At 42.1% G+C, this 288,358-nt stretch overlaps 1 protein-coding gene and 1 pseudogene across 4 annotated transcripts; one reads left to right on the top strand and one right to left on the bottom strand.

Annotated features, from left to right (window-relative positions):
* Positions 1–66,648: 66,648 nt before the first annotated feature.
* Tbc1d1 (TBC1 domain family member 1) lies at positions 66,649–285,588 on the bottom strand. 4 transcript variants are annotated; one of them, XM_027938840.2, is made up of 22 exons: positions 285,345–285,588; positions 273,881–274,388; positions 168,808–169,239; positions 166,594–166,683; positions 164,152–164,256; positions 163,480–163,612; positions 157,564–157,655; positions 151,144–151,254; positions 144,762–144,890; positions 143,131–143,217; positions 140,984–141,264; positions 138,992–139,153; positions 138,225–138,344; positions 137,146–137,285; positions 108,582–108,767; positions 103,001–103,162; positions 98,059–98,217; positions 88,974–89,218; positions 86,883–87,042; positions 80,004–80,173; positions 72,951–73,124; positions 66,649–68,505 (listed from the first exon to the last, which is right to left on the bottom strand). In XM_027938840.2, exons 2-22 carry the CDS (start codon positions 274,295–274,297, stop codon positions 68,305–68,307), a joined length of 3,756 nt encoding a protein of 1,251 aa, XP_027794641.1. In that variant the 5' UTR covers positions 274,298–274,388; positions 285,345–285,588; the 3' UTR covers positions 66,649–68,304. The 4 variants fall into 4 exon arrangements, with proteins under 4 accessions (XP_027794641.1, XP_071470313.1, XP_071470314.1 ...); XM_071614212.1 differs by lacking the exon at positions 138,225–138,344; XM_071614213.1 differs by lacking the exons at positions 273,881–274,388; positions 285,345–285,588 and adding an exon at positions 198,173–198,286.
* LOC114095549 (small ribosomal subunit protein eS6-like) lies at positions 134,313–135,055 on the top strand (annotated as a pseudogene).
* Positions 285,589–288,358: the final 2,770 nt, after the last annotated feature.

Genomic DNA, 288,358 nt, shown 5'->3' with positions numbered 1-288,358 from the left:
AAAATACAAGCATGTTTTATACGAATCCATTCTTGTAGAATAAATACCGGCAGATCTTCATTCCTAGAATTACACACGCGTGGAGGAAGATCTGGAAAAAATACATTGTGGGCTGTAAACTCGGGTGACTTGGAGGCCAAGACCAATGGGCAATGAACCGGAAGAGGTGAAGAGGAACTCGGGAGAGGAGGGAAAAAGAAGAAAATGAAAAGGAAAATAAAGACTATGAGGTATGTTCACAGGTATGAAAAGTCATCCCTGTGCCTTGTTGCAGAAAGCCACAAATTGTTTCAAATTTAATTGGGACAAGGGGAAAAGATGGTCTTTGACCATTTTGTCTGATTGTGAGGGAGAAATCTGGCTCGTCAAGCCAGCGCAGGATGCAACCTTCCTCTGTATTCCTTCCACACTCACCTCTTCTCTTGGAATTCCTGCCCTCCCCTGGGGTTCCACTTCCCTTTCCCAAATAAAGAAATAGAGACAAAGTGGGGGCATGATCACTGAGAGTTAGATCATGGGGGACCATCAATAATAACAACAAAAAGAGTCCTTTCCATTCTGAATCAAAGGAAGCCTCCTTTGAAGATCCATAAGACCTGGGCATCATATGCAGACTCTGGAGTTGGAAGCCAGAAACCCGGAAGCAGAACACACCCTAGCCTAGATCACCTTGTCAGTCACACCCTCTGTATCACTGATGGTTATCAAAAAGCCCAAAGCAGTTAGTTATATTGAGAACTCACAGATTCCCCCACTCCATCCAAAATGTTAGTTCCCCAGTTCTCAGTTAATCTTGGCACTGTCCTAGATGGAGGGTGGAATCAGTGTGACAGAAGTTTAATTTCCTAAATCATTGTGTTGAACCTTGTGTTGTTGTTTTTAAAAATTGCTGATAAAAATGTCTTATTAATGGGAAAAAGAAATAAAGAAAGAAAAACACATAAGGCTGGAGAGGAAAAGAGAAACCTGGAAAGACTTCAGTTTCTTGCAATATAGTGGACCTTCCTGCTGGACACAGCTAACGTGCACAATAAAATATTTGAAATTTATCTCTGTAAATGCATCACTGAGCTGCTAACAGGGAAAGGCCTCCCGTGAGGCCAAACATAAAGGAAAAGTGAGAGCTAGACAGATGGTGCTGTTTGGGGCTCCCCCCAAACCTTGGTGTCACTGAAGGTTGGTTTGGACAAGAACTTAAGTCTTGTTAAGTGTGGTCTCAACCGACACAGGAAGTATAAGGAGAGCCTGTCTGAGCCTCAGAGACCAGCACTCCCAGTATTGGGGTAAATAGAAGCCATTCTATCCCACAGAAGAGGAAATAATATTAAGAGCAGAAATGAACAACCTTAAATATAAAAATACAGTAGGGAGGATTCATAAAACCCATGTAGGTTGTTTGAAAAATCTTATAAGGCTCACAAACCTCTGGCAATACTAATCGAAAAGGAAAAAAGCAATCCTTTTTTTTATATTTATTTTTTAGTTATAGGTGGACACAATATCTTTATTTTATTTTTATGTGGTGCTGAGGATCGAACCCAGTGCCGCATGCACGCATGCTAGGCGAGTGCTCTACCTCTGAGCCACAATCCAGCCCCAAAGCAATCCTTTTTAAAAACCACATTTTTAATGAAAAAAGTAAACATAACTGTAGTGTTGTAGACATCCTAAAGAGGCTTTTATGACAGATTTGTGCTCCCCAAATGGAAAACAGGTCAAAAGGGGGACATGATGTGAAAATCTAAGTAACTACAATATTATCAAAAAGAAAGAGAAAAAAAAGAACAATTTTTAAATTGTTAAATTTTTAAAGATTTAAAAATTGAATCCATAGTTTAAAATCTTCCAACAAAGTTATCATCCCAATCTTAGATAAATTCTTCTAAAGAAGAGAAAAATAGATAACTCTTTCCTTCTGTGCAGCTGGAATAACATACCAGAAAACAAGGACAATTTAAAAGAAAATAAATTGGGAGGTAATTTTATTTATGAACATTGACTCAATGTCATAAGCAAACTGAATCCACCAATAAACAATTTTAAAAGACAGTGTAGCTGGCCACAATGGTGCACACCTGTAGTTCCAGAGGCCTGGGAGGCTGAGGCAGGAGGATCATGAGTTCAAAGCCTGCCTCAGCAATTTACCAAGGCCCTAAGCAACTCAGTGAGACCCTGTGTCTAAATAAATATTAAAAAGGGCTAAACACCACTGGTTAAACACCACTGGGTTCAATCCCGAATACCAAAAAAAAAGTGCAAAGGGATAACTAACTACATCAACAAATCAAAAGAAAAACATCATCCTCACAAAGGCAAAAAAGCATTCAATAAAATTCAACACCCACTTATGATAAAAAAGTAGTAAACTAGGAAAATAAAAATGGCTCTTTTTAAAAAACTTACTGCAAACATAATAATATGCAGTGAGTGCTTAAAACTCAATGGCAAACAGCCTTTCCTCCAAGATTTGAAGCAAGATGACAATCACCATTATCACCTTGCCTATTCAGGGTCACCCTAGAGATCCTGGCTAGCTGATAAGGCAAAGAAGCAGGACCACCAAGGCTCCTGAGCACCCATCCGAGGCTGATTGATTAAAACTGGTGATTGGAGGGAAGAGTTTTAAAGCATCTTCTTTATGCACATAAACTCAAGTCCTGCCAATGCACAGGCATTTGCATGTAGTGTGACACTTTCAGAGAGACATAGAGAGAAGAGTCCCCGGCGACCCCTGATACTACAGGCAAACTAAGGAGTAACATTGGGGGAAGGCAAAGGCTGTGAGATACTGTAGAGATTTCATACAGTGTCATCCAGCCATAGAGAATCACAGCACACAGTAGGACCACCTAAGGAACCACATAGCTCCAGTTCTTCACCATACTCTCAGCCTTCAGGAGATGGTCCCGCAAATAATTTAGGGATCATGAAGACCTGCTCCACTCACTGGGTGAGGAGAAGTCCCCTCCTGGCCATGACACTGTCTCCATGCTAACTCCTACAGCAGCTTCTAAAAACAAAAGAAACATTCTTGCGTAAAATAAAATCCCTTTTTCAACAACAGAGCTGGTCTCAAGCCTGAGATACTTCCAGCATCCCCCTGGGGGCGAGTCGGGGGGAACTTGGGGGAAGACATCCTTTTGCCCATAACCATTAGAACCTTTCATGATGCATGAGGTAGCCTAACTGAAATGGTTTAAGTTTTAAGGCAGTACACCTGGGTCACTATTTTAGAGCAATATTTTGTTTCATCTCCATGTCCACTCCAAAAATAGAATCTCTCTTTACCAAGTTGCGATTTTTATCTTGCATTTTACCATACTTGCAATTTCTAATATTTAAATCTGAGTCCATAGTTTCTCAATGTTGACAGTCCCCAGACTCTGAACTAAGCAAGACTTTCTATAATAACTGGGATCCCAGTGCAGGGGAATTTTGGCACTTCTGACTACGTAAGTTCTGAGGCAGCTTGAATTTCCTTCCCCTTTCTCTTCCACATTTTACTTCCTTGATCTTTGAGTTTGGGGAAAGTTTTTCCTCCCCCCAAGTTTTTCATTATTTAAAAAAAGAAAAAAAAAATACCCTTCTGCTATGATTAGGGTCTTGACTGCCTCCCCAAGGCCAGTGTGTTAAAATTTAGTCCCTAATTTGATGTTACTGGGAGGTGGGTCCTCATGGGATGCCTTCTGGTCATGATGAGACTTGCCCTCAAAGGGGACTATGGGACCCCAGTCTCTTCCTCTTTTTCTCTTTTGTGTATCCCAGCTGTGAGGTGAATAGATCTGTTCTCCCCAACCATGAGGTGTTTCCTTGCCACCGTCCAGAAATACATGGCCAACTGACCAGGGACTGAAATTGCCAAAACTGTGAGCCAAAGTAAACCTTTCTCCATTACAAGGTAATGATCTCAGGTATTTGTTACAGTAACAGAAAGTTGACTCACACACCTTCTCACCACCGACATCACCTTTGCATTTTCTTTCTGGTCTGTTTCCCAGTATCTTCGAAGCATTCCAACGTTCCACAGGTAAAAAAGGAGAGTGCCCCAGGCTAGAGTCAGCAGACAGTGGTTTCCCAACAATCTCTTCTGAGTGCCGTGTGAAGAGTTTGGGCTGGGAATGAAAGAACCTGGGTTAAATCATAGCTCTGACCTTTACCAGGGTATGTCATCTTGAGCAGATCAGCCTGAGATTCCTCAGATATAAAGGAAATGCTGGTGTATGGTAGAGACTTCAGCACCAGGTAGCAGATGTTCATGAAGGAAGGTGACTGAGTGGAAGGAAAGTCCTAGGGTCCAGAAAATGAAAGGGAGTTGCAGGGACTGCATAGATGGGGCAAATAGAAGCCTCCAGAAGTGAGCGGTCTCTACTTAATAATAGACACTCCACACAACTACCCTGGGAACTTGCGCTCCCTGTGGCCAGGTCTTCTGAATTTTCAAGAAAGCCTTTGATTATCCATCTCATCACCAGAAAACCAACCAACCACTCTGGCTGTCCAAGCAGCAATTCCTCAAGTCCCTTTCCCTCAGGGCCTCCTCTGGCCAACATCTGTTGGTTATCCACATTGTCTGAGGGATCACTCATTTGCCAACACTTCCTGACTTTCCTACATTACCAGATCCTTCAAGAGTTACCCCATGGTGATGGTCAGCTTCTCATCCCTATGACAAAATACCTGAGAAAATCAACTTATTGGAAGAAAGTTTTATTTCAGAGGTTTTAGTCCATAGTTACCTGGCCCCATCACTGTGGGCTTGTGGAAAGGAAGAACATCATGGTGAGGTGGGTGTGGTGGAGCAGAGCTCTCCCTCATAGAAGCCAGGAAACAGAGGAAGGGGCTGGGACAGGTGATACCCTTCAAAAATGTTCCCCCAGTGACCAACATCTTCCAAATAGGCCTTACCTCCCACAGTGTCCTGTATTCAGGAGATAATAGTGGCCAAGACCCCCTGCTTTAAATGCAGAAAAATATTTGAAACAATAAGGGCAAAAGAACCCACAGATGCCACTTACTGGCTCTGTGGTCTCTGTCAAATTACGTAAAGTGTCTAAACCTCAATCGCCCCACATGTAAAATGGTTATAACACATTCCTGGGATGGTTAATTTTATGCATCAACTTGGCTGGGCCATGGCGCCCAGATATTTGGCCAAACATTATTCTGGATGTTTCTGTGAAGGCATTTTGGGTGAGCTTAAACTCAAATCAGTAGACTGGGTGAAGCAGATTGTCCCCCTCACAATGTGGGTGTGCTAAATCCAACAAGTCAAAGGCCCAAACAGAACTGAAAGAATGATTGACCTCACCCAAGCAAAGGTGGATCTTCTAGACTTCAGCTGTAATATTGTCTCTTCCGGAGTCTCCAGCCTGCAGGCCTACCCACTTCCACAATCACATGATCCCATTTTAAAATAAATCTTTTGATAGATAGATAGATAATTAGATAGAGATAAAGAGATAGATATATAGACATAAATATAGACATAGACATTATCAGTTTTGTTTTTGTGGAGACCCTAGTAAAAGGATTACATGATGTGGGTTTTTGTAAAACACCAATTACATGATGCATGGTATGTAAAAATCTCCCAGTAAATAAACAATAAAAAGGGGCAAATTGTTCCAGCTGGCTCCATTTCTCCCATGCTCTTCTCCACCCCCTGGGAACCAGTCCTGTTGATTATGGGACCTGTTTCATCCCAGGGCTGCAGGTGGACGCAGGGCTGAGGACTAGGCTGAAGGGACATGGACTGGCATGCCACACCTTCCCGCCACATTCTGAAAGCAAGTGAACCATTTCAGACCCCTGGGTTCAGGTGTCATTGTGGAGTTCCTATAGTCTTCAGGACATTGACAGCAACCTCTAGTCCCTCCTAGAACTTGGAAAGTGTCAGATCAACCTATGCAAGGGCCACCAGGAGTTAGACCAATGGGAAAGAAGGAACACTGGACAAAATGTCCAAATTCTAAACCCTTTTTACATGTTCAGACTTCCTGACCAGGCTACCATCAGGTCAAAAGTAAAAATGTCTCGACATGTGCTAACTCAGTAGACCATAAAGGAAGCAAAGGAGAGAGAAGTGTATTTTCTGGAAGGTGCACCCTTAAACCTTCTAATTGCCTCTCTCAGCTGACCTGGGGATTCAGCCAGCCGAATGCATCTCAGCCATCTCCACTGTCAGCCCTCTGCAGCACAGGCCCTGGGTAAGGGGACAGTCTGCTAACCTCGCACTTCTCCTGGCAAGCTACTTGCTGCCCTGATTGTTTTTCGCTTGGACAACCTATGCTTTTACAAACAGACCCAACTGCTCCAAAGTTGCTTCTGTCCTCAATCTCCATCCAGACTGCGATATTGTTTTCGTTTCCTGTACTTCTTAACTTCCTTGTCATAATATTTTTGCACGTTCATGGCGCCACTAGTCCACAGTCAGGGTGATATGCCATCACTGGGCACCAGTGGAAACTGTTCCATCCAATTTCAATCATGGCCACTCTGAGGTGTCCTGCAGAAGCTATTGAGTGAATTAGCAGTAAATATCCGAGAAATGCAAGGCATGATTTTAGGCATGGTATATAGTGCCCAGATAGGCTGCTCCATGTTGAGAATGGTTTGTAAAGGAGCCTGTGTGCTCATAAAGGAACCAGGAAGTGGGACGTGTACCACACTGTAGCACTGTTGGTGTACATGGAATCTTGAGCCTCCCATGCACCAGGGTTGCACAAGCCAACTAGAGAGCACATGGCCACGGGTCTGACCCCTCCCAAGACTTCTTCCCCTCCCATGGATTAGCTGGCCACACTGCTGCTTCCATCAATGACCAGGAACCCTAATCCCCATTACTATTACATATGCACAGCCTCACTGTGACACTCAGAGATGTTAAAATGAAGGGAAATGGCTAAAGGTGATTATAAAACATCATGTATCAAAAACCACATTCTTATTTCAGAAATGTAAAAATGTGGTTGGGGGGGGAATGAGTCTAAAATGAATAAAATACAATATTACAAGATTTAGTAATACTAGTATATTAGTATTTTAGCAGCTTAATTATTTTTTCAGGGTTCAAGGTATACCTATTCTATTACCTTGTGTTATTAACAATTTTGATGACTAGGATGACAATGCTAATATTTTAATATAAAGTGTTTCACACTTTATAACAGATGTGAGAAGTCTTAATATGCAGATTACCTCCTTCTTCTGTGCCAGGGAAGACCTGGAGTTGCCAATCTGACTTCTGTCCTCTTATCAGGGAAGAATTCTTTCTATTAGGAAAGATGCTGAGATGATCTACATAATCAAAGACTGAGAAAAAGGGAGTGTGTCAAGAAGAGGAGAGAGATGAGCCGCACAGGATGTTGTGGGGGTACAAATTGAGGAACTGAGCATCTGTGGGTGAGAAAAGAGGATTTTCTGTTACTGGTTACTATGTGCTTTCAGTCCTCTTCACTATCCCTGAAGGTAAAAGGAAAGAATGGAATTACTTTTTAATCATCTTTGACTATTAAGCAACACTTCTTATGTTTGAGACCATATTGAGACTGAACCACCAGGGCCCAGAATCTTAAGGGTTATCTGAGCATCAATGCTATGATGTGGGCAGGGTCAACATCATATCCCTCATCACTGAGGAGGAAGCAATCTCCAAGACATGAAATAATTTTGTCCAAAGACTTTCATGGGTAGTAAGCAACAGAGGTGGAAATTAAATTAAAGTGTTTGTTTCTGATTCCAAGTTTAGAGGTCTTCCCCCTGTGTATCTGAAGTGAAATGTTTAAAAAATAATGTTTAAAGTGTTCATCCTAGTCATTTTTTACCAAGTAAATACATAATTCTTCAGATTCAAAATAGTACAAAGAACAGTGTTAGTTCTATGATGTAAGAAAACATCCTACTACAATGAAGATTTTACAATTAAAATGGACAAGTGTTCACCTCTGGGAACCTATAGATCAACTGACCTGGTAAATTTTTTTTAAAACTCAGTACAGCTGTACATTGTCAATCACGGAGACTATTAAAAGTACTGTTAAAGAGAGTTGTGTCCATCAATTCCACCCTTAAGTATTTGCCCAAGAGAAATGCAGACATATCCACCCAAAGACTTGCTGACAAATATTCATAGCAACAGTTATTCATAATAACTCAAAAGTGAAACAGCCTAAATGTCCGTCAATGGGTGGCAGATAAATGAAGTGTGGTATACATCAAACAGTGGGACAATGTCCAATAGTAAAAAGGAACAAAGCACTGATATATTCTACATGAGTTGACCTCAGACACATCAAGCTAAATGGAAGCGACCAGACATTAATAACGTGCTATATATTCCAGTCAATCATAAAATATCCAGGAGATAAATCTATACAGACACAAAACAGATGAGTGGTAACCTGAGGCTGGGGTCAGGCAGAGGAATTTGCTGCAAATGGGTACGAAGAATCTTACTGTAATGATAGAAAGATTTTCAAGCTGGATTAGGATGATGATTGTTCAACTCTGCTCCTTTACTGAAAATCATTGAATTATATATTTAAAATGAGCAGATGTTATGTCATGTCCACTGTGTCTCAACAAAATTGCGAAGAGAAGAAAAGGGAAGAAGAGGAAAAATAAGAAGTTTGCTATTCTGGTGAAATGCAAAGAGACTAATTAGAGGTAAGAAATGGAAGAAACTGGCCCATGTGTACAGAAGGGTTTGTTGACTATAGGAAAAGTTTTTACAACAAATAAATAGTGAGTACAGAAATAGGTGGAGAAAGCTACGGCATGCAATTGATGATCATCAATAAAGGAGAAAGAAAAGTAATTGACAAGAAGGTAACATCTAAGCCAGGTGTGGTTGTGTGCACCTGTAATCCCAGTGGCTCAGGAGGTGGTGGCAGGAGGTTGGCAAGTTCAAAGCCAGCCTCAGCAATTTAGCGAGTCCCTAAGCAACTCAGTAAGACCCTGTCTCTAAATAAAATACAAAATAGGGCTTGGGACATGGCTTGGTTGTTGAGTGCCCCTGAGTTCAATCCCCAGTACGCCACACCCACACACACACCAAAAAAAAAAAAAAGAAGGTAATGTCTTGAGAACCAGGCTAGAGGACAAGCATTAAGTTTTAATGCCTGTTAATGTAAATCCAAGAGGTTGGGAGTTTGCAGACTTCACTGTCAGAACCTAACCTAAAGGTCAGATGAGGATACATAAGTTCTGACCATCACGCACTGTTGACCTCACCAAGGTATTTTGGGTAAAATCCTTACCATAATGAGCATTGGGTAATTTATTATCTGTTTGTACAAAATAATCAGTTCTACAATCTATTGTTCCAGAAGAGTTTATTTCTTGCCCTAGGTGAGTTCTTGTTATTTGGTTATGGTTTAAAATGTATTGCTTTGAAATATTTAATTTGTTTTCACTTTTATGATATTTAAAATATGTGCCTTGTTTAAAGTAGGGTTTTATGGTGCCAAATGAGTAAACTTCTGTTACTGAAAACTTCAAAAACCAAAAGAAACACCTGGTCTTGGTAACGATTAAAACAAACAGAAGAGAGTATTCAATTCTAGGCAAACAGTAGCTTCCTTGTTGCACCCAGAAGCTCGAAGGGGCCTCAGAAAAGTCAAAACACAACACTGAGAAAGACGGTCGCAAAGGCTCTTGCTCTGGAAACTTCTGTACCTGCCTCCCACTCTGCCCTTCCTCCTGCCTCCTCTACCAAACCACTCAAGAATTAAGGAGAGGAAAGGTGCTTTCCCATCCTTCCCCCTGCCTGACCAGACACCTTGAAAGGGTGAGTCCACCTGGCATTCCAACCTCTAGAATATCAGAGGCTCCCATTAGGTGGTACCATTAGGTAGCTAATCACCTGTTGGACTTTCTCTTCCTTCCTGGAGGGGGAGAGCCTCCTACCAGAATAATAGAAATCCACCCTACTCTTCTAGATTACCGAAGCCAGGACTTAGATGTAGAAAGGATGGGTATCCAGCGATAGAGCAGTGTGGCAGTCATGGTCCTATCCAGTCACAAGGCTCTGATTTCCCGACTCTGAAGACGAGCTGCAGTTTATTAGGCTCCATCTGCTCTGCACCCAGCCAACATTATGTACAGGCATCGTCTCATGCAGTTCTCACTGCCACCGACTAAGGTTTGTTCCATTAGGTTTCTCTTTTGAAGAAAAAGAGATAGAGGCATGATAAGGTTTAGTGTACCTGCTTGAGGACACTCAACCAATAGCAGGACCCCTAAGTCCAAGCTTATCCCCACCTTGTCACAGGTTCCCCTGGTGTGACCATAAGACCCCAAGCTTTATGAAGTCGGAGGCATCTTCCCATTCCTGTTGTCCTGCTCCAGCAGGAAGGGCTTACCAGCCTCCTGCAGGAGGCCGGGCTGGGAACAAGAATGTCAGTTCTGTCAGGGTGGGACAGTGGAGTGCCCCCGCAGGTCTGGGGGACGGGGAATGATGTGGAGAACCACTGAACGACAGCTACACATCAGGTTTCTTCCAACCCGTATTTTTTTTTTAATGTTTCTATTCATTTTCTCCTGTTTGTTTTGACCCATTTTTTTTTTAAGTATAGAATTTGGAATCTGAGAAAAAACAGGATTTAAACCTGGGCTTTGTAGTATAATGTTGAGTGATTTACTTAAGCCCTGGGCCTCATCTAAAATGAGGATAATTGGTCCTACCTACCGCACAGTGTTATTTAGAGACTTAAATAAGATCATTCTCTAGAGAAGGGCTTTTAAAGGTGATATATCTTTTCTTTAAAGTTATATAATATCACCTTTTTCATATTTGATATCAATTACACCTCCAGCTACCAATTTTATAATTTCATCCAAGTTGTTCAAACGGAGAAAGAAGGCAGGGTGGGGAGTGGTTGGGAGGCAGAGCAAGGAATTGAGGCCCCTGGGCAGGTCCTGTGGAGGACAGAGTCCCATTGTTCTGTACCAGCAGCCTCCTTTGGCTGTGAGAGCACATCTGGTTAATGACAGCATCATCACTTAACCAGCCAAGCACTAATCTATTTTTCCTAAATCAGACTGTGTTTCTCAATCTTTTTCTAACAGAGATCATGAAAGGATCTGTCAAAACCTCTTGATGCTTATTATTACTGGGCTTAGACTACCCTCTGGTCATTTTTAGAAATGTCCAGAATGTCCGGAAACCAGTTACTTCAAATTTGTTCTAGAAGGTTCCTGGGGAGGGATCCCTCCTCAGGGTGTTAGGACCTGGGAGAATCCTGATAGTGTGCCAATTTGGTGAGGGGGTAGGGAAAGTGCAGGCTTAGTCTGAGAGCCATACACAGGATGGTGTGGCTGAGGGGCAGGATTCCACCAACATTTCTTCAAGGAGACCCCAAGCCATCCTTGAAGGGACTCGAATCAAAGCTGAGAATTAAGGTATCCAGGCACTAAAGAGCAGTACAACCACAAGGGTATAAAGTCGAGACTAAGAACAGAGGAGGTGGCTAAATGCTACCTGCTCCAGATAAGGGATGAGCATGAAGAAGCTCCAATGAATTCCTCCCACCTATGGCAAGTGTCCAGCATGATCAGTAGCCCAGCTACTGGCAGGTTAGCTTTTTCCTTTGTTTTCTTTACAAAACACCCAAACTTGACACAAAAAGAAACTCAAGTTTTAATCATTTCCAGAGTCCACTTCTTCTTGAAAATACATCCACTTGTGTGACTTCTGCTGCTTTTCCTATCACCCACAGCTTTGGGGGAAAATGAATGGCAGGTCTTCTTCCATCCCAGCTGCCAGTTCTTTCCGTAGAGTTGAATCCGGTTAAGGCCTTAGTGCCAGACAGACCTAGGTGTATGTCCCTGATGGTTTCTTTACTCCAGGGCAACCTTGAGTAACTAAGCACTTGGAGCCCAAATTTTCTCCTTGAAAAATAGAGCAATAGTCCTGCTGTAGGATTGTGGGAGGATTCAATAAGATCATGCATGAGAAGTGTACAGCTCAGTGCCTGTGCACCAACCATGCCCCCGACATGCACCTGTGATGGATCACACCACCAGTCCCAGTTGTTCATACCCTCAGATAACATCCTTTGTGGAGTGACCTTACTGGAGACAGAGTGCCCCTCCAGCCCCATTGGTGTTGGGCTTGCATGGCTTGTGACTGACTTTGGCCAGTGGAGTGTGGGTGGAGGGAACAATGTGCCCTTCTAAGCACAGACCTGATGCATCATGCATTTCCAATCATCCATGTGTGCTTCTGCCACTGCCAAGTGAAGGACATGCCCCGGGAGGCCTGCTGGTACCAGAAGAATGGAAGAGTCATGGAGCAGAGCTGGACCCCCTCCGCAGCTCAGGGCCATGACCAGCAGAGTTCAGCCCAGATCAGCCAAACCCCAGCCAACCCATAAACACGTGACCAAGAAATAAGTGCTTATTGTTCCACACCACAGACTTCTGGAATGGCTTTCAGTGGCATTATTGTGATAATAATTTATACTCACCTTGTCCTGGGCTTGAAAGTTTAAGTTCATTTCAAGCAGTTAAATGGGCTCATTTCTCTTTATTCCACTTTTCCTCAAGCCTCAATGTAATGTGAAAAGAGTTTGGGGCTGGGAACCAGAGAAGGAATTTGTATGTGACTTTCACATCTTACTCACTTGGGGCAAGTTGCTTCTCTGAGCCTCTGCTGTGGTTTAGTTGTCCCTCCAAAACTCGTCTTGAAATTTAATTGCCTACATAACAGTGTTGAGAGACAGGTCTTTAAGAGGTGATCAGGTTGTTCGTGCTTTGCCCTCGTGAATGGATTGATGCCATTATTAAGCATGTGGGTTCATTATCACAGGAGTGGGTTGCAGATAAGAAAATGAGTTTGGGGGCTGGGGTTGTGGCTCAGTGGTAGAGCACTCGCCTAGCATGTGTGAAGCACTGGGTTTGATTCTCAGCACCACATAAAAAATAAAGAAAATAAAGGTATTGTGTCTATCTACAACTAAAAATAAATTTAAGAAAAAAGAATGAGCTTGGGCTCCATCCTCTCCGTCTCACGTGTGTTTGCTTGCTCTTCTGATGTGTTTTGACATAGCACAGAAGCCCTCACGCATTGCTGGCGCCATGTTCTTGAACTTCCCAGCTTCCAGAACCGTGAGCCAAATGAAATTCTGTTGTCTGTAAATTACCTCGTCTGTGGTATTCTTTGACAGCAACAGAAAATAGACAGCCTTGGTTCCTCATCTGTAAAATGGGAGTGAGAATACCAGCCTCTGTTAGCATCGAGACTAAATGGTGTACTGTATGTGACACGTGTGGACATGCAGGGACTCTCAGGACAGGTGAGCTACTCTCTCCTTTTCTTCAGAATCTTATTAATCCATTTTGCAATTCAGTGAATTTCATCTCCAGATCTTTTCTGAGCAGTCAGAGTTCACTGGGGTCGAAGCAAATCAGCTCTGTCTCAGACTTCTGTTCATTCATCCTACGTATGTAGCACTGGGCATGTACCAAGCACCATTCTAGTCTCTGGAATCTGGAGGCCAAAAAGACAAAGAAGGGTCTGGGGAGGTGGCTCAGTGGTAGAGGCTTGCCTAGTGCACTTAAGGACCTGGGTGCAATCCCCAGCCCTAAAGGGGGAAAAAAAAGTAACAACTCTTGCAGCTTGTATTCTAGAAGAGATCAATGAGTACGGTAACAATGAATAAGCTAGATAATTCCAAATAACAACAAATGCTATAAAATAAGTGCAAAAGGGCAAGGATGTAAGAGCATTGGCAGAGTAGGGGACAGGCTGGAGGTCAAGGAAGGTACCCTTGAGGCCTCTCTAATTCTCTTTGCTCCACAATTATCTAGAGAAGTTATTTTAACACTTTAACAAGTGACAAGTTTTTCTTTTGTCTTTTTTTGTTGCTTGTTTGCCCTTAACCTCTTGCCACTCTGGGTATATGTGCAAGAGACCCTCCTAGATACGTGCTCCATCCTGTACTCATCTGGATTCTAGAAGTCACCTTGGGGGCCACAGTCACCTTTTCAGACACTATTTCCTTCTCCTCTACACTGGAAGCATTCTTGATGTCACACATGGTAAACAGAGATCACCTTTTTGAGGCTCCCATCTCGTCAGGCCATCTTCCCACAGAGACCCTTGTACCTGTCTCATCCCTACACATTTTGAAATCTGCTTCTCTGGCACCTCCATCTTGTGTCTATGCCCCCATGTCCCCATCTCAGCTCTTTTGAACTTAAAGCTATGTGAGAAGGTCATCTTACTTGTCCCAGCCCATGTCAATGTCAGCCTTCTTTGTGGGCCAGAGCAGAGTTCACACAAGCAGATTCTCTCACCCCAGATCGACCACGTCATCAGTGACACATGCCAATCATTCGTCAGCTGCTTCCTCTGCCTTTCACAGGGTGAGTTGCCTGCAGTTTCTAGAGTAGATGCTCAAACTGTTTCAAACCTTATCAATGACCGGATTGGCTGGTCAAAAATACTGATCCTGATTCAGTAGGTCCAGGGCCAGGCGCGAGAGTCTGCATTTCAGACTTCCAGATGCTGCTGGTGTTGCAGTCAGCAGAGTGCAGTGTGAACGGAGAGCTCTGACCTTCCGTCTGTGACACACCTCGAGGCTAGGTTTGTAATTGGTGTGAGGTGGACATCACCTCTCCGTCCCTAGGCAGCTTTCTCTTGAAAGCAGTCGGGGCACTTGGCATTTCTTCTCCTATACTTTCTGCCTTCGTTTCAGGGACTCTCTCCTAATTTCTTCCTTTCTCCATGTTGCTCTGTATAAATCATGTCAATTGTCCCAGTTTCATATTAACATTTTATTCCAGGATGTTAACAGAACACCAAATCTTGGGTTTTTTAAGCTCAAAGATGGCAGATGATAAAGACAGGGAAGGACAAGACCAAAGATCTGCCATGTAGCCTCAGAGGGTAGAGAATGACACTAATGCTACATTCAAAGGAAAATAATTTATATAAAATGTACAAAAGAATAGCAGCAAGCTGGGCATGATGGTACTCTCCTGTTATCCCAGGCTCTGGAGGCTGAGTCAGGAGGATCGCGAGTTCAAAGCCAGCCTCAGCAGCAGCGAGGCACTAAGCAACTCAGTGAGACCCTGTCTCTAAATAAAATACAAAATAGGGCTGGCAATGTGGCTCAGTGGTTGAGTGCCCCTGAGTTCAATCTCCGGTACCCACTCCCTGCAAAAATATAGAAAGTTAACAATAAATATTGAGGCTGAAAAAAGGCAAAAATCTGTGAAAAGTACTCATTCAATTCTTCATTCATTCATTCATTCATTCATTCAATCCAACCAGTACTAGAGCATCCACTCATGGCCAGGTGCTGGGTTTGCATGGTGAAAACTACCATATACATCTCTTTCCCCTTGGGGCTGACATCCTAGGGAGAAAGACACTAAACAAGGCAACAGAGCAATAGACAACATAATTGCAAATGGTGATCTTCTGTGAAAGAAACAAAGCATAGTAAGGGAGAATGATGCGCACAGGTGGCCTGGTAGAAATAAGGTAGTGAGAGGGCCCTTCTGAGGAAAAATGTTCACGCTGAATGTCAAAAGGTGAGAAGGACCCAGAGTTATGAAGATCCAGGTGGAGACAAAGGGGAAAGAGTCACTTCAAAGAGAAGGAACAGTATCAGCAAAGGCCCTGAGATAAGAAAGAATCTAGTGGGTTTGAGGAACTGGCGTGGGTCTGTTTGGTGGAGATGTCTCCCCAGCACAGTGGGTAGAGATGCTGTCATGAGAGGAAACTGGAAGGAGTCTATTTGTGCCCCATTGGACTGACTATGGCCAATCACAAAATGAGCTTGAAGTTTAAAGATAAGGGAGCAGACTTATAATTTAGCAGGATGGGATTTGTTTTTTTAACCAATGTTTCCACAGTGCTTACTAATTCCAGGCTTGACATATGGAAAGAAGGTATGCTAAACAAAAGGAAAAGATCTGATTTAGAAAGGGGAAGATCCATCAATAATAGTTCAGAAAATTAGTTGTTTGCTATGATAGTTTTGAACCCAAGAAAGGAATTAAGAGAGTGCTTGGGGAGGGGGGAGCAGTAGATAGCAATGCTGTTCTGCAATGAGCTGCCCTGGGAGAGGGACAAACAGAGTGCACAGGCTTCAATAATATCACTGCAGAATGAAACTAAGTCCCCAAAGAAAGGACAGTGGCTTGGAGAAAGGAAAATAACACCACTCTTGCAGGCATGCCCCAGGAACCCCATGATTCTTGGTATGCAGGTAAATGGGGGCACAGGTGCGGGGACAGCTATCCTGGGAAGGCAGCAACCTGTGTGGCACAGGGAAGTTTGCAGCTCCCTAGGCAGAAGGTGTCCCTAGGTGCTCACACAACAAATGCAGCAGCCAGTAGACTGCCCATTTATTTTAAGGGAATCAAGTCCATGGTGGCAAGACTACATTTTTAAAGACTCTTCAAGGTCCAAAGTCACAGCACAAAACCCTGAATTCCCCAGGGTCATAGAGTACAACTAAGCATCCCCAAGGCCACAGCTCCTGCAGCTGCCTGCCCTGGGGTCTGTCCCACCTCTCCTTGCAGCTTCCCCATGAAGAAGAGAATGCAGGGCTTCTCAGAGACTCATGGAGAGGCTGCAGGAAGCTAGGGCTTTGGTCACATGTGGGCTTAACTCAGGCACACAAGTCCCCTGCCTCAGCATGGAGCACACTGAGTTGTCCAGCCATTTCTTGACTCGATTTGTGCACACCTTAAACTAAAACAAGACATTCTCTGTGCCTATGAGGGAGCTGTCTCAGTATATCTGACAAGATTTCATTAGAAATATATATCAACACTATTAAAGAAAATTTCAGAAAAGAAAGCCCTTCTATAATCTTGCCAAGCTCATCCAAACTCTTTCCTTTCTTCCACCGCCTTCTAGGACTCATTCACACGCATAAGTGGCTTCATCTCTTGCAACTATCACCTGGGTACCATTTGGCCCCTTCCCTGTTGCCATGGTAGCACATGTGACCACAGAATGTAGCCCTTCCTACACTTGCATGTCTCTTCAGTCTTCATAATTACCATCTTAAAGAGTGTCTGGCATTTAAAAAAAAATAATTATTTCTCCTTTTAGTATGTAGAGGCCAAGTTTTGGAGTCAGACAATCCTGCAGTCAAATCTTCACTTTGCCATTGACCTTCTGGGTGACTTTGGTAGAAATAGCCCCTAAAATAAGTGTCGGTCTCCTCTTCTGCAAAAAAGAAGACAGTGACTGTTATCTCCCAGAATTTCGGTGAGAATTAATTTGAGACAATAAACATAAGCTAACCAGGGAGACTGGCACATAGGGAAGGTTCAATAAACGGAAGCCAGTTGGTTATTAGCATCATTTTTTATTATCCTTCTTTAGAAATTAAAAATAGGATATAGCAGAGCTCTGAGGAACTGTGGGAGTTGTAAGTTTCTTCCTAGTTTCTCAGCAATGGACAAGGCCCATTGTCCCCTGCACTAGGGAGAAGAGCCAGAGAGTATAGGGAACATCGGTTCCTCAGTCAGATCTAGACAATGTCCAGGCACTCAGACCCACCCAATGGCTCTGCGCTCTGCCTCTCCGCAGCTGATCTCCTCCCAGATGGGGATTTACCTGCCTGGATCCTACTGCTTTTCCTTGGGTCCATAGATCACAGCCTTCTGTAAAACAGCATTAACACTTTAGGGACATCAAGGCATTAATCATTCCTCTGAAGCAAAGCTTTTGCCAAAGCATGACTGGCCAGGCTAAAAGAATTAATGCTGCTTGGAAAAGCTGCCCCTGTGCAGACAGGAAGCCCTTCCTGGGTAGGAATTCCATGCTTCCTGATATTCTGTTCGTAAAGACTGCTGGTGCAGATCAACCCTTCAGGCTAATGTAAGGGTGAATGCTCTTCAAGTACTCAAGGTATTTGCTACCTAAAGTCAAAGAAGCTAGTTGTACTGGTGTACAAAATAGCCAATGTGACAGTTACTACTTAGCAGTGAGAAATAAATGAGTCGGTGTAATTGTCTTCAATCGATTATTAAGCATTCATTTATTTGACCACGTTTTATTGAACAACAATTTGGGCTAGATGATCAGAAGGACACAAATGCTGGTCAGACATAGACACCGCTTCTAATGCTGACAGCTTAGTAGAAGACCATATAACCTGATTTACATGTGTGTTTCTAAATGCATATAAATATAAAGAATAAGGCAATAATGCCAGAGGAAGTGTTCAGATGAAGTGTTCCAGGAAGTCAGGTAAGGACCCGTGCATTCCAGCTGAGGTGGCTCTGATCACCCTATTTAATACCACAACACCCACACTCCCAAGCCCCCTTTTCTGCCAGATTATCCCCACAGCATTTACATGTAGTATATTATATAATTTATTTATTTGTTTGTTGTTTATTTGTTTTACTTGGCTAGAAAGAGATTTTTGTCAGCTTTGATGCACCCCCAAGAACCTATAATTAATCCTGGCACAGGGTAGTCACTCAATAAATTTCCCTCAGTGCCAGGCAGTGGGATGGGTGAGGCAACAGGCAGCCATCCACCCACCTAACTGTCCACTTAATAAGCACATGGTATCTGCTCTATGCCAAGCATTATCCCTGAAGCATAAAGAAAAGATATTTCCAGATCCCTGGGGGGTCTGGCAGCCTGGATGGAGGGCCAGGGGCTTCCTGCTTGATGCTGCAGTGCAGGGCAAGGCTCCAGAGGCAGGAGCACAGGGCACATTCTAAAGCAGGCACAACGCTGGGCATGATGGGGACTCCCCAGGAATAAGACTGTAAGACACTGCAGGAGTCACTTCTGGAGGGGCAGAGCCCATCTGAGCAGTCTGATGGCTGACGCTGAGCCTCTACGGTCCTCAGAGACATCATTTCATTCTAAAATAACTCTCTCCATAAAGACATCACACTGCATCAAAGCCAAATAAATCAGACTCATCCAGGAGGCAGACAGCAGACAGTAAGACTGTTCAGAGCACTTCTTCCCTACATCCCAAGCATTTTTCGAACTTCAGGCTTTGCTGGCTTGCAAATCACAGAGGAATGAGTTCCCGCAAGTGGCACACAACCAACATGCTCAGGCTAATAATCTCCAACTTGGCAGATTATTCCAGCCAGAAAAGGATAAGGCCAGGTGGGGTAGACACCCCTGCCTTGCTCTCTGATTACCTGCCACCTCAAGATGAAAGACGCCTGGCTGTTTAAGCAGCATGGTCCTAGGAAGACAGGTGTGGGCTGCAGCTCAGACTCATACATATTCCTCCCTGGAGGCCAGCTGTGAATCACCAGCATCAGAATGGCTCATTGGGCCTTGCTGGGTACCAGCTTCATGACAGGCACTGGGGAAAGTCACAAAAGAAGTAGAAGAGCTCACATCTGACCGGAAGGAGGGGGAGGAGATGCTATAAAAATCAACACATACTAGGTTGGATCGCTGCTCTAGAAAAATAGCACATAAAAATAATCCTTTATCAATGGATTCCAGTATACAGTGAAGACAAATAATCTCCCACTTCCACAGTTCATCTGTTTTGTGAGTCCCCTGTTTTAAATATTGGGTTTTCTAAAAAGCTTACCTCACAAGCAGAAGGTCTAACGGCAGTCACAGGAGAATGTCCAACCATGGAGGTGACCTGGAGGTGACCTGGAAGGGCAGGAGAGGAGGGGAAGGGCAGGAACTGGGTGACTCATTTTCAGGGGAAATCATGCCCTTAGACAAAATCAGAAGCATCAATTTCAGACATTTGTTGCTGGCTATCCTGTTCCCTGGAAGGCTGGAGAATTCTGCAGAAAAGTGGATCTGAAGGCAGAACTCCCAACCGTTTGCGCCTGCTCCGAAGTTCCTTAACAGCCCTAACAGAAAATGCCTGGGATCAACAATGGAGCAGAAACCTACACTATGTGAGTATTGAAGTATATGGAAAGTAGCTATCCCCTGGTAATTATGGGGCCCCGGGTCTACAGGGTTGGCATCAGGGTGCCTTTTCCTATGAATGGAAGTGAATGAAAACTCCATCCTTCTTTCTTCTAAGCAGCTCTGCCACATATGGTGTTGATAAAGGTAAACCCCAAACGTGAGCACTGACCTCTGCTGGGCACGCATGTGCAGACCACTCCTCCGGCTTGCTGAGAGAACTTTCCCAGCCAAGGCTTGTCGGAAATGCTACCTGGAGTTAAGCCTCGTAATTCTACCCAAGAAACCTCATTTCCCATTTCTTTTTAATTGCTCCCTTCTGTCCAGGGGAGCAATTTAAGTCACTCTCATTCCCCACTAACAGCCTATTGGATGACAACAGACCAGAAAAGAGAGGACATCCCGGAAATAGGAAACCACTGTGAAAAATATCTGCTTAGAGTTCCATTAAGCCTTGGGAAGCAGGACCCCTCCCTGGTGACACCCAATTGTTCAGGATGTAAAAAGGTCTGAAATAGCAATGGATATAGTTTTGGTGGCCTTCCAGCTGCTTCAAACAGGGACTGTGAATCCATCATTCATTCTGCAAGGATGTGTTTGCTGAGTGCAATGACAGGGCCCTGACAGTCACTACTCACTGGTATTTAATGAAGTCTTACAGGCCAACTACTGGGTTAGTACTGACTTAGGATGCATTGCCTAACCTAATCCTCCCAAACGCCTGTGTCTTATTATCATGATTCCTAATTTATGATCAAGACTAGAGCAACCCCGAGAAGTTAAGTAATTTTCCCAACATCACAGAGCTAAATCATGGAAAGCCAGGATCAGACCCAATCCAGGCTCCACCCTTTACTGTCACAGTCTACAGCCCCAGGAGAGATGGCCCAGGAAGATTGCACAACCTGCCCTGAAAATCTCCCCCAGGCCCTGCCCTCAGAAAGTCCCTTACAGAGCATTTGAATTTCTCCTACTTCTGTTACAGTTCATTTCCTCTTCCTCAGCTCCACACAGAAGAATTAGGCATGGCAACTTCCAGAAAGGGAAAGGGGGCAGGCAGGGACCATCCTAGAGCAGCCATTGAAAGGGAGCAATGCGATAATTACACCCAGAAGAGAAAGGCTACCTGTGGAGTCACCTTCAGCCAATGGCAAACCCTGTTTGCGTCTTTATCAAAGCCCTCCCCACCTTGGAGAGAAAAGGATTTTATTTTCATTTATTTATTTTTTTTTGCCTTTGTCAGACACCTTCCTCTGGGACCACACACTTGGCATTTTGTGAAGCTGACAGTGACCACAGAAAGAGGCAGAGAACACTCTTACAGAGTCCCTTAAGCAAAAGGTGTTTAGGGCACCTTGGAATCTCCACGAACCCTGGGGTTCCATCCTGCTCATGGTGTTAAGCAGCCCCTTAGTTTATGTGAGCATGCGCAAACCCTGCACACAGCAGACAGCTTGTTAAAACACAGATGGCCAGAACACCCACCCCCCACTTGTTCCCTAGCTCTGGGGTGGGACCCAGAACTCACATCTCTAATAAGTTCCCAAGTAATGCTGGAACTGCTGGTCTGGGGACCAGGCTTGGTGTCTCCAGAGATTGCTTTGTGGAATTCTTGGAGCTGTATTAGCACCAGCTACACCATTCCTATAAATCTTGCCTGTAAATGTAATTCCAGGATAAGGAATTACATGTTATTTAAAATCCAAGAAGCACAGATAAATGTGTGAGGATAAAGTAAAGAAAGTGAAGAAATGAGGACAGGCTGAGCCCAGGTGAGCCCTCTTGAAGACTGGCAGATCCAATAAGAGCAGGCAGAGAAGGCCTGTTTACAGTCAGGTTTCCACCCCACTCCACCAAAGCTGGTCAGGGAGAAACCAGCCCCGCCCTGCCCTGCCCCGCCCAGCCACGCCCTGCCCTGCCCCGCCCAGCCACGCCCTGCCCTGCCCCGCCCAGCCACGCCCTGCCCTGCCCCGCCCAGCCACGCCCTGCCCTGCCCCGCCCAGCCACGCCCTGCCCTGCCCCGCCCAGCCACACCCTGCCCTGCCCCGCCCAGCCACGCCCTGCCCCGCCCAGCCACGCCCTGCCCTGCCCCGCCCAGCTGCACCCACTCTGCCCCGCCCAGCCACGCCCCACCCCGCCACTCCACGCCACGCCCAGACACGCCCTGCCCAGACACGCCCAGACATGCCCTGCCCAGCCACGCCCTGCCCAGCCACGCCCAGCTGCACCCCACTCTGCCCCGCCCAGCCCTGCTGTGCCCCGCCCTGCTCCGCCCAGTCCCACCCTGCCTGAGGCGCTCTCTCCAGTTTCAGGACAGTAAATTTACCTCCAGCTTCCCTGGTGCCTTCCCTCCTCCAACCAAAGGGAGGAACATCTGTCTGCCTTACCCCACCAGCCTTCCTCATCAAGGGCCCGGCTGAACCATGGCATTTCAATTTAAATTGCCGAAAGGAAGCGGTCTTGATGCTCACCTGCAATCATTTACATTTCTAGAAAGCATAAAAATCAGAGGCTAAAACAGATTAGAGACCTGACTTTTTAAAAATAATTTATTTTTTGGTTATAGGTGGACACAATATCTTTATGTGGAGACCAGACTTTTGTCTTATCCAGTTTCTCTCTGAATGGAAATCGCTTCTCTCTGGCCACTTGGCAAACTCCCTGTCTCCCGCAAACTCAGCTCAGACATTTCTCTGGGTGGTGGTCCCAGCTCCCCAGGGGGGCTCCTCATCTTCCTCCGCACTTGCTCGCTCCTGCGCCTGTGTTTCCTGATTGTTTTCAAGTCTGGATGACAGGACCAAACTTTTTATTTCTTTAACAGTATTTTTATTATTATTATTATTTTACTAGTTCTTTTTAGTTTTTTTAGTATATAATATTAGGATCATTTGATATGATCATAAAAACATGGACTGTAATTTGCTCTAATTCAATCCCTAGTACTTCTCCTTTCCCTGCCTTCCTCCATCTGTTCCCTACCCTCCTCTCTGATGATCTTTCTGCTCTTAGAGTTGATATTTTTTAAATTAGTGCCTTGTAAATATAAACAAAAGTGTAATTCACTGTGGTGTATATACATATATGTACATAGGAAGTGAGGTCAGATTCCTAATACTGTTCTTCCCTTATTCCATCCCTCCTCCCTCTCCCATGATCCACTTCTATTTTGATGGAATTCCCCACCACCACCACCTTCTCACCTCCTCCTTATTTTGGATTAGTTTCTGCACATATCAGAGATAACATTTGACTTTTAACTTTCTGGGTCTGGCTTATTTCATTTAGCATGGTAGTCTCCAGTTCCATCCACTTACCAGCAAATGCCATAAATTTATTCATATTTATGGCTGAGTAATACTCCACTGTGTGTATATACCACAATTTCTTTATCCATTCACCTGTTGAAGGGCACCTAGGTTGGTTTCATACTTTGGCTATTGTGAATTGTGCTTCTATAAACATTGATGTGGCTGTATCTCTATGTGATGTTACATCCTTTGGAAATATGTCAAAGAGTGGGATAGCTAGGTCATGTGATGGGTCCATTCCTAGTTTTTTGAGAATCTCCATACTGCTTTTCAGAGTAGTCGCACTGATTTGCAGTCCCATCAACAATGTATGATCCTTTTCCCCACATCCTCTCCACACTTATTGCTATTTGTATTTTTGATAATTGCCATTCTGACTAGAGTGAGATGAAATCTCAATGTAGTTTTTTTTTTTGGGGGGGGATGGGGAGGGTACCAGGGATTGAACTCAGGGATACTCAGCCACTGAGCCACATCCCCAGCCCTATTTTGTATTTTGTTTAGAAACAGGGTCTCACTGAGTTGCTTAGCACCTTGCTGTTGATGAGTCTGGCTTTAAACTTGCAATCCTCCTGTCTCAGTCTCCTGAGCTGCTGGGATTACAGGCATGTGCTACCACACCCAGCTCAATGTAGTTTTTATTTGCATTTCCTTGATTGCTAGATACGTTGAACATTTTTTGTTTATTGGCCATTGGTATTCTTCTTTTGGGAAGTGTCTCTTTCATCCTTTCATCTATTTTTTAAATTGGGTTATTTGTTTTTCTGGTGTTAAGTTTTTTTTAGCTCTTTATATATTCTGGATACTAGTCTCTTATCTAAGGAGTGGGTAGTAAAGATCTTCTATTCTATGGGCTCTCTCTTCATGCTCTTAATTGAAACAATGTCATCTTGCTTATTGATTTTTGGTTGTATTTCTTGCACTTTAGGTGTCTCATTAAGGAAATCAGTTCCTGTGCCAATATGTTGGGGTATTGGGCCTACATTTTCTTCTAACAGTTGCAGAGTTTCTGGTCTCATTCCTACGTCTTTGATGCACTTTGAGTTGAGTTTTGTGCAGGGTGAGAGATAAGGGTTAAGTTTCATTCTTCTACATATGGATATCCAGTTTTCCCAGCACCATTTGCTAAAAAGTCTACCTTTTCTCCAACATATGTTTTTAACACTTTTGTCAAGTACTAGATGACTTTATCTATGTAGGTTTGTTCTTCTATTCTATTCCATTAATCTTTGTGTCTGTTTTGGTGCCAGTACCATGCTGTTTTTGTTATTATAACTCTGTAGTGTAATTTAAGGTCTGGTATTGTGATGTCTCCAGCATTGCTCTTCTTGATCGGGATTGCTTGGCTGTTCTGGGTCTCTCATTTTTCCTAATGAATTTTAGAACTTTTTTTTTTCTAGTTCTGTAAAGAACATCATTGGTATTTTGATGGAAATTGCATTGAATCTGCATAGCACTTTTGATAGCATGGTCATTTCAACAATACTAATTCTGCCTATCCAAAAACATGGGAGGACTTTTCATGTTCTAAGGTCTTCTTTAATTTCTTTCTTCTATGTTCTATAGTTTTCATTGAAGAAGCCCTTCTAGATATGAATTTGTTAGACTAATCTCCTCCTTTGTTAGATTAATTTCCAATTTTTTTTTTGTTTTGGTTTGGGTTTTTTTTTTTTGGGGGGGGGGGTTATTGTGAATGGGACACTTTTCCTAATTTCTTTTTCAGCAGATTCAAGGACCAAACTCTGAACTGGTAAACACTCCCAGCCTGTCACTCTGTCCTTCCCAGCAAATGCACCTTATGTCATTGGACTTCTCCCCCTCTGTGGCTCTTGGGGGGTGGGGGGGTGGAGGTTCCCTTAATGAATTGTCCTTTTCTCTTGATTTAAGCTCAAAGGCTAGGGAGAGAAAACTGAAGAGACAGGAAGAAGGATGTTCAGAGGAGGGGAGACGTTTGTAGAGCAGGACTAGAAAGACATTTTCTCTAGGACAGAAAAGGACAATCACATAGATCAGGGAAGTTCAGGGGTGGGGGGATGTCGAGGAAAGAATGTTGGGCCAGGCTGGGGTGGGAGGTGGGAAGGAAAGGGAAAGACATTGCAATAGGGTAACTCTGGATTGTCATGTGACCTCTATTTACGGAGTATGAAAATACAAGGAAAGCACTAAGATTTTTCTGCTGTTTCCTTTGGTCCCGGGCTCCCTCTTCCTTCAGCTGCGATGTGGCTCTGGGACTGGGCTGCATGCTGGGTTACATCCTCGTGCTCCCCCGTCTCTGTATTTGCCCTCCCCCGTGTCTGGCACAGAAAGGGGCCCTTGGGAGATGCTCAAAAAAGGTTCTCTTCTTTCCTCTGTCAACCCGGGCAGCCCGTCATGCTGACATGGTGGCAGAATGGAGCAGGGACTGACAGGACAACCTAGGGGGAGAGAGGCAAATAAAACATCCCACCAAGCCTCCCTGGACTGAATACCAGCCACACAATGCTGATCTTGGCCGGGAGCCCACCATTAACCAGCCCCCTACAAGCCTCTGGGGTATGGCTAATTAAAGACATGGTTGCTCAGTTCATCCCCAAGTCACTATTTAAGGAAGTCGAATCCTGCCATTCCTATAAGGCCTCTGACCCTGCACTAGAGGCAAACAATGCTCGGGCTTGTCCGCGGGGCCGTAAGTACAGGGCTATTCAAAGAGCATGGGAGGGAGCAGAGGGGGGACGGTGGGCCCCACAACTGGGCCAGCTGCCGGACTGTCCTCCCTCAGTGCCCTCCTCTCTCCCTGCCCCGGGGGCCAGGATCTAGTGGCAGCCCCACCATCAGGCACCTCTTGGGTTTTCTGGGCTTACTCAGAGTCTCACTGCCAACTCGGGGAAAAAACACCAGCATTCTCCTTGTGGATTTCAAGCAGCAGCGACTCAGAACATTGGGGACTTTTCAGTTGTGTTTTAAGAACTAAAGAAAAACATAGCATTTAATCAACAGGCTCTTATTGAGATCCGCTCGATGACCGGCTTGGTCCTGAAGACTGGCAAGAGAAATGAATGAGATACAATTCCTGTCTTCAAGGAGTCTTGCTGGGCAGGATAGAGTGTGACTGTAGTCGTCCCAGCTGCTATTCAGGAGGCCGAGATGGGAAGATCGCTTGGACCCAGGAGTTCGAGACCAGCCTGGGAGCCGGGTGGGATGGTGCACGCCTGTAATCCCAGCAGCTCAGGAGGCTGAAGCAGGAGGATCACAAGTTCAAAGCCAGCCTCAGCAAAATCAAGGTGCTAAGCAACTTAGTGAGACCCTGTCTCTAAATAAAATACAAAATAGGGCTTGGGGTGTGGCTCAGTGGTTGAGTGCCCCTGTACCCCAAAAAATAAAGATAAAAAAGACCAGCCTGGGCAACATAGCAAGATCCTATTTAAAAAAAAAAAAAAAAAGACTACCTAGTCTTTTAGATGATGAAACACACATACACAAATAAATTACACTAATGAGGAATAAGTATAAAGGTAGAGTTACGTACTATGCCCAACACAGAGTAGGTCATGATAACCTCTAACTATACAGGAAGAAAGGTATGCCATAGGGTAGGTAATCTATGCTGGGTTTTGTAGGTTAAATAGGAGTTCTTCAATCTTATCTAGTGAAGGAAGAGCAACCACAAGAGGGCAGAGCCAAATTCAAAGTAAGCCATTTAGGTCACAGAGGAAATAGAATGAACCCACTAGCTTCAGTAGGTCTCAAACTTTTCTATCGAAGAACTCATCTCAGGACACTGAAGTGAACAGAGGGCTAGTCTAAAACATGCAGTGTCAGCATGAAATTTCTTTGACATGTGTTTTCATTTTTTAAAATTATGCAAGTTACAGAGCACAGTTCATAGTACTCTCATGTGTTCTGGATGATTTTAAAATAATGGTTTTAATTTCTAGCCAGTAAAAGCATTCAACTTTTCTAACACATTATCAAATATCCTTGACCCTCATGGACGAAGAAGCTCTACGGTGGCCCGTTGGCTTCAGACTTGCCTGACTCATCCCTGGGGTCACAGAAAGTCGGCTTGCAGCCCAGTCCAAGGGCTGGGAAGCCATTAAAGGGGGGTGGGAGCGCAGAGCTTGCCTCTGGACGCAGGGATGATTCCTCACGCTCATATTGAGGCCTGTCCGCCGGGTGAGACTGCAGCCACAGTGTTTTCCAAATGTTCTTCTGGAAGTTCACAGTTGGTCCTGGCTCTCTGTCGCCCTCTCTGTCTGCCATGTTGAGGAAGTTACCTCTGGTGGGGCTGGGAGGATGAGTGGAGCCATGACAGGTGGGCAGGGTGCCATCTCTCCTGCGAAGCCAGCCTTTCTTGGGTAAGCAGAGTGGGCAGTTGCTAGCCCGTCAGGTGGAGAGCATTTGGAGGCTTTTAAAAGTCACTGCAAGTGCAAGGTGATTCCTTGGACCTATGCCAGGACACGCTGGGCCAATCAAGACGGGCACTGCAGGAGGGGCCTCCAGGCTCTAGAGCTCACTAGGCCTCCCGGGTGATTCCAAGGTGTCATGGCTCCAACCCTAGCTGCACATTAGAGTCCCCTGGGGAGGATCTGATACCTGTCATGGGAGAGGCCCTTGCCCAGCCCCGAAGCTCAGAATCTCCACATTCAAAATCATTCAGATCACAGAGAATATGGGCATCACTGTGGCCCTTAGTCCCGGCTCTGCACTGTGAGACCCTGATCTTGAAATTGCCCAGACCTGACATCCATGCCTGCACCTACCAGGGACCAGGAAGCAGGTGCCCTCAGAGCTCAGTGGTTTACACTTTTGAGGTCATCAGAATGCCCGTGCCACTGAAGTTCCAGGGGTGACCTGGGTCACTCTCCTTGTCCAGAGCACTGCTTTTGTCACAAGAGGTGGAGCTGTCTGGGGTCTTGACAGGAAACTTGGGACAATTCTCCCACATTAAACACAGGGCACATGCTAAGGGTCCCATGTGAGTCCCCTGTGCAGGTTCTGCATGGCCCCCGCCCCTCTACAGTTCCACACCACCTCAGACACCCAGGAGGGCCATCCCCTCCACCCAAGCTGCCCAGCCTTCCAAGATGACTCACTGGGCCCTTGCTGACCAACATCCTCTCTGTGCCCCACTGATGTGGTGACGTCCTGCTGTCCCTCTTGACCCTAGGCCATGCTGGAGGAAGGCAGACACTGGCGGGGGTAGGCCTGCTCTCCTTGCTTCCCTCTGGCCTCACCCTCAGGCAGGTGGCCCTGCTTGACAGGCAGGAGTGCAGTCCCCACTCAAAGAGATGGCGTTTCCAGGAAGGTGGTAATTACTGCCTGATGAGTTCAGAAGATATTCTTGGAAACTTCAAACAGCCAGAAAATAATGATCCTTACACTTTCTTTCATACTGGGAAGACTGGCATTTTGTGTTCATCGTCCAGGGGGAGGTGCGGTGACAATGTTAGAAGACCTGCTGGGAGCCTGCGCTCACCTGGAGCACGCTGGCGAGGCAGGAAGAGGGGGCAGAAAGAGCCAGCCAGATGTGGCACTGCAAGAGCAGCGTTGCTCCCTTCGTCTTGTGGTAGGAAAATGAAATTAGCCAGGAATGGTGCATTTGACAATAAAGAACAGGAAGAGATTGCATGCACTAAATGGACGACAATCAACACAGTCAGGCGCCACTTGATATTTCGGTCAATGACAGACAGTGGCCCCCTAAGATTATAATGGAGCTGGAAACTTCCCGTCACCTTTCCTGTGTTTGTGTAAGTATTCAAGGATGTTTGCACAATGACAAAATTGACTAAAGATGCATTCTCCAAACATTAAGTGTCATGTGATTATACATAAGAAACTCTACCCACAGTCATTTTTCTTCTATACTTCATCTCATACAGGCCCATGAATTTTGTAATAAACTTGGTTTTAGAGACAAAAGTCCCAGCAAATGCTATTCTCCCAGGGCCCTGCACATGCCAGGGGCAAGCCTGTTGGGAACCCTGAGTATCTTTTTGCAAAATCTCTGAGGTGATTCCAGTTTTGTACCCAGGGTTGAGTCCCTGCACCAGAAGCAAGCAGGTGAATGTTCCCATTCTGGTTTTAACCAGCAATGGGGAAGTGCTGCAGGGAGCCTGATAGGTTGAGTCCTCCCCCTAAGACTCAGATGAAATCCCAACCCCTAGTACTTCAGAATGAGAGCTTATTTGGAAATGAGGTTGCTGCAGGTGTATTAGTTTCACAGTATCCTATGGAAAAACACTGGAGCAGGGTCAGCTCCTCATCCGGTATGACAGGTGGTGTCCTTATAAAAAGAAGAAACACGAACCTGCAGACACATGTGCAGGGAACATGCCTTGTGAACACGAGGGCCGTGAGACCTGTGCGATGTGTCTGCAAGCCAAGAAACCAAAGGTACCAGCAGACCCCAGAAGCCAGAAGAGAAGCCCAGAGCAGGTCTTTCCCTCCTGCCCCAGGAAGGAACCATCCCCACTGGCACCTTGACCTTTGACTTCTCCAGAACAGTGGGATGATATATTTCTGCTGTTAATGACACAAATTCAAGGAGGTTCCTCAAAGGAACCTGATAGAAGTTCAATGCACAAAGGTTCAAAGTGTATTTTAAAAGCCCAACCAACCAAAACCTTCCAGGTGTGAAAGGGTTGGAAAGTACTGGAAACTATTTCTCTGAGTCGCTCTTTTATAATGCACTTAACGGGAAGCATTGTAAACCTCCTCAGAGAATACCCAGATCTGCTGATAGCTGGGGAGAAAACAACTGGCTTGTTCTGTGGAAGTTCCTCGACTCCTCTTCTTTACTGTCCTCATTTCAACCTATCAGACCAAGGAGAGATAATCACAGCAAGTCTCCTGGCAATTTAAATGTTCCCTTTTTTATCAAAGTTGTCTTTCTCTTTAATTAAAAACTTGAGGTCTTCCCGTAAATAGGGAAGCTTTAGAATCAGAAGTCTGCAAGGATTTTCAAGAGGAGAGTTTCTAGATGCAATGGAGTCTTCCTGTGGGCCCTAGTCATGTCCCCATCAGAGGAACCCCAGGGGCCCTGCACAACTGTGGCCTATGTGTCCCCAGACATGAAGTCTCTTGAGGACTCTGCCCCTCACAGGTCACCACGAGGCCCTACTTTCATGATTATTCATTGAATCCTCCCACCAACCCCTTCTGGTGTCCAGAGATAGCTCTTCCTCAACAGATTACTGTACAGGACACAGGGACAGGAATTAAACAGAGCTCACAGATTCCCGATGCAGGAAGAGGGCAGGAAATGAGCATCATAGTAAGACACTCGTGGTACTTTTCAAGGTTGTGCTAGCCAAACTAAAAAATGACAAATAGAAATGTCATTAGGGCCAGTGAACCTAGAAGTAATTTTTTTTTTTCTTTTTAAAGATGTAACCAGAACCAAGGAGTTCCTTGGCCCTCTGACCTTTGGAAATGGTTTTCTAATTGAAGAGCTTGAGAATCACCAGTCTTGCTTATGTCAGACTTAAGCAGGTCCAGGGAGCTTAGATAAAGACCTTTTAATATAAATGCAAAAGAATCAAAGTCACATCTTCCATCCTGACAGTTCCTCTCCAGTCTCCTCCTACCCTGAAGACTTTTTGATGGGCAGATTTGAAGGAGGAAAAAAAAAACTACTCAAACATGAAATTGCTTCCCCAATCCCAGGTGAGTTTCATTTTCTAGCATTCTGGCAATTTCTGCCAAATCAGCCACCTGTCATCTAGTTCCCTAGAAATGCCCTTGTTCAAAGAGTCACAAACACCGGGTGCTACCGTCAGGCCCCCCCATCCTCTTCTGGCTGCTTGGATCCTGCTGTTGAGAGGAAGTTTGGCATCATGCAAAGAACATCCATGCTGAAGTCCACGTCGACATCCCTTCCCTATGCAATTTCTCTGATGATCTGAGACTCGGTTTCCTCATCTACAAATGGGGATGATGTGAGTGGTGTTGAGGGGCTTTACACTCTCCTGTGCAGATGAAATGAGAGTGAATGCAAAGCTTCTGATATACTGTACTAGATACTCAAAAAAAAGGGTCCCCCCACCATGACCTGCAGCTTTCTTGAGGTTCTGAGCCATCTCCCTAGTCCATAAGAAAAATAGGGGGGGGGGCATGCAATCTGAGTTCTCTATTCTCCCTACTCCACCTTTTGCAGGTGGCTCTGAGTCTAGGACAGGTGCTATGCTTTCTGATCAGGTGAGGAAGGGCCAATCATGAATGAGGACAGAGAATCAAATAAAGGAGAATCCATGTGCTAGGTTTAATTCCAGTCAGTGTCTATTAATTGATCCAAGATACATATTGATCCTGTGCTAGAGACCGAGGATGAAGTTATGAGTAAGAAGTGGCCTCTGCCTGCCAGCTTCTCCACATCTGGACATGCAGTCATTCAAGAACTAAATAATGGCAAGCATCTTTCAATACATTTACATCTCAGAGAAACCGTAGTAATCCCAATTTTTAGATTATTTTGGCTTATTTTTATTTTAATTTAAAAAATTATGTGCAAAAAAAGTCTTTGTTTTTCTTCTCTCTGAATCCACAAATCTCATTGACATTTAAGATCAAATTAATTTGTAATGATATAAACTGGAAGTGACCTTTTTTTAACATTCTAAATAAAGCCAACTATATTTTCATTGAAATAATCTGAGAAAAATAGTTTTATGTCCTGGAGAAGAACTTGTCTTCTAATTAAATAATTAAAGCCCACTCAGTCTAATAAAGTAGGTCCTCTATGGACCTCCTATAATAGAGAAATTTTTTTTATTAGTCTGAATTGAGCTACAATAGGAACCTAGAGGTAATAAACTGCATTTTGGGGGAAATCCAAATATGCTACAAGTGGGGACACTTACTTAGCCACACTGCTTCCTAAATTGACCCCAGGGGCTATATTCATGAAGAGTCTTCCAAACTTCCAGCCTGTGCCTGGTGTTTCCCAGTTTGGAACTAAGAAAACCAAATTCCTCCCTGGAGGGTTGGTGATGCCTTATCTTTGGGAAAACAACATGTACTTTTCTTTCTCTTCTTGTGGCCAAGGTCAAACTGTTGTTTGGACACATCATCTCTTTCCAATAGCAGCCCACTGGAAAAGGAGATCATTTTGGTCAACTAGGTTTTCTCAAGCCAGCAAAAGGTACTGTCTGTCCAACCGCCCAAGTGAGCAGATACTGCACATGACACCTCTCTAGGGAATCCCAGAAGTGTGTCAGACATGAGAATGGATCACAAACTGAGTCATGGTGCCCATGAGTGACAGTGTGCTTAGAAAATTACATATCTATGTTACCTATGTCTATAAAGGTATAGTAGCAATAGATCTCTATTATTTCCAAGAATGGAGCCTCAATTGAGACTAAGACTTTGCAAGACCTTGGAGGTCTCCAGAGAACTTGCTTTAATTGCATCAGAATAGTTTGCATTAACATAACAAATAGATAAATGATTGATTGATTTTAGAAGTTGGATAGACCTATGTTTATATCAATTCCTAGCTGAAGGAGCCCTGATAAGGCACAAAGTTTCCCTAAACCTAATTTACTTGTCTGTTAAATGGTTCATTTGGGTCTCCAGGTGGTTTCCAAACAAAACCGAGACTGTGTGCATAAAGTGCTTAGTGAAGTGATTGGCATGAAGTAAAGCCTCAGTAAACAGGAACTATTATCACTCTCAATGTTACTGAACAGTAGTCAATGTGGGGGCATCTCTGTGAATTCAGAGCTCCAGAGTAGTAAAGAGACAGACTGGATCCATGAAAAGGTTCGGATACACATCTGTGTAAGTGGATACTTTCCGCAACAATGCTCAGCTTAAGTGGGATCAGTCACCTGCTGCTCAGATGTTTCCAAGTCACCAAGGCTGAGACAGTTCTGCTGGGGAACCCAGGAATCCAGCTTGATTTCCTGGTTCAAAAATCACACCTGTGAAACTCTATCCAGGTGGGAAATTCTTCTGGTTGACTCCCCTGGAGCCAAGGTTCATTATCAAGTTATTTCTCTGGGTCACTCTGAGGTCACCTTCTTAATTAATGCAACAGTCAGGGGAGGCCTATAGCCTAGGAACTCAGCTGAACAGCCCTTGTCTAAAAGTCCATAATATCCTTTCCTTGGTTGAGCACTTACTATGTGCCAGAGTCTGTGCAAATAGCCATATGCACATCTGTTTATTTAATCCTCTAGCAACCCTCCATGGGAGCAGCTAAAAGAATCTCAGGGTTGACAGTATCCAGTCCTTCACCCAAGATCACAGTAAATAAAGGACCTACCATTCTAGGTCTTTCTGATTCAAGCATCTGAGCTGTTACCACCAGGTTATACTTTGCAAAAAACCATTAATCCCACATTTTCTCTCCCCTGTCACATGTGTTTATATTGCTTCTGAGAACAAAGAGCAGTTTAAAATTCTCATTTTCTCACCAGCTAAAAAGCTGCACAGCCTGTGGTCACAAATCAGGCTCTACCTTGCTTCAAGCTTTGCAGAACATTCCCCCAGTCTTCCCCATAGCACATCATTGTTAATACCGATTCCTGCTCAGGATTCCTTGTACTCTTTCAAAAAAACAATCTAGCAAAATAGTTTCAATCTCTCTAGTTGAGCTAAGAATCCCCTTTTTAGGGGCACCTTATTAGAGCAAGAGTGCCACCTGGTGGAACATTTGGGTCATTGCCAACACAAACTCCTTGGGTAAAGGTGGGCCTGCTGGCAGGATGGATCTTAATGCAGACTGAGCGGTGTTCATCCTGCCTGGAAACATTTGTGGGCACCTACCAAAACTAATTCAGTCATGCTTAGGTCATGATTTTATTGAAATTCACGGGTGTCGCTCAAATGCAGGTTTGGAACTTGGTGGACATGCATTTCATGGCCCCAAAGTCTAGGTCTGGGATTAGAAGATCAATGAAGCAGTCATGCGTACAGGATTGCATTCTCCTATACTTAAATATTTGAAATTTTATTCATCATGAATTTCTTGCATTCATTTTGAAAATTTTCTTTTAAAATCTGCATTAAGGGGCTGGGGATGTGGCTCAAGCGGTAGCCCGCTCGCCTGGCATGCGTGCAGCCCGGGTTCGATCCTCAGCACCAACATACAAACAAAGATGTTGTGTCCGCCGAAAACTAAAAAAAATAAAAAAAATTTAAAATTATCTCTCTCTCTCTCTCTCTTTCAAGCGTTCCATTTAAAAAAATTAGAAAAAAAATCTGCATTAAAATGATTTACTTAATGGCTGAGATTTGGGGGTTCCTCTTTACTCACATGATGAACCCACAGCAAAGGTCTTGCTTGCATCATCTGTGGTGGGCCCTAAAAAAGCTCCCTGAAAAACAAAAATTCCATTTCCTTTCAATCTCTGGCTGAAAGTAAGTGACACACAGCTCCAGTGGCTTCCCATTTGAGAATGACCTTGGTTTGCTTCTCTGGTCACCATGTCCCTCCAGCTCTACCTGACAACCAACTCAAGTAGAAATAATGTACACAAACTGGCTCCTATGCTTGAGGCAAAAAGTCTGGCAAAAAGAATCACCAGTCACTGATCTCATGGCAGACCACTGGCCCTTTAGCGGCAGTGAACTTGCCAAGCTTGAAAGTTGCTTCTACATTTGTACCAATGGTCCAGGACCACTGGGCCACAAAAGTCAGGGCAGGGGCACTTGAACACACCATGTCCTCCCCAACCTTAGCCACAGCAAACTAGAGATCTGCCTGTGACATTTCTCCCCCAGGAGTCTCTGAATTTAATGTCCACATCAAACCAGCTCACCCTAAAGCCCTGTGCCTGGCCTGGCCATTCCCGTTCTCTGACTCACAGCCTAAGGCTACTAGCGTGGGGAGCTCTATGTGAATGGATCCGGAAAGCAGGGCACGATGGTTCTGGAAACTTCGGAAATTTTATGCAGAATTACGTGTCTTTTCTTGGAAGACGGTTTGTCACCTTCCTCCCATGTTCCGAGGATTCTTTGACTCTCTAAAAATTGGCACAGTCCTTATAAAGTCTTCAGGCTTTACCCAGCATCTCTGAGAAATGTTAGCAAGAAATGCCTTCCTGTGATTAGCCTGGTAAAAGCAATACCAGTGGCCTGATCTGGTTATGTAAACAGATGGACCACCCTGATGCAAAGACCCCCGAGTTTCTCAACAAGGAAAAGTTGCTCTCTCTCCACTTTTCCCATACTGGGAATCAAACCAAGGGTTTCACACAGGCTAGGCAAGCACTCTACCACAGGGCTACATCCCCAGCCCGAGATTTCTCTCTCTTATATAAACTGGAATCGCAACTGAATGGTCCTCGCTTCCTCACTTTCCTTTCACTCCATGCTTAAAATCTTTTCCAGCCTCGCCATGGTTCTCAAGCAAAGTTATTTTTTTGGCAAGCTGCAAACTTTCTTCTGGTACCTCCCCACCCTTGGCTGCCTTGACTCCTCCTACAACATCGAGCTCTCGGTCAGACATCCCAACCTTTCGAGGCAGGGCTGAGCACTTAACACCCACTCCTGTTACCAAGCAATGATTTTTCTAGAATTATTTACATATTTATCTGTCTTCCCACAAGATGGTGGGCCCAGGAGGGCAGGCAACCAAATCATTTCTTTGGAAACAGAGTTGGTGCACAAAATGTTTCAGTGAATGAATGAATAAATCCATGAATGAAGGAACAAATGCCTACAATATTTGTTTTCCTAAAATATTCTTTGGCTCTTTCAACAATGCGTGAGCCTCACTAATGACGACCAAAGGACAGACAGATCCCACCATGGCTCTGGACGGTTCCCAAATGAGGAAGGTGGGGCTCCAACAGACACAAAGCTGTGGGTGAGACAGAGCCCACTATGCCTCCCGGGAGCCACACCAGGCCAGCTGCCACCTTCTCTACAGCAGTTCTGAGAACATGCAGCACCTGGCTCCACTTCACAGTCACTGCAACAGAGAGGCCACCAGGCCTTGCTTTTGCTTCTCTTTGTAGCTCCCTGGAGAGGGTCCCCTTCACCCATGTGCTCAGGGCACTCGGTGGGAAGATAACTGACGGGGGAACTCATAGGAGAGAGAGTGGTCACTGTAGATGCCAACTGCAGCTCGGCAGGGCCTGGGGAACCTCGATCCCCTTCCTGATTCTTTGTCATCAACCACAGTGAGGACCCCAAAGGGAAACTAGCTGACTCAACGTGCTTCCACGTCGGGATACAGAGAACTGGATTTCATGCCCAGAAAAATCATCGTCCATGAACCTCAACAGCTAGTTTTCCTCTGCTTCCTCTCACCAGAATGAAATTCAGAAGAAGACTGATAAAATCTCAGGGCAGCCACTCCAAGTTCCTCTTGTCCCAAACCTGTTTCAGAAACTGGAAAGACAGCTGGAGGCGGGAGCCTGGGCAGCTGGTTTAGGCCCAATTTGGAGACAAGGCCCCTGAGGAAACCCCCACACAGCTGTGGGCTCCACTGAGTCCTCAGACTCGCCCCCACACACGACGGACACTTCACACAAACACTTCTCATGCTTTCTGCTGGATGGGGCTTCTCATTCTGTTTTGACTCCTCGCCGTGGTGCAGCCTGGCCTGGTAAGGCTTTCTCAGGAGTCCCAGGGCCCCACAGCCCCTTAAACTTCTCAATGGGGCAAAGAAATGCTTTAAAAACTATTCTCAGCCTTCTACATTCAGAACCCCAGGATTTAACCAGCTGTGGATGGGAAAGGTAGATGGGCCTACTGTGGTGGCCCCTGTACTGAACATGTGTAGACCTTTTTCTTGTCCTTATTCCCTAAGGGATGCAGTGACACAGCATTGACATTGTGTCAGGCTTTTGTATTACATTTTGATACCATGCAATTTGATGTTAGGGAAGCTTTAAAGTATTAAAGTATACAGGAGAATGCGCATAAGTTATAAGCAAATAGTGTACGTTTTTGTTTTTGTTTGGGGGATGGGGGTCTCGCTATGCTGCCCAGGCCAGCCTCCAGCTCATGGACTTAAGGAATCCAGTGACTGCGCCATTGTGTAAGGGACTTAGTATCTGCAGATTCCGTGTTCCTGGGTCCTGGGTATAATGGGTAAATCCAGGCAGGGCTCAAGGACTCAGGGTTCTGATTCATTGTTCTGTGAGTAGCAATTTGACTCTCTTGTCCATTCCTCAGGATAAGAGTTCTCTCCTCTGAGGAACACAAAAATCTGCACAGGGAAAAAAAAAAAGAAAGAAATATCCCAAACTTAGAGCCGGGCAAAGGAAGATCAGTTTACCATCTATCTTTAATGTTCATCCAGCTCAAATTCCCCACCTCTTCCAGAAATGTGGTAGAAGCAGGCCACTTGGCCCTGATCACGGCTCTGTCCTGTGTATGTCTCGTCTGTCACTCCAGCTCGTAGACCCCTTTCTGGTCCCTTTCTTACCCATTAGGTGTTCATAAATATTGACTGATTGATTAGAGCCTAGAAAGTCTAAAGTCAAATTAAAGCTGAGAGCCTTATACAATATAAACCATTTGCCAAGTGCCACTTACCACAGATAGGCCCTTCGTTCGGCGTTCAATGCCCACCGCGATCCTGTAAGGTAGGTATTTTTATTCTGTTCTACAGAGGTGAAAACTGAGGCTGGGAGGGCTTCCAGGATTTCCAAAGCTTCCCGGTGATGGGGTTTGGATTCCAAGGCTGTGACCTGTGAGGCTGTGCCCCTTGACGCTTTGGAATTCCCAGTGCTTCAGCAAATGACCCAGAGGGAAGCTTTTGTTTCCTTAGCACAGTACCAAGGACGGACGTGGTCTCAAACAAGGCCAAGACCAGAACAGGGAGCTTTCACTAGCAGGGCAGGGGTGTTGGTGCTGATCCTGGGGGAGCTGCATGTTCTGCCCAGGCCAAACCCTCGCCTAAAAATCTACCTTTTCCTCCTGATCATGCCCAGCTCTTCTCACTTCCAACTCCCTTGGATGGGTGTCCGGCTACACCATAGGGTGCTTCTGGAGATGGGTGTGGCTGATGACACTACAGCAGCACCCATAGCTGAGTCCCCGGGGGATTCCACCCTTCACCATGAGAGTCAGGCAGGACCTCGGACTCCTTCTCAGCCCAGCACTCCAGGCACCCATTACCCATCAATCATTTCGCCTTGAGATGCAGCCCATTTGTCATGGTGGGCATGCTCAATAGAATGCAATTGATTTCTATCCTTCCTGCCTGACTTCCCGGTGGCATAGTGGGATGGGTGGAGGAGTAGATGGGCAGGGAAACTGAGTCCTCACCTTACAATTCTCAATTCTGCTGACTTTATTCAATGTCAATGCTCTTTGTCAGCTCACGGTGTTTGTTACAGGAACTGGTGAGAGTCACAGGTCACCCCGAGGCCATGGAGCGTCCTCCCCGTCAGCACTCTGGTTCTCAGTCTCATTTCCTCCCCGTCCAACATACGCCTGAGCTTAAAACCATCCATTCCCCCCAAACTTCCTTCTTCTTTTTAAAGCTCTAGCTGACAAGGGAAATTTCTTTTCCCACTCATCTTCCCCCTCCCCCCCCACATGAATCAGGAAACGGCTCCACTATGGGGCACGTGGGAGCGCCAAAGATGAAAAACCACTTTGTACCTTTGGAGTCACCAGTGTCCTTACCCTGTGCCACTGGGTTACTTAGAGTTCCAGAACCATCCCATGATTTAACGACAGGTGGGGAAACATGTTTTTTTTTTTTTTCCCAAATCCCCCATTAGAAGTCCCAGATTTCAGTTTTAAATCAGTGCAGTTATGGTAATATCGAGATATTCTTTCCTTTAGCAAAACACTGCTCAGTGTTCAAGAGGAAGGAAATGTTAAAATATTCTTATTCGGAGGGTTTGAAGAGGGATAAAATAGCTCTCATAAAGCAACATTTTGGTGATTTGAGTACAAGGAAATTGAAAGCATATGGATGGGGTGCTGGTTAGACATGCTTTTGTTTCCCAGACAGGAAAAAAATTACTGAGGGAAAATATGTTTTATAAAATAGCATCTATTGGAAGATTTTTAAGAACTGGAGATTTTTAAGAAACCCCAAATGCAAGAGGGATGGTCCAGCCCCAGTTATTAATATCTTGGAAGCAGCTGGGGAATAAAATTAGGTTATGAAATCGTTGTACCATTTGTTACGCCACGCTGGAAATAATGCATTTCTCATGTATTTCTGAAGGAGAAAAATGCCCTGGTAGGGCATGAGATGATGAGGTTCTGCCTCCTGGTCTTTGTTTTCACACTCATCCTGATAGTAATTCCCTTCACTGAACTCACAGACAGAAAGGTCAAAGTGCAGAGGTGAAGACAGGGTCCTGCAGTTGGGCTGCTGGTGCTGCCCCTAATCGTGATGGAATCTTGGGCAAGTTCATTCTCCTCTCTGTGCCTTAATTTCCTCATCTGGAACGGGAGAAGAAAAACAGTTGGCACATTTACCACCCAGGTAAAACACCTAAAATAAATGCCTGGTGCACTGAAGTTCTCGGTACACGGTAGCTGGCGTTATTTGGGGTCCTGCCACCCGATGACTCTGTGGCTCAGCTTCTCACTTCAAAAGCTGACGGACCTTCAGCTGCACCAACAAAGAGAAGACACGAATGACTAAATTCAGAAACGGAATGTGGGGACCTTACTATGATCCTTACAGACATTTGAAGTATTACAGGAGGCAACTAGGAACTATGATACGCCAAGAAACTAGAGAGCTGGGTATAATAGCAGTTCCCAGGAACATAAATTACTTGAAAGAACACAAGAAGAGGGAGAACATCACAACAGACTACACAAGAGCTTGAATCCACAAATAAAAACTCCTCAATGAAGAAAAGTTCTGGATCAGATGGCTTCCCTGGTGAATTCTACTGAACATTTAAAGAAGAGTTAACATTGATTCTTGCCAAACCTTCCAAAGGGTAGAATAGGAGGGAACACTTTCTAACTCATTCTATGAGGTCAGCATTACCTGGGTACCAGCATCAGTTACTTATTTCTTTTAGGACTCTGCCTTCCTTGGCCCTTCTATATATCAGTAGCTCTTATTATTTAACCATTATTTATTTTTCTTCATAACATTTATCTCCACCTGATATATTATGTTCTTATTTGCTTACTTATTTATGGTCTGTCTTCTCCCACTAGACTGAAAGCTGCATCAGATCAGGGCACATTTTATGACTGGTTCCTTTTCCACTGTTGAATTCCTGGTGTCTAGTATATCACCTAACACATAATAGGTGCTCAATAAAAAGTTACTGAATGAATAAACAAGTTGTCTAATCATTCACGGAGAGGGAACAGAGTGAAAATAAAGAACTTAGGTACTGCAGAACTCCAAGAAATAACTAGCTAGGAAAAAAAACAAAACAAAAGAGTTCTCTAATCAAAAGAGTTGTATCAGGAAAACAAAGGGAATTGAGCTTTCTAAAAAGCAAGGTCACCAGTGTCAATTAATTCTGAGAAATCAAGCACAATGAGAATTCCAGTGTCCTGTAGATCAAGCTACAAGATCACTGGCCACCTCAGTGAGAGTTATTTGGGGAACATCTTAGGGCTAGAAGACATGTCGAGCTGCTTTGAAGGGTGAAAGGAGAGAGACAAGGCATTCAGATAACATTTAAAATTTTTTTAATTGACATACAACTGTACATATTTATGGGGTGCAGTATGACAATACATGTCCACCATGTACAATGATAAATCAGAGTGATTAGCATTTCCATCTCCCTAAACTTTTATCCTTTTTTAGTGTTAGGAAGCTTTGAACTCCTCTCTTCTAATTATTTATAAAATATATAATAAATTGTTGTGAACTACAGTCAGCCCACTATGCTGTGGAACTTCAGAACTCATGCCATCCTGCCCACCTCCTTCCTCCCTCTCCCTGCCTGCCCTAACCTCTAGTGACCACTATTCTACTCTTCCACCATGGGATCAACGTGTTTAGCTTCCCCACACAGGTGAGAACATGCATGTCTTCCTGCATCTGATTTACCTTGCTTAACCTGGTGTCTTCCAGTTTCTTCTATGTTGTCATAAATGGCAGGATTTCATTCTATTTTACATTTACATGACATTTTTAAGCATTTTTCCCCTATAAAGAAGAAGGCACAAAGATAGGGAAATTTCTAGAAAGGGCAAGAACAGGGTAGGATATTATTTTTTCAGTGGGAAAGAGCTGTAACTCAAAAGTGCCATGTGAAACTTGATTTCTCAGTATCATCCTTTTTGAAAAATAAAGATCTCCCCCCCCAAAACCATAAAAATATTTTCTGATATAATTTAATAATGGAAGTACATTCTTCTCAGAGAGAACAATCCTAGTATAGAAATGAGAAACAGATCCTTTGGATAAATGTGTGAAATCCAAAGGATCTGCATGCATAATTCAGTTGGATTCAAAGTGCAAAATCGGAATGGATAGCGTCTTTGACTCTCCAGGATTCCACGGTTTTCTATCTGGACACAGCCCTCGCCACATCCACAGTTTCAAACTCGAGAAAATGACCCAGAATCATCACAGTATGTGAAGACTCAGCACAGCGGTAACCGCTCTGGGAAGGCAGGAGAGAAACCTGCCAAGGCACATTCTTTGTTGATGAGCAAAATGCTTCAGAGACTGTGAAAGCAGGTGTTGGCACTGTATCTAGGCCTGGCTTCGTCTTCAACTCAACTTCTCCGGTGCCAAGTTGTTGATCCCCGTAATCATTTTAGAAACACTCACCATCACCTTCTCCGATTACTTTACTCTCCATATTTCAAATTGAGAAATATTGGCCTTGACTGTACATCTTCTCTCTCCTGCTCCTAAGTTGCTATTTGAAAATGTACCAACTAATCTTTAGGCCTATTGGTGAAGACAAATACCACCGTGAAATCTCTTACCATTCAGCCTGCATGCTCTCTTAAGAAAAAAAAAGGGAGGGGGCAGGGATGGTTCAGAGAAATTCTGGGACATCAGAATCTGTGGGAGGTCCCAGAAGCTCAGGAGGCTGAGGCAGGAGGATCGTGAGTTCAAAGCCAGCATCAGCAAAAGTGAGGCACTAAGCAACTCAGTGAGACCCTGTCTCTAAATAAAATACAAAGTAGGGCTGGGGATGTGGCTCAGTGGTTGGAGTGCCCCTGAGTTCAATCCCCTGTACCCCCCCCAAAAAAATCTGTGGGAGGTTTGAAATCTAAGGCTGGAAAGTGTGCAGGTCTGAGTTGGTGAATCTAGGCTAATGGAAGAACTGTCAAACACAGGGTGGATGCATGTGCTCTGCATACCACTCCACCTGAGGTGAATGGCCTCCAGCCATCCCACATCCTTATAGCAGGTGATTGAAGTGCCAAGAGAGAGAGAACCTGGCTCCTTTGGTTTCTGTGGGACTGGTACACCTGTCCCACCCCCAACCAGAGAACAGTCCGCAGTGAGAAAATCCCTAAAAGGAAGATAGAACAGCGTTAGATGGTGAGATTGGGTGATGGGACACAAAGCCTGGCAAGTAACACCAGACCCGGGCTTGCTGGGGAAGTACTGTTCGCAACAGTTTAGTGGCTTAATTCATACATGATGGTTTATTGCCTGGTGAGCGTGACAGCTGTCATTTCTTCAAAGTTCATTCAGCCCATGTTGCCTGAGCCCTTTTGGGGCTAGGAAATAGAAATAGATACACAAAACACAGGCCTGTTAAATCACCTCTTGACTTAAAGGCTACTGATCTCACCCCAGCTGTCACGAGTCCACAGGTGATAGAAAATAAGGCCATCCAAACCTCAGCCTGATCTCACAAAAACTCATGTAGGAAGGGCACCATTGGCACGGGCTTGAAATACAAAGGCCTGACAGCTCTGAGTTTCACTCATCTGGAGGAAATGGAGGGTGTGATCTCTCACAGAGGATCAAGTCATCAGCCAGGGGGTATGGAGGGAGTGGGGGGTCTGCAGACAGCAGCACAACTTGCTGGAAACTGTGGACCAAGTAATATTGGCACCTATTTAATTCAAATCAATATTCCAATTTCAGGAGATTCATTGGTAAGAGATAATAATCTTAAATTCAAAGAATCAGCTGAACTAACTAAAAAGTGTGAATGTGTGTGTGTATGCGCACATGCGAACGTGTGCACACACACACACACACCTGTGTCTAGTAAGCATAAGGAAGAGTTGATGATTTTCAGGTGATGTGATAGTCAATGATATGGAAAATCAAAAGCCTTGAAGACTTCCAGCTCTGATTCTCTCCATTATTTATCTATGTGGCCTTGGGGGAAACTGTGTTCCATCTCTGAGGCTTGTTTTCTCATCTATAATATTAGAATAACTCCCCACCATTGATCATGCACTTACCATGGGCCTGGCTCTATGTTGAAAATCTTAAGTGTTATATAATTTAATTTGTCACAAAATCCATTGAGGTTTTATTTCTACTTTTACAAGTGAAGAATCAAATTTAAAGTGGTTAAGAAACTTATGTAGTGTCACAAAGCTGGTAAGAACCAGGATTTTTTAACCCCGGTATGTCTGATCCCACAGCCTGGCTCTCTGATATCTCTTTCCACTGACTTCTTGCAGAATGTTTCAGAATGTTCAGCTGCAGCTGCAAAAATCTCAAAATTCTCCCTCACAGTCATCACATCATCATCACCAAAGCTCCTTCTTGGTGCTTTACCATCTTCAATGAATGGTTTCTACCTCGTGGTCTAAGATGGCTATTCAGCACATCCATATTCAAGTCAACAAAATGGGCTTGTTTCCTTCTGTTGAGGATGTTTCCCAAAATTTGCTCACCACACCCTTCCTTACCTCCCAGTGACCACATGGATGCACGTGGCTGCAAGGTATGCTGGGAGAGGTGGTCTTATTGCAGGAAGTCACGTGCTATGTTAGTCAGCTTTCTGTCACTATGACTCAAATACCTGATAAGAACACCTTAGAAGAGGAGGGATTTATTTTTGGCTCACAGTTTCCAAGCATCACTCCACTGTCAGGTTTCAAAGGCTTCAGTCCATGGTTGGCTGGCTCCAAGGTGGAAACATGATGGCGGAAGGGTATGGCAGAGGAAAGCTGCTCATTTCCAGGTAGCCAGGAAGTTGGGGTGGTGGGGATATGGGAGAGACAACCCCTTCCAGGACACGTCCCAGTTTCATGTCCTCCAACTAGGTTCCAGCTCCCAGTGGTCCATTCAACTTTCCATTTGATTCATTCATCAAGGGTCAATCCACTAATGAAGTTAGAGCCCTCGTGATCCACTCATTGCCTAAAAGCCTCACCCCTGGATCTCACCACATTCAAGATCAAGCCTGCAACACATGAGCCTTTGGGGAACATTCTAGATCTGAACCACAACATGTGCCTAGCTAAAGAACATGGAATTGTATTATTAAGGACAAAGAAAAGGATGGATACCGGAAGACAATCTCTAGCCCTCAGTGTTATTAGAACTGTGGCACTTAGTAGCTACTTGGAAAATAACATGTTTTTTTATTTATTATCATTATCCTGTGTCTGGCATCCTGTGAGACACACGCAGAAAATCATAAGTTCAAATCAAGAAAGAAAGGTCATAGAAAAGGGGAGAAGGAAAGAATCAAAATCTCCATGATGTTCTGTGCTGACACCTCATTTTCACCCCTCATGGATGCGCAGCCCTTGCTCCTGGGCAGCACCCCCAAGACTACGAGGAGGGCGATAATGAATAGTTAGATGCTTCAGCGGCCATCCCTAGCAGAACCAGGCTTCACACTGACCCGCGGGGTGATGGTATCACAGGTGGCCACTGGTAAATAACTTCCACGGCAGAGTTACTGGGAATGCAGTTTTCATTACAGCGAGGAAATTGAAATCTCAGCCGGCCTCCGTGGGCTCCATCCCATCCATCTTTCATTTCTCACAAGATGGTGTGTTGTTTTCATTCCCCTCATGATTAACCTTTGTCGTCAAGAGTGGGGGGAACTGGGTAATTGAAATCCCCAGGAAATCTCCACATCATATTGTCATTTTAACAATCTTCCTTAACCAGCCTGCAATCAGGGCTCTGAAGACGGAGGAAAGAGACTATTTTTAATTTGGGGGGCATGGGGATATCATCTAGTAGGGAAGGTTCTGGATGGCTGGCCCGAGTTGAGAAGCTCACATACATGCACCATATGGAAGGATAAAGAAATGAAGGAAGAGTGATAGCACCGAGGACACTGTCATTGAACATTTCTCCAGTATATTCACAACTTCCCTGGGGGACATAGATTTGGGGTATCAATATTGTGAATGTCTCCTGCTGTGGTCTGAAGGTTTTTACCCACCCCTAAATTCATGGGTTGAAATCTTACCCCACAGGATGATGGTATTAGGAGGTGGGGTCTTTGTAACCTCACAAAGATCAAAAAGGCAGAACCCACATGAACGGGATAAGTTGCCTTATAAAAGAGACCCCTCATCACTTCTGCTAATGTGAGGACACAATAAGAGGCTATCTATGAACCAGGAAGCAGGTCCTCACCAGACCTCAAATCTGCCAGCACCATGATCTTGGACTTACCAGAGTCTAGACAAAGAGAAAGAAATTTCTATCTGTTTACAAGCCACCCAGTCCAAAGTATTTTGTTATAGCAGCCTAAAAGAACAAAGACACCCCAACACAAAATATGTTTTCAACTCGTTTAGCTCTCTGAATTGCAATAATTTGTGGCTTTGTAGATTTTCTCCCTTGTTAAAGAAAAATGTACAAGATCAGTGCAGAGTTGCTTCCTCAGATCCTTGTTTCCTCTGAGTTCTGGGTCATTTCTCAGCTCCTGATCTCTCAGAGGCCCCTCACTTCCTTTCCTGTCACTGTCAGCTTCTCCTTTGCAGATTTTATTTTTGCACCACCCACTCAACGGAGGAGGCAGGAGCTAATAGATTTGTGGCAGAGAGAACATCTGCTCAGCCACATAAGTCAAGGCATTCAATCTCATAATTTTGTTGAGAAAGCAAAAAAGAAATAGACATCCTCTACTTGGCAGAGACCCAGTCTGCTTACAGCTTAGTTTTATCTCTTCCCTGTTGTTCTCTGTCTCTGCTCATCTTACAACCGAATGATTTCCGGCTGCCATTTTGTTTGCCCAGTCCTGATACTTTATCAACCATCATCAAGTAACCTCCAGAAGGATGATCATGGTAAAATCAGAAAGGAGGGAAAGTCTGATGTTAGCAGAGAGCAAGAATAAAAGGTTGCCCATAGCCTCCTGCACCCTGGATATTTAGCCATGACCAATTCCACAAGAAGTGGTAACACAGGTCCTAGTTAAGCCATCCTAGAAATGAAGTATATTTTTCTATCTGATGGTTCAAGTCATCACAGGAAGAGAATTGCCACATCCCTGATTTATTCACTCATGCATCCTCAAATTCTTCTTCTTGTCCAGGATGCTTCTTTTGCCATGATTGACAGAGTTCATGGGCACTGGAGCTGAATTCATTTATTAGTCTCTTGGAAGGCCATCTATGAAATTGCAGGGGATTGCAGTTGGGGATTATTTCATTAGTCACTTGGGTCTAAGTTCCTTTTTAAGCCTAGAAGCTTCTCTGACCCCACTCTTGCCCTTTCATCTTATTTCATCTGTAGATGCACATCAGAAAGACCAGGAAACAAGCAAAGTCCTATCCTCATCTTCTCCTTTTGCATCTCTAAATGCAGCCAAACCTGTGATGCTCTTCTCTCGCCCCAAACATGGAGCTGATGCTCCTTAGCCTTCTGTGGAAAGGCAGTCTAGCCATGTCCAGGGACAAACAGTGGGATAAGAAGGAAAGGGTCACAGACCACGGATTTCATGTGGGTGGGGAACAATTGATGAAAGAAAGAGGCAGGAATGTTTTTTGTGTCATCTGGTGCTCCTAGTGGTCTCTTCAAAATAACAGAGAGTGGAATGAATCTGAAGGAGAAAAAGGTAGCAGAAGAATCAGGCAAGAGGGCTAGAAGAGCAGAGCAGGGTGACAGCTCTAAATCTCAGCTCTTACACTTAGATGTGTTTACTTAATCTGTCTTGCCTCAGTTTGTTCATCTAGAAAGTGGGGATAAGAATGCTCTCTACTCAAAAGGTAAGGATTAAATGAATTATTTCATGGGAAGTAGAAGAGTAGCTGTCACATAGCCAGGGAAGGGAAGGGAAGCATCAGGAAGAGCCAGGAGGCATCTTTCAGGCCTGACTATATCATTCTCCTCATTTCAGGCCATGTTGTTAGAAAGCAGTACAGTGCACTAAAAGGGGCCCGGATTGAAAATCCATACTAGTTATTGTTTGCCAATTAAAAAGTAAACTTAAAAAGATGAACAAATTAGCATAAAGTAAATAAAATTTCTAATCGGTGGAAAGGAATCATATTAGTTATTATAAGGTGAAGGTGCTGTAACAAAGAGCCCCCACATACCATGGCTTAAAGAGAATCAAGAGCTGGTTCAAGATGGCTGAACAGAGGCATTTAGCACTCACCTGTTCCTCCACAAAGAACTAAAGTGACAGGAGCAAGACTGCATTTTGAGACAAGCGATCATGGGAGAATACTAGAAACCAGCAGGAGAAAAATGAAAACCTTGTTCGATTCAGAGACCTGAGACAAATGAACCATGATTATTTCTGCGTCACATAAGAATCCTGATATGAATACGGAATCAGTGAGGAAGCTCTGGTTGTCAATCACTGATTCTTTCAAAGTTACTGCTTTGCCATTCTCTCAGGATCTTGTCAAACTAAATCACCACCATATCCAGATTTTAGCCAGCATGGAGGAGGCAGACCAGTGGTGGTAAGACCTAGGCCCAGAAACAGCACCATCATCTCTACTCACTTGTAACTTGCAAGGACTTCATCACAGAGTCACACCTAGCTGCAAGGGAGGCTGGGAATGGAGTCTAACTGGGCAGCTATGAACCCAGAAAGGAGAAGAGAGCAGATCTATTCAAAAGTTGGAGGCAAGTTACATAGTCCATTCTGCCTCTCTTTGCTCATTTATTCAACCTTTTCTCTCCCTCCCTTCACCCCACGTTGAGGTATATTATAATTTTGGAAGTTATAGGCAACTGAGAGCAATACAAAATAATTCTCATCTATAGACAGAAAGCTTCTGTCCCTGTTTGGTAGGTTCAACTGACTTACCTACCCCTGTGTGCAAAAGTTAGTTTTATTTTCATTTTTTCATCCTTTCTGATATTCCTGATGTACAAATATGTCTGTTCTTTGGTGTATTAGCCAGTTTTCCATCACTATAACAAAATAACTGAGAAAAGCAACTTTATTATTATTATTATTATTATTATTATTATTATTATTTTATTTGTGCTTATGGTTTTGAGGTTTTACTCCACAGTCACTTGGTGCTGTTGTTCCTGGTCCCACAGTGGGGCAGAACATCACCGCAGGGACACACGATAGAACAAAGCTGCTCACCTCATAGTGGCCAGAAAGCAAAGAGAGAAAGAGAGTGCACACCAGTTCTCAGCTGGACACTCTTTGATTCCACAAGTATTTCCTGAGCACCTACTCTGTGCCAGGCAGCCAGAACTGGAGAGCAGCCATGAACAAGACAGGCTGAGCCCCTGGCCCTCTGAAGCGGTTTCACTGTGAGGCTAATAAAGAACTTTCCAGGACTTCTACTTCTCCTCCTAAATCAAGGTTCTTATGCCTAATTTTGCATGTTTTAAATGGCTTTTTTTTTTTTATAAGGCCCTCAAATTTACATGTGCTTTAAGCCACACAAAGCTTGGATCTACCACTGCTATCATGAATTGACATCCTTCTTGGAAGAAAAAAATTTAAAAAGTTAACAAATAAGTATAGACTTCATCAGTTGGTAATAGCATGATTTTAAAAACCAAGACAAGGAAAGAGGGCTTATTTTATTTGTGCAGTTTGAGACTTCTCGAAGGAGGGATCAGGTGAGCAGAGAGAGAATACAGTGAGTGGTTTCTATTTTTACTACCATAAAGACTACTGTGATTCACCCTCTTGTGCATAAATCTTTGTGTATGTTTCTGATTATTTCTTCAAATCTATTTCTGGTAGTGGAGTTGGTGAGTCAGAAGGACAAATGTTTTTAAGGTTCTTGAAATCACGTACTGAAACTTCTCTTTTACTGAGGTTTCTCATTATAGTTGTAAAAGAAGCAATTGACAAAGACTTAAATTTCTAGCATTTTAAAGATGTTCTTCAGCTTTTCCAAAGTTTAAAGATGCTTAAGACTTTTAAGGGTAAGTAAATAAATAAAGCATAAATAACAAAGGAAAACAAAAGACTTTTAAAGGTTACATAGATCCAGACTGCCTGAGCTTCTCTATGCCCAAGGTCCTAACTAGCTCCTTTCACCTCTCACCCCCAAATACCCACATGCCCTTCTGTATTCTGGAATTGTTTCTTAAGTCATGGAATTTTAGTGTGAGAAGGAACCTTGCTGAAGTTCCTTCCCTTTCAATGGAATGATGAGTTCTTTCCATTTCCGCATTTTATAGTTGGGAAAACTGAACCCCAGAAATACTGCAGACTTGCCCTTAGCCTCATGTGGGGTCATGGTCAAGCCAAGACAAAGCTCCATGTCCCAGATCCTATTTCTGTAGCCAGAACCAATCGCAAATGAAATGTGCACACAGTGTTTTGCGGTGTCAGGACTGCAGTGGAAGTTTAGAATCAATAGCCGTGGATGTGGCCTGCCCTGCTCCCCCACCTCATGGATGGGGACTAGCATTTGTCAAGCAATAAGTGTAAAGGGCATAGGATAGTGCCAGGATATCGTAAGTGATGTTCAAATGCTGGTGCCGGATACTACTTTGGTGGCAGAGCAAGGGGCACGTCCCAAGGCCAGATGTTGGCTCCCCCTGGGAAAGGGCACAGGTGACGGGTATTGGGGCCTATAGTCCTGGACAAAAGACTTTGGCAGGAAGACGCTGGCCATTACGTCCATGGAACCTCTGGAGCTGAGAAGGAGTCACATGAGACCACCCGGAGACACAGAGAGCTTCAGCTCGAGTCAAGGGAACAGAAGGAGAATGTGGCCCAGCTGGAGCCTCTGAGGCCCACGGCAGGGTCAGCTCTCATCGGCTGCCAGGCCTCGCAGGGAGGCCAGCTGCCCAGCCCAGAGGGCTCCGGCCACCCAGCCACATGAGAACTCTTACTCCCTTACCTCTCCCTTTCCTGGGCTTCCTTCCAGGCATGGAGGGAAAGGGCAGCTAGCAAGGGGGAGGAGGTGAGCCGGAGAAAGGGGAGACGAAAAGAGCCATGGCCCTCCCCCAGGGCCGGCTGGGTCCCAGCCAAGGAGAGGATTTGAGGCTAAATCAATTTCGGAGATTTGATATTACCTGAGGTTTGGAATGCTAAGATCTAAATGGAAGCTGCCTTTTGAAACTGAAAAGGTTTTTTAAATTGCCTGAATGTGAAGATGAGGTCACAGTCCTGCCCAAGTCATCAGGGTGGGTGATCAGGATTTCTGGCCCCAACAAATAGCATTGGAAGGAGAGATGCCACAAAACTTGGATCTGTCCCCAGTTCCCTCATGGGCAGACAGGCAATAGATAGAGACAGAGACACATGGGTAGATTACACCCATAAGGTTGTTGTTTTGTTCACAACCTGCGTTGTGGTTTTTCAGTGTGCCAGGTACTTGTGATTTGAACTTGATAGTCATTCTGACTGTTACAGACATGCAGTGGACCTTCTAGATAACCACTTTCAATTGACAGGACTCATTTCGATCCCTCTCTCATGCCGTCACTCATGAGTCAACAGTGGTTTGGGACTCTCTTTTAAGCCTCCTCTTCCGGACTGCACACGTGAAAGTTTCATTTGCTAAAATCCTTTCACTCACGAGAGCCCCAGCTCTACATTTTATAGACCAATATTACCCTGAACGCAACCTGAGCGCACAGCTGTAACCACTGGCTCCTAATGTCTCTGAGCCATAGAGGCCCACACAGTTTGCATCCTCCTCTGGCCTTCCCCAGGTTACCACTGAAAGCCCACACAGATTATTCAGTGGTTCATCATTTATTGGGTTGGGTACCATTTATATACCAATAATCCTAAGAGTGCTGGAGATACAGATGCACCCACCACCTACGATTCCATAATTCTATGGAGGTAGAATGATTTTGATAATAAGTGACAAGGACAATACTGATACCCTATACAAGGTGTGGGAGAGAATGGGATGTCTGTATCAAAACTTATGTTGAAATTTAATACTCATCAAGAGATATTAGGAGGACGGAAACGTAACCTGTTAATGGAACTTGGAGACAGACCCTGGGAGGTTATTTAGATGAAATCATAATGGTGGAGCTCTCATCCAACAGGACTGTGGCCATAAGAGAGACCTGACTCTGAGGCTCAGTCCCTGTCACCATGTGATGCCCTCCGCTCCATGAAGGGCTGCAGCTCTTTGTGAGATGCCAAGCAGATACCACCAGCACCGTGCTTTTGGATTTCCAAAATCATGAGCTAAAGAAATCTTTTTAAAAAAAAATTTTTTTTTTCTGCCGGGTAAATGGCACACACCTGTAATCCTAGCAGCTTGGGAGGCTGAGGCAGGAGGATCCTGAGTTCAAAGCCAGCCTTAGCAAAAGTGAGGTGCTAAGCAACTCAGTGAGACCCTGTCTCTAATAAAATACAAAAAAATGGCTGAGGATGTGGATCAGTGGTTGAGTGCCCCTGAATTTAATCCATGGTACCCCTCCAAATAAATAAATAAATAATAAATAAATAAAATTTCTAGTCTTCACTATTCAGTTACGACAACAGTAAATAGACTAAGGTCAGTTACTTGGTAATGGGTCAAATCAGCTTCACCAAAAAGAAGACCACGATCCCTGGAAGGACCAGTAGGACTTTCCCAGGCAGCTGAAGGGAAAGGCAGCTGATGAAGGAACTAGAGTAGGTTCGTTGGGGATGAATATGAGAAATGTCAAAAAGTAGTTTAATGGAACTTCATGACTAATTAGATACGGAAGATGGAGAATAGAATGAATTCCAGGTTTCTGCTTTAGATGGGCCTTGGTGCCACCAATCGAGATAAGGAGAGCAGAAAGGTCTTAGTCTGTCTGGGCTACTATACCAAGATACCTTAGCATGGGTGGCTTATAAACTGCCAACTTATTTCTCACTTTTGGAGGCTGGGCAGTCCATGATCAACGCTCCATCAGATTTGCTATATAAGGGGGGCTGTCTTTCTCATCAAAGGGGACTTCTCACTGAGTGCTCACATGGTGGAAGGGGTGAACGAGCTCCCTCAGGCCTCTTTTATAAAAGCACTAATTCACTCATGAGGGCTCCATCCTCATGACTTAATTATTTCCCAGAGACTCCCACCTCTTGTATACTTTCAATATTAACATTTGGCTGAGAAATGGAAGGCCTCCAACTTATTTTGGTTTTCCTATAAATTGCATTCAATCATTTCCAAGTCATCTGGCTTTGTGTCTCACCCTAATAGGAAGCTGATAAAAGTAGACTTCTGTAAGCCCTACTGTGTGCCACCAGGCATCCTCCCTCGGAATCAGGGCAGGAACTGCAATCCTGACTACACTTATGGAAAAACAGTGAGTTGGAGCAGACACAAACTGCAAAAAGGCACATGATCTAGGTCACATGAGTCATGCACAGAACCAAGTTCTGCAGGAAGCAAGAGCCCTAGAACCTTTCCTGCCCAGGGTAGCTGTTGAGGCCACTAGTTCAGGACTTCCTCAGGCACCGGCCAGCTGTGCTGCCCTTTCAGGGAAACATCTTTCCTCTTACCCCAAACTCTGACATCCTGGAAGTAACAGAGAAGGGCTGGCCCTTCATGGACCCTCTCCCACCCCCAGCCACAGGCTCTTGCCAAGAGCAGCCAAACTGAGCCAGCCCACGTTCTGAGCGCCTGTGGGCTGGCCACGCCTGCCCCACCCAGCCTCCTGTGAGCACTGAAGTCAACAGGCACAGAAAATCAGACAGGCCATCCTGGGAGAGGGGAAGGAAAAAACAACGAGCAGCTGCTGCCTAATTGGCATTCTAAATAGCTGGAGGCTTCCAAGCACAGAAGTGAACTAAATGAGCTTTCTTTCCCCTTCAGGGTGGAGTGCGGCTCCAGGTCTCCACCCGTCACACCCAAGCTGCAGCTATTTATAATATCTAAATGCCAGATGGGACCTGCCAAGGGAAACAGGGCTGGACAAAAAGCAATGGCCCGACGTGTCCACTCCCAATTCCTGAAGGGACCTGGGGGGCCGAGGGGTCCAAGCACAGAGCTGCAGAGGATCCGGGACTCCCCAGCCTACAGAAGGCTCTGAAGAGCATGCTGGTGGGAGCTTCGCAGCACAGGGCTGGGTGCTGGGCCCAGACTCAGGCTGTACCTGTTGGGTTAGGGACAGCCAGCAGAGCACAGGAGCGCTCCCGGGCAGCATGTGTTGGGGATAGACACACAGCCAGATGGGGTAGCTGGGGTGGCAGCTGGGGCCAGGCAGTAGTTGGAACAAGGTTATACATACATGATGGTCCAGAGTGGGCCCAGAGTTGTGGGGACAAATCCTGATTTCCTCTCTGTGTGGCTCTCTGCCTGTCAGTAGCCTCACAGAGACTTTACCCTCTTATTTGTGAAAAACAGCTGGATGTTATTTCTGAGAACTTACATGGACAGTAAGTGCTTGGGATAGTTCTGTACGCTGAACCACAGATGTTCCTATAGACTTTGTGCCTGGACTCAAGGCCTCTCTGTTGTCTGCCTGCACCAGTGATTCCCAGGGCCAGCCTGGGTCCCTTCCTCCTAAGGACATCTCACTTCCCACTTCCTACCCCTGATGTGCCTGGCAGAACAAAAGGCAAGCTTGCACTAACAGTCATCGGAAATAGACACCAGAGAAAACCCCATTCACCTCCTGCGGGTTCTGCCCCAGCTGGGCTGCTCCGTTAGCAAGTGAAATCCTTTCTTTCCAGTGAAAGCCTCAAAGCCCTCCTCTCAATTCCCTAATGAGACTCTCCCCTCTGATCTCAGCACTTCCCCAACCTCCCCAGTCTAACCTCTCCTAACCCTGAGGCCACATTGACATTTCTTTCAGCACTCCCAGAAATACAAAGTGACACGCCTATAATCCCAGCTATTTGGGCGTCTAAGGAAGGAGGATCACAAGTTCAAGGCCAGCTGGGCAATTTAGTGAGATCCTGTCTCAAAATGAAAAATAAAAAGGGATAGGGATGTATTTCAGTGGTAGAGCACCCCGGGTTTCATCCCCAGTACAGGGGGGAAAAAAAAAAGGAAAAGAAAAAGAAATGTGATATAAAGCACACAGTGCATTTCAAGTTTTCTAACAGTCACATTAGTAAAAATGAAAATTTAAAAGATGAAATTAAGTTTAATAATCTATTTTATTTAATGCAGTCCATCAAAAACAGTACTGTTTTGAAATGTATTGATATAAACATTATTAACGAGACATGTGGAGAGTAGTCTCTGCCCTGGTCGGAGTCATTCCGTGATGCATGGAACAGCAATTTTCAGGCTGAGCCTAACCGGCTACTCCATTGGGTAAAGCAGTACTTGGCCATAAGCTACTCCATGTTGAGTTTAGGTGCTGAGGTAAATGACTCCACATCTAGTTTGTACAAGTAAACAACCACCATCTGCTTAGCACAACCATAAGGCACAAACTGATAAACTAATCACACTAATAAAAATGGCCACCTGTGAACTTATTAATCAGAGCATATGGATGTACGGGTGTATCCAACTCATATCAGAAAAACCAGGCTCATGAGCTTATCGAATTCACCAGATCACCGAATGAAGCAACCCCATTACCTGAGGCCCATAAAGGCCCCCAAGACTGGACACGGGGAACCCTGAACCTGTCACCTGGTCATTCCTTGTCACTAGCCTTGCCCAGGGAAATCGCCACAGTGATGAACCTCTGAATCTGTCCTTGGGCTTCAGTACAACATGGTTTCTCCTGCCCGGGACAACCGTGCTTGGCCTACTCCGAGCTGACATCCCAAGCTGACACTCCACTCTGACACTCAGAAACTGTCCGGTCCATGCGGACCCTGCCCAGAATAAATTCCTGCACTTTGGCAGCTCTGTACCCTGAATAAGTTCTTTGGCTGGTTGTCATCTGACCACCTACAGCGATCCTTTGCATTCATCTCTTCTCCCTGACTTTGCTCTCAGCTCAGCCTCCTCAACCCCTGAGGCTGCCTTAACCCTTTCTTAGCCTTTCTGTAACCTGTCCATATAATTTTCTAAAGTGTGATGTTTGACTGGAGGGTTAGAGATATTAGTAATTAAGATTGGAATAAAAGAACCTGTGATTACGCTACTCACGACTACATCAGGTGAGCCGTGAGTATTCAACAAACTGCGCTGGCTGAAAGTGGTGTAGCCTGTGAATTTATTGTTACTCAATAAACTGTGACTTTGTGGAATGACACAAATATGTTTGGTCTATGCTAATGGCATGGATCACTCACGACAGACATATTGTGTTCCCTTTTCATAGTATGCAAAGTCTGATGTGTATGTCATACGATAGTGTCTCTCCATCTGGACTAGCTACATTTCTGTCCCCTGTGTCCAGGGGCTATAATACTGAGCAGTACAATCCTACAGCATTGACTTGATTTGCATCTTATGGTTGGGGGGTCTTCAGCTGGAGTCTTTGCTGCTCTGGGGGTTCAGATGTAGAGATGCTGGGGAGGGGCCGGGAGCAGTGTTCTCACTGCAAGCCAGACTGAGGGGGGGCGGCAGGAAAGACCACAGACAAGGACGGAGCCAGTAGAGGAAGGATCCAGACAGAAGCCATTTAATATGGCAAAGAATCTAACCATTCTGTGCTTCTTTTTGGGCATCTATCTGGGTCCTCCGTGGTCTGAGTGCTAGTCTGGGGGTGGGAATGCATGGTGGGTACCGTGAATAAACACAGAAAGTATCTACACTCCCCGCAGAACCTCAGGCCACTGGGACTCTGCCCATTCTGCGTCGAGACCCTCTCTCAGAGGGCACTGGCTCCTCTGTCCTTCCTGACTCCCACAGATGCAGTGAAGCTTCTGAGGGAAGAAACAAGAAGCCAGAAGAATGAGAGGGGAGAGGCTGAGGCACCATCTGGAGGACACCGCAGCCTTGCCCTGCAGCCTCAGGAGGTAGGGGAAAGCTTCTTGGGCTTCCAGAACGTTTCTGGGTTTGTGGCCTTTGAAGGCTCTGTGGACCTCTGCCTATGAGAAAATGTTTCCAAACATACACATGAGAAATGTTTTCTTTTGGTGCTCTTAGGACTTGAGCCCATTTTGATCCGATCCTCTCCATGAACACCGAGGGGCTTTCTGACTGGGTTAGTGTTCGTGGTGACAGCCGCACAGCCCCAGTACACCGCAGGCTGAGGATGCCTGCCTTGGACAGAGAATGCTGGAACCTCCCGGCAAACTCTGGAGAGGGCTAAGATGTGAGGTTGTGGCTGGGGCCCACCTACCCGTCTTTCAGCCTGGGCGGGGACCTGTAGTTTCACACGTCTCCACCCTGCTGGCACAGACCTGGAACCTTCCCAAACCTAGAGTCGGCCTGACTTTTCCAGGCATTCACTCCTCTCTTCCCTCCACAGTCACCGCCTGCCAAGATACTTACTTGGAGGATTTGGAATCAGAGGAGAAAAAGAAATCATCACTTCTGCTCTAGGGAGATTTATGGTGACAGCTTGAATCAAATGACCTCTTCTGGCCAACATGTGCAGCCTTGCCCTCAGGCAGGTACCAGTCACCTGGGAACTGAGTGATTGGGAAGAACTAGGCATACTTGATTTTTGTCTTGGCTTCTTCTATGTCCATCCCAAAAAAGGAACACATGGACACCTTGCTCCAGAAGATAAAATTTCCCCAGAGAAATTGCTAGAGTGCTCTCCCTTGAAAAATAATTTGCTTTCTTATCACCAGAAAAATCTCAAAAATCAAAATGCTGAGGAAATAAGGTTCTTCTGATAACTGATCTTTTCTGGTTAACACAAAACTATTTTATTTTAACCAGTGATGCTGAAAATCTCCATCTCGTGGACCAGCGCCTGGGCCTGTTTTTAATCATTCGGGACCCTGCTGGGTTGCAGGCCACCGTGCATCCAGATGGCAGAGGCTGCAACACGTGGCATATAAGCCTCAGAGTCAAACCTGATTCCAGACCTGCCACTGGATGCTGGAGTCTTGTTTCTGTTTGGTTTTAACCAGATCCTTTATATGAGATCCTTTTTTTGTAGTATGTCCCCATTCCCCCAAAACAAAGCCTAAAAATTCAACTTTAGGGTTCCAGTTAACTAGGTTCCACTTAATGCCTGGTCCTAGTTGGACCCAAACTCCTAGTTGGCTCCTATGAAGCGCCTGACCACATTTTAAGTATGCAATGACTTTGGCATTCACTTGGCCCAGGCATTTCCATTTGGCTCCCTGTGAAGTCATAGAAATTCTAGTTATTTCTGCAGTGTGTGATTGCTTGGTTTATTTATAAGGATCATTCATGGGGATGGAAATTTTCTTGCGTCTGGAGCTGTATATATTATCACAATTATGAAATATTTATGTTCTTAGATCAGCTTAAGCTGATAAGGCACTTTTAAGCCATTAAAAAATCTTGTAAATCAAGATAGTTTAGATAAGAACATGATTTTTCTGGTGGGGAATAAATCAGATGACTCTGTGGCCTCTCCCTTGATAGAGCCATAACAGTAAGTGGGCGTGAACATTATGCAGCTCTTTTCAGAAGTAGGGTCCCCTGGTGAGGAAGAGAGCTGTCAGCCTCCCTTGTCTCTTCTGGCTCCCACCCCAGCTAGAACATAAAGCCCCCAGGAACCTGGAGAGATGGGACTGTGATAGAGACAGAGTGACCATCGATGAATGTTCCAGACCATGGGGCCTATTCTCAAGCACACTGGGCACAACAAAATAATTAATATTATGAAGGGGTTGAATACACTTAAGGATTTAAAACCCAAGCACAAGTCTATTAGAAGGCAAGTTCTGGGAGTCTCCATCAAAAATGGAAGACATATTTTCAATTGCTCAGTGAATATTTGAGCATCTCGTATGCCCAGGTGGTGTTGTAGGATAGAACAGTGAGGGAAGCAGGCCTTGCCCCACTTATCTTCCTTTTCTCTGGCCAAGACAAATAATAAGCAACCAAACTTGGAATAGGTTGCTGGAGTAAGGAACCCGGACGGGAAAAGGAGGGTACACGCATCAGAAGGAAGGGGCAGACGCTGTGGGGTGAGCTGCCAGGGTGGTCAGGAGTGACATTTGAGCTGAGACCTGAGTGAAGTCATTACTCTGTGTGGTGGGAGGAGGTGGAGGGAGCTCTGGAGGACTTCATTTTTGTCTTGTATGTTTCTGTTGTAGGCTGGAGCATCCGTCACATGTATGAACATATCTACCAGCGGGGGAAACATGTTACACACATGCTGAAAAAGGTAGAAACCAGGTGTGTTAGCTTTTTGTCGCTGTGACTAAAATACCTGATACGAGTAATTGAAAACAGGAATAGTTTGTTAGGGCTCGTGTTTCAGAGGTCTCAGTCCACGGGAGGCTGACTCACTGCTGTGGGCCTGAGGTCAGGCAGAACCTCACGGCAGCGAGGCCTGTAGAGGAAGGCTGCCCAGCTCAAGGCTGCTGAGAAGCGGGGAAAGAGCAGGCAAAGCACCAGGGAAATATAAACCCCAAAGACACACCCCAGTTACCTATTTTCTCTAGCCATGTCCTACCTGCCTACAGTTACCCCCATGAATCCATTCAAATTGGTAATCTATATTAATCCACCAATTAGGTTATAGCTCTCATAATCTAATTGTCCCGGCCCCCCAAATTCCCACAGGAACTTTGGGGTGACACCTCATATCAAACCATAAAACTGGGTTTCTTTACGGTAGGACTTCTCAGCACCCTTAACACGTGCTAACAGACTCTGAGAAGCAAAACCCTTAAAATTGTGGGCTTCAGCACACTTTCAAGCAGCACTGATGTAGCCAAGGTGGCCTCGTTGAACCTTCCTGGTCCAAGAAGCAGTTAGAGGGGGCTCAGGCTGGACCCAGCCACAGAGAATCTATTCCCGGCACACTGCAGGCCTCACACTGTCCCACACTCAGCTGGCAGCCCTGCCCTCAGATACGCCAGCTCTTACAGATGTGTGCAAACAGGGCGAGGTGTCTGCCTTGCAGGGTCTCTCCCAACTTCTCTGCCTTCTCTTGCTCCCTCCATGTTTTGAGACAGGTTTTTCTTCTTCCTCTCACCTGCCTCTGTGTTGTTTTTAATTTAGGGACAAGTGGGTGTGGGGGCGTTAAAATTTAATTCACAGTGATCGTTAATTTTTTAATTTCATGTATTTATCCCAAAGATGCTCAGGTACACAGAGCTCCTAGTGACCTATCAAAAACATTGAAAGTTCAATGATTTTTACCCTCAACACTTGCTACCCAACCAGTAGCTATAATCACGTCTTTCCCTGTAAATGAGCTAATATTCATCCTAGTGGCTAATAACAGTGGCTGACATATGGCAACTCTACTACTGTATCATTATACTACATACTCAACATTTCTAACTATTTAACAATTTCCAAAATTACTCAGATTTTCAATAATTGGATTTATACTATGAACACAGAATAGATAAACAAGTCTCATGACCTGCAAAATATGAAGGTCTTTATAGCAATCAGAAAGCAAGAATAAAACTATAAATCAATAAAGAGGCTCTTCACAGTCATGGCTTGTTGCTAACCCAGGTGTCTCCCATTCTGTGCTCGTCCACTGGGACTCTTCCCTCTGCACAGTGGTTCTCAAACTGTAGCATGCATCAGAATCCCCTGAAGGTCTTGTTAAAAGAGTGTCGATCCCACCCTCCAGAATTTCTGAGCTAGTAGGTTGAAGAAGAACCAATTAGACATTGATACCATTGGTCTGTGGTCTATACTTTGGGACCCACTGCCCTATGGTGAGTTTAGAATCTGACATAAAAGTGCATCTTGCTCAAATCAGGTCACTTGTCTAGCTTGTCAGTGTCAATCAAAGTCCTGCCATTCACTGCATTTAAAAGGCATGCTCCCTAGATCTCCATATAGGTCTCTGATATAAATGTTCACTGGCTGGCTAAGGACCCACAAAATACACTGTCCTTTAATAAATTTAAACCCAGCTCAGGAAATTAAATTCATGGCTCTTAGGCTCACCTCAGTCTATTATCAATTACAGCAGTGGTTTTCAATCTTAGCTAAACTTTAAAATCACTGGGGAGTTTAACAAACAAGAACAACAATGTCTAGGCCCTACCCCAGGGAGTCTGAGTTTATTACCCACATTGGTACTGTTAAAAATCTCCCAGGGTTATTCTAACATACAACCGAGACTCAGAAGCACCATCTACAGTTCTACAAGTTTATCTTCTTAAGTCCACCCATCTGGGCTGTCCTGTGCATGTTACTTTTCTTTAATAAGCTTTATTTTAAGCTATTGAAATAGATGTTGTCAAAAGCTTTTATGGCACCAAAGTTTGCTTTCCCACAGCTCCCCATATTATGTTTGGTTGTTGAACTTTCAGAAACATAAAATTATATTGGCCCAGCATGAAATGATCTTAGGGACTCATAATGATTCTAAAGATCACCTATTTTAAAAGTTTACAATCTGGAGAGGAATTTTGCCTGGGGTGATTTCAAGCTCACAGAACTGGATCCATTTAACTTATAGCATCATCATGTAATGACAACAGTTATTGTTTGTTAACTTGGTGTCAGCCACAGAGTTCTTTGCTTTTCATAAATATGAAACAGTCCCTCGAAATAATGTTATTTCCATTTAACAGACAACCAGGGTTGGATTCCATTGACACCAGGGCCTGTCCTTTATACCCACTGGATGTTGCTTCAATTTATAGTCACCAAGTTCTATCTTGTTCCTCACATATTTTGAGGATGTTACAGATTTGAGAAATTATGAGCAATAAACTCCTATTGTTTATAAATCACCCAGTCTAAGCAGCTCAAACAAAGTAAAACTGAAGAGGGTCAAAATGAGACATGGGTCAGAACCATGGCCAATGGGAAGGCCACCAATTTGGATTTGAATGTTCTGAAAATGTCAGGTCAAAATAGGATCACATGTTCAGTTGCACAGCCGAAATTAAACATAGTTTGGGAGAAGAACCTGAAAAGTTCGGGGGGCTTCTTCAACAAGGCACCAAGGATTTAAGGACATTCCCACAGTCCATGCAGACAGGTTTCACTTGGCTCTATGAGCCACAATTCTTTTTCTCTTGTTCCCATTTTCTCTGTACCCTGAAATGTCATTTGAATAAAGTCTGGATTTACTTTTAGAGAGTTTCACAAAATCTCCTTATACTCTCATGCCATGAAATCACACCTGACTTTCCCCCAGATGTTGAGGAACGTCTTTCCAATGCCTAGCTTCCCCTTGCTGATCATCACAGCATAAAGTCAACGGGGCTGGATCTGCAGGCTGGCTGTGGGATACGCAGGTGAGGCCATCGTCAGCTGAAACAAGGCCAGGCCCTGCCAGGCGCTGTACTGTACCGTCTCACCATCTTACCAACTCCTGTCTCCTTGCAGTTTGATGCTAAATTGAGAAGAGCAGAGTCCCTTGTGTACACTGAAGTAGTAGATCAAGACAACTTATCTTTTCTATTTATGGGACAATACAGTAATAGGAAATTTATCCTCAAAAGTATTGATTTTTGTTATCTGAAAAAGACATGCTGTTAAGTGGGTGTCTTTCTCTATCTGAGCTGCTTAGACTGGGTGATTTATAAACAATAGGAGTTTATTGCTCATAGTTCTCCCTGGAATCCCAGCTCCTCTGTGAGGCTTCTGTGTGGAAACGCCCGACCCCGTGATAGATCTTGTTTACTCATTCCTATCTCCGATCCCCTCCTAGATAAAAAGCCCAATGACAGCAGACACTGAACAGGTGGCCTGAGAACCTAGCACAAGGCTTGGTATGTAGTAGGGAGCACCATAACCCTTGCTAGGAAGAGGCGGCTGGCAAGCAGGTGAGACATGGTGGCTGTGGAACTGCTCCTGAAGAGACAGGGAGGTCCGGCTCAACTGAAGACAGGGCTTATTGAAGAGAGAGGGATTCTAAGTGGAAAAGCTAACTTTATCCTTCTGAGTAATCAAGCTGTTTAGATGGAGTGTATGAAAGGTAGTAGAGTTGATGGCCATGTACTTCAAAGGAAGGAAAACAGGTGATACCCTCCTCCCTAGAAAATTCAGGCAGAACTGAGGTGAACAGAATTTGATACCAGTCAATAGACCTCTCCAAGCAAACTTGCCTCTACCTTCCTAATGCACCACTTCACCATCTGCACACGTTTTCAAGATAGGACATTGGGGTGTCACCCTGCAGAGCTGAAGCTGAACAGTAATCAGAGTCAGCTTTTCCCACAGATAGAAGAAATCAGAAATACAGTTACAAGGTTTAAAAAGAAGACATTTCTAGAAGAGTGGGAAGGAGACTTTCAAAGCTAGTCAACAACACAGATCCAATTATGGAATAAGGGAAAAATAAGGGCAGGAAATTGTAGTCAAGAGATTGAGGAAAAGCAGACAAACCTGCCCGGGAGAAAGAATATAACAAAGGTGCGAGATCTTGGCCATGTCAGGCTGTCCCAGTCAGCTACTATGGGTCTGAGGAAAGGGCACTCAAGTAACAGTACTGTGATTCACGGGCTCCATTCTACACACACACACACACACACACACACACACTGTTCAGCTCTTCTTTCTGCTCCACCCAGCCAAGCACTTTGCAAGCCCAGAACCACACATCTCCTGTAGTTCTGCAGGAAAGGGTTGCTGCAGAGATGGTATGCCTACACAGGTACACGCAGGTGAGCAGGTGGCCATGTGATGGCCAGAAACTTCTACCTCCACCCTGCCACTGTATCCAGAGCAGAGGGCTCCAAGTGGGCTGAACCCAAGAAAAATTCACTGATAAAATGCTATGGAGAGGCCTTTTCAGAAAAGAGTGTTTCCATTGTTTAGGTCATGTTTTGGCAAAAATCATGTGAGGGTGTTACTCAAACAAACTTGGAAATGCTTTTATAATTTGTTCAAGTTTCCAAATAAAGAGTTTCAGTGTTTTAAAGCCTTTGGTTAAAATTATAAAACTCTTAACACATTTTGATTAGTTTGAATGGCCTGCCATCAGAGAAGATGGAAATTCACTAGCCAGATTCCAACCAAGCCTTCTGTCTAACTGGTGAACAAAAGTGCATACTGGGCATCATGACTTAATGTGATCGGTAGTGTTTTTCCTCCATGTAGTTACTAGGTTTGAGAAGCTACCTTTTTTTTTTTTTTTCAGTTGTGAGAGTGCATCAAAACCAACTCTCAGTCCGACATAGTGGGTGCATGTCAGTAATCTCAGCAACTCAGGAGGGGTGAGGCAATAGATCACCAATTTGAGGCCAGTCTCAGTAACTTAGTGAGATTTATCAAAAAATAAAAAGGGCTGGGGATTTAGCCCAGGGGAAGAGTGCACCTGGGTTCAATCCCCAGTAATGCAAAACCACCATCAAAACACCAACTATCATATTAAGTTGAACTAGGAAATTGACATCTGAAGTAGTAGATCACAGTCTTAAAACAACATTTAAAATGATGTCCTTAAAAAAAGACTGGATAGGGCTGGGCATGGTGGCACGCACCTGTAATCCTAGCAATTTGGGAGGCTGAGGCAGGAGGATTGCAAGTTCAAAGGCAGCCTCAGCAACTTAGCAATTCAGTGAGATCCTGTCTCTAAATAAAATATAAAAAAGGCTGGGGGTGTGGATCAGAGGTTAAGTGCCCCCCCCCCCCAAAAAAAAGGACTGCATAGGGCTTGGGATTAGGGCTTAGTGGTAGAACACTTACCTAGCATGGGCAAAGGCCCGGATTTAATCCTTAGCACCACAAAACAAAACCCAAAACCTCAGCAGATAGCAACATTATTTTTAAACAATTTATTTTACTTCATTCAAAACTTCCAGAATAATTTAGTTATGCACAAATTTATTAATAAACATACACATGGTGATGTAAGTCCAAACACTTTCCTATTAGGGTTTGCAACCCAAACGGGTGATTAATTGGTTCACAGGTTTTTCTAAAAAGGCCTTTATCTACTCAGAGCCTTCTATTTTAGTGTTATTAATTTAGATGGTCTGAAAAATTACCACTGTGGCTGCTCTACAGCAGAACGCTTATTCCCTTATCATTCCAATAATTTCTAGAGACGACAGCACAAAACTCGACATAGTGGAAGGGCTTCCTTCTCTACAACCAAAGGCAATTCTGTGTTATTTTTCTTCTAAAAACATTTCAGTGCAAACGTTTTTCAATGTTCAAAGATAACAAATCCAGAACAAAGAGCGCCTCTAATGGATAAACGTAGCTGATTAAGTGAGATCCTCTGGCAGCATTTCTCTGCCTTGGAATCCACTCATGGGGGGACTCACTGGAGAATCCCCCAGTTTTTAACTCAGGTAAATCAAAGGCATTATAAGCACCTTCAAGAGTGACCCAGATGTGAACTCCTCATGGAACAGAAAACCCTGTAAACATGAAGCAGCTCTGTCTCTGCTTTTTTAAATTTGTTATACATGATAGACTGTATTTTGACATATTATACCTATATGGAGTATATAACTTCTCGTTCTTCTGGTTGTACATGATGTAGAATTACACTGGCCATGTAATCATATATGCATATAGGATAGTAATGTCTAATCCATTCTACTATCTTTCCTATTCCCATTCTCCAACTCTCTGCTTTGTAAAATATTGTCCTCAAAATTGGTTCCTGAGGGATGGGGCTGTAGCTCAGTGGTAAAGTGCTTGCCTCGAATGTATGAGGTGCCGGGTTCGATCCTCAGCACCACATAAAGATAGATACTGTGTGTCCATCTACAACTAATTTTTTAAAAAAAAAAATTTAAATATTTTAAAATTGAAATGGACTGAGATTAAAGTTGGGTGGTGTCCACTGTTGGGCAGGTAGGAGAGTAGGGGTCTACTCTGGTCCTATAGCCAACCTTTCTGATCTTGACTTAGCTCATCCTATACAAAATGAGATGGGAGCCGATTCTAGTATGCAGAGATAGGTTCCCTTCAGCTTCCCTAGTCCAAGATTATTTTGAGCCATAACAAACCCTTAAAGCAGCGTTTAGATTTAAGAAAGCATGATTTGTAAATTATTGTACCACATGGAACATTTCTGGATTTTCATTTAAAGAATATTTGGTGACACAAGGCAGAAGGGAGCAGATGAAGGGTGGCAGGGAGTCTGGGAGCAGCCTGGGTTTTCTGTGGTTTTTCATCTCCAGTATTGCACCATCAATGGCAAAAACCACCTATGAATCTGAACTCTATGAAATATTAATCATATACACTTTGATGAAGGGCCTCTGTATGATGCATCTTACATGTATGCTGACATTCAAATTAGATGTTCCAAAGTAAACCGCAGCCCATTTGTACCATGTCAACTTGGTTAATTCAGAACCACGTTTCCCAGAGTCCCATTTTCTGGTGGTTCCAAATCAGGACTGGCTCCAAAATGTGCTGGTGTGAGCTCTGGAAGGCAAAAGGGAAGCAAGCCATTTTCCTCAAATGGCCATTTGTTGTCCAGCGTGCCTGGTCCGTTCCACTGTGGCCTTTCCTTTGCTGCTGCTTCACTTTCACCTTTGCTTTCCAAGTGTTGACCCAGGCTGGCCCCAGATCCCTGGCTATACACCCACCAGGCGATCACTTTGGCATCAGCTTCCCACAGAACTCCATGCCTCCTGCCAGGCCCCCTTCAGCAGCTGGCTGTGCTTTGGCATCTCAGCTGGATTAACTCGTGACTTCTCTTGATTCCCACAGCTCCTTCTGGATTTCCACTCTTGGGTTTGGTCTAATTCTTGTAACAAAATCCAAATCCCTCAGCCCCCCACTCCCAGCAACTCTTCTCTGGTTCCCCAATCAAACCAGACACACAAGCCTGCAAATAGACTCAGCTCTTCCATCTATATGTAACTCCTAAGAGGGAAGCAAACTGAGTGTTCTCCAGCTGCATCCAAGCCCTATGTATATGTTCTTCCTGAGGGCTCATAATGTCTAGTGTAAGAGGCACAAATGATATCTAAAGACAGGACTTGCAGTGCATGTGTGTGTGCATATAGTTATGTTGGGAAAATTAAAACATGTTCTTAAAATCTGCCTCCCAAAATCTTCACACTGACCTGAGTTGCCTCTATCTTTCCTTGGTAAGTTCCAGGCTGACTGTTCAATCTACACCCAGAGGCTTGTGTTAATGGTGTTATTGCCCAATGCAATCTTGGAACAGCACTCACTGTCACATACACCTGGTGGAGCTGGTCCTCATCTGTGCTAATATCCATGCCCTGTGTAGGTGTCATAATACCACAACACCTGGGTAACAATGTGACAGTTAACATTCATACTGGACACAGGTATGCATGAGGCACTCCTGGGCTGCAAACCAAAGCTGCAAAGTTAAAAACAAACACCATAAAAACACAGGCATAGGTTATTTATTGTTTTATTGCTTTCTTATTTCTTAATGCAGAGTCAATATTTTTGAATAAGGGTAGTAAGATGTCCAAAATTCAACATTATGAAACATTCAAATAGTAAAATATGATGTGGAAAGAACCTCTCGTTCCTCCAAGCTATCCAGTGGAACCACTTGGGATAGCAGCTTCTAGACTTTACTGTGTCATCTTGGTAAACCATGACTCAAAGGAACATGAGAACCACTATTCTCTGATCCAGGGGAACAGAAAGGAGTCTCAAATGCCAACCAACCATTCAGGCACAGGGGACAGCATTTTGGTCTCCCTTTGAAATGGCCAGGAGATTCAAACGACTCCAACTATAGCAATCCCTCCTTTCATCCGGGACTTAAAAGAGACTCCACCACCACGAGAGTCAAAAGAAACTCCCAAGAAACATAAGACAGACCAGAAATGATTCTGCTGTCAGGGAAGTGAGCTGTGCCCGCACAGTTCTCTAATTCTTCGTAAGAAAACAACCCATTCTGAGAGCACAGGGGAGGGGCCGTACACAGTGACCAGCTGAAACCAGGGCAGCTATGAGCGGCATTTTGCTTGAAGGCACGGGTCCTCATCATCCTGAGGGAGGGAGTTGCTGCTGGGTTCTGAATTCTGTTCAAAACACATGTTGTACCTCTGGAAAACTGTCAGCTGCCATACATCTGATTGCAAGTTCAGACCCATCTTTTTTTTTTTTTTTTAAAGTCCCAGAATCTTGGACACCCCTAAAAATCTCAATGTGCCCTGTCTTTCTGCAAGGAACTAGATATCCAAGGGGTGGAAAGAACTCAAAAGAGTTCAAAAAGACAGGACTCCAAGGAACACATGGCTGCAGTACGTCATACAATAGGAAAGGACAAATACATGACTCCATAGTATGAAATGCAACCTCCATGAAAAGCAAACACCTCGGGCTGCACCACTGCGGGCCACATGCCAGCCACACAGCTGGAGTCTAAACACTGGTGATCTCCCTGAAAATATTATCTACCATGACTTTGATCAACCACACTTAAAAGACCAGCAAATTTGTATGGAAACACTCAATTTCTTTAAAAAGACAAACTTCCTTAAATATCAAGGATAGCAGCCAGGTTTACTTAAAAGTGATCAAGATGTCCAATTTAAATAAAACAATCTCAGTCCTTCCCCAGGGTCATCTTAGGTTTCCATAATAAGAATAGACAAGGGACAACTGTACCTCACTGGTGTGGTCACGCAAACCATCTCTTGAATGACAGACTCACACTTTGCCTGAGGAATCATCTTTGAACCTCTCCTGCTTCTGGAACCCAGTATTACAAATGCTCTTTACAACATAGTGCTACTCAAAGAGGAAATAACCAGGAAAAGTAAAGGTGCCTTTATTCACGTCCATGCCATCTAAAGCTACTGAGTACAGTAATCAAGCTGGAGAAGGGACGAATCACAACCTAAAACAATAAAAAAAACTGGGACATGGGCCCTCTATATTGCAAGTTTGAGCTCAAAAGAATCTGCATGTTGGCAAGCCAGTTTCCTCCCTGAGAAGTTTGCTTCACGCTTTGTTTTCTCCCTCCAGCATCTTCTGTCTCTCCTAGTTAAGGCCTGGACAGTGTTGGGATAGTGTACAATTTCTCCGGAACCATTAGTCCCCCGAGGCCTCGGGCTGGGTGCAGTCTGGCTCCCTAGTGCCTGGCTCTGCAGGCTGCCTCCGCAGCTCCTCCACCATCTGAAGCAGGGCGGACCTCTCCAGCTCCAGAGCCAACATGGCCTGCTTCAGCTTGCTCTCACTGGTCAGGAGCTTCTCTACCGTGGCTTCGAGGCTCTGGATCCTACCATTTGCCATCTGGAGAACAGAAAGAGAAATAAGAATGCACCTGCCCATGGTAACACAGGTGAGGCCGCTGTGCACTCGGCTGCTGCCCAGTCTTGAGAGCACTTTGGAGCCGTGTCTTGGCAAAGACAAGCCTATGGCTGACTATCAGTTCTGGCCACAAAGGAAGCCATTTTTTTCCAGCTTCCCTTGCAGGCAAGCTGGGCAGGCCCCTACAAACACCCGAGAGCCTCTAGCACTTTCTTCCCTGCTTTATCTGCTCTGTGTGCCAGCTAATGAGAAGGCTGCATAGCACTGGAGGAAACCTGACCCCCTTGACTGCAGGGAGGACAGGGAAGACACAGCCAAAGAACCCTTCAGGGAGAAGGAGGAGAGTTCAGGGACATCCAGACTTCTGTGCTGGGAGGCTGAGAGGGGAGCTTTATATATGACTTGACCACAGCCTGGCCTATTCTAACTAATACTACATATAATACTAATACTAATATAGCTACAGGTACAAACTGATTCCACACTGACAAATGGTCAAAATGGCTTCCACGTGATGGTCAGGGTACTAAGCTCTCTAAACAAAAATATTTTCTTTTGGTACCAGGAATTGAACGCAGGGGCCCTTAACCCCTGAGCCACATCCCCAGCCTTGTTTTTTTCTTCCTGGAGACAGGTCCTCCCTAAATTGCTGAGGCTGGCTTTGAATTCCAATTCTCCTGCCTCAGCTTCCTGAGTTCCTGGGATTATAGGTGTGCATTACCATGCCTGGCTTCTTTTTCTTATTTTCCACAGACTAACAAGACATCACAAACCTAGGAACTTTCCTTTCCTTGGGAACACAGGATGGCCCAGCATTCTGCTGAGAGGGCACCAGGCCCTGGCTCACTGACTGGTCACCACCCTCAGAGGTGAGCAGCTTCCTCACTCTAGCTCCAAACAAGGACTGAGGATCTCATGCACCTCACATCTGCAGCACCTAACACATGGGTGCTAGGTGGGCAGAGCTCCCAGGTATTTCTCTAGCAACTGGGATTCCTCTCTAATCTACTAGGGTTGGATTCCCAGGCAACAAGCGTCTGCTCTAGTGGCATGAAGGGGCTCCCTGAGAGCAGGCACAGCTCTAACACTTATGCTAAGGTCCCCGGAGCCTGCCTAGCCCGTGCCTGAGCTCACAGCTGTACCCTCAGTGCTCTGGTTGGTACAGGACGAGTCTATCTCATTGATCAGTCCAGTCATTTCCATGCCCCATATAGTTGATGTAGAAAAAAATGGTACAGCTATTTTTTTCTTGTTTTCAAAACCAGGAAAAGATTTTTTAGTAAGACAATCCCTGGGGCCGGGGTTGTGGCACAACATGCATAAGGCACTGGGTTCAATCCTGAGCACCATATAAAATAAATAAATAGATAGATAAATAAATAAACGGATAAAAGTATTAAAAACAAACAAAAAAAAGATAATCCCTGTGCTGAACAGAAAACTCATGACTCCAGGTCTAACTCCAATTGTGCCACTAGAACACTCAAAAAAAAAAAAAAAGACCAAGAGGCACAGCTGGTCAGCTCTATGCATTACTCTCCGAGCATCAAAATCCTATCCATTGTCAAGGCCTGAACCAGGACCTACCCCATCACTCTGAATTCTCACTGCATTGCAAGGTGTACCACACAACTCAGAGAATAGCAAACATGTTCACAAACATGCAGCTTAGAAGTGAGCTAATTTTTCATGGTTAGTAGTGAACTTGCACAGTCATTTCCCATTCTGCAAGAATGGCAGCTTTCCTCAGTAAGAATGAAGCTCTTTTATGGAGAAAGTCACATCTTCTCTCACATCTGGCGTCCTATAGACTCTAGCTTAGTGTGGGTGCTCAAGAGCTTGTAGTTGCTGATTATAGTGAAAAAAATCTACATGCACTGCCATGTGGCACTGTTTTGCATGTCCATGTCGTCATTGGAAGCGCTACTGGGCAAACAGGCTGAAGAACTTCACCTCTAGCTTCTAGACACATTCCTCTATGTTTACCAAATAAACAAAAAGAGACTGTGGTATGTTCATCAACCATATGAACAGAACCAAGTTAAGAAATAGGTCAATTCTGATATGGGCAGTGTGTGTGTGGGGGGGTGCGTTACACACAAAACCTCAGGATTATACTGGACACCTTTCTTGTACAAAATGGAGGCAGGCTTCCCACATGTGAGATGGATAGTCCCAGAGAGGATGAAAAACTACACCTAAAACCCCCACTAACATACCACAACCCAGCCCAACTCTTAAAGAGCTGCAGTGTCCCACTCAGCCTGGTGGTCCCCAGCACAGCCAGGACTCAGTAATTGTGGTGACTGGCTGTCTTAGTCAGGTTTTTCACTGTTGTGACCAAAAGACCTGACAATAACAATTTTAGAGGAGGAAAAGTTTATTTGGGGGTCATAGTTTCAGAATTCTCAATCCACAGATGACAAACTTCACTGTTCTGGGCCTGAGGTGGGACAGGGTATCAAGGCAAAAAGGTGTGGAGAAAGAAAGCAGTTCAAGACATGGCATCAGGAAGCAGAGTGTGTGTGTGTGTGTGTGTGTGTGTGTGTGTGTGTGTGTGTGTGTGTGTGTGAGAGAGAGAGAGAGAGAGAGAGAGAGAGAGAGAGAGAGCTCCCCTCACCAGGGCCAAAATTAACCTCCAAAGGCACACACTCAGTGACCCACTTCCTTCAACCACACCTTAACTACCTTAGTTACCACCCTGTTAATCCCTATTAGGAGCTTAACAACTGATTAGGTTTAAAATCTGATAACCCAATCATTCCACCTCTAAGCTTTCTTGCATTGTCTCACACATGAGCATTTAGGGGACACCTCATATCTAAACCATAACACTGGCATAAACAGGAATTCTGAATGATTTTCCCACAAGTGTGGAACCACTAGGTTAAGACAAAGACCATTCCAGAGAGAACATCTATAATTACCAATCACCACTTTCTTGAGGAATGAGCATCTTTTTTTCTCAACTCCCTGACCTTCCTAAAGGTCAAAAGCTTTCAGATGGTTTCCCACTCTTCATCACCAAAAACCACCTGGGCATTAGCTTAAGAAAATGAGCCTTTTATGTGAGTCCCGCTGGTCTTAACAAGACAGATGCTTCCAGTGCAAATGGGAGCTGCGTTACAAGGGTTTCCGTCACATTATATCTCAGGGACATGCTGTTGGCTCAGAAGCCATTTTAAATGGTCACCTGTATTGTGACTTGCACTGTACTCTTGCAGGCCAGATGAGGCTTTCTGTTGCCCTGAGACCTCCCTTCGGGTTACAGCTAAGACTTCTGAGGACAGTGTATACAGGCACATTTTCACTCTTGAAGAGAAAAATAAGTTATGTTTCAGAATGTGACTGGTAGTTAGGACTGGTTAAGGAAAGTATTTTCTGTTTGTTCCTGTACAGCAAACATCTACTAGGGTCTGCTGGGATAAATGCCTTTCAGACAAGAGCTGGTCTATATTAGGATCTCAAATGCTGGCCCTTCTCATATCACAGCCAAGTTCCAGTCTGTAAAGCAGGAACTTTCTACAGAACAGTCAGGCTCAGATCATGATGGAAAGTTTATTCTACCCACAGCCCAGTAACTCCATAAAACACATTTTTTTAAGGAAAATATCCATTTTTCTCCACAGCAACTTAAAAATTTAAAAATACTCTTAAAACAATCCCTGAACAATGACAGCATTCACTTATTTATGACATTAAAAAAAAGTAGAACATATGGCCACTTTATGTCATCTGACCGACAAAGGAGCTATTCTCTGTAGCGAGGTCTTCTTTTGTCCTTGTCACACAGATGAGGGAAAAGACAGAGTAGTAACAGTCTGCCCAGGTGACAGTGTGGGGGGGGCTACTCCTCGTCTGGCAGGGTCAGGGCCTGGACTGTGCCTCAGTGCTGCTGCACCTCAGCCCTGTGTGCACAGGCCCTGTGACCTCTCTCCTCTAGGTCCTCACCCACATCAAGATGGACGTTTCCCAAGGATTCACAAGTAACGACCACTGTTTTAGTTAACTTTGTTAGGCAGATTCCTGTGTCCCTTTGCTCCCCTGTCATCCCTCCACAGACCCAGCTTGTTTTCCTCATGGCAGTTAAGGCTCTCAGCTCTCGTCATTACTCTAAACACAATCGCTGGCATTCGACTTATAGTGCCACAGCATCCTGAGCCAAGTTTGTCTCTGGGTCTCTTCTAAAAGGGTAAGAAAAAAGCCTCCCAGAAAGCCCTGGGACTGTCTGACCTTAGCAAGGATAATATGTCTGCTCCGTAATAAAAAGACCCATTCTCCTTAGATACCTTTGATCCCAACTACAAACAGATCAGGGTGCAAAAGGTCCTCTGGTCATGGGAAAGCCCAGTCTGCTGTTGCCTTTGGTGAGTTAATGAACGACTATGCACCATGGTTCAGGGAGCTGTCTAATAAATATGCTCTACCTGCAATTGCTCAAGGAGGTCAAGGTTCTGTTTGCGTAAGCTGCTGTTGGTTTTCTCTAATTTATCCATTCTTTGGTTGTCACTGAGAGGAGAGGAATCAATAAGTTCTTCTTGAAGTACATGGTACTCAACTTCATAAGCCTGTAACTGTTTAGCGATGTCCATCTCAAACACCTGTTAGATACAGAAAGGCCATCAGGCTCCAAATAAGAGAAAAATTTCACATGTAAGCCTACACACACACACACACACACACACACACACACACACGTCACTGAGCATCTATTAATCACCTCCTCATGCTTAGCAATATGCTTAGCAAGGCATGATAAATAAGGAAAACTCTCTATGCTGAAGAGGTAATCATTTTATTTGGGAAGAAAGGATAGAAGAGGCATCCAGAAATAATTCTGAGGTAACAATAAGTACAGGTTCTTGATACTCACCTTCCAAAAGCCAAACCTTAGTTTTAAGAAGACTTCCAAAAATTTATTTAGTTATTACTTCTTTTCTCTGAAAATTCTATTAGCTTAGATACATCAACTACGGGTTAAAGGGAGAAGACAAAACAAAACAAAACAAAACAAAATAATCGAAGTCTATTTGCACAGTCACCAAAGTCAAAGTTTAATTATAACTCAGCTGGGTTTTCAGGGTTGCAAGAACAGCTAAGTAATGGAACTGTGTCCTTTGCACAGATATGCTGAAATGAGCCAAAACCAAAATGCCACCCACACAGATGAGTGAATATGAAACAATGCCTGAGTTGTCTCCCTTCTCATCACAGCAGTTGTGATGAAAAATACCACGTGTGTGAAATGAAGCTCTACATGCACAAGTGACTCAGGGATGGCATCTGTACTTTCTCTTGGCAAGAAAGCCACAGGGTTCCATAGGGCAAGGGGGCAGGGAGTCAGGAGACAGATGCTGCTGTTGCCCAGCATGTCCTCTTTCCTTCCCATTATCTCTCAAGGAACCCTATGAGCCAGGGCCTCCCAGCACAAGGGATGAGGCCCCATTGTGGACCTGAGAATGCAGTCGCACTGGGCCCAGGTGAATGTCTGCTTGATCAGAACACACTCCAGACTGAAGCGAGGCTTTGCAAGAGCAGAGCTACCTCTACTGCATTTCCTTACAAAAAAAACTCCAACACAAGTTAGACACCAGTGGGAAGCTATCTGATGGCACTCTGTGAACATCCAAGCTAACCTACCTCCCTGGACATCAATTTTTTTCCCCCAAAGCTATGTTTACTTTGTCACAATTGTCAATAATCTTATTTTCCCTGAAGGTGAATTTTCATCTTCCTGGTTTTCAGTTTAATACAGTGATTAACACTAAATGGATTCAAAAGTCATTCTGTGATTAAGAATTAAACTACAAGAGATCATGCATGAGACCACGAGATCAAGTGGGTGAGAGAGAGATAAGGGGACTGTGTTGAATTGATTTCCTTTGGCCTTCAGAGTAACCAAGAGGTCACTGGCAATCACCACCTCCAGGTTACCATCAAGGTCACTGAGTCAGCCTTGAAACGGTGGCTCTACTGGAAACTCTCTAAATGATCTTGAGAGCATTACTTAACCTCCCCATCCTCAGTTCCTGGCCTCCAACATGGGGCAAATGTACACCACCTACCAGTGCTGAGAATGAAATGAGATGACTCACACAGCACCCTGCACATGCCTGGCTGCACACACCTGTAACAAAACCCCCACTTTTCAACATTGTGCCTCAGCAAAACTAGAATGGATGCCACGTCATGGAACTTTTGAAAAGCAAAAACCATAAAAGTGCTGTGGCACCTCTGTGTAATTATAAATCTGGTACTAAATAAGTGCCATAAACACAATTACTTATTTTGTCCACAAAAATTTATTTTCAAATCATCTCTTAACCTAGAAAACTCAGGAACAAAACCTCTGGCTCTTTACACATTTGGATGACCTGTTATGACTAATGGCTCTCAGCTGTGGCTAAGGGTGCACACTCCTCCAGGCTCCATTCCTCTGTAGGAGCCACTCTGGGTCTTAATCGCCTCAGCTCAATTGCATCACCACCTCCTGACTGCCAAAACACTCAACAGACCTTGATTCTGCAGTTATGCCCCAGAATTGATCCCTAACCATGACAGTGTGTGGCGGGTGGGGAAAGAATCCTGGTTCCTGAACAATGTGTTCAGCCCCAGGGAAATTACTTGGGCAAAGGACAGAAGGGATGGTGGTGGCAGGAGGGATCCTTGCCCTTGCACACTTAACAGGACACAAGCGACACACTGTTGGTGCCAGTTTTAGCTAGAGAAAGTACAGGAAGGCCTAAGATTAAAGCCTGAACAAAAAAAGAGAAATGTTAAAGACGCCCAACCCCACAGGAAGGGGACAGGGATGTAGTGGAGGAGCAGCGCTCAAGTGCTCAGCTCCATCTGGCATAGGTCACTCCCTGAGCACCATCCCGCCACAACTGCAAGGCACCCGGCCCCTCTGAATGTAATCTTTCTTCTGGGTCCATGGCAGGATGACGGCACTTGAGTTGATCTATGCCTTCCCACCATCCTGACTCTCAGTTTCTCCAAGGTTTTCAGGAAAGTTCCAGAATTGGAACAGGAGAAAAGGGAACATTCTTTTCTGTTTGCCAAAGTATGGATTAGTTATTACCCCATTTTCAATATCTTGCCACAAAGATAAACCATTCATTTTTTTGTTATTAAAACAATATAGCTACATTATAGGAAGCTTGCAAAACAGAAGAAAAATTCCCAATAAAACTCCCATCTTCTATTTCTTTTTATTCTTATTTCCATAAATGTTTTTCTAGTTAAAAACAAAATTTCCTCTCTCACTTTTTTCATTTAATAGTATATTCTAAGAGCTCTTTCATGTTGCTGTGTCTTCATAACCATAATTATAAATGACTTCATGTGTCCTCATTTATTGTACCATGACTATGTCAAGTGTTAGATATTTTGTTACTTTCAAATTTTTGTATTATAAATGACAACTCCAAAGTAATACCCTTATACAAATGGACTTTCCATATTTTGGATTATATCCTAAGGATACATTCCAAGAACTGAGATTACTGAGTTAAAGGTTTTACATGTTACTGCTTGTGATACATACTGCTAAACTGCTTCCCAAGTGGAAACAACAGTCAAGGTACAATGCCACTGGCAACATACCAATGTGCCAGATACAGTATACCCTAGGTGCTGTATCCTGGCATTAAAAAATGTCAGTTTTGTCATCTAGTAGGTAAGCACTGTATATTATGCAGAAATTTAAATTATGCATGAATCTAAGTATTTTCCCAGACAAGTGTTTACTGGCTCTCCCCTTCAGTGGATTGTTTATGTTCTTAGCTCAATTGCTATGGGAGACTCAGTGTTTCTCTTTGTAGTTCACGGACACTGTATAATAAAAGCCTTAACTCTGGTGGCCTGCAAAACTAGCCACATACTTTCCACCTTCCTAATCCCCAGACCCTGCTTCCCAATCTCCAGGAATGGACAGTGGGAGCAGCTGGCATGGGTGTCGGCAGCAAGGGGAGCACTGTCTGCGGTAAATTAAAAACAATGAAGTCGACTAAGAGTTGGTCTGCTTTTATTACCACCACATGTGAGCAATTTTAAACAATGCCAGTGGTAAAATACTCTCTCTACTGTCCCATCCTCTTGGTGGGGCGCTGTTGGTCCTTTTACAAAACTAATCATTTCAATAGTGCAAACTGCCCAAGACTGGAGGGCTCCCTCCCCAAGGGGCAGAAGAAGCCACCTCACAGTTGCAATATCTTCTGAACACAGGAACTTTGTTAGGGTTTTGCTTTCATCCTACCAAATCTCATTTCATCCTCAATTGCAAGAGACCAGTTCTTAAAGTTGTACAGCTTTCAAATGGTCCTGTAGAAGTGAGTCCCCAGGTGATCTTGTAAAAATACAGATTCTAACTCAGCAGTCTGGGGTGGGCCCCAGAGTCTGATCTAATGATAATGCTGGGGCCACAATGAATAGACCCAAAGGATGTTGAAAAGAAGCCACAGGCTCTCCCTCCCAACTGAGGCTGGAGTCAGAAGATGTTAGTGCTTACATGCAACTGACAGTTCCTTCAGTGAGTACAAGGTCACACTAAGGAACTGTCATGGAGGTTTCAGAGACCTTGGGTCTTCTACCTGCACTGTCAATGCACTGTGGCTGCTCCCAACCTGGGTGTACTAAGCCAGAGCTCCAGAACCCAGTCCTTGGCCCAAAAGTCTCTCTTCCATTTGGAATGTTGACCAAGCTGACTATAGGGACAGCACATAATGAAATGGGCTGTAGCTGTCACAGAGAACCCCCCAGACTCTACTCTCCCACCGCAACCTGTCATCTTCAGGGCCCATGCTCTGAAGCATGCAATGAGCACACATCATCTCCACCCCGTGGACTGCCCAGGTTCAGGCCTGGCAGCTCTAAGCCTGCTGAAGAACTGCACCATGCCCAGATCTGATCTCCATGCAGGAATCAAGACTCAAGCACCCTCTGGCGGGGAAGAGACAGCCAGGCTGACAGAACACTCAGATGCCAGGTTCTAGACAGAAACAGAAGGCAAGGAGACTATGCAGAGTTTATCTGTTTTCTACCAAAATCACTGCTGAAATGAAAACCTGGGCCCCCATTGCAGATTCTGTGCAACCTACACCCTTACACCAAGTCTGCCTGGATTCTCCCACCTGACTCCAGCAGCAGCCTTCAGGAACCCATGGCCTAGCCCCTGTAAGCCCTGCCCTTAGGCATGCAGTGCCGGGCATGTTACTCTCTAAGCCCCGTTTCCTTACTATAAAAATGGGAATCCTAATCCTAGACTTGTTAAGGAGTCAGTGTAACACTGAATGCCAAATTCAAAACAGTTACCTGAAACAAATCAGGTACATCTCTACACAATTTCTCTTCCCATTTGTACACTTCCAACATTTAGAGAGTACCTGATGCCTACTAGGATATCAGGTACTTTTGGTAAGTACTACCCTTTTATGGAATAAGGGAGAAATGGGATTCTTCCTGGAGTTCCACACCCAGTAAACGGAATGTCACTGAGAGGCCTGTCCCAGAGCCAGGACAAGCTGGCAGTGGGCACTCACTAGATGAAGATTTGGTCCAGGCAAGCAAGGCTCTCTGGTTTGCCCCAGCAGCTATGAAACAGACAGAAAAAGAAATAAGAAGGGAATAAATATAAATATGACACAAATTAAATAATGCAAAAGGCAGATAGTTCAGTATTAGGATTCAGATAAAACAAAGAAAGCTCCATAATTAAATGACTCCCAGAGGCACTGAATGTTGAACAGCTGCTAAAGCAATTTGAGATGAGACAAGTTGAAGCCCCACCCTTCCCCTCCACTGCAGAGTGAGTGTGGGCCAGTAAATTAACCACTTTATATCCTCTCAGGAATGCGGTCATGACTGAATGAGATCATATGTATGTGTAGATTTCCTAGAACCTAGCAAAAAGCAAGGACTCAATAAGCCAAAGCCATCCACCTCCAGAGGATTGTGCCAGGGAAGTAAAATAACATCAAGAATGGAGCTTATTAGTTAGCTCAAGATCAGTGTGAGTGGGAAGGAAATCCTCTTTCACACTGGTATATGCAGTGAGCAGAGGTCCAAAGTAACAACAGGTATGAAAACTCTCCTTTTTCAGGCCAACTTGTGCTTAACACCTAAGATGGAGCAGCAAATGAAGATCAAAAACACTGCATCTGGATGCAATCCACTGGAACTGCTGGATCATCTGGACTATAAGAAATCTCCAGAATAAGGATTAAAAAAAAAAAAGCTTCATTCTATTATTTGCTTTTACCTGACTGCTCTATATTTTCATTACTGCTGAAATGAAAACCTGGGCCCCCATTGCAGATTCTGTGCAACCTACACCCTTACACCAAGTCTGCCTGGATTCTCCCACCTGACTCCAGCAGCATCTCAAGGGCATATCTAAGGATATGAAAGTCAGAAGACCTGTTGCTGACCTCAGAACCACCTGTCTGGATTGTATATTTGATCATGCTCTTGAAAGCTCCTAGTAATTATCTCCATTGGCTTAGATGTGGTGATCTATGTGGTGATCACCTTCCAAAAGCCAAACCTTAGTTTTAAGAAGACTTTCCAAAAATTTGCTTTCCCCACCCGCCACACACTGTCATGGTTAGGGATCAATTCTGGGGCATAACTGCAGAATCAAGGTTCTAGACTTAGGAGAGGCCTGACTGCTGACTATGCAGTGACCCAGAGATGAAACCTCTTCCAGCACATTCTTGGTCACCTGGCCTCTGGACACTTGATGGGGACTGTCTTCTGCTAAACTGCTTAGCCTTTCATTAACAGCAACAGTTACTGCAAGATTCTTCCTTACACAGAACTGAAATCTACTCCCAGGGCCAATCCAAACCATTTACCATCTGGCCAAGTTGTAATTCTCAGCCAAATCCACCTCTAAAACTCCACAATTTCAGACAGCAACAACTCTACCACAGAAAGAAACCAGAGGTACTGCAGCCACAGATGTGGAACTGTAATCTGGGGGAAAAGCACAAAAAACTACACAGTCATAGAATATATGCCCCTAACACAACTCTGCTATCAAAGAGTTAATTTCAATTAATACCATTCAACAGAAAAATCATTCATTTTATGAAAGTCTGCACTGTACAAATGTACACATTTCAGGAGAACTACTAGAGCCAAAGGTTCTTAAATGAAAGCAACTACTGATGACTTGAACTTGCTGCCACACCTGAACTTGAAGGTTCTTAAATGAAAGCAACTACTGATGACTTGAACTTGCTGCCACACTGCCCCCAAGTTTCCTTGCATCATTTCACCATGACACTCACAGCATATACACCCAGGCACACATTTAATCACGCAGCATATATTTGTGATGTGCCTCCTACATGCCAGGCACCATGCGAGAAGTTCTTCAGAACAGAAAGCAGCAAGGAACAGCTTTTGCTCAGAAGAAATTGAAGCTTTTACAGACCCAGGAACCGATAAGTATCTGGAAGGTCAGGACTGAATCATACCTGATTGATGGTCTTCTCCATTTGTACCAAGCCCAAGTTAGGTAGTGTGTTTTTGATAAAGTCCACTATGGTTTCTAAGTTTTCATGCTGCAGAATCAAGGGCTTATGGCTTCCCAAAAGACTTAGAGCCACTTTAAATATGACCTCTGACCCCTGAAGAAAGATCATATCTGGGAAAACAGAAGCAGAGTTAAGTCATGCCTGTTTCTGACAAAATACCATTCTGTTTCCTTTTCTTCACATCATAGAGCAGAAGGGTAGGAAACATAACCCCAAACTGCAAATTTTATTTCCTTTTTCAGAGTGTGCTATTTCAGATAGGGTTGTCAAGACAATTCTGCAAATAATAAAAATAATAAACACACTGCTTAGATTTTGTCACAGGTTCATATAAATCTTTTTTCCCCCCACTCTGAAAATGATTTTAATTCAAGTATGCTTTAAAAGTTATATTGAGAAAAAGAAAATGGTTTTTATTTTTTCTAAGAATGTTCTGGATTTTAAAGAAGTTACTAAAACATTTTTAAATGGATAAACTGAAAGATTTTTATGGAAATTAAGATAGAATAAGTAAAACAGTTTTCTAATAAGGGATAGGATTAAAAAGATCTCTAAAAACTGTAAAAAGTCACACCATTGCAAAAGCACATTATATAAATGAGCATCCTGAATTTCAACATATTAATGGATGAAAAAAACACTTTTCTCGCTAAGTAGTTTAAAGAACTTTGTCAAGGTTACTTTCAAGTTCTTGCTATATTTTCTTAGAGAAACTGGCAAATCATAACAACGCCTATATTTATATTACATAGTGCAAGGGCAGGCAGGCAAGTGGCCAAGTCAACCAGTTGAGAGCAACCCAGCCATCTCCTCCTTTCTTGGAGAAGTGACTCCACTGGACAAAGAGAAGCAAATGTCCTGGGGTTAAAGCATAGCCATAGCAACTAGTAATTAAGTGTCTAAACTCAGGCCAGTTATCTAATAACTAGAATAATAAACATAAGAAAAAATATACAATTTTAAAGACACGAGTAGAAGTAAAATCAGAGGCAAGAGTGAATTTCTTTCTTTCTTTTTTTTTTTTTTTTTTCCTTCTTTTGCTTTTTGGCTACAGGCTAATGGAAAGAATGAAGCAGTTGTAAATGTCAATTCAAGAAAACTGAGGGAAAAAAAAAGAGGTGAGAGAGTCCCTGCTAGGCCACCTTTCCAGGTTTGGTCTGATAACATGTAAAAGCCATTAAGCAGCAGCAAAGCAAAGGCTGACTGCTGCTCTGCCTGTGGGGAACTCGGAGCAGTCTCCAAAGTGCAAAAAGCAGAAACAAGGGGCCTGGGAACCTATCAGGTTAGCCCTTGAGATGCTGTGACTTCACAAAGCCCTAACCACAACTGGAGCTGGTGCTAGCTGGGACAGGTCCTATGCTAGGTGACGGGAGTCCTGAGATCAGCCTGCCATGGCTGATCGGCATGGGTACCACACAGCTTTCACTAACATCCCAGCTGGTGACGGTCCTGGGTGGCCCCAGGATGGGAAGGGATGCCAGATCCCTGGTTTTCTTATGCAGGGCTGGCTGTCCAGGCTGCGAAGACAATTAGAGAACCGATGGGATCTTTGAAAACCTAAACTTCTTCAGGGAAGTACGACCCATAATGAGGCAGTGCCATGGAAGAATATTCCAGCAAATATGTTTATTAAAAATATGGTCTATTTATGTAATTCACCACTACAGGAAATAAAATAAAAAGATCTATAATAGTACTACAAAATGCATTTTTAAACAGAAATGATATTGCTAAAAGCAAAATGACAAATTAGATTTGAAGTTTAGTGGTTAAGCTAGTACAACTTCCTTTTAATATATGAACATCTTATAGCTTTACAAAAATTTCTCTTTCAGAATAAAAATTGACCTTTTTTGTAAGGATCATGGGGAAAGGATTTCATTGTCAAATCAATGATTTCTTATGGCTTGGCATCTTTAGTCTCTGAGGAACAAGTACCTTAAAACTGTACTTTAAAATTAGGTGCACTATCACCACATCTAAGCCAACGGAGATAATTACTGGGAGCTTTCAAGAGCATGATCAAATATACAATCCAGACAGGTGGTTCTGAGGTCAGCAACAGGTCTTCTGACTTTCATATCCTTAGAATCTTGGTTTTCACAATGACTTAAGACAGTGCTTCTTACAATTCTAAACTAGGACTTTTTTGGATTGTATGAAGAAAATGAAAGGAAATTTGGAGAAGTGTTTGTGTGTTTGTCTTTTTATTGGTTTGTTAAAAAAATAACCCTGGTCATTTTTGGGTCTGTTTGCATTTAATGGAATAAAATGGAAAGGTTCTTTCCTATATTACTCAAGACCTTCTGGAGCACTCTTCCTGAGTAGTTTCTTCTAATTTAACTTAAGCATTAGTTGCTATCAGGCACTGAGGATTTAGCCATGAACAAAAGCACAAAGAAGAACTGCAGAGACACCAATGCATGCTGGCTTGGTAGCCAGGGTGCTATGAGAATAATGAAGACGGGGAAAGACCAAGGAAGGTGAGTGCTTGAAGAGCCAGTGGGAACTGCTAGGTGAGAAGTCAGGCAGTAACATCCTGAGCAGGGTGTAGGTGGGGAAGGTGTGAGAGAAGCTCCTCCTGTGCAGGGGACTGAGGGCACTTTGGTAGGGGGAAGAACACTGGCTGTGTGGGGCAGACTGTGGGGTGCACAGCCAGCTCATCAAGGCCTTCCACTCCCACTCTGGTCAAGGCATGTAAAGCCTTCCGCAACTGCCCACTTTACCTCTGCTCTGAATGGGTCAGTGCCTTGGCAAGAAGGTGACGCTAATGACATCTAGGTTCTGGGTCTCATCCCGGCAAGAGCTCCTTAGCTTAAGAGAGAAAAGGTGCCTTTTATGGGGCCTACTGGCTCCTGCCAGCAGGCTCTCAAACACTCACTGCCAGTCGAGTGAATGCTCCATTCACACCTCCCACACCTCCTGCTCCCAGTGCCCACCTCAGCCCAGAAGCTTCTGGTAGACTGGGTAGGTCTTAAACAAGAACTTCATTTGGGTACCTGATGAAAGAACATGCTGAAAGGGTTGAAGGAAGACCCCCTCAACTGGCATGGGACAATTGGCCTCCTAAATCTTATCTGACAGGGGCTACAACTGTGGCTCAGTGGTAGAGCAATTGCCTAGCATGTGTGAGGCACTGGGTTTAATCCTCAGCACCATATAAAAATAAATAAATAAAATTTGCCCATCTACAACTAAAAAAAAAATTTTTTTATATCTATCTGACAGCATTTGGGAGAGACTCTATATTTACATAATCAGTACTTCCCCCCTCACTCTAGAAATTTTAGAAATTAAAGATAATGTTTCAATGGCTGTAAAATAAGTTACTATAATCCCCCACTGCTTCACCCCAAGTATTTTAGTTTTGTATGGCTTCCAATCCATATCCATATCCATATCCATTTGCATGCTGGATTTTTTTAAACCAGTAATGTCCTGGGAAAGGTGCACTGAAGTCCTCACTGGAAACCACTGTATGCAGAGAACTGCCGGAGGCATCCAGCGGCACTGCAGCAGCCCAGGCACAACCTGCAGTCCATCCCTCTCCATAGGACTTTCCTCCTGTCCCTTCCCTTTCCTCTCAGGTTTTTCAAGCCTCCTAGAAACACACAGGAAGTTGAGGGAATATTAAATCAGGCTGACTCCACAACTTCCCACATTATTCGCTGAGAATTCCACTAGCTACTTCCCTTTAGAGATGCTGCAACAGTCCTGTTCCCATGTTCCAGCGTACAGGACCTCTAGTTACAATCCTGTGATCTCAAAGTGAAATCTTCCTCTGTGAACTCACGTGGTATTCTCTTTCCCAGCCACCTGTCTCTGTCCAGGCTAACCCCTCTCCTTGACTTTCTCTCAGGAGCCTGTGGCCTTCTGGTTGTGGCACATTCCTATCAGGAGCAGATGGGGAGCTGACAACAACTGTCAGGAAGGCTGACAACAACTGTACAGATTCGTTCCTTCTGTCATTTGGGTACTGAGGAATGAACCCAGGGGAGCTCTACCACTGAGCTACATATCCAACTCTTTTTTTTTTTTTAATTTTGAGACAGGGTCTCAACAAATTGCCCATATTGGCCTTGAACTTCCTATCTTCCTGCCTCAGCGTCCGGAGAAGATGGGATTACCACCTATGAGGCATGCACCACCACACCCAGCTTACTGTACAGATTTTTAAAAACTCACTTCATTGTCACTGCATGACATTGCCTGAATGGCCAGACGGTTTCCTGGTCATACAGACATACTTGTTTTCCCAGTCTATTTTTGTCCTAAAACTTCACTAAAGCCTGCATTGCATTACAGGTGGCTTATGCAAAACCCTCAGTTTCATGCCCTACCACCTCGTCATCTCCTTGGCAGGACATCCTAGAGGAAAACACTAGGAGCCCAACACTGCAGCCTCCTCCACCAGTAGGAGCAAGCAGCTCCTATTTTCTGGATTTTTCTTCCCTACAGGAAGATGTGGTTAGAAGGTGAACAGAATAAGCATTTTCCCCAAGGTCCTGCTAACCTTCAACCAGAAACACATAGAGGAGAGCGGTGTGGCACCAGGCAGGATGACAGCTAACCAGTGTGACTTCCAAGCATGGCTGAGGCACACATACTGTTGGTAGCTGCCCTTCAGATAGCAAATCCTTGATTTCCTTAATTTGAAGTGACCTATAATTCACACGTGAGCTATGCTGATGCAAGTGGAGAATCTTTTACTGATGTATAAAACAGCGAACAGTCAACAAAGGTCCGTTTGTTTTTAGGGTTTATCCAGGCTTAAAGGCTTATAATAAAATGGGCCCCAGGCCAAAAAAGATGAGAGTCTGGATGGCAGGCTTCAGAATTTAAAACTAAGCTACCTTCCACCTGGGGCTCAACAAACAGGGTTAAAGTCACCAAAACTGTATTTAGAAATGGTTTTTAAAAAACATCTTTTCAGTGGAACCAACTAAATTGTTCAAGTCCTGAAGGCTATAAGGACTATGTGAAAACATCCAGTAGAGTCTGCAGAGTGACGTCACAGCACAGGGTTTCCTTGAGCTCCCATGGCTGCCTCTAATCCCTGGCGCCCTCAATCAGCCAGACAGGAACCCACTTAATCCAGTAGGCAACACTGGCACCTTTATACTGCATAAGAAACTCCAAAACCCACCACTGCCTCACAGAGAAAAACATCCTCCTCAGCTTTTATTTATGAACTTATTTCTAGAAGGAGCTTCACAGAGCTCTAAATTATTCCACAACAGAAGGGCTCTTTACTTCTTTTTTCATGTCTTTTGCCCACTTATGCAGCCTAAGGAAAGACTTTTCCCCAGAGCCCAGAACTCCCTGCAGGCAGAAGCTCCAGCAGTGGTCCACAGGCAGGGGTGACTCAGTGGCCACCATGCAGTTCCTCCAGCTCCAGCTGGTGGTCAGCCCAGCTCCCTGGGGAGGACTTTCTTCCCAAGCCATGGAATTCAGTGCCTGGGCTATTTTCAAACTAACAAATGGCATTCTCTCCTCTCTCCCTCAATCTTGAGTCCTCTTTGTGACCTTGTATGAAAAACAGAATTATGGACATCATTATCGCAGGTGCAAGTATGACTGCACATATGGTGTGACGCTACATTGTGTCCAACCAAAGTTGTGCTGCAATTGTGTACAATGAATCAAAATGCTTTCTGCTGTCATGTATACCTAATTAGAATAAATACATTTTTAAAAAACAGAATTATGAGAAACTATAAGTAAGGTGGGTTGATGTATTTTTTTTAATTTATCCAAAGTAAAAAAAGAAAAAAAAAAAAAAAAAAAACACAAGAAAAACTGAAGGCCACAGCTAGAGATCTAATATCTGTAATTTTTCCCCCCAATACTAGGGATGGAACCCAGGGTTTTGTGTGTGCTAGGCAAGCACTCTACCACCAAGCTATTAACACTTTTTATTTTATTATTGATACAGGGTCTCACTAAATTACCCACGTTGGTCTTGAACTTGGAATCCTCCTGCCTCAGCCTCCCAAGGAGCTGGGATTATAGGGTACGTCACCATACCTGGCTTTTTAACATAATATGTAAAATTTACAAAATCCACCTAAAATAGTAATATCAGTGTTTCTCTACATTCCCTTTAAGATGTTCTTTGATTCTATAAATAAATCTTTGAAAGTATAAGATTACATGTTTTTAAACTATCAAATGACTTTCCATAAAGGACATTTCCTTCACAATAAAAAAATAAGTGAATATAACCTGAATTGTCAAAAATGTTAGTTTCATTTTAAATTGGGGAAAATAAGTCGTACAGGAATTGATTGTGCTCATGGTATTTCACCAGGTTCCCGATATGCAAAAAGGATGGCCCTTGTCCCTGCTTATCTCAAGGAGACTGTGAGACTTTACCCTTGAACTCCCATGTTTCTCAAAGAGTAAAATCAAGAAAAGGGTAGGTGTGGCCCACAGACAACCTAAGGTCACGGCAGGGCATAGCTGTGAGTGTGAGAGGTGTCAGGGTAGAAGAGGAGAGAGTCACCCACAGAGCTGTCTCAGATCCTGATGGAGAGGTCTTCCAAAGTAACTAGAGAAAAGAAGAGCTAGAGGCAGCGAGAGCAAAGAAGGGAAGGAGGACACAGAAAAGGAACCTAGAAAGAGTACCAGGCCAGAGGCGGGGGGCAGAGAGGCTGAAGACAGGGCTCCTGGCCAAGTCTGCCCTATCAGGACTCCCTTAGGGACAGTCATCGGATTGTCAGTGATACCCTGCTCCTAATGAGTGGCACAGTTACAAAATTAAGCAGATCCAGGATTAAGTGACAAGAAACGCTTCTTGCCCCACAGGAGAATGCTTACCAAAGACTCTGGCTACGAAGCCCAGTGGGAACTGCGAGGCGAACACGGTGAGGAACCAGGGTGCAGCGTAGAGACTGGGGCCGATCTCGTGCTCCTCCAGGTGATCATAGAGGTCTCTGTGGTAGTCGTGGAGAAGCCGCGACAGCTGGTACATCTGGATCTGCAGGGACAGATGCCCACAGGTGCTGGGAATCCAAGATGGGTTGTGTACCCCAACTTTCCCATCCTCACGCCTAAGGGAATCATGGCACTTTAACCTTTCTTTTGGCTGAGGCAGTCACTGACCTCAGCTATTAACTCCTTCAACAGTGCTTCCTGGGGAGACCATGGTGCAAGAGGCACTGGCTGGGAATAGGCCCAGGACACTAGTGTTAAGTGCCCTAACACTCTCTTTTTACTGTCCTCTCTGTCCCTTGGCTAAGGGAATCTCAACATCTGCCTTGTGCTAGCATTTCAAAAATTCTTATATGAATACATATTCTTTGAGAAACTCAGATGCAGGTGAATTAGAAATAAAAGGCCAGTCTCTCTGCTGAGAATAAACTGAGGGCATGTCACGATTCCAGAGACGTCCACCATACATGTTCACTCAGTCAGTTCCCTGTGAACTCACAAAAGGCAGGACAAGTGTAATTTTTAGATTTATAACATATGGAATACATAGATCCCAGGCAAGATCATACAGGAAGTTAAGTATTTTTCTTAAGGTGAATAACTTTTTCCAATTAAAGTTCGACTCCAAAATCAAGATGTCCTTCCTCAAAGAATGTTACGATTCTGGCAGGAAGCTCACTCCAGTTCCCAGCAGCCCCATGGCTCTCAGGGGTTTTTTAGCCAGCCCAGCAAATCCATGGCCTGGCCTAAGGAAACAATAACCTTTAAAGAGGGTCAGAATCCAACTGAGATGCTCCAAGCTGGGTATGTACTACCCCAAATGGGGAAAAATAAAACCACTTTCAGAGGCCTAAAAAATAAACTTCTCTTAAACATCAGCCAAAGTCTAATCAACTGAGGCCACTGGCCCCTGAAAGATTTGTATGTTATGCTGAATTATAGGAAATTTAAAAATTCCACTCTTTGATGACAGATGCCTCTACATTAAAGATAATGAAGGGAACGGAGGAAGAACCTGACAATGTGTGGAAAGTGCTTTGTGGGTCAAATATTTTAGTGGACGGAACAATCCCTCTACGAGATTCGTGTTCATGTGGTTCATATTCACAGGTCGAGGCAGAATAATCTTCATGTAATTTTGGATTCTCAAAGTCCTTGGCTCTAATGATACTTTCTAAGGCTCTGAAATTACAGAACTCTGCTGGGAAATGAACATATAAACACAAGTTCCAACATTTTAAGCAACAGTTAGATATATTCCCGAAGGAGGATCCAGTGCTCTTCCTCACTCTGAAATGTGGAGGGCAGTGCCCGGCGTGTGGACATGCTGCTTTGTCTGGCCTCCTTCAACAGACCTGTTCGTTTAGCAGATACTGCCTACGCCCACTCCATCCTGGGCACCACTGTTGAAACTAGAGACACAGCTTCAACACTATCACAACCTCCCCTCCCATGACGCTCACACGCCAAGCAAAGCCAGAAAACAGGTCAACGAGCAAATGAACAAAAAAAGATAATTTCTGGCAGCGAAGATGTTTTGCCAAAGAAATGAGGAGGCTGATAGTGACAGTGTGCTGGGGTGCAAGAGGGAGGTCACAGCATACAGTGATCAGGATGAGCTTCTCCCAGGACGTGGCATGTGAGCTGAACCCTGGATGACAGGGTTGGGAAGCAGGTCTCAGAGGCAGAGACCAGCTCTGCTACTTGTTAGCTGTGTGACCTGGCCCAAAGATGTGACTGTTTTGAGCCTCAGTTTTCCTATCAACAAAATGAGCCAATTAATAGTATCTTCCTATAGGTCATCGTGCAAGTCTACAGAGCACAAGGAACAATGTCTCGCACAGAAAAAGCTATCAGCAATCTCGACTATTAGAAGGTTAACAGGTGTTAGAAAGGCTCCCTAGGTTTACATGAGAGGGACAACACAAATTTTTAGCGTTTGTTTTTATTATTAAAGACATAAGGAATGTTCTATACCTGTAAAATTATCATGTCTGGCCGATATTGCTTCCGCAGTCCCATGTCAAACATCAAAAACTTGAGCATTTTAAACGCCTCTTCCTCACTCATATGAAGAAGCAAAATGCCTGCCACAAAGCTGAGGCCTTGGCAGTATCCTACTTCCTGGTCTAGAAGTGAGTAGGCCTTCAAAATGTTGTAAAGTGACAGCTGCCCTGCTCCAAGCTGGGCAGAGAAGTATGGATGTGTTGGAAAGGTTCGCCCTGGGAAAAGAATACAGAGAAATTATAATGAAAAAGAAAGATTACTGAGCCAGAAATGCAATGTGCTTCAGATTAAAGTAACAATCTTTAGAAGCTGGATCATAACATAAATCAGCCTTTAACACCACCTCTGCTCTCTGAACAAGGTCAGCTAGTTGTTTCTGGAATAATGTTTGCAACTCAAAAATCAGCAATAAATCAAGCTTTTTATTTTTTTTGGTGGTGATTCAGGTGAAAAAAATCAGAATGATCTTTGGTCCTGCAAATGTCTACATTTCAAAAGAAAACCATTGAACTTCCATTCTCAAGAGGAACATGATAGTCCTGGTTTCTTGAGCCCCCATCCTACTCTCTTGTTACAGGTCCCCCAGTCAACCTTTCCAAGACCACATGAACTCTGCTGGCAAATGCGTCTCATCGCACGCACATTTATGTACTCCAAACCACAGGCATGTCCCCCAACAGGCTGCCGGGCAGAGGGTGTTTCCTTTCACCCAAGAGTTGCCTTCCAGAAGAGAGTTAAAAAAAATAACAGAAATGTCTCAAAAATCCTGATTATCTTCACCAAAAGCTGACATTCAAATAAAATGGTGGGGGGCTTTTTCTGGTTTTTGTCCCCTCCCTCTGGAATGTGACGCACAGGAGGGGGGTTTCCAGGGAGCATAAAAGCTCCTGGCTAAGATAGGATATTTACAGGCGCGCTTGAACACAGGTCAGGTCAATAGAGGTGCATCTGGCCACATGTTATTTATAGTTATTTGGTCTCAGCAGAGGAAGGAGCTAAATTTATGTGTTTTCTTCAGCTTCTTGAGAAAGCGGTTAATCCATCCAGATGGGCTGGTCTGAAGGTGACTGAAGAGTATGACAACGTCACGTCTTTCCTGTTCTGTAGTCAATTCTTTCTGGCTCTACCTCTCCCCAACAAATTCTTTCCTAGATACTCCTTGTCTATGTTACTCTGCTGCTAGAAAGTAATGAAATTCTCCCCAGTGCTCACAGAACAAATGTTCTACTCTACTAGTCTGGAACCCTGCCCACCCACCTCCCACCTCTGGCACGTACAGCTCTGAATAGACTATTTAGTTCTCTGAACCTTGGCCTCCGCTTCTTTAACATAAGCAGAACAGCAAGACACATATCTGGCAGATATATACCACACACATTCTCAAGACCCCACTTCCAAGCAAGACAGAGAAAAAAAGAGGTATGTATACCACAGTTCTGAAGTACTAATGCAAAATAATTTACATTCAAGGTAGAAGAGTGACCCTATATTACTTTATTAACTATAATGTTCCACATGAGCCTGGAAATTTTACTAATGTACTTCCAGAGGCAAAGGAAAGTTTCAGCTCAATAACTGATTTTCACAAAATTTGAAATTCAATTGTGCAGAAAAGAAAGCTGTCATGTGCCATCTGTGGGCTGTGTGCAGACTGTTGCTCATAGTAGCCTAGTGAGGGGATAAGTGGCAGTGGGAACTTCCCAAGGCACCCACCACAGTGACTGACCACCTGATGCCGGTGAACTTACCACTCAAACTCTGCTAAAGATTCCAGACGCACCTGAGATAGGTGTGACCTGAGAAGTTGCCAATCAACCTGCCGACTACTAGACATCTCGAAGCAAGACTCAGCCCCTGAAACCTTATCCCTGCCTTTGATGTACCCTGTTAAATAAAACACCAGAGCCATCTTCTCTTTGTCTAGTTCCAGAGCCCATGTGGACAAGATCTATCAAGGTCTTTGTGTTTGTAAATATATTTCTGAATATTTGTGTTTTGTTATTTACTAATTATTTGAGACTTTTAAGTTTTAAGGTGGCTTACATTCTCCTGGGCAGGAATAGCCACCCCCCAATGAGACACTGGCAATCGACCCTGTTAGAAAGCTACTATAAATTCCAGGTAATAATAATAAACATTATCACCTCCTAGATTCACTGAATACCTGTGAACCCTAGCCTTTCCCATCTTTAGTTACTACTCAAACCAGTCAAGTCATCCATGTTGCAGAGTCTTAGAAAGTGTAATTGATTTTCTTTATGCCAGAAAATTATCAAGCTAGAAAAAGTTTCCCAGTGTGTTCCATGAGATTCTAAATGCAATTTTCAGTCACAGAGTGCTGTACTCAGCACAGTAAGATGGGTGCTCCGGTCCACACTAGGTAGGGGAAGAGCCCTGAGCTTGGCCTTCAGCTCCTGACTGACTGGAGAATGACTGTCTATCTGACTCTGTGGTGCAGTCCATGTTCTACATTGTATTCTATTCCTATCTTACCTTCTTAGAGGTCAACAGTTCACAACTGTGGTCAGTCTAAAGGCCCTGGGTGGGGGTTGAGGGTCTCCCTTTCAGGGGTCACCCTTCTGTTTTCTAATTACAGATCTGGGGAGTCGGTAGGTTTTTTTGTTTGTTTGTTTGTTTTTTGGTGGACTTGAAATAACATAACCACAACAGAGAGAATAAAGCAAATATGATAATCCAGCTGATTCTATTTAAATCAGATATGCAAAACACTTAACTGTAAAACATCAGTCTTCTTACCTTTTTTGAAAAGTCATTTCCATAATACATTTATGAGTTTATTATAGTTATTTTAAAATAAATATACAAGTATTTTTAAACTTTATCAGTTTTAATTTCTAATGTAGTAAATATGGACAGGAATTGTTCATATAAACAAAAACTCTTTGGGCTATTCAACAATTTTAAATGAAAGGGATTCTGATGTCAGAATTTTTAAAACACCACAACTTTTCACATTCCTGACATAGACCAGATATGGAGGGCGAGGCAGGCCACTAGGCAGAGAATGGACCATTCGGATTAAAAATGTTCCCAAGAAAATCCATATTCATATAATCCAGCACTGGTGCTGCAGACTGCTAGCACCCCAAACTAGCAGGCATTGAGCTGGCACTAGGGAGAAAAAACACAGTTCCTAAAGACCATACATGTGATGCTCATCTGCAGTGGGTTCTGGGGCCTGGAGCCTTGCATAGCGCACACCTGAAGACATGGTCAACCCCTTGCACTTCACTGCTCACTCAGCAGTCACTATGAGCAAAATATTGTTTGCTTTAAGTTCAAAATTTGTGGAAAGAGGTTTTAGAAGTCTCACTCTCACCCCAAACCCAGAAGCACACTGGCTCTGGAAGACTTCAGCTTAGGGAAAAGAAGCTCACTTCTGCAAACTAGAAGGAAACTGGATAAAAACTGTGAAAAGCTTCCTACAAGTACATTGAAATAAGAGAATTGCCTCTTTAAACTGTCTTCTACAGTTTACCACAAAGTAAAGAACTGCAGATCTTTACAATTTCTGGCTAAAGCAGTCTACCTTCATGTGCAAAATGAGAATGAGACTGAGAGATTCAGTGGGGAGCAAACATGAGCACAAAGAAAATCCCCTAATTATATTAAAGCCAATGTAATGATTTTTGTGACCTAGAACTTAACTTTCATGGAATGCTCTGCCATCTAAGTGTTCCCAAGGAATTGCACTCTAAGGGATGCTTTTCCACATCCCCCCCCCCCCCCCCACTCCAGGGGAAGGGTGAAGAACCTTCCTTAGCAGTTTCCAGAGGAATTGCATCTGATTACCTGGGGCTGGCTGAACATGTACCTTCCAGGCTGGCCCCTCAGAAATATGTTTATAAGCTCCTCAAGGGATCCTGCAGGTGGCCCTTGCCCAATGCAGTGAGGAGCACTGTCCAATCTGAGTGTCCTGCCTCATTCTACAGAGCCCACCTGACCTCACTTTGGGTGAGGCCCCTGCTTACTCTGTCAACTACACTGTAACTATTAGTAGAGGCCTGAGGCCTCTCCACAGAACCCTGGGGCCACCTGCAAAGCTATTCAGTCTGGCTGAGGCTATGAACAGTTGGTTACTAATGACTTTCTTTTGCTCCTCTCCTCAGGGGCCTGGAGATCCCCGAATCTTTGCAGTGGTTCTGGAAACCAGCAAGCCCACCCAGACCTCCAACTCCTGGGCTGTTTCCTTATTTGCAGAAGACAGAGAAACCCACAAGCAAATGATCTGCAGGATTCTTTCCTGGATGAGGATCTGTGGTCCTAACGTCCTCTTCAATTATTGCATTTGGCTCTGAGCAGAATCTGAAAAGAGGAACTGAACCAGAAAAAAAATACCCTTTATATCACTCCTTAGACTTTTAAATAATTTCATCATCAGTTGCCTAATGACTGCTTTCTCTCTCTGGAATGTGTGCTTCCTAAAGGCAAGAACACACCAGGTGTTCAAGAACTATCTGGAATCCCCATCAATGGCATGGTGGGGAGATTAAACAAGGAGAGGTTTAACAAGTCTCACTCCCACCCCAAACCCAGAAGCACACTGGATTATTTCTAGAACAATCTGACAGCACAGTGACTGCTGGTGCTGGGCTCTATGTACATCTGTGCCCACCTCCACCACCCCTGACTTCATGCTGATAGCTTAAAAGTGATGGTGGTAGCGTCTTGACACCATGGAAATCTGCAAATACTTAACAGGAGGGCTTCTTTTGGCAGGGTGGCGGGAAGAACTGGTTGTTAGCACATGCACAACTGAGGGAAGCAGGAAGAGTACAGACCTCTAACAGGAAATGAAATCACACCCCATTTCACTTACCTTTTATAACCCGCCTTTAGTAATATCACTCTGAGGTTACAGGGCACATTTGAATGACCAAATATGATTTTATGATGTAACCTCAATGATATCAGAAATAACAGCATATGCTGGAATAGTGCAGGCAGCTGCTGGTGCAGGAATTTATTAGACTGAGACTGTGACTGTTCAGCTGACCTCCACAGAGCAGAGGCCTAGACTGGACAGACAGGTAAGTACTTACTGAGACCACTGCAGATAAATTCTCGGCCCTTCTCTGGCTTTTGGCATGGAAGTTTTTAGTTTCTCATAACAGACTCCAACCCAAATATGAAAGAAAAGGCAGTACTCCCACTGCACCTGTCAGCAAGGACCAGCAATAGATGTGGCACAGTACTGCCAGCACTAGCCAGGCAAGGGGAAGGGAGACACTCACTGTTCCTTATATGAGGTCACCATAAACACCCTCAACTGACAGCCTCATTGTTGGAAGTCCACTACTCTTTCACTTCTATGGATTCTAAAAAGGCAAGGAAAAATTCTTTCTCAACACTTGGACCAGTTCCTTTTCTTCCAGATAACAGGCAGGTTTTAAACCTCTGGTTAAAATACATAAGTGGGGGGAGGACTGGGGATATAGTTCAGTTGGTGGAGTGTTTGCCTCACATGCACAAGGCCCTAGGTTCAATTCCCAGCAAAACACACACACACACACACACACACACACACACAAAATCAGGTAGAAGTTAAAGCACGACAGATCCTAGGCTGCAGTCTTGACCCAAGTATATCTCTGACACGTGTACTGTGCCACTCTGGCAGCGCGGGCAGCCTGAGTTCATCTGACTGGTGCAGGGTTTCTAGAAGCCCATTCAAAATGCCACTTCTGGGCACAGAGATTCATCAGACCCTCACAGCCCTACCCAGTGCACCACTTTACTGACCTACAACACACATTAATTAAATTGTAAGAAGTGATGTGGGAGATGAGTTCCCACCCTGCTCTCTGCCTTAGCAGGGATTCTATGTCTCTGGACTGTCAAGGGTTCTTCCACGTAAATCCCTCCTCTCACAGGAGAGGCCAAACAGCATCACCAGGTGGAAGTAGCTACCTGATGAAGGCATTCCAGGAAGGGAGCAGAAAAAGTGAGCCTGAGAAGAGGCTTCAGGGAGTTGCTCAGTGTCACCTGCAGCCCCCAATGTGGGTATGATGGGAGTAGAAGCCCCAGTTAAATGGCAGAATGCTTGGTGGTCCATGTCATCCACCCCGAACAGAGAGTCAGAGACTAGAGAGGAGAAAGGTCAGGGTCATCTGAATCCTGGACAATGGGTGTAGCTGGAACCAGGCATAAAGAGTGGGGAAAGTTCCTGAGTGACCTGCCAAGCCACTAGAGCAGTCATTTCCTCCTGGGTTCACATGTAGGGATGGAGGGGACAGAGAAGAAGCAACAGGTATCCCAGAGGGGCAGGACATGGAAGCCACTGAGTAGCCTGTGGCTTGGGCATAGCACTCAATCCTCAGGGCCTCATTCATCTTCTCTAAAATGGAACTAACATGCCCAATTCCATACAGTGCTGCATAAAGAAGAAACCTGACCAAGCAGGAGGAAACACTTCACAAACTATGAAACACCACCCAACTATAAGGTCTATTATTCTTACTCTTTGGAGATGTAAATCTTAACAAAATTCTATTTAAACTAAAAGCCAATTTCAGAAAGTAAAGCAAGAAGCAGGGGAAGAAAAAAAAATCATTAAAAACCAAAATACATCAAACCAACAAGTCCCTGTTCTGGCCAGCATAGGGATGCCACTTTAGAAATGCAGGACTGATTTGACTTCACTCTGTACCACACGCCTATTTGGCCCCCAGGTGGCCATGGTGTATGTGAAACAGGGAGTGCACACTCAGCATCTGACTGGGTACAACATGGTCTCGGTGAGAGGTAAGAGGAGTCCCTGCTGGGTCTGGGTCAACATTCAGGCTTCTCAGAGTCAAGTGGGGGAGAGGAGCTGACCCTGGGAGGGTCCCCGGATAACTTCACAAAGTGAGTTGGAAAATACATTGTGCTTCTTTTAGGACTTTGGGAGGGTGTCTGGGGGGTATTGAGAATGGAGACCAGGTCAGGTTTGGGTAAGAGGTGAGGAGAGGGGTCAGCACTGGGGGGCAGGGGATGATGCAGCTGGCCTCTGGGGCACAGAAGGGAGAGACTAAAGATGGGAAAGGACAGGAGGATATAGTGTAGCCAGGCTCTGCCAGCCTCAGCAGAGAGGCCACCTGGTCGGGTGTGGGAGGCCTGGCCAGAATGTGGCTCTGGGGCTGATCTGCACTGTCTCCTCCCTCACAGAAAAGTGATGACATCCAAGCGACACAAGGCGGAGGGAGATTCTGCCTGTGGAAGAGGAACAAAGAGGAAAATGCTCCCTCCTCCCGTCCACGAAGGAGTACAGCGGGACGGGAGGAACTCTCTGTACTCCCTTTCAACTTCCCACCCTGAATTTATTTTTCACTTCATTTCACATGATAGGAACATGATGTCATTTTCTCTGTTAGTCATCATATTAGCAGCAAGGCTACTGCCAACTCACAAAACTGCTATCCCTGGGGTCAGTGGGCCAAACGGGCTCCAGCCACCAAGGCCTGTCACAACCTCCCAGCATCACAATCCACAGAGCTTCTGGACTCAGGGGCCTTCAGGAGGTGGGGCATTACTGTACTGCAGAGTTAACATGGATTTAGGTCCTGGCACCTCTGCTGAGCTGACTCTAACGTCTCTGTGCTTCAGGTTCCTCGTTCCTCATTAGGATATATACAGGTCTAGTCTCGGGGCTATTGTGAGAGTTGCGTGAAATTGCAACGCTAGAGCAATGCCTCTCAGTCAACATCCCAAAGAGTCACTAAGCATCTACAATGTGACAGGCACTATCCTAAGAGTGGAAGGTATGCTGGTGAAATAGCCAAGTCCAGACTACAGAGGGCTATATCCTACGGGGTGGCAGTGGGGGGACCTGTCAGGTGGGACAGTCAAGAGCATGGGTTCTGACACCATACTGCTTCGCAGAAAGTGGGCTGTGTCGTTTTGAACAAGTCGCTTAACCTCTGTTTCAAATTTCTCAACAATATCTGTGACAGTGTTATGAGGACTAACTCAAGTAGATTACTCTTATACAACATTCAGCCCAAAGTACTGTTAAGTATTAGCTTCAAATAATAACACACTATGAATACCAAATGTGATAAGCTTCAAGGGGGAAAGAGCATGGGATGGGGGTGGAAGGGCTTGGCAGAAGCACCTAGTCCAGGCTGCATGTGGAGAAGAGGCCACAGCCAGGGACAGTTTCTGAAAGATAACATTTAAGGTTAGAAAACTGACAGTCTTGCTACTGCCTGATCCCACGTATTTTCTCTGCCTCTTGCCACCTCCTTCAGGGTTGCTGGGCTATATGCATCCTTGCATTGACAGGGCCGCTGGGGAGGCTGCACAGGGGGCAATCAGGACAGGTATCTTGGAAAGCAGGGCCACGTGCTCCACTGACAGCATGACAAGCTCCTACTCTGGAGCCTGCTCCCCACCAGAGAAGACCGGGTCCTTATAAAGGGCAGCAGGCAAGAGGACACCGGGCCACTGCAACCCCTGCAGGGCTCCAGACAGTCAGAGGGTCCTCTGTACACCACCATGAAGTCCCAGTTCAGCCATGTCTCCACTATAGCAACTAAACATATATCTGATACATTGTTTCTATCTTCATGTTTTAAAAACTGGTCAAGAGATAAGGTATCAACCCATTTTCAAAATAAAATCATCCCAAATGCAGACATCATGCACACACACACACTCTAGGCTTCCTACAATTTTTCCAAATGAATGAGCAGTAAAGAGTGGCTCCTGTAATTAAACCAAGTCTGTATGTTTCTCAGGATGTTCCTTCAGCTGACTATAAAAACGTCCTATCGATACCTGAATTACGGAGTAAACTACAGTTATGACCTAATGAACGGCCTTAATGAATACCCCCACCAAGCAGAAGAAGCGAGCTGCCAGTAAAAACAGAGATTTTTATATACTTGATGAGGACATTTGTGATTACTCTAGGGCTTTTTAAATTAAAAGTCTCAGCCGTAAATTTTGATTGCTCAACCTAAAGGCAGATCACTAAATAACTTGAACAGTCTCTTCAGATTTTTCAAGGGAGGAAGCCATCCATTTCCATCTGCAGTCGATAGTTCAGACTCACCGAGGTCAATAAGAATGGCGTGCTGCTGGGAGGTTAGCTGCTTTAGGAGCTCTTTGTAGGGCACATCCTTTGGCTGCTGTTTACTGGGAAACGGATGTTTAAGGTGGAACTGCTCTGCTAGAAATTTCCAGATTTCACCCCGGTGATGACGAGGCACACCTTTGGGGGAAGGCAGAAAGTATAAAGGCACAATTTATGAACAGAACACAAGTTAACAATAAAAATAAGCTGTGTTTCATTTCACTGAACCAACTTCTTGCTGCATTATGAATTCTCAGCCCAGCAAGGGGAGGAAAACAACCCCAAATTTGTTCCCTGCTTCCTTCCAACCAACCCCCCATTCTCCCCTCACTTCCCCAGCCCTGTCCCTGGTTCTTTTAACCTTTCTGGGGTTTTTTTGGTTTTTTTTTTTTGGGGGGGGGGTGCTGGGAATTGAACCCAGGGTGCTTAACCACTAAGCCATAACTCCTTTCTATTTTTTATCTTGAGATAGGGTCTAAGTTGCTGAGGCTGGCTTTGAACTTGTGATCCTCCTGCCTCAGCTCTCAAGCTGTTGGATGGGCCAACTCACTTTGCTCCTTTCACCTTTCTAAGACGTTCTATGTTGGGACTGTTAAGACACTTCGAGGGATTAAACCAGTGAATATGACACAAGCCCCAACCTGATGCCAATTAATAATGTTCTAGGAAAATAAGAGCAAGCATGACAAAATACAGAATGAACTGTGATCACATAAAAGGGACAGAACCCAAGTAAGGCAGAGCTCAGATGAAGGACAGCTGGCTCACTGCTACCAGAGCATTGCAGGTTTCACGGAATCCATCACTTAATAAGCCAAACCTTAAGGATGAAGGAAAAGGATGAAAAACAAACGAGAGAGGGATTCTTAAGGGCTTTGAGTTGCTGCAGGCACCTTTTGGAAATGCTTCAGGTATAATAAGTACTTTGTTTCTTCTTTTACATCTATGAATTATTAAAAAAAAAAAGTTGGCTTTTGGGAGAAACATAGGTCCCAATTAACTGACTACATCCCATGCCTTCTCAAATGTTTATCCCAGCATTAATCTGATGATTCTGTGCAGTAAATTGAATGGTGTCTCCCCAAAAAAGTGTATGTCCACTTCCTAATCCCTGGAGCCTAATTTTTTCTTATGTGGGAAAAGGGTCTTTGCAGATTTAATTAAATAAGGATCCTGGATTGAGGAGATCACTCTGGATCATCCAGGTGGGCCCTAAATCCAGAGACAAGTATTGGTATAACAGACACACAGAGGAGAAGATGGAGGAGGAGGGAGCCAGCGTGACTGCGGAAGAGGCAGAGGATGTGGACACACTCAGGAAGCTGGCAGCCAGCAGTAGCGGGAAGGGGCCAAGTGCAGTCCCACTGACACCTTGATTTTGGACCTCCAGAACTGTGAAGAAAAATTTCTGTTGTTTTAGGCAACAAAGTTGTAATAATTTGTTACATAGAACTAGGAAATCCTGATATCTGCTATTTTATGTAGTGCCATTTCTTCTCTGCTTCCCTACCCATTCAGTCTTGGATAAAACACATACCACTCTAACTTCAGACTCAGACTAGAAGCAAACATGAGCAGGAAAACAGCCAGCATGGTAAGTGATTTATAGTGGGGCTTTCTTTGGAGAACATTCTCAGGCAAAATGGAAAATATTCCCAAGTTATGAGATGTCCTCTTATAATAATTTCCTCTTATTACTAAATCATTCCCATTATCTTATCAGAAATTTGTTTTTTTGGAGGAAGAGAATACTGGCTGTGTCACTAGAGAGTACCAGATATGCTGAGATTCAAGAGTTAGTTTAGATTCTCTGATTTATCATTGCAAAGGGTCATGCAAATTGGACCCAACATTTTTGCTAAGAATGGCCTGGAGTGCCCTGTGAGCTCAGTTGTGCTTTTCTCCTAACTCAATAGAGAGACCTGGTAGTGGAGCTCTCCAGGGCCTATAGGCAAGGTTTTGGGTGGGCAGGAGGCCATTCCTCCACCTTTCATGTAAATAACTTTTTATTTTTGAATAGTATCATATGCTCACTGGGATAGGGGGAAGGATGAAAATGCAGAAGATACAAAGAAGAAAGTGAAAAATCACTCACAACTAGAGTGAACATATAATTTACCATCCCAAACAGGAACTTCTGAAAGTGAAGGAGGAAGGCTACTGATTCCAAGACAAGAGCTGGAAACCAGGACTGTGCTGGTGAGCCGGGGGGGGGGGGGGGGGGGGCATGTCACCCTGCCTATAACCCAGATATCTGCAAACACAAGGACGCTTCTCCATGTATTTGCTATGGAAATATTAACTGCACAAGACCACACTGTACTATATATTTTTTTCTCACTGAACAACCTGTCCCAAACATTTTATGTCAGTAAACAGACATCTACTCTATCATTTTCAAGGAGTATGACATAGAATGGTCATGACTGGATTCTTCTGGGTCTAGCTATTAAACAGTGTCACAATATCATAATAAGCATGCTTGCATACAGTTTTTTGACTGACTGATTTCTAGAATAAGTTTTTCTAAATGGTACAGCTGGGTCAAAGCTAAGCAGAGTTTGCATCTGGTTGATATTTCTCATTACTCAGGTGGCCACTTTGCAATTCCATTCCTAGGAAAATATGTTCCAGCTTTTTAAGGTTTATATTTAGAAATACTTAGAGAAATCATTCTGGCCCAAACTAAATTCTGAAATTCCACAGAATTATTTTCTATTCTCCCTTGCTAGCTCCTCAATCCTGCCAATTCCATCTAATCTCAACTTGGGAAAATTTTATGAATTTCTTTATTTCTGTCACATAGCTACATTTGGTTCTACTGAGTTCAAATGGACCTAGTCCTGAGTGGCCAGCTGTTGGAAATAAGGGTTGCACACAGGGATTTATACCTATGTTTCTATGTACTCTATGTATGTATTTTTATTTTATTTATCTTATAAAATAACTTACTGGTTTTTTTAATAAAATAAAATAAAAATTTTATTTATTTTTATTTTTAAATTAAATTCCACAAACGGACAGTGGTCATTTGTTTGGAACCGTTCAGTTTTAATATGTTGAAGCTGACTAACTGATGAAGTCCTTGAAACCACAAGAAGGATGGCTCTTGAATCACAGCAATGTGATGAAGTCAGGGTCATCACATTGAGGTGTGAGCTTCAGCTCATCTTGGAATGTACACTGTCCAGCATCCCTGCCAGACTTCACCAATCAGGGCCCAGGTTCCTAGAGTGTTTCTCTTGGTCTCCTTTTAAAACACACAATGAGAAACCAATGTCCAGGTGCTGAGAAACTCCAACATCTGAACAGCTGCCACAGAACACACAAGGCCTTCTGCAGAAGCAACACCAACAAGAACAGAAGTGTTCTTTCCTTCTCTTTTGAAACAGCCGTCAGGGGCCACCTGGTGTAACCAGGTGGAGGTGTATACATCCAACAACCATGACGGTTACAAATATCAGAACTATAAGATAGCCCTAAGGTCCTCTGCTTGGTCTAAGCCTCTCGTGCTACCAGGGAGGAGGCAGGATCCCAGAAAGGTAAGGACACCTGCCAAAGGTCAAAATGGAAGCTTCCACCAATTCAGACCCTAAGTCCTCACCTGTGCATACATTCCTGGCTTCTGAGAACAGTATAGCCAAGGCAGTGTGGGTGTCAGAACCCTAGGAGCCCACAAAGTGACCGTTCTGTGGACCTTTAGCCATCATTATCAGCTATTCTAAACCTAAGGGTCCTTATCCATGGTAAGGGGAAAGTGGCAACCAGCAATAACTACACAGGATCACTAACACAGATGCTGTCAAAATTCAGTGGAAGGTTTTAAAATGCCTAAAAGACAATGGTTCAAAAACTGCTTTGTTCCACTCTCTTAGCAATGAACTTCCTCTTCATGAAGATAAAGTCAGAAAAAACCACAGGCATACATACATAGAGTACATAGAAACATAGGTATAAATCCCTGTGTGCAACCCTTATTCCCAACATCTGGCCACTCAGGACTAGGTCCATTTGAACTCAGTAGAACCAGATGTAGGACAGTACTCAGAAGGCTTCCACTCTGGCCAGCATATGCCTTTGTAAAAGAAATAATTTCACTTGAACGCAAACATTTACTGAAATTAAGCTCTAAAATGATACTTCTCAAACTATCTTTGAAAGATCAGTTTTTTAGTTTAAAAATTTTCTAATCCATTGCAGACTGATGTTTCTATTTCACAGTAAAAATGAATTAGCAGAAGACAAAACAAGAGAAACAAAATGACAAAATGTATGTCTACATTTGTTTTTTTATGAGGGTCACTGTGTTAAATTGCTGGAAACATTTCCAAATGCTTAACATCAAGTTCTGTACTTACCTCTTCATGGACCAGTAAGAGGTCAGACTGACAGATCACACTGAGACACTAGACGGTACAGCTACTCTCCGAGGCCTTATGGGATAGCAGAAACATGCTACGCATTCCATGTGTGTTTCAATGGGTCTCAGAGAGTTTAAGACTTTGCCTAAGGTCACACTGCATAGTGAAAGGACTGGGATCCAACTCTAGAGCCACCTAAAGTGCATGTCTGTGTACTATACACTGTGGTCTCCCTAGAGTACTTGGGGAGTACCACACAATTAGTTCTTAGTGTACCATTTAATTCAGAGTATATCATTAGATCATTATGCAATTTATAGGCAAGTAAACCCCTGGATTTTTCTCTATTGTCTTCATGCTTTCTGGGAATAATTAATTTAAGAAGTTATGAAAGTTAATGAAACTCACATCAATTAAGATATCAAGAAATAGAGTAGGTAACAATGTGATAAAAAGAAAACAGATGGCCATTAACATTGGACTTGAACATGTCTTTATTCCACACTTCTCCCAGTCATTAGCAAGGGTGAGGCTGGCTAGCCGATTCCACATAAGCTTACCTTGTCCAACTGCCGAGTGCATTTTTTCCATATCAAACTTAATTTTTGATCTTCCTGGAGTGCTAAGCATCTTTTCCCATACTGTAGTTACTTCTTTAAGACAAGGAGTGATTTCTTCATAATCAAGCTTCAGGCGCTTGTTCAGCAAGTCATTCTCAGAGGCTGGAAGCAACCAGGTGAGAGCAGGTTAGTGGACACCACAGCTGTAGACAACATACCCACATGGCCGCTGCTCTCAGCTACCAAGAGATGGACCAGAAACAGCTGCTGAATAGGTTAAGGATAAGTCACCCATCTTCCTTGTCCTGGAAACACTAGAACGCAGGAAGTACCTTTGATTTCTCTTATCCTTTTACCCCCGGTGTGTCCTGTTGGTCCTACTGTAAGATAAATTCCACCTCTGTTCAATTCTTTCCATTTTCACAGCTACTATGAAATTATAAACATGTCAAAAGCAAGAGCTATGTGTTCAAATTCCCAGTGTGTGGCATGGTTAGAATGCAACCTCTTTTTTTCATCTACACAGGGAGGAAATCTCTAAGGGTAGTTCCTCCTTATTCAGAGCCAAGCCTCTATTACCTAGCATCTATGGTTGTCTTGTTTCTGTTTCCTGAAGCTAACCAGAATTCCACTCCTGTAATTCAATACTTCCTCATATACATGAAGAGAACTGTTGTGCTCCACCAAATCCATCCAGTCTAAAACTCTAGTAAGAAGAATTAGACCTAAATTACCAAATTGGAAGGGGAGAATCAATAAAGGAAAACTTCTGACAATTAAATTGATTCTCCAGTCTGATCTCTCATTTCAGGGGATAGAAACTGAATGTCATAAGATTAAATGATTTGCCCAGGGTTGTTCACCAGCTCCAGGAGCTGAGTGCTTTCAGGCCAGTTCTGCCTGTCCTCTTAACTTGAAGGACTTTTCATCTACCATCTTTACTTTGTCCTTTTATTTTGAAAAATATTTTTTCTAGGCCCTGTTAAATTTACATCTCTGAAATTCACACTTTAAAAAAAATGTCAACCTTAAGTTGTTTTAGGTATGAGAAAACACAATAAATTCACTAGAGATGAACTAACTTGCAGCAAAATCAGGTTCAGGACTCACTGTGCTGAACAGAGACTGGTTCGCACTGGGGTCTCAGTGTCGGCCCAGGTTCTTTGGCAGTAAATTCTGCATCACATCTGGTTACCCCAACATAGTCCAGCACACTAAGCAACAAACTTGCTCTGAAGTCCACAGAACCTCACACAGCCAGAGAGAGCTGGCCTGAGGACTAAACTGCAAAGGCTAATTCTGGGTATCTTGCTGTTGTCCCAAGTACCATCCTTTGTTGCAGAATCCTAACATATCTGGGGAGTCATGACTAAATGAAATCAAATGCAATCCTGCATGAGTTGTCTAAACATCTGTTACCATATAACACGGATACAGAAACTAACTTGGACTTTTGTGACTAAATGTCAGGTCTGGTGAAGGCCCACCATGCTGTCCCATCCTCCATTCTGCTCTTAATCAACTGCTTTCACAGACAACACCCTCTAGCCAACTGCTACCATCTCTTGAAAACTTTGAAGCAGAAAGCTAAGTGGCTCAGTAATTACATAACCTCCACACTTATAGAGATTTTAGGAGAACTACACTAAGGATTTAATTCATTTTTCACAACAAATATGCATCATTTAGGGAAAAAGCTTTTGTAAATCAAAATATCTTTACCTGCAACTGGAAATTTAATATTATCACATCATATGGAGATGCAATAATGATGAACATTTAATCTTAATTAAGCATAAAATGCAGCTATATGAATTAATCTGACAAGCAATAACATGCTAATCCCAAATCATGGTTACACTAAAGTACATTCTGCTGTCCTGCATCAGGATGTTCACGTCTGTATTTAAAAATAGGTGGTGGTGGTGGTGGTGGTGGCCAGGTGAAATGGTTCATGCCTATAATCCCAGGTACTCTGATGGCTGAGTGCAGAAGATCACAAGTTCAAGGCCAGCCTGGGCAACTTAGCAAGGCCCTGTCACAAAATAAAAAGGGAAAGGGATGTAGTTCAGTAGTTTCCCACTTGCCTAGCATGTGGGAAACCATGGGCTCCATCCACAGCCTTGCACAAACAAAAACCTTGCAGAGAGATTCAATGGAAGCCTGCTAGCTTGAGAAAGGTGATGCATTTTGGTCCTAACACCACCACAAATTAGCTGTGTAACTTTGAGGAAATGACAAGATTAGCTGCCAAGACCCTACAAGGGTGTGAGATAGATTTCAGTGATGTGGTTTGATCCCTTCCAGGATGCAATGCCTCCAGAAGCAACAGACATTTGATCTCTACAGTCAAAAATCAGGAAACAGGCTTAACCAGAGGAGCAACTTTCTCATGCATACCCTTTTGTTAGGGTCTGTAAACAAGTCAAGATGGCGCCTGGCATTTTGACAGAGGGAGTGGTCTGTGAAGGAACGCCAGCGAGCCGTTAAGTGTGGAGATTCCTTATTGGTTGACTGCTGTATCTAGTTTATGTTAAGTAAGGTAAGCTGTGTGTAATGTATACATACCCCTCCTGTCCTACAATAAACGGCTCCCACTCCTGCTGTATCAATCTACACAAGTTGTTCGTCACCCCCCCCCCACCCCACCCCCCGGTTATTTGCGGCACCCTTTTAATTTCTTTTCCAAAGAGTATCCAAGTCAGCTCGAACCCTTAATCAATTTCAAGAGATGCAATTTAACCTTCTTTTAAGAAGCAAATGAAGAAAATAATATCATCACAGAATGATGGTCTCTCCAGTACATAGTACACTCTCCAACTGTGTAAATCTTGTTAAAATTGTTAAATCTTGCTCCTGGGTGTAATGGAATAATAGTTCTAGCTGCACTCCCAAATGACCCCACAAAAAACTCATTAATATTTTCCAGCAATCAGTCTGTTATTGCTGATTATTTTTCTCAGAAATACAGGGACTGTAGAGAATAATATAGCAAGTTGATCTATATTCAGCAAGTTGATCATGATTTGACCACAAAGATAAACATATGTCAAACAATAATAGAGCTACAAAGGAAAATCAAATTCAAGTAATAAAAATAAAAGGCCATAAGAACTAAACACTGCCAAAAAGCCCGATGGAACAAGGAAGCAGTAGAAAGATGCTGGCAAGGGCCAGTGACTTATGCAACACCTGGCAAGATGTTCCAGGTAACCCAGCAAATGCCCACCTGCTCTTCCTAGTCTGCCCAGTCATCACTGGCACAGCAGCACACACTCTGCTCTTGTGAGGTGCTGATCTCACCTCACCACTTACAGTCACAATTTCTCCTAATGTTCTAAAGAAGTCATCCAGCATCTTTCCCCTTCTGTAGCTCTGCCCTGATTTTACATGGCTGTCATTTGCAAGAAGGCTGGCCAACAGACGGTTAAGCATCCTGACCCACACGGGGAATGTAACTGCCTTTTTTTAGGGGGTGGGGGTACAGGGGATTGAACTCAGGGGCACTCAACCACTGAGCCACATACTCAGCCCTATTTTGTATTTTATTTAGAGATAGGGTTTCATTGAGTTGCTTAGCGCCTTGCTTTTGCTGAGGCTGGCTTTGAACTTGAGATCTTCTTGTCTCAGGCTCCCAAAAGCCCAATATAAACATAATAAAAAAATGCTGTGCTCCAAAGCTTTCACTTAGCTGATGGCATACTTAGTAGCGCCATGTCCATCTCTTTAGATGTGGTGTCCTCCAAAAGCTCAGGTGTGAGATAATGAAAGAAGGCTTGGAGGAGAAATGATTGGGTTATAGCCTTCACCTAATCAGTGTATTTTCTCTGCTGGGATTAACAGTGGTAAGTGGAGGCAGGTGGGGTGTGGCTGAAGGAGGTGGAGCTTTGGGGCATGGCTGTAGGGTATATATTTGTATCTGGCAAGTGGAGACCTCTCTCTCTCTCTGCTTCCTGATCATCAGTGAGCTGCTTCCCTCTGCTATACTCTTCTGCCATGATAGATTAGCTGTATATGGACTGAGACCTCTGAAACCATGAGCCCTTAAACTTTTCCTCCTCTGCAGTTGTTCTGGTCAGGTCTTTCAGTCACAGCAGCTAAAAAGCTGACTAAGACACTTATCAAATGTTTTTTTAGACACCTGCTTATAGAATTACCTTCAAGAACATATAGAAAATGGTAGAAAAATAAAGTTGGAAAAAAACTCGGCACTCACCTACACTGCCCTCCCTGTGCCAATGCCTTCCACAGCTTTTTGATGGGATGACTCATCTCTCTCAACTTCAATACTGCACACTAGAGAGCTGGTTTCACTTGAAAGCAGCTATTTGAATCATTGAATTATTTCATATCAAAGGGTCTTATTATTTTATATTTCACTTATTCTTTTTGGTCAAAATGATATGCCTATCTTAACTCTTTATTATATTTCACGAATCTGTACAGTTCTCAACCATAGAAACTGTGCTGCAAGTGCACACTGTTGTAACTCAAAAATATCTTCTGGATATGCTCACTTGCTATGCACCATGCATGACACCAAGTGCAAAGAGGAGCAGAGGTTTCTATACAACTGGAACTCATATGAGATATAATGCATTCATGAGGAGTCTTATAATAGATTTGGTGTCAAAATGACTTTTAGCTCTATACAAACACCAAGGTCAAGATTAGGGGCTGGGGTTATAGTTCAGCGGCAGAGAGTTTGCCTCGCATATGTGAGGCACTGGGTTTGATCTTCAGCACCACATAAAAATAAATAAAATAAATAAAGATGTTGTGTCTGTCCATCTTTTAAAAAAAGATCTTAAAAAAAAAAGATAAGAAAACAAAAATCTGCAATCCAGGGTAATGCTCAATGGAATGTACTCTCCTTCTAAAACTCCTTCAGGCAATGGTAACATGACAGAACCCCTGCTACTGTTTCCCTTTGAAATTTATGTTCAGACTTCCTAAAATCTTCATTAATTTACATCCAGGCAGCTCTCTTTCCACAAGCCATGTACACTTAGCTTCTTAAGCTATTCAGAAAAATGGTATTTATTGGTTTAAGCATCAGTATGGAAACAGAAAATGAACAAAATCTTAACTTTCATATCTTTGTCCTATTTTGATACTGTTGGTATCAGCACAGACAAGGCTTGGCTCATGTTTTTTCAAGTTACTTGCAACTCAGTAAAAAAGGCGTAGAGTAAGGTTACAAACTTTAAGGACTTCCATAGAATCAGTTTATACATAACACCCAGGTAGAGACCCTGGCTGAGGATAAAGTAGGAAGACAGAGGAAAACAAAACAAAATATACCTTTCAGAGGTTAGAGCTTAAACTACAACTTGTATTTCAGAAGTTCTAGACACTGTGCTAATAATGACCACCTAGGAACAATTAATATAGTTGGGGGGACAACTTTAAATCTCTAGAAGGTAAACAGTAAAAAAAAAAAAGTAAACATATGATTGAAATGTATGTTAAGTTATTTTTTTGTTGTTTTAAGAATCATGCTTATGACTGATGTGATTCACTTTAGTACACAATGAATTAAGATCATCAGGCCTGTTCAGTTTCAATATGGCAAACCAACCTTGTAGCTTCTGATTTTCCTTCTCCATTCTGAGAAGCAGTATCTGTTGCAGAATAGCCTTTTTCCACAGCTCACGAAGCTCCCGTGATGTCCTCTTCTTTTCCTCTGGTACAGGGCCAAAGGGTCCATCTTCACATACTGGTTCTAAAGGAGACCGTGGGGGGAGCTCTCCCAGCTCTGAATAATCTGGGGAGGAAAGAAGACATACCAGAATGGTAATTTTTTAGCAACAACAAAAAATTTATGTGTATTCAAACATAGTGCCCAATCAACAAATTCTTCTCATTTACATAAAACATAATGACATCACCAAATTTAAAATTTATGTAAGTCAGAGCAAAAACATGAAACACTGACATATCAAAATGTAAGCAAAAGCTGCTGTAGTTTAAACATAAGTTTTAAGGTGTAACATTATATTCTAAAGAAGTTATTGAATAACAGCACTACTGATAATAACAGCAAATATTCTTTTGGTGGTTACTTTATACCATGCTCTAAGGACTGTATGTATAATCATTTAACACTCACAATCACCCTAAGACACAAGTACTCTATACCATTTTTTTTTTTTTTTTTTAAAAAGCAAACTAAGGCATAGGGAGTTAAGTAACTTGATAAGTTATCACAAACCCAGAAAGTAGCAAAGCCTAGATTGGAATCCAAGCATCCTGGCTTCCATATGTATTCACACTGTGTTATATGACTATGTATTCTGAATAAACATGAAAACATGTTTAATAGTCAACAAAAACAGTGACCATTAACAGATCATCTAGGCTGGGCATTGTGCCAGGCATTTTCACACAGACTCATTTAATCCTGATGACAAATCCAGAAAGCAATATTAGCCTAACAAGGAAACTAAGGTCAGAAAGGCCAAGTAACTTACTCAAAGTTTTATAAGGAATAAACAGGTGGACAGGATTCCATCCCATATCTGCTTAGCTCAGAGCCTATTCTTGCTAGATATTCCTCCTACTCAATGTTTCCCTGTGTTGTGGGTTTTTCAATGTCCATATATTAGTTTAAATCTATTTACCTTTTATAAATCTATACCTTTCTCACCTGTAGAAAATACATTGCTGGCACACACTGTTGTCATAACTCACAAATACCACATAAATATGTACAGAGAATGTCCCACCCTCTCACTGTGACCCTATCTATGAAGACCAGCGGAGGTTCCTGTATAACTGGATTTCATGGGACTTAACATGCTTCTGTGTAAACTGAATCTTTGCAAATAAAACCATGGTCTCAACACACACCATGAAAAACCTTCACAGGCAGCCTGAGCCTCTCAACCACCCATAACACAAACCTACAAGCTCTTCTAGTTAATAGCTCCAATACCATTCCACATTACCGTAATTTCCATAATAGTCATCGACATTACTGCTATCCTTATCTAAAGTTGGACTTGTTTTCCTCAATTAAATCTATGAGATCAAACAAGAGTACAAATGTTTAATTTCTTAAAGTAACCTGACCATCTTAACTCCTCTTAATATTGCTGGATTAAAAAATATAAACACTAAATAAGAATGCTTTATGATCTCTGTAAGCAGTCAAATGTGCAGCTCTAAAGAGCGCCATACATTCCTATTTCATTACGATTTTTTTAAATAGAAATTCTACTTCCTTTAGAAATAACTAGAAAGTTTATCTCATTATAAGAGAAAGGATGTTTGTGTGTAATATTCAACGAAAAAGTGCAAATCAAAATTGTCTATATAGTATTGCTATGGTTTGGGTGTAACTTCCCAAAGACCTATACATAAAGGCTTGGTCTCCAGGGTGGTGGTATTAAAGGTTCATGGACATTTAAGAGGTGGGACCTAGGGAGAGACCCTGAGGTCACTGGGGCTGTGTCCTCCAAAGAGAATTTTAGATCCTGGTCTCTATCCCTCTCTTTGCTTCCTGGCTCAAGATGTGACCTCTCACCCTAAGCATACTCCTGCCACTGGAATCCAGTGCCCTCAATAGAGGTCCAAACCAATGAGGTTCTAGCCCACAATGGACTTGAACCTCCCAAACTATGAGTTAAATAAACCATTTACTTTCATTAAGTTGGGGGTATTTTCTTGCTGGTTAATACAAGTATCATCTCTTCTATAAACAGTGTGAAAGGCAGCACAGTTTAGTGATAAACAGAGGAGGCTCTGGAGCCAGGCTGACTGAATATTCATCAAGACTCTGCCATTTATTGACTGTGTGATATTTAGCAAGCTACTTAACCTCTCTAAGATGCCTCAACTTCCTGACCTGTGAAGTGGAAAGAACAGTCAAATGTCTCAGAGCAGCAATAAAGCGACTGAATTAATACATAAGATACAAAACACCTAGAACAGAGCCCAACACACAGCAAGAATGCAATAAATATTAGCTCTTATCGATTGTCTTACATATGTGGCACAGAAAAAATGATGAAAAGAAATGCACTGAAATTTTACCTACTTAATTATAAAAATATTGAAAAGAAAGGTAGCTAGAATCTTCCTTCCTTGAACAATGGTTTGCTCATCACTGAGCATAGCAGCTGAGCACCGAGTACCAGCAGGTGATACATAAATAAGTACTGCATGAAGGAAGAGTAAACAGGTCCTGGGTTTTGGCATGCTGTTATTATTTCCTGAATTTTCTAAATATGTAACAATAGACATTTTTATACTTAAAGGAAAATAGTACAAATCTATTTTGATTAAAATAAGTTGAAAAAGTGTCCTCCTGCAAAATAGTTAAAAACAAATCACACCCCCGCCAATACATACTTAAGAATAGTCATTACTGAACATGTTTAAATTAATTGTTATTTAAAAGAACTCTGTCAGTACTCTTATTCTGCAGCTTGAAGTCTTTTCCTTTCTTTTTCCTTTCCTCTCTTAACATCTCTGCTACACATGCATCATGATTAAAGTTCTGCTTTCTCTCATACAGGAAGCAGTTACACTCCCACTGACTTGCAAAGGACTATTTCAAAAAAGGAACTTGTGAGAAGTCCTGCCTGATGGGGGCAGGTAGTAAGGCAGCAGAGAGCAGCACCAGGTTGGGCTTTAGTGCAAGTGCAGGAGCACCGGGGCCTGTGCACGTTAACAGAGGGGGGGCCCCACTGACTATCAGGTGCAGCCAACCAGGAAATCCTCTTCCCTTTTCAACCCTATTGATGAACAAGGGCTCTCTTCATCAGCCCTCCTTCCTCTAGTTCCATCCTTCCTGTTTACTTTCTCCTCCTGAGTGTCAATCATTAGCTACAGTTTATTGAGAGAGAAGTCTTTGACACAAATAAGCTTATCTGATTCTCATGAAATAGGTGACATTATTATCCCCATTTCGCAGCCCAAATAACTAAGAGAGTTTGTAACTGAGTCAAGTCATATGGCAAGTAAGAGCAGAGCCATGATTTGAAGCAAGGTATATTTTCCTGCAAAATTAGAAGTACTTAGTCTTGCTTCTCTAACTTTGACTGCACAAGCATTACACAGGGGATCTTTGTAAAATCAGACTCTGATTGAGTCTGACTGAGGGGAGGCCAAGAGTCTGCATTCTATCAGGCTTCAGATGATGCAGCTACTGCTGGCTGCGGAAGCACACTCTGAACAGTAGGGTTCCACGTTGCACTTCTCTTTGGCCTTTATACAACCCCATGGGCTTACCACCACATCAAGGAAGCTCTTCCTTCCATCCCAGTTATCACTGACAGAATAGTTCAAATGCTGCTGCTGGAAACTGTCTGAATTTAGGCCTTTCACACGTGACAAGAATTTGTCCCAAACTTGGTCAGAGTATCAAAGCCAAAGACAGAACACGAAGAAATTATTATCAGTATTAATTTCACCCCGTGGATAAGCCAAATAAAAGTTGATACTTTGTAAAGGTCAGAAAATAAACCTAGTAGTTTATAGCAGGGTTTTAACCTCAGCACTAGTGACATTTTTGGCTGGATAATCCTTTGTCACAAGGGATGGTTTTGTGCACTGCAGAATGTTTTGGAGCATCCCTGTGCAATACCCATAAGACGATGGTAGTGTCAAGCCATCCAGTAATGACAATTTTTAAAAAATGCCTCCAGATATCACTAAATGGGCAGGAGGGACAAAATCACCCTATGAGAATCCCCGATTCAAAGAGAAAACAAACTCACTTTTCTCTACACAACCCTAGGAAGAGATTAAAAAATATATTCTCTTCACCCAAATGTATTTAATGTGGTAAAATTACTAATTTTTTTTAAGAGTTTATAATTAAGAATGAACTTTTAAAATATTATCTTTTGTTCATGTTAAGAATAGAGTAGTTATGGGGCTGGGGTTGTAGCTCAGTGGTAGAGTGCTCGCCTAGCATGCATGGCCTCAGAACTACATAAATGTAAAATAAAGATATTGTGTCCACCTAAAACTAAAAAATAAATATTTAAAAAAAGAATAGACTAATTACAAAGTAGTTTGGTAATTTGTAAGCGGGAATAATTAACATATTTGTTTGTTCTAAATTTGGCCTGGCTCAATCAGGCCAAGTGGGCTGTTTTCTTATCAATGCAACAGGATCCAGATTTGGGACAAGGCAGTAGTATTGCAATCAGTTCTTTTTTGCACGCATGTTTTTGGGTACAATCTTGTGACATGTGGATTCACATACACAGGGGCTTAAGCAGGGAAATATAGTGAAAATGTTAGATGGCTGTTGGCTGTGAACCCTGCTCTCACAATAAATATGGGCATTATTTTTAACACGGATAATTCCTAAGCCAACCACACCAGTATTTATCAAGTCCCTTACGTGCACTGTGCTAAGTGGTCTAAGAAGGGCCACTTTTACATTTCTAATAGTTTCCAGAGCAATCTTGGTGATCAGGCTTCTTCACTCTATTGTGTTCTCCCAGAGGCCCAGGTAGAAAGGCCCAGTTCAGCAGGACAGAGGCTGCCTTGGGGCTGCTCCACCCGCTGCCCCTCCTCCCAGACACCCAAACTGTTGGTGCCTCTTTATAAACACAAATGCCTTTTGGGGTTCCAGTCCCTCAGTGCGAAATGTGAAAAATGACATTCACCTCCAACTGCCTGAATGTGGAGACCACAGGCACTGACAGACATATTTATAAAGTCTACAAAGCCACAAAACCAAAGGGCTGGGACAACGCACTAGTCCAGGATTAGATTTTACTATTCTGACATCTTCTTTAATGACGGGATGTAGAATGCTTAAGTGATGTAGACTTCCAGACAACAGCTTCCAATGGGTTCTAAGAATTTAAAACCAGTCATAATTCAGGGGTACTAAGAGACAATTGTCTCCATTTAAATCACTGCTGTGACATTCCCAAAAGAGTTGTAAATATAATCCATGCTGGTGCATATTTTGGATGCCAAATTACTTTCCAACAAGCTTGGCTGCTACTCTCTTCTTTTTCTCTGCTCACAAATGTACAGGGAAGAGTATAACACTGGATTGCTGCTGTGACCAGAATCAGTACTGTGACAGAAAAGGAGGGAAAGCCACACACACACACTCTCCTCCTTGCCCAGTATCTGACTCTCTAAAGCATGGAATGCAGGGGCTTGCACTTTCACAAAACACAAACATTAAATCTTGAGCTGCAGTTCTCCCTTTATAGACATGACATTAAATCCCATGTTAATGTCCTGGAAGAGAAGCTCCGGGAAGAAAATGAAGACACAGGTCTTTATTCTCCAAATTTCTGGCTTTTTGCCATGTGTTAGCCCACAACAGAACATTTTATACTCTCCCAGCCCTCCTGAAAATCCTGAGTTCTCATGCCAAAAGAAAAAGTAACTTTTCAAAATTTTCAGTTGCTCTCTTTCAATAACATGAGTAGCTTTTGGAAAGGAAGATTCAAACTGAACATGAACTCTCTGGAGGAGGGTAATGACAACAGGGATTAACATCTGCAGCATCTGTTGTTACCAACAGCCAAAGAACATTTCTTTAAAAAAAACTAAAATGACCATGTAGACTTAAGGCTGTCAAACTGTTTACAGACTATAAACAACTTTACCTCTACTACAATAGGAGGCAGAGGCCAGGAAGGCAGAGACTTCTGCATTCTCTGCCATGTTCCCATGCCCAATGCACAAGGAATACCCCCCATGAGTAGATTCATCTACCCGAGATTGTCTCAATTCTGCCAGGACTTCTTTGGATGTTTTATGGAAAATAATCCAACAAGAATCTCATTATTTTCTACAGTTATATTACATGTTAGTCTAGCAATAGAAAAATGTAATACTGTAAAAATTAATTTGTATAATGAAAAAAGTAATTTTAAGTTCTTGCCACATGCATGGAAATGTTGCTACAAATCCAGGTATGAACAAGATACAGTACCTCATATTTCAACAGGGTGACAGAGAGAAGTGCATGACTATGAGAATAAAGGAAATACAAAGAAAGTGTTCTAGGAAGTTCAGGAAAGAAGGATGATTCCTGCCATTTATCAGGTTAACAGTTTGGAGCCATGTCTGAGATCAAATCCTGGCTCCACCAGGAATCTAATTAGTCAAACCCAAACAGGCTACATGATCGCTTCATACCTCAGTTTCATTTGTATGCAAAACTTATATAATATTGCTTATTGCAAAGGATTATTATGTGGGAGGAAAAAAACCCAGCCCCTAAATAAACACCCAATAGGTTGTCAACCATCAATCTTAACAGCAACATGAACACCATTTTTTTCAGAAAGAGGTCCATACTTGATGAACAGGTAAAATTCAGACAGGTGGAAATGATGGGAGAAAGTTCAAGTAAATGGATCAGTACAAATAAGGCTCACAGGTAATTATCAACTCACCCTTGCTAATGACCCACTTTGGCTAAGGACCAGATGTTAACACATGTGAAAAGAGAAGACAAGGTTGGTGAGCCTCAGTGAGAGGTCTTGAATGCCTGGCCAACCTCTGTATTACTAAGTCACTGGGAAGTCCAGAAGACTGAGGATTTTTTAAAAGATAAAATTGGTTTCTTATATACATTCTTCAGTACTAGAAAGAAACTGGCCATTAGGGATTACATGGGCCCCATGGATCAGCCAAACGGAAGGCCATTACAAAACAGTGTGGACAAGTGTTTGCAAAAGAGATATGAACTCAGAATAGAGCCAAGCCCTGGCTGAGATGGGAAGCAATGGAGAGGCGGGGAGGAGAAGGATGGGGAGGCAGGCACACAAATTCAAAAAGGCAGCCATGATCTGCAGAACAGAAGCAGAAGCCTTGCAGAGATCTTCATCCTCTCTCTCCAAAACTAGCCATCTGCCAAGGCTATGTGAAGATGACAGAGATGAGGGAGCCAAAAGCCCACACCTGGCCTGGTCTGGGCTATGACAGCAGCTCTAAGGAGAAGGTTGGAAGGAGAAGGAGAAGAAGAAGCCATCAAGGTCACACAGCAGTAGGACTCTGGGGAAGAGAGCCAGGAGGAGTCACAGAGCACAGGACTGAGGAGGAAGCAGACGGCAGACCTAGCAGGAACTCTGGTCTGCCTCTGGCTTCCTCCCTTCCAGTCGGAGCTCATCTACAGGGGCAGGAGGCACTAAGAGCTTTGTTTGCCCCCAGTGGTGGGGAGGCCATGGCTCTCAAAGCTGAGGTGTACAGAAGCTTGGGAAGAACCAAAAAAAAAAAAAAAGCTGTCAAAAAAATTTAATGCATGTGATAAAATTACATAGTTTGAAAAAAATGACATTTGTTTTTGAATTTGCAAGGGGAGTGATGCTACTTTTGGAGGCTGAAAGTTAGGACTCTCCTCTTTTTATAAAAGATAAAAAACTAAAGAGAAACAAATATTCAACCTTAGTCAGAATACAAAATGCTGACCTTTGTAATAGTTTGCTCTATTCCCACTTATATCACACTGATTTCAAACTGTAGCCCACAGAAGCCCTTTGGTGCATGCCAACAGAACATGTCCCCGAGGAGTGTGCTCAGAAGCCAGGCAGTGTCCAGCCAGCAGCCACTGCATAATGGCTGCCCCTCCACTCCATATTCATTTTTCCTTCCTTCTTCAGAGCCATGAAGGATATGGTCAGCACTCTGAGAAGCACTGGAACTCTTGAGCTGAAAGGGACATTAGAAGATGACCTCGCTCAACCCTCTTCCCTTCCCAGATATGAAAACTGAGGCTCAAAGAGGTCCAAAGTCCCAGTTTCTGAGCAGTGTACAAGTGCCCACTGATTTCATCCTCACAACCACCAGATACACTGGAGACTGTTTTAATCCCTAAATGACAAGAGCTTGGGACATACAGCTAGTCAGTCAGTGGAATTAGGACTAGAACTCAGACCCCAGGCCTGCTCATTCCAATGCCTCAGGGCAACAGGAATGAATGCAAAGAGAAAAGGAGAAAGCACCTTATCACACCAGGGTAGCTGCTTGCTTATGTGCCTCAGTTTCCATCCGTAAATCACTGACATTAATAGCATCCGTCTCCACAGCATTCTTGTGGGCATTAAATGGAAAACGCTTGAAAGCACTTTAGACAGTGCTTGGGCAAGAGTTAAGTGTTGAATTCTTATTAACATCATTATTTATTTTGTTCCCCAAATAAAGAAATCCGTTGGTAAAATCTTTTCTTTGCTTAGACTACTCCACATTCAGACAAGTAGGGATAACAAGGAACACTGGTGTACTGGAGGGTACTTGAGGTGAGAAACTCATGTTTTGCAAAGAAAGAAATGAAACAGCAGTGTAGTTCCAAGCAGCTTCCCCCAACAGGAGGCCCCTCATCAAAGCCTTGATGTGTCCAGGACCCATGGCCACATGGAAGCAGAGGTGAGCAGGGATGCCCATTCCCGCAAGAGCTGAGAGGTCCTTTTGGCCTTTCCTTATCTCCCCTCCTCCTCCACCAAAGTTCAGCTCTAAGGTCATGCCCTCCGAGATGCTTCTTCCTGTTGCTCCCTGTCTAGCTGGGTACTGAGGCACCTCCTCTCTGGACCCATAGCACTGGCTGGTGTAAACTGTGGCCGAGCATCTCAGCCATTCTGAGCACAGATAATAAATGCAAGAGGGGCCCAGAGAAGCAGATCAGGTCATCCTGGAGCATTCCGGGGAAGACTAAGAAGGGAAAGCAGCAAACAGGACTACAAGGTCCTCTGGGGCACAGACTCCAGGCCCAAGTGACTGGGGTGCAGACATGAAAAAATGCCTTGTCGTTAAGTTGTGTCAGAGAGCCAGTGAACAGGAACCACATGGGGATTTACCCTGACACCCACACTTGGCCTTCTGGTCTCATACACATGGATTTTTAAAAACGTTAGACCATCCAACATTTGTCATTTACGTCATTAATGCTATGTGGCTGCATGGCTACAGTTATTGATCAAACTGGCTCTGTGTGGACCTCACTATGGGCACAGAAGATAAGAGGTGCCTGACTGACAACAGCACGTGGGTTGCTATTAGTTTACAGGAGTGGTTCTCAAAGTGTAGTCCCCCCACCAGCAGCAGATGCCCTAGAAGCTTCTTAGAAATGCAGGGTCTCAGCCCCACCCACCCAGATTTGCTGGATCACAAACCCTGGGGTAGACCAGCAGCCTGGATTCACACAACAGGGAATTCTAATAACGTACACCAAAGTTTGAAAACTCCTGGCTTTTGACATTCAGTACTTTTTCAGTTATTTTACTCAGTTACTCTAGGTTATTTTACCTTAACTGGTGGTATCACATTATGTGACAATGTGATACTAGAGAACCTGGTATATTTCAAACAAATTATTTCAAAATAATTAAGCAATGACTTCATCCATTAACAGTGACATGACTATTAAAGTTTAAAAATACATCCTGCTTTTCAAACACTGGCCAAAAGGCATTATCTCTGTCAAAGACAATTGTTTGAACTAAAATTAATACCATTTTCTTAAGAAATGCATTCAGAAAGCGGTCCCTCCCTGGTGACCCAAATCAACCACCCACACTATTATAGCAATAATAAATTTCCTTCCAGATTTGAACATAAATAATCAGAGACACAGACCAATGAGTCACCCAACACAAACAGAAAATATACTACTAAAAGCTAAGATCATGATTTCCCAATCTGTGCTGTTTAGCCATCTGCAGAAAAACAGCTTGTTTACAGCACGGCTCCAAGTACCCCCACTGTGTGCTCCTCCTCTCCAGCTCTGGCCTCTGCAAATCCTGATACTATAGCCACCCGGCTCTGCCAAGGAAGATGGAGTAGGACCTAGGAGACCTTTCTGCTTCCCAGTTTCTCTAGAGGCATGGTGAGACCAATTTCCTCACCCTTGAACCTTTCCTGTCTGTAGCACAAGGTGCTATAAGGACCAAAACTAGACCTAAAAAGAATAAAAAATGACTGCATGATGTAGAGAGCTTTCAAACTTCACCCCACGAAGCTGTGTGCAAAATCCATGCTGGCAACCAGGAAGTGATAGGGAACAGAGCTATCTATCTTAGGTTGGGCTGCTATAACAAAACACCACAGACACAGCGGCTTAAACAGATATGTATTTCTCACAGTTCTGGAGGGAAGTTCCAAGATCAGGGTATCATTCTGTGAGGACCATCGTTCTGACTTCCTGCCTACTATATCCTCACATGGTAGAGAGAGGAAGTTGTGGAGTCTCTTCCTTTTATAAGGGCACTAATTCCATTGATGAGGGATTTACACACATGACCTCATCTGAATCAAATCACCTCCCAAAGGTCTATCTCCAAACACCATCTCACTGGGGCTTAGGGACCAGCATTTGGATCTGGGCAGGGGGAAGAAAAACTTTATAGGGCCTCTGTAAACGTTCCTTTAAAGAATTCAGTTAGCGTCAGGCTCGGTGGTACATGCATGTAATCTCAGTGACCCAGGAGGTGGGACGCAGGAGGATCACAAGCAAGTTCAAAGCCAGCCTCAGCAACTTAGCAAGGCCCTAATAACCTGGTGAGACTCTGTCTCAAAATAAAAAATAAAAGGGGTTGGGGATGTGGCTCAATGGTAAAGCACTCCTGGGTTCAATCCCTGGTACGAAAAAAAAAAAAAAAAAGGAAAAAAAAGCCATGTGGAGGTAAGGAGAGGCATGCTTTCTCACCATAAAGTTCAGTTAGCAGCCAAAGAAAAAGGGAAAGTTTTAAAACACAGTTAATACTTTTTGTTATAACCAAAAAGAAGAGGATGGCCCGGCACTGAGAGTCCTGATGGGTTGACAAAATTCAAATTTTCTTTTTTTTTTTTCTTTTTTCTTATGGGGGAAGGGAAGACCTGGGGGCCACAAAGAGGGATCTGCTTGAGTACATGTAGCCACTACTCTAGAAAAGAGCTGCCCTTCCTTCATGTCACGGCACTTGGTCTGTAAATCATTAACACAGCTGCAAGTGCATCTTTTATATCCACTTTTTTCTAACTATATTACCAGGTCCTAGACCAGGGCTTAAAAGTACTCTGCCATCTTGTCTACCTTCTATCCTGCTTCTTCACCCAGCCTGCTTCCCTGTCAGTGCAGGACAAACTGACCACAAAGTAGGAAGCAGGGTTAGGACAATACTCCAACCCAACCTTTCCTGGCACACCAGCCCAGGAAGATGCTTAACTGACATGTGCTTCCCAGTTCCCTGATCAGCATGGAGTGAGACGCAGGCAGAAAAGAGCAACAATAATGCAGACTCCAGACATGACACGATCATAGGCCTTTTATATAAAATCAGACAAAATACAATCCAGGCAAAAAAGAATTAAAGTTTTGTGCAAGAACCTAGAGTTAAAACATAGTTCCTACTACATGATATTTGTAATATAGATAGATGGATTTAGTGTATTTAATCTGTACTTAAATATGTTAATATTTATTAAGCTTGGAATAAATGAGAATCATTTTGTCATGATAAACTGGGAACCTTCAAATTATTAAGGTTTATGCCAAAACAGAGCACTGCATCAATAAAAGACAGCAACAAAACCCTGCAGGGATTTTAACAGCAGCAGCTTTCCAATGAAAGGAGAACCTTGAACTTGGTTCTATCCTGCACCCAACACTCCTCCTTCTTTCTCCCTTGGCATTTCTTGTCTCCCTGACTACACTTGCACACTTCTTTATCTAGCGTCAAGCCCACTTTCAATCCGATCCCAAGGGCAGGGCTCTGTGAACCAACTGTGCCCTGTGTGTAGCTTTACGTTAAATGACACATGACAAATCCACCTCATCGTGTGAGGAGCTGGGTCTATATCATCTTTGCCAATTCGGGGCTTTCACCCAAAACTATACTGGTGTGCCTTCAAAATGTGATGATAAAGACGGTACATTATGAGAGGTAACATGAACAACTATCATGGCCATCTGCAAGATGGAACCTGGATTTGGGTGGCAGTCATTGGGCAGGGAAGGGTTGGGGCCACTGTGTACTGCAGGACAGAGAACTCAGCTGGAGAAGCCAGAGTCCCCACTCTGAGTTTACTGGTAACATGATACAACAGTCCAAATGGCAATTTCCAAGAAGAGCTCAATTTTCCCCTCTGTAAGTCCAGGAGGTTTCTAGGCATGTTGATTGGCTTTTTCTTCCCTTTAAAAGAAACAATCTTAATGACCTCATAGGAAAAGTAAACATGTATATGTGTATATTTTTAAAGGGAAAAGTTATCTATCATCCTACTTCCCAAACATAAGCACTCAATATTTTCCTATATTCTCCCTCTCATCTTCCACTGACTTTTTGCTGTATGTTTAGATGAGGCTTTCCTTCTGTATTCTGGGCATTGTGTGCATCACCATGGTCCATTACCAACTTTCAAAGCATCATAATGGGATCACTGTCTGAAGGTCTGAGTGCACCCAAGCAGGGGCAAGGCTCGGAAGGTGGGAGATCATGACTGACTCACACAGAGGTCAGAGTACGACATGCACACTTAAATCTCTGAGAGGACACTGGAAGCTTTTCAACTGGATAAAAAAAAAAAAAAAATCAACAGGGTCACATCACAGCCCCACGCTGGACAGACATTGGTAAAAACTGCTGGGAAAGGAAGAAAATAGAATTAGAAGCAGATGGTTTTCTAAGGGGCTTAAGGAGAGGTGACATGGGGAGTACAGAGAAGAAACACAGGACCATGAGAAGCAGGAATGGTCAAGGTGCATTCAGTGATCCACACAAGCACAAAGAAGCCCTGTCTGGGCTGTTGCTTGCACAGCCACCCTGGAGAGGTCTTCAGCCTCAGTGGCCAACAAGGACCTAATTGTTAAAAACTCCAGCTAGAAACTCTGCTGCCTCCCTCTGCCTCGCACGCATATGGGACTGAAAAACCCAGCCCCACCCATCCATTGCACAATGCTTATCTGGATGTGATCTAAGGTCGAAATCTGTGAAAGGAAGCCCATGACTTAAAAGTTAGGAAATACTTTTGTGCTTTGCTGAGAAGAGGGGATGGGGAAGTCCACAAGATGAAACAAGAGGTTTAAAATAGTGAACCCAGTTCTTCCCTCAACTCCCACAATGGTCACTGGGTATATGTGGAAATATGACCTTTCCACCTGGGAAACCCTAGCCCAACCGCTTTCCTTATAATGCCAGTATTCTGCCTCAATCAACTTGGGAAAGCGATTTTCCTTCTGAGGTCCAGAACATCAAGCACCCAGGAAGTGGTGTGAGTGGTTTCAGGCTTCCACATTCTCATCTAGCAAATGGAAACAGACTCATTGAGCTGGCTTCTGCCCCATAAAAGGGAGTACCCTGAGATATGTTTAAAACCTGGCATAGTGGTTCACCCCTGAAGCACCAGCCACTCAGGAGGCTGAGGTGAGAGGGTCCCTTGACCCCAGGAGTTCAAGAGCAGCCTAGGCAACATGGTGAGGCCCCATCACAAAAAAAGTAAATAAAAATAAAACCCTGATATATTCCAAATGCTTAAATGCAATCCGTGGACAACTCAAGTTCAAATGTCTTTTGAAAACTGCTTTTGTGGTAATGTTTTCTTAAAACATTATCACAGTTTATAAAAAAAAAAAAATTACTAGACAGGCAACATCTCCTTTTGAAAGTCTCCACTAACTGAATACAGCAAATCCCAGCACATTAACTTCCGTTTATAATTGTTAAAAACTGATAGTTATGACCAGATGCAATGATGCACACTTGAGGCAGGAGGATCGCAAGTTCAAGACCAGTCTGGGCAACTTACAAGTCCTAAATGTGATGTTAAACGTGAAGGAGGTAAGATGGGAATAGGAAAGACAGGAAATGAACCAGACATAACTTTCCTATGTTCATACAGGCATACACGTTCATGTAACTCCACATAATGTACAACCACAAGAATGTGATCCTAAGTGATACTCCATGTATATATGTCAGAATGCACTCTACTGTCAGTATATCTAAAAGGAACATTTTTTTTTTTAAAAAGTGAAGGAGGTAAGCATAGGAAAGAATGGCTGTCATTTCTAGAGGAGGAAATGTGGGGAAAGCAGCTTTCACTGACTGATCCCACATCCCTCCTTTATGAGGTGGGTGCTATCACTGTGCCATGTTATAGCTGCAGCATAGAGAAGTCAAGCAACTGCTTTTGGCCAAACAGGTCACAAATGCAAGAGCCAGAATTTAAGTTCAGGCTGGTCTGATTTAAAAGTCATACTCAAAGCCATATGCAGTGGCACATGCCTATAATTGTAGCTATTCAGGAGGCTGAGTAGGAAGAGTATAAGTTAAAGGTTGGACAGGGCAACTTGGCAGGACTATGTCTCAAAATAAAATTAAAAGGCTGGGAATACAGCTCAGTTGTAGTGTGTGTACCTGGCATGTGTGGATCCCTGGGTCGAATCTCAGCACCACACACACACACACAAAATAAAAGTGGGCATAAAATCCTGAATAGACATTTCTCCAAAGATAACACATACATAGCCAACAAGGTTATAAAAATATGTTCAACATCACCAATCATCGGAGAAATGCAAAACCACAATGAGATATCACCTCATACCATTAGGATGCTCACTGTCAAAATAATCAGAAAGCAATAAACACTGGTGAGGATGTGGAGAAATCAGAATCCTTGGGCATTGCTGATGGTAATTTTCAGGAAAACAGTAAAGAAGTGTCTCAAAAAATTAAAAATAGAAGTACCACATGACCCAGCACTCCCACTTCTGGGTATACACTCAAAAGAATCGAAAGCAGGATCTCAAAGAGATAACTGGCACCCATGTTCATAGCAGCATTGTTCATAAGAGCCAAGAGATTGACAATGCAAATGTACAGACAGATACATGCACAAAACAAGTGTGGCATGTACTACAACAGAACATAGGTCAGCCTTAGGAAAAGGCAAGAACCTGGGAGACATAATGCTAAGTGAAATAAAGCAAAGCAAGAAGACAAATACTGCATGATTCTGCTCATGTGAGGAATCTAAAATAGCCAAACTCACAGAAACAGAAAGCAGAATGGTGGCTGCCAGGGGCTGGGGGAGGGGGAAATGAGAGTGTTTTATGGGAATAGAATTTCAATTTTACAACATGAAAAAGCTCTGCAGACTCATTTACCACATTGTGAATATACTTAACACCAGTGCACTTACACCTAAAAATTTATGGTCAAGGTGGTAATTTTAGGCTATGTGTTTTTTACCACAAAAGTTTTTTTTTTACCACTTTAGAAAATTTAAAACTCTAATTCTTAACCAAGACACTTCAGCCCATCAGGCCTTTCTGAAGTTACACAGGACTCTTTCCCTCAAGTGGCCGAGGCCATTACTAGAAATACTCATCACAATGGGAACTATTCATTTTCTTTTGCCCCGTGACATATCAAGAAAACAAGGGAGTGCAGACTGGAATGAGCAGTGGGAAAACTCACAGGGCCCCTGTTTGAAAAACTCCCTGGCTTGGGAAAGGTGAGCATGGGAGGCAAGAGGCTTGCTTTAAAATGAAGACCTCAGATTCTGGGACATTCTCCCAAAGGTCACAGTAGCCAAAAGAGGAAGTCACAACATTCCCAAGCCCCATCTCTCTGCCACTTACTCACACCTCTCTTAGGGGTTTGATTTTTGCAAATTAAAGCTGCCACTTTCACAACTCAAATTACTGACCACCCCAAGTTTAGTAATTCCACGGATGAAATGGGGGGACCCCAAATAATTATCTGTAGTTCCAGCCCACAAGAGAGAAATAGGCTTATAATCAATTCCATTTTTAATAAATCTGAAAACCTGATAGTATCATGACTTGTGACAGAAATATGCTTCTTTATGTACGCCAAATGTATTTCTTAATTACACATAAAGTTTTCCTATTATCAAAGCATTATTACATTATAAATTTTAAAATGAGACAAGGGAAAATACCACCCATCATACCATCTCAAAATTTCTATAGAACATCAGTGTTTTCTCTGTATCTTTCTCCATGTATGTTATTTCTTACATAGCATAATCTAAGTAGTTGTAATAAATAATTTTATAATAAAAATACCATAACTGGTTAAGATTCCAAAATTGTATATTCCTTTATCCAGCAGAAATCAAGTACCATCTATGAGCCAAACTCCATGGCAGGCCCTAGGGCTCTGAAGAGATAATGTCATTGTCCCCACCAGGCTTAAGCTGGATTTTGCAAATGCACTAAATGCTCTCAATAGCTTGGTAAGACTTAAGCAGATGCAAGAGCATGTTGAGGCCTCACACCATTGATGCTTAGACCAGTTTGTGGCCCAGGTCTATGGTGTAAGCTCAACAAGGGTTCCCTGGGGTCCTCTCCTTGAGGGACACCTTGAACACCTTAGGTTGTGGAACCACATGAAAACGATTTTGCCCAAAGAATCCCAAACTCTTGTTATGGGATAAATACATCAATTAAGCTTTGTTCCTAGTAAACTTTGTTCTTTGATGGGGGGTTAGCCAGTCTCTATCCAAGTCCTTCAGATAATAGGATATTCATCCTACTTACCCCTGAACAATCTCACCTACTACAGAACAACCATCAACTGGAAAAGCTAAAGGCTTTTTCATTGTCCCCTGCCTTTGGTTGGTAAATGATATAATTACTAACATCACACCAACTTACGGTGGCAGGGGGCTATGCCCCTCCTCCCAGCTCTGGCCCATTCCATACTCCCACAGCCAGATGACAGCTGGGTGGGTCCTGCTGCCATGTGGTACCATACTTTTCCCACCATTCCCTGGGTAAGCAACCAGAGCTGGGCCAATCAGTTCTCCCTCTCAAAATCTGCAATCAAACAGATTAGCAGTCAGGTACATGGATGCCTCCAGAGCTAAGAGGTCATACAGCTTGAGGACTGGTGTGATCATACAAGGGGTAAGTGAGCTGGGAGAACTGGCGTGCAGAATAAAGAAGAGAACCGAAGATTGCAGGTAAATGGATAGAGTTGGAGAATATAATGCTAAGTGAAGTAAGCCCATCCCAAAAAACCAAATGCTGAATGTTTTCTCTGATTTAAGGATGCTGACTCATAATGGGGGTTGAGAGGGAGTGTGGGAGGAATAGATGAACTTTAGATAGGACAAAGGGGAGGGAGGAGAAGGGAGGGGGCGTGGGGGTAGGAGAGACGGGGAATGAGACGGACATCATTACCATAAGTACATGTATGAAAATACGAGTGGTGTGACTACTTTGTGTACAACCAGGCTATTTGTGTAATATGAATTGAATTGCATTCTGCTGCCATATATAACAAATTAGAATAAAATAAAATTTAAAATAAATACATAATTTAAAAAATATTTTTAAAAAAGGAATAGAAGAAAAAAAAATGATATGACTCCAAAGAGAGAGCCAGAGATGTCCTTGATTCCTGACAACTTCCTAGTTTCCAGCTCTTACCTTTATCTTGATTTCTAAAGCCTCCTTCTGGTTACACTGGCTTGAGTCATTTTTTGACTCTTGGAACTGAACAATCATTGATGAAAACAGGCTTACACTCAGCTGTTTCCTGAGCGTCCCCCAAGCGACGCCTACGTGCAATGGGTATGCGGGGTAATTCAGAAGCTGAAAACAGCTTCCTGTCTCATAGAACTCAATCAGGGAAACAAACAGGATGCTGATACTTAATCAGAGAGGGATTAATGGAAAGAAACGGGAATGCAGATATGATAGCCAAGTTTCCAGTCCATTCTACCACTGACTGCCTGTGTAACATTCAGTGGGTCCCATCCCCCCCACCCACCCACTCACCTGTTTCTTCACCTGTTAAATAAAAAGGTTTGGAATAGATGACTTTCAAAGTCACCACTTGCTTTTAGGAATTACACTTGAAACCTTTTACATACTCATAATCAGCAACATTATTTTTAGGAGTGGTGTGGGTTATAGGCTATCTTTTTTTAAAAAAATTCTGCCCAAAGTTTACTTCAGTTAGGAGCCAGTGCAATTCTCCACCACCCTGCAGCCCGCACTTGCATTTCTGAAGGGCAGAGTCGGAGAGGGGCACTCTCAGGGAGTTCATCAGCCCAGGCAGTGTGTCCAGGAGAGCTTTTGACATGTCAGAACACTGTAGAGCTGTGCTCTCCAACACAACAGCCCCTGGCCCTCTGTGGTTCTTGATCACCTGAAATGAGGCTAGTGTGAGTAAATAAAATTGTTAATTCATTTAAGTGTGATTAGTTAACATTCCAGTTTAAACAGCTGTATGTGGATAGTGTGCCTACTATACTAGACAGCCAGATGTGGAGTTCAACGTGTAAACCCACTGCAAGATCAGAAGCTCCCCAACAGGGACAAACACAAGCCCTTACGGGACAACAGGAATAGAAAGACTGACGTGCCCTCGTGGGAAAGAAACAGTGGCACTGGATCCTGAAGAGGACACTGGAAAGTCTTCTAGTGCTAAAGTACCATGGGTAGGGTATAGACAAAGGGGAGAAAATGAACAGGAAGAATTTTCTGGGCAATGGAAATAGTCTATCCCAAACCAGGGCTGCCTGAGGAACCCAGCACAGCAGAGAAGAGCATCATATTCTGCACAATCAGCGCTGCAGGCCCCCAGCCTGCCCCCTCCACCCCTCTTCCCAAGTACCAGACAAGGTGGCAAGGTACCCAGCCCTAAATCAACCCATCCTAGCCCCCTTGTGGCTGGCCAGATGACATGGTTTCAGAAAATGAGATGCACAAGAAAGTCCATCAGGCATCTCTGGACAGTCTCACTCTCTGGATACAGAGGGGTCACCCTTTCCTCCTTGATACTTCCTTCTTTGTTCTGCTTGGAAATGGAGGGGAATCCGAAAGTGGAGGCATCTGGGAGGATGAAACAGAAAGAGAGAAGGGGCTGGGCTACATTATGGAGCTACCAAACCAGCTCTGCTCTACCATTACAGATTTCTTATTATGGGAGAAAAATTAGTCCCTCTTTGGTGATATCCATGTGCAGTCAGTCAGATACAATCTCAGAATGATGTCGATTTTGGAAGAGAGGTGCTGGACCATGTGAGAACTACACGACAAAGAAAATGAGCAATAGGAGGTGAGAAGGAACCTCCTCCCCACCCCCAGTCAGTGGAAATCCAAGGACTTTGCCACGTGCTGAGAGAACAACTGTATGCAGACCAATGAGTTGCAGATGGACACCACCCAAGACTGAGGCCACAGCATTAGGGATAATGGGAGAAAAGTCTGAATAAGGTATACAGTGGTTTCTCTGAGGGAGGATGATAAACTCAAAGTGGCCATGGGAAGGAAAGAATCTACCTCCAACTTTCAACCTAAGTCTCACACATGAAGCTGAAGAAGCCAACTGTGTCTACCCTGCCCTCACCCAGCCCTAAACACAAGCTTTGCAAGAGAAAACACAGGGTCAGTAAGACAAGAGAAACCTTCCCTCATTAACAGGGGAAGATGCTCCTGCAAAGTACAACCCCCAAACCCAGAGCACCAGTGAGACTAGACCTCCCATCACAGGACAGTCCTCAACAGAGTCTTCAAGCTAAAGACCTGGGCAGGAAAGGACCACATTCCTAACCTTTCTGTGAAGGCCTATCATCCTCTCAAGTATCAAATTCACAGTCTGGCACTACGATCATGTTCAGAATGCAAGACCACAATTACAATGTTCTTGCTTTAGTAAATGAGGTTTCAAATCTTGTTAGGACTCAACGCTGCAAATATTTTCATTTATATGAAAGTGATAAAACAAATTTACTTGGAAAAAATCCATTTAGAAAGCAATTTAATGCACCCCTTGGCTTTATTTCAGGAATTTTACAAAGTCAAGAGCTCCCTGACTATGCCTGAAGCTGTAACCCTGGAGCTGCCAGAGCTCATGCACAGTGGAAGCACATAGAACTTGCCCTCTCCAGGAGACAACGTTCACTCATTTAAGTAAGTATAAATAACAGAAACCATCCAACTAGGTAGATTCTAATTCTGCTAAAGTTTTAGGATTACAAGTAATGCCCCAAATACTTTACAAGCAAGCATTAACACTCAATTCTAGAACACTTCCAACACAGACATGTGCTTTACTGTAACTCAGCCTTTTGCTGCACACGCACTAATTTAAGTGAGCAAACCAGTCAAAACTCCTCGCTAATTTATTCCTAAAACTGTTAGCAGTTCATTTTTGTGATTGAGAGAGTAGATTTGGAGTTAAGCTCATTCAATTTAAACCTGAGCTATGTGAATGAGAGATGTGGGAGTCATAGGCACATTTACTTAGTCCTTCTAGCCCCACTGCTTAAAAATTGGGCAGTGACACCTCCAATATGTTGGTCGAGTCTAATTGTCTGAAAGTTCAGATATTAAATGCTTAACACGTGATATAGATAACTGTAATGGTTACTATTAATACTTGATTAGTTTCATGGCAAAGAAAATAGGATTGACTGGCTGTCTCAAAATGTGCTATAGGATCCATTTCTGTTTTTCAATCCATTGTTTATTTTACTGATAATCCACTCAGTATTTGTTTTTTGGCCAGAATTTAGGTCAGAATAGGATGTTCTTGTGCTTATCAGCCATTGGGACTTGAGGGTTCTACCCAAGAGAATTCAAGCTCCAGAATCAGAGACTGGGGTGAGGTCCAGCAGTACATGTTTCCACAGGTCCCAGGGGATTCTGGGGCACACTCAGCTTGAGAACAGCTGAGATAAATGTAGCTCCACGCAAATGCCACTAACCTGTGACCCTCTGACTGCCTTTCAGGACCAAGGGCAAGCTATGGGAGCCCCAGGGAGGCTCCCCAGGGACTTGGCTTCCTGTGTGCTTATGAGGGCAGCACCAGGACCCAAGACACCCTCCCTTTCAGCCTGGAGCAGAAGAAAGGCAAACAAAGCCAGCCAGCAGGGAAGCCCAGCTGGTGAACCAGGTCTCTCCCAGCCACACTGGCCTCACCAGCCCCGCCCAGCCTCTGGAAAAGGAGGTTCCACACCAGCTCACACTTAAAACTCTTTTTTAACTTTCATCCACAAAACACCCTTCACATCAATGTTCACAATGGTGAGATTCTTAACAGCCTCAAAGAGGAACTAACCCACATGTCGATCAACTGATAAATGGATAAGCAAAATGTAATATGCCCATACAACAGAATACTAATTCCCATAAAAAATTAAGTACTGATAACTATTATAACATGAGAAAGATTGAAGGTATTATGCTAAGTGAAAGAAGCCAGACACAAAGGACCACATATTGTATAATCATATTTACATGAAATGTTCAGAATAGGCAAATACACAAACACAGAAAGTAGATCTGTGATTGGCCGGGGATGGGGTGAGGATGGGGGTTGGTATAGTGGATTGGGCAATGAGAGCGAGAAGATTCTTCTAGAGGAATGTTTTAAAATTATATTGTTGTGATTGCATAATTTTGCAAACACGCTTTAAAAACAACAACATTGAATGGTATGCTTTAAACGGGTGACTAGTATAATAAACGATTATATCTCAATAAAGCTGTTTTTTAAGCAAAACAAGGCTTTTCTGGCAAGAAAACTAATCCAACCATCCCTCACAAAGCACAGAGAGCCCAGGAGTGGGGAGAGCCAGGACCAGGCCAGCAGACACCTGCAGTGCAGTAGGTCAGGAGCCACTAGCTCCTGAGTCCTGTGAGGACAGGGTCAGCACCTTAAATTTTGCACCCAGGAAACCTGCTGGCCTCACCTCATCCAAGCCCTGATTCTGAGGTTATTTTGGGTCCAGACCAGCCTACAAATTTTATTCCCCTGAAAATATTTCCAAACTACTTGCTGTTCCCTTGCTTTAAATACTTCATGGCTCCCTGTGCCTAGAGATTAAAGTTTGAAAATGACAAATCGAGACCTTCCACTTTGGGCTTTATCCTGTGGGTAGTGACACACTATGGATACCCTACGGAAGAACTCCCTGACAGCTGTAAGGGAGTAAGCACTGTCACTGTCACTTGACCCCTTGATGGAAGGTCAGGGATTCAAACCCAGGCCATCCAACTCCAGTGCCTCCAGAAGCCTGTTCCCAAGCCTTCTTCCCAAGCATCAATGACAAGATGATGTCCTCCTAGCCCAGCCCGTAGCTCCAGACCTCACACAAAGCTCAAGGACTAGCTATTTAACTGTCAGTGGTTCATCAGGAAAAGCTCAACCACTGCTACCTTTACAATGTTATAGGCACAAAAACAACAAGGCGAGGTAAAACCTTGCCATTCACTGTGGCTTCCCTCACTTCTCAAGTGACCTGCCAAGAAGCACAACATGGGGGAAAATCTACTGCTTTAACTCTAGAAATCCGTCAACAATCAGATTCTTGGCTTGCAATACTTTATCTTGAACCTGATCTTCATCCACCAGAGAAAAGCAAAATTATACAGAAAGCAAATTAAGAACAAGCTTTATTAAAAAGGCATATGTCTTGCTGGCAACTGGAGACAAGCTTTTTCTTCCTAGTTTAGCCAGGCCATAAAGCCCTGTAGAAAAAGAGATATCTCAATTTCAGAATGTAGTCCTCTATTCAAATACGTTGCTAATGGGTAAGGATTATGAATATTACAACAGGTCCAAAATAAAAACACGGGGGCTGCAGGGGAAGCAAGCACACTTTTGGGGGGACTGGAAAGAAGCCAGGGCCATCAAGACAAGGGAGCAACACTGCCATCAAGTGGTAACTGTTGTTCAAGTCACCCCTGAGGTCTACTGGGTGACTGAAGCAGCAGACCAGAATTCTGGAGAGGGAGGTAGTGGAGAAAGGAGAAGAAGGAAGAAGGGAAGATGAAGAAAAGGAGGGAGAAAGAAGAGGAAAAAGGAAGAGGAAGCCTCTACTCATGCCAGGTCCCATACCCACACCCATGACTCCATGAGATAAAGGGGCAGGTCTAGCGAAAAGTTGAGAAGCACTGATCAAAATAAAAAGGTCAGATATGATGTCACTACAGTGCTTATATTTTTCAGTAAAGTTTTACTTGTGGTGAGGCACAAGAGTTTATACCTAGGGGGGCTGAGACATGAGGATCACAAGTTTGAGGCCAGCCTCAGCAACTTAGTATGAGCCTGTCTCAAAATAAAAAATAAAAAGGGCTGGGGATATAGTTCATTGGTAAAGTGCCCTGAGTTTGATTCTCAGTACCACCTAAAAAAGAGTTTTATTTGTTGTTATTCTACTAATATCGTTCATTAAAATTTCCTAAATGTACATAAATTCCTGCAAATTTGGCTATACACAACAAAAATCACAGCCATACAATGCTTTGACTTTTTTTTTACAATAATAGTCATCATAACATTCAGATTATATACTTTGCTTTTCCCATTACTGTTTATATCCAAAATTGTATCTAATGTTTACTAGACTTACTTAACCTTACCATAAATGGGGCATATTGATACAGCAGTACTCAAAACACAGAAAACCTTTGAACTTTCATTCACTGGACTATTTGCTTGTACAGTGTTCTTATCTCTATGAAAAGAGGTTTTCGGTCTTTTTCTTTTTTTCCCCAAGGCATGAAACTTTGAAAGCTTCCGTTGTTGGTAAAATGCACAACATAATCTGAAATCCTTAAATGAGAAGTATTAGACTAAGACTAAAATTGTTCCCTGGCACACAGGTTAACAAAAGATCTGCCTTTTGCCGTATAATATATTGTGTTGTATTATCATTACATGATCCTTTTGTTTTCATTGGTGGTTCTCAATTTTTCACTGGGCACCACAGACACCTGGAGAGATTTCAAAATATAAAGTTAGACCAGTTCCTTTGTCTCATGGAGTCAATTATATATTAACATATATGTAATATATTAAATTATTATGTATCAATTATATAATGATTATTTCTTAACAATAATGAATTTTCTTTAGTATGATATAATGGGAAAAGAGGCTATCGAATGTAAGTACCGTCAAATCTCTAGTTATAAGCTGATTTTCAGCCTTGGTAGCTGGCCTGACAATTAGGTTAGATCAGGGGTAAGAAAGCAAACACCTGCAGCGTCCTGTGCCCTCAGTACCATCCAGAGCCCAAACTCCTCACAGTGGGAAATGGCAGCAGAAAGGCAAAGCACCACAGGTTTGGTTTCATTTGGCACATCATCAAATTTCCTTCCTATCTACTATCACATGTTTCTTATCACTGCATTTCCCCCACCACACTGGCTCTTTGCTTCTCCAGATCTACAACACTTCTCAGAAAAAGGGTCACTGATGGCTAGGGGTGTAGCTCTTTGGTACAGCATGTGCCTAGCATGCTCAAGGTCTGGGTTCCATCCCCAGCAAGGCAAAGAGGAAAAAACAAAACGTCACTGATAAATCCAGAATGATTTGAGGATTGAGACAGGAAGTCCCTTGAGTCCCAGAGCAGCCTAGAAGAGGTGCAGACCAAGACTAGAAGATCTGGATTGGACCTACTGCAGCTGCTTATTGTAAGTAAGCCCTTGCTGCTCAAAGTGGACCAGATACATGAGAATCACTGGGAGCTTGCAGAAATGGAGATGCTCAGGACCCTCCTAGACCTACTGAATCAGAATCTGCCTTTTAACTAGATTCCCAGAGGTCTCACAGGGATGCCAGCATTTCCCCTGCTTGCCTTCAGCAAAGGGCTGGGTGGCTCATCAGCAAGACTCTGAAAGAGGATAAGCACTCGGGGCCCTTGGCTGTGCCCCAAACACACTCCCAACCTTGCAACAGCGTTGCCATGGTTGACTAGCACTCCCCTCTGTGGAGTGAATAGTTTACCAAGTATGGTCCTTTCAAATTCTCAGAATCTTTCACCCAAAGAACCCACAGCACTAAGAAGGGACAACATGCTTTCCTGGGTTTCTACAGCAATCACTGTAAATGGCTGCCACAAACTTAAAGCATCGTGAGCCCTGTGCTTTAAATTTAAGGCACCATGTAGCTTTTAGTATCCTATTTACTTCATGATCTGTGTTTGTTCTGTTACAAAAACATTTGTCTTGCCAAGTGTTCGAGTAAAAATTGGTGACTTTCTACTTATAATGCAGTTTCCCTTTTGTGTAAAACCTGCTGGGCACCTGACCTAGTGCCTGCCTGAGAAGAGAGATCTACCCCTTGGAGGTTCAGAATTAAATCCTGCTGCCTCAGGCCTTGCTAACTTAAAGCTGGCTTTTTTTTTTTCTTTACTATTTTTAATAGTAGGTGGACATAATACCTTTATTTTATTTGTTTATTTTGTGTGGTGTTGAGGATAGAATCCAGGGCCTCACACAAGCTAGATAAGCACTTTACCACTGAGCTACAACCCCACTGGAATTCTTACAAAAGACCACTGGTCACTGCTGAATTAAAAAAAAGAAAACGGGGCTCTTTTTTGTGGTGCCTTATGGGAGATCAGTTGCTCCAAGATGAAGTTGAATATCTCCTTCCCAGCTATTGGCTGCCAGAAACTCAATGAAGTAGATGATGAGTGCCCACTTCATACTTTTTGTGAAAAGTATACAGCCACAGAAGTTGTTGCTGATGCTCTGGGTGAAGAATGGGAAGTTTATGTGGTCTGAATCAGTGGCAGGAAGGACAAACAAGGTTTCCCCATGGAACAGGGTGTCTTGACCCATGGCTATGTTCACTTGCTACTGAGTAAGGGGCATTCCTGTTATGGACCAAGGTGAACAGGAGAGAGACAGCGCAAATATGTTTGAGGTGGCATTGTGGATGCCAATCTGACATTCTCAACTTGGTTATCATTAAAAAAAAAAAAAAAAAAAAGGAGAGAAGGATATTACTACTGCACCTCATAAACTGGGATCCAAAAAGCTAATAAAATCTGCAAACTTTTCAACCTCTCTTAAGGAAGATAATGTCTACCAATATGTGGTCAGAAAACCCTTAAACAAGGAAGGCAAAAAACCCAGGACCAAAGCACTGAAGATTCAGCATCTCGTTACTCCACGTGTCCTGTGACACAAGCACCAGATTGCTCTGAGGAAATAGTGTACCAAGAAGAATAAGGAAGAGACTGCAGAATATGTCAAACTCTGGGCCAAGAGAATGAAAGACAAAGAAAAATGCCAGGAACCAATTGCCAAGAAACACAAGCTTGTCCTCTCTAAGAGTTTCTACTTCTAAGTCTGAGTCCTGTCAAAAATAACAATTTTTAAGAGTAATAAATAAGATCAGACTCTTGGGGGGGGGGGGGTTTGGGGATATAGCTCAGTGGTACAGCACTTGCCTAGTACTCACAAATCCCCAGCACTGGAAAATAAAAATTAAAAGAAAAAAAGTCTGATGGATTTGGGAATGTTTGCCTGCAGGTATTAGACAAACAAGTAAATTCCTAAATACCGATTAACCTCCCACCTCATTCAGACAGGTTTCCAAAGTGTAAAATTCAGATTCTTGCAACTTAATTACTTCACAGGGAGACTGTACCTAGAAAAAGTCACACGCCCCTGAGTAAGGGACAAGTTAACTCTGTTGGAGATGATATTTGCACAGTCTAATCTCTCCACCTCCATCCACATTGCTCGACTCCCTATTTCCTCTTTCAATATTTAGTTGGAGCCACACTCCTTACTAATACCCTTCTTGCCAGGTTTTCACTTATCTCATAATCAGAACTCCCAAATTACAAACAATCCTATTTATCCTTCAGTAGTGCTATTATTGCTAAGCAAACAGTGGATCTTAAATTTCTGGTGGTTGGTTCTAGTAGTATTTTCTGAGTGGGATGAAAAGGAAAGGACAGTACAAGTACCTCTGCCTCAAGTTTTTCACCTCCAGGCTTCCTGGCTGTTTAGTTGAAGTGTACACTAGCAGAACACAAATGCAGAATGGTCCGTCATTCTGAGCACCAGACACCAATTTATGCTTCTCCACAGCACACATGTATGACCTTCATGCCCAACACATGAGCATCAGCTGCCCATGGGTTGAGCCACTAACACAGAGCAGAAGCAGAGACTTTGCAAAGCACAGCACAGACTCCCTAGGACCTCTGGGGAAAGAAGCCCCAGGGCCTCTCAACTGTCTTTGTCTCTCCCTCAGCCTCAGAGGACTAAATGGAAATGTCACAGACCACAGCAGAAGGCTCTGGCATCTCTGTGCCCTGAGGATGGGGAGCAGACAGTGGCACAGAATGAACTGATTTGGAAGACAATTGATTTGGGAGAAGAAAAGTCACAAACAGAAATCAATCTCCCTCCCCTCTTCCACACTCCAGTCCCAATGCTAACTAATGTGGAAGGAGGAGAGAGAGACTGACAGCACGTATGTCCACACAGACACTCAGAACTGTACTTTCCATTCAGTGCCAGACCTTGGCCAATAGGGAGACACCTGAGCACACCCACTTGAGGCAGAAGCCTGCGGGAACTCCCTGTGGGGGGGACACTCCATAACTGAAGTACAGCCAGCCACAGCCAACAGCTCATGCTGGGTATCTCTGGCTGAAGCCAAGGGCATGTGCAGGTCAGAGGTGAGCTGTGGAGCACCACCCACAAGCTGAGCGCCTGCTCTGCACTAAGCATTTTAAAACCCACATCTTCAACATGCTCAGTTCCTCCTCCTGGGCAGCTTCCCCCTCCCTCTGCAGCCTGTGGGCTCCTCCAGTGGGCACGGGAAGACTGAGGCACTGCTATCCCTGCCCAGGCAGGCAGGGAAAAGAATCAAAATCCCTCCACCCAGCACAGTAGCTCCACTAGGGGCCACAGCAGGAAGGTGCTGGCAGAGTGGCCACTCCACCCACGGTGCCCCCACAAGGAGGGGACAAGGCAAGAGAAGCTGAGTGCCAGGAGCACAGAGGGACCTCCATATCACAGGAGTGAACTTTCTGTTGGAAACATTCAATTTGATTTTATTTCCAATGTTATGAATTTCAAATATTTTTATAAAACGTATGAGTAATGACATCATGCTCCTTTGCTTCAATTGGTGTGGTAAAAGGCATAATTAATCCCAGACTGCAAGTAATTAATTTAGATAGCTTGTTCTAGCTCACAGCTCCTATTTGGGGAAGGCTGCTGGCACCTAAATGGGGCCTCCACCACCACCTGGGCTTTGAGCGCCTGAATATGGGAGCACTGTTACCCTAAGCGAGTTTTAATGTCCTTCCCCACATGCAACTTTGGAGCTGCCTCAGCCTCCCAGATGCCGAAGTGGCCAGCTCTCTGCCCTCCGCCAACACAAGGGGCCTCCTGGGTCTTGACACTCTTCCTCCATTTCCCTCTGGGGTGGCCTTACCCTCGTATCTGCCAGGGGAGTCGCATGCCTTCTGTGGGGTGGCCACACGCAGGAATATCTGCTGCCTCCATGAGTGCCGCCGGGTCTTCACTGGGGTCCCACCAGAGTCACCAACGTGGTTTGCTTTGGATTCAAGGTCCCTAAAATTACAAGGTAATGAATTTATGACTGATAGGAAAGCATTATTGTTTTTTTTTTAATTGGTTTTTTAAAAGCAGAACACTAAATTATCAATTATTTTTGCATAAATAATTTGATAGTCATAGCAGTTACAGCATGCTCAATACTCCTAAAGGACTACTTTCCTACAGTGCATGAAAAGAGCGAGAACGCACACCCTGAAACAATTTCTATTTGGAAACAATTTCTTGGAAAAGGTGTTAAGAAATGCTCCACAGGTCACAGCTTCCAATTGGGCCTTTCTTGGTGCCACTTCAGAAAACAGAAGCTGCCTACAGGGGGCGCTATCATCAGGGCCTCAGGACCCCATCCATGTGTTCTCAGCACAAGCCTCCATTGGGTCTACATCACCAAAACTGCCACCAAAAATGAAAAACTGAGTTTAGCTACACAGAACCATCTAGGCAACAATTGTGCAGTTGCTTGCTGGCAGTGACTGCTTTGTATTTAAAACTACAAAACAAAGTATAATTGTCAATATTATAAATACAATTTAATCCTAAACCTCCTTCCTATTCACAGGACCACTTGGGGAGGTAGTTGTAATTTATCCTTAAATATGGACACACAACGAAGCTATCTCCCCAACTTATAGATCAGACACGCTAATTTAGGACAGCCACAAACGCCCCACCCGGCAACACTGCTCTCAGAGCCCTGCTTCACACTGAATCTACTGAAGATGACATTAATAAGAAAACTTCAGTCAAAACTGGAGAGCAAGTCAACTGCACATTTTTAAAAAGACATCCAGTAAGAAAAAAAACATGAGAAAGAAGATACAATGGATTTAGCTCAAATGATTTTTTTTTAATGGCATAAGAAATTAAAATAACCCCATATATCTGACAATTCAACACTTATAAATCCAGGTTTGATATATCTAAATCAAGCCCTACCTTTTTGTGTTCATAAAGTCAGAGGTGTTATTTTCATCTACAGGAGCCAGAAATTTTAGAAAATTTGGCACAGAGGAGGAAGAATGAAGTTTTTTCCGCAGGGCATTACGGTACGAAATGCTGAGAGTTTGGTCAGAAAAAGAGTTTAGGATAAAGAAATATAAACACACAAAGTAAAAAAATATAAGCTTCAGAATTTTAAAAAAACACACATTTTCATTCTACTGCTAAGTAGACCAGGTAAGAAATTAAAAATAGTTTACAAATAAGATTCAACTTTCATTTTCTGTCAATAAGATTCAATTTTAAATGAATGGAATCAATAAATGAATTTTTTAAAAAAATATATCCACCTTCCAAATGAATGAATCTTCCTTTCAAACTAGGGGAAAAAAGAAAAAAAAAAAAAAGACAATTTTCCTGACAATCAGGAAGTTTCTGATATAGCACAAATGGTAGTGAACACAGTTAAACAAAGCTATTCAACTGTGTCTGTATGTGCACACCAAGGGCAGGGGAATATGAAACTAAGTACATACAAAGTCTGTCATCAAGATTGCTTTTATATTGTTCAAAAAAATTAATAGCAAAATTTAACAGTGAAAACAGTAAGATCCATTCTAAACAAAACTAAACACGCACACACAAGTGATGGTTGGGGAGTGCTGTGTGGCCATCCCCCCCGACCCCCAAAGGGCAAGTGCTCAGCCAGTGTGAACTCCCAGCAAAGACAAACGACACTGAGCTTGCCATGCGAGTGTGCTCACCTCTTCGGCACAGCATTCCCACTTTGTTCTCCACTGGAATTATGTTTTAGGTACTTAAAAAAGTTTGGCGAGGAGGCGGAGGGGTTAAGACGAGGTGGAGGAGCAGGCGCCGAAGGCTGGCCTGAGCAAGGCTTAGACTCGCCCACGGGTGGATGGTCCACGCTAAACAGCAATGGGAGAGAGCACGGGGTTAGAGGGGGAAAAGAGGCAGAGGGGAGGACTGTAGCAGGAGGAAGGAAGGAAGGAAGCAAAGGGAAGGAGCATAGACGGCTGCCTTGTCTCATGTCTCAGTAAAAACTATACAGAAGCACAGGGCTTCTTTCCACTTCTCTTCATCTCTGCTCTCCCCGGCAGAGGCAATTTCCAGTAAAAACAGTGTGTACCAAAGGCCATTCTTGATCGTTTCCCACTTGTCTATGCTCCCAACGTTATTAGACTTTTTTCTCTACTCCATTTCCGGCAACCCACAGGAAAAAAATCTAAAATTACAACAAAAACAAAAGCAAAAAAGAATATATCTAAAGTTTTAAAAACACATCTCCTTTTGAAACAGTATCCTGCCCTGAGTTTCAATGTCTTATTTCCTACAGACAGGAGAAAACGGTTTGCAAGAGGGAAACAAAGCAAGATGACCATTCGAGAGAGAAAGACAGACATTTCCCTGCCCCATCTCTTCTCATCATCGATGTCAGACATGATCCTGCACAAAGCTACCTTCTTAAAGGAGAAAGAAAAAATGGTGAAACTAAGTTGCGGCACCTTGAGCTGTGTGCAAAAGAAGACTTGTCAAGAGAACCAGGACTTTCCAGGTGGGAGAGCTTCCATTACCACCAAAAATGCCAGAAAGAGAGGAGAGGGTATACAGGAGTTTAAGCAGAGAGGAAGCAGTACATGGAAAGGGTGTTGGGAAACATGGAAACCTATGTGGCTAAGCCAGGCTGTGCCGCTCTCAATGTATTTATTAAATAGTTGCTGGCAGAAGACCTCCTTCTGTGATCACAGTTGTCCAGCTGAATTCAAAGAACCAGCCATGCTTTCCACTGGTGACTGAGAACATTGCCGACAGGCTCTGCTACATGAGTCCCAGATGATGAATGCATGTCATTTCTTGAAACATTTCAAACACCACTGCACAGACTCATGCGGCTGCACCAACCTCCTCTACCTGTGGACAAACTAGACAAGCCCCACGTGTGTCCTGGAGCTGCTGCTGTCACCAGAGGAAGGCAGCCACTGTTTACAGGTATGGCCCTAATTCATACTTACCTCTGAGGGCTTTTAAGAGATTTTTAGAGGTATTCTGTATCTATTCAACATCTATTCATAGTCTCTGGCACTTAAGATTAATCACTAAGGTGCCTGGAAGGAACAGGGAAAACTTCTGTCACCATGCTCTTCACCCTTCTTTATAACCAGAAAATTCCAACTGTTCACTTGAAGCCCAATTACTAAACTTTGTAAACCTGTTACAAGAATCCAGAATTCTGAGTGAAAGAAATTTTAGACAACATCTACTCCAAGATTTTCCCAGGTCACAACTAGCTTGAGACAGACCTAGAGACAGGACCCAGGCTGCTGAGTCCACCCCAGTATCCAAGGCCTGTCTCTCCCACTCTGCCTGTATAAATACTGTGCCTCAATTCTATCACAACTTGCTTCTAGGTCTCCAAATGAGAATCTGCTCACCCACTTGCCAATTTGGTAAAGATCAGCTACCAAGTTACCAGCTACATGTTAAGGACCATTCTGCTTAGTTTACCTACTCCCTGACAATACCCATACTTGAACAAGTAGCAATCATCTCTTATCTGTACACTTCCTAGGGGAACTGAGAACACATCACTGCTGCCAGTTTTACATTTTTAAAGCAAGAGTAAACCTGACTCAGGTTTCTCTTTCACCCAGTGAGCATACCCCAGACCCGCCTACCTGGTTAGTCAGACACATCCCAGCTATTTACACAACAAATTTTATGTTTTAAACAAATCTTACTTTCGTTCGTGAGGCGTCTCTGTGCTCACTGAGTGATACCTCATAAGTTTTCTCTGAGAGACCCCTGGAGAGCCCTGAGTGGGCTCTGGAAGTTCTGGGCATCCCACCGGGAAATGACTCAGGGTGTTTGCTCGCCTCCTGAAGGTCTGCTGGGGGGAAAGCGAAGCAGGCTCTTCTGTGAAATGGCCCTCCGAGTCACTGGACAGGTCATCCGAAGAGCCAAGGAGCTTGAAGGAACTCTCAGAGATGGGCAAGGCCTCCTTGTCACCCACAGACGGCTCCTGGTAGCAGACAGACAGCAGATCAGACACTCTACAGGGGATTTGTGGGATTTAGAAATCTCTAATCCCAGTGCAGAAAAACATTGCAGACACATTTGATTAGAACTTTTTCTAGTAGCCACCAAAAATATGACATAAATATCCATTAAATACTTGCTTGCCAGAGACAAGATGCTAGTTTGCTGAAGAAATGGGGAAATGTCCAAAAGCAAGAATAAAGACCATCATCCATAACACAGCTGTCCTGAGTAGAAACACTATAAGTAGTTCCCTCGCCCTGGAAAACAGGACTCTTCTATTGCTTGTAAGTAGCACGAGTGCTGTTCCCCTTGTCTCTGCTGTTTCATCAAGTTTCTTTATCTTTGCCAAGCATGTTCAAATGTTACTCACACCTCAAGGCTCTCTCTGAATTTGATCTAGTGCTGAGGTTTAAACTTGGTAATCTTGAAGTTAAAATCTATATCTTATATTACTCTTAGATTATAGAATCTCTCTCTCTAGGTAATTGTCATGATTCAGAAGAAAGCACACAACTTCTTCCTGCACCTCATTTTCTTATCTACAGATAAGAAAGTACAGTGAAATTTTACCTATTTCAAAAAAACAAATAAGATAATACAGTTGAAGTATTCTGTGTACTATAAAATATTATACAAATGCAAGTTATTGTTTCATTAAGGGCTGCACAGGACTGAGTTCTCAAACATTAATAATCACAGCAACATTTTAACATTGTATTTTTTAAGATGCTGTTGAGAGAATGAACCACTACCACTTATGCACACTAGTGTTCAGCACCGAATCCAGGACACGGCAGTGGCCAATACATTTTTATCAAATGACAAAATAAGACAAAGTATACCAGCAGGCCCCTACTAAAATTTCTAAGAGGGTCAGATACATCAGCATAACTAGACAGAAAAGCAAAGAGTTCATTTAATGATGGAATGGAGAACCCAATTCTACCTTTTCATTTGATACACACTAAATAAAAAAGGCCAAAAAATACAAGTATATATTACATGCTATTCAAAGAAAATACCCATTTTGTGGACTTTCAATTTCATGTGTGTGTAGAAACATGTTTGTGAACTACATCACAACATTAAATGTGTTCCTTATTCTTGGTTATGGCCTAAAAACTTTGAAAGCCACATATCTAGAAGAGATCACAGAAGAATTTAAACCATTCCTGTGGTAAGGAGCTGGTCTCCACAAAATTCCTCATTTTTACATCAGAGCATACTCTAATAACAGAAAGAAAAGTTGGCCTCTTCAGCAAAACCCCAAACCCCACTTTTTGGCAGTTATGATGTTGAATCAGGTTCAGATATGCCTAAATATCTAGGAAGAAGGATATGAGACAAGGACCTATATCCAGGTTTGTTATCAAAGAGAACTGTTCACTGCTATAATTGTGCTTGGTGACAGATGCTTATTTAGAAAAACATGGGGCCAGGTAGAGGATAAATTAAAGTTTCAGGAATTTAAGTTGTATATTTCTCTGAATTCACAAACCCCCTTTTGAGGCTCTCTCTGTTTTAATTATTTTTATTACTAAAAAATCTACTCCGGAAGAAAATTCATTTGCTACATTGTGATGAATTAGAGCTTAATTGTCTAAAATTGTGATTTTGTTTCTTTGTTTATGGAACAGCATCTGCTTTTTAATGTAAAACTTTTGTCATGGTAGAACTACATGACCAGCCCCTCCACCTGCACCAAGGCGGCTGGAAGTACCAAATTTGGGGGGGAATTGGCGGTATGAGGATTTTTTTTGTTGTTCTTTTCAATAGAGACCTATAGTTAGAAGATGAGCAAAAACTTTTGGTTTCTCCAGTGTCGTAAAAAGAGATATGTGCTTACTTTGCTGATGTTACTTAATGTGCTAGACACAGAGCTGTCCAGATCCACGCTGATAGAGTGTTCCTGCAGGCCTTTGGCTTTATTACCCTATATGAAGAAAAGACAGTTAAATTATGAGCCCTGAGGCTTATGCAAAGGCATTAGCCACAGGCATGTTGGTCTATTTATATAAACTCAAGAAAAAAGCATCCATTGAGAATTGCTGGTAAGCATTATGAACATTAAGAAAAATCAACATTTCTGTTTTGTTTTGTTTTTTTTTAATTGTTGTTGTTTTAAGTACCACACCAAGCTAAACATTCCAACACACTGTGGATCAGTCCTTTGGCAGGAAAAATAGGCTGGAAAAAGACAATCCATCTACAAAGAAAAGCAAGTACTCAAACAAGCACTCTCAATTGTTCTCTCCCAAGTCACATATCATCATAACGAGACAGCTGCCCATACCCTGAAATCTATTTTTTATCCCTCTAGAAGCTCTCGAATGCAGCCCTTCCAACCGTTGTTTTATAAATAGACAGTTTTTAATTATCTCAGGAGATGTTTAATTATCTCAGGGGATGTTACAAATTTTGTCAGAAATATCCTCAAACAAAATACATTTTAATTTTCTTTAAGTAAATAAAGTACGTTTCAAAGAGGATTTGCCATAAAATCACAAAGAACCACAATAAAATAGTGCAAGCTCCAAAAAGGTGTGAAACTTGGACAGAAAAATCAAATGTTGATTTCTCAGATGTGCTATCAAGGCTATGTATACTCCTGGAATGGGTTGGTGGTGGTGGGAGGGAGTGATTTCTTAAAGAAATCCCAGATGGATGTGTATGTGTACTTTGTTCTTTCTGTAGTTGGTAAATTTTTTTCTGTAAACAGCCAGAAAGTAAATATTTTATGCATTCTGAGTAATATCTTGTCTGTGGCAAGTATTTGATTTTGCAAAAAAGCAGCTTTAGACAATAGGAAAATGAATGAACATGACTGTGTTCCAATACTACTTCACCAACAGGAGGTGGATGGCAGACCCCTCTATACAGTTCCAAACACTTAACAACAGGAGCCCACAGAAACTGGTTTTTTAAGGTGTCACTAGTAACACCAGGAAGAAAAGAACCCACACCAAATATATCATCTGTGCTCTCTTCAAGGACTGGCCAGTGAAGAACACTATTTGGGGAGGGAAAAAAAATTCCATGGAATAGAATACAAAAGGTTGGAGAATATATCTTTTTAAACCTTGGGCATGGTGGGGCATGCCTATAATCCTAGCAACTCAGGAGACTGAGGCACAAGGATCACAAGTTCCAAACTAGCCTCAGCAACTAAGTGAGGATTTAAGCAACTTAGCAAGATCCTGTCTCAAAACAAAAAGTAAAAAGGGCCAGGATGTGGCTCTGTAGTTAATGGCCCCTGGCACGGGGTTACTGCAATCCCCAGTACCAAAACAAAAAAGACTGACATTTAAAAACAAATTTAAAATGTAGATAACATTGTTTTAAGACAGAAGACATAAAAAAAGCTTGTACATTTTTTATACTTTATGATTAACACTGATATAATAAAAGCATAGAATTAAATCTTATACTTTCTTAAAAAGTGATTTAACTTAAATCAGAAGAAATTAAACCACTTACCCGGGACAAAATACTTTCTAAAGACTCTGTTAAAGATCTCTTTGCTTTATTTTTCAGCATATCTAGCCTAAATCGAGTGGCACTGGCTGGCAATTCACTTCCAATATTTTCTGCTGCAATCTGTGATGCCTGAAAAAATAAAATCATGAAAAGTTAAGTGATTTTTAGCTTCCTTAAGAACCTCTAGAATTCATCTTTTTGGAACCAGGCCATCATTCTGAATCTGCCTATGCTCTCATCTGCTCCTTAGTGAAATGCCTATAGATCCAGGAGACAATTTGTCCTCGAAAGCTTATTTTGATTATCCCAAATAAAATGAAGAAATGTTAAGCCCATTAGAGGAGTTCCCTCTTCCTTAACTAACAATAATGTGAAACTGAAATCATAAAGGAGTTTGACAACCACTAAATGAAGTTCATTGCTACTTATTAACAAGGAGGTATGTTAAAAAAAATGAAAAATCCTAAATTAAATTGCTTCTTAATATGGACTCTTACCTGATTGCTTCCAGCTGGACAATTCTATTAGAAAAACACACAAATAAGCAAATGCCCCACTATTCTGAATTCCAACATAGTCTTCATTGTAGCTATTACATATGTCATGCATATAAAAAAGCATAGTGACTACTGTAACAAATACCTTTGCTACCACCTAGGTCTGGCTGAGCTAGCATTGCCATGAGTAGGGGCTCTGGAGCTGATGCCCAGATCAAATGGCTCTCACTGGTCCCTAGCCATGTGGCCTTGGCCGTCTCAGTTCCATCACTTGAAGACTGAACTTTCCTCACAGAGCTATTATGAGATGTTAATAAATTAACATACATTAAAACACTTTAAGCAGACTGGACCTCAACAAATGTCAACTATCTACTCCATGCCTACTATCTACTCTATATGCCTCCTCCTCTTACTAGGAAGTATTATAGACATCCTTGAAGTCTCCTGGTCAATAGCCACCACCCTCCATATAACCAGTCTCCTAAATTTGGTTTTTATATCAATTCACATTTTGTACATTTACATATATGTATCCATAGAACATATGTTTATGTGCAGCTGAAACTTTAAATAAAAGTTTACTGTACAAATTCTTTTTTTTTAATATTTATTTTTAGTTTTAGGCGGACACAACATCTTTGTACGTGGTGCTGAGGATCGAACCCGGGCCGCACACATGCCAGGAGAGCGCGCTACCACTTGAGCCACATCCCCAGCCCCCTGTACAAATTCTTCTGTAATTATCTCTCTCCTTCCAAGGTTGTTTTGGGGATCTATCCGGGTGGACAAATGTTCTTTGACTACTTTCATCAGAGTGCAGTACCTCACTGTATAACCAATGTATTCATGTTGCTGTTGTTAAACATTTGCCCCCTTTTCTTTGCTCTTACAAAGGAGGCTTCAGTGACCTTTCTTAAACAGATTTCTTACATTCACATGAAAGGTTATACCAGGTAAATAATTAGGATGCCCTTGCTGGGCCATGGAAATTATGCATTGTCAGCAATAACAGATATTGTTAAGTTTCTCTTTCCTAAATGGTACCAATGCACAGTACCAGAATTAGCACAGGAGAGTCACATTTACAGGGTATTATATTTTTACATTTCTGTCAATACAATAGGCATAAGATATGCCTTCCTTGATTCCTACCTCTATTAAGCATCTTTTAATTTCATTCAGTAATCTGATGCTCAAAGACAGTACATTTTCTCTGAAAATAATGAAACCCTAATTTTCCAATGAACATTACACAGTTTTCAAGGCAAAGAAAAGGTTACGCTAAGAAATACATTCAGCTTTGTATAAGAACAAACCTCAAAAATGATTACTGGCTTGGAAATTCCTTCTAGAAGGGAGACTGCCACTTACTTTTGTGTTTTCTTAGTCCTGAACACACAATCTCTGGATAGACAAGCTTGCTGAAGAGGGAGAGGATGGCCAGGAGCAGGGCTGCATGCCTGGCTCGGGAGGCTAAGGCAGGAGGATTGCAAGTTCAAGACCAGCCTTAGCATTTAGTAAGGCCCTAAGCAACTTCACAAGACGCTGGCTCTAAATAAAATATAAAAAAGCCTGGGGATATGGCTCAGTGGTTTAAGCACCATTGGGTTCAATCTCCGGTACGAGAGAGAGAGAGAGAGAGAGACAGAGAGACAGAGAGAGAGAGAGTGGTGATCACCAGGCAAACCCCTCAGGACACACACCTGAGGCAGCATGCAACTTGCTTTGCAAATACTAACTTAGTGCCTGGTAATGCTGTACACTATAGGCAGGTGCTTTGACAGTTGAGATGGGTCCTATGCTATCATTTCCTAAGAACAGAAGCCTGCTCACACTTGAGACAGTCTCCAGGGTAAAGGAAATTATCTACAAAGGGCCCTTAGGGAGCTGATTTTAACACCAGTTTACCCACACAGTTAAGACACTACAGAAATACTTTCAAACTGAGAATAAGATTTTCATAAAAAGAGAATCAAACTGTATTGACAGTTCTGACAGGTAAGGAAAATATTGGCTGAATGTCTAAAAAAAGCAGTAATAGTAAATCCCACATAGAGAGACAATAAACTATACTTGTGTAAGTTTTTAAACAAGGCCTGAATCTCTCTTCATATATATTATATATGTGTATTAGGTATTCACCTAATTCAATGCTGTTTTTGCTCTCTTCTACCTCTAAACAGATCCTTTTCTATGACTAGAAGATGATAACCTTCTAGTCTGACATAGAAGGTGATAACCTAAATATAATTTGGAGGTAATGTGCAAACAAATTAGAAAATAATATTCATGTTTATCTAAAAATATAAATCTAGAAGTCTCTCCTTTGAAGATGATACTGGTTCTTAGATAATTACTTTATAATTTGGGGGCTCCATAGTGAATTCTACTACAGTCATCACACTGTCCATACTTTAATGGGTGGGAAAGTCTGAGTGTGAGAGCTTGGACACAAGTGATAAACTGATGCAACACTGTTCTCAATCTGGAACCTATAGTCCCAGGATGGCAGTCCACCAGCAGCCTCTTTTACAGAAAAAGCATGGAGAGACTGCAACAGTCACAGTATGACCCACAAAGCATGAATTGCTGATATGCACAAGAGCAGGGACAAGGCTTGGAAAGGCCATGATAAGAGGACAAAGCCAGAAATAAAAACATGCACTGCAAGATTTCACTTATGACAAATTCTGGAACATGCAAGACTAATCTAGGGTGAGAAACAACTCAGTGGTGGCCAGAGGAGGAGGTAGTGAGGACAGACTAAAGAAAGATAATGGGGTCCTGTCTGGAGTGACAGAGATGCTCCACATCCTCATGTTCAGGTGACCCAGTGTAGCAGTCCTCAAAACTCAGTGGATGCTACAGGGATGATTCATGTGACTTGCTATGAACAAATTTTACCTCCAGAAAGTTAAAAATGAATATCGAATTCTACTTAATAAGATGCATGCTAAAGTTTTTAGGGATAAAGAGCTTATAAGAAATTTTCTCCAAAAGGCATCAAAAAAACAAGGTGAACTAAAAGATGGACAGACGCATAATAGAGCAAATCTAATAGAATGTTAAAGTCTGCAAAATCTAGAGGGCATCTGAATGCATAGCAGAATCCTTTCAACCTTTCGGTATGTTTGAAACTTTCCTAATAAAATGTCAGGAAGAAAGGAAGACAAATTTATCTACTGGAAATGGACTCAGACTAACCCATTAATAGTTATATAGCATTACCTTTTGTTAAATTCCTTTTAAAAACCATGATCAGAATAGGCTTGGCTGCACATAAGCTAACTGGTTGTCCTCTGTTCCCTTTTTCTCATCTCTAAAATGGGATTGTGACTTCCCACCACAAAAACACTGTTGCAGCAAGAACAGAATAATTCACATTAGGAATGAGAACTCCATCTGATGCGTAGCAGCATTCAGCAAGTCACAGTTGATTTAATATTAATTTTTGTACATTCCCTGCAGATACAAGTAGAAATGATATGCCCACTGAGACAAGACATCCTCTAAGTGTAAGTGTGTGTATGTGTGTGTGTGTGTGTGTATGTGTTAACTGTTGGTCTTTGCCCAAATTGACTCCTTTTCCATAAGATCAAAAAAATTGTTCAGTTTCTTTTTGATAAAAATCAGCTCCTCTGTCAGCACTCAACACTATCCTTTTATTCTGAAAAGTTCATACATGTCACTACTGATGTGTGCTGACTAAGACTCACTATCCTCCGCCAATTCGAAGACTGGTGACTAGGGAAGTTGTTTGTCAGAGTCATGATCCTTTTAAAAGGTACAGAGAAGACCTGCCTAGGTCACATCACAGTACATTTCTAAAGATCATGGGAATTTAGGTACATCAAAAAGGCAACAAAATCCATGGGGTTAAACTATCTGACAGCAAAAAAAGCAACCAGGATTCCATCAGTGAATTTCATAAATGTGATCCATCTATAAGGCTGTTACCGCTCTGAAATCTTGCTGCTCAGAGCCCATGAAGTATCCAGCCTGTAACTGCCAACCATAATTACCGCCACAGCCACAAGCCTTCCAGGCCACTGTTTGGAAACTCCTAGTCAAAGTGCTGCAAAGCCCAGTTCTACTTGTAAGGCTCTCAGTTCCACTAACTACTCTGTTTCGAAAATGGAAAATTCTCAAAAAATTTAATATATTTCTCCACTGGACAGATCTATGCCCAAACCATAAAAATATTACACTGGTCCATAAAATTGAGTCTGCACTTAGGTCAAAACTTTCCATCTACCATAAATGCTTCATTCATTTCCCTGACAGTTATGGATTACTTCAAAATTATCAATTTCCTGTTGGAACAAGGAAATTGACTGACTCAGTAAGCACACAAGAAAAATTTTTAAAAGGTACAGAGAAGAAAAAGAAATGGGTTGAAAAGTGCACTAGGGGATTCATTGGAAACCAATTGGGGCGGTCCATTCACAAGTGGAGTGGACAAGAGACTTGGAACCCGAGGCTTTCCTCCAGGTCCAGGCTAGGGAGCAAAGAACAGCAGCAAACCACAGTCAAGATCCAAAAACATGACATACTGACACCAACGCCACTGCTGTGGGGCCCTATGAAAACAAAACCATATGGGACATTGAACAGGAGCTCTAAGAATTCAGAAGGACTGATTGTCAAAGTCAACCAGAAGGCAGAATTCAAATGAGGGGAGTTGCTAAGTGCATATCCAATTAAAACTGCACCAAGATTGGCCAAATTATATTGTTACATTGTGTGCATGCACAAATATGTAATAATAAATCTCACCATTCTATATAATTATAATACTCCAATAAAAAATATGGCCCCCCAAAAACTACTGCTTCAGTTTAGGTTTCTGAATAGTGAAGGGCATCCATGGGGAGAGCAGAGCACTGAGCACTAACATGCCTTTTGCCTTTGGAATAGGTACTCACACAAGGTTAAAAAAGAAAAAGGCACACTGGGTGCAGTGGCAAATGCCTGTAATCCCAGCAACTTGGGAGGGTAAGGCAGGAGGAGGAACTCAAGTTCAAAGCCTGCTTCAGCAATTTAGCAATGCCCTAAAGCAACTTAGTGAGACTCTGTCTCAAAAGTTTAAAAATAAAAAAGGTTGGGGAATGTAGCTCACTGGGAAAGCACCCATGGGTTCAATCACCAGAACCAAAAAAAAAAAAAGGTAAAGGCAGGATGCTTTTGCAAACTAAGAAACTTTAACACTGTCGGTGATACTGATTTTTATCTAAATTTTCTGAAAATATAAAACACATAAGGTTTGAATCTGTTAATGATGAACTGATTCACACGGCGTTAAGAGACATAGGAAAATGAACCAGTACACCACATACAATAAACCCTAAACTCAAAGGTTTTTGAAGGCAGGTAGCCCCAGCCCCTGACAAGGTACCCCATCAACAGCAAACCTAAATAAAGCTTGTGGACAGAAGATAGGAGGGAGGCTAATAACACTTAAACCAAACTGTGTAACACTGTATTTGACATGTTATTTGACTACCTTACAGTTTCATAGCATTTACACTATAAAAGACTCGAAGGTACTCTGTGTAATTCCAAAAGCAACCATGCAATGACATTCCCATTTCCTAAGGGAGAAAGGTAAAGCCACACAGACCAGCTCTCAGCAAGTCACACAGCTCCCAAGGCAGTATTCATTCTTAACTTAATTCTCCAGATCAGAGCACCTGCTCTAACGCCCAAGAGACACAGAAACTTCTCTCATCTTCTCCAAGCATAATCTAGCCCTGCCAAATTTCCCCTATATGTGTAACAAATGAAAAGAAAACAGGGAGAAAAAAATGTTTCAGCTTTCAGAAAATCCCCAAGACTCCATGTATATTGTCCCAATAAGTTTGTAAGAGACAAAAGTGGCCTACCTGCTTCATCTCCCCGACGTGGATGTGTTCTTTCTGCTTCTCTTCATACAAACATCTCAAAAAAGAAATGATCAATTCATTCTCTCGCTGCTCACTCCTTGGTCTCAATTTCTTTTAAAAAATCAGAAACAAAATATATTACATTTATTCTTAATTATCAACAAAATTGCTAAACCATCCCTTTGGAAGTGCAAACAGCTTCCACCTAGATTAGTGCTTTTATTCAATCATCTCACCAGGGGGCGCCAACAATCCTAGTAGTGAAGACAACTTTTAAAAAAGGACAGACAGTGGTGCTAGCGGTTCAGATTTAACTTTTGATATCTGATGTTCTAAGAAAAATTAAACATCAGATAGAGGCAGGCAAAAATGTTTAATAAACAATTTTTAAAACACAAGGAAGAAACAAAATCCATGTAAACACCCAGAGGTCAAGAGTCATCATCATAAGCTCTTTTAGTTAGGGAACACAGTAACTGGATTCAGGGTCACAGTTTCATGCGCCAAATATGTTCACCATGAAGCACTTTTGAGTAATCCCGTGAGGCACACGCTTCCACACAAAACTTCATAGCTGTTCTCTCCCTCTCCCATCCCTCCCTCCATTCCTCCTTCCTCTAAATTTTAAGTCTTTTAATTTTTAGACAGAGAATTGGCAAAGCACCACTGGACTAGAAATCAAGATATGCAGGTTCTAGCTGCTAAGCAGAGCAAAGTCATTCTCTCTTAGCCCTGCCCCGCCTCCATTTAAAATGAGAACTGTGCACAACATAAATTCCAAGGTTTCCTCCAGCTCCCACGTTATTTGGATTTGAAAAATCAAGAGTCCATTTTTATAAGGTCATCTAATTTAACATATTATTTTCTCTGAATGTGAGGAATACAAAAAACTCTGGAGATAATTTCTGATCTATAAACTTGAGAAATATATCTCTTATACTGACAGTTATCCACTGCCCTGTCTTCCTTCTCTAACTCTAGACTTTCAGCCTTCCTTGAACCCAAAGACAAGGTGTGCTAAGTGGATCAACTACACAAGCAGCTGATTCTGGGTCAAGGTTACTCTTGATATTTATTATCCTTCATGTTGCAGGTATTAAAAGCAAAGGTGATGGACCGTAATTCAGACCTTCTAGAGTACCCTCCCTTGAAGGAACAAAATATGCAAAAGACAAGTTGTTCCTATTATTTAAGGAAAGACGGTAGATGATTAGGAGGGTTTATTTTCATGGAGGACCTCTTGCTCTTTTCAAATTTAAGATTTCAGTATTAAATATTTTAGAGGTCAAACAGACCTGGGTTCCAAACTATGGGTACTGACTTTATGAAATTTTACATGCTATATGCAACAAGTGTTTTGTTACAGAAAAAGTTTGTATTAGAACCTCAAAAAAGGAAAGTAGTGTGCAAATGCCAAGATCCAACTTAATTACTTCTAGATCCCAAGAAGGTTATGGATATACTGAGACTAAAAGTCTACAGAACAACAGAAGCTCTCATTCATTGCTGGTGGGACTACAAAACAGTACAGCAGCTGTGGAAGACAGTTTGGCAGTTCCTTATAAAATTAAATTACCCTTACCACATGAACTAGCAATTATACTCCTTGGCATTTACCCAAATGAGCTGAAGACACATGTCCATACACAAACCTGTACATGGATGTTTACAGCGGCTTTATTCATAATTATCAACACTTGGAAGCAACCAACATGTCCTACAATAGGCAGATGGATAAATAAACTGCAGCACATCCATGGGATGGGGTATTACTCAGCAACAGAAAGAGATGAGCTGCCAAGCCACAAAAAGATATGGAGGGACCTCATATTATTAAGCCATCCTGAAAAAGCTGTATGCTGTGTAATTTCAACAATATAACAGTCTGGAAAAGGAAGACTATGAAAACTGTAAAGAAAAAAAAATAATTCAGTGGCTGTCAGTGATTGGAAGAAAAGAAGGATACACAGGCTGAGCACAAGGGATTTTTAGAGCAGTGAAACTACTTTATGTGATCTGTAATGATGGGCACAAGACATTATACATTTGTTAAAACCCTATAATGTATAACGCAGAGAACCCTAATGTCAACTATGAGCTTTAGTTAATAACGTAGCAAATACTGGCTCATCAGTTGTAACACATGTACCACACCAATGCAAGATGTTAACAATAAGAGGAAATTGTAAAGTTATAAGGGAACTCTCTGTACTTTCCACCCAATTTTTCTGTAAACCTAAAATAACTGCTTTTAAAAAGACTGAGGGAAGCAGACAGGAATTATGAGAGACCTCTGAGCAGGGACAGGCAGCGGTAGGTTGACCTGCTCTTTGCTTCCTGTATCTTTAAACCCTGGGCTACTCACGGGAAAATGTGTGCTTTGCTTAGAAAGACTCTTCTTAATTGCTTATTTCAAAATACCAAAAAAGGAGGAGTATTAGTACATTTTTTTTCCTTCAAATGTACATGAAAGAAACTACCGGAGGCAGAAAATGACAGGACAACTGGGTGCAGTGCACTCCCACAATTACTTCCCATTTGAAACTGAAGCCCCTAAATCAGAAATCACATCCCAGAGCTGCCACATATCAGAGGAAGTTGCTACAGCAGAGTCACATGTCTACGGGGTCACACAAGGTCAAGAACTAAATCTTTTCTCAAAATGATTCTGAAATTTGAAGAGAGGCTGCCCTCCTATTGGGTTCAAACAGATTAGCCAAATGTCACTACCCTGAAACTTCTTAACAGACCTCACCATTCTCAAGAGTGGCAAATCATTATTTCTTAAAAGTATAGCATTCATTCATTAATCAGACAAATTAAAAAAAAATAACGGAGAATAAACTTGTATAACAGAACTTTGCAGTCAAAAAATCACATGCTAGTTCACAAAGTCACCTATGGTGTCAAAAATTTGTATGATGGTTGGGTAGGGTGGGGGGCAGTAACCAGGTGGGACTCTGTGGCACTGGAGGGGCTCGACTTCTTTTCTTGGCTCTGGATTCATAGGTATGTTCACCTTACAAAAATTCACTGAACTGGAAGTGGTGGCACACACCTGTAATCCCAGGTACTCAGGAGGAGGCAAGAGGATGTAAGTTCAAGACCAGCCCTGGCAACTCAGTGAAACCCTGTCTCAAAATCCAAGAGGGCTGAGGATGTTGCTCAGTGGTAGAGTGCTTGCCTAGCATGCCTGAGGCCCTGGATTCAATCTCCAGCACCACCAAAATAAAAAGTCACTGAACTACACACCATTAATATGTGTGTTCTTCTACAGGTATGTTACACTTCAATTCCAAATTTTAAAAAACAACAAATTACCTGCTGAAAGTAACACCATTTTTGCCACATTTCTTAACCTCATTTCTATGAGCATCTTGTAAATTGTAAAGGTCACTGAAAAATAAATTTCCAACACAAATAATGAATACCACAGTACTAATTAAGTCAGTGGTGTTCCAAAGGACCTATTAAAAGGGCAATGCAGATGGGAGGTAGGGAGGGAGGGGGGGGGAAACTGCTGGGAAGTGATATTGGCCAAATTATAAGGTCACATTGTATGCATGCACAAATATGTAACAACAAAACCCATCACTCTGTACAACTATAATGCACTAATAATAGCTGTGGGGAAAAAAATAGAAGAAAAAATTACAAGCAAAAGAACAAGTGTATTTGAAAAAAGTATAAAAAATTTTAAGAAATTAAAAAATAAATAAAAATTTAAAAGACTGCATTTGAATACAATATTTTGATATCTTTTTAAAAATTATAATCAAATCTTTATATGAAATAATTTTTAAAACCATGGGAAATCCAACCAATTTGATATACATGCTTTAAAAAGTGAAATTTCTTCTGACCATTAATCCTTAACTTGTGAAAAGTCATGCTATTTAATGAATCACTGATGCCTACTGAATACAAATCTACTTGATTTATCATCAGTTCAGTATTTAATTAAATCATTCTCTGAAATACAGTCATTCCAAGAATTAGACTTTGAGGCTTTTTTTTTTTTTGACTAGCCCTACTCCATCTTGAAAAATAATTCTTCATGCTCAAGGCAACCCATCTATACCTATGCAACCTGTGGCAGTGCCGCAGCAGGGGAGCAAGACGCCAGAGCATCATCTTCATATGTGCCAGGTGTGTTTAAAAATCACACCAAACAGGTCACAGATAAAAGCTGGCTCTGTGGTACCACGCTTCCTGTCTTAAGTAAGCAGAAGGGCTAATGCCCACATGCCCATCTGACACCTAGGGGTACTCAAAGTTAGCAGCAACCGGCCCCCGTATCATTGCCATAGATATTTATTTTTCTTCATGGTTCTGTTTTTTTTTTTTTTTTTTACATTAAACATTCATTTACAAAAAAACTAAATATGGTATGTATGCTTTCAAAACTATTTAATATAAGCCATTAATTTTAATATTAATTGCCTCATGAAAATTTGCCCTTGACACAAAGTACCCTCCAGCAAAGACTACTAAGAAACATATACTATTCCATTATAAAAGGATTCATAAAACAGCAAATCTGCCTTTATCTTTTTGAAATGTACATTTTTCAAACAGATTATCAAGCAGTGCTACCTAAAAAGAAACAATGACTTGGTTTAGAAAATACTATACGAAAACCACAAAGACCATTAATAAGCTATCAGAGGAAAAGAGCCAAGTCAGTTTGTATCATTCAAGAAAGAGCCATGTTGACAACCAAAATATGAGCTGGACTTTTCAAGCCAATGGAAAATGTCACTTCTCTTTGGTTCAGAGCAACCAAAAATTCTGCAGAGTCTAGAAAAACACATTGGACTCTGGGATATTAACTAAACTTTTTTTTTTTTTTTTTAAGTAAACTTTCATCACCTACTTTTTGTTTGTTTTTCCTGAAGTCTCTTTGCCATAATGTGTGGGATATCTGAAATCCTGCATGGAGAAGAAGCTCTCAGAATCATACCCAATAGCAGCTCCTTACTGCTTCAGAACATTTGCCTACACTGAGTCACCATACCATTTTAGGGAAAGCCATGTGCGGCTGCCTAAATAAAAGTGAAAACCCACACTAGGCAGGGAGATTTGTGCTTCACACTTGCCAGAAAGATGCTCCCCAAACTGACTTGGCAACGCTAGGCCAGGAAGTGGGTCATCACTGTGCCTAGGCTTCAAGTCTAAGTACATTAATAATTAGCAGCAAATGGTCCATCTATTTCTGAATTCCAAGTACAAATCACATTACATTTGTCTAAGAGGATTCTTTAAGAAAAAATAAAGTAGTGAGTCTCGAGTTAGATTCAGAAAATAAAAACAAAGGAAGGAGCAATTACCCTCTGGGCCATTTGTGAAATTTAAAAAATTTCCCATGAGTTTTTCTTTTTTTCTACAAGTAGGTGCCAATCCCACAGCAGGAGGAGAACAAGGGAACAGAAGAACGCTAGCATGTGATTAAAAAAGGACACTACTTTAATCTTTCACAGAAATTAAAAAAAAAAAATAGATTGTGGGCCCTATCTGGAGACTTTCCACAGTAAGCAAGGAGAGAGAACTCAGCCCACACAATGGCCAGTCCCGTTTTGCTCAATCACTCCTTTATTTGTAGAATCTCCTGGTCACTGTGTCCCCCTCCAAAAAAAGATATTTATTCTCTGTCCTGGGGTGTTCACCTACCTAGAAAAGTGAAAAGAATCCATAGAAAATGCTTCGGAGCTAAAGCAGATATGAAATTTGTGAAGACCTCATTAAAGATTCATGCAGAACAGACCACCGACGTGCCAGCATACGCGGCAGTGTTTCCCCAAGATATGATGCAGCAAAACGCTGCGTAAAGAGCTGCTTTCCAGGTTGTTTAAATCAGAAAGTTGATGAACTTGGTTATTGTTCTGTTTTGTGGTTTTGTTTTTTTAATTTCTAGTTTGATATCTTATATGATTCTAAGTAGATAACAGGATCTAAATTTATTTTTAAAACTTAAAAAAAAAAAAGCAGGAGGAGAGACAGCTGTGTTCAAATTCACATTACAAAACGTTTCATTTAATTGCCACACTCAGGGAAATGCTGAGTAGGAAGGGGCTGGCAGAAGTTCCCAGGGGGCAGAGGACAGTGTGGAGACCACCATGCAGGTCCTCTCTTCCAGGCTGAGGTTCTTTCCCTTTTGCAATTTCCCCTCTAGACTAACATAGTTTTCTAGGAGAGATGTCACTTTTCATCAGCATCCCCTTGGAAGCTGAGAAGTGAAGTGACTCTGCAGTTCTGATGCAGTGGTCTCTCTGCAGGACCATTAGAGCTAACACCAAGAGGAACCTGGGGCCCTTCCTCGGGCCGTGACAACACCACTTTCACTACTCTCTGCACAGAACAGTTCACAGGTCAGAGCCTGCCTTTTCTCTCCCACTAGAAATTAAAAACTATGTACTATACCTGAACCTCCTCAAAAATAGTTGCCTGTTCCTGATTAGTTAAAGTTGTCAGGTGTTTTTGGAGTTCTAGTTTGGTTTTGGAAGAATTCATTCCTGTTGAGAGAGGGGAAAAAAAAGAGACATGAAAAGCTACTTAGCATCGTCTTCCGGGCTCCCTCCCTTCATTCCTTACCCACCCACTTCAGGCTGCCAAGGTTCTGTGGGAATTCCCATTGGTGAGTGTCCCAGTGTTAGCACTGTCACCACCTTTCAAATGAGCGCCGATGTCGTAGGCACTGTGTATTGAGCACCTGCATCATTTCCTGTGATTCTCAAAACAGGGTGAAGAGGGTGATGAAGAGGGTGCTGTTACCCCCATTTCAGTTAGGAAAACTGAGGCCCAGAGGGTCCACATAATTTCCAAAGACCACCCACTTGGACTCTTCCTCAAGTCTGCAAGGTTCCAAATTACTTTCTCCATGTTAAAACACTTCACACAATCAGACATTCTCCTCAGAAAAACCATAAATTCATGTGGACATTTATATGTAAACAAGAAAACTTTTTCTGAAGAAAAAAACGATTACTCTTGGTTTTGAAAAATGACCTACATTTTTCTCTTGCATGAGATTTCTTTCACATAAAATTAATTCATGTAGCTAACAATCTTCCTTTCCTATCACATTTACTAATAGTGTTTAGCCCATTTGATTAACATCACAAAGGGTTAAGGTACAGTTATAAGAATAAAATCACTATGTAAAATTTTAGTGTCCACCAGAATCTGATATTTAAGAAATTGCATCCCCACACAAATATGACTTAGGCCCTGTTTTGTGTTTCCTTGATGACTAGAGATAAATGCCACACAAGATGAGAAGATTGAGAATGAAAGAATTTGCTGACCCAATTGACATAAGAAAAAAACTGCCCCCCCCCCACCCCGGTTCCTCTTGTCCCAAAGGTAGTCTTTCTTACCTTTCTTACCTAAGACCACTCCCTGCTCATCCTTGGGGGTGCCCCTGGGCAGGGGCTTGTCTGTAGGAACTTGGACATCATACCTTCACCTTACAGCTAAAACCCAGAGAAGCAGGAGACTGCCAGGTCAGGAGGCCCAGCAGCCCCCAGCTAACGGCTGAGCTGAGACAGAAGTGGCTGCCCTGTCTCATTGCTGCTGCAATCTCTGCATCTAGAAGTCATTCTCTTTTATTTGTTTGAACCCAAGATAACCCCAAGAGGCTACCCAACATTTTGTGAGTGGTATCCCACTTCCCTAACACTTCATGGGCACTATTGCATTTATTCCTCAAAATTATCCTTGAAGTAGGCACTGTGTTTTTAGGAAGTATAGATAAGGAACTGAGACACAACAAAGTCAAGCATTTGTCCAAGGTCATCAGTCAAGTTACAGTTAGAATCTGAACCACATCTGTCTGCCTCCAGAACCCAAACTGAAAGATTCTACCAACTCCCTTGATTAGGAGAGCCAAGTCTCCTGATCCAGGTGGCTTCAAAACAGAGTGAATTCAGAGATGGGCTAAGGTGCAAAGGATAGGTGGGTTTGTCGACATGCAATTCACATAGTCTCCTGGCCAGCCGTCTGTCATATAAAGCCAGGGAAGCAGACACAGGTTTCATGGTATCAACCACTTAAATGTGGGGCTGGGGATGTAGCTCAGTGGCAGAGTGCCTGCTCCTCATGCATGAGGCCCTGAGTTCAATACCCAGCATTACAAAAACAAACTACTTAAATGTGGAAGCAAAATATGCTTACATTTATGAATAAAGTAAACACTCAGTAATCACTAGTTAAAAATCCTCCCCCAAAATGGCAGACATCTCTGACATCATCTAGGCATCATGTTTTGGAAACAGCACATTATTTGATGAAACATTCACAAGTGGAGAAAATCCCTAAGCTCTAAGGAGTGTCAGACTAGAAGAGTTAGACTATATGCTTGACAATTTCAGGTGAAATCAGAGGGCACAGGCTCTTCTTCATTCCAGCACTGTGAAGGGATCCTGCAGTCTCAGCCTGATGCAGTGTCAAGGCACCAGGTTATTTCTGCTCATTTCAAACCCACCAGTCCCACTCAGGTCTCAGCACCTTTCACATGGCTTCTCTCTACCTTCTGCCACTCCAGCAACCATGCTGAAGGCATCTCCCCTCCAGGGCCCCATGTGATGCCAAAAGAGTTTGGGGGCACAGGCAAGGAACAAAGTAGAAAAGGGTACCGGAGTAGAGGGGATTCTCATTATTTTGTCCCAGAGAGAGTATAATTATTTTAGTAATCCCCCAAATGCTCCTCTGAACTTTAAGCAAAGTACCACATACACACCATGGCGCCTGCAGAGTCATACAGTTCAAGCACAGGACTGAGGAAAGCTGCACCTCTTATAGGATGCACCTGCATTTTGAGTGGCTTCTCCAACATCACTGACACCTACAGTGTATTTATTCTATTTTACAGATTCTGGGGCATAACTCAATGACACCAACCAATTAAGAAAACACAGTCTCTAATTCTCCTTGTGACCATGTCACTGGTCCATTCCACATTTATGGAGTTCTTGGTCAAATCATAACTTCCTGTTAGGACTACCCTTAAAGCAGCATACAATAATTTTAAAAACCTCATCATTCTACTTATTAGGAACACAATAGCAAAAAGCAAGGAACTCCAAAACTATCCTTAAAATAATCAACATCTCCTTTGCTAAGGATGCTTCTGATAATGTGCCACTTATAGTTCTAAAAAAGCTTCTTTTCATATAGGTAAAACATACCTCCCTAGACTTCTGAGGGCACTGTTTAATGGCTTGTTCTTACAGTAGTAGAACTTTTTGCCTTGGCTGAATTTTGTGGGGAAAAAAAAAAAAAAGGATTAAATGATAATTTCTAAAACTACAGCAGTTTTAAAACTTTTCAGTTTTAACTTTCTTAAATCTAAGCCAGACCAAAGAAAGATTTATCAAGTGGAATCCTGGAAGTATTCCAGTTCTGCAGATCATGATCTGCTTTATCTTCAAGGCCAAAGTCATGGCTGGCTTCTTAATAAGCTCTTAAGGGACATTTCCGTCATCATTTGCCTTATCTTGACAACCACTAGGAAAGGGTTAGTGATCCTCTGGGTTGGGAGTGCTAGTTAAAGCAAAACTTCTCTCATTCCCAGAAATATTTTGTTTAATGTCAGCAAACAGCAACAACTTGGAAAACAGAGTCAAACATATGAATCATGTTCACTTTGAAGAGCACTGTACACACAATGAATGTTCCCAGACTTTAAAATGTCACCTATTAATCTATCTTATTTTAAAGGAGAAATCAGATACCATGTCACATCCATTAAGATGCCTATCATCAAAAAAGAAAGAAAAAAGGCTGTTTCTTTGTTTGCTGTTTCTCCCTCTGAAGAAGGCCCACATGCTCCCTTGAACGTTCCTCTGCTTTCCTTTCCTAAATAAATCTCTGTCTCTGACTTGGGCGTGCTGAAATTCTTGTATGTCAAGAACTTTGCTGGTTCTGACTTCTCTCTGGGAACTTCCCAGACCCTTCTTCAGAGACATCTCTTCCCATGATGTACCTTGGTGGCCCATATGAGGATCTTCTTTATAAGTGAGGTCCTGTTTTTGTGTCTCAGCCCCATGAAAGTTGTTGCTGAAGAAGCTGAACCTGTCACATTAAAAGATCTCCCCAGAGCTGAAGGGCCTCACACTTTACTGAGACCACTCCCCTACTGGTTGGAGCCAAAAAAAAAAAAGAGATAAAAATTAAGGAAGAAAAGATGGTTTGGAACTCATTAAAGGAACAATGAAGAAAAAATAGTTTGTTAGAATTTAATTTCTTCACTAGAACAAGGGATTAACATGGAAGAGTTGGAGGTTGTAATGTTAAATTCTATATATAGCAAATTTGGTTAATTTCATTTAATTCATTAAATAGTTATTAAAAAAGAAAAACAAAATAACGAGTTTTTGTGGGGATGTAAAAAAATTGCAAATTGTCAACTGCAGTGACAGTGGGAATGTAAAATGGTGTAACTGTTGGAGAATATTATGGATCTTCCTACAAAAATTAAGCATAGAATTGCCATATGATCCAGCAATGTCAACTTCCAAACAACTGAAAGCAGAAACTTGGACAGATATTTGTACACCAATAGCCAAAAGATGGAAACAAACCAATGTCCACAAATAAATAAATGAATAATTAAAATGTTGTATATATGTGTGATAGAATATTATTCAGCCTTAAAAAAGAAGTGAAATTCTGACACAGCTACAACATGAAAAAATTGAGAGGACATTATGCTAAGTGAAATAAACCAGAAATAATAAGACAAATACTATATAATTCCACTTATATGAATTTACCTGGAGTAATCCAATTCCCAGAAACAAAAAATAGAATGGTAGATGCCAGAGGTTGGGAGTAGAACAGAGGAGTTAGTATTTAAGGGGCTGCATTTGGGGGAGATAAAAAAGATTGACGGTGGTGATGGTTACCCAATGATGTAAATGTATTTAATGCTACTCAACTGCATGCTTTAAAAAAAAATTAAAATGGCAAATTTTTTATGTGTATTTTTACAATAAAAAAGGAACTCAGATCTGAATATCAATGTGGTTTTTCTTTTCATTTATAGTGTATAATAAGTATTCTAGATACACAAGAAATGAAATCTTTCTTTGCTTTTTTAATGTGCATAATTTAAATCATGCAACACTTGAAAACCACACAAAAAAGTTTTAGAGATTCTCCAATAAATGGAAAAAGATACAAAATCAAAAAAACCGAGGCATAAACCCCTTCACCTCTGTATTCCCTCAGTGGGCACCAAACCACTCATACCTTAGCTCCTCCTTGTCCCCTCTCAGGAAGAGAGACAACCGGAATCTCCTTTCCTGCCTGAAGTATATTTCCCACCCTCCTTCAGGAGGGACCCCTCCAGTCCACCCTGACCATGCTCAAACTTCTCTCCAATTCTAAAAAAGCAGTCAGATGAAGGGCTGGGGTTATATATAGCTCAGCGGCAAAGCGCTTGCCTTGCAGGTGAGGCACTGGGTTCCATCCTCAACACCACATAAAAATAAATAAAGATATTGTGTCCATATTTTTTAAAAAATCTTAAAAAAAAAAAAAAAAAAGAAGAAGAAGAAGAAGAAGAAGAAGAAGTCAGATGATACCCAGGGTCTTCCCTGAGCATTTTTTGTCTTTGTCTCTGCCAAGACAAGAGCTGCAAGTAACAGCCACCTGGGGCGGGATCCTGAGCTCATTAGACAGTAGTTTATTTAAATATGCAAAATAAATGAGGCCTTTCCTTCCCACAAACACAGAAAAGATTAAAAGGATAATAAAGAAAGTACTTAGCACTGTGCCTGGCACATCTTCAGTAAATATCAGCAGCAAACCGTAACATTTCATTACAGATTCTCCCTGCACTAAGTTTCTAGAAGCCAAGGTCATAGTCACTGCACCTGTGACGCTTTTCCATTCACTCCTTGACTGCAACTTGCCTTCTGCTCTGCTCTTCATTAAAACAGTGCAGGAAGAGGTACTGATGACCTTCTAATGGTGAAGCCTAGTGAAAATTCTTTACATCTTATCTTACTAAGTCTCCCGCAGTGGCTAACATGACTGACCATAAACACAACACTGATAAACATTAGGTAGCCTTTGTTTCTCTAACTTCCCAACTGTCCTCAGAGTACCTTGGATAGGGAGATGGTAAAAGGGGGAAATAGTTATCTATGTATCCCCAGCACCCCACAAAATCCCTGACACATAGAAGATACCCACTGCACAGTAAGTGTACCTACAATCCCTGTGACTAACAGGACCTTCTGTTAGGCAAAATCCTGCAGCAGATGCTGCTATCTATAGTTTTCCTGGGCCTTTCACATCACTACATTACAGCTTGCAAGTGCCCCTACTTACCCTCTATCCTCTCACAGAGCTTGTGCAGGGCCTGCAAGGGGCAGCCCTCACACAGCTGGGCTGGCGCTTTTGCCGTCTGCTGCACTGCAGCCACCGTGAAAGCCTGTTTCAGGGTCATCATGATTTCATCAACCTAATGGAAGAGAAGAGAAATTAAAGCCAGCAAAAAATCCATTTAAAATTGGCTGGGATGAGATGTCAAGAAAGCTATGGAACAGAGTTGGTAGTCTGAGATTATTCTGGACTTGCTCCACAGGTTGATGGATGATAGCGGTAACAACACTAAGATTATTATCTGAGAAATACTAATTAAAAGGCTCAGAGCTCTTAAAGCAGCTAAGGTAAAAAAGTAAAAATACAAATTAAATACTGAGTGGAAAGCAAATTCCTCTCAGGATTGAAAGTCCAATGCCATTTTAAAATGCTAGATTAGACCAGAAGGTGAAAGTGAGCATGTTCTTCAAAAATAATTTAAATTTAAAATGCATACCCAAATAAGTCTCAGATGTGTACTATCTAGTTATTAGTCAAAGGAAAATAATGAGTAAATAATTAAAACCAAATAATGACATGTCAGTGAGGCTACACTGTTTTGCTAAGGACAGAAAAATCAGTGAGGTTGAAATTCCTTGTCAATAAGCTTCTGGATAAGAAGCACTCATCCTCTCTCACCAGAGCTTCATTTGTGCACTGGAACACATAACAGACGAAATGGAAGCCACCACCTCCCGAAGACTCCCGGCAGATAAACCCAAAGTGGTCCACGTGTCTGATGCCCTGCGGAAGGCAAGGGAAGATAAGCGCAAGTTGAGTTGTATCAGCAGAGGCGCCACTGCCCCAAACACCAATGAAGCTTACACAGCACAGTTTTAAGGAATACTATAAAATTACTATTTTTTCGGATATTTTAAAATCAAAAAATACTTAAAATAAGGGCTGGAGTTGTGGCTCAGTGGTAGAATGCTTGCCTTGCATGTGCGAGGCAATGGGTTTGATTCTCAGCACCTCATGTAAATAAATAATTTTTAAAAAAAGGTCCGTCAACAACTTTAAAAATATTTTTTTAAAAAAAGGGGCTTGGGATGCGACTCAAGCGGTAATGTGCTTGCCTGGCATGCGCCGGGCGCTGAGTTCGATCCTCGGCACCACATAAAATAAAATAAAAATGTTGTGTCCACCAAAAACTGAAAAAAAAAAATTAAAAAATTCTAAAAAAAAAAATATTTAAAATCACCTCTCGAATAAGAAAATTAACTTTGCTCCACTAAATTATTATTCTGATTGCCTCCCATGAGAGAACTAAGTTTTGGTACTCGTTTTTTTTTTTTTTTTTTAAGAGAGAGAGAGAGAGAGAGAATTTTAATATTTATTTTTTAGTTTTCGGCGGACACAACATCTTTGTTTTGTATGTGGTGCTGAGGATCGAACCCGGGCCGCATGCGTGCCAGGCGAGCGCGCTACCGCTTGAGCCACATCCCCAGCACTCGTTTTAATATGACAAAAAAAATTAAAAATTTTCTTAAAGCACAAAAAATTGAAAAATCAAAGGCAAACTAAGATTAATGAAGAAATGCAACTGTGTGTGCATACACATGCAAACATATGTATATATAAAGGTTAAAAAAAAATTAAAACATAGTTGTACTTCTAAAATAACAAACAAGTAAGGGGGATGAGGATGTAGATCAGTGGTACAATGTTGCCTAGCATGTACAAGGCTTTAGGTTTATCTCCAGTATCATAAAAATAAACCAAAAACAAAACAAAAAAAAGTAAATACTGAAGTAAACTAGTTTGATGACTGAGTAAAAAATTACACATATATAGAGTAGAGAAGCTTTAAGCAGAAGATACTAAGACCAAGTAATACCACAGTTTCCTAAGAGCTCTTTCAAATAAACATCAACATATAAACATGTTTTGAAAGCAACAGCCAACAGAAGCAACAGATGAGACATCCCCCATAAATATTAACATATCAAGGTCTTCTGAAATCCCCAGCACACAGAGCCAAGTGCTGACAGCCTATAGAGTTCAGGTGATTACAGAAACCCAGGCTGCACTTCTTCAGGAAATAATTAAGCTATCACATCATAAAAGAAAACATTTAATATTTTAACCAAAATAGAAGCAAATCAATATGAAAATTCTATGGATAATCTCACTTTCAGGCCAACTATTTTCTAGTAAGTAAGTAATCCCTGATAGAGCCTGGCATCTCAATCAATGTTCCCCAGTAGCATATCAAGCACATACTGGGAACTTAAGGAAATACAATTTAGGAAAATATCTTTGAAAACAGTTCCATATTTCACCTACTAAGGAAGAACATTAATGGAACAACAAACTCCACCATTATGTACAACTATACTGCATCAATAAAAAATGTGGGGAAAAAAACAGATCACTATTTTCATATTTTGGAAAAAATGACTTTTGAACAATCAAGCAGATCACATTATAAATCAAGAAATACTGAGACTTTTATCATATCTTATTATAGAAATCTAAAAATCAAAGTTTAAAAGAATAGCCAAACACTAACTTAAGTGATCTTGTATTTACAAGGACGAAACTGACACAGCTCATCATACTTGACAGATTCCTCTAAAATGAATCTCTATAAAACATACCTAGGAAATTATTAATATGGAAGATTTCATGGATAACTACATTCTGGGTAAAACATCCTCAAAGATAAGCCCTATCTACTCTATTTTAAAGAAGAAGAAATAATGATGATATATTGATAATAAAAAGTTCTGAACTTCTGTAAGATAAATACATATGTACTATACGCTTGAATAAACATATATAAGACATACACACAGACCCACAACCCTAGTAATTATGACTGGGGAATACCACGAACTGAAAAAAATTTACAGTAGATCTATTTTCTCCAGTATATTTTTGCTAAGAGCAAATCTTTTTATTTCAAGATAATATTTATAATTTGCCTTAATATTCTAAAAGAGAAAGAAACACAATATTGCAAATCAAATACTCAGAAGACACTTGTTATGCCTTTAGCACTTCTTTTGTATGACAAATATTAAAGGAATTCTTTAATTAATTCATTTGCAATCAAACCAACAATCAGTCTCCATTTACCTGAGAGCAAAAGGATATCTCCTTAAAATTTTTCTCCAGTGCTATTTTTTTGGTGTCAGGACTGATGAGGTAAACTTCAGACTGGCCAATCTTAAAAAAGACAAAAAAAAAAAAAAAAAAAAGAGACCAGCTTCTCATGAAAGTTGAATTCAAATTTATCACACAAACTGTTGCAGGTCATAACCTATGAAAATAAAGAGGCAAAAGGGCATGTTCTCATAAAGTTCTAACTATACAGTTACGGGAAATCATTTCAAAGCTTCTAAATTTATTCCACAGATTTCAAGTGGCACAGGACAACTGAAGCACATTCATCTACATAGGGCAGCAATCTTCTCTGAGAGGAAAAGAGTAAATATCCAAAAGTTGCAATAAGCTCAGAACACACAAACCTGCATAGGAGGTTTCTACATAATGAAGAAAACAGAAGTTTTCTTCATTAAAAAGAGAAAGAAATATAATATCAAAAATCAAATACTCAGAAAACACTTGTTATACCTTTAGCACTTCTGTTGTATGGCAGATATTAAAGGAATTCTTTAATAAAGAATGCCTGTAACCCCAACTACTTGGGAAGTTGAGGAAGCAGGGTTACAATTCTAGACTAGTCCCATCAACTTAGCAAGACCTTGTTTCAAAATAAAAATTAAAAGCTCAGTGGTGGGGCACCCCTGGGTTCAATCTCTGGTACCATTTAAAAAAAAAAAAAATCACGGCCTCAAAGAAGCCATTCCTGATTTCCTGAGCATTCTCACAGCACCTTCTACCTCTCTTCTGCAGCATGCATGGCAATTGTACTTAGATAAACTAACAATGCAATCAGCTGCCCATCTTGCTTGCTGGAATCTAAATTCCACACATGCAGAGACCATGCCTGTCGCATTCACTACTGTCCATATATAGCTGTACAGCTGGGTGCAGTGGTGCACGCCTGTAATCCCAGTGGCTCAGGAGGCTGAAAGGCAGGAGGACTGAGAGTTCAAAGCCAACCTCAGCAACTTACAGAGGCCCTAGGCAACTTAGTGAGACCCTGTCCCTAAACAAAATATAAAAAAGGCCTCTGGACGTGGCTCAAGTAGTTAAACCTTTGTGGATTTGATCCTTGGTACAAAAACAAAAAAAGAGTCCACGTACACAGCTGTCACACAATAAGAACATGTAGATAAATGCACTGAGCAATTATCTCAATGACAAGTTTTTTGGGGGGAAAAAAAAGGGATAGGTTAAACACAGATTAAAGTGCAAGTCTGACTGCAGACACAGCACTGAGTATCACAAGGTCAACAAAGAAAGAGGAAGAAATCAGTCCTATTTACCCTGTCACACCACCTGGATTTTACAACTGCACACATTTACACAGCATTAACCCAACTGGCCAGCTTCATTGCTCCAAGCATTTCACTGCTTTGGGTTAATAATGCACAGAATACATTAGATTACATAATAATGTATTACATTCAAGGCAATTTTGCTCACTATGGAAAGTCAGCATTAAGCAAGAACAGACAGAAAGGGAATCAAGGAAAACTAGCTCCTTACATCAGTAGGGACTCACTCACTGCATCAGCTCAGACCCAGGGGCTCCCCCAGGAGGGCAAGCCTCCAAAAGAACCCAGAGCAGCCAACCACAAGAGGGATAGCTCCCCTATCCATCCTTTTCTGGCATTTGATTCACTGTCAGTTTAACAATTTTCATCTAAGAAAAAAACATGCAACTAGCTAGACTAATATTTCAGTTTGGGTATAAACTTCAAATATAAGGTTATTCACAAACCAAATTATCCAAATTAACAAAGGATGAAAGTTTTATAAATTAAGACAATAGTAAAGAGAGTATTTTCCACCTAAAGGATTTTGCTAAAATATATTACTTGAAATAAATACATGTTTTTGAAAATCCCTCTTTTGGCCTCTTTTCCATATCTGAAGTATTCTCTCCACTGAAAAGGTAGATTTAAAACCATGGGAAGTGGAAATAAGATAAAAATTATACAAGCATGAGATGGATTCTCTTCATGCTTCCCTCTGATGGTTTTAAAGGCTTGTGGCTAACATAAGGATTTTATCCTCAATAAAAAATTATTCAGTATGAAAATATATGGATTCTCACATAAATCCAAAAGCAATTTACTAAGAATCTTCACTCAATAAAGCAGATTTTCTGTTGAACAGGTGTCGCACCACAGATGAGCACAACACTTGACAATATTTTACCGTGAAGAGCATAGTTCGATTTTCCTCAATATCTGTTGGCTGCACAATATTGTGTCCACTAATCAGGTGGTTCTCAATGTCATTTTCCTCAAAAGAACTGAAGAAACTGCCGCTTCGGAGGCTGGCATCCTGATACTCCTTCCTGAAGGCCAGAGAGCGCAGGCCGGGCTGGGAGAAGGACTTGCGCATGGGCCTGCGGGGCTCTGGTGCCCGGTCCCAGTCTGCCCGCTGGTTGCAGCTGACGTGGTTGAACTTCTCGATGCACTCGTCAATCAGCGCTGGGGGGGCCTTCTTGTGAGCCACTGTCACGCGGCCGCAGAAGAGCACCTCGAACTTCTTGGCAAACGTGTCGTCAAACTCCGAGGGGCAGCGCAGCTCCTCCTGGCGGGCGATCTTCCCAGCCTGGCGGATGGAGCTGATGATCTCGGGCACCTGCAGATGAAAGAGAGCGTCAATCAGGACCTCAGCGGAGGACACCACGTGGACACCCAGGGAACCAACACACTGAGCTCTCTGCACAAGGGCCACCAAACCAGCCACTGCAGAAGCACGGTGCAGAGGGAGGAAAACACAACCTCCCAGGGAAGAGGCAGGAGTATCCACTAAGCATGTCTTTAAGTGTCAGGGGCTTCGCCAGAGGGCCCTACAAATTAAGCGACCAGCCCAGCTCCATGCAGCAGGCCTTGGGTTCACATCTAGGTAGGTTCCAGTCCAAAGCCAAAGGTGTTCTCTGGAGAAGCTGTCATCTCCATGTTTGTCTCCAACATCGCTCACCAAAACATTCCTCAATTACTCTAGATCTCATGGTGTACACCATGGTGGCCTTCCTCAGTAGATGATGGCATAAATGGGAAGTCATCTTTTAAGCTATTCATGAAGATCACAGCATCATTATTTTCTTCAATGACAATCTATAATTCAACCCTGTAGTTCTTCGTAGATGAAGAGTGACAACAAAGCCAGGAGGTTTTACTAAAGGAGTGAGCAACCATGGCTGATATCCTCACAGCAACATTGCTGGGCTGCTCCACAAGGGACTACAAAGCTCTTGGCTTCTAATGTAAAAATCACCACCAAAAGAAGGTACCAAAGGGTCTCACTGGCCCTGATGTCTCTACCTCTATATCCTCTAATTGTTAACCTCTGACAAGATTCAACAAAATAGATCAGATATACAGATGAATCCCCACTGCAGTGAATACACAACTGTGCAGTTGCTTAGATGATAAACAGCCACAACAAACCAGTTTAATATTCCAGGCCCATGACAAGGAGGGATGAAATTAATCTTCCACACCTCAAGTGATTTTTTTTCCATTTTTCAATATAAGGAAAATTCAACTGAAGGTCTAATTGACCGAAGGCCCAATGTCTATTTATCAACATTGAGGGTGGGGGGGGGTGGTGGTGGTGGAAATCCCCTTTCCAATTCAGGTCAAAGACCAATATGCATAATAAAGGGAGGTGGTTTTAGTAGATTTTAAAAGTGTGCTCGTTTTCTGTGTCCATGACATAAAGATTCAACACCTCAAAAAGTGTTCTCTTTGTCATTAAATATCAAGCATGCCTTGAAGATTACCCTTCTGAACCAGGTGTGGTGGTGCACACCTGTAATCCCAACTACTTTGAAGCTGAGGCAGAAGGATCACAAATTCTTTGTTACTCTGGGCAACTTAGCAAGCCCCATCTCAAAATAAAATTAAAAAAGAAGAAAGATAATATTTCTTCCATAAAGACTAGGATATATACTCTTAAGGTATTTTATCATACAAAGAATCAAAGTAATTTACAGATTTTTTTATATTCTAAAAAGTTTTAATCTAAACTGGGGCTGGGGCTCAGCGGAAGTGCACTTGCCTGGTATATGTGAGGCACTGGGTTTGATTCTCCGCACTGTATATAAATAAATAAAATAAAGGCCTATCAACAACTTTAAAAAAATTTTTTAATAAAAAAGTTTTAATCTAAAAGTTAGGCAGATGTCACTGAGTGTGTACCTGTGCTGTGGCTCCCTACCTACTACACTGCCAAATAATTACATATCATGTGGTGGCCCAAAAATTGTTATCAATAGAAAAAGAAAACAGGACCGACAAAAGAAAGAGTTTGGCTTTCATTCCTACCTTTGCCAACCATTCAACTACAGAATGTTGGCAAAAACAGCCAGTTTCTTTCTTGGGGGAAAAAAAGGCTTATAAGATTTAAGCATTCTAAGATTTTTCCAAGAAAACTGTTATTTCTGTGTGGTAAAATATTATTTTTTCAAACCAAAACAACCAATCTATACAAGCCACTTGTCTTAGCAATGTGTGATATTACTTTGTCAGGAGTCATGAATCTTCTCAATTATTAACCCTACTCCATGAGCAAAAAATTCAAAGCTTACTCAGTCCTTTGGGGCTTGTTAACACACTGAGTGCTTCCACATACTGTGTCATCCGCAGCAACTGAAGAAAGCAGTAGTGTTCTTTCATTATATATCAAAGTGGAGAGAAAGTGTGTGAAGTCACATGAACTTATGGCAACTCAGCAGTAAGTGGAACAAATGCAAGAGAACACAACTGTCCTCTGGCTTCTCAGAGTCAGAAGCAGCTGAAGAGCACATCACACGCTGGTCAGAGTTGAGGCAATAGTAGTTTTTACAACCTAAAATCTGATACTTTAAGTGAAATCTAAAAAAGATATAGTCAGATACAGTCAATCTCTCCTTGCTCTGATGAGTTCTATTATTCAGGCATAAATGAGCTCAAGAGTTACTGATGAACAGGTTAAAAAGCATCCTCCCATCCAGAAGCACCAAGAAGCCATGTGTAAAACGGTTGTAAAGAAGATAACTGGATTTTCAAAAAAATAAAAATCCCTGAGATCTTGATCAAAAGTAAACTATAATTTTGGGATATTTGAAGGCAAATGGCACACTGCCGAACATATTTTCAGCAATAAATTGTAAATGTTTAAAATATAATGCTGTTTACACACTACTTCTGAGTTATTAGTGTATCCTAACTAAAAAATAGGCTCTATCCATAAGTTTTTAAAACTTTGCCAGAAAGTTCAGTTTCCTTTATCAGAACAGAGTTGGAGTATTGCTTTTTGAAAAATGCAGACACAATGTCCTGTCCACTTGTGTGAAATCTTGGTTCCCTGTTCTTCACGGCTGTGTCCTAGACTTACCTGCACTGACTTTTTGCACAGGGAAATTGAGCCCTTCATTTCATTTCCATTCTTCTGGGGTACCTCTAGATGTCAGCACTAGGGATGCAATGTGGAAGATGAATGCAAGTGAGTGGGAGATCGCAGGAGATTTACACAGAACCACTGATGGTAATAGAGATGGGCTACGCTGGGAGACTGAACCAAGAACTGAGCACTCAAGATTGAGAAGAGGCTGACTTAAAAAGATTCTGGCAGACAGAATCCACAGGCTTGGGATGACCTGGATAGGGGAGACGAGGGTACTGAAGACTGCACGTGTTTCCTAGAGCTCTGGCTTAGGTGTCTACAAGGATGGCTGTGCCATGAGTTTAGTCAGGCAGAGAAGGTAGTGCAGGTTTGGGGAGATGAGTTCCGCTTTTTTAGTACACACTAAAGACTAAGAGAAAGCAAAGGCATCTAAGCCTAGGTCCAAAACAAAAACTCAGCCCATGTACATGAGGTGACTGAAGCTTTGGGAACAAAAATGAGAAACATAAAAGAAGGGAGCAAAGATGGGCCTTGGGATATCCAACATTTCAAGGGTGGAGAAACTGAGGAATGGTAGGCAGAGAAGGAGGACAGAATCAAGGTAAGAATGAGGTCAGATATGCCAAGAGAAGGGGCCACCCCATCTCTAAGACAGGAAGAGTAGTAAGCTAACAATGGGCTCAGGGATGAAAGGGGTAGGCTGGAGTTGGCAGCTCAGACAGACATGTAAAAAGAAGGGGATTGGGCTGTCAATACTAACCCCCAAAATAAACATAACTGGAGAATGTCTTAGGGTGAAACTTTAGTCAAGAAAAACATAAATTTGAAGTTACAATATTTATTGCAAATAAATACACCCTCTGAGGTTAAATACACTGAGGCCAGTGGAGTTTATTTATTCCCACTGATAACATCTAGGTACTTTCAATGAAAATCTTATTTAGTTTAGTCAGAACGGGAATCTCTACGTCATTTCTGTTTGCAGATAAGCAGATTACTAAATCAAAACTAATTACAGCAAAAGTTGAAATGTGAAAAGCATTTTACTGGAATAAATAAGGATTTGGATTTGGTTTTAATTCATCATACACTGGGATCACAATAAAAATGCTAGATAATTAACATCAATCAACAACAATTAATGAAGAAACAGAGCATTTAGATATATAAAAACTGGGGCCAGGTGTGGTGGCACACCACCCTGTAATCCCAGTGGCTTGGAAGACTGAGGCAGGAAGATCATGAGTGCAAAGCCAGCTTCAGCAAGTGAGGCCTTAAGCAACTCAAAGAGACTATGTCTCTAAATAAAATATTTTAAAAGGGCTGGGTGATGTGGCTCAGTGGTTAAGCTAAGTGCTACCCACCCCCCCAAAAAAAAATGGGGGTGGGAGTATAGGTCCATGTCTGAGTAGTTGCTTAACATTGCTTGACAGGCCCTGGTTGGATCCCCAAGCACCATAAACACACACACACAAAAAAAAAAAATTACCAAACTCACCAGGATTGGTGGCACATGCCTGTAATCCCAGTGGCTGGGGAGGCTGAGGAAGGAGGATCAAGAGTTCAAAGCCAGCCTCAGCAAAAGCAAGGCGCTAAGCAACTGAGACCCTGTCTCTAAATAAAATACAAAATAGGGCTGGTGATGTGGCTCAGTGAGTTCAATCCCCAGTAACCACAGCCACCCCCCAAATTACCAAACACTTCTTATTTCAATTCTTTCAGTATATCTAAATTTATACTAAAGCTCAAATTTGAAAGTAAATTTTGACTTTGTTCACAACCAAAGCACGATTCTATAGAATTTGAATACTAACAAAATGTAAAGGATGAAGTTTCTGGATCAGGCTTTAAGTGAGTGTTATTTTAGGAGGAAAAGGAAAACAATGCTCTAAGAGAATTAGAATTATTCACTTCAGTAAATAAAGTCCTTATTTAAGCATTTGGGTCAACTTTCTTTTTACAGATTTAGGGATTTTAAGGGATTATACTCATACTGCAAGTGTAATTTTATTCACAAGGATTTAGGATAAAGCTTCTGAAATAATATTTAGAACAAAAAGTCACTTTTCTTTGCATTTACAGTTTCTTTTTCTCAAACTAGTAAAAAATAAATACTAAATTAACCTAAAGAAGTCTGATATTTGTATTTAAAATGCCAGCAATTTTTTCTGTTAAATAATATTAAAACATTCTAAAGCTGCAAAAATATGGCAAAAGACACTGCTTTGTCCTTTAGATGAAATACTTTCTCTCTGCAAGAAGTTAAAACAAGCACTTCAAACAGAAAATAATCAAGACACCTATGTTTTTGTTAATTGGTCATTATTTATGTATATTGGTTATAAACAAGGTAAGGGGGAAAATTAAAGGTTTTTTCCCCCCTCATTCTACTTTATATGCCTTTAATTTCACCAAAACAAATAAAAAACCTCATGAAAATATCTTACTAGTGCCCACTACTTACACTAGAGAGAAAAAGACAATCATCTGCCACACCACATGTGACAGGTCTCAATACTGAAGGTGTAGCACCAGTTCAGCCTGACAGGACTAGATTCGTCCATGAAGATCTGAATGTACCTGCACCTATGAACAAGACCCAACTCCCCCTGTCCTTAGAGGGCTCATAGCCTAGGAAATAAGAGATGTCTAAATACATGGCTTCCAGTATAAAGTGACAGATGCTAATACACCAATATGAGTGACGGCACGGACTGCATGCCAAAGGTGGCCCTGTGCAGAGGTCTGTTCCATCTGTCATGGATCCATATGAGGATCTAATGCCTCAACTCTTGTTCTGTGCTCCCAATTAGCTAACAGGTCAGATTCATATAATCTTCTCAAAAGAGATCAGACATGCTAGCTGGTTGAATGAGGCAGTGCCTGGGCAGAGAGGATATGCTAATGACCCAGCCACCTCATCACAGATAAAACAGAAATAGTACTATTCGGCTTCCCTATTTCTGAAATGGAAAACTGGGTGAAAGATAAGTAGCTTTTAAACCCCATGAAGGTGGTCTACACAAACATAAAATGCAGCATTATACTCCAAAATAATTACTTGAAAAATTTATATAGCCATTCACTAAACCAACCAACATCCTGCTGTTGTCTAGGGTCCAAAAGCCTGCATTTATCACCTGTCATGAGTCATACCAGAGGTAAGGCAGTACTTCACAGGGATGTCCCTGCCACACAGGGTCCACAGTGCCATCCTAGTCAGCCCTTAGCCAAGACTGAACAGTGCAAAAGCAGTCAAAATGTACAGTGGCTCCTACCACACTTAGAGCAGAGATGAACAAAATGGTGAAGACAAAAATATCAAATCCGTCTAAACAGAGAGGATAAAGAACCACATACGCAAGTAACTAAACAAGGTTGAAGTCAAGTGCTAGAGGAGAAGGAGGACAGAGAAACAAAACCTCAGCACAGTGCATTCAGAATAAATTAGGCACAGCCAACAGGACGACTTAAATCATTCCCAAACTCTGCACTTTTTAAAATAAAACCAGTCACCAAAGGTAACAGGGAGTCCAAACTGATTCCATTTCTTTCCTATAAAAAAAAAAGAGTTTAATAAAATTTTAGATTATATAAAAAATGTTCAGAAACAGAGCCAAGCAGAATTCTTATGGGATGGCTTGTTTGCATGTTATTCCCACGCCCTCCCCGCTGCCTGCTGTGCAAAATGTAAAGGTTGGAATCACAGAGAACACCAATGAACAAAACTGGACCAAAAAATACAGGTCATTTGCAAATTATCTACACACTTCTTCATGCACAGCTCAAAAATATGCCTCTCAGAGATGGTTTTGTTTCTCCTGAAAGGTTATTTTCTCCCCTTGCACCAGGACCTAAGTCTGAAGTCAAATGGTGTCAGTCCTTGGTGGCTGGGGCCCCTGGGGTATCATGTGGTCCCACTCTCACTGGAATTCACCTTCAAGCAGTGTTTACCTATCAGCAGAAAACACAGCAACTCAGTGAAAACATAGCAAAGGAATGTTCTCACTTTTAGCAAGGTCTCCAAGAGCAGGACTTCATTTTGCATATAAAAGACAAGGCTTCCCTCCCTCAAAGCACTGAAAGAAAAAATACAAAAGCTCCCTGAGCACAGATAGGCTCAGGTCACAAGCAACAAGAGATAGAGATGTCCCCAAGGAGGCTGCACTTATGAGAAACCCCCACAGCACAAACATAGGCTGGGGAACATATGTACACCAGATATCAACACCAGGGAAGGAAAACATCACTGAACACATGCACTACCAAAACAGTCTAGTTTTTTTCATCAAATCCTAACCTTAATTCTCAGCATAAAGTGCAATACAGCACCTTACCAACTCAGTCAATCTCAATCACACAAATAAAATCAGCTTATCAGAACTGAGGCATCCAACCAAGATATGTAAACTTTGATCTTGCATTCTTCCCCTCTCTATCCCCTTGCCTGAAGAGGAAAATTTCATAAGTATATGTTTTTATCTCTGGAACTATACTCTTACACCAATCCCCAGGTTCCCCAGTTCTAATCAGAAGCAGCAGAGGTGTCCCTAGGCCAAAGGGACTGGGATCCCCGAGAGGCCAATCATTTTACAGTCAAGAAGTCATAGCTGGTTACTATGAACAGAACAGACAGGGAGAAAAATAAAATAAAATAAAAGCCTTACCCTCTTCTCCCTCCAACTCAAGGAGGCAAAGGCTGACCCTGGGCTTCTTCAAAGAGTAGAGTAACTAGAAGGGCTAACCTCAAGAACCAAGGAAAAACAATTGTTAATTTTTTCCGAATAATCATAATGTCACTTCTCAATAATCCATCTTCCTTTTTAAACACAGCAGAATTATCCTTCATATAACTTTGATTTCTAATAATTTTAATAAATGTCCCCAAAAAAGGAAAATAAAGAGATCTCTAAAGTCACCCACGCCCAGAAGTATCTACAGTTAATAGTTTGTTTTTTCTTCTGTGTGGTTCTATGCATATACTTAATGGCAATTTCCTTTGCCAAAAAAAAGGGATTACAATGTTCTGTAACATTTCTCATCATGGGCATGTTTCATTGACATCAACCCATAGAGAATCATCTCGTTCCTTTCCAGTAACTACTAAACCATTTGTGGCTTAAGCAGTGAGTGAATTCAACATTATAAACACTAGAGACAAGGTGTATGATTTAGATCTTAAATGTCCCCCAAAAGCTTGTCTGTTGAAGATTAGGTCCCTGCTGGTGGTGTTAGTGGACATGAGGTTATGAGAACAATTCTATAAAATGGACTCACTGTGCTTTCTTTTCCAAGAAGCAATTTACCTGCAGCTCTGCCTGCCCTATGAGGACAGGATATCTCACATTCCTCAGCAAACCACTTGTTAACTGCAGGAGAAATGCAGACCATGATAATGTCAATGAGAAGAACCCAGAAGATTTTTGTGACCAGATCCTAAAACTCTGGGAGATTAGGATAGGTCCTCCTACCCATAAAATGTGTAAAAATGTATGGTTAAGAATCCAGTTGGAACCCAGTTAGCATGGGCCAAAGTGACCTAAAGTTTCCATGACAGTTAGACTTGAAAATCTGATGTCATTCTTCTGTCAGTCAAAAGTCAAGAGGGAGAACTGGGCGGAATCCTCTGGAAACTTCTCTGGGATCCACAATAAAACCAAAGTGTAGGAGGGACACGTTGTGCCTCTCCTCTCTGAGGGGACTCATTCTCTCCCTTGAGATTGTCCCCCTTTCCCTTTTCTATCCCTTCAATAAACTCATTCCTGTTACTCTGAGCAACATGTCTAAAATCTTTCTGACTTATCTCAAGAATCGGGGTTTGAAAAGGGTGTCTTCCCACTGCCTCATCTCTCGGGAGGCCTGAGAAGCTCTGTAGCAGTGGCACTCCTGGAAGATGGTGGAACTTTTAGGAGGTGGGGGCTTATGGGAGCAAGCAGGTCAGTAGAGGTGTGCCCTTGAAGGGTCACTGGGGCCCTGGCCTCTTCTTGCAGCCTCAAAATGAGCAGCTCTTCTCCACCATGTCCTTCACCATGATGGTCTGCCTCCCCAAAGGCCCAAAAGCAACAGAGCCAAGTGACCATGGACTGAAATGTCTGAAACCATGAACCAAAATAAACCTTTCCCCCTTATCAGCTGTTTTATCTCTGGTATTTGTTACAGCCACAGAAAGCTGACTAACTAACACACATGAAAAATACAAGGGTTTTTGTTGTTGTTGTTCAAGCCTACTCAGGATTCATCATGAATATTGCTTAATAAGCCATTTTGATAAATGTACAATGAGTGCCCTGACCTTTTCCCAGACCCCTAGCTGTTGCATTTTAGAGTAAGCTGTTTGTGTGCTGGGTAGAGAGGTCATCAGGAAGAGTTTTGAAAATGAAGCCAATATTGCTCACTAGACAACAAACATTTCACTGGGAGGCAGAGGGAGGATCTGGGAGCAGAAATTGATGTAAAATAACCTCTAAAAGACAGATGGACTCTGGCTACTGGTCACAACCATCAGGAAAGTCAGCCTACCTCCATCCACAGCTGGAGTCATGAAAATCTTGGCGCTGACAGGTCCTGCAGGGAATTCTGTAACTGGAATGCTGAAATAAGCTCCACATGTCACTGCTTCCTGTGCAAACCAGGCACGCCTCTCTTAGGACCTCCGCTGCCTCTTCTGTCAAACTGTGACATTACCAGCTACCTTGTAGGGTCATTTTAAGATAAATTAACTCTTAAGTGCGAATGTTTAGAACAGAACCTAGCACATAGTGGCTGCCAATTAATACTGTTCTCACATTTGCAAAGAAAAGAAAGGCCAATTTTCTAGTAAATTAACAGTACCCAAAGGCAACAGGCTCACTATTATTGAATCTGCCTTTCAGTACAGCACTGGTAGCAAATGACAGAAAGTTATTATATACCATCACCCTGGCAACATACAATTCCAGTTACATCTCAAAATTTGCTTGAATTTCCAAATATTTTGTATGCAACATAAGTCTCTTCCATCTCACCCAACTCTTGACTTTCCAGCATTTCCACATATAAAGAGAAGTGTTTAGGTTAAAAATGGGGCTGAGAAAGCAGAACATTCCCTTCTCCTTCCACCAACTCTAGATATCACAAGGACCCACATGAACACAGCATGACACCACCACCTTACAAAAGACACACGGTTGTAGGGCACATTCAGTACAGCCCTACAAATACAGAGCTAAATTCTTAAATGCTCTAATGTCAGCCCCAAGAGAATAGAAATCACCATCTCACTGAAATAAGCCAAAGGGCCCAGAGAAGCACCTGGCAGAGCAAAGCTCCTCATTCAATGTGTTCAATATATGAATATTGCAATGCAAACTAAAAAGTAATGGCTTCAAAGTTTGTAAATGATGAGAAAAATCACAAGTAGATCTTGGAAACCTGTCTCTCTGGGCACTAGGCAGGGTGGCACACACTCTATCGTGATGTCTGTGCACAGTAGGCAAAAAAACAAGCACCCACAGAAGGAACAAATGATGTAAAAATACTAAACATGAAGCACTAGGAATAAGTCCTTTTGGATTATAAGATTTTTCTAGACAGCTGAAGACTGACTTTTTAAGTACCTAACCTATTTTTTATTAACAATGTTCCATGTTCGGATGGAAATCATTTAGCATGTGTTTTTCAAAGGCTATAAAAAATGCAGTTTAACCCTCTCCTTTTTGTGGTGAGCACATACTACAGATGACCACGAGGACTATTGAGGTGGTGATAAGCAGTGTGCTGCCACCAGCTGGGTGACAGCATGACTCCTGGGGCTCAACAGGCTTCCTAGGGTAGAGGTGGTCTCTCAGTTCTCAGTTACATACCCCACATTCCTCCAGGTCCTCTCTAAGCAAATGGTAGCAGGTCTGCTCTCTCAAACACACCCCAGGGGCTAAAGCAGAGATTCTTAAAGAGTTTATGGCCTCTGACAGTCTGGTGAAGCCTAAGAACCATTATCAGAATTCAATTTTTCAAGGAATAAAATAGAACACAAGGGAATACAAATGGGTTTAATTATACTGAAACATTACTACCCAGATAATTATGATGCAGAATTATGTGTTTGTTATCGTATTTAACAAGGTCTCTTAGTAAGTCACTACCTATGTCATTCAAAATAATAAGCATATACAGTATTTTAGAGAATATGAAAATAACTGTGTGTGATATGGTCATAAAGAAATATTTGGTCTTTGTCCTCGATTTTTGGCAAAAGAGCGTCTAAAACCCTTCCAACCCTCTTGGAATTTCCTGAGTGATGGGGTGATAGAGCATCTTTTGTTATTCATAGTAAGCCCCTTCCAACCATACCTGAGTTTAAGCTAATAATATGACTCACAGCCCCTAGAAAAGCTCAGGATAGGGGCTGGTTGCCAGAGAATTACAGGGTTGGAACTTGACCCCACCCTTATCTCCTGAAGGGTTCAGATTGTAAATGAGTTAATCACCAACAGCCAATGATTTAATCAACCATATCTACCTAATAGAACTTCCATAAAAATACAGAAAAATGGGGTTCAGAGAGCTTCCCATTTAGTGAACAAATGAAAGTGGCACACCTAAAGAGGGCACAGAAGAAGAGCTGCACACCTCCCAATCCCAACCCATACCTTGCCCTCTGCTTCTCTTCCATTTGGCTGGTCCTGAGTTGTATCATTGAAAATAAACTGGTAAATATATACAATGGGGGTTCTGAGTTCTGTGAGCCATTCCATCTGTGCCTAGTAGGTGTAGTCTCGTAAGTCTAACCTCTTACACTGATTGCAGTATCCACACTAACTCTGCGTAGTCAGTGTCAGAAATGAACTGAATCTCTGGCCACCCCACCTAGTGCCCGGAGAGCTAGAAAACTGGTTGTTGATGGGGGAAAAAAAACATTTGACATCAGAAGTTTTGGGAGTGGAAACAGATCACAGGGTTGTGGTTTTGTTGAAGACGTTGTCACAGGAACTGCTCATGCTATTTGGTTTGATGACTATTAATAACTGAAGTATGTGTTAGACTTTAGTTGGAAATTAGTGAGAATAAAGATGTAATTTTTTTTCCTCAAAAGCATGGACCCTCTGACTTCTATTCTCTGGCCCCACTGTAAGAACCACTGAACTAAAGGAAATCCTGAGGTAAAGAGAAACTAGCAAGAACTCAAAGATAAGAAAACCATCACCACCATTCATCTCTTGGGACCATGGTGTGCGTGTATTACATGTATAAATAATGCATCAAAGCCATCCCCACGATTTTAATGCCAACATAAATCCAACTGAAAATGGGAAAGCCTTGCCAGAAGATATAGCCATCAATGTCTACAAAGAGAGGTCAAAATCACATCATGCAATCTATAAGGAAAGCAAATTCAAATGGAACAAACCTCAAATGTCTATTAGTTAGAAGAAGAAATTTATTTCTACGTATCATAAGTTTACCAATACAAATACATCACAACTCTATTCAAATACTATAAGGACTCAGTTTAAGTCTGGTGTGATTTATTGTATAGTTAGTTCTTGAACATGATAACTCAGTCCAATACAAGAAATACATGGAAAAGTATTTTCAACCATTAAATTTACACTATTCCTGAAAAGAGAGAACAGGAAAGACAAGACAAAATAAATAACTTTGAAACCTCATTTCAAAAAACTGTTGTTTGGATTGCAGCTCACATTTGACACATGAAGGCAAGCAGATGAGCCTTTATTCTAGAATGTTCCTTCCATTGACTCTATTAGCATCTGATTCTTCTGGATCCAATTCAAATATCTCCTCTATCCCATTTCTTCAGAGGGCTGCTTTCCCAGATTTTTGTGGCACCAGTGCCACAGCACCCTTTGGGATGGGGTAGGGTACTGACTCATACCGTAATCACTGCAAGCCTATGTCAGGGTGTTTGCTAAATACACACACTTTAACATGTGAAGTAAACAAAAAGCAATTTTCTGGTTTTCTACCTTCAAGTGTAAACTGGAAAATGCAACACTAATTCACCTCAATTTAAATATATTAACTAGATAATGTGCAGGTAAGTTACATAGGTTACCTGCAAGTTATCTAGTTAATATATTTATTAACCAAAAAGTAAGGCAACTTCATTTTCTAATCTTACCTAATATGATGTAGGGAAAGTGTGATCAAGCAAGTTTATACAACCAGGAGCACACTGCAGGCAGGAGGGTGTGCTGAATTTCTGACATGACACTGTCCCTCATACCCAGAATGAATAAATGACTTAGGAAGGAATATGCACATGACTGAGGAGAAAGAATGAACCACCTGACTGGGGCAGTGACATTCCAAATGCTTTACTATATAGCATCAAAAGCCTTTAAGTGATGAAAATGAAATAGACTTCAAAATCTATAGAAATCAAAAAATGCAGATGACATACCAAAAGCAATAATCAATACTATATCTATATATGCATAAGTAATTAAGGATAAAACTTGTACCTTAAATTAAAATTGTGATAATACTAAAAAATGTCCTGTTTTATGAAGCTGAAAGTTCAAATTTGAGTTTAGATAACATAGCCTGTTAGTCACATATATACTCTCTTTGCTCATTCTTAGGAATTACAAATTACAAATTATTAATTTGTAGACACAGTATGGAATAAATATTAAAACCAGAAAATATTAAATAAGTAAATATTAAAATATTAAATAAGTAATTTAATATTAAATAAATAAATATTAAAAACAGAAAATGATCCATAGCTTCGGGCTACCACATGAATATATGGCACCTTTGTTCACATTATTTAAAAGGCAAGCCCCAGAACCCCCCACATAGTAGACAACAACCCATGTGTGGCAGATTTTGGTAAGATGAGTGTGGATCTCAGTCCTTATTCAAGTTGGCGTCATTGGTTGGCTACCTATCTTTGCACAGTACACAACCTGCACAAATACAGCCCTGTCACTAGCACCTGTGAGATCCATGACAATTCCAAATGAATTTTAAAACAAAGTTACTAATGCATGAATGTTACACTCAATCTCAGGAAAGAGTTCTGACACATCTTGTAAAGACTATTCACAATTTTTAAATAGATCACCTAGTTTTCACAGTATTAACTGCATTCTTAAGTAAAACCTATCACACATGTTCACAAACCCTCAACTCCATTCACTTTCAGTGATAAAACAAGTCTTTGGTCTCTTCCCATTTTGGTCTTTTTCTTAAATGAAATTGTACACCAATGGTCATTCCTTTTCTTTAATCTTGATCAAAAGCAAATCAGAACTTTGGCCAATAACTTGTGAGTTAAAAGCAGTCTAATTTACATTTTACATATTATAGACTTTATATAATATCACAAATAAACAATAACACTGTAACAATAACAATACTATTTGTTGCTCCTTAGCTTTCTCCCAGTTATAAATGTTACACAGCTTCAAAGTTTATAAAAGGAGTCTATCCTAGGCAAATGATACCTCAAAAGCAGAACTGAGTAGCAACTTCCTTCCTGCTTTCACTGATAAAAAAAAAGACAAGAAATCATCAAAGAAATATAAGACAAAAATGAAACAGCATAAAGTCACACAGAAAATAAAGTTGTCCAAGTCTCAATTCATAACAGTGTCTAGACTCATCAATGAATGAGAAAAAAAATCAGATCTCCTCTTGGAACCAATTATCCCACCAGACCAGTTCCCCCAGGACCATTTATTCATCATGTCCCTTATGAACTGCAGTACTCCAATCACTTTTAGTTTCCAAAACTGTTATATACTATAAAAACAAACTAGCTAATAGAATGTAAATATAAATAAAAACAAAAATCCCAGCATCAAAACCATGGTGATATATGTAAAGTATATACATATACATAATTTACAAAACAAAACAAAAATAAAAAGCAAAAACCCTGCAGCTGTTAATTCCTCATGGGGTAGACCCAGTATGCCAAAAGTTCATGTGAAAAAGATTTAAGGATTTTAGTTGACCGAAAGCTCAGACTAAGCCCACAGAATGGCCTGGATACCAAAAGAATGAAAAGGGGAACAAAAAGCCAGGGCTTAGGAGAATGTCCTCCTTACATCAAGAGACGGGTCACAGCCCCCATCCTTCTTGCTGATGAGGCCACATAGGAAGTTTTGTGTTTTCTTTTAGAAAACTTTAAAAGCAGCAGCCACAGCAAGGGTGATGTGCTGGTCTGCAGAGCCCAGAACAGAGACTAGGGGAAGGAGATAGGGCTTGTGGCTGGGGAGGGGGAAAGCCCAGAAGCACATCTATCTCAGGGAGCTCTATTCTTCTCTCATAATTACGAAGGAAGGAAAGGTGGTGTGACACAAAGTGATTTGTGATTTGAATGTCACACTGTACCCCAAAAGCATGGACAATTACTACGTGTCAATTTTTTTTTTTTTTTTAAGTTTACAGGCAAAGGGAAAAGACACCTGCCTCTGCCATCAAGGGCCTGCTAAGCAGGGGTGGGAAAGCACAGTTACGCACCCACCCAGCTCCTCCACTTGGAGTGGGGGTCAGGGATGACTTCATCTTCACAAGATTAGTTATTTTACAATCCGTAACATTCCTAGAGAACCAACATCGAAACCAAGACTGATAAAGACGGCTGCTCCAGCCAAGAGCTGCTGCTGGGAACCTGCCCACAGCGGGCTGTTTCTCCCAGGACAAGGGATCACTAACGGGTGTCCAAAGGCTTTGATCCGCCCACACAATCAAGGAACAAGATTCCATCTCCCAGGTGGGAACTGTAGTCTGAATTCTAACAACATTTTCAAAAGTGACACTTCATGATATACAAGTTCAAGAGAGAAAAAATGAAGATAAGCCCTGAGGGCAGAAGTGGAATAATGAACTCTTAGCGAGATAATTACTTCCTTCAAAACATATCTAGGAAATACTTTTCATTGAGCTATATGCTTTCCTCTATCTTCTCCCTCTAGGAATCCCATAATACTCTCCCAAAGTCATCACGAGCTCTTCTTTCTTAGACTTCACTGAAATTTCTAAACACTTCTTTAAAGAACCACTTAGCCTTTGTGCACTTTGACCTTAAAAGATCAAATTAAGCTTATTCTCTCTGCCCTAAAATAGGCTTCTCTCCTTACCTTCCTGTTTCCCAAATACCCTCTAAGTAACTGGGCTCAGAACCTGGAAAGCGGCTTTCACTCATTTCTCCTTGTTGCATCTTTCCATCAGCCATCATGAGCTGAGTTTTCAGATGAGTGGAAGGGATTCTAAAATATATCCCATTTCTAAAACTATATGAATGTAATACATGGAATTTGCATTACCCTGGTGTTTCAGCAAAGCTTCTCCCACCCAATTTTGGTGTGAATGGTCCAGGCTGCACTTAGCAGAACCTAAGACCTTCAACCCAAGGGCCCTGCCTCTGGCCTGTCCCTGTATCCATCATCTGCTCTCCACTGAGAGCTGATCTTCCAGAAGCACTGTCCTGATGGTATCTGACTACCACTCAAAAAACATCTACAGCCCTTCTCCAATCTCTGTCAAAAACACTTGACACACAATCGACTCTCAGTGTCCTCCATAATGGAGCTCTAATCCACTCACTGCCTTATTCCACTCAGCTTCCCTGCAACTTCCCTTTTTACCAAACATGTTTTATACACATCCTGAGCCTGTGCCCATCTGTGATCACACCTCCATACTTGGGTCATGCAGCTTCTTCCACCCGGAATGTTTTTTCTCATCCCCTGGATGGAACCCTCAACTCACCCATTCAACCTATTCATTTCAGAGGTCAGGAAATAAAGCTACACAGAAGGTTAGAATGACCATCCTGAGGTCACAGAGCCAGGATGGACACAACTGGATCTCCCCAGTCAGAACTGTTTTTCTAGACCACACCAGCTCCCTGTGATTTGCTTTTAATTGTGATAAAATGGTCTTTGGTATGAAATTTCCTTTTTAAGCTAAACCCTCAAGCCCAGTAAATTAAAAAATAAATAAATGTGGTCACATTTCCAGTAACACGGGGCAGGGGGTTCCCTACCACAGCCTTAGCAGGTTTTTACCTCTAAGTTTAGCAGCAGGTACTATGTGAGCATAAAGGGCTTTGGTACCAATCCTGAAGTGTGTGCAAGAAGGGCTTAAGGGAAGAGTCACCCTTCCATAACAGAGAGGAGCAGGAAGACTTCACTACCTTTGTCTATTCAATCAGGATTAAAACAAAATTTGTTAGAGAAATCTAAAGACTCCCCAAACCAGCAGAGAGGACACTGTGGCCCTTTCTTAACCCTACATCTAAACTACATCTCACTCTCAGACTGAAAACCATGTTTTCAAGAAGGAAGACGTTTAAGTTAACAGTCTACAATTAGTTCTGATTATCCCTGGTAATATCAATGAGACTGTAAAGTGGGATTGACTGCATTTCTAAAATTACTACCACTGTCTACCAAAAGGCCACTAGGAGGTCCAAGAGCTTCCTGGTCACCTTTATGGCAAGACCACTGGGTAAGTGCGTTCTCTGAGCTCAGGGATGTATTATGTCTCCCATTCTGCATGCCCAGTGGACACATTTAGTAGTGTATCAGAGTTGACACTGAACTTGGAGGAACAACCAGATTCTTGGCCAAGAATGCCTAGGAATACCACACTAATTGCCTAAATAATGAGTGTGCTAACTGTAGAACAACCAATACAGAGTTGTGTTATGGTGGTCTACTAGATGGAGTTCTTCTCCTGGGGTTTAAAAAAAAAAAAAAAAAAAAACAGACTAGCTGACTGACACACATTAGAGAATTGGCAAAAACCAAATCTTGGCATACTATCATTCACACCAAAATTGGGTTGGAGAAGCTTGCAAAGCTGTCTTTACTGAAACACCAGGGTAATGCAAATTCCATGTATTACATTCACATATTTTTAGAAATGGGATATATTTTAGAATCCCTTACATTCACCGGAAAACTCAGGAACAAGATTATTTCTAGAACAATAAGAAAGTTTGGGCCATAGTAGTTTAGTAATATTCCATGCTTACTATCTAATGAGTTTATTAAAAATCAATACACAAATCACAACCTCATCACTCAATAAGTGGGCTTCTGATTTGTTTTTCTGATACGAAATTGTATAAACTCTAGTATTTTGCATTTGGAAATTTATAAGTGTCTTTAAAAAAAAAAAGAAAAGAGCCTGACACAATACAGACCAAAACAAGAGACCTGTGCAAATGTCTCTAAGCAAATATTGTCTCAAAAATCTTAGTTTATTTTCACCTAATGACTGGTTTCCTTTGGATCCACCCTGTTAAAAGAACTTCCTTAAAATACCATTCAGCTAACTCTCTGTCTTTGGCATGCCTACACTTATAAATTGTGCTAAACAAATAAACTTCCTTCCTATTTTTAAAGTTTTCCAAAATTGGAAATTCTCCATCTATGGTGGGCAAACTATTTTCTGGGGTTTAACAGCCTTGGCAATGAAGAAATTCTTCACAGTATTTTGAGATGAAAAAGAACAGAAACTGTTGAGCAGCCCCCTCCCAGCCCCTATTTTAAGGAAGGGGAAATAAAGGCACAGACTTGTGACTTTCAGCAAGGTCACTCAGGCTGTCTGTAGCAGAAGCAGTGTAATTTTCTCTGCCCCATTTTCCCTTTATCTGATCTAAATTGCCTGTAGCCTGATGAAAGCATTTGTTCCTGTTCTGTACTACTGAGTCAGGGCTTATGTTTAACTCATGCACAACAGATAACAATCTAAATGTTACCACGACAAGTGCAGAGGATGCAAGGAGCTCTAAAGATGATATAGGAAAACCTTGTTTTAATCTCAGCCGAGACACTAGGAAGCATCTTACCTACTGAGAGCTTCATGATTCTCATCCTTAAAAGGAGGGAACAGAACTAGGCAAATGCAAAGGTCTTCTCCACTGCCAAGTTCAGTGAAGACGCCTGCGCTGACAGTATGGCTCACGTGTACCCAGTGCTTCCTCTGAGCCAGGCCCTGTTCCACATATGCTAAGAGGCTAAATCCTCAACAGTCTGGAAGAGAAATATGCCCAAAGTCATACTTCCACTGGTAACAGGTAAAGAGGTGATTTGTCCTGAGCTAGTGACTCTAGAGACCCCTTCCTTCTCATTAGAGTTGGACCATCTTAAGATGTTTGGCCTGAAATGCAGTCAGAAACACAGATTCTCAACTGAAGACAACCATACCCATTATTCAACACAATGATCATTTTGAAGATCAAGGACTAAGGCCCAGGGACATGTAACTAAACCAAGATCAAGAAATGTATTGGAAACATATGCCTACATCTATTCATTCCAACACAAGTTCACACTAAAGAAAGTCTGGCAATTTACACTCACTTGCATCATCTAGTTTGCCGCCCTGATGAGCGGCAGACACCAATGACCTTTCTCATGTCACCTAGCCAACACTGAACAGCAAACAGAGCAAACCTTGCTTTCCAGTCCACAACATGAGCTTCCCATCTGGTGTGATATCATAGGCAGGAGAAATGTCCAGCATGGTGAACATATGAAACATGGGTCCATGGTGCTTTGAAAGGAATATCAGATAATAAGTAAACATTCTAAAGCTCCCATGTCATCAAGAGAAGGAAAGCTTAGGCAGAAGTCACCTCAAAACTCATCTCTCCTGGCCTATCACTGAACCACCTTTAACATTCTTCTAATCTTGACCTACCTGCAATCCTCTACCAGTGATCTCTTATTTCCTGTCTTCTTCCTTCTCTAACCAAGAACATCATGAAATGAGAGATACTAAAGCTACTTTTTTACACTTGTTGTGTGGTTTCAACCTTGTATACCTATTTTGAAAAACAGGTTAGTTGAACATTTTATGCCTCCTGCCTAAGTGTGAGAAAAATGTTCAGTTTCTCAGTGGGACAAGATATCATTCAAAATTCTGTGACTGTGTTTCACATTCTGAACATGTGCCATCATCCCCTCTTGACAGAGAGAGCAGAGCTATAGCAGTTAAAAATGAATTTAGAGCAGGACAATTCAAGCTTTAATCTTAACAGCTATGACTTCTATTGTACAACATGGTGATTATAGTTAACAATATATCATATCCTTGAAAAATCTAAAAGTGGATTTGAAATATTTTCACCACAAAAATAATAAGTTTGTGAGGTCATGCATATGCTAATGAGCTAGATTTAGTCATTCCACAATGTCTGTGTAATTCAAAACACATGTTGTAATGGTAAATACATACAAACTTTAAATGTTCATTTAAACTTCAGTTTCTTTATATTCCTTTCCAAAAAAAAAAAAAAAAATGTAAAGAGGGAATGACAACACTAGCACTACAATTATTTTAAGAATTAAATAAATTATGGAATTTGACTCCTCTCAACAAAATGGCTGCCACCATATTAAGTGATCAGAATCATAATCACCTCTTCCCCTCCTTGGTTACATTAATGCTAACCTAATTTTCCCTTCTCTTACATGCCCTTTGCAGGTGATATTTTCCCAAGCAAAATCAATCTCCCACATTAGAGGAGTGATACATTATATGTGTCTCCATTTCCCAAGGACACCACACTGGAACAGGAGGACTAAGTGGGTCAGTGGGTCACCAAAGCCCAGTGTTAGGGAGCCAACTCATCACACTGGACTTTGTCAATTTCCACTCTCTGCAGAAACCCAGGCCTTGGTTCCTTCCTGCACACAGTTCAAATGACAAGTTAGTCCTCCAAGGCTGCAGGGATGTTTATGACACACTTCATATGCTGAAGGATCTCCACCCATCCCAAGGATCTCTACCCATCCCAACCACTGCTCAGATTTCATTTTTCCTTGACCCTTTCCCTAAATGCACCATGGCCTGAAATTTTCATGTATCTTCTCAAGTGATTAAGTATTCTGAAATACAATATACTGCTTCAAAGACGTAGTTTTTATTTTGGCAGAATATTTTTGAAGTCAAAATGCAAATAAATCAGCAAGGCAACACTAACAAGATACACAAAAACCAGAGGTCAAGGAACTTGGGTTTAAGTTCTGGCGTAAGCTATCTGTATGAGCTTATTTAAAATAAGTTATTTCATTCTGGGTATCAGTTTCCTGAGGCAGAAAAGAACAAATGGAAGCACATCAGTACATTCAGGTTACACCAGAATTACATTACTGAGTTATCCCACAATGATCACCATCCTAGCCACTCCAGGTTTGACAGGGTGTGCTGAGATGAAAGAAAAGGGTCACTCTTAATTCTGAATCTCCCTGAATCCAGTTAATTTGTTTAAAATGAGGTGTCTTCTCCAAGGTTATAAATTCCTGGTCTCAAAACAAGACAAAAAGAGTTGGAAAGCAGCTCTTAATAGTTCTGAAACATACTGGAAAACTACCACTAATATTTCCTAACTATTCTTTTACATACTTTACCACATCAATGGCCTATAATTATCCTTCTTTAAAGACTTCACTCAGGCCTCACCTTCTCATCTTTCCCAAATTGTGACTGAGTGATTTCTTGGGCATACACCTATATTAACACATTAAAATTAAATTATGGAGGCTGGGGGGCATAGCTCAGTGGTACAGAGCTTGCCAACCATTTAAGAGGCCACCAGTTAGATCCCCAGTGCTGAAGAAGAAAAAATAAAAGTAATAATCATCACAGGTCTCCCTCTCCCCACTAGACCTCACGCAAGCTGCACAGAGGCTCGACAGTGTCCTCTTTGGCTCTCACCCACACCAGTTAACACCACTTCTGTCCAATAGCTACTGACTTCAAATGCCCACTCAACCAATTTTTTTTTAAAGGAGAGAGAGAAAAAATAATAATCTTTCTTTTTTTTTTTTTTGGTAGATGGACACAACACAATGCCTTTATTTTTATGTGGTGCTGAGGATTGAACCCGGGTCCCGCCCATGCTAAGTGAGCGCTCTACTGCTGAGCCACAATCCCAGTCCCACCACTCAACCAATTTTAAATAGTTTGTTTGCAATAGTCTTTACAATTTCTTAGGCAGATTTTGTCATTATTCAATTTTAGAAAAGGATCTAAAAAACAGAGAGGTAAATACAAAACAAACATAATAAGTTCATTTTATAGATTAAAAAAAACAAGCTTAACAAAGTTAGCCAAGCTCCATCATAGTAAAGGAACAAAGACAGTGAGCTTGTTAAAATCTCATTGTAACAATATGACAGATAACAAAAATAATTTGCAGGAAAAGAACCAAAGTGCACGAAAATCGATGAGATCTTTTCTCATCATGTCTTTCATATAAATCTAACATAAAAACATGGCATTGGTTCATCACTCTTTCAATAACAAAATCAGAAATAAAAAAAAATTTTAAATGGGGAAATCAGAGATACTTAAGTTTTTCACAAATATAACCTAAAAAGGTTTTGTTCGTTTTTACAGATGTTCCTGAATAAACATCAGTGTGTATTATAAAACAGAACTAAAAAAGACTAATGTATTATTCCCAGTCTTCAGGACAATGCAAATTAAAACCATAGGATACATTAATGTACCTATTAGAATAACCAAAATCCAGGACACCTCAACATCAAAGGCCATAAGGATGTGGAACAGGAACTCTCATTTATTGCTGATGGAAATACAAAATGGTATACGCACTTTGAGAGTGTGGCAGTTTCTCAGAAAACTAAACATATTCTTATTATATGACTCTACAATCACAATCCCTTGGTATCTTTCAAAGGAGTTGGAAATGTATATCTACAAAAATATCCAACATACAAACATTCATAGCAGTTTGATTCAAAACTAGGAAGCAACCAAGATATTCTTCTAAAGGTAAAGGGATCAACTATCAATTATGGTGCATCTGGACAAAAAAAAAAAGGAGCTATCAAGCCATGAAAAGACATAAGAAACCTTAAATGTATTTTGCTAAGTGAAAGAAGCCAATCTGAAAAAGCTACACAGTGTACAATTCCAACTACATGACATCCTCCATAGGCAAAATTATAGAGACAGTTTAAAAAAAAAAATCAGAAGTTTTCAAGGACTCAGGGAAGGATGAAGGAACAGTCAGAGAACAGAGGATGTGGAGGGCAATTAAACCATTTATATGACATGATTATACTGATACATGTCACTAAAGATTTGTCCAAAACCAAGGAGTACCATATTTCACCACATAACTGTTGCAGGTTTTTTGCCAAATTTTGAGGCCATTATGTAAAGCTTTTTTTTCTTTCTTTTTTTTTTTTTAATTTTGCCAGTATTGCTTTAAAATCATTTACTACTAAACTGTCCTTGGTGCAAGGTTAGGACACATGGAATACTCTTCAATAAACATTAGTGCAGTGGTGAAATAGGCATACACCACCAATGTAAACTATGGGCTTTGGGTGACAATGGTGTGTCAGTGTGGGTTCATCAATTGTAACAAATACACAATGCTGGTGGGGGATGCCAACAATAGGGGAGACTGTGCATGTCCAGAGGCAGGGAACTATGGGACCCCTGCTTCCAATCAATTTTGCTGTGAACCCAAAACTGCTCTAAAAAATAGTATTAAAAAAAAAAAAAGAAAGAAAAGGAGGAAATAAGTCTTCTTCAAATAATACCCGACTCCTACTCTGTGATAATATCCTAATGGTATGTAAAGTAAAATACACAGGAAAAAAGGGAAGGCCAAAGATTATTTTTTGTTGTTGTTGTTTTTATATTCGATAAACTGAACAAGTAATATGTTCAAAGTTCAAAATTTTTATGTATTAACATAAGGGGTGCAAAAGTATGCAGTGCCAACTTTTCCTTCCACTCCTGTGCCCCAGACACCTAATTTTAAGATCACTGTTATTTTTGCTTCATGGGACACTTATTCCACTATTATCCTCCCAAAAAACACAAGGGACGAATATGAAATCCTGTCACTGGTTCTAAAAAATGTGAATTCTTATGTCCAATGACAAGTGTGAAAGAAAACATACACTAAGAACCTTACTATTCGAAGTGCAGTCCCCAGACCAGCAGCACTGCATCCGTCACCTGAGAGCTTGTTGGGACTGCAGCATCAGCATCATGGAGAACTTGCCTGAAATGCTGAATACTAACCCAGACCTACAGAACCAGAGCTACATTTTACAAGACACCCAAGTGATCTGATAACACTGGTATATAAGACAACACCAACCTGTTTTCATGGAGTTTACAGGCTAGTGAAGACTATACACGGCATCATAGAGAAAGGACACAGAGCTACAAGAGTTTGGGAAAGACCTGCTTTGGTCCTTAATGGATCTTCACTGCCCCAGGATAAAATGGCAGCTCCTAAAAAGGAGATCTGTAAGCCATGCAAATCCTGGAGCCCAAACACCTGTCCAGTCTCACCTCTGAGACTCAGTATAGCAGTCTCTCTCCACCCTACAACCACCTATGACTACAGTTCCCCCAACACCTTAGGTGTTTGCATGTTACTCCAACGGCCTGGCACACCCTGTCCTTCTCGTTACCCTCCACCCTATTTAGTACATTCATCCAATGAATGAGTGATAGATCAGAGATGTCTCAGGAAAGATATGAAAGATTAGAAGGGGTGTTCTGGTGTGTGTCTTGCTAGGGATCAAACCAGGAACTCGTCATGGCAAGCAAAGCACTCTACCACTGAACTATATCCCCAGCCCTAGATATCAAAAGGTTTGACAGTCAGCAATGGAAGATGAGGGAACAGAACTGTAGCCTAAGATCAGTTTAGGATATTCACCTAGGAGAACAGATGGTATTTCAACTGATTTCTTCTCTTTATGACATCTACTCTGGGTGGTTCTATTATGGACTAGGTGGGGTTTCTATCCCACCGACCTCCATTCTTAGGAAAACCAAACTGTGCCCAAGTTATCAGTACTCTATGTGACCAGAGTTCCCAAAGACCAAAGAGAGGCTGCTGAGATTTCCAGTCACAGTGCTCCACAGCAACTCTATTGAAATCTTGGTGGAGGTTACACCAGTTTTGCTAAGCAGATGCAGCACATTTTTCAAATTCAATGAATGGTTTGACTATGACAAGAAGGTGGCTTCCCCTCTTTATTAAACTCAAACAATTACTAATTAAATCTAACATCAGTCTAAACAATTAGAAAACATTTTTGTGGGGCTGGGATTGTGGCTCAGCGGTAGAGCGCTCGCCTAGCATAGGCGGGGCCCAGGTTCGATCCTCAGTACCACATAAAAATAAAGGTATTATGTTGTGTCCATCTACACCTAAAAAATAAATATTTTAAAAAAAAACACTTTTGCTTTAAAAAGGAATCCATCACCTTAACCTAGAATACACCTCAAGGACAAACCAACATCATAATGACTTCAGCAAAACAGTAGAATTAATGCCTAAATAAATACTCGCAGTAGACAAGTTCACACCTCCCAGGAAGGCTTCTGTGCTCTGTCTGGTCAACAGAAAGGCAAGTCCAACAGGCCAGAAGCACCCAAAGTGGGCTGGTCCAGTCTGTAGGAGACCTCCAAGGCAAATAAACAAATAAACAGGATTGTGCCTGAACACTATGGTTAGAAGCAGCTGATCAAAAGACAAGATACACTCAACACATAAGAAGCAATTAGTTACCTGGTCATTTGTACCAGTCTCAGACAAATAAGGTAACAAAGCCATCAGATCACATCATTTCTGAAAGAACAGTTACATGGCCCCCAATGTTCCTCCCTTACCACTCAAGTTCAACCTATCACCATCACCTCCTAACAGAACCAGAACAGCCTACGTGGTCCCTCTGCTTCCTTGCAAAATACATATCAGCTAGTCAACCCTCTCTTTTACACCTCCTACCAGCTTCCCACTACAATCAGGAGCAAATCCAAACCCTGTACCAGTGCCTACAGAGTCCTAACTGGCCTTGCCCAGTTTCCCCTCGGTCTGGGGCAAGGCAGGCCTCTCTGCACAGTTAGCTATGCTCCAGCAACCTGGGCCTTTTTCCCAGTACTGTGCCTGCAGCATGCTTAGTGCCCTGTTCACTCATGAAATGCCAACCTGCCCCATCCCAGCCCCCAGTCGTTCTTAGTTGGCTTCTCTTCCAACCACTGATCACCATCTGAAACTACCTTTGTTTATCTATTCTAGCTCCTTTGCTCTCTCTCTCACCTAGATTGCAAATTCCATATAAACAGGAAACTGGTCTGCCTCTTTGTGGCTAAATCCCCAGCTCATCAAAAAGTACAAGGAACATAGTAGGTGCTCCATCATGAGTATCTGTATTCAACACATTGCTAAATGATGTTCTGAATAAATAATTGCTATAAACCTATGTTTTAGGAAAGTCCAATATGGAAAACCTGGTTTTATATAAAATATTAATTAGTAATTACTTGTTTTAAAAAAAGAATTCCTTCCTTAATGCATTTTTAACCACCTGGCTTAGAAATCTTTGGTGTGCTTATAAATCTTTTAAAAATATTTATTTTTTAAGGAACAAATCTATTGGGCAAAGTGAACTGACTTCTCCAGGATATAATATTGCCTGGTATACAGAAGGTACCCAAACACCTGCTTATAAACCCATGAGGACTGGAAAATAATATCCAGCAAAAACTATACAAAACTGCACTTGGATTTGAAATAGCAAACTGGGCTATATTTATGCCTCATTTTCCACTTTATCTGATAAACTGACATACATACATACATACACACACACACACACATACTGATTTGTTTGTGTATATAGATAGATAGATTTAAAATCTACTACCTTGAGATACTAGCAATAATCTTGGCCACAATCTTTATAGGTAGGGGCAAATTCAAGTAAATACAGAAAGTTACCTAGCAATGCTGATGCAGTTGGTTTTCACTAACAAATAATGGAGGCATGGAGACTATCAACAGATACACGTGAAACTGCCAGGTTGTTGAAAACATCTGTAGTTTAGTATAAAAATCACAGAGCTTGAGAAGTTCACTTTTAATTATAATCTTTTTTTAAAAAGTCTAGTGTCCCCAACTAAACACTAACAAAGAAACTGCACTTAATAAGCCCAGCCCCATTTGTGAGTCAATGCCCACCTGCCCTAATGTTCCAAATCATATCTAATTAAAAACAAAAAACAGTACAGCTTATTTTTTATTCTTTTAAGATAATCTCTTTAATATAAAACTTATTCCTGTTTGGCTTTATTCTTAAAACATGAAATTACTCACTCTATCCATTCAATATTCATACAATATTAATGCATCACCCAAGAAAAACCAATTCATGCTCAGGTATCCATCTACATCAACTGACACCCACTCTTCTCCCCCACCAGGTGTTGGGCTGCAGGTACAAAGGTCAAAATGGAAAAGAAACCAACTGGTAAATGGATACACACATGTTTGTGTGAGGCATGTGTTCATGTGTATTTGTGAGTTCCTGAAGGAACATTTTTAAATCAAAGATAAATGCACTTTGGGATTACACATTTTGTGTATTACCTATGCCTTTTGTCTCTGCCTTTAGAGCATATCATAGTTCATAACATAGTGTGAATAAATTGTCTCTTCACCACAAACAGAACAGGCCCTATAGAACACCGTTCTTAGAAATCTATAATCCAAAGAAATGAACTTTCAAAGAATAAATACGTTTTTTAAAATTATGTGACAATTACAGATAAATTTGCTACAAAAACATTTAGTAGATTCTTGCTGTTGTTGTTTTGTCATTTAAATAACAACTTTGGAATAAGCTGATTCAGAATCTAAACCAGCTGTCAGCATACAGTTCATTCACATCAACTCTTCAAAAGCACTGCCACTTGGATAAGGCTAACAATCTTTTTAAGGTCCTTGATGTTTTTAAAAATATGGCTTTGGTCTGGTATTTTCACTGTCTCCTTTATAGTGAGGAAAACAGAAGTCCATCTCACTCCTACAGTGCAGAGCAGCTTATTAAATATACTGTGGAAAGGTAAATAAAACTTAAAAACAGGATTAGCAGCAAGTTCTATAAAATTTCTCCTTACTGATTTTTACAACTCAGCTTCTTTTCGATTTTTTTCTCCCTTTGGCCTTACAGTTCAACAACAATGTACAACAATACAAGTAGGACAATATAAAAGAGAACCAAATCCTCAAGCAAGGTATGAGTAAGTAAAATATAATCACAGTCTGAATCACATTTTGTACTACACACTATTTTCAAAGTTTAGCATTATTTTAAAAAGCTGAATCTTCAAATCTGAAAATGTTGGTATTATCAATTATTCTTCAGTACAAAATTATAATGGCTCCAAACTTTTTTGAAAGTCATCTCATCTCACCAGCAGCTGTTTCTAGTGAGCATTCAGAGATGGAATGGTACTACATGGTGTCTATCTAATAACTAGTGGTGTCTCCATTTTTTTATCGCTTAAATTATAGGCGAAGCCACATCTGCTCACAAACAGGTATTCATAAAAATGTAATTAGAAAATAACACTCTAAAAGCCTCACATCATAACTAGCTATAACCACCTAATTATTATTTGCTAAAGGTCAGAGCATGGCTAACGGGTTCTCTCAATGTGGGCTTGTTCCCCAACCTGCCACACATAGGAAGCAAGAAGAGCTGAGGGGCCAGCTAAAGGAGTCTGGGGTAGGGTAGGGTGGGGTGGGAGTAGGGAGCCCTGCTGATCAGCAGGTCTCTAAAGGTTGCCAGGGATCATAAATCAAAATACTCAAAACACCTGGTATTACAGGAGCGTGTAACAAAAATCGTGTGTCCTCCAGCTGGTGGGGACCCTAGAAATCTGCACCCACCTCTTGGTTTCAGCAGTGGTGGACTCTGCCTGTTTGTAGCCCTCAGTGGCACTAATGTTCCAGAAATAAAACTTTATAGAACGGAAAGCAAAAACCGACGCTTAAAACTCGGCCCTCGGACCCCGAAGGCAGACGCCGCCGGGCGCTCCGGGCTCAGCCGGCAGGCACCCGAGCCCCCGCCGCCGGCCGGCGCAGCACAGCCCGGGCCGAGGGTGGCGGCGGCCGGCCTCGCACGCCCCACCTGGGAAATGGGCGCGACGCCACCTGGCCCGCGCGCCCCACGGAGCTCAAAGCCTAATGAATGAAAAGTGCGGGGTAAACGAGCCGCGGTCTCGGGGCTGCGCAGCGCCCCCGCCGCCGCCGCCGGGCCCGCCAAGCCCCAGCCGGGCCAGGCCTGCCGGGACGCGGGCGCCGCAGGGCGGTCCGCTCCGGTAACGGGCGCCGGCCCGCCGCTGCCCCGCCGCCGCCTACCTTGGCCACCCAGCTGAACAATGGTGACATCGCGGGCCGGGCGGCGGCTCCTCGCCCGCCGGCTCCCGCTCACTCCCGCCGCCGGCCCGTGGGGCCGCGGGTAGCCGGGGGCGGGCTCGGGGCGCACCGGGACTCGGGCATCTTCCCCTCAGAGGCGGCGACGGGCTCCTCCCCACTCGTCACTGCCCGTGAGGTCGCGCCCGCCGGGCAGCCCGGCTGAGAAAGGGAAGTGGGAGGGGAAAGCGCGGGGGAGGGGGCGCGCGGGGGAGGGGGCGCCCCGGGAGGGGGCGGGAGGCAGCGCGCCGACCCCGCCCTCACCCCGCCCACCCCAGCCTGTCTCGCGGCGGGAAGTTGGGAATCGCGAGGGTCGCGCTCCTCCGGGCAGCCCCGGCTGTGTAGAGACTCCTGCGTTTGGAGACGGAGGTTGTCGAGACTCTGGCCGGTGTCCCACAACTTTCAGAAATCTAGAATTCCTTTCTCTCTGGGGTTTGATTTTTAAAAACTCAAGAGTTGGGAGCGAACGCCAAGCCCGCCCAACTTTCCAGGAGCTCCCCCCACCCCCAAAGCGTTTCTTCCTAAGCGCTCTGGATTGCTAGTAACAAAAGGGCCAGTGTTTCCCCAGTGCCTAATACCTTTATGTAATCGGAGGTGGTTTTCTTGAGTCGTGAAACTCTACTACTGAGACTTGAAATGGGACAGAGGCAGAGCCTTCAGCTCCTGCCAAGCCAGAGGTTGCATCAGTTTTCTTCTCCCCCAAGGCAAGATGTTGAGACAGGGTGGTCAGTTTATGGCTACAAAGGTTAAGCTGAGTTTCAAACTCAGACGCTCCTGAGTTCCACGCTGAGGAAGAAAAAGAAGAAAGTCCAAAGGTCTAAGAGCTGATGAGTGATGCATGCGTCAGGCTGAGCTACTCACTGAGATCCTTTTTGGGCCCTCTGGTCAAAGAGCCCAAGATATCTGCTTCTCTTTTCCTATTTTTATATTAAGTGTGCATTATCTTCATGATGGACCAGTAAGACATTTTAATGTTCCCTAAAAAATAGTTTGAGTTTAACAAGTGTTATCCAAAAACTGAGTCCTGTATTATAATGATTTCTGTAGGTCAGAAATCTGGTGGCATCTTGGCTGGATTCCTGTGGCTCAGTCAAGCTGTTAGCTGTGGCTGCAGTCATCTCAGGCTGGATGGGACTGAAGTATCCACTTCCAAGCCGGTTCACCTGGTGCCAGGATTTATGTCCCTGTGGGTGCTGGACTCAGGGTCTCAGCATTTTGTTGGTACCCTCCAAAGGCTATTTAGTTTACATTCCCTCAGCACAAGTGCTCAAGAGAGAACACATGTCCAAAAAAAGAAGTCAGTCGTTTTATAAATTGATCTCAGAAGTGACATCCCAGCACTTCTGCTGTGTTCTGTTCCTTCAGAGTCTGTTCCACATGGGGAGGTTACCCCAGGGCATGAATATCAAAAGGAGAGGATCCTGGGGGTATGAGTCCTCATTTTCCCCTTCTTCCTGGTAGGCATAGGAACAAAACAAACCATAAAGGCATGGGGAAAATCGAAAGTGATATCCCAATAAAGGCTCTGAGTAACTGAAAGAGGCCTTAGGAGCATCTTAAGGAAGGGCAGTCCCTTGATTCTTTTAAGCACTGATGCTTAAAGTTCCCCTAAAGATCACTAAGAGGTGGAGAAGGGGAGTGTTTGTAATCATTTAGCCAGATCTCCTGTACCACATCACTTTCTCAAGCAAATAGAAGGCATGAAGGCTAAGAGTGTCATTAAAGTAAGAATCCTTCTGGCCTCTAGCACCTTACTACTTAAGGTGTGGCCCATGGCCTCCATATCAACAGGCAATTTGATGGAAACTTGAATCTCAGGCCCTGCCCTAATCCAGACCTTTTGGTTCAGGAATTTTCAACTTTCCAAGATTCCTGGTATGACATTATGATATACTTTGTTTTTTGTTTTTTGTCCATCACTCCCTCCCCAAAGTAGGCCATAGAACTAGAATTTCCTGTAATCCCAGCAACTCAGGAGGTTGAGGCAGGAGAATTACAAGTTTAAGGCCAGACTTGGCAACTAGTGAGGCCCCAAGCAATTTAGTAAGACCCTGCCTCAAAATAAAAACTAAAAAGGGCTGGAGGCTGGGCGCAATGGTTCACACCTGTAATCCCAGCAGCTCAGGAGGCTGAGGCAGGATCGGGAGTTCAAAGCCAGCCTCAGCAAAAGTGAGGTGCTAAGCAATTCAGTGAGAGCCTGTCTCTAACTAAAACACAAAATAGGTCTGGGACATGGCTCAGTGGTCGAGTGCCTCTGAGTTCAATCCCCAGTACCGCCCCCTCCCCCCCAAAAAAGGTGGCCAGGGTTATGGCTCAGTACAACCCCCCTGTGTTCAATCTCTAATACCAAAAAAAGAAGGGGGGGGATGTAGGGGTTGAATATGTGTTTAGGTGATACAGTCTTGCCTAGTATGTGTGAGGCTTTGATTCAGTCCCCAGTACCACACATAAAAAGAGAAGGAAACTAGAATTTGTTTTCCCCAAAGCAGGTTATAGTCATGAAAATGCTAATATTCCCCCACCTGTCTTGGAGTTGGCCATTCATTATCTTAATGGCCTATCTTTGCCCAATAGTAGGTCATAAGGTCCTCCTCATTCCAGAGGGGTCTGCTCCCATGCCCTGGAGGAAAGAATGGGGCACAGAAAGGCCAAGAAGAATGCTGAAACACACAGGCCTTGTGGGTTCCCCACTTCCCTGGCCCCAAATCTATTGGCAATCATGCCTATGCAATGCAGCCTCCATAAAAACCCAAAGGACAGCATCCAGGGAGCTTTTGGACAGCAGAACATATGGAGGTTTCTGGAGGTGGCACGCCCAGCGAGCGCATGGGAACTCCATTCCCCTTCTTCCACATCTCACCCTGAGCATCCCTCCATCTGTATCCCTTGTGATAGCCTTCATAATAAACCAGTAAATGTGTTTCCCAGAGTTCTGCCAACCACTAAAGCAAATTAATCAAACCTGAGGAGGAGGTTGTGGGAACCCTGAGTTATAGCAGGTAAGTCAGAAGCACAGGGAAAAATAACCTGGGACTTCAAAATGGGCATCTAATGGGGCAGAGGGGGCAGCCTTGGTGATAAAGCCCCCAACCACTAGGATCTGATGTTTTTCTTCTAATGTAAGAACTGAATTGGAATAAAGGACACTCAGCTGGGGTCCATTGCTGCAGAAATGACTGCTTGCTTGCTAGTGGGGAGAAGGCCTCACACCTTCTGAGGCCACCTGAGTTTCCTGTGTTGATTGTGGTGTGAAAGCAGAAAAAAGAAAGGCAGTTTAGCCAGGCGCAATGGTACACGCCTGTAATCCCAGAGCTCAGGAGGCTGAAATAGGAGGATCATGAGTTCAAAGACAGCTTCAGCAATGGAGAGGTGCTTAGCAACTCAGTGGGACCCTGTCTCTAAATAAAATACAAAATAGGGCTGAGGATGTGGCTAGTGGTTGAGTGCCCCTGAGTTCAATCCCCAGTTCCAAAAAGGTGGTGGGGGCAGTTTGCTTTTTCACTACTATGTGAGATTCACTGACATTGGTCTTTAAAAAAAATGAAATAGATTATTGACCAACACCCCCTTGGGAGGTGTGAACCAGCTCAGCTAGAGAGAGACCTGGAGAGTCTGGATGTGAGTGGACAGGGCAGCAAGGACCAGACTGCTCAAGTTGAACCCGTGACAAGCATCATCATACCCATTACACCAGCCCCCAAACTGAGCTCTCCAAAAATGCCCAGATCCTAGACAGCTCAGGGGTGAGGTTAAAAGGCCCCAGAATTAGCTAAAGAAGTTTAAAGTACCTGGAATTGACTGAGGTAAGTTTTCTGCTACAATAGGGAGGAAAGCCACAAAAGAGAGATTAAACTAAATTTAGGAGAATGAAAAACTATATTACTTGAAAAAAAAATTAAAATCTGACCAAATCCTGAATGTAACAGTACAATAGGTGTGTTTCACCTGCACCCATACCGTGAAATAGAGACATGAAGGCCGCATTGTTTCATTCCAGAACCAGGACTGGGCAGGTAGCTCAGTGGCAGATTGGCCTAGCATGCATGAGCCCCCTGGGGTCAATGCCCAGTACTGCAAAAAACAAAAAAATTGGATCCAGAAATGACTGCAGTACCCCTTCAGAGTAGAGGCTCGACCTGGCTTGAACTTGTTTGAAGTTTACATATGTATCTTTTAGGTTCATACAGGTCTTCCTCAGATCCAGGTCTCCTGTCTCAATCCAGAAGTGGGTAGAATCACTCCTTTCATGGGAAGGTAGGGGTCTTGACAATAATTTATGCAGCTTTAACACCCTGGGGGCAGGTACCAGGAATTGAACTTGGGGCACTCAACTACTAAGCCACATCCTCGGCGGCCCTATTTTGTATTTTATTTAGAGGCAGGGTCTCATTGAGTTACTTAGCGCCTCGCCATTGCTGAGGTTGGCTTTGAACTTGTGATCCTCCTGCCTCAGCCTCATGAGCTGCTGGGATTACAGGCGTGTGCCACTATGCCCATCTCAAGGTCCTATTTTAATTTACTGCTAAAATGTAGCTTGTCAGTCACATTGCACAAGAAATTCTGTTATAATCTGGAATTTCATTAAAGAGAAACTGATTGCATCAGATAATCTAAGTGATATGACACCTAAATAAAACAATTTTCCTTAAAAAGCACTCTTCCTACCATCTGAAAAATGTATCCTTCCTTCCAGAAACTGTGTATTCTCCCATGAAAGGACTACATATATACCAGGCAACAGTCATTTTTAACAGCTCCCAGAGGATTTTTAGGCAGTGCAGCCAGAATTGGGAATTTCTACAGACAGAATAATCATTGCTCAAAGATACTGATGGCTCCCAGCCCTGACAATCTAGTTGTCACCTGTAATGCAAGAGCTGGTTAGAGGAGAGGTGAAGCAGATGATCTGGCTGCTTTGAGGTAAGGTCAAATTCTGAGACCTCAGAGGACAGGCAGGTTACTTAAATGTGTGAGAGAGTACCAGGTATGAGGCCATAAAGATTGAAAGAACAGTGACACCTTGGAGAATGTATGTTCAATTATTAATACACTCTGCCCAGCCAAGCAAAATATGTCAATCAACTAAATTCAGCCCGAGAAGTCATTATTGGTATTGACCTCTGGGTCTCCTTAAAGTTTGGATCAGATATATGATATATAACATATCATATGTGTGTGTGTGTGTGTGTGTGTGTATATATATATATATATATATATATATATATATATATATATATATCATCATATATATTCTAATAAAGTATTCTGATTATCAGTCTATGAGGAATCACTTCCATAGTTTTAGATTCTTTATTTAAATATGTATGTGTGTGTGGTTCCCCTGTGGAGAGCAACAGGCTATTCAAATGGAACTGCAGAGCTCTAAACACAACAGCATCCCTACAGAAAAGCCAAGGCTGCTGCTTTCTAAATGACTCTAAAAGGATGCTTGACCATCCCACCTCCTCAGTTTTCCTAAGACATTAAGGGCAGACTTTAAAAGGTGTGGCAGTGCGTAGGGGCAGGACTGGAAGAGCTGCTTCATTCTAGTCTTACCATACCCCTCCAAATACATCCAGATGCTCCTGCCCAGCTCTTCTGCCCAAGTTCCTCTTTTGAGGAGGAACTAGAAGCAAGGACAGCAAAATGATCTGAGAACTAAGGCGATGGCAGACACAGGCTGCCCTCCACCAACTCAAACATGAAGAACAGGGAGGTGGGAGACCATACAAATGCATGACCTCACCGGGCAAACCCCTTCCTCCCCACCACGAGACCTGGTTAAAAATAGACCCATTGTAATATAACTTGACAAGGAAATTCAACTGAATTTCAAGTGAAACAGAACCACTTGGCAACTCATCAGGAATTTACTCAGTTCACAAATATGAATATTAATTAGCACCTATTGTGAAAGCCACCTAGTCCCTGTAGAGAATAATAGTAGAGGTGAGGCAGATGGACCTAAATCCTGCCCTCGCCTTCGAGATGGTACACTCCTGTAATCACAGCAGCTCAGGAAGCTGAGGTAGAAGGATCACGAGTTCAAAGTCAGCCTCAGCAACTGAGCAGGGCCCTAAGCAACTCAGGGAGACCCTATCTCTGAATAAAATTTTAAAAGGGCTACGGAGCTGGGCATGGAGGCACACACCTCTAATTCCAGTAACTTGGGAGGCTGAGGCAGGAGGATCACAAGTTCAAAGTCAGCTTCAGCAAAAGCAAGGCACTAAGCAACTCAATGAGACCCTGTCTCTAAATAAAATACAAAACAGGGCTGGGGATGTGACTCAGTGGTCAAATGTTCCTGAGTTTAATCCCTGGTATCAAAACAAACAAACAAACAAAAAGCACTGAAGATGTGGCTCAGTGGTAAAGCATCTATGAGTTCAATTCCTGGTATATATGTAGTTGGGTAGTGTATAGTCATTGCTTCCAAGCATAAAAGTTTGTTTCCAGAAAAAAAGATTTTGTTTTCTGTTTTTTGGTTTTGTTTTGCTAAAGATAATATCAAGTATAGAAAACCCAAGACTGAAAATCCCTCTGTGTGAACTAAAAACATGCATGTAAAACTTGTCTATGAGCCAGGTACAGTGTTGCATACCCGTAATCTCAGCAACTTGGGAGGTTGAAACAGGAGGATGGAAAGTTTGAGGCTAGCCTTAGCAACTTAGTGAACTTAGCAAGACCCTAAGCTACTTAGCAAGACCCTGTCTCAAAATTAAAAAAAAAAAAAAAAAATTAAAAAAGGTCTGGGGATATAGCTCAGTGGTAAAGTGTACCTGGGTTCAAAATCTAGTACTAAAGAAATTTAAACAAAAACAAGAAAACTTGCCCATGAATGTTTACAGAAGTATGATCAACAACAACCATGAAGTGGAAACAACCCAAAGTCCTTCAAATGATGAATGGATAAACAATATGTGGTAGATGCATACAATGGAATATTATTTAACTGTGAAAATAAACGAAGTACTGATACATGCCTCAACACAGATGAGCATAGAATACATTATGTTACTTGAAATAAGCTAGTCACAAAAGACTACATATTGCAACTTTCCTTTATTCAAAATGTGAGAATAGGCAGATCTATAGAGACAGAAAGCAGATTAGTGGATGCCTAGGACTGGAGTGGGGAGAAAATGAAGAGAGACTGCAACTGGGTACTAGCTTTCTTTTTGCGGTAATGAAAATATTTTGGGGAATTAACATAGGTGCTGGTTGTACAACTTTGTGAACATACTAAAAACCAAAATTTTATGTTATGTGATTCATATCTCAATTTCAAAAATCCTTCTAGGGGATAATAGCTGAACAATTTGGGGTGTGTTAATTCCCTGAGTCTTTATCATAATAGAATCTACACTTAACAGAACTGGGTTTAGGATTAAATGAGTTAATGCACTTAGAACATTGAACCTGAATGCTGGTACTTACTAGGAACTCAGCAAACATTAGCTTTAGTGACCGTGGAGGTGGTGGTAGCATTGGTTGCTATTGGAGCAATGATGGATATGATAAGTTTTAAATGTAGAAGCAGAACAGAACTAGAGGCCTCAAGTTCAGAGCCGGTTTTACAAACATTCAAAATATGACAAGAGAAACAAGATCAAAGAGGAGACTGTGTGTTAGCCAGAACTAACTCCAGGATGGGGAGGCCTCCGGGACATCTCTGGATATTTTCCTCTCCCTTTTTATGAGTTGCTATGTCTAGCAACAAGACTGTTCTGTTTGCTACTTTCACTCCATAAGCCAAACTGTGAATCATCCAAGTTTCTCTGGTAAATTCCTACCATTCAAGCTGAGCAGAGACCTGGTTGCACAAGCATCACTAGCCTCCCTGACTTTGGCAGCTCAGAAATTCTTCCCGAGGCCATGGACCCTGCTTCCTCACACTATGACCCCCATTTTCTCCTGTCCCATTCCTTAGCCCTTCCTGTCCACACCGCTGGCTTTCTCTCAAGGACACACCCAAACTCACTTTTTAAGTTATGCCACAGTCAAAATGGAGTCTTCCAGGAAGCCAGACTGAGTCCTTCAAAATCAGCTTCTGAGCAAAAATCACAATACCTTTATTTATTTTTATGTGAGCAGACATTGCTCAATAAATTGTTGAATAAAGGAGAGAGAAAGAGTAGGGGCGGGGAAAGTGGAGGGACAAATTTGGTGAGGATTTATTTGGGGGTAGGGCATAAGTTCAGGGTATTACCTAAAGAACACTGCACAGTTTGAGTATTCTTTATCCAAAATGTTTGAAACCAGAAGAGTTTTGGATTTCAGATTTAATGAGATATTTCAGGGATGGAACCCAAGTCTGAACACGAAATTCCTATGTTTCATATGTACCTTATATACATAGCCTAAAGGCAGCCTTACGCAATATTTTTAGAATACCTGCATTTGACTGTATCTCCTCATGTGGGTCAGGTGTGGAATTTTCCACCTGTGGAGTCATGCTGGTACTTAAAAGGTTGTCAACTTTTCAAAGCAGTTCAGATTTGGGATTTTGAAATTAGGGATGCTGAACCTATACTTTGATATAGGCATGTCCCCATTTACATTAAGGTCTCTAATTTTATATTTTGATTTGTGTGTTAAATTGTAGCTTCTTGTTAGCCAGAACAATAGCAAGCAAATTTAATAAGAACATTTTTAGTGGCTCCAGACACCATCCCTAAATTATCCAAAAGTCTTGCAAAATTAAAAGCTGGCTGCAGCCCAACAAGAAATACTAGGAAGACAGCAGAATGAAGGGGAGCCATTTGAATTTGTCACTCCAGAGAGGACAAAACAGTCACGAACACCTGGAGAATAAAATTCACACCAGTTTTGAGATGCCTTGTTTCTCCATGCACGCAAAATAGTCTTGCTGAAATGGAAACATACTTCATGACACAAATTTATCCCTTCAATTAAAACAATAATCTATTCATTAAAATGCTTGTGGCATTTCAAAACCAGCTATATTATTATATTTTGTGATTTAAACATCTGTTCTCAATGTTTTGTTTAATATGTATAGTAAGTGTGTTCACTTTGTAGCTTATAAGACAGTTCCAAAATAGAAACAGCATTATCTATTTTTAGCTCAGTCTATAAAGTTTAAACAAATAATCTTTCCAAAGCACTGTACAGATGTTTCAAATTCATGGAAAAATCCAGCAGTAATGAGCTCATAAAAGAAAACAGTAAAAATTTAGAGTCAAGATTTTGACATCCACACCCTGTGTTATAACTAAACATAGGCACTCAGCTTTAAACTCAGACATTTTACTGAAATTTATAATGAATACATTAAAAAATGTACATTTACAAAGGACTAATCTCATCCCCCGCAAAATATAACTTCTTTTCTAAACTAAAAGTTATTTTCCTCCTTAAAAGATGAGACTGATAAGGATCAATTTCTATTTCTTGATCAAATCTCTTCATGAATAAAAATCTGATCCAGACTTCCTCTTTTCCTCTGCTTCCATAGTAAATCATAATTTCCTACATATTTTATAAGATGATTGCATTTACCTTTTTAAAATATACATATTTATTTTAGTTGTAAATGGACCTTTATTTTAATTTTTTTTAATATTTATTTTTTGTTGTAATTGGACACACTACCTTTATTTTTATTTATTTATTTTTATGTGGTGCTGAGGATCGAACCCAGGGCCTCACACATGCTAGGCAAGCGCTCTACCATGAGCCACAACCCCAGCCCGCCCCCCCCCCCCACTTACCTTTGATTACAATGATTTCTTGCTTCTAAAACTTCTACTGTTTACCTAAGTCAAATTCCTTTAAAATTGCCCAGTTTTAAACACAATCAAAGCTCTTTGTGTAAGTCCCCACTCTTCAAAGTCTAAATTTTTCTGTAATAGTATGTAAGATCAGAACTACCCAGCCAGCACCTAGGAAGAATGGTGACTCTTATGTGTTTTCGACAGAGCCACCACGCTCTGCACAGGTACACAGAACAATTTATATTTGTTTCCTTGCTGAAACCGAAGATTCTAATAAAGTGCACCAAGCCTTGCACACTTGTATTTTATCAACAATCTGCTTATTCTCGGCATAATTTTCAGATGTATTAAATGATCAAATTTTCCAGAAATTAAGACACAAATGCCACATTCAACGCCCCTCTGAAAAACTTTTAGGTAAAAAGTCTTGAGTTCAATGATTAGCAAAGGAATGCATCCACTGTAAAACAAATTGTATGTGCATCCTAGTTCCTACTCACAGCTAGAAAGGGATGTAACTGATCACAACCAGCTTTGTCAGAAGTAACGATAGAGAAGATCCAAAAAGAAAACGGCCCCTTTTTCATCTGTGTTGGAATCTCATCTAGTTTCAAAAAAACGCTTTTATGTGGGGAGATCTGAGCCACTGCTCTTCTCACCTGGAATTTTTCAAACATAATGGGGGTTATGCTCTGGATAAAGTGAGGATAAATCCAACTACCAGATGAAGGCCAGGAGTTATCTAAAGCGTCTGATTTGCACTTGGATTTGGGAGGCTTTCTCTCTATGAGGCAGCACTGAAGGAACATGGGACCAGGTATCCAGGTGTGAGCTTCTATCTACTGGTGATCAGCTGTGTGACCTCAGGTAATTCATGTAGCATTTCTGGTCCTGATTCCACCTTGTAAATTGTGAAGATTTGCCCATTGTGGTGGTGTAAAACTGCAATCCCAGGAACTTGGAAGACAAAAGCCAGAGGATCACAAGTTTTAGGCCAGCCTCAGTAACTTACTGATATCAAAATAAAAAGTGGAGAGAGTTCAAAGCCAGCCTCAACAAAAGTGAGGTACTAAGTAACTCAGTGAGACCCTGTCTCTAAATAAAATACAAAATAGGGCTGAGGATGTGGCCCAGTGATTGAGTGTTGAGGGCCACAGCCAAGTTGGAATGACGCCTGGCATTTTGCCAGAAGGAATGGTTGAAAGGTGATGCCAGAGAGGCATTGAGATGATGATGGTTAGTTAAACTGTGTATTCAGTTGTATATTAGACCTTTGCTGTCCGACAATACTTTGGAGTTCCCATTGAGTTCTCTGGTTCCGAGAGAGTTGGGGCGGAGCCCGGGAGAAAGCTGGGGAGTTCCCAGGGAGTGTTCATGGAGTGCTGGTGGAGTTCCGGCAATAAAGTTTCCTGTTTGAACATACAAGTGCTTTGTGGCAGCTGGGTGATTTGTGCCCAACCAGACTGCAGCAGTTGAGTGCCCCTGAGTTCAACCTCTGATTCCCCTCCCTTCCCCTCCCCCAAAAAAGATGGGGCGGGAGCAGGGATGTATAGTTCCAAAACAGCGTGCCACTGGGTTCAATTTCCTATACTGCCAAAAATTGTGGAGCTTAGAGTTATAATCTCTGAGTTTCCCTCCAAGCTTCCTTCTGAATGCTGAGATATATATGCTAAATTAAATGCCCATAATGGGGGTCTGGGATTGTGGCTCAATGGTAGTACACTTGCCTGGCACATGTGAGGCACTGGACTAGATTCTCAGCACCACATAAAAATAAATAAGAATAAAGATATTGTGTCCATTTAAAAAAAATGCCCATGATGGGCATGGGTCTGGCAGCATTAGCTCAGGGTCAAGGTGGAACTAAATATGCTTGTTCATTGATCTCAAGGTCATATTGTGGGAAGACACCAAAGCTCTGTAAGAATGAATGCCGTCTCCAAGGTCACAGTCAAGAAGAAAGCAATGTCCACTGAGCACTTATCACATGGCAGATGTTTATATGGTCAGTAATCTGCACAATCCTAGGAGGTTAGAGAAATGATTATAGTAATAGAACATAATGAGCACTGAGTGCTTTCTATCTGCCAGACACCACTAAACCCAGAAAACCCCTGGATGGCATCCACTGTGCCCCAGGCATTGTTCTAACATCTAGAAGCAGGAAGTAGGGAGTATGATGACTTATTCAGACGGGGAAACTGAGCATTCATCTGGGAAAGGGCCCAAGCAGGATTCAGACGCAGGGCATTGCCAATTTAACCACTTTAACTTATTGTCCTGATTATTATCTCAAAATGCTGCTGTAAGGTATTATTTATTCTGTTTTGATTTCTGGATTCAGAAAGGTAAGATAATTCACTCAAGGTCACGCCTGCATAGAGCCAAAGCTCACTGTGCACCTTGCAGCGGTTCCATGTGCCACATCCTAACTGCTATAGGATCTGCATGGAGGGCTGTAGGGTTTTGTGCTCCAAGATTTAGGGGAATCTGACATGGTCAAGAGAGGTTCTCAAATCATTCACCAGGCTCTGGAAGCTTCCAACCAGAGCTGCTTCTTCAGGGAAGGAGTTTGGCCTCTCACGTGAGCCTGGAGGGCTGAACCAATACTAGCCAGACTTAATAAATGGAGGTGGGCTCGAAATGACATCAGATTCAAATGAATAAACGAGAGATGAAAGGGGTGGGGGAAGAGGGAAAAGAAGTGAGTCCACTTTGGGTTTGAGGCTTTGAGGCAGCAGGCCCCTTCCCAGGGGGAAAGGCAGGCCAGAAGCTGGTAAGAAGGAAATGAAGCCTGCCTCAAGCTGCCCAGGGAGGCTGTAAGCCCGATGACCTGAACCCAGCTCAGTCCTTACTGAGCTTCTGGGCTTGAGGAAGGCAGGAGAAGTAGTTTTCCCTGTGAAAAGCTGGCCTGGGATAGGCTGGGGGACCCTGATCTCCCAGTGACCAGGAAATTTGGTTTGTATGTGGTTTGGCCCCTGCCCAAACCTAATGGGAACCTGATTCTTCAGTTAGATATGTTGATGGATCTAGGACAAGATTTAAATCACCTTACACAAAGCATATCACCCCTCTCCTCTCTAGCTGTGAGTCCAGGGAGGGCTAAAGGCTGGCAGAATCCAAGAAAGAGGCACACCGCCCCTGAGTCAGTGATTGCTGCTTAATGGTCCCATTCATCATGTGGGGACTTCACATAGCCAACCCTGGCACTGTGTGCATAGCACTGAGCTTAAGCCCCTGAAGTTCCTACTTTAATTATTCATCAGTCACTTACTAAAGATCACTGCACATCACTGCACACTCATGCAACAGTACACATGCCACCTGCTCCTAAAGGATCAACTTATGATCTAAGGAGCCCATACAGCAAGTCAACAGGAAATGGCACAACGGGTGATAATTGCAGGAAGGAGGAGAAGGAGTGCTATGAAGGCACACCCAGAAGGCCCCTGTCCCAACATCAGCAACCCTATAAGATGGCCTGGGCACATGTATAGGCACCCAAATGCCAAGTAGAAATTAACCACTTGAGATGAAAGAGGAGACAAATTATTCCTAACTATAAAGGACCAGAATCTGATGCTGGACTTTTAATTACAGCATCCTTGTTTTCTAAGTTTTTTTTTTAATTGTAACGTATTTTCTGCCAAATTAAATAACATATGACAGATACACATTGCTGGATCCAAATACATATACATATATATATGTGTGTGTATCTCTTTTTTTTTTTTTGTACTGGGGATTGAACCCAAGAGCGTTCAACCACTGAGTCACACCCCCAGCCCTTTTCTGTATTTTATTTTTAGACAGGGTCTTGCTAAGTTGCTTAGAGCCTCGCAAGGTTGCTGAGTCTGGCTTTGAATTCATCATCCTCCTGCCTCAACCTCCCAAGCCACTAAGATTACAGACATGCACCACCACGCCGGGCTAAGAACATTTATATTTTTAGCAGAGGCCATAATACCACCCTTATAGTTGTCTCCTTGTGCACATGTCCATTTGCTGGGTGTCTTAATCTGAGCTGTTTTATCAAATTTCCATAGACTAGAGGCTTAAACAACAAACATTTCTCACAGCTCTAGAGACCAGGAAGTCCAAGATCAAGGTGCCAGGAGACCCAGTGTCCACTAAGATCTGCTTCCTGGTTTGCACACAGCTGCCTTTTTGTATCCTTGTGTGGTAGAGAGAAGAGGGAGGGGGAGAGGAAACAAGCTCTCCTGTGTTTGTTCTTATAAAGGCACTAATCCCAGCAAGAGGACTCCACTCTCATGATCTAGTTACCTCCAGAAGGCCAATAATACCAATCCATTAGGGATTATTGTTTCAACACTTAGATCGAAGGGGACACAAACATGCAGTCCATGACTCTGAGTTAAGGATGTTCACATCTTTGACTTGACTCCCCATCGCCCTCTTCGTCTGCAGAATGACCTTATCAATTCATATTCCCACTAGCGGTGACTGCATTCCTGTTCCCTCACCAACAGGGATGGTCTCAAACTCTGAAGTTTTGCAATTCAAATGGACATGAAATGCTATTTTCTTACTTGAATCTACCTTTCCCCTGGTTTCCCACTTTTTCATATGCCCACATCTAATAGGCACTCTGCCTCTAGCTGTGTGAGCCACTGACCCAAAATAAAGACTCCTTACATATAGAAGCCAACTGCAGAATAGTGGGAACGCTAGAAAAGGGGACTTGAAGTCCATGGTGAACAAAACAGACATGGTCTCTGCCCTTGAGTGGCTTTGGGTCTAGTTAGTGAAAAACACAGGCAATAAAGCAAGTAACTTTTAAAAGATTTTTTTTTGTTTATCTTAAGCTTTTATATTTAAGAAATCTTTTTTGATTTTTAAATACCATGGAAGCAAAAAGAAAAAAATTAGGAGGAGAGACAGTCACAAAATTTTCTCTCTTATATGGAGCAGTAGGCAGATTAGGGGTGAGATGTGCATCTGTGTCTTTTCTGGAGGTCAGTTCTGAGCATCCTGTGATTCAGAGGGAATCTGGAACCTTTCTGCTCATTGCCTCTGCTGGTCCATAAACAGTCACACCCACATTGTGTTTTGTGGAACAACAAGTCTAGAGACCTAACTACACCCACCTGCAGTAGCAGCAGTGAAACCACTAACATGCTTGATGAAGACCAGTTTCTGATCTAGAAAACTCACTGAGCCTTAGGATTCAGCCACATAGCCCCTCAACCCCACAGGGGACCCAAACTGACACCAGACACCTGTGTCTCTGTCAAAGGTTTGAACAGAGTTTGAGGCATGGGCATAAACGTGCTTTAAGTTGTAAGATATTAGAGGCAAAATCAGAATTCATGAATATTATTTGACCAAAATGAGTGTGAGTTGTGTGTTCTTGCTGCAAAGATATGCCCTGTGTCTGCAGGGTGCCGCTTGACTCTCAACCTTCTCTTGATTATCTCCCCTGGCTTCCATCTGGCTCACTCTAGGCTGGGACTGCAAGATGTGGGAAGCTTTTGACCTGACCCTGGCTTTTTCCCCTTTATCCTTTGCTATTTCCTGATTCTTGTTTTCTCTGAGGGAATAAATCATGTTCACATATCCGAAAAAGGTGGGGGCCTCATTGTAAAGGAATGTATAAGCAGGGGACAGCTGAGGGAGAATAAGGGGGGAACAAGATCCATCTATATTTAAATAGACTGTTAATAATAGTGGGAACCATTTTTGTAATAACTAACTTACATCCCTAGCACAGGGTTTGGGAGCCAGCACAACCCCATGCAGAGAGCACAGGCCTAGCCAGGAATCTCAGCAGCACAACTTTCTATTGGCTGTGAGATTTGGAAAGTCACTTGGCATCTAAGCCCTATTTCCACATCCATAAAATAGAAGTTGTATAGCCATTGTGAAATGATGAAGGACCTCTTAGTTAAAGTACACAGCAGCAAGACAATAAATAGCAGCTGCCTTCATAGCATTTTATAATTTATAATGTACATTTTGTGGGGGGGGGAGCTACTGGGGATTGAACTCAGGACCTTACACACTGAGTTCCATCCCCCACCCTTTTTTAAAATTTTATTTTGAAACACAGTCTTGCTAAGTTGCCCAAGTTGGTGATGCTCCTGCCTCAGCCTCCTGAGTCTCTGGGATTATACGTGTGCACCACCAGGTCTTATTTATAATGTACTTTTGCATACATGATTTCACTTCTTACTCAACTTTAATAAATTCAAGTCTTCCATTTTTTTTTCTAAAAGTGTCCCCATAGTTCCTCTAATTGCAGGACGGCAACATGTTTCACCCTGGCTTATCTCTTTTGTCAACTCTGACATGTTAATAGTGGAGATCCATCATGCAGTGTGTCTTAGTCCATTTTCTGTTGCCGTAACAGGATCCCTGAGACTGAGCAGTTTATAAAGAACAGAAGTTTCTTACTGGTAATGGATCCATCATTTTAGCCAGCTATTCCACTCCTTGATCTATACCCAAAAGACTTAAAAATCGCATACTATAGGGACATAGCCACATCAGTGTTTATGGCAGCACAATTCACAATAGCTAAACTATGGAACCAATCTAGATGCCCTTCAGTAGATGAATGGATAAAGAAAATATGAGATACACACACACACACACACACAGGAATATTATTCAGCATTAAAAGAGAATACAATCATGGCATTTGCAGGTAAATGGATGGAACTGGAGAATATAATGCAAAATGAAATTAGCCAATCTCAAAAAAACCAAATGCCAAATGATTTCTCTGATTTCAGGATGCTGATTCATAATATGCTGCGGGGGTGGTGGTGGGAGGATTAAATGAACTCTAGATAGGGCAAAGGGGAAAAGGGGAGGGAGGGGGAGGGAGGGGGAGGGAGGGGGGAGGGAGGAGGGAAGGAGGGGGAATGGGCTAGGAAAGATGGTGGAATGTGATGGTCATCATTACCCTAAGTACATGAGAAACAAAGGATGTGACTCTACTTTGTGCACAACCAGAGATATGAAAAATTGTGCTCTATATGTGTAATATGAATTGTAATGCATTCTGATGTCATATATAACAAATTAAAATTTAAAAAAATAAAAGAGTAAAAAAAAAAGAATAGAACTTTCTTTATTCATAGTTCTAGAGGCTGGGAAGTCCCTGGTAAGGGAGGGACTCATGCTGCTCTAACTCAAAGTAAAGAGGAAGGGTGAGTGGAAGAGAAAAAACATAAGGGACAGCCTCACTTTATAATAATTGGTTCTTGCAATGTGAATCCAGTTCCCTAGAATGAGAACTCACTCCCTGGGGAAAGACATTAATCCATTCATAAGGGCTCCACCCCATGACCCAGACACCTTCCAATAGGCCCTCCCCACCTGCTGACACTGCTGTATTGGGGATGAAGCCATAAGCTGATTTAGCTGAGTTTTGGTGGGAACACACCATATGAGAACCATAGCTCAGGGGCAAAGAGAGCCAAGAGGCCCTGTCTGGGAAACATGACTAAAGGCCTCTGCCATGGACACAGGGTATTGGAGTGTTGGAATGACTGCATACGTATGTCAACCCTATTCCAACCTAGTTCAACCTCTTGATTCACAGCAGCAAGAAGTCACTTCTGTTTCTAAGGCCTAAATAGAAATTGAAGGTAATTTTTCAGAGAGCTCTTTCAATTCGGATAAATACACTTTTCTCTAGCTCATTCCAGAAATCTTTGACCCATGGCCATGTTTGTGTCTGTAATTGAGCTCATATGCAAAACTGACCCTGTTTATATATGACCATATAAAAATATACCTGTATTTTAGAGCACTTGCCTGGCATGTGCTAGGCTCTAGATGCAATGCCCAGGATTTTATACACACACACACACACACACACACACACACATATAATAATAATAATTATTACACACAGAGACACTTGTATTTAAGGCTACTTTACCACCTTAAATACAATGGGCCAAAGGTATTATTAGAACTCTTACATTTAACCCAAGAGAGCTAGCTTGTGAGTGACAAAGCCATGACTTAGACCTGGTGTATCTATGGTTGATTTAATCACTTCGTGGAGCCTGTAACCCAAGTGCCATCAGCAGTCAGGAGGAGAATGTAAACATGTAACTTGGCAGGAAAAGGTAATAGGAAGTGGAAAGACTGGGGGGGGGCAGTATGCGCCTGCCAGTCTGCAGGTGTTCCAATTCAATTGTTTTTCTTCAAACAGTATACTAGGCAAATTAAAAAGACAACAAAAAGCAACAAGTTTGCAGGCCACCTGTGCAATCCCACACCATTACACCATCAGCAGGAACTATTGCTACTTGTCTTCTTCCAAAGTGTTTCTTTGTTATTGTTTTGCTTTTGCAGTGCTGGGCATCAAACCCAGGGCCTCATGCCTGCTAGGCAAGCACTCTACCCCTGAGCTACATCTCTAGCTTTCAGAGTGTTTTGACATATTTGTTTTCATGAATAGCCTTAAAAAGGTTCTCTGTAACTGGAGAGAACTAATTAAAAGATATAGTATAGGTGTCCCAAGGCAGGGACCAAGACCCATAGGTATAAAAGTACTCAGTATAGACAAAGTGTAGAAGCGTAAAAGCAAATCCAATCCAGGAAAGTTCTCTGGAGGAGGTAGCATTTGGTCTGGCAGAGATGTGTTGCTTTTCTAATTTGTGGGGGGTTTCTATTCATTTGTTTTGTTTTGTTTTGTTGTGGTGGCGTAGAGATGGAACCCAGGGCCTCCCACATGCTAACCAAGCGCTCTACATTCTCAGCCTCAATGCTGTGCCATTTTATTGGAGAGTAGAGTACAGTCTTGGAGTTAGAGGACAGAGCATGAAGGAACACCACCTGGACCAGCGGTGGTCCAGGTTCTTGACTGCCAAGCTGAGGCCTCAGGTGTTTATTAGTTTGAGACGAAAATGGCCTATGCACAGAATGAGTTTTCTAGATGCATCTGCATTGCTGCTCTTACAGAAACTTAATACGATGTGTGCTTTTATTTTTCTTAGACAACTCCAATTCTGAAAGAATTGTCACTACTCAGCGAAAGTAAACTTGGTCAGCATGAGTGCATCCGAGAAAAGGGGACGCAAAAACTGGCAGTGACACCAGACACAGTGGCCACCTGTGTTTCTTTGCTCTAAGTAGAGATCAACAAATGCAGAGTTTTAAAAAATATATAACTATATTGAGGCTAGGGTTGTGGCTCAGTGGTAGAGTGCTTGCCTAGCATGCGTGAGGTGCTGGGTTTGATTCTCATCACCACATACAAATAAATAAAAATAAAGGACCATCAACAACTTTATATATATATATATATATATATATATATATATATATATATATATATATATATAGTTTTTCTTCTGGAGTCATGTTTCCATAGGTTTCCACGAGTGACTGCTATAACGTCATCTAGCATTTTAAAATGAAATATACCATCTATAGGATATCATGAAAAACTATCATCAGATGCCTTATGAATGAAGGAACAGAAGTTTCCTTTGGAAGGAAGGGAGGGAGAAAATGTAGTTTGTCAGGAAGTGTAAATCAAATGCACAAATTGATTTTCAAGAAGTAATAATGGAGAAAAACAGGGTAAAAAGAAATTGGAGCTTGGAGTCAGAAAGTCTATGTTGGAATCTTGACTCTCTCCCCTCATTATATATTCTCATCTACTGATCAATTTCCATCTCCAAAGGGATAACATTACTTATTACACTAGTGATTATAAAAGCATTGTATAATATCATGTACTGCATGTATTCACCTAGTTCCTTCTTTTAGAGAGAAAAGGACGTGCTTGCTACCCTGTACTGCTGAGGGCATGAGTCTTATACAAATTTATCAGCTATCTGGTGCCAGTCTCCCAACCCAGCAAAGGATCCTGAATGTTTACACAGTCAGCTTGACCCTTCATGCAAGGCGAGGGAGGCTGAGGTCCAGACAATTTCAAACCAGATAATAATAATTTTTTATGTCTCATGTGGCATGCATTAAGTGGCAGCCCTGGGAGAATTCTTTACTGTACCCACCCTGTACTGGGGATTGAATCCAGGGCCTAAAGCAAGCCAGGCAAATGCTATACCACTGAGCTACATCCCCAGCCCTTTTTATTTACTTATTTTTTTGAGAGACAGGGTCTTGCCAACTTGCTCAGGCTACCGTCAAACTTGTGAAGAGGAAGGGGGAAGTTCCTTTCTTACTTTTTATAGTTCCTCAAATTTATCAGATTATAAATGGCTTTTAACTTGCTTTATTTTACATACTTTTTCAAATAAATAAAAATAAAAACTGAGTTAAAGAGAGAGGAATAACGCTGAGCCTGGTGAAACACACTTGTAATCCCAGTGATTTGGGGGCTAAGGCAGTGCTGAGAGCCACGGCTGAGTCTGTATGGCCCCTGGCATTTTGCCAACAGTATTGATTGACAGGCGAGGCATTACTATCCGCCTCTGCCGCAACTTTTGAGTTCTCGCACTATTTTGGAGTTCTCGTGGGGATTTCCGGGGATTCCCCGAGAGTTCCCATTGGTTAGGGAAGTGCAGGAGGAGGGATTTCCGGGAGAGATATTTCCGGCTGGGGGTTCCTGGACAAGCCTCGTGGCGCGTTCGGGAGGATTCCCCGGGAGCTGTGTGAAGTGTTTTCCTGCAGTTTAAAAATAAAGTTTGTTCCTGCTTCAGTGGCTCGTGATTTGTGCCCAGCCAGAATGCGGCATTTGGTGGCCCGTGCTGGGAACGTCTGAAGCTTCGGGGTAAGTGAAATTACTTGCCCCTAAGGGAAGGCGAGAGAATGGGTAACCATTTTAAAAAACAATGTGTTCTTGTTTTGATTTGTTTTGTGTTTGTTTCAAGCTGCCTATCCCTAGAATTTTCTCAGGCAGATTGGGAAAAATGGTTGGCTCAAGGTTTGAAGTTGTTCGCCCCTGAGGAAGAGATAGAAATAGACCACAAATGCACATATCAAGAAAATAGGAAAATTGATACAACGATTTTTTGTTCCGTTTTTGTTTCATTCTGTTTCGGTTTTGTTTTGTGTTATCTTATTGGGTTGCGTTATATTTATAACAGATTAGAAATTAGTAAAAAACAAACTGAAAGAGTGTTAAGTAAATTGTTAGAGGTTCAGACCATGGAGAAAGACATTTTAGATCAAGCAAAAGAGAAGGTCTCTCAAGCTAGTCAGATAGAGGAAGAAAATTTAAAGGAAGAAAGCTTAGAGGAGAAACAGCTATTAGGGAAAAAGCTACAACAGGAGGCTGCTACTAACACCGTTCTATCACCAGAGGGCGTAATTCAACCAACAGCACCCCCTATGGAGATAGCTGAGTGGCCCTCAAACCCCGTAGTTGATAGACGGGCTCCTGAGACAGGACCTCAAAGATTAGCATGCCCTGTACTTGAGCAGGCAGGAGGGCAGCGAATTCACCGTGCTTTAGATTTCAAAACAGTGAAGCAGTTAAAGGAGGCTGTAACAACCTATGGTCTTCAAGCACCGTTCACTGTAAGCATGGTCGAATCCATTACCAACTTGGACATGACGCCAGCAGATTGGGCTAGTATGTGTAAATCTGTGCTAAATGGAGGACAATATTTGTTATGGAAGGTTGCCAATGAGGAATTTTGCAGGGAGACAGCTAGGCGAAATGCAGCAGCCGGTTACCCTCAAAGAAATCTAGATATGTTGTTAGGAAAAGGACCTTATGAGGGTCAACGGCAACAAATTGAATATGATCCTGGCGTATACGCACAAATTGCTGTAGATGCGGTTAGGGCATGGAAAACTTTACAGGGGCATGGAGGTTTACAAGGTCAATTATCTAAGGTAATACAAGGAACTAATGAACCTTACGCTGAATTTGTAGATAGGCTTATTCAAGCAGCTTCTAGAATTTTTGGGGATACAGAACAGGCAATGCCATTTATAAAACAACTGGCTTATGACCAAGCAAATCGTTGTTGCAGAGAGGTCATTAGACCATGGAGACATGAAGATTTAAACACATATATTAAATTATGTAGAGACATTAATGAACAAGGGCAAGTCTTAGCAGCAGTACAACAGGCTTTAGATGCCAGGCCAAAAACATGCTATAATTGTGATCAAACAGGACATTTTAAAAGGAGTTGCCCCATAGGAGGAGGGTTTAACAAAGCTAGATATCAAACGAATAGAATACCGGGTATTTGCCCACGATGCCGTAGAGGGAAACATTGGGCTAATGAATGCCGTTCTCAAACCACCATAGAGGGTATTCCGTTATCAAAAAACAGACAAGGACCAAGTGTTTACCCACGATATCGTGGAGAAAGGCATCGAGCTCCATTGCCAAAAAACGGACAGGGGGGCCCAATGCTCCGGGGCCCACGACCACAAATGTACGGGGCACTGGAGGAACCCAGAAACACCATGGAGGAACCCAGCAACACCATCAGGGTAGTGCCCAGGACACATTGTCCATCAGATCTCTCATCAGACGAACCAGAGGGAGCGCAGGGTTGGACATCTGCGCCTCCGCCAGAGCAGTACTAACTCCAGAGATGGGAGTTCAAATCATTCCCACAGGAATAAAAGGACCTCTTCCCCAAGGAACAGTAGGCTTATTGTTAGGACGCAGTTCTTCTACGCTAAAAGGACTTATGATAAGTCCCGGGGTAATTGATCCCGATTATGAAGGTGAAATAAAAATTATAGCTAGTTCTCCAAAGGGTATATCAGTAATTTCACCAGGAGATAGAATAGCACAGTTATTAATAATACCCAGCCTACATGATAAATCTTCCAGTAGTACTATAGAAAGAGGTTCCAGGGGATTAGGCTCCACAGGTGTAGATTGGGCTATGCTGTCTTTAAATTTAGATTCTCGCCCCATGCTAAAACTAAATATTCAAGGACATGAATTTAATGGGATACTGGATACAGGTGCAGACCTTAGCATCATATCTCGTCAAGAATGGCCACAACATTGGCCGTTACAACAAGCCACTCAAACGCTTCGAGGCCTAGGAGTGGCAACTAATCCCCATAGAAGTGCAATGGTATTAGATTGGAAGGATCCTGAAGGATGTGAAGGAACTATACAGCCATATGTATTGGATCATCTTCCTATAAATTTATGGGGACGAGATGTCCTAGATCAATTAGGACTAACATTAACAAATAACATCAATCCAAATGCGCCCACTATTAGGGCTAGACAAGGTTTCAGGAAAGAAAAAAGATTAGGAGAACAAGGCATAGCAGCACCCATTCAAATATATCAGGGAATAAATAGACATGGACTGGGTTTTCAGAAGGGGTCACTGAGGCAATAAAAATTACTTGGAAATCAGATAGACCAGTATGGGTTCCTCAGTGGCCCCTGACTAAAGAAAAGATACAAGCAGCCCATGACCTGGTCAAACAACAATTAGCGGAGGGACATATACAACCTTCCGTATCTCCTTACAATACTCCCATTTTTGTCATTAAAAAGAAATCTGGTAAATGGAGATTATTGCAAGATTTAAGAGCCATTAATAATGAGATGGTTATTATGGGACCTGCTCAATCAGGGATTCCTCAATTGTCTGCTTTGCCAAAAACCTGGTACGTTTTAGCTATAGATATTAAAGATTGTTTTTTTTCAATTCCAATTCATCCTGAGGATAGTCCACATTTTGCATTTACTATCCCTGCACTGAATCATGAAGGTCCTGATCAGAGATATGAATGGAAAGTACTCCCTCAAGGGATGGCTAACAGCCCAACTATGTGTCAAATTTATGTTAACAAAGCAATCCAGCCACTTAGAAATCAAAATCCTAAACTACAAATATTTCACTATATGGATGATGTATTGTTAGCACACAAAGATAAAAACACATTGCTAGAATGTTATGCCACACTTACAAATTTATTAAAAAATTATAATCTAGAGATAGCAATAGATAAAGTACAATTAAATTTTCCAATTAATTATTTAGGAGTTCTATTATCCTCAACCATGGTCCGTCCACCAAAAATTCAAATACGAGTAGATCAACTCAAATCACTTAACGACTTTCAAAAGTTATTAGGAGACATAAATTGGATAAGGCCTTATCTAGGCATACCAACAGGAGAGTTGGGACCTTTATTTGATATCCTAAAAGGTCCATCAGATCCAAATTCACCCCGCATGTTAACGCCTGAAGCAAGAAAGGCATTAAAAATTATTGAAACATATATGGAAAATATGCATTTGGATAGAATTGATATAACTTTGCCTTTATTATTTATTGTAATACCAACAAAAAATATTCCTACAGGAGTATTTTGGCAAGAAGGTCCATTATTGTGGATACATTTATCTTATTCTCCTAACACTATTCTTACTAGGTATCCTGAGGCTGTAGGACAATTAATACTCAAAGGAATAAAAGCAGCAAAGGGAGTGTTTGGAATTTCTCCCAATAAAATTATTACTCCATGTACTATGGATCAAATTGATGAGTTAGCTAATGAGTTAAATACTTGGGCAATAATCATGTGTAAATCTAATGTTTCATTTGATAATCACTTACCATCTAATCCTTTGTTGTCTTTTTGGTCTTCGCATCCTGTAGTTTTTCCAAAAATGACAAGAAAAACCCCTATCATGAATGCTCCAAATGTATTCACTGATGGGTCAAATAATGGTACAGCAGCAGTAGTTACCCCTGATCAAACTTTTACATTTTTAGTACCCAAACAATCAGCTCAAAAGGTAGAGCTTAATGCAGTTTTACAAGCTTTTGTGATGTTTAAAGATTCTGTATTTAATTTATTCTCTGATAGTCAGTATGTAGTTAATGCTATAGTATCCCTTGAAGATGCTGGCAGGATTTCCCCTTCCTCTACTCTTTTCTCTTTGTTTTCTGCTATACAAAGTCTAATCTGGGACAGAAAAGATCCATTCTTTATAGGACATATCAGAGCACATACAGGATTGCCTGGAGCCCTTAGTTTGGGCAACAATTTAGCAGATAAAACTACACATGACATACATATTTTCTCTACACTAGAAGAAGCTACACATTTTCATAAAAGGTTCCATGTCAATGCTAATACTTTACAAAAGCGTTTTAAAATAACTAAGGAACAAGCTAGACAAATAATAAAACAATGTCAAAATTGTGTGACCTTTTTACCACAAGTTAATCTTGGAGTCAATCCTAGAGGACTGATACCTAACCATATTTGGCAGATGGATGTCACACACTTGCCACAATTTGGAAAATTAAAATATTTGCATGTTACAGTTGATACTTCTTCCGGATTTTTGATGGGCTCCCTTCATTCCGGAGAAAAAACTAAAGATGTTATAGCTCATTGCTTACAAAATTTTGCCACTGTGGGCGTTCCAAAACAGTTAAAAACAGATAATGGTCCTGGTTATACTTCTACCTCTTTTAAACAATTTTGCTCATCATTTGGCATTACTCATATAACAGGAATTCCATACAATCCACAGGGACAAGGCATAGTTGAAAGAGCTCATCAAACTATTAAAATGTACTTACTAAAGCAAAAAGGGGGAATTGGAAAGGGGTATATGTCACCCAAAGATAAACTTAAAATAACCCTTTTTACTCTAAACTTTTTAAATTTGGATTCCTCAGGGCTTAGTGCTGCGGAAAGGCATATGTGTCCAAAAAATGTACATAAGCCTAAGGTACTTTGGAAGGATATTCTAACAGGACAATGGAAAGGTCCTGACCCAGTGATTGTCTGGAGTCGGGGTTCTGTTTGTGTTTTTCCACAGGGAGAACAGCAGCCGATTTGGATTCCAGAGAGATTAACTAAAACAATTTCTACAGGCCAAAAGGAAGATGATTTGACTCAAATCCATAACAGCTGATATCCAGAACTCCAGTTTGGCTATTCTTACATCTGCGACAGTGATTAACCAGGATGCTTTTTTCAATATTTATTTTATTATTTGCCTCTTCCCACATCATAAAGTTCTATTTTATTTTTGAGCTCATACAGACCTAGGTTAATGTTTTTCTGATCAGTTTTATTTTTTGACTGTGGAGTTTTTAAGCATTGCAATGGAGATTTCACCTAGGTAAAGCTTCAAGGCCTTTACTATTGTCTTAAGTGTTGTATGTTATGTGTGCACACTTCTGTTTTGTGTTGTGTGTCTGTATGTGCGTATGTCCATATATCATATATGAGGAGCGCTCATGAATAAATGGATCCGAATTTTTTTATTCACGTGATTTTAATGGTTTAATTTAGATTGGGTAAACAGCTGTTGAAAATTGTTTTAATATGTGAACAAATAGGAGGTTAACAGATCTGTTTGTTTACTTTCACCTTTCCTTCTCATTATATTTAATAATTCTGTTCAGGATAATGTAAATTGTTCAAAAAATTGTTTTCTTAGTGCCTGTTGGAATGTTACATAATTTTTTTCTTAGCATCATTGCCAGAATTCCTATCTTCATCCCAGTGCCGGTGAAGACAAAGATAAAACCAAACTACAGCTTCTTCGATAGTTATCACAACAAACTGTAAAAACTGATGCATCAATGAATAATAACTCCACAAGTAATGCTCAATTAAGGAGTCGATTTACTTTGGGAGGAAATGGACATATTGACAGATTCCTCTGCTTTGAATTGCTTGCAGACCTTGCCTGGACTATGTATCACTTGTATGCATTGTGAACTATCTGTTGGTACAACGAATTGTGGTAGTGCTGGAGTATTTTTGCTGATGGTGTCACCGGTGGTACAATTTTTCTAAGGAGCCCTCAATTGGCTTAGTGTCATGGCATTTTGCATCCTCCTCCCTTCTACTAGTGATGGTCTAAAATTTGGGGGCCAACAGAGGTGAGGCGAAGAACCTCACCCCCCCACTGGTGCAAAGGCCTATCCACAAGTATGGCTGTATGCTGGACCGGTAGTCAGTGACGGGTATGATCCAATTGCAGTGGTACCAACCTAAGACAGGAGGCTGACGCCTAGAGGTCAGTTCATCCGATGACGGGTAAGGACCATATGTTGAATTGGACTGCCTAACAGGCACGGTCCCTAAGCCACATTGCTTGTTGTTTAATTAAACAAAAAGGGGGAGATGCTGAGAGCCACGGCTGAGTCTGTATGGCCCCTGGCATTTTGCCAACAGTATTGATTGACAGGCGAGGCATTACTATCCGCCTCTGCCGCAACTTTTGAGTTCTCGCACTATTTTGGAGTTCTCGTGGGGATTTCCGGGGATTCCCCGAGAGTTCCCATTGGTTGGGGAAGTGCAGGAGGAGGGATTTCCGGGAGAGATATTTCCGGCTGGGGGTTCCTGGACAAGCCTCGTGGCGCGTTCGGGAGGATTCCCCGGGAGCTGTGTGAAGTGTTTTCCTGCAGTTTAAAAATAAAGTTTGTTCCTGCTTCAGTGGCTCGTGATTTGTGCCCAGCCAGACTGCGGCAAGGCAGGAGGACTGAAAGTTTAAGTCCACCTTGGCCAACTTAACCAGATTTTGTCTGAGAGGCGGGGGAAGGGGGAGATAGTTCTGTATGCACTGACATAGAAATCAGTTTGTGACACATTAAGTGGAAATATCAAGATTATGTGTGTGTGTGTGTGTGTGTTTGTTTTAAACACACATAGATGGTTATTTTGTTAATTTTTGTGGTGCTGGGGCCTCATGCATGTCAGGCAAGAGCCACATCCCTAGCCCCATAGGCTTTTTTTTTTTTTTTTTTCAAAGTCACTAGTATCAGAGAGCTGAGTGAGTCATCCTATAAAAGCCTCAGGGACATCCCTCTTCATCCTCTGCACACAGTGCCAGCAGCTCAAGATCTCTGCCTCTGAGCAGCCTTCCAAATGTCCCCCTTCCTCCACTTCACCTGAGGCTATTCTAGGTTAGTCCTCATCATGTTGCACTCAGATCACTTCAAAAGTCTCCTTTCAATTCTTCATGTGGCTGGTTTTACTTCTCAAAACACAAATCTGAGATGTTGCTGTCTGGATTCCCCAATAACAACCTGGTCACATTTTTAAAATATCGTTATAATTTATTGATTTATTTATTTTTATGTGGTGCTGAGGATGGAAACCAGTGCCTCACAGATACTAGGCAAGTGCTCTGCCACTCAGCCACAACTGCAGCCCCTATATCCATTCTTGTCATGCCTTCCAAGATCCTTCCAAATCTGGCCTCAACCTGCCTGTGGCAGATACTGATTCCTATCTACTAATGTGCCCCCCCATTTCCTCTTTACTACAGAACCCTAATATTGTTCAGACAATGGACAGAGTTCCTTGATCCATTAGCCCCACAGGCTGCTCATTAGCTGGCACACAGAAGATAATCAATTGTTTTACCTGAATGAATATACCATTAGTCACACCATCCCCCTTCCCAAAGAGTAGTCTAAAAGTCAACACATGACCCCCGTCTGGCCAAGGGGTCAGAAGAATTCTGCACCATCCTTCCTTCCTGGAATTCACTTGTGTGAGGAACCACAGCAGCATCTTGAAACTCTGAGATCACAAATGGAAAAGCCAAAAGTCAAGAAGCTAGGATGGCAGAGTAGAATGAGGTAAGAGACTGTCACTGATGATGTCGATGGCCATTCTGGGACTGCTCACCTCTGGACCCTGACTTTTAAATGAGATACATGAATACCTCTATTGCCTAAACTAGATTTAATGTGACTGTGAATCACTTAGAGAATACACTACAATGAAAATTCTGATTCAGTAGGTCTGAAGTAGGGCTTGAGAATCCATGTTGATAACAGATAACAGGCTCCCTGGTGATATGGCCAACCACCACATATTGAAGAACAAGGATATGAACCACTTCCTCAGTGTCTACTGTCCCTTTCTACATACCAAGACAAGCTAAACACACTAACCATCTGTTAGAGTCTGTAAACAAGTCTGGATGGCGCCTGGCATTTTGCCAGAGGGAGTGGTTTGTGAAGTAACGCCAGCGAGCCATTAAGTGTGGAGATTCCTTATTGGTTGACTGCTGTATCTAGTTTATGTTAATTAAGATAAGCTGTGTGGAATGTATAAATACCTCTGTTGTCCTACAATAAATGGCTCCTACTCCTGCTGTATCAATGTACACAAGTTGTTCGTCACCCCCCGGCTAGTTTGCTGCAGCCCGACTGCGGCAACCATCCAAACTTTATTTATTTATTTGTTTGTTAGTACCAGGGATTGAACCTAGGGGTGCTTAACCACTAAGCAACATCCCTAGTCTCTTTTTAATTTTTTTATTTGATACTGGATCTCCCTAAGCTGCTTAGGACCTCACTAAATTGCTGAGGTTGACTTTAAACTTGCAATCCTCCTACTTCAGCCTCCCAAACCACTAGGACTACTGGCATGCACCACCACAACCAGCTTGAACTTTTTGATACATACAAACAGCATCCTGGGCTTGGTTTAGTTTTAATCCTCCTTAGAAAGAGCTATAAGTTTCTGTAGATTTTATCACTATTTTACACATCCCTCCACCTTGGTCTCTTTTTCACTGGTCCTTTGTATTTGCATTTTCCCAAGAATCTTTTCTACAATCTTTTCTTCAAGTCATTATTCAATAATTATAGTGACATGCTTAATGGGCAAAATGATTTTGAAAGACCTCAAACAATAGCAAAATTACTGAATTCCTAGATTTTATGTATTACACAATATAAATGGTTGTGTTCCATTTCAGTAATGTGGGAATTAAAAACTAACAGTGTTCTATCACCAGGAATGACATGCAGGTGCCTATCCTTGATGATGCTTTAATTGCACATGGCACTTCAAAAACATTTGTATCAGCATAAAACTGAGCTCAAAAGAATTATTCATGATCAGTTCCAGATTTAAAACACCATCCCTCTCTTATCTGCCCAAGAAATCCCTACTGATTCTACTTCACTAATTATTACATGCTCCTCATGCCACCTTGGGGATTCCAGAATTGAGCTTGCAGACTTTTAGTCCAAACCTGTCAGAAAAACCACCAAATTAGAGGATCTGAATGCAAAATATGTCCACATGCCAGAGTGGAAGAGACATGGAGAAAATATGCCCATGTGGGTGACCCCTACCTGCAGCTATCACAGGACCCTGCACATCCATGAGCACATCATCAGTCAGCACATGATGATGATTGTACCTCATCAATCAAACACAGTGATTTCATGTGATTTGATTTCTACTGTAAATTAGCACCATTTCTCAACTCAAACCTGCTATGTCATCTGTGTAAATGACAAGGCCACATGGGAAACTGGAAAACCAGGACTTGAGATAGAGATTTCAATTCAAATTCCACCAGTGACTTAGCACAAGAATATCAGCCCCCCTCTTGAAGTCAACAGAATTTTAAGTCACATACTATACAAATTAGACTCAGTGAAGATTACAACCGAATCTGAAAGAACAGTGCAAAGACGAGTCTCTGGACCACTAGTATAAACTGCAAGCCACTAGAGTATTGATGAGTGGCTCTGTCAATCTTGCCCTTGCTAACACGGGTAGCTCCCTGTGACCTTCTAGGTGCAACCTTCTCCCACACTTCAACAGTCCCCAATGGTGATGCAATTATAATCCAGGTTTATCCATAGTCTGAGGACTTTTAGGGATTAGGGCAGAAATTTGTACACTCATGAGTCAGGAGGTTTTGAAAAGTACTCTTTCACTATCAACTGAACTCCATGTCAATATCCTCAAAGCTAAAAAATCTTTTTTTTTTTTTTTTTTTTGTACTGGAGATTGAACCCAGGTTGCTTTACCACTGACCCTTGCCACTATATCCCCCAAACATTTTTCTTCTCACTAAGTTGCTGAGGCTGGCCTGAAACTTGCACTTCTCTTATCACAGCCTCCCAAGGTGCTGCGATTACAAGCATGAGTCATTGTGCCCAACCAGAAGCTAAAAATCTTTTTTTTTTTTTTTTTTGGATACTGGAGATTAAACATAGAGGCACTTCAGCACTGAGCAACATCCCCAAGCCCTTTTTAATATTTTATTTAGAGACAGGGTCTTACTGAGTTGCTTAGGGCCTCACTAAATTGCTAAGGCTGCCTTGAACTCTCTATCCTCCTACCTCAGCCTCATGAGCTGCTGGGATTGCAGGCAAAGTAGGTCACCGTGCCCAGCTCCAAAGTTAAAAATCTTAATGACTTATTGTTCTAGGCTAAGGTTGTGATTTCTTTATAGATCTACAGTGTTTTATTCTCCTGGACAAGTACCATAACCACTTTATAGATCCTAAGGATTTTCCTGAATAGATACTCTGACCTCTTTCCAATGTTTGCTTTAAACATCCTTGTCCAATATTCCTTCTGAAATTTGCAAGTGTCACCAGGTCTTGCCTTCACTAGCCAAGTATCACGAGGTTCCTCCCCAAGCTGCTGATCATATGACATAAATCCTTCAGGGGGTCTCTGGTTCGCTTAAGAATAAAAAAGAGCCTGAACTCCTGATATGTTAAAGAATGAAGGTGCTGTGGTCCTCAGCCTCTAGTTGTAGACAATTATCTCCTTCCCTCCTATAACTATGGGATCTTAAACAAAACACTTATATTTACGGAAATTTTCAAAACATGAGAAAGTAGACAGAATATTATAACGAATTCCCAGGACTCATCATCCAATGTCAACAAATGTCATCTTAGGACCAATGTTGTTTCATCCATGTCCACACCCAGAGATCATTTTGAAGATAATTCCTGACATTTTATGTCATTCATATGTAGTTCAGTAGATAGCCCTAAGAGATAAGAGTTCTTTATGTATTATAAACACGAAAGACAACAGATTTCAAGTCATCAAGACCCAAACTGAGGGTAAAATGCATAGTTATCAGCCATCTATTTATACTGTAACAATAAATAATGAAAAAAGATGGTTATGTGTCATTATGCTTTTGTCCAAATCCACAGAATATGTAAGACCAAGAGTGAAGCCCAAGGAAATCAAGGACTTTGGGTGGTGATGATGTGTCCTGTAGGTTCCTGAATTGTAGCAAATGCACTGCTGTGACTCTGGGCGTTGACAAGATTGGAGGTTTGTGTGGGGGTTGGTATTATGAGACGTCTCTAACTTCCTTCCAATTTTGCTATGAACCAACTGTTCTATAAAAATAAAGTCTTGAGGGCTGGGGTTGTAGCTCAGTGGTAGAGTGCTTGCGTCACATGCATGAGACCCTGGGTTCAATCCCCAGCACCACATAATAATAAACAAATAAAAATAAAGATATTGTGTCCATCTAAAACTAAAAAATATTTTAAAAAAACAAAGTCTTGGGAAAAAAATGTTAAAGCCATCAACTCAATCTGAAGTTTTCCTGCAAAGAGGGCCTTGTGGTACTTTTCCATGAATGAATGAAAAACACCACAAGAGCCAGGTGTGGTGGCAGATGCCTATAATTCCAGCTACTCAGGAGGCTGAGGTAAGAGGATCATAAGTTTGAGACCAGCCTTAGCAATTTAGGAAGACTCCGTCTCAAAGAAATAAAAAGGGATGGGGATGTAGCTCAGTGGTAGAGCACTTGCTTAAGCATGCATGCAGCCCTAGATTCAATCTTCTAGCACTATGGAAAAAAGAGAGAGACAAAAGAAAAGACATCATGAACTATTCACAGTCTATATTTTACAGTAGTTAAATACACTGTTATCAGGCAGGCTGCTGTTTATTCAGATCAACACATAAAATCCTCCTGATCCATGGTAGGTTCTGTGACGATGCTCATATCATAGATGAAGAAAATGAGGCACAAAGGGGTGGAGCCCTCCATCCAGGGTCATCAGGAGCACAGCAGCAGCTGGCACATATGTCCCCAGCCTGCTGCAGCACCACATTGAATAGCTTTGTCTTGGTTTCCCCAAAACAGACCCCAAGAAAAGGAACTTGGGGTATGGAGTTTGTCTCCTGAAGATCTCAGGAAGCACAAGTGAGGATGTGGAAACAAAAATGCAAGGAAGAAATGAAAGCCAGCCCAGGCTGTGCCACTGAGTGAGGCACCTCTGGAGCTGGAGTCCACTCTCTGGGGGACTGGCAGAGGAACTGGAAGAATAGGGGGTCAGCAAACTGCAACCACCAAATCTGACCTGATGCCTCTTTTTGTAAATAAAGTTATTTTTTGGGGGGAAGGTACAGGTACCAGGGATTGAACTCAGAGACACTCAACCACTGAGCCACATCCCCAGCTCTATTTCATATTTTATTTAGAGCCAGGGTCTCACTGAGTTGCTTAGTGCCTCGCGGAGGCTGGGGCTGGCTTTGAACTTGCGATCCTCCCATCTCAGCCTCCTCTGCTGTTGGGATTACAGGAGCGCACCACCGTGCCCAGCTGTAAATAAAGTTTTATTGGAACACAGCCAAGCACATTCTTTGAGAACTGTCTGTGGCTGCTCTCTGGCTAAATAGAGCTGAACAGTTGTGACAGACTGTATGGCCTGCAGATTGGAAATTATTTGCCATTGAGCCTTTGAGAGCAAAAGTTTGCTGACCTCTGATGTAGAACATCAGCAAGGAAAGAGGAAAGCTAGCATTTATTCACCCCTTCTGGGTTCAGTTTCCCTAGGGTCATTGGATCTGTCACACAGCCAAGCCATCCTTCTCTGAGCAAGCCCTGGTGGCTTCTGAGAATGCCCCAGGCAGAGCAGAGAGCTGTGGTGATAAGATGAGAGGCTGCCTACACACACTTCAGAGGTGGGCCGAGGGGCCGGGAGCCAGACCTCAGAGCATGCGCTCCAACATCCATGTGCCTCAGAAATCCCATCTATAAGAATAATAACAGGGGCTGGGGTGGTGGCTCAGTGGTAGAGCACTTGCCTAGCATGTGTGAGGCAGTGGGTTCAATTTTCAGCACCACATATAAATAAATAAAATAAACATCCATTGACAACTCAAAAAAAAAAAAAAAAAAGAACAACAACAACATAGACACACATAGATTAGTGTAAGATTTATTCTGGAAAAATACATATCAAACCTCATAGGAAGTGCCTAGCACATAGGAGGTACTCAATAAACGTTATTAATTATTTTGCAATTTCCTTAAATATTAGTAATTAGGAAACACTATCATTGATATCCATGGTCTAAGCCTAAATTCTTTGCCACACAGGAAAGTATTCCAAAAGAGACTTCACACATTTTGTTAATCCCAATATAACCAGATGGCCTGCAAATAAATAGTTTTCCACTAGGCTGGAATTCATGCCTGTGATTCATACCTGCCTCTTTTATCAACTGATAACCATTGGTTGTTTAGACAAATCTGAGAATGGCAGCATGATTCATAATAGCCCCCAAATGGAAGAACCTAGTGATTATCAACTGATGATCAGATAAACATTATGTGGCCTAAACATACCATGGAATATTTATTATTCAGACACAAAAAGAAATGAAGTACTAATACGTGCTGCTGCGTGGATGACCCCTGAACACGTACTAAGTGAAAGATCCAGGTGCAAAGGCCACATGTGGAATGATTCCATCACATGAAATGCCCAGAAGAGGCAAACCCACGGCAACAGAAAGAAGATGAGTGACTGTCTAGGGCTACGGCAGGGAGTGAAGAAAGGAGGAAGCTTGGGGACTGACAGCTGATGGGCATAGGGTTGCTTTTGGGGCTGCCCAAAATGTTATGAAATTACATTGTGGTCATAGTTGCACAACCCTGTAAATATACTACAAACTACTGAATGTATTTTTTTTTTTTAATTTTGATACCAAGGATGGAGCTCAGGGGTGCTTAACCATAGAGCCTCATCCTCAGTTAATTTTATGTTTTGAGACAGGGTCTCGCTAAGTTGCTTAGGGCCTCACTGAGGCTGGCTTTGAACTCACGATCCTTCTGCCTCAGCCTCCCAAGCCACTGGGATTACAGGTGTGTGCTACCGCCTCCAGGTGAATGTATTCTTTAAGTAGGTGAACTGGATGGTCTGTGAATTTACAGATGAGTGAGAATAAGCAAGTTCTTGTACCTAACAAATGAGTTTCCACAAAATTTCAAAGGAAAATCCTTTTCCTGTGTCTGTTCTCCACTGCCCTCTGGCTGCTCTTCTGACACACTGCCTCTCACCATCATTTGGGGCCTGACTGTTCTTCTAGCTCTGTCTTCACACTCGTTATCCTGTAGTGTTCAAATCCTACAGCCAACAGCATGCTGGCCATACCACTGGCTGGCGGTGTGAGCTCGGGCAAGTTATTTAACCTTTCTGGGCTTCAGTTCCTTCATCCGTAAAACAGAGATAATAAAAGTGCCTACTTATTCTTAACTGACCTTTACTGAGAACTTACTAACAGTCCCTGTTCTCATTTTTTAAACTTTATTTTTAAAAAAACCTTACATATTTAAATGTATTACTTGATGTGTTTGACACACAAACATACCTGTAAAACCAGCACAATTTACCAAATGTTTCCATTATCTGCCCCCCAACATTTCTTGTAATCCATCTCTCCTTCTACCCTCTCTCCAAGCCACCATTCACTCCTGTTTCCTCTATCAAAGATTAGTTTACATTTTCCAGAGTTTTATATAAGTGGAATTATATAGTATATCTTTTATGGAGAGAGAAGGGAGTTCTGCCCCATTTCACTCAGCAAAAATGATCTTGAGATTTTCCCCTACTGCTCTGCACATCAGTCTCTTTTTCTTGTGGAGGAGCACTGTGTCTGCCACCTGTAGACAGACTTCTGGGCTGTTTGCTATTTGAGGCTATAACATGTAAAGTGCCGGGAGCACAAGTGTACAAGCCTTTCTCTTGGATAGATTGTAAGGAGTAGTGTGACCTCTCAAGAGCTAGAAACATCTGTTACTATCTGTTCTGTGGCCACAGGGACACTTTTGCAAAGCCCAGTAGAGGAGATGGCTCTCCGCATGTGGGTAGAAGGGTCCACTGGCATGCACACTGTGCAACTTCACTCCCATCAGAAACCTCGGTGTCCCGCCACTCCCACCTCAGCTCCCACTTCTCCCTGCGGCCCCCACAACTCCACTTCCTCTTCCTGCAGCTGACACCTCTCATTCTTTTCCTGACCCTTGGGTGCCCCTGTTGTGGTGTACCCTCTGAGGAACAACCGAATCGTTTGCTTCCTACTCAGGCAAAGCAGGGGCAGGGTTTTAACAGATTCACATGATGGTACTTTTTCCAACCACTACCTGATCTCCTGAGGACCTTCTGTGTGACAGTGAAGACACCAAGGCCATAAAAAACTAAATTCCAATTAAAATAGGTGCTTCCACCTATTTTAAAATGTTGTCACTAGAACTGGTGCCTTCTTTCAAAGAGCCAGTGTTCTAGGATAAGCAACATATTCTGCTTTTCTGTCAGATTCGTTACACATGGAAAATAATAGTTTTTAATAAAGGCCCTTCTCTGTTTTCAGCACTGAAAACGTTTTCAAATGAATCAAAGCTGACGAGGCACAACTGAATCAGTCTGCACTTTCAAATTATCAACCTGTAGCTGTTTATGAAATTCTATCAAAAAGATGTACTATTGATCCCATTTCTACAAGTATAAAAAATAACCTGCTTCCAGTTTACGTACTTGGGTGGTATAGATTTCAGACATAAAAGCTTTGTATGGGAATCTCGGATGTTATACCATAATCTTATCCCATCTGCTCTGTTCTGTTAAGAAATACCGTGACTGGTTATTTATTGAGGAAGTGCTGGCCCCATTCAAAAATTCCCACACAGGATCTTTCACTGACACTACACTAAGCATGTGGCAGCTGAGCAGAGCAGGCTCCAGGAACATGCTGGCTTTTGCTTCCAGCTCCTGAGAGGTCACACTAGATACTAGCCTGACACCTTACTTTTGAGCCAATCTTGATGGTGGATGGAGTCAGCCTTGTGACAATCTGATATGCAGGTATCCAACCTCACTTAAATGTATTATTCAGTGAACTGCTGTAACATATGGTTCTTCGTCTATTTCTTACACATAAGAACAACTGGTTCTATTTGGTAAAAATTCAAAACCCTTATTTGAGCAATAACTCTGTTCTTTATGTGAAACTGCCTCCTCTAAAAGCATCTTATGTTTGTGCCGCCCAACACTGAGGAGCACCTGAGCGCTGCTTCCCAGCCACTGCAAGTCAGCCACCTGCAAACTCAACCAAGAACATCCACAGCTGCACACGCAGAACTCATTCCCTGTCAGGCAGCTGATGACAGGTTAGTTCTAGAACTTTACTCAAAAATCCCAGAAAAAAATATTTCAGGTAATATTTTTATGTGGAGAAGGGAACTCACCAACACATCATTCTATATAGGAGGTGGTCACTTAGCCACTAAAATCCATTAAGGCCAAGGCCAAACCCAAATTTGGCTTACCCATCAAAATGATAGATGCCATGACATTCCTGATCAATCTCGAGCAAGAAATGCCCGTCACATACAACACAGCACACATAAAGCAAATAGCACCTCGGGCCAGTCTAATTTTCACTGGGCGGGTGGTCTCTTCCTGGCAGTTAGGAGCCACCAGCACACACAGCCTCTAGACTCCAGGCAACCACTTTACTCCCAAGTAGAAAACATCACAAGGTTTGTATATAGATTACAAGAATTCTGTGAAGGCTAGGAGGTCCAACCCTGTGCAGTTCAAGAAACACTTCTTATTCCAGAAGTTTCTTGAGGAAATGGGCAAGCACCTACCACCAACCCATAACCTGGCTGTTTCTTGGGGTGAACAGGGATTAGGAAATAGAGAGTGTACCTGTATTTTATACTTTACACCTTCCTGGATGGGTTCAATTTTTATAGTAAGCATTTACCATACTTAAATACTTCAAGCTTGTGTTATTAATCCTCATTGAGGCCTCTAAAAACAGGAGGCAGCATGGCCCCCTCTGTCGGTGAAAATGAGTACTCCTTCTCTCCTGCTTTCAGGCATCTAATGAGCATTCTGTTCAGCCAAGCAGGGACTGGGACTCTCAGAGGTAAGGTCAGGTCACAGGGTCGGTGAGCACTGACTCACAAGCAGGCAGTGGCGCCACCACTGATGACTGGTGGCAGCGAGGCCACTGATGGCCAGGGCAGCAAACGGTGTCCGACAGCAGTGCCAGGGTGGTGCCCTTGTCAGGTACTCCTGTGACGCAGCCTTGGCCCTGTGAGAACTGCCTGGCTTCCTCCCGGTTTATTTGCCAGGCTTGGTTCTCTAGACTTGATGACGATTCTGCAAACCACCCTATATCCTTCCAGTGCACTCCTTTTGCTTAGGTGGATCAGGGTTGATTGTTAGAGCCAAAGAATCCTGACCTACTATTTGTTCATTCATTCATTCATTCAATAAATTATTTATTAGCTGCCAACTATGTGTTCTAGGCATAGGGATCCATCAGTGAATAAGACAGATAAAAATCCCTCCCTGGAGTTACTGTGTTCTGGTGAGATGCACTCACTGTCTTTCTCAGCAGACTGTCTTGCTTCACTGTTTCCTTCTGGCCCTAAGCTACTCTTAATCAATTTCCCTTCATGTTAAGGCCGGCACTATCTGTGACCCTTTGGCCTTGCTCTTGAGGTCAGATCAAAGTCTGCTCTTGGACACCATATGTGGACCTTCATCATCACTCCATAAACACTGGTCCCTAGAATGTCCCTGGTGCTCTCCCAGGAGCTGGAGATACAATGCTGAACTAGTCACTGCCCCAAAGAGATGGCAATGCAGGCACGAAGACAGACAGTGGGCACCTGGGTTGGCTCTAAATGGTGATCCGAGCCATAGCAAGGACAGCCAGTGCCATGGAGCACCCAATGGGGACAGCGTTCCAAGTTTAGGAAGAGGAGAGAGGATTTGGGGGGGGGTGAGTGTTGTCTACGCAGAGATCTAAGATGTGAGTTACAGTCAGCAGCTGAGGATACATAGGCATCATAGGCAGAAGGAACGAAAGAGCCTGTAGCATTCTAGAAGTGATAGAGAGCATGGCATGTTAGAGAGGGCGGCAGGATCAGCCTGGGGGGGTGTGGGGGGGGTGAGCAGTCATTAAGTGGGGTCTGGGCAGGTAGATGAAGAGGCTTACTGAGGTCCCCTGGCTCAGGTGTCAAGACAAGCAGAAACCTTGTGAGAGCTTAAGCAGAGGGGACCACAGAGGGTGTATTGTTAGGACCATCCCTGGATGCTGGGTGGATCAAAGTCAAGAAGAAAAAGATGGGGGCATGGAGATTACTTAAGAGCTTGCCAAAGTAATCCAGATGATAAATACCAGCCCTGGATTATTAGGGGCAGGACAGATGAGAAGAAGGGGACATATTTAAGGGATATGTGCTGAACTTTCTGATTGATGGCTGGATATGGGGTGATGAAGGAAGAGAAATCAAAGATGAATCTCAGGAGTCTGATCTGGCTAGCCAGGTGAACCTTGGGCCATCAATCATAAAGAAAAAAAAAACAAAAAACACAGAGATGGGCTGGGGATGTGGCTCAAGCGGTAGCATGCTCGCCTGGCATGCGTGCGGCCTGCGTTCAATCCTCAGCACCACATACAAACAAAGATGTGTCTGCCGAAAACTAAAAATTAAATAAATATTAAAAAAAATTCTCTCTCTCTCTCTCTCTCTCTCTCTCTTAAAAAAAAAAAAAAAACAGAGGAGGAGATGACTTTTGTTTGAAGTAATCAGGGAGAACTGTTGGATCTTTTCAGTACAGAGACCTGAGCTAGAGAAGGAGATCTAAGACTTCTCACTGACTGAGATGGTGGGAGTAGTGAAATGATCCTGGGGTAAGCACAGTTGCTCAGTGAACTGTCCCACTGTTACAAATATTCACTGTCCCTTCCTGGGAAAGATTATATCTTGCCTCCCTGTTGATGTCAGGCTTGGCCATTGGACTTGTGCTGGACAATGAAAAGTGAATGGAATGATATGTGTCCCCTCCCTTCTGTGCAGAAACTTTAAGGCCAGCTCAAGGTTACTGGTGGCCTCTTTTTCTCTCTGTTAACAACAATCAGTAACATTCCAGAGAGAGATGCTGCTCAGTCAAGCTGGTCTTAGAATAAAAACTATGAGGAACCCAGCTGTAGAGAACTCACGGTGAACAGTTCAGCAGAGCAAGAAATACAGGTGTGAGATCTAGATTCATTTGTTACTACAGCAAAACGGAGTGTGTTCTGTGGATATATGTGGAAAGAGAAGGAGGTCTATGACAGAACCCTGAGGAAAAGCAAGCATTTCAGTCACAGACAATGTGGAGTCTACAAAGAAAGCCCCTTCCCACCTGGCCTCTCACAGAAACCTCTGCAAATTACCCTTGGTCAGACTCCCCTCTGCTGGCCAACTCAGGCTTCCATCCTACCCAAAGAAAACCCTTTTCTTTTTGCTCACCCTTCTTCCTTTTCTTGATATGCATCAGCTGTCTGACCAGGGGCACAACTGGGAACAGGTGACAGCAGAAGCAACACACCTTCTCCCTCCCTTCAATCTGTCCCTGTCCTGGCCTGACCTCTGACTTACTCTTCTCACTCCTTCCAGTTCAATTTTTGTATATATTTCTGGCTAATCTTGCTCTTGGTCTTGACCTCATCCTGTGCCTGAGTTGTCTGGGCAGCCTGACGTCCATTCACCCCACAGCACAGCCTCTGGACACCCTACACCTGTGCTGCCCATGCCCTGTGATCCTGGGGTAAGCACAGTTGCTCAGTGACACATCCTGAGTTCCTGGCTTTGCTGCTGGATGTGTCCCTGGACAGACAACTGTCTGGCCAGTTGACCTGACCAGATTCCAGTCACTATGGTTCCACTTCCAACCACACTGCTGCCCCTTCACCTCAGCATTCAGACTATGCAACACACTCTATCTATAGCCAATGCCTCTCGCCCTCTGGCTTTCTCCCAGAAGTCCATTGACACCAAGAACAGATTGACATGTGCAGGAATCTTCTTTTATGTTCAATTTATGCAACATAGGTGGTGGCTTCTGTCACCTTCCACAGGCCCCCTGGGTCCCCACCTTCCAATTCCTGAAATATTTTGTTCTCTCTACCATAGATCAGGACTAAACAAACACTCTGCCATCTGTTAAAAAGTATCTTTTCTTTTTCTGGGGCTGGAGTTGTAGCTCAGTGGTAGAGTGCTTGCCTGGCATGTGTAAGGCACTGGGTTCAATCCTCAGCACCACATAAAAATAAAAATAAATAAATAAAAGTATTGTGTCCATTTACAACTAAAGTAAATTTTTTAAAAGTGTCTTTTCTTCCAAATTAATAAGACTGTGCCATATTCCCTGGTTTAGTCCCAGTCCCCAAAACAGAGGGCTGACAGGCCTCCTAGGTAGAGTCATCCCAGTCCACAGAGGTAACCCATGCTGGCTGTGACCGGCATGGAAATCCAAACTGTGAATCATACCTATCTTTTCTTAAGTTTGCTCATCAGTCAACTTGGTGTACATGTTGTTCATCGTGTTAGCTACTAACATTTACTTATTTGCAGTGCTGGGGATCCAATCCAGGGCCTCATGCAGAGTCTGTGAGCACCTGCCAACTGAATCACATCGCCAGCCTACTATCAGCATTTATTGAAAACTTGTTTAGATAGTAGACAGCATGCTAACACTCAGCAGGGAGTCACTATTTTGCTTTTTATAGTCAGGTAAGAATACTATAATTTCCCCCATTTTATTAAAGGTGAAACTGAGATTTAAAATGTTTCTGTTATTGTTTGAAGAAACACAGCCATGACTAGTAAGGATCTAGGTTTTCCTGGTTCCAGAGCTCTTATTATTTTATTATTCTGCTGCGTGTGTGTGTGTGTGTATGTGTGTGTGTGTGTGTGTAGAGAGAGGTGTACATGTATAAATAGGTAAATGTGTATGTGAAGATGTGTATTATATGTAGTATATATGTATATGTGTGTACAGAGCATACATGTATAGAATATATACATGTATGTATGTGTATATGTTTGTGTGTAGTGAAAAGCATTAACATTTTCTGATCTTAAAAAGCAGGTAATACTCTTTTTTTTTTCTTGGTACCAGGAATTTAACCCAGGGACACTTAACCACTGAGCCACAACCCAGCCCTTTTTATTTTGTGTTTAGAGACAGGGTCACCCTGAGTTGCTTAGGGCCTGGCTAATTTGCTGAGGTTGGCTTTGAACTCGTGATCCTCCTGCCTCAGCCTCCTGAGCAGCTAGGATTACAGGTATGCACACTGCACAGGGCAATACATCCCCTTTTAACCACCTGGACCCAGGACAGTAGAGTAGTTTAACAAAAGTTCCAAATACTTTAAAAACTACTCTGTGAGGGGTAAGAGCCAGGACCTGGTTCTAGTCCAGCTTTGCCACTGCTCAGCACCTGCCTTCTCTGCATCCAAGTTTCTAATCTGCAAAATGTAGGAGTTTGACTTGCCTTATCAGGGCCACTCCCCGCTCCAAAATGCCACAATTCAGAAGAAAGGTTGAATTGAGTCACTCTTAAAGTAACAATCTACATATCTAAAGTTGAAAAATGCTTGCTCATTCAGGGGTATTAGAATTTGTACTTTTATTTTCTAATGCTTTTTCCATCTGAAGGATTTTTAAATTATTTCCTCCAAGTGTTGATGAGAAAAAAAATGTTTATTTCATGAGGCCTTCAGTGTAATGAGCGCATTAAAATAGAACAATTATAAACCCTTAGTGCACACCTGAAATCCCAGTGGGATCACAAGTTCAAAGCTAGTATCACCAATTTAGCAAGGCCCTAAGCAGCTTAGTGAGACCCTGTCTCAAAATTTAAAAAATATAAAAAGGGCTAGGGATATGGCTCAGTGACTAAGCGTCCCTGGATTCAATCCCTGGGGGGGGGGGGAAATATATATACACACACACACACACACACACACATAAATTAGAAGCTCAGAAATGAATGAAATTGTATATTCTCTATAAGCTTAGTGGGCTAAACCATGCATCATAAAAGGAATGGGTTATAGAGAACAGATAGAAGTTATTTTTGTAAAGGGCAAAGGGATTCATTCAGGATACATCCTTCCCCAATGACTGGGAATTAAGTTTCAGACCTCGCTGAAGAGTCAGACTGTTTATTCTGGCAAAAGCCCACAAAAGCAATCTTTAGCTGCCATTGGGGAAAAACAATGACAGATGATTTCAAGATTTGCTCAGATGATTCCAAATTCATTAGTAAAAATCCAACCAACCAAAGTTCATGGGCAGAGGGGATAAAAATGGAACAGATACAAAATAGAAGGCTTTTCAATCTAACTCAATTAATTCTTGCCTGATGCTGTATTACAATGAGTTTCTATCTTTTAAATGTGCCTGTAATCCCAGTGGCTCAGGAGGTTGAGGTAGGAGGATCGCAAGTTCAAAGCCAGCCCCAGCAAAAGTGAGGCACTGAGCAACTCAGTGAGACCCTGTATTTAAATAAAATACAAAATATGGCTGGGGATATGGCTCAGTGATTGAGTGTCCCTGAGTTCCTCCTTGTACCCCTCCAAATAAAATTAATTCTTGATCCTGCTCAGTTACTATCATCAATGCAAGGTAAATTAAATTTGAAGTTCAAGAAAAAGTAAAACTCATCTTACATTAAAGGATGTGTTTGAGAAACATCCTGTGTGAATGAATTTGAAGGCAAAGGAATGAGGGGAGTGGGAAAAGGTGGGGGGATAATAGGCAAAACAGTTCTTCATTCCAAAAATATTTGAGACAATAGAAATAAAATGCAAAAGTTCCTACCGTGGTGCATGGCATGAAGTTGGCATGCAAGAAGAGGCAGCTACTATCATTATTTTTATATAAACCCAGTATTAAAAAGCCTCAGGTGGGGGGTAGAGCTCAGGGATAGAGTGCATGCCCAGCTTGCTCCAGGCCCTGGGTTGGATCCCTAGCATAATACTCACTTTTCCTACTCTAGTCTGCCTCCATATGAACAAGAGAATACTCAAAGAATAATCCAGTAAGATTCTCCCTTGCTGTATTATAATGAGTTTTTATCTTTTAAATATGCCTAATTCTTCCTCTTTTCATTACTTATAATTTAAAAATAATCATTTATAATTTTTAACACCTTGGAAAATACTCCTTTAGAGAAACAAAATATGTTTAGAATTTCAGCAATATCAAAATCTTTACATGACAAAAGCAGATTTGCTTAAAAGTATAACCAGTCCTTCTGGAAAACTGTAACCATGGAACACGGCATTTCACATAAAATTTTAAGAACTAAATTGGCTTATCCTAACTTTAAAAGGTCTCCATCTAGTTCATTTAAATATTTGGCATGTATCTAACTTCACTCCGAGTTAGATATGATTCTGAAACAAATAACAAAAACAAATAACAATCTTATTTAATTTATTTGAGTAACAAAGCAAAGCACGAAAAATAGAACCAAAACAAAACACTGTTGAATGGGTCAAGCTCACAGCACCTTATACTCTGGGTTGTTACAAATAGAGATGCTCCTGACTTACAATGAGGTTAGCTCCCAATGAACCCATCATAAGTCAGAAAATTGGAAAATGCATTTAATACACCTAAATCATGAAATACCATTGCTTAGCAACACAGCACTCTGTAGAGTGTTGGTCATTTGCCCTCATAATTGCTTGGCTAACTGGAACTTCAGCTCATGAGAGCACCCTACTGCAGATCACTAGTCTTGGAAAAGATCAAAATTTAAAATTTAAAAGCATCATTCCAACTGAATGACTATCACTTTCGCACCATTGTAAAGTTGAAACATCATAAGTCACACTGTCCAAAGTTGGGGACTGTTTGTATTCCCACTCTATCAACACATAAATTTGTCTTTAGAATAGATTATTATTCTAATGCAGCTCTAAAAGTTTAATACAGGAGTATAATACACTGCCTAGAAAACTTTGTACATTATGAGAACATTAGTCTTTTGCCTAATAGCTGGGGATTAGAGCTTAACCAAATAGAGTTAGCCATCTTCAAATGATTGACATTAATGGAAGAAAAGCACAGAGGATGGGTAAAGGCAGAGGCTTTGCTCAATTTTCCTTCAAAGCCTGCTTCTCTGAACTCTGTATGAACCGTTAGTGAGCAACTACATTGTCCAAATTAAGATTTCTTCTCCTTTTCCCTTACTCAATAAAGATTCATGAGAGGAAAGGCATTTATAATTTACAAAAGAAGCAAAAAAGGCACAGCAAGAGTCAGTGGTCAGCTATCTGTCAACACAGGGCAAGTCCTAACTGACCAGCCACACCTGCATCTCTTGCATGAAGGGGCTTCCACACTTAACTATGGCAGTTCCATTTATTTGGTATTTCTGACACCTTCTTTTTTTCCCCTACGCATGTTTAACAGCTTCATTAAGGTATAATCAACATACAATAATAGGCATATATTCAAGACATATACTTGAGTAAATTTGGAAGATATCCAGCACTTGAAGCTAGAGAACATTATGCTGAGTGAAATAAGCCAGATGCAGAAAGTCAAGGGTCGAATGTTTTCTCTTATATGTGGAAGCTAGACAAAAATAAGGTTTTTTTGTTTTTGTTTTTGTTTTTTTAAGAAAGAGGTTCTCATGAAAAGAGAAAGGAGAACAGTTAAGTAGGGGAAGAGAAAGAAAGGGAAAAAGAGGAGAAATGGGAAAGGGGAGGAACAGCAAAATGAAATTAACCAAACCATGTCACTTGTATGTATGAACATATCACAATGAATTCCACTTTTATGTATAACTATAATGCACCAATTAAAAATAAAAGGTATCCATTGCTTTCACAAGTTTCCTTGTGCCTTGGTAAACACTTCCCTCCATTCCTACCTTGCCTATTTACCCAGGCAATCCCTGAGATGCCCTCTGTTACTTTGGGGTAGTTATTCCTCTCTAGAATTTTATGTAAGTGAAGTCAAACAGTATACATTCTCTTTCAGCAGCTTACTTATTTTTAGATCTTTTTTTTTTGTTGTTGCATGTATCAACATTTCATCTCTTTTCATTGCTAAGTAATATTGCATTGTATGCATCTACCACCATTGTTTGTCCATGAACCTGAGTCTGCTGATGAACATTCCCTTGATATTTTAAAAACTTTTTATTGTGAAAATAACACACTTACAGAAACGAACATAAGATCACTTATCAATTTATATCAAAATGGACACATTTACTCTTAAGTAAAGATGCAGATAACTATCTTCTGTCCACAGACCCTTATGTCCTGCTTCATGGTCCCAACCCCTTCCCTCTCTGGAAAAAAAAAAAAAATCTTGACCTTCAATTTGTAACTATATATCTCTAAACAATACATCAATCCTCTTGTTACTCACTTTAAGATTTAGATACATGGAGTTACACAGTATGTATTTTCTCCCATCTGATTTACTTTGATTAGCATTTGATTTTAGAATTCGTCCATGGTTTTGCACAGAATTGTAATTCGATCATTTTCCTTGCTGTTTGGTATTCCACTGTGTTCCACAGTTATCCATTCTAATGTTGGTGAGCATTTCGGTTGTTTGCAGCTTTTAGCTTTACAAATCATGCTGCTATAAACTTTCCATTCATGTTTTCTGGCATTCATACACATAAAATCCCTAGGACACAGTCTTAGGAGTGGCACTATTGGGTTATAGGGTATATTAGCTTTTCATTATGTAACAAAAACCTGAGACAAGTTACTTGATAGAGAAAAAAGGGAGTTATTTAGCTCAGATGGCACCTGCATCAGTTTAGTTCCAGTGAAGGTCTTCTTTCAGCTGCCTCAGATATGAGAGGCACATGTGTGTAAGAGCTTACATGGCCAAAAAGGAAGTCAGAGAGACTGGGCTCCCACATTCCCTTTCAAGGGCACTCCTCAAATAACCTAAGGACCTCCCACTAGGCCCCACCTCTCAAGGGTTCCATCTCCCAATACTAGCACCCTGGGATCAAGCCTCCATTTACAATGGGCCCCTTGGGGAACACATACCATGTCCCACCACAGCTAAGGTACACATGTGCTTATCTTTTGTACATAGTAGCGAACCCTTGTCCCAAGTGGTGGCCAAATTCATAATAATTTGCTCACTCTTCAGCCTTTTTTCTCATCTTCCTCCCCTCCTCTTTTTGCCCCTTTTCTCTCCCTAAAAAACTTTAGCACCCCTTCCCAAAAGGTCAGTTAATACCAGGTCATTGGTCGCAACAGGCTCACTGACATACTTCATGTGAGGGAGGAAGAATGAAGACATTTCCTTTCTGAATTTCTATATGCACAAGTCACCATCCGTAGCTCTTCAAGTTGACACAAACATAGTGAAATCCTCCTTGATACCATATGTCAAAGATGCTATCTGCACACTATGAAAACACAGCCTTCCATTTGCACATTGACTGCCAGAAAACTTGGAGCCAAATTTACCCATCTGCAGCAAGTAAGTAGGTCAGCTCTTCTAGACTGTGGTCAAGCAACCACCTCTGTCAGGACGCAGGTGCTGGGGTTCCTGGGTTGAGGCTAAGGAACCTGCACTTTTGACTAATACTCTACAGGGAGCCCAAAAGACTAAACCACAGGTAAAGCTCTCACCTAGCTCGCACAAGGACCTGTTTGATCCCCAGCATTGCAAACAAACAAACAAACAACAAAAAGAAAAAAATCATCAGAACCAGATTAAGAAGATACAAATTACTGAATGACTGAATGTGGTTTTACTCTGAACCATTTTACAATTTCTTTTTTCTTTCTTTCTTTTTTTTTTTTTTTTTTTTGGTGGGGGTGCTTTCTACAGATTGAACCCAGAGGTGCTTTACCACTGAGCCACATGCCCAGCCCTTGTTATTTTTTAAGATAGGATCTCACTAAGTTGCTTAGGACTTCGCTTCATTGCCCAGGCTAGCCTCAAACTTGCAATCCCCCTGCCTCAGCCTCCTGAATTGTTAGGATTACAGGTGTGTACCACTGCACCTGGCCCCATCTTACAATTTTATCAATGATGGGCTCAGACTAGCAGTCCAGAAATGAATGAATTCTTTGTTTCCTCACCCTCAGTTTATATACCAACCCTAGAGACCTTTCAGAAAGAAATGCAAGGCTTCAGAGAATTCTGTCTGTGATGTGTATGACTTTGGATTTTAAGAAGTTACTTGTGTAATTACTGTACCATAAAAAAGGAAAGTAGGTGACCATCATAAATTTATCAAAGTTATAATGGTATCTATACCTGCAATAGAAAAGACTGGAATGGCTTAAAGTTGGATTTCTTGTGTTTTATCTAAAATTCTGGCCTCCCACTGAGGAGTGCACAGTATTTCTGAGTAGAGCAGCCAATTATCTGACAAAATAAAAAAAGAGCCTAGAAGGAAATTGGTACAGGTTGGCTGTTTACTGTGCATAGACGAGCCTGCAAAATCAAGATCCAAATTTTCAGAGGTACACACACTGCAAAGGCTGGCTGCCTTAGTGAGGTGAGTGAATAGAATCCAAACAGGCTGCGCAAGATGCAAACCAGAGCTGAGGATCTTGCCACAGGGATTAAGAAACTGAAAGAGAAACAGAGACTCAATAATCAGATGTAATAGACAAAGTATGGTTCTACTTATGATGTTTACTTTGACTCTCATATCAAACATACCCTATCCAAGAGGGAAAACTCTTACTAGGGTAATTCATTTATCCAAAGTTTACAAAATACCATTCTGAGCCAGAGCAGCAGCACAGGCCTGTAATCCCAGAAACTTGGCAAGTTCAAGGCCAACCTCAGCAATTTAGCAAGACCCTGTCTCAAAATAAAATATAAAAAGGATGGGGGAAGGGGCTGGAGCTGTAACTCAGTGGTAGAGCCCCTGCCTCGCACATGTGAGGCACTGGGTTCAATCTTTAGCACCACATAAAAACAAATAAATAAAGATACTGTGTCCATCCACAACTAAAAAAAAAAAGAACAGAGGGGAATGAGGTTGTAGCTCAGTGGTAAAGCACTTGCACTTGCCTAGCATGCGTGAGGCACCGGGTTCAATCCTCAGCACCACATATAAATAAATAAATTAAGTAAAGGTACTGTGTTCACTACAGTAAAAACAATTTAAAAATTAAAAAAAAAAAAAAGGACAGTGGTTGTAGCTCAGTGATAACGGCCCCTGGGTTCTATCCCCAGCATCAAAAAAATTTTTTTTAAAAATCACTCTGTTTTAACACATTTAAACATCTGGTATTTATCACTATTGGATATAATCACAATTACACTGCTGAAAGAATTAAAAAAGCAATACTATATGGTAAAATATGGACCTAAATTTTAGTTTTCATGTAAGAGGGTTACCGTGAGTAGTTCCTACTATATGCCAGGCCCTATTTTAACTCATTTAATCCTTGCAACAGCCAAGGGCAGAGGTGCTATTATTATCATCTCCATTTTAGTCGAGGAGACTAAGAGATTTGGGACCTTTCCTAAGGTCCTTAAGCTAGTGAGCAGCTCAGAGTGCATGCTTCCACGCATCACAGTTTCCACGTATCAGTCATGACTCTTACTGTGAAGGGACAATAATGACCTGAATTTCGACCTAACCATATTCTTAAAGTGCATTAGCCAGATGAAAGCATAAGGATTAGTATTTAAGCAGCTCTGCTTCACTTTGCATCACATATTTTGACAAAATTATGTTTCATTTACATAATGACACAATGATTATTTCTCTTTTTTAAATTTTTTTTTTGTAGTTGTAGATGGACACAATGCCTTTATTTTATTTATTTTTATGTGGTGCTAAGGATCAAACCCAGTGCCTTACACGTGCTAAGCAAGTGCTCTGCCATGGAGCTACAGCCCCAGCCCCACAATGATTATTTCTAACATGAAAAATGCACTATGTCTAAGACAATGTACTTGCTATTTTTGCTTTTATAACAACATCACTATGGTTAAACAAAAACTAGAGGGGCTGGGGCTGGGCTCAGTGGTAGAGCCCTTGCCTAGCATGTGTGAGGCACTGGGTTCAATCCTCAGCACCACATAAAAATAAATAAAATAAAGGTGTTGTGTCCATCTACAACTAAAATAAAAAATAATAAAAAATTAGAGGTGCCTACAGCTGGAACTACAGATCTGGGCTTCTCAACCAAAGAAAGGAGGAATTAAAGAGCAATGGATATGACAGACATTCTAAGAGCAGCTTAAAGGCAGGAAAAGATGAGAAACCACACAGCCCTTATATATTTAAGAACAAAGACCCACAGAATAAATAACCTTTATTTTTGCAGAAGAGAAGACTTTCATTTCAATAGAAAAAAAAACAGATAGGAGTGAGGAGCATTTTAAAGGAATCCATGGCTTTGGAAGAACTAACTTAGCTGATCTGTTCCCACCTCTATTAGCAGCCCGTATTCATTTGAAAAAGCTGCTAATAATTACATCAGGCACCTCTAGACAAAACTACTGGCAATAAGTGCAGCCACAATTTAGGGGACTGTTTAAAGTTCTAGTCTCTGTAGCAGAGTTGGAGGAAGCAGCAGCCAAGGAGAAGGCGGGACTGATGTCCGGGCAGCTTTCCGTGGGGACTACACTTGGACAGTGAGAGACAGTAAATATGTGTTGAACTGAAGGTCACGTCACCAGCGCTCACCTAGAATTGGGATGCATCGCCTAATCTAGAATATCTACAGCATCCATATCCCCAAAGGACAGCAAACTTTCACAAGACAGAGCCAGGGCCATTCCATGGACATTATGTTTTGTTCACTGAACGAGGGTGCCTGCCCAAGGAAGCAAGTGAAAAAGAGGAAGAAGGTGCTTTTTTTTCTAATTTGTACAGAGTTGCCATATGGCTTGAGCATTCCTGGAGACCAAAGCTAAAGCATTAAGAAGAAGCTACAGCAACTTGACCTAAAGCCATGGAAGGCAGAGAATACCCCCGGGAGGCAGAAAGGGAGGAAATCTTGTCCTGGTGTACAGCCAGGGTCATTTACATTATCTCTCCCTCTGGCATTAGCATCGAGATAATAATATTTACTGCTAGAACTCATGATCTTCCCTAGAGAGGTCTTCCTGTATGGTTTTGTCGCATGATAACTTTCTTCTAAAGCACACACATTTCCTTCCAAATAGTTAGAGCTAATGCAGACAGATTATGGAGCATTTCCCTCTAATGATGACAGATTATCATAGCACCATCCCAGGGCACCATCTGGCAAATTCTGTAGGATGAATGTCCTCTAAGCCAAAAGTCATAAATCTGCAGTAACTGAATTGAATAATTTAAACATGTCAAAGGTAGATATGGGAACTTTCAGAACCAATTTCTCCCTTTTGTTTACAGAGTAAATTGATACCAAACTACTTAGATCTTTTGCAATAAAGGATATTATATCATTTTATTAATAAATTTTTAAACACTCCTGAAAAATAATTATCTCTGGCATGATTATAGGGTGGTTCCATTTTCTGTGCTACATGTTTCTATTTTTTTTTTCAAATTGTCTACAATGATTATGTGTCACATTTATAAATAGAAAAAGTACATACTTTTTTTTTTTTTAACTTAGTTTGTTTCTTTGTTCTACCTACCAACAGAGTAGGGTTCGTGTGAGAAAGTGTTCACATACATACTGAAAGATGCTGGCAGAATTGGTTACAAGCTTGGTAAGAATAACACCCAGCAGCAAAAATAAAGAAGACAAAACTCCGTGTGTGAAAGGCAGCCTGGGCACCATGCAGTCTGTCACATGCAAGGTGATTGCATTGTCCAGGTGCAGAAAGAGGCTAAATGGGAAAAATATTAAGACTTGTGGTTCCAACTCAGCTCAAAAGGACTAAACATAAATGGCGACTTTATTGGCTTGTGCATCTGAAAAGCGTAGGGACAGCTCCAGCACCAGGCAGGCTGGATGTTAAAAGACCTTGTGGCCCTGTCCTTTAGCTGTGCTGCCCTCGTGCTGATTTCAATCATATAGACTCTTTTTAAATTTTTCCTTTTAAAAAAAATTTATTCTTTTTAGTTACACATGACAGTAGAATGTATTTTGACATCATACATACATGGGGTATAACTTCCCATTCTTGTGGTTGTACATGATGTGGAGTTACACTGGTCCATATTCATGTATGTGAAAGACCTAAGCAATCTCATTCTACTTGGGGCCTCATTTTGCTCTGAAACTTAACCTCTGACCTACTGCAGTCCTAAAGTCAGGAAAATACCACAGAAAAGCTCTGTGGAAACAGTTCTTGGAAAAGCCCCAGATGGTGATCACCTAAGATAGACCAAGATATCGAAATATCTGAAATTCCAGATGGCCCCCACCTAGGTGGGGTGACCAATATCTAAACTAGAAGCCCTGCAGCTTGGCACGTACCTGCCTTGCGACACCCTCACGGTTTAAACCAATCAATTTTAAGTGCGTAAACCCCTTGAACTAACCAATAATCCTTTCCAGATTCTTTCCCGCACTTGATATACTATTCATGTTTTAGAGTTGTTTTATGATTTTCCCGCGGTGTGTGATGATTTGCTAAGAGATGCTATGATGTATGTGAAGTCCCTGCCTTCCCTAAAGAGTGTATAAAACTGCTGCAAACCCTGGGCTTGGGGCCTCTCAGCGTCACCAGTTGCTGTGTGTGCGGAGGACCGAGCTAGCTCGCAATAAACACCTCTTTGCTGCTTACATGGATCTTGGTCTCTGGTGGTCTTTTGGGGGTCCCGAATTCGAGCATAACATATGAACACAGGAAAGTTATGTCTGATTTATTCAACTGTCTTTCCCTTTCCCATCCCCACTTCCTTCCCCTCATTCCCCCCGTCAAATCCAGTGAACCTACACCGCCCAACCGCCCTCCTCCCGGCACTGGTATTATGAGTCAGCATCCGCATAGCAGAGAGAACCTTTTTTTTGGCATTTGGATTTGGGGGATTGGCTTATTTCACCTACCATGATAGCTTCCAGTTCCAAGTATTTACAAGCAAGTGTCATAATTTCATTCTTCTTTATGGCTGAGTAATAATCCATCACATACACTCTTTCCAGGCAGTGCCCTTGTGATCCTCGGCAACCCTGACAGAGATTCTCTTTCCAGAGTTGACCTTGTTCTTTCCTGAATGGAAAGCCCATCTCTCAACCTATCACTGAGCCCAGTGTAACAGATATGCTAATTAACCATGGATCCTCCCCAATGCGCTACATGGAGGTGGTGTTGATAGACTAAATAAAAAAGGATCTGCACAGGCAAAAAAGGATGGATGTTTTCTAGTAGGAGATAAAAATCAAAGGGAAGGAAGCTAGGCAGAAACAAAAAAAAAAGAATTAAGAGGAAGTGGAGATTCAAGCACAGGAAATCTGTTTCTTAGCGAGGCAGCCATTGCTGCCCACCGATTCCCCCACTGGTCATCCACCCCCATGGCTTACCCCGATCACCCACCATCTGCCAGCAGATAGCGGGCCATTCACCCACATATTGCCCACTTCCCGCCTGGAAGTCTGTTGTCAAGGTACCCACAGGTTTGGTTATACGTGGCTACCACCATGGGCCAGGGCCTGGGATTCCAGGGCCAAGGGGCCTGCAGGTTTGCCACCACCACCGCCACCATCTTGGAGTGTGGCTGCCTCCCTCTGCGGACACCAGCCCTGGCCTGGAGATCTATGTCAGGGTACCACAGGTCTGGTTGCACCTGAGGTCTTTCTGCTGAGTGTGCTAGTGGCTGCCATCTGGCTGCCTCTTTGCAGGGTCTCTCCCTTGTGTGAGCGCATCCCTGGTGGTCCCTCTGCAAGTTGGACTGGCACTGAGATCTTGGGACTGCAGCAAGGCAGAGCCAGGGAATCTGAAGCCCAGGTCCATCAGATTGTAGCTGGGTCTGGGTGGCTCAGTCCGGACCTGACCAGCCTATGGAAAGCCAGAGACTAGGGGCTGGGTGCAGGGGAGGGGGGAGGTTGGAGAAACTGGAGATAACCAGGCTCTCTCCAGCTCAGTGATTCCTAACTGGACAGGACAGAGGGGGCCGGCAACAATGGGTGGGAATAGTGGAGGAGGGTTTGAAAGCATTTTGCTATCTGCTCCCCCAGCCAACCAGTCTGGTCCCACAGGACTGGAGCTGCCATGAAACCCCAGACAACCCCACCTCTCAGCAGACAAGGTAGGCTGAGAAAATTTTAAAAACAAATGGAAACAATTGTTCAATTTTGCTGTCTTGTCTCTATCACATCTCTACCATCTTTGAAACCAAATCTTTTCCACACATCAATTTACTGAGGAATGGGATGTCTGAATAGTATATTATAATTTTCTTATATATCAAATAGAACACAATACAATAATACTGGGAGACTTTAACATATCCCTCTCACTGCTGGATAGATCTTCCACACAAAAACTGAACAAAGAAACTTTAAAACTTAATAATACAATCAATAATTTAGTCTTAATAGACATATATAGAGTATTTCATCCATCAACGAGCTAATACACTTTCCTCTCAGAAGCATAGAGCCTTCTCTAAAATAGATCATATGCTATACCACAAAACAACTCTTAGCAAGTACAAAATAAAACAAAAAAGAAAAGAAATAAATGCCCTGCATTCTATCAGATCATAACAGAATGAAGCTAGAAATCAATGATAAAATTAAAAATAGAAACTACTCTGACACCTGGAGACTAAATAACATTCTATCGAATGAACAATGGATAGCAGAAGAAATCAGGGAGGAAATAAAAAATACTTGGAGATGAGAACACTGATACGACATATCAAAATGTCTGGGACACTAGGAAGGCAGTACTAAGAGGAAAGTTCATTGCATTGAGCTCATTCATTAAAAGAATAAAAAGTCATCAAATAAATGACCTAACATTACATCTCAAAGCCCTAGAAAAGGAAGAACAAATCAACACCAGAAGCAGTAGAAGACAGGAACTAATTAAAATCAGAGCTGAAATCAGTGAAATTGAAACAAAAGAAACAACTGCAAAAACTGACAAAATAAAAAGCTGGTTCTTTGAAAAAATAAATCAAATTCATAAACCCTTAGGTACACTAACGAAGAGAGACAGAAAACTCAAATTACTAAAATTCATGATGAAAAAGGAAATATCATGACAGACACTACTGAAATACAGAAGATAATTATGAACTATTTTGAAGATTTATACTCCAATAAAACAGAAACTCTCAAAGACACCGATAAATTTCTAGAGACATATGATCTACCCAAACTGAATCAGGAAGATATTTAAACAGATCAATTTCAAACAATGAAACTAGACGACATCATTAAAAACCTAACCACCATGAAAAGCCTGGGAATAGATGGATTCTCAGCTGAGCTCTACAAAATCCTCCAAGAAGAAATAACACCAATACTCCTCAAATTATTCCATGAAATAGAAAAGCAGGGAACCCTTCCAGACTCATTCTATGAGGCTAGTATCACCTTGATACCAAAACCAGACAAGACACATCAAGGAAAGAAAACTACAGACCACTATCCATGATGAACAGACACAAACATTCTCAATAAAATTCTGGCCAATCACATACAAAAACATATTAAAAAGATAGTGCATCACAATCAAGTGGGGTTCATACCAGGGGTGCAAGGTTGTTTCAATATATAGAAATCAATAAACGTAACTCATCACATCAGTAGACTTTATATTGTCATCTCAATAGATGCAGAAAAAAGCATTTGACAAAATACAGCACCTCTTCATGTTCAAAACAGTAGAAAAACTAGGGATAGTAGGAACATACCACAACATTGTAAAAGCTATCTATGCTAAGCCCAAGGCCAACATCTTTCTAAATGGAGAAAAATTGAAAGCATTCTCTCTAAAAACTGGAACAAGACAGGGATGCCCTCTTTCACCATAGTCCTTGAAACTCTAGCCAGAGCAATTAGACAAATGAAATAAATTAAAGGGATATGAATAGGAAAAGAAGAACTCAAGCTATCACTATTTGTTGACAATCTAATTCTATATTTAGAAGATCCAAAAAATTCCACCAGAATTTCCAGAACTAATAAATGAATTCAGCAAAATAGCAGAACATAAAATCAATACCCATAAATCAAATGCATTTCTATACATCAGTGATGAATCCACTGAAGGAGAAATTAGGAAAACTACCCCATTTACAATAGCCTCAAAAAAAAAAAAAAAACTTGGTAATCAATCTAACAAAAAAGATGAAACACCTCTACAATGAAAACTACAGAATGCTAAAGAAATTGGAGAAGATCTTAGGAGATAGAAAATCGCACTGGGGTTGTGGCTCAGTGGTACAGTGCTTGCCTAGCATGCATGAGGCCTTGGGTTTGATCCCAGGCACCATGTACAAATAAACAAATAAAATAAAGGTACTGTGTCCATATAAAAATTAAAAAAATTTTTTTAAAAAGAAGATGGAAAATCTCCTATGCTCTTGGATAGGCAGAATTAATCTGTTAAAATGGCCATACTACCAAAAGCATTATATAGATTCAATGCAATTCCTATTAAAATCTCAGTGACATTTTTCATAGAAATAGAAAAAGCAATCATGAAATTAATTTAGAAAAATAAGAGACCCAGAATAGCCAAAGCAATCCTTAGCAAGAAGAGTGAAGCAGGAAGCATCACAATACCAGACCTTAAACTATAGAACAGAGCAATGGTTACAAAAATAGCATGTTATTGGCATCAAAACAGACATGCAGACCAATGGTATGGAATAGAAGACACAGAGACAAACCCACATAAATATGATTATCTCATACTAAACAAAGGAGCCAAAAACGTACGCTGGAAAAAAGATAGCCTCTTTAATAAATGGTGCTGGGAAAACTAGAAATCCATATGTAGCAAAAATAAATTAAACTCTGTCTCTCACCCTGCATAAAAATCAACTCAAAATGGATCAAAGACTTAGGCACTAGAACAGAGACCCTGTGCCTAATAAAAAAGAAAAAGTAGGTCCAAAACTTCATCATATTGGCTTAGGACCTGACTTCCTGAACAAGACTCCTACAGCACAAGAAATAAAATCAAGAATCAATAAATGGGATGGATTCAAGCTAAAAGGCTTCTTCTCAGCAAAGAAAACTATCAATAACATGAAGAGAGAGTCTACAGAATGGGAGAAAATATTCACTACACGCACCTCAACAGGGCACTAATCTCCAGGATAAAACTCAACACCAAAAAATAAATAATAAATATTTATTTATTATTATAAATAAATAATCTAATCAATAATGGGCTAAGGAACTGAGACATCTCACAGAAGAAGAAATACAGTTGATCAACAAACATATAAAAAAATGTTTAACATCTCCAGCAATTAGGGAAATGCAAATCAAAACTACTCTAAGATTTCATCTCACCCCAGTCAAAGCACTTATCAAGAATACAAGTAATAAGTATTGGCAAGAATATGGGGGCAAAGGTACACTCACACATTGCTGGTGGGACTGCAATTGGTGCAGCCACTCTGGAAAGCAGTATGGAAATTTCTCAGAAAACTTGGAATGGAACCACAATTTGACCCAGCTATTCCACTCCTTGGTTTATACCCAAGGAACTTAAAATCAGCATACTATAGTGATACAGCCACATCAATGTTTATAGCCGCTCAATTCACAATAGCCAAACTATGAATGCCCTTCAACAGATGAATGGATAAAGAAAATGTGAGATGTGTGTACACACACACACACACACACACACACACACACGCGTGCGTGCGCGCAATGGAATATTACTCAGCCTTAAAGAAGAATGAAATTTTAGTATTTGCTGGTAAATGGATGGAGCTGGAGAATATCATCCTAAGTGAAATAAGCCAAACTCAAAAACCAAAGGTCGAATGTTTTCTCTGATAAGTGGATACTGATACATAATGGGCGGTAGTGGGTAGGGAAGAATGAAGAAACTTTGAATTGGGCAGAGGGAAGTGAGGGGCAGGAAGGGGTTATAGGATTAGGAAGGGTGCTGGAATGAGACAGACATTATTACCCTAATACATGTATTATTATACAACCAGTGTGACCCTGCACCATGTACAGCCAGAAGAATGAGAAGGTGTGCTCCATTTGTGTATAATGTGTCAAAATGCATTCTACTGTCATGTTTAACCAATTAGAACAATAGGCACAAACTGATAACCATTTTTACCACCTGGGAAATCTTGGGTGTTGGGGCGGGGTGAGTGGCTGAGGAGCAAATAAACCTAAATCAAGCAAAAGAAAGAATGAATAAGATCGGAGCAGAGATTAATTATATTGAAAATAGGGATAACAGAAGAAGTCGATGAGACAAAGAACTTGAAATGATTCATAAAATTCACAAATTTATAATAACTTTGATGAAGGAAAGAATGGACAAGTTTTCAATATGAAGTATTAAATGGACTATTGATTTCGACAGACCCTGAAGACATCTATGATTGTATGGATTAATGTAGAAATGTCATATGACAAAATTCAACACCTATGGATAAAAACTCTTAGAAAAATAGGACTAGAACACGTTATGGACTAAATTATACCTTGTAGAGCATTTGTATAGGTTTTGATCCCATACTTCAGAAAAAGGCCCTTTTTTCATAAATGGCAATATTATGATGTTATTACCTAAGATGGGGACATACGGGAGTAGGGCAAGCTATTGTTTCAGTGACTGGTGTCCTTCTAAGGAGAGGAGGGCAAGCTCCTGATTCACTGTGCCTTGTACCATTATCTTCCCTCCTATTTAATTGACCCCTCACCTGAAATATTTGAATATTTCTATCCCTTTCATTTTAGGTATGTCCTACAGGTATTTCTGTGCAGTTCCCTGTCCCTTTAACATGAGATGGAGAAACAACTCTGTTGTGAACCTATAGCAGCATAGCTTCAGTACCAGAAAATGCTGTTGTTGTACATCTCTACTGGTTCCCCTCAGTTACTGGTGTCATGATGTAACACACATGAATTGTATGTAGGACTGTATGAAGAAATTATGATGAACCTTTAAGCCTCCTTCTCGTCCCCACAGGTGTTATTACTGCACTCTACAGCATCTTAGGGAACAGAGCATTTTATTATAGTATCACCATGTGAGTGAGGTGCTACTGTCCTTTTGACACCAGTTACTCGAAGTTGGGAGAAAAAGGAATTGAATTCCTTGAGTGTAGATAATGTTGTGATCTTTCAAAGCAAAAAGCTATTACAGATTTTTTTAAGCTGAAAATGAAAAGTACATTGAAGTTCCCCACAAATATCAATTCCTAAACAAGTAACTATCAGTCTCCATTAACCACTAAAGCAAAAAATGTTTGGAGTCCTTCCTTACTCCTATTCTGAAAATGGAAGAAGTTCTAGAGGCCCGAAAGGGAGATGACCACTGGGAGTTATGGCCAGGCATGACAGGGCAATTGCTTGCTCTGATGTCACAAGGAGACACTGAGTAAGTTTCCAAGTGCAGGTATATAAGAGAGTGGCTGCGGCTGGGTTTTTGTCCACAAGTACAGGAAGCTCTTGGTGGTCACCTGTTGGACTCCCAGATAGTTAAAGCATTTGGTGGTTGGTGGTTGGTGGTTGTTGTTGTTGGTCTTTGGATATTGGTTCTTTGATTTGAGTTTGCTGTTTTATCTTGTGTTTTTTATTTGGATTTGTTGTTTGGTGTGTTGTTGGTTTTTTCTTTTTCCTTTTTCAATTAGCATCCTTAAACAGTGCTCCTGCTTAGGATGTTTAGCCAGAGTAATAGTAAGACTAGTGTAGTGTTGCAGGGGCCCAACTCCTGCAAGAAGGCAGTCTTGAAGGGCCGGTATGAGGTCCTGAGAGACACTAGGCATGGTGGGCTTGGGCAGATAAAACTAGTCCACCATCGTCCCACTGGGGCAGAGGTGGCAGTGAAAGTCCTGCCCAAGACAGTGCAGAACCTCCCAGTCCTCTCCAAACCCAATATGATGAGGATCTTGGGCCATCCCCATTTGATTCAGTTATTTCGGGTTGTTGAGACCCACAGAAATATCTACATGGTGATGGAGCACGCAGGTGGGGGACAGCAATTGAGCCATGTCGCAGAATTTTCCAGGAGATAATGTGTCATGGGCTACTACCATGACAAGGGCATCGTGCACTGAGACCTGAAGCCAGAGAACATCATGCTGGATGCCAGAGGCCACATCAAACTTATTGACTTTGGCTTCAGCACCACACTCACGCCTGGGCAGAAACTGCACAAGTTCTGGGGCACTCTCACAAAATTATCCTGAGGCAAGCATATGAAGGGCCCCATCTGGAGCCTGGGTGTTGTTCTGTATTTTATGTTGACAGGCAGGTGCCCACTAGGGGACCTACTGCTCAGGAGATGCTGAGGCAGATCGTGCTTGGAACCTACCACATCCCTCCCTGTGTTTCTGTGGTAGCACAAATACTCACCCACCAAATACTGACCTTGGACCCCAGGAAGTGGCCCACAGCCAAGTAGATCCTTCAGCACCCATGGCTGACCCAGGGCTGACCCAGTATTTACTCCATAATTATAATGAGACACTCCCCAAACACCCAGATCCTGAAATACTGACAGTAATGTTCAGTATGGGTTATGATCTACTCCAGACCTGGATGTCTCAGCCAAGAGAGAGTTCAGAGAGCCCCAGCGAGCCTGCCCTTTATACCCTCCCCTTGCCCTATGAGCCTCTGCTGCCTGAGGAGGCCCAACAGTCAGGGCAGAAGCTCATCACAAGGGCCAGCCAGCCTGCCCTCCATTTCCATTTCCCACCTGCAAAGACCTTCACACCTGATTTAGCCTCCCAGCCTGACTCTGGGCTACCCCATACCAACAGAAAGCTCTGGAAGCCGGTGACTGGGAGAATTGCTACCTGTGTCTGACAACTGTGCTGTTGCATGCCACGTGTCAGCAGTAAGTGGCTCCAATGTAAGAGGGCAGAAACCTGCCAGATTCATAAAGTGTGGCTCCAATGAAGCGGAGAGTGAACACAGACAAAACAAGGGGACAGCCAGAGGACCCTGTGCTCTGTGGATCCTGACACCTTGCCTGGGCGTTGGTCACGTGGACTCTGAAGAGCTGCAGTAGCAATATGTGCCAACTACCTCGGGTTTCTCTGCGCGGGTTCCAGCCCAGAGCACTTCTACATCCACCTGGACATCAGGAGTCTCCTCTGCCCCCACCTGCAGAAGACATCAGAGACTGCTCCCCAGGACACTCCCCCTACCCTGTTCCTCTGTCCTCTATCCCATTCTTCTGAGAAGTTTCTTAATAAATTATTTCAGACCAAAAAAAAAAAAAAAAAAAAGAGCAAGTGGAGGTCATGCGTGGGTACAAAATGAGGGAGGTTTAAGCAATTTCCAAAGATGTGGGTGGAGGGTCTGTGGCTTGGTTTTTTGCCTACCAGAATCTAGCATGTGTGCCCATATGGTTTAAAGGATATTAGTCAGGCACGGGCCAAAGTTCTACCACTAAATAGCAATGAAATTGGACAAGATATTAAGTTTCTACTGGCCTCAGTTTCCTCAATATCAAAGAAGAGGATGAATTATAAGGCATCTAGGACCTTCTCAGCCTCTATCTCAAACAACAGCAAATTAGTTATGATATTAAAACAAAGGACGGGCAAACATATTAAATATGGTGATGTATGCAAAAATATTTTGTAAATCACAAAGAACCGTGCAAATTAGTTGTGGTTATCATTTTTAATGTCAACAGATAGGGGAGGTAAAAAAGAGGAAAAAACAAAGTGGAAGGGTATTCAAGAATAGAGATGGGGGTTAGGGGTATAGCTCGGTGGGAAAGCATTTGCCTAGCATGTGTGAGGCCCTGGGTTTGGAGGAGGGTGTGGGGAGGGGGAGGGAGAGTTGGAGGGAAGGAGACAGGGAGAGGAAGGGGGAGAAGGGATAGAAAAAGGAAGAAAAACTAGGAGAGGTAAAATGGAAATACATATTTTACGTATATTCCAAGTTGGGTTGGAAGTCCCAAAGGGCATGTCCCTGCCATTACTCCATCTACTCTCCAATGAGCTCAGTCATCCATCCATCTCCCACTAATCCACCTCCAGGTGGTCAATGATCACCCGTATCATCAAATCTAGGGGACATCTGTCAGCTATTAGCTTCACAAACTTCATTCTTTTTTTCTTTCTCAAAGAAATTGAGAAATTTATTCAAAAAGGACAATTCCAGGAAACATGCCCTGCTTCATCTTAGGAGCTGCATCCAGACCAATTAGCTAGCAATACCTGCAATCCTATGATCATCCCTGATGTTTAGAAATCATGACCCCAAAGCACTAAATGATCTCAAATCAAGAAACATTCAATTACACCTCGAAAACTACAAACTTCATTCTTAACACTGCTGTTCTTGTCCCTATTCTTAAAATCCCCTGCTGGTGGGGCTCCTGTGACACAGCTGTGTCACAAGTCTCCTCCTGCCTTAACGTTCCATTTTTAGACTCCCCTTCCTCTACCCTTCTACCTGTTAATGTTTTCCAGTGTTCCTTTGTCCTTGGACAAACTACTTGCACAGTTTTGAGCACCATGTGTATGCTCTGTGTACCTATCTTCAGCCCTGACCACTCCTCTGAGCTTCAGCCCATTAGATGACCCTTAAATGACTTCCCAAACTCCCAAAGTCCAGAATAGAAGTCTTCAGCTCCTCTCCCACGTCAGCCCCATATTCGTATGATTTCCGGTCTCGGGCAGTCACTAAGGCTTACGCATTTCTTTTCCTTCCTCTTTACTGCCACTCCCCACCCACCATGGCTCTGTGCTTGGCCTCGTCATCTATTATTTCTCATCCCTCCTTAAAAGATCAAAGCTCACACATCATGTTCTCTAAGATGGCTCCCCGGAGCCCCCAGGTGGAGGACAGCTCACCTAGGACCCCGATCATAACTGTGCTTCTGTACCCCTTACCAGGCAATACTGAAGTATCTCTGTGTGACTGTTCTCCAAACCCTGCCCCCATGATCCCTGGACTCTAAGCTCCTCAAGGAAACGGCTCTGTTGGGATTCCCACCTGCTATGTCTAGCGTACTTCCTGGCACATAGATGATCAGTTTACTGCATGAAACCAACTCTAGCCCGCTGTACAGAAGCTCAATGAAAACATTCTGCTTGTGCTAGAAATAGTTTGTTAACTCGAAGTGTCAGTATAGATTATTTAATGTAGTCACTTAGCACAGGGGAGTCAAAAGAGGGGGAAGCATATATAAACTATGAAACAGACGATGATGCAGATTCTGAATTTACATTATTTATTTTGAGCACTATGCACATGCAGTTTTAACCAGGGATCATGGTACGAGTCTTAAAGAACAGCAGTTGTTCTTTTCTCAGTAGTTGACTAAAGAGAAACTGATAAAAATAAAACCTATAACTTTAACATTCTCTTGGTTATTTCTTCTTTTGAACCTTTCATTTCCAAGATGCATGTTTCCAGATATTTTGTTTGTTTTTGTTATTTTGTAAAAAGGTTCGGGGTAGCCATGCGCAGTGGTACACGTCTATAATCCTAGCAGCTTGGGAGGCTAAGGCGAGGATCATGAGTTCAAAGCCAGCCTCAGCAATTTAGTGAGTACCTGGGTAACTCAGTAGACCCTGTCTCTAAACAAAATACAAAAGAGGGCTGGGGATGTAGCTCAGGGGGTAAGCACTCCCTGGATTCAATCTCCTGTACCAAAAAAAAAAAGGGGGGGGGTATAAATCTTCCAGCATCCAGAGCTGGTTGTGGAGCTCAGTGGCAGAGCACTTGCCCAGCATGTGTGAAGCTCTGGGTTCCATCTCCAGCACTGCAAAAACAAAACAAAACAAAACAAAAAAAAACCCAAAACCCACCTCAAGCCTACAGAGAGGATCATTTCCTTGCACAGCTTTTTTCCCTGCTGTTTTGTTTTAAGAAGTAGACTGCCATCAAAAATCTTAAAGGAAAATTTATTCAACAGTTCTCAGCAATTAGGCTGGATTATGCTAACTAGCATTTTAAAAATGTTATTATACAAGGGCGGGAGATGGAACTCAGGGGTAGAAGATGTGCTTAGCATTCACGAGGTTCTGGGTATAATCCCCAGCACCCCCAAAAAAAGTTATGCATACCAGAACTGTAATAAGAAATTTTAAAAAATATGTGGCTAGCTATAATAAAATAGCAGCATCATTTATTATTAGTTGGTAGATGAAGTGTGCATTCATATATCACATACTCATTAAAAACTGTAAGCTTAGCCTTACAAAGACAATGCTGGAAACACGCCATGATGATGCTGGTTTGTCCACTATTTAAAACATAAAAGGCAATAAAGAAAAACCTAAAATCTTATTTGACATAATTTTATTTTCTTCATGAAGCACAAATACTCTATTCGTCCTTCCAATAGAAAACAATGCTTCTTTCCCATTTGTTTTCCAATTTCTTCATAGTAAAGGGGGGTGGTGGTTAGTCAGCTCATTTATCATGATAAGGCTGGGGTCATCCATAACACAGTGGAACAGACTTTAGAAATCCAAATGTTATCAATGAAGTTTGAGAATGGAAATCACATGGATGTGACATTTATTCACTTGCATGTACAATTTGTCTCCAGTTGCTGTTTTTTCTTTTTCTTTTTCTTTTTTTTAAAGCTTTGAATCCAATTCAAGCATGACATCAAAATTAAAATGTAATTAATCTCTGGTTTGAAATTTAACATCCTGGAAGTAGCACAAGGCAACTGGGCTCTGATCTTCCCCCTGATAAAGGGATTATCTTCAAAATACACCTAGTGAACTTTTTTAAAAGAGGAGTGTTATTCATTTTTGAGCCCAAAGGCTGGATCCTATATATACAATTCCTGGGTCCAGAATTGTGGAACCAGTAACAAGACTGAGCATTGACTAAGCAGTAAAGGAAACTTTTATTCTTGGACAAGAAGAGAGGAGGGAGATAAGGTGGCCAATCAACTGCTCACCCCTTAGGGGTCAGATATAAGGTAAAAGAAATGAGAGGGAAGGCCAGGCCAAAAAGGGGAGGAATATTCATGTCCCTTCCCACAGTGAAGTTGGAGGTGGCCAGCCCCTCATTCTGGCAGCCACCTTAGACCTAAGTAGTTTTAGAAGCCCACCTGAGGAGGAATTCTGTCCTCAGAGGCAAGCACTGGGCAGGGTGAAAATTCAGCTAGGCCATCCCAGCAGCACAAGACCAGGGTGGAAACAGAAGGAGCATGATTTCCATTCACTTATATAAAGTGGATTCTATCTACTTTGAAGCAGATGCAAAGCAGATCAAGAGTTTCATTGCAGAGAAAACTATCATGAAGAAGGGAAAGTGGGAAACATCTAAATGACCACCAACAAGGGCCAGTGGAATCTGATACATCCAGACAGCAGAAGAGTTATGCTGTCATTTGAGAGACTTTTTTAAAACTTGATCCAAATTCCTTCTCATGGGGAAAGAGAAACTCAGCATCCATCCCAAACTCTCCAGTGTTCCCACAAGTCCATGATTCCTCCCGCCCCCTGACCCGAGCACACTGGCTCTCTTCCCCTCCTACCTCCAGATGTGCTCTCTTACGGTTCTTCCTTCTCTGCCAACTGTCATCAGTCATACCTCCCAGACTCTTCTCTTTGATTTCTATAAATAGTGCTCACACACTTCTTGTATTGGAGGCTATCAGCAAGGGAAGCTGTAGGGAGACCTCATGAGACAGAAGACCTCAGTTATTCCACCCTAGGAATGACTCAGGAGGCCTGACTTTCTCCAAAATCCTGTCCCTTTCTTATGATAAGCAGGTTAGACATCTCAGGAGTCACCTTCGGCCCATCCTGGTCACACTCCGTAGGCACCACGAAGATCATCAAACTAATCACATAGTTCTGATGTGGTCATGAAAACAGCCCTTCTTGTCACGATGTTGCAAATAAGGGACAATTGTGCAACTGCTAAAAAGAACGCACCTCCACTACCATAAAAAGATGCAAAAACATATCCATATACATACATATAGATATATATGTTTACATGTGTGTGTGTTTGTGCATGTGTGTGTATGGAGAGAGGGAGACATGGTAGAACAGAATATATAAAATGATTTCGTGGGGCTGGGGATGTGGCTCAAGCGGTAGCACGCTCGCCTGGCATGCGTGTGGCCCGGGTTCGATCCTCAGCACCACATACAAACAAAGATGTTGTGTCTGCCAAAAACTAAAGAATAAATATTGGAATTCTCTCTCTCTCTCTCTCTCTCTCTCTCTCTCTCTCTCTCTCTTTAAAAAAATAAAAAATAAGTAAAAAATAAAATGATTTCGTATAGCAACATCTGTTTATATAAATGAAATAATAAAATCCATAAGGATATATAACAATCTCTTAATGTTGGTTTTTCTCTAAGAGATGGAAAAAAAGGGATAGCTTTACTTGTAAATTTTTTTTGTACTAATTTTTCTTACAGTCAACATAAATACTTCCATAATCAGGAAAATTATTTTGGAATAAAAGATTCATCCAAAGACAATGGGCTCATGTTACACCTGAAAGAACTTCACCTACACACAAGAAAGGGTTTCTCAACAGTAAAGGCTGCTCAACATTCAGGAAATCTCTTCCATAGCTATCACCAATAAATACCAAGAAAATCTTATATACATAAAAACCAAGAGAACTGTGCAGATTTCAAGGTGCTTAGAGACAGTGATTTTTACACTATGAACAAAGACTCAAAGAGGAAAGGAGCTCAGGAGGGATGGGGAGGAAGGGTGGCATCTAAGAACACTATCCCAGCTAACAAGAGAAATCTGCCCTGGTGGCGGAAGGAAAAGAAAAGGGAGGCAGTAAATTCATATGGCCGCACACAGGGTGTGAGGGCTAAGTTCATGTGTCAACTTGGCTGGGCCATGGGATGTCAAATATCATGTTAAATATTAATTCTGGGAGCATCTGTAGACTGAGTAGGGCAGACATCCCTTTCAGTACCTTTAGGGCCTAGAGGAGAAGGCAGAGTAAGCTGAATTCTCTCTCTGCAGTGTGAGCCTGGACAATGATTTTTTCCTTAGTGCTTCTGGTTCTCAGGAATGCAGATGCAGACTGGAACCCACATCATCGGCTCTTCAGCTCACAAGCTACACCACTAGCTTCCTTCAGCATTCAGAAGACAGATCATGGGACTTCTCAGCCTCCATGATCACATCAGCCAATTCCTTACAATACATGTTCCACTGAGGCTGTTTCTCTGGAACACCCTAACTAATGCAGAGAGAGATGAGATCAGGCTAAAGAAATAAAAAATAGAAAGGAAGAACACATCCTTCAGAGTGAACACACAGGAGTTGCATTCACACATTCATTCACTCATTCATAACTGTGTGCCAGGTACCATTCCAGGTGTCAGTGTCTAGCTTTCAAAAGACAAGCAAGCATCCTGCTTTCTGGGGATTAAACCTAGTAGTGGTGCTTCTCCACTGAGTTGCATCCCCAGCCCTTTTGATTTTTTATTTGGAGACAGGGTCTTGCTAAGTTGCTGAGACTGACCTCAAACTTAAGAGGCTGACGTCTTCTTGCCTCAGCCTCCTAGGTGGCTAGGATTACAGGCATGCACCACCACACCCAGCCTGAGCAAAATTCTATCATTAACAAATACACCAGGTGTGGTCACACACACCTATAATCCCAGCAACTAGGGAGGCAGGAGGATTCCAAGTTTGAGGCCAGTCTTAGCAACTTAGTGAAACCCTGTCTCAAAAAAAAAAAAGTGGGGGGGGGGCTGGGGATGTAGCTCAGTGGTAGAACACCCCTGGATTCAATCCCCAGTACCAGGAAATACACAAATAAAAGGCAGCAAAGAAAAGGGGGGACCTAAGATCCCTCTGCAATAAATATTCAGATATTGGTAATCACTGCAGTGTAGTCCAAGGCTGACCAGTGGAGAGGATGCCAGTCACATATGCTATTTTGAATTTCTAGTAGGCACATTTCAGAAAGGGAAAATTAAACAGATGAAACCAATTTAAGTGATATAATTTGTTTAACCTAAGATATCCCCAAATGATCACTTTAATATGTAATCAATATTGAAAATTACTGAGGTATTTTACATTCTGTCTTTCAAACTTCATCTTCAAAATCCATTATGGTTTTACACTTCTCGCACATCTCAACTCAGATGAGCCACATTCCAAAGGCTCAGTAGCCACATAGGGCTACTGATTATTGTACTGAATCGTAAAGGTCTAGGCTATAAATAAACCCTTTGACTACACAAGTCAACTTTAGTTTCAAGATACTTTTAAAGTCTATTCTTAGGAATGAATTTATTTAAAAAACAATTATCGAACTCAAAGCATTTGGCGAAAAAATGCAAAGCTATATAAAGTGACAATGTTTTTTAAAATCATCTAAACATCTATTATAAGGTAGGTGCTTTCAAAGCCCTCAGACTCATTTTTCAAAGTAAAAAATAAATTATGTAATCAATCCAGTGTCATAAGTCCAAACCTCCCAACAAATACTTCGTAGTTCAAGCAGTCCCCGGACATTCTTTTTATAGATGAAAAAGAATCCCTGCCAACCCTTTGCACCCAGCAACTGACTTCTGTCTGGCATGACAGACGGTCAAGTGCTGATTAACTGACACTGATACACTGTTCCCTGCAACCGCGCCCTGACTCATAGCCGCCACGTGAAACCCAAATGAAACTTACGTAATAAGCCAGAATGGATAGAAGGCCACCGGTGGGAATTTAACATAGATGAAAAATCCTCCAAAACATTTCTAACAAAACTTTTTTCAGAACCATTCCCTGAGTATCAAAAAAAAAAAAAAAAGAGGCTCATGTCTGAAATCTAGAAATTACATCACACACAGAAGGGAGAATAGAACATCTGAATGTCTGACAAAGAATACTATGTTCTTCAGAACGATCACCCTCAGGAACAAAATGCTCCAGCTCAGTGTTATCATTTCCAGTCTTCACGCTAGCAAAGAAAGTAATGAGCTGGCAAATAAAACCACCAAGCAAGACACACAGCGGCAGCCAGGCTCTGTCGGGAATCTTGATATAAGTGGTGCATATGGGAAATTGCTACCTTGGAATTCCAAGCAGAAGGTAAATGATGAAGACAAAGTAGTAATGGGTAAAGCACGATCCAAACAAAGCCACAATCAAAAATAAAATTTTTTAAAATTCAGAAATGAAGTAATATGACAGTCCAAACAACTCTGGCTTTAAACATAGGGGAATGGAAGAATTCATACTGCTAATCACAGGAAAACAACTTTAGAACACCTTCTCATTTAATAGACTAGGTAACCAGTCCAGAGAGGCTGAGCCAGGAAGCTCCACATCCCCTGCCGTTAGTGGGAAAGATGAGGCTTTATGGAGCTTCCTACAAGAATACATTGCTTCTTTACTGGAAAATTCAAAAGGAAACATTGATCACTGTTCTCTGCAACAAATGTGGCTCTTAGATTCCCTTTACAAATAGTTAAGTAGTCTTGAAATTAAGTAAGGGAGCCACCTAGGTTCAGTCTCAAGCTATGTGTCCTTCAAGAAATGCAGTTTAATGACAAAAATCACAGACATTAAAGGAGTCCAAATACATCTTCCCAAGCTACACTTAAAAATGGCCCTCCTCTCTAAGCAGACCTCTTTGTGTCTATTCCAGCTCCTGTCCCCTACCCTGCTCCCAGCCCCACCCATGCTCCTTCTTTTACACTTAGTCCTCTCAGACTTGCCCGCTCTCCTCTTTAGGGAAGGGAGGAATAAAAACTAGCAATTCAAATCCTAGCAATTCTAGGATTCTCTTAGGCAGGATGTAAAAGGGGAAGCCCAGGAGCATTCCTACATTGGTGACATCTGTCCTGTCACAGTTATTAAACACCCACGCTGTGCTCAGGCTGAACACCAAATCCAGAAGATCAGAATCTGACTAGAGTCGGAAACAGCATTTGAAGAGCTATGACGTAGTTTAAATACGATAAAGAACATCAGTTGAAAAATGTCTGGCACGTATTACCAAAAACACTTCCATGTATCCCCTGTCAGATTTACCCTGAGTCCTGCACGCACAGTCGTCTCCTCTTTCCCATACACCAGCCTATATTTCTCCTCCACTCACTATCCACTCCATAGTTCCTGTCATCCCCACACAAAACTGTTCTTCCCTTTAAAAAATTTTTTTTTTAGACATCGATGGACTTTTATCTTATTCATATATTTATATGCAGTGCTGAGAATCGAACCCAGTGCCTCACACATGCTAGGCAAGTGCACTACCACTAAGGCCCAGCCCCAGGCCCTGTCCTTTCCTTTGATTGTCATAAAACACAAAACAAAAAGTTAGAAGCTCCAGGCCAGCTCAGCACTTCCACTATCTCTCCTCATGCTGTAAAGTCGCTTTAAAGGAGCAGAACTTTTTACCCCTTAGATACAGAAAAAGGATTAATTAAAGGGTAGACACTCTTACAGGTGAACTAAAGTAACCCTCAGTCTTTTTATTTTGAGACAGGGTCTTGCTAAATTGATAAAGCTGGCCTTGAACTTGCAATCCTCCTGCTTAGCCTCCTCATTAGCTGGGATTACAGGCATGTGCTACTGCGCTCACTTTCAGATGTTCTCTGAGTGCGAATTCTGCTAGAGGAAGCGATGCTGAAGACCTGGAAAGAGAAAGCTCTCCAGAGGATTTTCTGACCTGACCATTTTTCTAGGCCTAAGCCTGAGCAGAGCTCTTGATTTCTTCGTGGTGTGATGGGTAAAGCCTAGTCAGCACCCCCCATCAGTGTTTCAGAGTAGATGTGTTTCTTATAACAGATCCAGATTCAAAACTATGCCCCAAACCAGACCTTTATACCACCGAGTCACATGTTTGAAGGGATGCTCAAAGGTGTTATGAGAAAATGTGATCTACGGTGCCACACATTTTGAGAAAAATTGGGTTCAAAAAGGTAACAGTTTGTCTTTGATGCAGGAATTTTCAGAGGTTACAGAAGTGCTTTGACTGTGGTCTAACTAAAAAAATCAATATTTTCCAAATAATCAATGCAAGATGGTACAGAATTGTGTATCTTTAAACCTTCATTAAATCACAATATAGACCAATGGATTTTAATATAAGAAAATGCAGAAGTGCTTTGATATTGTTTCAGATTTCATATCGCAACTAACCTTTAAGAAGCTACCGTTTTTGACCACAACTTGTTTGGAAGAAGTTATTTTAGTACCTTATCAAAAATTAGGAGCTCTTGAATTAAGCTGCAGCACTACTCAAGAACCCAGGGTTTTTGTAGGTTTAATAAGACTTTTTTTCTTGAGTTTTTATAAAAAGTTGAACAATTGTTACACATATTTTAAATCATAAGGGATGCTGTATAGGGCACTTTGGCTGTGATCTTAGAAGCTGTTTATGTTGATTAACCAGAAAGAGATACAGAATGACATGCTAGATTTAAAACTCCCAGGGATGCTCAAGCCATAATGAATGCAGGTACCGAAATTAAAAAGAAGCACTGCTGGAAATTCAAGATCCTTTCTGGTGATCACAAACACCTTGGCAAAAGATATTGGTAGATAGACAGGCCAAACTTAATAAGCCTTGGGAAAAGAAGAGAAGCACTTAGAAATTAATCATGGAAGCTGAAAAGATCAGATGGCAAAGACTCAACAAGTTAGTAAACGTGTTAAATTTTTTTCCAAATATGATGGAAAAAATTTTAGTTCACCTCTTAATTTCACTGAATACTTGAGCAATTCTTGGGAAATCCATTTTTATTATGCTAGTACCATATAATGAATGTTTTTCTAAAATCTACATTCAATTAAAAGAAATGCCTTCCTCAACTTGTAAACAAGACTTTTTATCTAAAGAGAAGTTCACTGTATATGACAAATTTCATTAAATACTCTGTTTGTTGAAGTACATAAGTTATCCACAAGTGATTTCATAAATAAATGTGTTTTGAGTTGTTGTATGAAAGAAAAATACCCACAACTTCCCTATTTTCCTACAACACATCGGTGTAAGGCCAAATTTCCTTCCTATTCTCAATCAAAACTTCGAATCATAACAGAATAAATGAAGAAGCAGCTATGAGTTGGGTATGGTGGTGTACGCCTGTAATCCCAGCAGCTCAGGAGGCTGAGACAGGAGGATTGCAAGTGCAAAGGCAGCCTCAGCAAAAGTGAGGCGCTAAGCAACTCAGTGAGACGCTGCCTCTAAAAATACAAAATTGGGCTGGAGATGTGGCTCAGTGGCCAAGTGCCCCTAAATTCAATCCCCGGTACCCACCAACCACCCCCCCAAAAAAACAAAACAAAACAAAACAAAGTAGCTATGAGAATCTAGTCATCTTCTGTTCAACTAGCCATTATGGAGATTAGGAAAAATAAAATAAAACTATCACTCTAACTGCTAAATATTTTTTGGAAAATATGGTTATTATTCACAAAAATATTATTTATATAAATACTTAGGGAGTTTATAACTTTTTAAAAAATAAATTTAAAAATCAATATCTTTATCTCAGTTTTAATTTTAAGTACAGTGAGTATTGATAGACACAGCCCACATAAATTCAAGCTCTTTGGGATCCTCAATAAGTTTTAAAAAGTGAAAAGTTATCCTCAGACCAAAAGATTGAGATGTTGCCCTAATGCATTTGGTCATGGAGACTCTTCTGTGTGGAACCACTTGAGAATATTCCCTGAAACCTAGAATGTCAAGAGCAACCTCATGGTGCACCTGTGAAATCGCTCCTTTTTGTACTTCTTTTCCCTAGATATTCTACAGCAAATTTATTTAGATTCTGATAAAGGATTTCCTCTCAAACAGGAGTTTCATGCTTCTACCATGGCAGTACACACCTATGTCTCTTTCAGCAAGCACGGTTGATTCTGACCCCATCAGTTTAAAAGAGGCCTTAATCTGGGGAAATCTTTCACTAAGCAAATGTTACAAATAGTCAAGAAAAATGACAGTGGAGGTTAACCTGCTCCTACAGCGACACGCCCCTGCTGAGATGCAGCGCCAATGGGGTCCAAGAACATAACGGATATTACGCAAGTCAGAATCACAGCCAGTCATTTATCATTACATTTCTGATTCGAGTACCTGTGTTGCAAATTGCTCTTTCATAAAATGAGCAGGTTGGCAGCAATTTATATCTGAGTGACAATTTGTGTTTGTAAAAATTGTACACAGGCCAAAAATAAGAACTCATTTGTATTTCAATCATAGCTTTTTAGAACACAGAATAAGGCCAACTCTCTACTTTGGGGTAAGAATTTACTTACCAATCTCTCCCTCTTGTCGGGTACCTAAGTAACTGACCAGTGCCAGTTCACAGAAGGCTATGAAAGATTTTTGGAAAGAGTCAAAAGTGCAAAGTGTTCAACAACCAGACATGAAAAAGCCCTCCCCAAGGAAATTCAATCCTTATGTAGAGCTGGCCTGGCTAGAGGCCATTCAATCCTCTGATTTTCATTCTGGAATCTGGCTAAGTAATGAGAACTGTTCATTTTATTTATGCAGTTTTATAATTGCCTTGCTCAAGGATGACCAGGATCTCATGTCTGAGTGCAGAAGACGTGCATTTCAATATCCTTTTCCTTTTTGCCAAAGATCTGAAGTGAAATCAGCACTTAATCTGCTTCCAGCAAAGCATTCTTGAGTAAATCATTTATTTATTTATTTGCAGTCTACTAGGGATTGAATCCAGGGCCGCCCCTGCCACTGAACTACACCCCCACCCCTGAATAAATCATTTTTATGAGACATAAATGCTTAGCAAGTTTATTTTCTTTCCTTTCCTTTTTGTTTCCTTTTGGCAGTGCTAAAGGGTGCATCCAGGGCCCTGTGCATGCTATGCAAGCAATTGCTCTATCATTGAGCTAACACCCCTAGCTCACTTACTAAGTTTCAGGTCCTGTTCTAGTTCATTTAGTTCTCCCAGCAACTCTATGAGATAAATACTATAATTATACCCATTTTACAGACAAGGAAACAGACTCAGTTGCAAGGAAACAGTATATGGGTGTCCGAGGAGGAATTAGAATGGAGGAAGTTCGTCCCTCTGAGCACAACACTGTCATGTCCATTGGAGATGCATGGGCGATAACATACATGACTTCAGTACTAAGACATCTGATTCTGTGTGGGTGAAGTGGTGGTTTTGAGCTCCACGCTAGCCTTTATTTTAAAAAGTCTCCCTATGTTTGGGCATGTGTTAGGTTCCATTTTCTCTCTTTCCATCATGCGCTGTTCACGCATCCCCTGCTTCTCTTCCCTATCAATGCCTCTAGAACCATATCTGGAGCAGTGATCACTGAATCAATGGAGAAAAGCATCGAACAATTAACAAACCAAAGTGAGTCTCCACAGACTTACTGCTGCCTGTTGGTATCTGCAGAAAATTGGATCTGGGAAACCCACATCACATAAAAAATGTTCAGATATTCAAGTTCCTTACATAAAATAGCACAGAATTTGCATACAACTTACACACATCCTCCAGGTTACTTATAATGCCTAATACAATGCAAATGCTATATAAGTAGTTGTTATACACCTATACACAGCCTCTAGGTTACTTATAGTGCCTAATACAATGTAAGTGCTATAAAATAGTTGTTATACTCAATTACTTAGGGAATAAGGACAAGAAATAAATATCTGTACATTTTCAGGACAAACATAAACATTTTTCCAAATATTGTCTATCTGTGGATGATTAAATCCGTGAATGTGGAAACTGGGGATATGGAGGACAGACTATACCAAGAACATTAATTTCCATATAAAGGTCTTACACCCTGGAGAGTATGCAAAATAACCTAATGGAGTAGAGGGGAAATATTAGCATTCTATGCATATTTTAAATTTGAACTGACATTTACCATAGGGACAGACACTGCCATCCTCTTTCAGTACATGTGTGGCCCAGAGCTCTAGTCACATGGGTGTGCTTGGCACTTAAGGTAGCAGGGGGATTCCTCTGTCTGTGCATGGGGTTAGCTGTGGGGCCCTCAACTGTTTGTTGTCTGTATATTGCACAAATTGCATCTTTTCATGGGTTTGATTAAGAAAGGGGCTATATGGATTATATTTTCAATCTTACCTAGACTTAGTGGCTTAATATTTGTGGTTATAAATGCAATAATGGTGCAGTAACCAATGCATTGGACTGTAACAGTGCAAGCACAAATGAACAGGAACACAGTAGAGCTTTGACTCTTATCTGTTTTCCTCAAACACATTGAGATAAACCAATAACAAGCTAAAAGGTCTGACATGGAGTTGGCAAAAGAAGAAACACATAGCAAGAGCCCCCAAATAGTACCCACTGTTCTTATCAATGACCTTTTCATAAGTGAAAATTACACCTTGGGAAATGGTTTAAAGTATTTTATTTACTTTTTGTACTACAGGATCACTCTGCCACTGAGCTATATCCCCAGTCCTTTTTATTCTTTATTTTGACACAGGGTCTTGCTAAGTTGCCCAGGCTGGTCTTGAACTTGTGATCCTCCTGCCTCAGCCTCCTGAGTTGCTGGGATTACAGGTGTGGGCCACCATGAATAGCTTAAAAGCATTTTTATATGGTCTATAAATAACTATATTTTTCTTAATGGAATTAAAAAATGTGGAGATCGCTGATCTAGAATTTTGCCACTTAAAGTGCAATCTGCAAAGGAACAGCAGGGCATCACCTGTCAAGCCCTGTCAGCCCATTAGAAGTCCATGCTGGGGGTCCACCCACTGTGAAATCAGAATATGCATTTTAACACAAATGTGCATGGTTCACATGCACATTTCAGTTGGAGAAGCACTGAAGCTTTAGAACAGATACCTTAAATATGAGCCCTAACACTTCCACCCTTATTTATAGTTCTAGACACATTTCTCTGTTGAATTTTTGAACACATAAATTTATAATTTCTAATATCTCTTATAAAGCATTCTTCAAAAAAAAAGAAACTATAAACAATCCCCACAAACCCAAAATTCAGTTAAATAATCTATGTAGAACAGCAACATCATCCCCTTACTCATCCCAGTATGCTTAAATTTCTCAATCCCTGTACCATAAAAGCTATCTAGCCACACCTTAATCTTTGTAATCCCCTCCTCAACTTACTTTTGTTTGATCATCGGCCTTGAAGACATAACAGATACTCTGCCGATGGGCGGCATCTTCCTTAATCAGACACGCAAAGTAACTTGGGTCGTGGCTGTTGTGAATCAGTTTGTGAACATGCTGAGGCTTGCACTCGAAGATGCTGGAGCAGATCAACGGATCCCACTGCTGACTCTTCCCGGGTTCAGGTTCACATTTCAGTCCAGAGGGTGAAACCCAAAGTCGGACCTGCCTGGTAGCTGGCTCCTTTTTGGAGGACTGCCCGCTCAGTCTCCGAACCTCAGCCACAACCCAAGGCAGCATGGGCATGGTGGTCAGAGAATGCACGGGCAAAGAGCCCACCAGCTGAAGGCCAAAGTCCACCGAGATCTCATTAGGAAACATAGGTTTCTTTGCTGTGAATGTTATTGGTTCCATCTTAGGAAAAGACCTGGAGACAGCCCAACCTTGCCACCGTTCTCCTATTTTAGACGAAGCAATCTATGTGACACGCTTCAGATGTGGAATCCTGGGGGAGAGAAACAGGCATCAGAGTTTAATGAAGTCATAGCAATAGCTGTTTTCAGAGAGTTATTGTTCTAGAACTTAAAAGTCTGAAACCAATGTAAGAAGAAATGAATACTAGTTCAAATAAGCTGCTTTGCCTAGAAAGAGCTTTCCTGAAATTGCATTACATATAAAACCTAGTAATGGCATAACTGTCACACTCATTACAGGACACAAAGATCCCTCTGGGAAACCACGGTTAAACATAAGCCTCACAGAGCCAGCAAAGGCAAGCACAATAGAAAGCACTCCAGCGCTCCTCTGACAGCTTTAAACCTTGTTGTATTATCTAGTAATTATTTCAAGGAATTTTTTCAAGATAATAAAATCCAGTATAGATGATTCCCCCAAGAAAGGAATCTTATGAGAAAAATATATATATATTATCCATTTATCATCACAGAATACTGAAGCAGACTAGGTTTAAACAATTGGCCTTATCCCATGTGATATTAATCAAATTTCATTTATTTATTTATTTTTGTGGTGCTGGGAATGAAACCTAGCTGGGCAAGTGTTTTTCCACTGAGCTGCATCCCCAGCATCTCTCAAATATTAACACATTTTGTCCCAATATTCCAGATGTGGAACATGCATAAAAACTTAAACTGGTTGTGTCTTTTTTAAAAAAATAATAAAATCAATAAAAAAATAAATTTAAAAAAAGCTTAAACTGAGCAACAAATATACCACCTATGCTAACTTTGAAATCATCATTATTTTTGTGAGGTCTATTTCTTTGAGAAAAGTAATAGGTGAATACTTAGACTATTAGAAAATATATGCACGTATGTTTAATATGCATGATACATATATGATAGAAAAGCTCTAAATTATGATTTTCATTCTATTTCAATGATATATTTTATTGATTTATTTTGATATATAATATATAATATTGATATATTTTATTGAAACTACAAAGCAGACTGCCCTATCCTCCTCTCATTAGCTCCCTAGACCTTCAGTCTCTCTTGTATTCCTCTGAGCACAGACACAAGAAGAAAGTACAGAGCAGACTGTCTTCTTCTTTACCCCTGGACCCAGAGCCTGGCACGGGGCCAGACTTAGAGAAGGGGTTCAAGAAATATTTTTTTTTTAAATGTGTGAAGTCTTTCACATTCAAAAGGAGAAGAAAAGATATTTCCCCTTGACTTCAAACTCTTCCTTCTCTTTCTTGTCTACACAAATTTCTTCAGGGAAAGTCTACACTAACTGTCTCCATTTCCTGTTACCCATCCACTATTGGTAAGTGCCACTACACTGCACTACAGAGCCACTGAAATTGCTTCCCTTAAGGTCACTCAGATCCCCAAGGCTGTGAAATTCAAAGGGGGCTCTGTGGTCTGTAGCTCCCTGGTCCCTGTTGGATTTCTTAACTCTTGCCCACACCTCCCTGAGTGAAGCTCTTCTCATCTCACCTTTCCAGAGGCTTCTTTTCAAGTTCTTTGAAGGCTTTCATCCCTTCCTTCACTCCATCTTCTCTTCATGTTACAACTGTTTTTCTCTGGACAGTCTCATCTAATCTTCTGGTGTCAACAGACACAGTCTAATGCTCAGATGACTTTTATTGAGTGCTGGGTACTTTACATGTGTTGCCTCACTTTTAACCTTCATATTTATCTGTTGGAGGCTACTCTTTCTCTGCTCCCCCCACCCACCCAGGGGGTACTCCACCACTGAGCTATACTCCCAGCCCTTTTTATTTTTACTTTATTTCCTTTTTTTTTTTTTCTTTTGGTACCAGGAATTGAACCGAGGGGCACTTAACAACTGAGCCACACCCCCAGCCCTTTTATTTTTTACTTGGAGACCATGTCTTACTATGTTGCTTAGAAACCTCACTAAATTGCTCAGCCTGGCTTTGAACTCGAGATCCTATTGCCTCAGCCTCCCAAGCCACTGGGATTACAACTGTGCACCACCACCGTGTCAGGCCCCGACCCTTTCTACTTTGAAACAGGTTTTCATTAAGTTGTCCAGTCTGGCCTCGCAAACTTGCAGTCCTTCTGCCTCAGGCTCCTGAGTAGCTGGGATTACAGGTATGTGCCATTGTGCATGGTGAGGCTATTCTTGTGAACCAGAAAACTATTCATAAGGGAGCTCAAGATAGATTGAGTTGCTTGTCACAAAGCGACCTGAGAACCGGGAGTAGTGGCACATCTCTATAATCCCAGCGATTCAGGAAGCTGAGGCAGGAGTGTTAAAGTCTGTAAACAAGTCAGGATGGCGCCTGGCATTTTGCCAGTTAGGGTCTGTAAACAAGTCTGAATGGCGCCTGGCAAAATGCCAGAGGGAGTGGTTTGTGAAGTAACACCAGCAAGCCATTAAGTGTGGAGATTTCTTATTGGTTGACTGATGTATCTAGTTTATGCTAATTAAGATAAGCTGTGTGGAATGTATAAATACCGCTCCTGTCCTACAATAAACGGCTCCCACTCCTGCTGTATCAATCTACACAAGTTGTTCGTTACCCCCGGTTATTTTGCTGCAGCCAGATGGGCTGCAACACAGGAGGATCTGGAGTTCAAAGTCAGCCTCAGCAATCTGGCAAGGCCCTAAGGAACTTAGCAAGACACTAGATTCCAGGGTAGAGACAAAGGACAATTGATTACTTAGACCAATAGTAGTAGCCAGAGAGTCAGCCCTGTCTCAAAATTTAAAAAAAAAAAAAAAAATGGCTGTGGATGTAGCTCAGCTATAGAGTGCCCTGGGTTCAATTCCCAGTAGCAAAAAACAAAACCAAAAGAAGTGACATTAGAGAGATTGTACCTGACTCTCAAGCCCATCTTCTTGACTGATGAACAACAATGCATCAGTCACATGTCCCCTAATGATTCCCAAGTGATTTTCTGCTATGGAAACCTCCTTTGTGAGGTCCAGATCAGTATCAGTCACTACATATTTCTGTCTGGATACCCTGTAGGCAACTCAGCCTGAAATTAGCTATTTTAAAACCAAATCAGTATCACCTCCTTCCTTACCAGAACTTCTCTTCCCTCCACTACTATACTGTAGTGAACTATTCATTTTATTGGTTGTGTTAGTTAGTTTTCTGTCACTGTAACAAGCATCTGAGATAATCAATTTATAAAGAGAAAAAGATTTATTTTAACTCATGGTTTCACAGGTTCTAGTTTGTGATCAGTTGGCCCCGTAGCTTTTAGGCCTGAGGCCAGGTAGCACATCACGGAGGGAGCGTGAGGAAGAGAAAAACCACTCACCTCAAGTGACTATTGCCTCCAGGCACACCCCCATGGGGTGACCTAAAGACCTCCTAGTAGCTCCCCACCAAAGGGTTCACTTCTCACAGTAACATCTTCCTGCAGACCAAGCCTTTATCACATGGACTTTCTACATCCAAAATACAGCAGATTAAAGATTCCTTCTTTATTCATCACTACTTACAACTGTACCATCTAAATTTATATTTCCTCACTTAGAAAAGGCAACTCATCCTTCAATCCATCTCTCATATCCCTCAGGCAATTTTACTAACAGAGAATTTACCAGTCGCTCCTCTGCTAAAATTCTCTTAGTAACCGACCCTCTCCCCTAAAATCTAGGCTCCTCTAAAAGTCATGTAAGGTCTCTTTGGAATCTGATCCTGTATATACCCCCAATTTTATACTCTCCCTAATGTTCTTTCATAGATCTTTTGATTCTGAAAATAGAGATTTATAGTTTCCCAAATAAGATGTGCTTTCCCATGCTACAATGCATATACCATTCCTTTCTCTTTGGAACACAATTCCTGTCACAACCCGTAAAGGGCCTGAGATTTTACCATATTTGTCAGCTAACAAGTTAGCCTGCCACAAGTTAACTTGCAGATAGAAGACACGAGATTCCTGGGTCAGAGACAAAGGATAATTGATTACTCAGACCAATAGCAGTAGCCAGAGAGTCAGTACTTGTGTCATTTCCCTCAACCCCAATCCCAACAGGCCAGTGGACACTCATCACAGGGGATGACAGGAGAAGGACCTGAGCCAAGGAACTTGCATATTTTAAAGGCTGCCCAGTCTTGTATTAGTTCTATCTTCCATAACTGTTTTCTGTAGAAACGTGATTGAAAACGTAGTTCAGAACAAGGGCATTCACAGGATACATGAAAACATGAGAGACCCAGCGAGAACCATCTCCCAACCTTCCCATTCTTTCCCTTTAATTCCAGCTCATGTTTACCTCATAGCTCAAGTGACCACCACCTCTTTCCTCCAAGATGATTCAGAGCAGCCATCATTATGTCCTTGGGCACTTTTTACCTAGGCATTATGTTCACTAGAAGGGTCTGAACAGGTGTCCAGGACTGCAAGCTTCTCAAAACTCTTAAGGTTTAGCATTATGAAACTCAGTATTCAAATTCAAATTTTAAACCTCTTCTGAAATAGAACTGAAGTCTTTTTTTTTAACTCTAATGTTTTTCTACATGATACACACACATACTTTAAAAGTAAATTTTTATAATTCATACAGTTCAGAATGGATTTTTAAAAATTTAAATGTTCCAAAGCTCAGAAATATACCAATACTTTACTTAGAGCCCAAATATATTTTGTGAAAGTGTAGTCCCTGACTCTCTTCCTTCAGTATACAGCTTCCCCTGACAATGAAAATAGATCAGAAATTCATATAATCCAGTAAATAATAGTCTCTCTCTCTTGAAAGTGGCATTAAATGTCTGGCTTAATGTCCAGTTCTGTAACTGAATCTGTTCAAGTTCTAATTGTTGACAGCTGCTAATCCCAAGACATGTTTGAAGAAGTACTAGAATGACTACAAAGGATAAATCCCAGATCTCTCCATTATTTTAGGTGATGCAGTAATTATTAGGGTAGCAACAAGCATAGCAGAACTACTTCAGCTTTCTTGATAGTTAAATCACTTGTTAAATAATCAGACTGTAGGGAATGTTTTAGCACTAGCAGAAAGGTCTTTCATTTTGAGGGTGTCTGTTTACTTTGAGATAACAACCATTTTTCTCCAAATTTTATATAGTCTCAGTAATCCAAACCTAATATCAAATTCTAAACATAAAATAAAAAATACATATAGTAATAGAAATAAGTAATTTTAGTTGAGTGCTCACTATGAACCAGGCCCTGTTCATCAAATTAGTTATGCCATTTTATTGATAAAATGTTGTGAATGCCTAAAGTTTTGACTTTTTACCCAGCTGTGGCATGTTCATATTTCTTCTGTAAAAAGTAGATTAGACCTTAACACCACTTATAAAATATCAAATTATAAGTCTGACCTCAGACATAGCCATGATTATTTGTAAGCAATTCTGATACTTCTAGTGTAAGATTCATGGTGACTTAGACTAGGTGAGTAACACATTACTTTTTAATAAAAAGTATCATGGAATAAATGAACCATGCAATAGTACTAACAAACCACTGCATTATTTTTAAAGCCATTTCAAGCCATATACTTTGCACTCAACCTCAGCTAAGACCATTTGCTTTAAGGCTCAGAGACAATCACTATTCCAAGGAGGCCTCTTCTGCTTAATATCCACAGTGAAAATACTATCATGCATTGTTATGTTCTTGTTAGTAGAATCATGTGTGAACAAGCCCTGTTCTGCCAGAAAGACTCTTTGTATTCTATGCAGCACCCACCTGGAATGGTCCTTAAATGCAGCAGCTACTCAAAACATAAAGACACCCTTTTCTTAAAGCAGTTTCAATATCTTGTGAGTTCTGCTATGCTACTTATCCCTAGAAGCATGCACTTAGAACCATAACATTTTAAAGCTAGCAAGGTCCTTTTAAGCCATTTAGAAACTTTTCTCATATTTGAAATGAGGCAACTGGGTTCTGGAGAAATGAAGTGGCTTCTTCAAATTTAGTGACAGAATTAGGACGATCCCAGTCCCTGACTCCTATCCAAGCGCTGCAAACCTCAATTTCCTCAGGAGAACACTTTCAAGTGTGAAGTTGAAAAAGCGAGCTACTTCTCCAGATCTCAAGTTTATTCTCAATAAGAGTATAAAACAAGATCATCTCCAAGTTTTCTTCTATCATTAAAATCTGGCGAATTTGATTTTCATAATGCATAATACAAAATGTCTCCATGATTGTATGAGTAAACAAAGCCGCTCCATCTTCCCTTCAGGAACAAAAATGTGGGGGAGATGTGTGAAGAAAGGATGGGATTTATTGATCAGGAAACAAGAGAAACAAGGATAGGTTTTAGTAAGCTGCTTAGTGGGAAGCCCCTCTCTTCCCAGCCCCCACAGAGAGTAGGAGAGGGACTTCCCAGTGGCCACAATATACCAGCCTCTGCAGTTTCAGCCCCCACCTGCTTGCAATGCTGGTGGAAAAGTTTGGGTATGGTTTAAGTGTGTCCCCCCAAGGTTCATGTCCTGGAAACTTGGTCCTCAGTGCAGTGGTAGTGGGAGGTGGTAGAACCTTCTAGAGGCAGGGCCTAGTAGGAGGTGTTTGGGTCATAACCACCCTCCTGGAGGAATCAATGCTGGTATCATAGGGCAGGCTATGTCTGCAGAAGTGGATTAGCTCCCACAAGTCTGGGTTGTTATAAAGGACCCTGATCCCTCCCCACCATTTTTCTTCCTCTCTCAAAAGGTAATCTCTCACTTTCAGACATTCACCTGCCCTGGTATATTGTCTGCTACAGCATCACCTAGCTTGTGATATAGTGACACAGACAGAAGGTTCTCACCAAATGCCAGTGTTTGGACATTTCAGGCAGCAGAATGGTAAACCAAATAAACCCCTTTCCTTTATAAAGTATTCAGCCTGGGGAATTTTATTATAGCAACACAAATGACTCAGAGTAAGATGGAAGGAAGAGTGCTGAGAGCCTATCGCTCCCAGCCAGGTTAGGAACCAGCCAATACTGAGTAACTGTTGCGAAGCCCAGGAGAAATAGGAAGTTCCCAGTGGCTATTCAACGGTCTAATTTTTCTGTTCTTTACCCAGAATGGGCATGTACCTGAGAAGAATTATACTGAAACTTGAAGTAGTCTACTCCCACACAATAGGGCCACTGGCTTGGGTACACCAACGGTCCACTTCCTCCCCAGAATCCTACCCCAGTCAGGATGTACACTCACCCACCAATAGCCCAGGTTACAATGATCCTGAGAGCTACCTAGTAAGCTATTCATCAGCACACAGAGGTCCCCACACCAGTAGTTCTAACCCTACCATCATCATGGATGTTTCAATATAGGGTACACCTCTAATTTGACATGTAAAATAATGATGTTTTTGAAAGACTTCCTTCTTAAATAAATCAGAGCCAATTCAAGCCTAATTCTTTAGCCCATCAACGTCACTTCTTGTGTTCTCTTGTACTTGTTGCATAGGACAAAGGGATAGAGGTTGGGGATGGTCCCCCCTGGCCTTTAGAGATTATGAATAACCCTCCCTCCTGCTTAGCTGCTTTAAGGAAAGTAGTAATAATAACAGTTAACACATAACAATAGCACCATGTATCTATTAACTGATTTAATTCTCAAAACAACCATGAAAAATAAGGACTGTTATGAACAACTATTATCTTTATAACTTCCAACTTAAAGAAGAGAGAGAAGGGAGTTAACAACACAGGAAAGGAAAGAAACCTACCTAAGGTCATACCAGCAGAAAGTGACAGAATCAGGATTTGGGCCAAGGTCCCTTGGGTCCAGGGTCCATGCTTACTTTTAACTACTCACTGGAGCAATACGGACCTCTTCTTGGACATTTTACATATACGAACTTGTTTACTCTCACAACTCTGAGAAGTATGTTTCATCATCCCCATTGCAGAATAGACCCTTATTAATAAATGATGAAGGCAGGACTGGAATCCAAATCTGTCTTATGCACAAATTTCTTCCTATATAACAATATATCAGAAGGGAATAACTCTCAAATATCTTTCTAATGGATTAGCTTGGGTGTTCTATCTAGATTTTACCTGGCCTCAGTAATCCAAACTTAATATTAAAGTTATACTCTAAAAATATAAAACAAACGAATAAATATAGCAATAGCAATAAGTAACTTGAATGCTGACTATGAACCAGGTGCTGTTCTGAGCACTTTACCTATATAGACATTCACTAATTCTGACAACACAACCATAAGTGCTTACCTACTTCATAAGTCTAGGTTCACTGGTCATGTATAATGTTTTGCTAAAGTTAAATAGATGCATTTTCTTTCCGAGATTAAAAAAAAATGGTTGTTATCATCTCAAAGGAAACAGACACTTTCAAAAATTAAAAAGGCTCTTTTTTAGTACTAAAACATATTTCCTAGATTTTTCAGTTCAACTGAAACCAGAGGTTCAAGATTATTTCACATGGCCCAAACATGACAAATCTTTTTTTCTAAACATTTGAAACCTGAAAAGGGATGCATTGTCCTTAAATCTAAGAACCTCTCAAACAGAAGTTTTGGGTTGAAAATGTCAAAAAAAAAAAACCTTGAAAATGGAAACTTCCATGCCTTTTGTGAAGAATTTTGTTAAAAAATATTTTTATTGGAATTCAGGGTTGGAACAGAGAAAAAGCACAGGAAACTGCAAGGTAACGGTTCTGACTGAAGACCAAAATCAGTGCTACACGGGTCCCAGTGCTCCCTGCCTGCTGAGCAGACTGTCATTTTAATGCACAGATTCTACTTCTTGAAGTTTCAATAACCAGGGAAAGAAAAGGGATGGGGAGCAGATCAAGTATTAGGACTACTGTGGCCATTAACCTTGAGAAGGTAGCACAGTGGACTACGGAAAGGGGAGAGCAAAGTGTGCCCAGGCATTCACATTGAGTCCCCCAAATAGATACATATATATTTTAGGTTTTCTGGGAGAATCTGGAAAGCATGGAGACTGGGAACCTGCAGAGAAATTCTCCCCCTAGAACATCCTAGAAGATCTATCTGGGCCAGAAAGAAGTAACCACCACAGTTGGCTCTGCACAGGGCACGAGTGATTGTGACTGCCGCCTTTCTGGTCCGGGCTGTCTCCTAGCAATTATCAATGGCTGGATATTGAGGAAGAAGGGGCAAGCCTCAATTCTTCACAGTTGGCCATCTTCTCCTTTTCCCCTCTCAAACTATGACAAACTGTCTTATGAGATAAAAAGTTAACACTGACATGACAACCACCCAATCAGAAATGCTATCACAGTGAAAAGGGAAATCCCAGAGCTCTCAGCAGGACAGATAATGGTAGACTATGGCAGGAGGCCCATGTGCAAAACTTTCTTTTAATGCTAATAATTCATAACTAAATTTTCCCTCTTCTCCTGGTATGCAAATCCATGTAAATGTATTTATATTAATTACCACCTGATTTTATTTCCTCCTTTGAAACACTAATGGCCCCTTTTATGTCTCTGTACTCAACAGTATCAGAATACTCCACCTGTATTCAACATTTTATAGGGTACCTTTTAACTCACAGCTCTGCCTACTGTCCAGCAGCTCATGTTACATTGATAGGTACTTGCAGATAAATCTGGAAAGCACTTGTTATGATCCTATTTCCCTATAACTTGTTATGAAAAAACAACAAGAAGAAACAGGCAGATTGGAGACTGCAATCATATTCAATTTCAAATGGTTGACAAGCACCTGTTGACAAACCATCCATCCTCAGGGCTCCCAGAAAGCAGCTGATAATGAGGCACATCTCCCTCCTAACCAAAAGGAGCAGTCTGAACGCTTATAAAAGGTACAAAACTCACAATGGGGATCCCAAACCTCAGACAGTCATAGAACCTGAAAAGTCACACAAGCAAAGAGTGTTTTGTAAGGTGCATTCCCTACTCAGCCTCAGAACATCTCTCCTTCCATTCCTCCACCCTCACCCCTCCCACACAGAGCGGACTCCCAAAACACAACAAAGACAGGGGCAGGCAACAGCTACCAATCCCATCTCATGCCTGGGAAAGAGAATGAATTTCTGCTCTTCTAAACAAGGTCTCCTTTATCAGGGCCTGTATGTTTAGTTCAGCCTGTCCAATGCAAAAAGTTGGGAAGTTTGGACTTGCAGAGATAGTTGAGTTACTTGGGTGTGACCCATTTAAACCAGGTCATTTTTAAAGCTCCTTCAAAGTCTGATTTTATCAATTTACGAAATCATCCAAGCATCTAGAATGAAAGATGAGAGATCTATGAAGTAAACATCTACCCTGTAATATAGGGTACTCCAAAAATTAAATTGTTGGATGGAAGAAACAATCATCACTTTCAATTTCTTTTCCTTTTTAAGCAACTTCCGGAGAACAAGCTATTTTAAATAGAATCACAACGGAGAAAGCCACCACTAGCTGGACTTCAAACAAAATGACACTTCATTAAAAAAAAAAAAGAAGAAGAAGAAGAAACAATGTGTGACGACGTTTGAGAGGGTCTTATAATCACACAGCGACCAGGAAGCTGCTAGAAACAATTAAGCAGGGTTTCAAAATGACTGGTACAGGATGTGCCCATAGAAAGAAATGTTGCTCGCACTGGTGCAGCAGCCAAAGTTACTAAAACAAAGTACTCTAAACTTTTATTAAAGGGTGGCATGGGGTCACTCTGATCACCGTCCTTCCAATGTGGTCGCTTTACAAACACGATATTTGGCGGGAGGGAGGAGGAGAGAGGTGAGAAGACTAAAGAGCGGGAGGAGGGGCAGGGTAGAAGTCGGCCGAAGCTCCTAGGTCGCTAGGAACGTCAAGGTTTCGCTTTCGTCCAAGTAGGGGACCAGACGGTGGCAGTGAACTCCACCCCCACCTTGCGCGCCCCCGGAGACCCCGCGCGGCGAGCACAGCAGGAACGCCCCAGAGCTGCAGGATTGCGCCTTCTCCGCGGCCAGGGAGCGCAGGGGCGCGCCGAGAATTGGGAGCAGCCGGGACCACCAAGAAGGGTCAGCGGATGGCGTGGGCGAAGCCCCAAAAGGCGCCTACCTGTGCCACTGCGCGCTCAGAGCCCAGGACCGGGCCGCGGCACGCAGGTGCTCGGGGGCACGGTGGGGACGGCCTGAGCGGGCGGGGCATCCATCGTCCCCAGCTGGCTGCGCTCTTCCCGCCGCCGGGTGCTGGGAGGGTACAGCTCCGCAGATCTAGCGCCTCTTCTCCAGGCTGAGGACACTGCCGGTCCCGTGGCGGCTGCAGCAACAGGCACCGTAGAGCGGACGGCGGCGGCGGCGGCGGCAGCAGCAGCAGCAGCAGCAGCCACAGCCGAGGAGGAGGAGGAGGAGGAGGAGGAGGAGGGGGTGTCTGCGCGCGGCTCGCGTTTCCTCCTCCCTGGCTGGGCGAGCGCGGGGGAGGCGAGGGGAGGGCAGAAGACGGGATCTCCCTACTCGGTCCCCTGGGAGCCGAGAGGGGGACGCGGCGCACCCCCCCTCCCTTCCCCATTGCGCCGTGTGACTCTGCCCGCGCCGCACGGCCGGGACGGACGAGTCACAGGCGAGCAACAGCTGCTGCAGTGCGGGTCCGCAGCGGCCTTCATCCCCCTCCCGCACTCTCCCCAGCGGCCCATCCTCAGCACAGTCCCCGGGGCTCCGGGCGCGGGAAGGGTGCTCTAGCCGCCGCCCCACCCTGCCCCAGCGAAGGATCCTGGCCCAGCGCACTCCTGGGAAGCCGAGGTCCCGGGCCCGGCGCGTGATTCGAGCCCTCGCGGCTGGATGTGCGGTCGCACACTCTGTCCTCGGGAACCTATTTATAGAAGGTGGCACTGTCCCCGTCGCTAGTTCGGCCTGAGAGGCTCTCAGCAGGTGGCACTTGCCCGCCCGCTCTCTGCTGTCCCCCAGGAGCCTCGCCTTATTTGCACCCTCGCCTTCTCCCTCCAAAATGGACTTGGGGAAAACTGCGCAGAACACCGGGAGGCGACCAAGCCACCTGGCTCTCCTCCGCATCACCCCTTCTGCCTGCGCTAGGGTTGGGTGATGGGAGGAGTAAACCTAGGCACGGATACCCGATGGGGCGCTGGTGGCAAGAGGAAAGAAAAATCAGGGACTCAGGGAAATAGCGAAGACTGAAATGCTCTTCCCGGATAAAACATCAGTGAACCCCATTTCTGACCGATTGCGGGTGTGACGCAGAGCCTGGATTGGGCACTTTTTCTCTCCCTGAGCGCCAAGCGCACATGCACGCGCGAATGTGTACACGCATGCACACTTACACTCAGCTACACACATACACACACACACACACACACACACACACTCACACACCTTGGCGTGTCTGCCACAGCTGAGCTTTGGAGAAGTCTCCAGCGAAGTTGTGGCGTGTAACAAGAGACACAGAGGAGACTAAAAAAGCCAACTACCTAGGATTAGGGATTGATAGTGCGCAAGAAAGAAGCAAACCTCCCAAACTCCTATTCCACCAGGTAAATAGGGACAATTTCACTTCCAAGAGAAGAGGAGAGATATAACACTCTCTGCAGAAACCAGTGGGGAGGAGGCACGCAGGAAGAAAATCAAGAGGTGTGGGGAAGGAAGGCAATCAGAGAAACCCAGGTGGCATCTTTCCTTTAAAAAAAAAAAAAAAAACCTAGAGTAGCTGGAAGTCGAGTTTAGGGAACGGGCTGGGAATTTGAGTGTAGCTGTCCTGTAATGCTGGGTTCATTCTTTGTTACAGTACAGTTATTTGTGTACTTAGTTTCAAATCATTTTTTAAAAAGGGTAAGGAATGTATACAGTCATGAATACTTCAGTGAGTAGAATGTTGACTAGATTATGGAAATTGTTTAAGTTATAAAACCAGGTAAACCAGTTAAGCCTTATTGTTATCCCTTGGGTCATACCATATTTTTTTTTTCATGTTTTTAGCTCAGCTCCGTTGTACAACTCTCTGTGGTGGCCTGCTGAACATACTTACTTTTAGAGTGCTAAGCTGTTGAGACAGGCAGGCACACAGGTCATCCACTTCAGGGGCCTAACACTCTGCTTTACATGCATACCTGGTAGACAATGGTAAAATCTATTACATAACAGAAAGGGAGTCAGGGCAGAGGTGAGAGGGTGCTGGGCGGCGGAGGGGGGGTGATAGTGGTGGACCTTTGCAATTTCTGCATCACTTTTTCAGTTCCCTGGGACAGTTTGTGCTCTAAGAATAATGAGGGATTTTTAATACTTTTTGCTTCCTAGAAACAATCTCCTTTATAAGGCACAATGAATATTTTTTTACTCCCCACCCCTCCTTTGGAACAATCTTATCCTAAAAAGTGGGAGCTAGCCTATGCATTTGCCCTTAGGTTTCTGGCAACTCTGGACGAAATAGTTAAAGGACTTTGGAGTTGATGGTGACACCTGGGAGGGCAAGACGAAGACTGTCAAACAGGGAGTGGAGGTCCACATTGTTATAGCACAGAACGGAGAGCACTACACTAACCACTGAACTCCTGCCCACAAGTGCCATTGCTCCAAAGAGAAGTGGCCCCTTCCTTGTGATGCATAGACCTGCAAGTCCCAGCAGAGCTTTTACACCAGCCTGGCAGAGTGGTGGGGCAGTGGGGTCTTGGAGACCCCTGGGCCCAGGAAGATGTCTGGTTGGTCTATCTTTAAGCTAAGTAGGGAAAAGGGCTAAACCCTTCTGTGATTCTGCTTCTCCTGATTGTGACCAGAAGCATGAGGGATGTGAAACATTCCCTACAAGGGACACTTGGCTGAATCAGTTACTGACCCATTGGCTTGGTGAGTGAAAACCCCTGATGGGAAGAACTCACTCATAGTGGCTGCACTGGAAAAACTATATACCTCAAATGCCTTTTAAATCCTGTGATGCACCCTTCTTTTAGGGCTTCCCCTATGGAGTCATTCCTGATTTAGTCATTTGCAGCATAATTAATTATTCATTGCCAAAGGCCATCAACATTAATATCAGCTTTAAGATGGCTACAGAGCTCTTGAAAATTGTGAACCATTGATGCCATTAAATCAAGTGGGAAGCCCAGAGGTTGCAAGAAAATAGAGGCC

The sequence above is a fragment of the Marmota flaviventris genome, chromosome 7, assembly GCF_047511675.1.
Source record: "Marmota flaviventris isolate mMarFla1 chromosome 7, mMarFla1.hap1, whole genome shotgun sequence".
Lineage (NCBI taxonomy): Eukaryota > Metazoa > Chordata > Mammalia > Rodentia > Sciuridae > Marmota > Marmota flaviventris.
This window is presented reverse-complemented; position numbering and strand designations above follow the sequence as displayed.

Coding starts and splice junctions, on each gene's coding strand:
- Tbc1d1 (XM_027938840.2), bottom strand. CDS start 274,297: ATGGAACCAATAACATTCACAGCAAAGAAACCTATGTTTCCTAATGAG. Junction 141,265..143,130: donor CATTAAGTAACATCAGCAAA/GTAAGCACATAT, acceptor GTCTGCTACCAG/GAGCCGTCTGTGGGTGACAA. Junction 137,286..138,224: donor GACTTTATGAACACAAAAAG/GTAGGGCTTGAT, acceptor TTGTAATTTTAG/GGACCTTGAATCCAAAGCAA.